General features: G+C 38.3%; 2 protein-coding genes and 3 non-coding genes across 29 annotated transcripts; 2 read left to right on the forward strand and 3 right to left on the reverse strand.

Annotated features, from left to right (window-relative positions):
* Positions 1-69,732: 69,732 nt before the first annotated feature.
* On the reverse strand, positions 69,733-69,835 carry LOC116761440. Its single transcript, XR_004352007.1, has one exon. It is a non-coding gene; the product is annotated as a U6 spliceosomal RNA (small nuclear RNA).
* Positions 69,836-81,694: 11,859 nt separating this feature from the next.
* CAPRIN2 (caprin family member 2) lies at positions 81,695-123,854 on the forward strand. 22 transcript variants are annotated; one of them, XM_032645881.1, is made up of 20 exons: positions 81,715-81,907; positions 83,051-83,316; positions 85,291-85,353; positions 92,622-92,708; positions 96,515-96,589; positions 97,867-98,105; positions 99,365-99,447; positions 101,482-101,649; positions 102,596-102,639; positions 103,542-104,219; positions 106,717-106,839; positions 108,263-108,344; positions 109,388-109,443; positions 112,463-112,567; positions 113,859-114,005; positions 117,406-117,574; positions 118,918-119,100; positions 119,808-119,908; positions 121,727-121,790; positions 122,929-123,853. In XM_032645881.1, exons 2-20 carry the CDS (start codon positions 83,065-83,067, stop codon positions 123,495-123,497), a joined length of 3,288 nt encoding a protein of 1,095 aa, XP_032501772.1. In that variant the 5' UTR covers positions 81,715-81,907; positions 83,051-83,064; the 3' UTR covers positions 123,498-123,853. The 22 variants fall into 22 exon arrangements, 21 of the variants coding, with proteins under 21 accessions (XP_032501777.1, XP_032501764.1, XP_032501775.1 ...); XR_004351793.1 differs by having other exon boundaries at positions 81,774-81,907; positions 118,918-119,303; XM_032645882.1 differs by having other exon boundaries at positions 81,774-81,907; positions 122,885-123,853.
* Positions 110,681-110,787, reverse strand: LOC116761446. Its single transcript, XR_004352013.1, has one exon. It is a non-coding gene; the product is annotated as a U6 spliceosomal RNA (small nuclear RNA).
* Positions 123,855-133,642: 9,788 nt separating the features above from the next.
* On the forward strand, positions 133,643-204,474 carry IPO8 (importin 8). 4 transcript variants are annotated; one of them, XM_032646058.1, is made up of 25 exons: positions 133,643-133,952; positions 139,511-139,592; positions 144,470-144,626; positions 147,904-148,062; positions 149,051-149,207; positions 154,173-154,262; positions 155,772-155,866; positions 156,310-156,394; positions 158,707-158,841; positions 160,709-160,808; positions 163,059-163,135; positions 163,427-163,543; positions 164,703-164,792; positions 166,105-166,270; positions 167,321-167,481; positions 168,306-168,431; positions 170,373-170,439; positions 173,648-173,773; positions 174,377-174,474; positions 179,324-179,419; positions 189,638-189,858; positions 192,139-192,344; positions 198,593-198,796; positions 201,261-201,377; positions 202,471-204,474. In XM_032646058.1, the coding sequence occupies exons 1-25, from the start codon at positions 133,869-133,871 to the stop codon at positions 202,566-202,568; spliced, it is 3,114 nt and encodes a 1,037-aa protein (XP_032501949.1). In that variant the 5' UTR covers positions 133,643-133,868; the 3' UTR covers positions 202,569-204,474. The 4 variants fall into 4 exon arrangements, with proteins under 4 accessions (XP_032501949.1, XP_032501950.1, XP_032501951.1 ...); XM_032646059.1 differs by having other exon boundaries at positions 133,646-133,952; positions 139,540-139,592; XM_032646060.1 differs by lacking the exon at positions 139,511-139,592 and having other exon boundaries at positions 133,647-133,952.
* On the reverse strand, positions 200,303-200,374 carry TRNAW-CCA. Its single transcript has one exon. It is a non-coding gene; the product is annotated as a tRNA-Trp (tRNA).
* Positions 204,475-288,358: the final 83,884 nt, after the last annotated feature.

A 288,358-nucleotide genomic window follows, 5' to 3' on the forward strand; every position in this document is an offset into this window, starting at 1 on the left:
ATATGTATGTTCAGTTTTAGGAGATGTTGGCAAATGATTTTTTAAGTGCTTTTACCATTTTGTACTCCACCACCAGAGCTCAGAAAAGCAGCATTGCTTGGGACTTATAGAATATAAAGTGAAACTGCAAAGTATGCTCTCTGCAGAAAGTACTGCCCACTTGACTCTTACTGTAGTGCATACTCCCAGTATCAGCTGTGCCAGGCAGCTTGGAGAACCAAGCTGCTTAATTTTTGACTCATCTGAGGGAGAGAGATTTTAGACCTCAAATATCTTCAAACCTCACATTTTAGTTATTTATTTTTTTCACATTGTGGGAGAACTCAGTTACTACTTGGTTAGATACAGGTCTCTTCTTTTATTGATTAAAATTTAATACATATTAGATGAATAAGTTCACACGATTTTCCTTGACAGTGACTATTATACTCACGTTACGTAGGATGCAATGGGCGCATTAACCATGATCTTCTTTACCCAAGAACAAATAACCATAGTTAAGAAGCCAAAATTTCTGGCTTTAAAAACATGTATCCTTGTTGTAAAGATAATGGAACATTTTTTTAAACAAACCAAAAAAAAAAAAAAAAATCACTTATAAATCCAGCTCTCCATCCCCAGCCCCAGTACAATAACAGCCTTGGTCTTTTGTCTTCCACTCCAGATCCTGGTGTCTAGGTCCTGCTCTTTCCCAGTTGTGGTTTATGTTCCACTGCTACACAAGCAGTTTTCTAAGTCTGTAGGTGGTGGAAGACTTAAGGAGATTTTTTCTTTACAGCTTTATCAGCACTGATGAAATACTGGCAGGGAGAAGAGATGGGAGCTTCCATTCTTTCTATTTTGTAGCTCCAAGGAAAGAAAGTTTAGGGAAAGAGGGGTAATTCACATTTGGAAGATTAGAGGATAAAAGAAAGTCTATTTTCTTAGATGAACAAGGGTTGATAGTCATAAATGGTTTCTGCAGATTCTCATGTTTGTGAAGAGCCTTGTGTATCCACTCACTCCTCCATGTCATCTCCTCATGTACCGTCTTTAAAAAGAGATGAAACTTGCCCATAGTGATCTAGGAGTTAAGGTCCCAAATGAATTCTCACAGTGATGGTTCTGACAAGCACCAAACAAAAGTAATTAAGATAGTAGAGGTAGCAGACAAATAGCAATAGAAAATGAGTTAGGCAGTGATCCAATAATTTCTTGTTGTTGATTTTAGTCCTTTGCTCATAAAGAAAATTAACATAATGTTTTGTTCGAGAGTGCACTCTTGCTTCTTTTATCTTCATTGATGATGGAACTATCACTGGAATTAGAAATCCAAATTCTGTGTTCAAAACTAAAGCATTGTATGTCTAGGAATCTATCCAATGTAAGTGACTAAGATTGTATGTAAGATTTAGCTACACGAAAGAATGAATTTCAACCCTTACCTCATACCATATAAAAAAATTAATTCAAAATGGATCAAAGACCTAAATGTAAGAGCTAAAACTATAAAACTCTCAGAAGGAAACATAGGTATAAATCCTCATGGCCTTGGATTTGGCAACAGTTTCTTAAATATGACACCAAAAGCCCAAGCAACTGAAGAAAATAATAGATAAATTGGACTTCATCAAAATTAAAAACTTTTGTGCATTAAATGACACAGTCAAGAAAGTGAAAAGACAACTCATGGAATGGGAGAAAGTATTTGCAAGTAACATATCTGATAAGGGCATAGTATCCAGAATACATAAAGAACCCTTACAACCAACAATAAAAAGACAAACAGCCCAATTAAAAAATGGGCCAAGGATTTGAATAGATCTTCTTCAAAGAATATATATAAACAACCAGTAAGCACATGAAAAATGTTCAACTGCAATAGTCATTAGGGAAATGTAAATCAAAACCACAATGAAATACCATTTCATACCTACTAAGATAGTGATACTACTAATTTTTAAAAAGGAACATAACAACTATTGGGGAAGATATGGAGAAATTAGAACCTTTACACACTGCTGGCAGGGATGTAAAATGGCACAGCCACTGTGGAAAACAGATGGGTGGCTCCTCAAGAAGTAAAACATAGAGTTACCACCTAACCCAGCAATTCCACTTCTAGGTATAAACCCAAGAGAACTGAAAACATATGCAAAAACTTGTGCAAAAATACTCATAGCATCACTATTTGTAATATGTCAAAAGGTAGAAACAACCTAAATGTCCATCATCTGATAAATGGATAAATAAAATGTGGTGTATTCATATGATTGAACATTATTCAGTCATAAAAAGGAATGAAGGGACTTCCCTGGTGGCACGGTGGTTAAGAATCCGCCTGCCAATGCAGAGGACATGGGTTCAAGCCCTGATCTGGGAAGATCCCACATGCCGCGGAGCAACTAAGCCTGTACGCCACAACTACTGAGCCTGTGCTCTAGAACCCGCAAGCCACTACTACTGAGCCCGCATATTGCAATACAGAAGCCTGCATGCCTAGAGCCCGTGCTCCACAACAGGAGAGGCCACCGCAATGAGAAGCCCGTGCACCGCAGTGAAGAGTAGCCCCTGCTCACTGCAACTAGAGAAAAGCCCACGTGCAGCAATGAAGACCCAATACAGCCAAAAATAAATAAATAAAATTTAAAAAACAGGAATGAAGTATCGATACATGCTACAACATGGATAAATCTTGAAAACATTTTGATAAGTGAAAGAAGCCAGACCCAAAAAGCCACACGTTGTATAATTCCATTTATATAAAATGTCCAGGATAGGTAAACACATAGCGACAGAAAGTAGATCAGTAGTTGCCAGGGGCTTGGGGGCGGCAACTGGGAGTGGTTGTTAAGAGCATGGGGTTTCTTTTTGAGGTGATGGAAATGTTTTAGAATTAGATACTTGCACAACCTTGTGACTATACTAAAAACTTCTGAATTGTACACTTTAAAATAGTTAAAATGGTAAATTTTGTTTTGTGAATTTTATCTCAAAAAATTACCAAAAAATTTGGCTGCAAGGGTATTCACTAAATTTCTAGCTTTTATATAAAGAAAAAGAAGGAAAAGAAAAATGTTAAATGTTCAACTATGGGGTGTTCTTTGAATGAACTGGACTAGAGCCATAAATTTGTAGAAATTAATTTATTAATGTGAAAAGATGTTCATGATCTTGAGTAAAGAAAAAAGTTATAAAATAATATTTAAGGAAAGATTCTATATTTTGAAAAAACAACAAAAAGAAAACCAAAATACACTAGAGAGTGAGAGACTGGAAGGGTTTACACTACCATGTTAGAGAGCTCTGTGTGGCAGTTTTTTTCCTCTTTCTGCCTGCTAGTATTCTCTGGTTTTTCCACAATTCCCTTCGTTCCCATAATAGATTATGATCAAAGAATCGGCTAAGATGTAGGAATTCTGAAGACTTGGGCCACCTTGACTCTCCGGCTTGCCCCAAAGCTGGGTTTTCCTCAGAGTCAGAAAAACATGAAAATTGAAGGGGAAGGAGAAAGTTCTCCAGTTAATAAAGAAATCGTTTTAGAAAATGTCATTAGGCAAATGGTACCTATAACTGCTAGACTGCCTGCTGCTTGATAGTTTCCCCTGGGCCTTCATATCCCCCTGGTGAAGGAGGTATAAAAGACCAGTGTGTTGGCAATAAAATTGTTATGGCAGCACCAGGGAGTGCTACTGTAATTATGGGGCTCCGAGCACTTTCCTGCAATTCCAGTTTTCAGTTGTTTAAAACTATGTTGTAAACTCTTCATCCACGATGAAACTTAGCACCTTTGACTACTGCTGCCCAGAGATTTAATTTTTAAAAACAACAACACCTTTTGATTGGGGAGAAAAGAAAAATAAGACTAAATATTTCTGGAACTTGGAATGTATTCTTCCACATCATTTTGCTTTTTAAAACGAAAACTTTTACATTATAGTCTTTTTGTATACTTAGCAAGTTTAAAAACAATGTAAAACACTTAATATTTTAAAAAAGCCTTTTAAGATGCATTGACGAAAGTCGAACATTTCTAAAAACTCCAATAAATTATAAAGAAATGTTTACTTATCGGCCACAAGGAAAATAGGGGACATTTACTAGCTCTTTACTAGTTGTGTAACTTTGGGAAATTTATATAACCTCTGTGCTTCGTTTTCCTTTCTAAAAAACGGGAATCATAATAAAACCCACCTCTTTGTGACAGCCATGAGGTACAGCAATCAGATCTGCCTTCAAGAAAGGACTTGTGGGCTTCCCTGGTGGCGCAGTGGTTGAGAGTCTGCCTGCCGATGCAGGGCACACGAATTCGTGTCCCGGTCCGGGAAGATCCCACGTGCCGTGGAGCAGCTAGGCCCGTGAGCCATGGCCGCTGAGCCTGCACGTCCGGAGCCTATGCTCTGCAACGGGAGAGGCCACAACAGTGAGAGGCCCGCGTACCGCAAAAAAAAAAAAAAAAAAAAAAAAAAGACTTGCTCTTGACCTCTAAGGAGTGTTAGCACCTTCAGGATCTAGCTCAGATTTCTGAGGTAGATCATGATCTGCGGCAGCCCCCGGCCAGTGGTTGAGCTCAGTGGGGTACGGGCGTAGTCATTGCAGCCCAAGATGAGACTCCTCTAAAGGGAAACAATGCTCCAGAGTTCCTGATGGCCAAGACTTTGTCAGACTGCAGCGCGGTCTGAGGCTCACCCGTCCCAGCCTGCTGACTCTTTAACGTGTCAGATCTGCAGTGTGGTCTGAAGACCCTGTGCCAGTCCTGATTTTCCAACCTTTTATCTTCCACAGGCGTCGTCCCCCAATAAACCTTTTTCATTCCTAACTCCATCTGCTTCCCAGAAAACCCAACTGACACGCTCAGATTTGTTATAAGACTTAAGTGTGATAGTACATGATAAATCCTAGTCAATGCCTAGCACACAGTAAGCCCTCAATAAATGTTTAATATTACTAGCATTACATAACTGATTTTAAAATTAGTTTTTATGTTTGGTCACTACTATTTTCTCATTTATTCTTGATTTGGTTTCCACCATCCTTTTCTATTGGCATATAAATATAAGATTGCATATACATTAATTTTTTTAAATAAAAGTTTTATCATTGCTGTTCTGTGAAGAGAAAAATTTAAACAAATATTGACTAGTATTTGGCAAAAACTTAAATTAAAGAGAAGAAGATAAGATGTGCATGACGTGAAGATAATAGATTATGAAGACAGATATTTTTATTTAATATTTAAACACTGTTATATGGCATATTCTTTTAACCACTCACCTGTTCCACCCCTGCCTCGTAAGAATTCTCTGTCAGCATTTAGAAGATTCTTTTTTTTTTTGCTGTACACGGGCCTCTCACTGTTGTGGCCTCTCCCGTTGCGGAGCACAGGCTCCGGACGCTCAGGCTCAGTGGTCATGGCCCATGGGCCCAGCTGCTCCGCGGCACGTGGGATCTTCCCGGACCGCTGCACGAACCCGTGTCTCCTGCATCGGCAGGGAGACCCTCAACCACTGTGCCACCAGGGCAGCCCAAGAAGATTCTTTTTAAAAAAAATTTATATTGGAGTATAGTTGATTAACAATGTTGTGTTAGTTTCAAGTGTACAGGAGTGATTCAGTTATACATATATATGTATCTATCCTTTTTCAAATTCTTTTCCCATTTAGATTATTACAGAGTATTGAGCAGGGTTCCCTGTGCTATACAGTAGGTCCTCGTTGGTTATCTATTTTAAATATAGCAGTATGTACATGTCGATCCCAAACTCCCAATCTATCTATCCATCTCCTCCACCCCTCCCCCCGGAAACCATAAGTTCATTCTCTAAGTTTGTGAGTCTGTTTCTGTTTTGTAAGTAAGTTCATTTGTATCATTCGTTTAGATTCTGCATATAAGTGATATCATATGATATTTGTCTTTCTCTGTCTGACTTACTTAGTATGATAACCTCCAGGTCCAACCATGTTGCCACAATGGCATTATTTCATTCTTTTAAATGGCTGAGTAATATTCTATTGTATATATGTACCACATCTTCTTTATCCATTCATCTGTTTGATGGAGATTTAGGTTGCTTCCATGTCTTGGCTATTGTAAACAGCACTGCAGTGAACACTGGGGTGCATGTATCCCTTTGGACCATGTTTTTCTCTGGATATATGCCCAGGAGTGGGATTGCTGAATCATGCGGTAGCTCTCTTTTTAGTTTCTTATGGAACTTCCATACCGTTCTGCATAATGGCTGTACCAATTTACATGCCCACCAACAGTGTAGGAAGGTTCCCTTTTCTCCACACCCTCTCCAGCATTTATTGTTTGTAGACTTTTTGATGTTGGCCATTCTGACTGGTGTGAGGTGATATTTCATTGTAGTCTTGATTTGCATTTCTCTAATAATTAGGGATGTTGAGCATATTTTCATGTGCCTCTTGGCCATCAGTATGTCTTCTTTGGAGAAATGTCTATTTAGATCTTCTGTCCAATTTTTGATTGGATTGTATGTTTCTTTGATATTGAGCTGCATGAACTGTTTGTAAATTTTGGAGACTAATCCCTTGTTGGTAACATTGTTTGTAAATATTTTCTCCCATTCTGTGGGTTGTTTTTTTGTTTTGTTTATGGTTTCCTTGGCTAAAAGTTTTTGGGTTTAATTAGTTCTCACTTGTTTATTTTTGTTTTTATTTCCACTACTCTAGGAGATGGATCAAAAAAGATTTTGCTGCAATTTATGTCAGAGAATGTTCTGCCTATATTTTCCTCTAAGAGTTTCAGAGTATCCAGTCTTACATTTAGGTCTTTAATCCATTTTGAGTTTATTTTTGTGTATGGTGTTAAAGAATGTTCTAATTTCATTTTTTCATATGTAGCTGTCTAATTTTCCCAGCACCATTTATTGAAGAGACTGTCTTTCCTGCATTGTATATTCTTGCCTCCTTTGTCATAGATTAATTGACCATAGGTGCTTGGGTTTATTTCTGGGCTTTCTATCCTGTTCCATTGATTTATATTTCTGTTTTTGTGCCAGTACCATACTGTTTGGATGACTATAGCTTTGTAGTAGAATGAAATCAGGCAGCCTGATTCCTCCAGCTCCTTTTGTCTTTCTCAAGATTGCTTTGGCTATCCGGGGTCTTTTGTGTCTCCATACAAATTTTAAGATTTTTTGTTCTAGTTCTGTGAAAAATGCCATTGGTAATTTGATAGAGATTGCATTGTATCTGTAGATTGCCTTGGGTAGTATAGTCATTTTGACAATATTGATTCTTCCAACCCAAGAACCTGGTATATATTTCCATCTGTTTGTGTCATCTTTGATTTCTTTCATCAGCATCTTATAGTTTTCAGAGTACAGGTCTTTTGTCTCCTTAGGTAGGTTTATTCTTAGGTATTCTATTCTTTTTGATGTGATGGTAAATGGGACTGTTTCTTGAATTTCTCTTTCTGAACTTTTGTTGTTAGTGTATAGAAATGCAGCAGATTTCTGTGTATTAATTTTGTATCTTCAACTTTACCAAATTCATTGATGAACTCTAGTAGTTTTCTGGTAACATCTTTGGTATTTTCTATGTATAGTACCATGTCATCTGCAAACAATGACAGTTTTACTTCTTCTTTTCCAATTTGGATTCCCTTTATTTCTCTTTCTTCTCTGATTGCCATAGCTAGGACTTCCAAATTGAATAAAAGTGGCGAGAGTGGACATCTTTGTCTTGTTCTTGATTTTAGAGGAAATGTTTTCAGCTTTTCACCATTGAGTATGATGTTAGCTGTAGATTTGTCATATATGGCCTTTATTATGTTGAGGTATGTTCCCTCTATGCCCACTTTCTGGAGAGTTTTTTTTTTAAATCATAAATGGGTGTTGAATTTTGTTAAAAGCTTTTACTGCATCTATCTCCATATGGTTTTTATTCTTCAATTTTTTGATGTGGTGTATCACACTGATTGATTTGCAGATCTTGAAAAATCCTTGCATCTCTGGGATAAATCCCACTTGATCATGGTGTATTGATCCTTTTAAAGTATTGTTGGATTTGGTTTGCTAGTATTATGTTAAGGATTGTTTTAAGAAGATTCTTAAGTCTGTAGCCTAAATCCAATTTTTGCTAGGCTAGGCATTTTATTTTTTAATTCCCCAGAAGATTTTCCAGAACTACTATCTTCATTAGTTTGCCCAATTAAAATTTGGGCTTCCTCAACTTTTATATTTTTATAAGAGATTAGATTGGCTAGGTTTTTCTATGTCATTCCCAAACTCATTGACCATTTATTTGAAGACTTTTAAAAATTGAATTATAGTCAATTTACACTATTGTGTTAGTTTCAGGTGACTCATATATATATATCTCAGATTATTTTTCATGATAGGTTATTAAAAAACATTGAGTAGAGTTCCCTGTGCTATACAGTAAATCCTTGTTGCATACCTATTTTATAGAGAGTAGTTTTTTGTTTTTTTTTTCCTCTTTGGCCATGCTGCATGGCTTGTGGGATCTTAGCTCCCTGACCAGGGACTAAACCCAGGCCATGACAGTGAAAGTGCCAAGTCCTAATCACTGGATTGCCAGGGAATTCCATATGTATAGTAGTTTGTATCTGTTAATCTCAAACTCCTAATTTATCCCTCCCCCACTTCCCCTTTGTTAACCATAAGCTTGTTTTCTATGTCTGTGCATCTGTTTCTGTTTTGTATATAGATTCATTTGTATTGTTTTAAAAATTCCACATATAAGTGATATCCTATAATATTTGTCTTTCTCTGTCTGACTTACTTCACGTAGTATGATATTCCTAGGTTTATCCATGATGTTGCAAATGGCAATATTATATATATATATATATATATATATGTATGTATATCTCATCTTCTAAAGCCAATTCTCTGTTGATGGGCACTTGAATTGTTTCTGTGCCTTAGCTATTGTAAATAGTTCTGTTATGAACATTGGGGTGCATGTATCTTTTCAAATTAGAGTTTTCATCTTTTCCAGATAAAAGCCCAGAAATGGGATTGTTGGATCATATGGTAGCTCTAGTTTTAGTTATTTAAGGAACCTCCATACTGTTTTCCATAGTGACACCAATTTACATTCTCACTAACAGTGTAGGAGGGTTCCCTTTTCTCCACACCCCCTCCAGCATTTATTATTTGTAGACATTTTGATAATAGCCATTCTGACCAGTGTGAGGTGATATGTCATTGTGGTTTTGATTTACATTTCTCTAATAATTAGCAATGTTGAGCATCTTTGCATATGCCTATTAGCCATCTCTGTGTCTTCTTTGAAGAAATGTCTACTTAGGTCTTCTGCCCATTTTTTGATTGGGTTTTTTTGATATTGAGTTGTATGAGCTGTTTGTATATTTTGGATATTAACCCCTGTTGGTCACATCATTTGCAAATATTTTCTCCCATTCTGAGGGTTGTCTTTTTGTTTTGTTTATGGTTTCCTTTGCTTGCACAAGCTTTTAAGCTTAATTAGGTTCCATTTATTTATTTTTGCTTTTATTTCTTTTGCTTTGGGAGACTGATCTAAGAAAATATTGCTACAAGTTATGTTGGAGAATGTTTTGGCTATGCTATCTTCTAGGAGTTTTATGGTGTCATGTCTTATATTTAGTTCTTTAAACCATTTTTAGTTTGTTTTTGTATATGGTGTGAGTGAGTGTTCTTATATCACTGATTTACATGTAGCTGTCTGGCTTTCCCAACACCACTGGCTAAAGAAATTGTCTTTTCTGCATTGTATATTCTTTCCTCTTTTGCTGTAGATTGACTGTGGGTGTGTAGGTTTATTTCTAGGCTCTCTATTTTGTTCCATTGATCTATATGTCTGCTTTTGTGCCAATACCATGCTGTTTTTTTTTTTTTTCTTTGCGTTAGTAGGGCCTCTCACTGTTGTGGCCTCTCCCGTTGCGGAGCACAGGCTCCGGACGCGCAGGCTCAGCGGCCATGGCTCACAGGCCCAGCCGCTCCGCGGCATGTGGGATCTTCCCAGACTGGGGCACGAACCCGTGTCCCCTGCATTGGCAGGCAGACTCCCAACCACTGCGCCACCAGGGAAGCCCCCATGCTGTTTTGATTACTGTAGCATGGTTAGAAGTCTGGAAGGGTTATACTTCCAGTTTTGTTCTTTTTCCTCAGGATTGTTTTGGAAATTCTGGGTCTTTTGTGTTTCCATATAAATTTTAGGATTATTTGTTCTAGTTTGTGAAAAATGTCATGGGTAATTTGATAGGAATCTATTAAATTAAATCTTAAAACTTAGATTAAATCTGTAGATTGCTTTTAGTGGTATGGCTATTTTAATGATCCTAATTCTTCCAACTGAAGAGCATGGTATATCTTTCCATTTCTTTGAATCATCTTCAATTTCCTTTATCAATGTTTTATCGTTTTCAGTGAATAGGTCTTTCACTTCCTTGGTTAAGTTTATTCCTAGGTTTTTTTTTTTTTTTTTGGGACATGGGCCTCTCACTGCTGTGGCCTCTCCCGTTGCGGAGCACAGGCTCCGGAAGCACAGGCTCAGCAGCCATGGCTCATGCGCCCAGCCGCTCCACGGCATGTAGGATCTTCCCAGACCAGGGCATGAACCTGTGTCCCCTGCATCGGCAGGTGGACTCTCAACCACTGCGCCACCAGGGAAGCCCCTAGGTATTTTTTTAAATGCAATTTTAAATGAGATTTTTTTTTAACTTTCTCTTTCTTATATTTCATTGTTAGTGTAAAGAAATGCAACAGATTTCTGTGTATTGATCTTGTATCCTGCTACCTTGCTGAATTCATTTATTAGTTCTATGGTTTTTGTGTGCAGTACATAGATTAAAAACAATAAAAAATTTTGTGAAAGGGATTATAACTACAATTAACAGCAAAAGGATGAAAATGAAGATGTAAAGTAGGACATCAAAATCACAAAATGTGGGGGAGAGGAGTAAAAAAATGTAGATCTTTAGAATGTGAACTTATATGACTATCAGTCTAAAGCAAGTACATGTAGTTACAGGTTAACATACTTGAAAACCAGGGTAATGACATATCAAAAACATACAGTAGATTCACAAAAACCAAAAAGAAAGTAACTCAAACATAATACAAAAGAAAACCAGTAAACCATGAAAGGAAAAACAAAGAGAAGAAATGAACAAAGAAGAACTACAAAATCACCTGGAAAACAAGATTTAAAAAGGACAGTAAGTACATACTTATCAGTAATTACATTAAATGTCAGTGGACTAAATGCTCTGATCAAAAGACACAGAGTGGCAGATTGGATAAAAAAACAAGAACCTACAACGTGCTGCCTACAGGAGACTCACTTTAGGGCAAAAGACACACATAGATTGAAACTGAGGGATGGAAAAAGATATTTCATGCAAATGGAAAGGACAAGAAAACGGGTGTAGCAATACTCATACTAAACAAAATAGACTCTACAACAAAGTCCATAAAAAAAAGACAAAGGGGGCTTCCCTGGTGGCGCAGTGGTTGAGGGTCCGCCTGCCGATGCAGGGGATGTGGGTTCGCGCCCCGGTCTGGGAGGATTCCCACATGCCGCGGAGCGGCTGGGCCCCTGAGCCATGGCCGCTGAGCCTGCGCATCCGGAGCCTGTGCTCCGCAACGGGAGAGGCCACAGCAGTGAGAGGCCCGCGTACCGCAAAAAAAAAAAAAAAAAAAAAAGACAAAGAAGGGGACCAATTATATATAATTATACAATAATAAGGGGACCAATACAAGAAGGGGATATTACACTCATTAATATGTATTCATGGGACTTCCCTGGTGGCTCAGTGGTTAAGAATCTGCCTGCCTATGCAGGAGAAATGGGTTCACTTCCTGGTCCAGGAAGATCCCACATGCCGCGGAGCAACTAAGCTTGTGTGCCACAACTGTTGGGCCTGCGCTCTAGAGCCCATGAGCCACAACTACTGAGCCTGCATGCCACAACTACTGAAGCCCGCACACCTAGAGCCCATGCTCCGCAATGATAGAAGCCACCACAATGAGAAGCCTGTGCACCACAACGAAGAGTAGCCCCTGCTTGCCACAACTAAAGAAAGTCCATGCACAGCAATGAACATCCAATGCAGCCAAAAAAATAAATAAACAAATCCCATTAAGAAAAACATATATTCACCCAATATATGAGTACTTAAATATGTAAAACAAATGCTAACATACATAAAGGGAGAAATTGACAGGAATACAATAATAGTAGGAGAAGTTGACACCCCACTAACATCAATGGACAGATCTTTCAGACAGAAAATCAGTAAGGCAACAGAGATCCTAAATGACACAATAGAGCAGTTGAACTTAATTGATATCTACAGGACATTACATCCAAAAAAACACAGAATACACATTCTTTTAAGCCCACATGGACGATTCTCTAGGATAGACCACATTCTAAGTCACAAAACAAGCCTCGATAAATATGAGAAGATAGAAATTATTTCAAGCATCTTTTCTGGCCATAACAGTATGAAACTAGAAATTAACCACAGGAAGAAAAAGGGGAAAATAACAAACAGATGGAGACTAAACAACATTGTACTAAAAGAACAGTGGGTCAACAATGAAATCAAAGAAGAAGTCAGAAAATACCTCAAAGAAAATAGATTAAAAAAATAAAGAAAATACGTCAAGACAACAAAATGAAAACACAATCTTACAAAGTCTATGGGATGCAGCAAAAGCAGTTCTGAAAAGGACGTTAATAGTGATACAGGCCTTCCTCAAGAAAAAAGAAAAACTCAGCTAAAGAATCTAATCTACCACTTGAAAGAATTAGAAAAAGAAGAAAAAACAAAATCCAAGGTCAGCATAAAGGAGGAAATAATAAAGATCAGAGAGGAAATAAATAAAATAGAGATCAAAAAAACAATAGAATAGAAAAACCTCTTGGTTTTACAATAGTAAAACCAAGAGGTGGTTTCTTGAAAGGATAAACAAAATTGACAAACCTCTAGCCAGAGTCACCAAGAGAAGAGAGAGGACCCAAATAAACAAAATAAGAATTGAAAGAGGAGAAATAACAACAGATACCACAGAAATACAAAAAAATCATAAGAGAATAGTACAGTCATATGCCAACAGATTGGACAACCTAGAAGAAATGAACAAGTTTCTAGAAACATACATCCTGCCAAAGTTAAATGAAGATGAAACATAATTTTTTTAACATCTTTATTGCAGTATAATTGCTTTACAATGGTGTGTTAGTTTCTGCTTTATAACAAAGTGAATCAGTTATACCTATACATAAGTTCCCATATCTTGCGTCTCCCTCCCTTCCACCCTCCCTATCCCACTCCGCTAGGTGGTCACAAACCTCTGAGCTGATCTCCCTGTGCTATGCGGCTGCTTCCCACTAGCAATCTATTTTATGTTTGGTAGTGTTATATATGTCCATGCCACTCTCTCACTTTGTCATAGCTTACCCTTCCCCCTCTCCATATCCTCAAGTCTATTCTCTAGTAGGTCTGTGTCTTTATTCCCGTCTTACCCCTAGGTTCTTCATGACCTTTTTTTTTTTTTCTTAGATTCCATATATATGTGTTAGCATACGGTATTTGTTTTTCTCTTTCTGAGTTACTTCACTCTGTATGACAGACTCTAGGTCCATCCACCTTACTACAAATATCTCAATTTCGTATCTTTTTATGGCTGAGTAATATTCCTTTGTATATATGTGCCATATCTTCTTTATCCATTCATCTGATGATGGACACTTAGGTTGCTTCCATGTCCTGGCTATTGTACATAGAGCTGCAATGAACATTGTGGTACATGACTCTTTCTGAATTATGGTTTTCTCAGGGTATATGCCCAGTAGTGGAATTGCTGGGTCGTATGGTAGTTCTATTTTTAGTTTTTAAAGGAACCTCCATGCTGTTCTCCATAGTGGCTGTATCAATTTACATTCCCACCAACAGTGCAAGAGTGTTCCCTTTTCTCCACACCCTCTCCAGCATTTATTGGAAACAGATAGTTTGAACAAACCAATCACTAGAAGTGAAATAGAATCTGTAATTTAAAAAACTCCTTGCAAACCAAAGTCCAGGACCAGATGGCTTCACTTTCAAACATACAAAGAAGAACTTACACCTATCCTTCTCAAATGATTCCAAAATTTTGAAGAGGAGGGAATACTTACAAATTCATTCTATGAAGCCACCATCACCATGATACCAAAACCAGACAAAGACACTACCAAAAAAAAATTACAGACCAATATATTTGAAGTCATTTAAAAAATATTTTCTGTGTCATGATTCCCATTATTATCCAGACTGGAAGCACCTAATGGATACTGATAGATGGAGCAGCTACCAGAGAGTTTAGAAATCTTTTGTGCTTTTTGGTAAATCCAACACAAAAGGAGCAATGCAAAGTCCACTGCTTGACTGCCATGAATGTAGGCATCAAAGTCTGTTCCTTTGTGATGGTGGAACACACTTTACAAGTAAGATTCACCAGAGAACTTGGTCAGGCAGGTTTTTGCCCTGAACATCCTCGGTAATTAGTTGGAATGTAAGAAAATGCAACTTTGTCAAAAATATCTTTCCAAAAATATAACCCTGAATACTGTCAGGTACATTCTGGCTCCTTGAGTCTTTGTGACTAATATTAATCATGGCTGGCATTTTCCCATCGTGTCAATCTAAACGAAGTGTCATCTGTTTTATTCTTGCCTCTTTTTTGTTTGAATGTTTTTTCTATAAGGTGCTAGTTCTTCCTTGCCATGGTGGTTACTGATCAGAGAAGCAAAGTCAGCTTATTTCTTAGTCAAAGAGCGATGGGCGAGGACTTCCCCGGTGGCGCAGTGGTTAAGAATCCACCTGTCAATGCAGGGGACACGGGTTCCAGCCCTGGTCCGGGAAGATCCCACATGCCAGGGAGCAACTAAGCCTGTGCACCACAACTACTGAGCCTGCGCTCTAGACCCCCCCTGAGCCCGTGCTCCGCAACAAGAGAAGCCACCTCAATGAGAAGCCTGCGCACCGAACGGAAGAGTAGCCCCTGGTCTCTGCAACTAGAGAAAGCTCTCCCGCAGCAACAAAGACCCAACTCAGCCAAAAATAAATAAATTTATCAAAAGGAAAAAAGAGTGATGGGCGAGTAAAATTTACCACGAGTCTACAGAAAAGACACAGCACTCTAAGCTTCTTAAGGGCAGTTATTGTTGTACATCAAATTGTATTTTCTACAATTCCTAGCATTATTGTTGTGCACATTATAGTTTCTGAAAATAAATTTAGAGAGTGTGTTAAAATATATGTGTATGTATAAATTGTGGAGTGAGCCATAGTAGTTTATTAATTTTTATGTGGTTATTATAAGGTTAAATGAAATATACACACACACAAAACTGGGTTTGATTATTGCTTTATTTTTGCGGAACGCGGGCCTCTCACTGCTGTGGCTTCTCCCGTTGCGGAGCACAGACTCCGGACGCGCAGGCTCAGCGACCATGGTTCACGGGCCCAACCGCTCCGCGGCATGTGGGATCTTCCCAGACTGGGGCATGAACCCATGTGCCCAGCATCGGCAGGCGGACTTTCAACCACTGCGCCACCAGGGAAGCCCGTGGGGTTGATTATTTTTAACATGGTACCCTCCTGGCTCTTTCAGTATTGTCTGGTTTATAACTCTTAGGGAATCTTCAGCTTTGTTAACCAAAGGTATTTAGAATGTTGGTGAAATGTTGCCTTTAGCTACTAGCACTGTCTAAGATGCAGTTTGCTTTGCAGAGAGGTGAGCATCTGTTCTCTGGGGGAACTAGAGGCTGGTCAGGGACAAGACAATAGGAACTGATGGCCTCTCAATAAACTCTGTAATAAGGAACACATTCCCTATCCCTTGAAGCATTCAAGCCCAAACTAATTGATCACTTATTAGAATCCTGGAGAGGTGATTTGTATGAAAACAGGACAGGAGGAGAAGACTGCTAAGACTCCTTCTGTATGAAGGACTGTCTTTGAGAATTAGATTCATAAAATTAGTAATGTTTAATGCTTCATCAAGGTCATTCTTAAGTAAAACTGACTTTTTTTTTTGCCAGTACCTGGCAGAGAAGAGAACAATGGCTATTAGTACAGGTTAGTGTCACTGCCTTGACTTGGGTTAAGGTGCCAGCAGTTTTCCCCACCATTGTGTTTTCCACCATCAGTGCAAATGTCAACAGAGTGAAAAAGTCTTACTTTCATTATGAAAACAGAATCATTTTAAAATCCAGTCTGACAACCATTCTCTTTACATTTAATGTAATTACTATATATTTGGATTTAAATCTTTCATCTTACCATTTGTTTTCTGTTTTATCCTGTGTATGCTATGCTGCTTGTTCCCTCTTTTCTCTGCTTTCTTTTGGAGTATTTTTTACTATTGCATTGCTGCCCCTACTCCCCCCACCTCTAGCATTAGCTTGTTAGTTACTACTACTCTTTCAGTGATTACTCAAGAGATTAAACATGAATCCTTGATTAATTAAAATTATATAAATAAGTACTTTTATTATTCCCAGACAATATGGGGACTTTGAACATTTTTACTCCATTTACCTTCCTCCAGCCTTTAAAAGTTGTTTTGATTTTGAAAAAAATTTTCAAAAAGTTGAAAAATTTTCAAAAAGTTGCAATAATAGTGTAACACAATTCTATATACACATATATATATATTCATATAGATTCAACAGTTGTTGACCTCTTGCTCTGTCTCTTTCTTAGGTTTTTTTTTTAATATAAATTTATTTATTTATTTATTTTTGGCTGTGTTGGGTCTTCATTTCTGCACATGGGCTTTCTCTAGCTGCAGCGAGCAGGGGTTACTCTTTGTTGCGATACGCGGGCTTCTCATTGGGGTGGCTTTTCTTTGTTGCAGAGCACAGGCTCTAGGCATGTGGGCTTCAGTAGTTGTGGCTCGTGGGCTCTACAGTGCAGGCTCATAGTTGTGGCACATGGGCTTAGTTGCTCTGTGGCATGTGGGCTCTTTCTGGACCAGGGATGGAACCTGTGTCCCCTGCATTGGCAGGCGGATTCTTAACCATTGCACCACAAGGGACGTCCCTCTCTCTCTTAGCTTTGCTCTTAAGGCCTTTTAACTGATTGGATGAGGCCCGCCCAGATTATCAAGGATAATCTCTGTTACTTAAAGTCAACTAATTGTAAATGTTAACCATATCTAAAAAAATACCTTCACTTAGATTAGTGTTTAATTGAATAAATGGGTGCAATGGCTTAGCCAATTTGACACATAAAATGAATAATCACAAGGCACATCAAGTTTCTTTGCTGTTCCAAGTCAGAGAATATAACAGCCATTTACACTTCCCATTTGTTCATTCATGCCTTCATTCATTCATTTATTCAAGAACTATTTCTTGAGCACCAGCCATGTGCCAAACACTGTGATAGATACATGGATATATATTCTAATATCCAGACAACTGACTTATAAATAACTGCTACACTGAAATCTATTATGTTAAGTGAGGACCCTATTGTGTATTTTTAAGGCTATTGCCTTATTAATTTTCCTGCAGGACGTAGACAGGAATGTATTCATTTTCATGACTTTCATAAATCTCCTTGCATAGTTTCTTGTCAAGTAAATATATATATCTCCTATCAAAAACAACATTTTAATTAAACCAATAGTTTTACCAGAAAGGTTGAGCTCAGTGGTTATTGAAATGGAGGGGAAACCTCAGCCCTATTTAGTAGCTTATTTCCCAAGGCAACAATAGAGGACCAGCCCCAGTGCATAATTGCTTTTCAAGCTTCTGCTTGCACCTCATTTTTTTGCGTCCCATGGTCCAAAGCAAGTCATAAGGCCAGTCCATGTTCAGGATGTGGGGGAAAAGATTCTACATTTTGATGGAAGTTGCTGCAAAGAATTCATAGCCATTTTCCCCCCCCATATACTACAATGGTTTGAAGGTAAGATGAAGCACATGACAGTTTTTTTTTGCAGCTAGTCAGAGGATCACACCAATGGAGCCCAAATGGACATATGCTGGGGTATATGAGGCTTTCCCTGCCATACTATCATACCTGGTCACCTTTTTAAATTGAAGTATAGTTGACTTACAATATTATACTAGTTTCAGCTATACAACATAGTGAATTTTATACGTTAGAAAATGATCACGACAGCAAGTCTAGCTATCACGTATCACCACACAAAATTATCACAATGTTACTGGCTATGTTCACTGTGCTGTACATTATATACCCATGACTAATTTATTTTATAATTGGAAGTTTGTATCTCTTAATCTCTTTCATCTGTTTTGCCCACCTCAACCCTCCTCCCCTCTGGCAACCACCTGTTTGTTCCCTGTATCAACGTCTCTTTCTTTTTTTTTTTTTTAATATTTATTTATTGGCTTAGTCGGGTTTATAGTTGTGGCATGCGGAATCTTTTGCTGCGGCACAAGGGCTTCTCTCTAGTTAAGGTGCACGGGCTCTATAGGTGCAGTGCATGCTCTCAGTTGCCCTGTGGCATGTGGGATCTTAGTTTCCCTACCAGGGATTGAACCAGCGTCCTCTGCATTGCAAGACAGATTCTTAACCACTGGACCACCAGGGAAGTCCCTCAACAAGTCTGTTTCTGTTTGTTATGTTTGTTCATTAAATAATTCCACATATAAATGAAATCATATGGTATTTGTCTTTGACTTATTTAACTTAGCATAATAGCCTCCAGGTCCATCCATATTTTGGCAAATGGCAAGATTTCATTCATTTTCTATGGCTGAGTAATATTCCATTGTATATATATCACAACTTCTTTATTTGTTAATCTACTGATGGACACTTAGGTTGCTTCCATATCTTGGTTATTATGAATAATGCTGCTATAAACATAGGTGTACATATATTTTTTCAAATTAGTGTTTTTGTTTTCTTCAGAAAAATACCCAGAAGTGGAATTGCTGGATCATATGGTAGTTCTATTTTTATTTTTTTGAGGAATCTCCATACAGTTTTCATAGTGGTGGACCAATTTACATTCCTGCCAATGGTGCACGAGGGTTCCTTTTTCTCCACACCCTCACCAACATTTGTTATTCCTCGTCTTTTTTTTTTTTTTTTTTTTTGCTGTACGCGGGCCTCTCACTGTTGTGGCCTCTCCTGTTGTGGAGCACAGGCTCCGGACTCACAGGCTCAGTGGCCATGGCTCACGGGCCCAGCTGCTCCGTGGCATGTGGGATCTTCCCGGACCAGGGCACGAACCCATGTCCGCTAGCATCGGCAGGTGGACTCTCAACCACTGCGCCACCAGGGAAACCCTCCTTGTCTTTTTTTTTTTTTTTTTCCTCCTTGTCTTTTTGATAATAGCTGTCCTAACATGTGTGAGGTGATATCCCTTTGTGGTTTTGATTTGCATTTCTCTGATAATTAGTGATGTTGTGTACCTTTACATGTACCTGTTGGCCACTTGTATGTCTTCTTTGGAAAAATGTCTATTCAGATCCTCTGCCCATTTTTTAGTTAGATTGTTTTTTTGCTATTGAATTATATAAGTTCTTTATATACATACATATGTATATATATTAAATGGTCACCTATGTGCCAAACATTATTTCTTTTTTAAAATTAACTAATTAATTAACTTATGGCTGCATTGGGTCTTCGTTCCTGTGCCCGGGCTTTCTCTAGTTGCTACTCTTCATTGCAGTGTGCGGGCTTCTCATTGCGGTGGCTTCTCTTGTTGCTGAGCACAGGCTCTAGGCATGCAGGCTTCAGTAGTTGTGGCATGCTGGCTCAACAGTTGTGGCTCGCGGCCTCTAGAGCACAGGCTCAGTAGTTGTGGCGCACGGGCCTAGTTGTTCTGCGGCATGTGGGATCTTCCTAGACCAGGGCTCGAACCCATGTCCCCTGCATTGGCAGGCAGATTCTTAAACAAACACTGTGCCACCAGGGAAGCCCCGAGTTCTTTATATTTTGATTATCAACCCCTTATCAGATACATCATTTGCTAATATTTCTCCCCTCCAGTAGGCTGTTTTTTTATTTTGTTGATAGTTTCCTTCTCTGTGCAAAAGTTTGATGTAGTCCCATTTGTTTATTTTTGCTTTTGTTTCCCTTGCCTGAGGTGACATATCTGCCTGGTCACTTTTTAGCATAAAGGGTAAAGCTGGTGATTATGTAGTTAAATAAGACAAACTTATCTTGAAAATAAGATAATTCAAGCATAAAAACAAAATCTCATTTGAAACCTGAATTATTGGTTTTTCCATTACACCAACCAGACATCTTGTCAACTGTGCCCATTGTTTTGAAGACATTAGATCTGCAGTCTAAATCACTCCCTCTTTCCTTTACCCCCATGCACATAACCATCCTTTTAACCCTTGGAAAAATATCCAAATTTCCTTCTTTACCTTGATTACATACCCTGTAAAAGATGTTTGGTCATTTAGATTCAAAATAAAACAGTTTACTCACCTGGCAATACCTTTTAATGTTTTTTTAAATAAGTAAAGTGGAAGGTATGTAATAGGTGCTACGGTAGTTGTTTTCCTCTCATGGAAAAATTACTTAGTTTTTGCAGTACAACATGCCACGCTTTAAAATTAGCAGGAAATAATGAAAATATACCCTTCAGATAAGTCCCACTGAGGACAACTGAGTAGCTAAGCTACTTAGCGAGGCGAATTCAACCATAAACTTTCTAATTCAACTGAGCGCAAACGCTCAGGATCTTGCAGTGTGACCCTATTGACCTGAAAGAATACATGTACCTTTAAAGAATGAGCAGATTACTTGCTTCCCATCAGCAGGTTTAAAATTGGTATTTTCATGGCTGTGTAATAAAGCTTTAAAAAGAACACAGTTAAAATGATAACCACTAGTCAGAGAAGGAAAACATTCAAACTCAAACATATCTCGGGGCTTCCCTGATGGCGCAGTGGTTGAGAGTCTGCCTGCCGATGCAGGGGACACGGGTTCGCGCACCGGTCCGGGAAGACCCCACATGCCACAGAGCGACTGGGCCTGTGAGCCATGGCCGCTGAGTCTGCGCGTCCGGAACCTGTGCTCGGCAACGGGAGAGGCCACAACAGTGAGAGGCCCGCGTGCCACACACACAAAAAAAAAAACCCAAAAAGTTTTCTTAAACAAATTCTGCCTGGGGTGTGCACACATACAATTGGTTGCTTTCCTCAGTGAATGTTGTACAAAACCACACACCCTGGAAGAATTTGGCTGTGTTCAGTACCAATTAACAAAGAGCCTTTTTCAAACATCTCAAGAGTGATATAAATAGCTGGAAAGGGTGTTAATTGCTGAAGCACGCTGGTTTATCAAATGAAAAACTATGTGAATGAGCTTTGTAAACTCTACAAAACACTCTAAAAAATGTGTTGTCATTCTTTTTATACTTGTGTACATAATACATGCACAAAGTCTAACATATTTCACCTTCCACAAAATGGTTTTGCAGTGTGGTGGACTGAAAGTGAAATACTTTGGTAATGCTTTTCCTAGATGAATGAATTTTTTTTTTTTTTTTTTTTGCGATACGTGAGCCTCTCACTCTTGCAGCCTCTCCCGTTGCGGAGCACAGGCTCCGGACGCGCAGGCTCAGCGGCCATGGCTCATGGGCCCAGCCGCTCCACGGCATGTGGGATCTTCCCGGACTGGGGCACGAACCCCGCGTCCCCTGCATCGGCAGGCGGACTCTCAACCACTGCGCTACCAGGGAAGCCCCTAGATGAATGAATTTTTAAATTTTGCTTTCTTGTCACTGGAATCTAGACACAGTCCCTAACAGTACGTGTAGTTCCTTGAAAGGATTATTTCTGATGATCTGCATAATGTGTACCCATTTTAGAAAGATTTGAAAATGGAGAAAAGTATGAAAAATAAAGTGAATAATCATTCACAATTCCATCATCTAGAGGTAGTAGTCATTAATATTTTAGTGTGCTTTCTTCTCATCTTTTTTCTATACATATAAATATACAGAGAAATATGAAAATTATATATATTTTATATAATACTATGGTACTATATAAGAGGCACTATAGTATAGTGGTTAACATTGCCAGAATATTTAGGTTTGAATTCTGGATCCTCCACTTTCTAATTGTGTAATCTGGTACTTATTTTCACTGTAACTCAGTTTCCTTAACTATAATATGGAATAATATTAGTGATCTACTCAATAGCGTTATTGTGAGGATTAAGTGAATTAATACATGCAAAGCACTTAGAACAGTCCCTAGCACATTATAAGTGTTCAATTTTTTTTTTTTTTTTTTTGCCACGCTGCATGGCTTGTGGGATCTTAATTCCCCGACCAGGGATCGAACCCGGACCCATGGCAATGAAAGCGCCGAGTTCTAACCACTGCCAGGGATTTCCCTAAATGCTCAATATTATAAACCATTTTTATCATATAACACCAGGGCATAAACATTTTCCAAAATACTTTAAAACATTTCATGAACATATGATTGAATATCATATTCTATTACATAGATATGCCATAGTTTACTTAACCAGCTTAATTGTTGAATATTGTTTCCAAGTTGTTACTATTATAAATATCATTTCAATGAATATCTTAATGCATAAAATTTTGTCTGCATTTCAAATTACTTGATTAAACTAGATTCCTACAGGTAGACTCTGGTGACCAGCCTCCAGCATGGCCCCCAGTGAGACCCCTCTTCTGGTATTCTTGCCCTTGTCTAAGTCCTCCCCATTCCCAACCCCACACTAAATACATAGAGCTTTTTTGTTTAACCAATAGAATATTGCAAATATGATGGAGTGTGACTTTTGAGGCTAAGTCACAAAAGTCATCATGGGTTCTTCCTTGTTCTCTCTGTTTGGAGCACTTGCTCTGGCAAAGGACAGCTGACACATTGTGAAGATGCTTCAGCATCTCTATGAAGAGGTCCATTATGAAGAGGTCCACGTGTTGAGGAACTGAGGCTCCTGCCAACTGCTATGTGAATGAGTTGTCCTGGAAGCCAATCTTCCAGCCCCAGGCAAACCTTCATATGACAAAAGCCCAGGCCAACAGCTTGAAAAACTCTGACCCAGAACCATCTAGCCTGAGCCACTCCCAGATTCCTGACCTGCAAAAACCATGTGAGATAATAAATGTATTGTCTAGAGTGAATACAGACAATATTGTATTATAATCATCAAACTTGCTAAGAGGCTAGAACTTAATTACTCCAAGTACTAAAAAGAAATGATAATTATGTCATGTGATGGATGTGTTCATTATTGCTGCAATGGCAATCACATTACAATATGTAAATGTATCAAATTAACATGCTTAAATTTTACAATATGTCAAATACATTTCAGTAAAGAAAAGTTATTGTCCTATAAGCTGCTAAATTTGGGGGTACTTTGTTATGCAGCAATAGATTAGTAATATACAGAAAAACTGGATTAAGAGGTAGAATATTTAAACATGTTTGATAGTATTAAATGGCTTTCCAGAAATATTATATTGATCAACTCCCATCAGAAGTACATGAGAGTACTTATATTATGGTACCTTCATCACCACTGAATATTCAGTTTTGTAATCTTTGTTAATTTCATAGAAAAAGTAGGTATTTTTCCATTGGAAAAAATTTGCTTTTACTTGATCTCTAGTGAGGTTAGTATTTTTTCTTATAGTCTTTTTTTAAAGACAGTTTTTTTGAGCAGTTTTAGGTTCACAGCAAAATTGAGAGAAAGGTACAGAGATTTCTCGTGTACCCACTGCACCCACACATGCATAACCTCCACAATTATCAAAAAATCCCACCAGGGACTTCCCTGGTGGTGCAGTGGTTAAGAATCTGCCTGCCAATGCAGGGAACACGGGTTCGAGCCCTGGTCCGGGAAGATCCCACATGCCGCAGAGCAACTAAGCCCGTGCGCCACAACTACTGAGCTTGTGTCTAGAGCCCGCGTGTCACTACTACTGAAGCCTGTGCTCCACAAGAGAAGCCACCGCAATGAGAAGCCCGTGCACCGCAATGAAGAGTAGCCCCCACTCACGTAACTAGAGAAAGCCCGCGCGTAGCACCAAGGACCCAACACAGCCAAAAATAAACAAATAAAACAAATTAAAAAAAAAAAAAAATCCTACCAGAGTGGTGTTTTCTTTACAACTGATGAACCTATATTGGTACTTCATAACCACCCAAAGTTGATTGTCCACATTAAGTTTCACTCTTGGTGTTGTGCTAGGTTAATTTTTTCATGTTTCTTTTCTATTTATATTTCCTCTTCTGGGAAACCTCTTTATATATAATTTGATCAATCTCCTATTGAGGTCTTATTATTTTTCGTAGCAATTTGTATGAACTCTTTACATAAAGGATATTAACCATTTTATATTTGTCACATTTTCAACTGGTTATTCTTGTTGGTTTTATGTTTAGTGATATATAGATATTTAAAATTTTTATGCAGTCAAATGGATTGTGATATCTTCTTTAGTGTTTAAACCTAGAAAGTCCTACTCTATTAAAAAAGAAGATAAACATTTATGTTATAGTTTTTGCTTTTGTTTTATATTTGGATCTTTTGTTCATTTGGAATTTATAATTTTTTTTGTATCACCAAAGAGCTAGCTAATTTTAAAAGGATTTATGGATAAACAGAACAATTTTCCTCTTTTCTATTGATCAGTGATTACTATAACTTACGTTTTTTTAAGATCTAGTGCCTGTTTCTGCGTTCTCTGTTTCACTGAAAAGCTCTTCTTGTGTCGATATCACTCTGTTTTAATTATTGTGGTTTATAATGTTTTAATAACTGGAAGGGCTAGTTAGGAAAATGACCTTAGTAGTGTGACCTCATGGTCTCTCAAAGGCACAGAGTTTTCTAGAATGCAATCAGATGCCATTCAAAACTGTTTAAAAGTTGGGTGGCTCTTCACATAAGAATATGAAAGAAGGCAAAATTTCATCAAGATCAGGAGTCTGTGGAGCTGGGCATAAAAAACATTTTAACTTTCTAAGAACCAAAGAAATGAAAAGTCCAATCAAGTGTTTTAGCAGCCTGGGTGAAAGTTGTAGACTTCCCGGAGTCAATGAAGAAAGAGGGCAGGAACTCACACCCAGGGTATGAATGAGTTCCGCTGCACAAACTAAGTTTGGCAAATAAATTACTTTTCATATGTTTATGTATCTTTGTCAAACTCTGCAAAGTTTGAAATAATTCAACTGCAAAACTAACTGAGCTTGGAAAGCTTCTGTAGGCATTCCTTTGATAACTGAATATTTTCTTCAGTTATAAGTTTCAGGTTTTCTTTCAAGTCAGTTCTGGCCATTACAAGTTTTCTATTAATCATCCAATTTATTGAGATTTTCATTTATCTGCATATACTGAAGTTTGTTATTTTATAACAACAAATTTCCAGTATATTGCTCATTTCTTTATTTGTTTTTCTCTCCTTTGTGTGTGTGTGTGTATTGAATTTGACAGGAAGATGTTTATTTTTGTTTGTATTCTTCCCTCCAAACACATGCTATTGGCTTTATCAGTTTTACTGTTTTATTTTTTAATTTATCTCTATTTTCCTTTTTCTTAGGTTAATTTTAGGTATTCTAATTTTATGAGTTGAATGGTTGGAAAAAAATTTTTTTAAGAAGGAAAGCATTTAAAGTTTAAGGTTATTTACCATTGAGTATATTTGGTTATAACTCCTAAACTAAGTTTTATATGTATTACTTTCATTTTCTTTATTTTGCAAATAGTTTGATGTTATATTTGTTTTCTTCTTTGACTCAATATTATTTTACTTAAAAAATGAAGCCCTCGGCTTCCCTGGTGACACAGTGGTTGAGGGTCTACCTGCCGATTCAGGGAATGCGGGTTTGTGCCTTGGTCCGGGAGGATCCCACATGCCGCGGAGTGGCTGGGCCCATGAGCCATGGCTGCTGAGCCTGCGCGTCCGGAGCCTGTGCTCCGCAAAGGGAGAGGCCACAACAGTGAGAGGCCCGCGTACCGCAAAAAAAAAAAAACAAAAAAAAACACGAAGCCCTGACTAAGCAAATCACTAGTCTCTCTCTTCATTTACATTTTAAAAAGTGGAACAACTCTTTTTTGTTCTCCTCCTCCCTAAAAATAATTTTTCAAAATTATGCCATAGAAGAATTTAAGAAAAGCCAATAGAAATCATTGAATTTGAGACATTTAGTTCACTTATTTGATACTTCTCCCTCAGATCTCACATTAAACCAACTGGTTTTGAGAATAAAAGTTTTAAGTCATTACCACTGAGTGAAATGTATAAAGGAAAAGGGATATTTTTGGCATCAGCTAATTTGTGCTACAGCTAATATCTTGGATCCATGATTCAAAGGCAGAAACGTAACTGGAACAGCTGTTTAATTTGCCTAGAGCACAAAATAAGCAGCACATCCGAAGTCAGGGGAAAGGTACAGGTGAAGAACAAAAACCCATGAGAAGAAGGAGGCCACGTGATCATCGTCGTCTGGGAGAAGAGCAGCCATGACCCCAGCTGTTGAGCACTTCAGCCTCCACAGCGGTCATGCCAGAGGACGAACGTTGCTTATTGCTGGCCAGGAATTTTGCTCCTGATCCACTGTAGCCAGTCACCACAGTGACCTGTGCAGGCCTGTGGTGGATCACACAAACTCTACGCCCCTTTAGATTGAGGCACAGCCTAGAGCATTAATATGTGCGCTGCTTCCTTTTCTGTATGGCTGTACCATAGTTTTAGGACTGGCAAAGATTACTGCCCTACTAAGGAAGCAGCTAGCAAAGTCTACAAAATACCTCCACCCTTAAGTACACAGCTTCTGTGTCCTTGCTTCTGAGCCCCATCCTGCCACCGAGCCCCTGGTCAATTCCTACCATACAACCCAAAGTGGAGAATAAGGAGATGAGCCCCAAAGAAATCACCATGTAAAGAAGTGATGGGCTGGCCTCATCCAGGAGCTAGAGAGAGCTGCTAACGTCTTTATACTTCCTGAGGAAAGTTCCACACTCCTTTGGCGTTCTACAAGGTCCTGAGCCCTAGCCCAGCGCCCTCTTCCTAGAGGAGGTTTAGGCTGTGGACTCATAGCCCCTGATACAATGATGGAACCAGAAGTGAGGAGACCTCAGCTCTATCACTATGGCTTTTCATATTGTGAGCATGTTATCATGGGAACTTTTGAAAGACACGTAGCCTCTCTGGTCCTGGTTTTCATCATTTAAAAAAAAAAAGAGGGTTTGGTTTGATGACCTCTGGGGTCTCTTCCTGATCCAAAATTCTTGGTTTGATTTTCAGGAGTTTGGTGCATGAACACAGCCTGGGATTCTGCCATTCCTGCCCATCACAAAGTCTCTCTCACCATCACAATAGCCAGAGTGTACCAAAGGCGCCATGTTGAGTGCGTTACATGCTTCCCTTGCAAGAATCTTCTTGTATTGCCTCCATTTTACAGTTGAAAATGGGGAAGCTTCCAGAGGTTATGGAATTTATCCAGATCACGCAGCTCGTAACTGGTGTAATTGAGTTCAAATCATGGTCGACCTGAGTTTAGAGCCAAAGGCTCTGCTTTGCACCACGTTGCAATGAACTCTTATTTCCTGCTTGCTTCTAGATTACTTTGTCTTAGTCTTTACCAAGTCAAGAAACGAAAGTTGAGAAAGAGTAGAAAAGTTTCAGAGTTTAGAAGTCAATGAAGTTTTAAAAAAAGAAGGAGAGGGGACTTCCCTGGTGGTGCAGGGGAAAAGACTCCACACTCCCAATGCAAGCGGCCTGGGTTCGATCCCTTCACAGGGAACTAGATCCCACATACCTGCTGCAACTAAGGAGCCCACCTGCCTCAACTAAGACCCAGCTCAACTAACTAACTAATAAATAAATAAATAAAAGGAGGAGGAGGAGAGGAGAAGAGGCACCAGATATAATTCTGTTTAGGGTAATCCAGAAAAACAGCAATAATACAAAGTTCCATACAGCAAAATCTGCAAACTAGTTCCCCCCCAACCCCTCACCCCCAGTTCGTTTTTGAAAACAAGGGTTTTCTGTAGCTAATGCATTATAGAGGACACTAAATCGATAGGATGAATCATGTTTAAACATGGTATTGATAGTGTCTTCTATTCTCAAATTGTTGCCTTTTTTTTTTTTTTTTGCGGTACGCGGGCCTCTTTCTGTGGTGGCCTCTCCCGTTGCGGAGCACAGGCTCTGAACGCGCAGGCTCAGCGGCCATGGTTTACGGGCCCAGCCGCTCCGCTGCACGTGGGATCCTCCCGGACCAGGGCACGAACCCGTGTCCCCTGCATTGGCAGGCGGACTCTCAACCACTGCGCCACCAGGAAAGCCCTGTTACCTTGTTTTAATAAGTGAAATCAAATCAAGGTACTCTAAGTTCCGTATAGCTCATTATGTTGCAGCTCCATTCATTACAAAATCGTTTAAAAGTAACTCTAAATTAATGTATTTCTAATTATTATCTGTATAAACTACACTCTTACATTTCATATTCCAAACAATCATTTTATAGATAAGCTGGATCGGGAGTTTCAGATCACAGAGTTGATTTTCTCTTCCTAAACACAAAAAGTGACATCATATCTGTGAATGCTCTAGAATTACTGTACAAATATTTTGAATGTTCCAAAATGTTTGGAAAGAGAAGATTTTTATGCTCCCTTTAGAATTTTAAGGTCTAATCTTCTACCTTCAACTAAAATTATCTGAATTTTAAAAATATACCCATATCGATCAGGCAGCTTTAGATACATGATTTGTATACATGTCTGAAATATATTTAAACTCAGCAATTGAAGCTGTGTAAAAGTATTTATTTGTAACTAGCCCCCTCTAGTGAAAATTATTTAAAATAGCATAATTCATTTCAGAATCTCCTTTGAACTGGTCAAATTTTTGCGAGCAGTTTCAAATTAAAAAATTTTTTATTTTTATTCTCTATCGAGTCCCAGATTATAGACTAATAGATGATTATTATTATTATAGGATCTATTTTAGAAATTTATGATGAAAAATAATCCAAATACGCACATAATTAATTATCCATGTCTTAACCCCACAGCTGCGACTTTTTGCAGAAACAATACAATTGACTTTAAAGATAAATCTTCGTAGAAAAGTAAAATACTGACTACTCTTGAGATGAGAAGTGAGTGTAGGACATAGATCGTGATGAGATTGCCACAAAATTCAGACTGAAAAGAATAACTTTGTTAACAGTCCCAAATTTCTTGTACTTGTTTTTTCACTTGATCTTTTGGATATCCTGTGAAGTAGGTATCATTCCCCTATTTTGCAGATCAGAAAACAGTTTCAGCAAGTGAAGTGCTATGCCCAGGGTCACAGAGCATTGTGGATGCTGTGGTGTGCACCCAGATTCCCCTGCAGGGCTGCAGAACTTCTTATTCTTCCACTTGCTGGAGGAGCTGTTGTCTGATGCTTCCCAGCTAGGATCTGCTCTCAACAGAAGAAAGACACTTTGCCCAAGGTTATGCTCCCTCCTTAGGGACAGGGCACATCTAATGACTTCTTCATGTGGGAGACAAAGACTTGTCGACTTTGCCTCAATTTGGGATATCACAGAAGGGCCATCCCAGCTTCAGAACTCCCCATGGGAATCTGCTGAGACCTCGGCTGCAACCTCATTGCAGTTCAACCTTTCTTCTCTGCCCAGTCTTTCTTCCCTCACCACTCACAGGTGCTATGTCTGCCAGGGCTCTCCAGTAACGTCTGCACAGAAACCTCAGTGTCTCAGTCTGTTTCCTGGGAAACCCAACCAATGACAGCTGGTCCTCGTTGTGGTCCTAAAATGGGATTTTGTTGCTGGCCCTGGCTGGCTGTGATAAAGACCCTATTGCTGGTAGTAGGGGGAGCATTAATAGTCCCAGGCATGCAGTTCCAGTGCTATTGCTAAAACTTTTACAAGTGGTAAACTGAGATGGGATACTGATGGGAAGAAATGTGCCGGCAGGTGCAACATCTCAGGGGTTTGAGAGTTTCGGGGGGAATTAAGTAAGTATAAGTATTTTGGAATTAGATAACTGTTGTTTGCAATTAGATGGTCATGGATGCTTTGGAGAGAGGCAATGAAAGGCTGAGGACGATTACTCACCAATATATTGTGAAATGTGAAGCCAGAGTACTTCCTTGGCTTTACATTAATTGATTCCCATCTCCTGCAGCCTGGGAGCAGGAAACTGAAGACATCTTTAAGAGTAACAGGATTCCAGAGAATGCTGAATTCTCAGCTCAAGCTGGTCTGCTATTTCTAGGTCAGGGCCCTGATTTGGAAGGAGTGAGAGTCTGAGGTGTTGGATGAGGACAGCTGGGTTGTGCACTAAAGATTCCATGATTACTTTGGACCCTGTAGACCTGCAGAAGTGATACACTCCTTCCTGTTAAAGGCTAGTGCCCCTTGTTTATTTGAAGATGATGCAAAAACTCTTGTGCCCTGCTCAGGATGTATCTCTCTCTCCTCTTGTGGCCATCAGACCCGTAACTGGGGTCAAGTTCCGACATAACTCGGCCAGAGAAGTACTGGGCCTGCAAAGGGAAAAAGGGACTATACTCTGAAGTGAAGTGGTTGTAGGACCCGGTCATTGTGTACCCTCAGAAATTGGGAGTGTATGTGTGGGGCTGGATTCTGAGGGTGCTGAATCAAGGGGCACAGTATATAACATTGGAAAAGGGAGGTTGTTTTGTGTGAGTGTTCTCCCGTGGTACAGGGTTACACCTTGGCAAGGACGCCAGGAGATGGCACTAATACACTGCAAGTTCGCCTCTTAGATGCTCGGGATAAAGCATGTATTAGCTTACATTAAATAAGGTAGAACTGGAAGCACTGCTATGGCAAATAGTGAAAGAAGAAATCAAAATGTACAGGGACGTGGGCATGCTAGACTGAATATACTACATAGGCCAGAAAACCCACCAGCCATAATGTTCTGTGGGAACCTAGAGGGCACTCTTGTTTACCTTAGAAATAAAGCAGGTCCTTGGGGAGAAGCTCTGGGCTGCTGGTAGGAGATGCTGTTACAGAAATGGGCTCACTGATTGTAATGGGGACAATAGGGTCCTGAAATAATAGAGGCCAGGTGGTGAGCACAGCTGCAGGATGGAAGCAGCTGAGAGCACATTGGCTGTAAACAGAGAATGGCAGGACCGCCTCCCAGCCCCCAGCCCCACCGTCCACCCTAGAATCACACCATATTGGCTCAGCAGGGCTCGAAATTCCACTTTTTGTTTTAAATGTTAGGCTCCAATTCTTTCTTCCTTCCTTCCTTCCTTCCTCTCTCCCTCCCTCCCTCTCTCCCTCCCTCCGTTTCTCTCCCTCTCTCTCTCTTTCTCTCTCTTTTGGCTGCGTTGGGTCTTCATTGCTGCGTGCGGGCTTTCTCTAGTTGTGGCGAGCGGGGGCTACTCTTCGTTGCAGTGTGCGGGCTTCTCATTGCCGTGGCTTCTCTTGTTGTGGAGCACAGGCTTTAGGTGCACAGGTTTCAGTAGTTGCGGCATGTGGGCTCTAGAGCGCAGGCTCAGTAGTTGTGGCGCACGGGCTTAGTTGCTCCACGGCATGTGGGATCTTCCCAGACCAGGGATCAAACCCATGTGCCCTGCATTGGCAGAAGGATTCTTAACCACTGCACCACCGGGGAAGTCTTCCAATTCTTATTTTTTGTTATTCATGTTTTTTTTTTTTTTAAATACTTCTCTTTACTAGAGGCCTTTCTCAACCAGATCCAAGAGCAATTCAGCCCCAGTACCCAGTGGCCTCCATTGCAGGGTGACATCTCAGGCTTACATGTTCAAAGGGGAAATCTTGATTTCTAACTTTAGACATTTTCCTGCCACATCTTCCCCTGTGGCTCAAGCTAAACACCTATGATCCATCCTCAGTGCCTCTCTTTTCTTCAACCACCTGTTCAGTAAATTCTATTGGCCCTACCTCCAAAATACATTCTTGTTCATCCACTTCTTTTCATCATCAGTGCTTTCACAACGTAGTCTAAAGTTTTGTATCCCTCACCTAGACCATTAAGAGCATTTTCCTAATTTGTCTTTCTGCTTTACTCCTGTCTTATAATCATTATTCCACAGAGCAGCCAAAGGGTTTTACTAGGACTAAGACTAGGGCTAAAATGGTGAGACTATGTCATAACTCTGCTTAATGTCCTCTGTTTCCTTCCTATTACACTTGAAGTAAAAACCCAAGCTCCTTTATGGCCTTCAATGCCCTAGGTGAGGTGGTCCCTCGCTTTCCTCTCTAATTCTGTTTTATTGTTTTATATCATTCTCTCCCTTGCTGGCAGCTCTAACCACACAGTTTCTCTCATCTCCCCACTCCCTTGTTTTAAAATAACACAAGCTGATCTTTGCCTTAAGACCGTTTAACTTCTACTCCTGAAATGCTCTTGCTCAGATATTTATGAAGCTAGTTTATTTTAGGGGAGGAGGAGTTGAGAAAAAGAAGAATCAAAGATAATTTGGGGGAAGGCTTTTAGTTTGACTGATGTGGATGAATAGTAGTCCCATTTACTGACGAGTGCATACTGGGGGAGGAGATATACAATTTGAAGCGTCTATTATTAACTTAACATTTATAGAGTGCTTGAGTATTGTATTAGTTATCTATTGATGCATAACAAATGACCCCCAAATATAGGGCTTAAAACAATATTTATTTTCTCGCGGTATCTGTGGGTCAGGAATCTGGTGTGGCTTAGCTGAGTCTTCTGGCTCTGGGACTCTCACACAGCTACAGGTGTCTCAGGACTCAACTGGGAAGGCTCCTCTTCCCAGGGCTCTGGTGGTTGCCGGCAGGGTTCATTACCTTGCAGGTTGTTGGACTGAGGCTTTGTTTCCTCACAAACTCCTAGCTAGAGGCCTCCCTCAGTTCCTAGCTGCCTGGGCCTCTCCACAGAGCATCTCACAAGATGGGAGCTGACTTCATCAGAGAGTGTGCCGGAAGAGAGAGTCTAGCAAGACAGAAGGCAGTCTTTTGTAACTTAATCACAGAAGTTCATCATGTGGCCATATTCTGTTTGCTTCTAGAAGCAAGTCATTAGGTCCAGCACACTCAACAGGAAGGAATTACCACACGGGTTGAATACAAAGCGATGGGGAGTATTGGGCGGTATGTCAGAAGCTGCCTACCACAGGCATGTAGGCACTATTCTAACTGCTCTACACATCTTAATTTGTTTAGTCCTTACAAGACACCTTAAGATAAATATGTTATTATTGTCTCCATCGCACAGATGAAGTGCCAAGTAACTTGCTCGGGGTCACATAGCTGTAAAGTCGTAGGGTATAGAAATTTGAACCTAGGGTGTCTGGCTTCAGCATCCGTATTCTTTCTTTTAATGCTGTTTTTTAAAAAAATTGGCATGTAAAGTTATACGTATGCATTGTGGAACGATCACCACAATAAATCTAGTTAACTTCCATCACCATACATAGTTACAAATTTTTTTCTTGTGATGAGAATTTTAAGATCTCTCTTAGTAACATTCAAATATACAATACAATATTGTTAACTATAGTCATCATGCTGTACATGACATCCCCAGGACTTATTTATTTTATAACTGAAAGTTTGTACCTTTTGACCCCCTTCACCCATTTCACGCACCCCCCCCCTCCATTCTCCACCTCTGGCAAAAAAACCCTCTGTTTTTTAGATTCCACATATAAGTGATATTTATTTTCTCTGTCTGACTTACTTCACTTAGCATAATATCCCCAAAGTCCATCTATGTTGTCACAAATGGCAGGATTTCCTTTTTTTTTATGGCTGAATGATTCCATTGTGTGTGTGTGTGTGTGCGCATATATATATCTATATATCACACCAGTGTCTGTATTCTTAACTTGTTGGCTACACTGCCTGAGATGGAGGTGTCAAGTAACAGCTGGCATCTGGACTTCTTGGAAGAGGATTTGCCTGGCAAAAGATATTTAGAAGGTGAAATTAACTAATTTGAGGATAAGAATCACAGCTGAGTATAGTACCCAGAGTCCTTCAGTGCCAAGGAGATAAGAGAAAACAGATTTAAAGCTTTTCTCCTGTATTTTTTCCTTCCTTTCTCCCTCCCTTCCTTCCGTGAATACTTACTCACTGCCAACTATGTGCTGGGGAAAGTACTAGATACTGGGGAATGTATTTTTAGCTTTCCGGATACAAAAGATATATTATTTTGAGAAGTTTTAAAACTACCTGTAGTCTTCCCTAAAATCATCTACTTAACTGTCACGTACTTCAACTTGAACTGTCTTCCTATTAAATGTACCACTATTAAGTATTGTGACGGTACTAGAAAATAAGCAATTTGTAAAGCATATGCACAAATTCTAACCCAGGCTTACTATCCTGGCTTTGCCTATTAATTTCAGCAATTCCTTAATTTAACGTATGATGTTGAAAATAATTTTACAATATTTCCAATTAAGTTAATTTTCACATTGCTTTTGTGTTCTTTGTCATCACATGTAGAATGATAAAATTCTGTTTTGCATATTATTAATGAATATGGGGCATGTTTTTCCATTTGTGTCACTAATAACTCACTATTATCTAATTTCAGAAATGAGTTCAATACTCAGTCTACAAATTATACAGTAACCAACTTCTCCCAATGAACCACAATTCAGTTAAGCTCACAAGCCACCTTTTTCTACACTTGTGTCAATCTGTAACAAACCAAAGCCTGATGGTCTACTTCAGCTAAGTTGGTTGGACAAAATTTAGAAGTTCATTAGCAAGAAATCTGACCCAGAACCAAGATAGGTATCACATAAATGAAGAAAAGATGAAGACAACAAGGTCCTATTGTATAGAACAGGGAACTATATTCAATATCCTGTGATAAACCATAATGGAAAAGAATATATATATGTATATATATAACTGAATCACTTTGCAAAACAGCAGAAATTAACACAACATTGTAAATCAACTATACTTCAGTAAAATTAAAAAAAACCCAATGGATTAAAAAAAAGATGAAATTACAGTTTACATCCACATTATTCAATCCCTAGTTTATGGTTGGAGAGGATCATTGATGTGGTAACCCTGCTTCTTATTTATAAAAGACTTTAAAACAATGGGAGCAATCATTGTTCTGCTTTCAACTTCTGCTGAATATTTAGATGATTACCAAGAAAAATATATTGTAAACACCAGCCTATAGAGGATATTGGGAAAGAAAGTAGTGGTGCCTGGGAAAAATCTAACCTATTGAATTTTGAATAGTGTATGGGCTACCAATTTGGTTACAGTGTTAGGATATTCTGATAAAAGACAACTATTCCTAAGGGATAAACCTGAGAGAATCTCACAATAGCTCCATTTGGGCCTTTAAAAAACTGCTGTCCTGTTGTTGTCATGGAAATATTCTGATGATTTACCGGGTCGTGTCACAGCACTTTTATTTATCTATTAGAATTGTGAGAACTTCCTTTACAGAAGTGCTCATTTTTATGTGGCTAAGAGGCCAATACAGATATTCTCCAAAGATATCATCATGAATCAAATAAAATTAGCATACTAAAGGATTCACATTTAACTGCTGAAAGTGCTCTCTGCATCAAAATCAGTCCATCAGTTAGGGCTTTATTAAACCCTGACTGAGAGCTTAGCATACGGCTAGGTATCCTGGAGCTGTGGAACACCATGCCTGCTGCCCACCAAGATCTAATGGGGAGCTTTATCAAGTAAACAAACAGACATAGTCCCAGTCCTGAAGAGCCTCGTTGGTAGGTTCTGGCATGAGCCTCCTGGGAATCTGTTTTTATTTTTATTTTTAACCCCCCAGGTGATTCTGATGATTAGTCAGAACTGGGAACTGTGCCTGCAGAGATGGTCAAAGTCTGGTCCCTGGGCCTATATCACCAGCATCACCTGGGAACTTGTTAGGACTATTAATTCTCAACCCCATCCAGCCCTACTAGAAATCATAGGCTGGTGATCACCATCTGTGGTTTAACAAGCCTACCAGGTGATTTTGATGCTTGATAAAGTTAGAGGATCTTGGCCTTTTCTCCAGGCTGAGATGGATGCTTGAGTTCTTTCTTTCTTTGCTGCAGAGCTAAGGAACTAGGACGTAGTTTCTCTCCTTGGGTACATAGCCAGCCACTCTACCCTTCTCTTCACTCTGAGCATGTCTGAAGAAGTGTGGAGCAAAATAAGCTGCCTCATCCCACTTCCTTGCTGCTTGGGAAGATGGTATGCAGAGAGAGGCCCTTTCGTTTTCAAGGAACATGGAAAGAGGATAACAAATAATAACCAATGTGGGGAAATGGCAGAAGTCCTGGGATTTCAAAAAAGCTTTCTGTCCTGGTCCAGGACCTTTTATCCTCCTTTTTTATTCCTGAATATGGAGCTCACACCCTCCCTATTTTCTCACTTCACCTTTAGCAAAGCCATATGACTCTTCACAGTAACTCAAGGCCTAAAAATAAAATAAAGCCATGTCCCCTTTCAGCATAAAAGTTTTCTTTTTACTTTTAATGGAAATCACTCTAAAACAAGTTTTATCCAGTACATTCTGGATTTTTCTTGATCATCTAGTGTTATTATAATGAACATTCATTGTTATATCCTACAACAAACAATGTTATCGTGGACTATTGAAGGTTGAAGACACGTTTGTTAAATAATCCCAGATGTCTAGGATTTTTTTCTTGTATTTCTATATTTTTGTCTTTCCTCTCACCCTCAAGCTATCAGAAAACATGTCCAATTATCTTTTTCAATATTCTGCACCTTGCTTCTAATTTTTTGCTTTTGATTTGGAGAGGGGGGCAGCTGGGAAGTCAGAAAACAAGTTTGTTACACTTATGTTTAAAAAAAGTGTACAACAAATAGGGAAATTTTATTTTTCAATGATAATACTCAATGCTAGTGAGGTTGTATTAAAGTTAGTATTTCCTGATATTTCTCATGAAAGTGTTAATTAACATAATCCTTTGGGAAAACAGTATGGCAATATATGCCAAGATCTTTAAAATATTCATACTCTTTAATATAACATTATTACTTCTAGAACTAATATAAGAAAATAATTTATCATAAAAATATTTAGCCACAATGGAATTTGTTGTTTTATCATTTATAATAGGAAAAAGCTGGAAATAAATTGAATATTTAATAGTAGAAGAATGTTTAAGTAAATTATGGAAGCTTTAATCAATGAAATTATAAATATCCAATAAAACTTAGAGATACAAAGATTTTGAAATAAGTTTAGTATATGCACATATAACATTAAATGAAAGAGGCAATCCCCTTATCCTCTGCAGAGCTTAGAAATAATATAATAATAATGGCTAATTATTTTATATACATTAACTCATTTAAACCTCATAAAAACCCCTGTAAAGTAAGTACTATTATAAACTTCATTTAATAGATGACGAAACTGTTATTAAGAGTCTAAGTAAGTTGAAAATAATTGTCAGAGCTGGTATTCAAACCCAAGCAAGGTGGGTCAAAGAGCCTGTGCTTCTAACCACTGGGGCATTAAGTAAGGACATCTCAGTTTATGCTTGCTGAACTAGCACAATTATCCAAGGTGCCCCATTTCATCCTCAGAGGTCCCAGGTGAGATGATAGGTCATGTGGTTACACTAGCTCTAGGTGAACACAGCCATCTCAACAGTGCTCAGAGGATCAGAAACTGTGAGGGTTTTCCAAGACTGAATACATATGGAATCAGAAGAGTGACCCAGAACATGACTGATACAAGGAAGTATATGATCACAAAGGATCAGTGACTAAGGGGGCCTCATGCCTGGAGCCTGTCAAAGCCAGGAGGGGGTCCAGGGGAAACTGGTATGGGGAATAGTGGGTTACTAGGGCAGGAATAGTGACTTTAGTTATAACAGATTGCAAAAATGGTCACAATTCATCTCCCACCAAGAAGCAGCATCTATTTCCTCCCCTTGTTGAATCTGGGCCAGCCTCATGACTTTCTTTGACAAAAAGGATGTGACAGAAGTGACACTGTGTGAGTTCTGAACACTGCTACCATGTGAACAAGCCTGGGCTAGCCTGGTGAAGATGAGAGATCACATGGAGAAGGACAAAGGTGCCCCAGCCAAGAGCCAGCCACCGGTCAGACATGAAAGTGAGGCCACTTAGGACCAGCCAACTGATGGCATATCCAGCAGCTGACTACAAATGCATGAACAGGAGCACAGAATGACTGTCCACGGAGACCAAACTGCTGACCCACAGAATTGTGAGCTGAATAACTTGTTGTTATTTTAAGCCACTGACATTTGGAGTGCTTTGGGATGCAGCAAAAGCTAACTAATAGGCCAGGAAACCCTTGCAGATATCTCCAGCTTCCACTCTTCAGAGGTCTGGGCAGTGTTTCTTTGGGCAGGAGGAACACTTGGGATAGGGGCAGTGATTTGTGTGTCTAAAGTCACCTGGGATAAGATGAAGATCACTGAGTCCAGAAAAATCAGCCATGAAAAATCTCACCCAATAAGATGTGTTTGGTCCCTTCTTTCAAAAGATAAATAATGTATGTTGCAAAATATAACAGGAGTAAGTTTTGCCAAATTTCTAAGAGAAGTCTTTCTTTATCCAGAAATTATTCTTTTTCATTATTTAATGCAGCTGCTGAAGAGAGGCCTGCTCATCAGGACTGCTCCTCCATGTAACTCACGTGCTAGAATTACAACTGAATGTTATCACAGCCTGTATAAAAAAATAAATAAAATAATTTTCAAAAATGAAAAAAAATGATGGAAAAAATTATAATATATTATTATGATAAAACAATATTTTTATAATATAATAATATAATATTACATAATATATAATATATAGTAATAAATGAAATATATATTATTATAATGTATGTACATTATATATTATATTATATTAATATCAAGAAATTACATATCATACATATATAATATATACAATGTAATATATATAATTTATATTATATATAATATATTAATATTATATTAAAGTATAATATATAATATTTTATATAATTTATATATCATTATGTAACACATAATATATCAGATAATAATATATAATATTATTACATATTATAATATACATTATATTTATATTATATATTATTATATACTATATTGTAATATATATTATTACATAGTATATTATACATTATAATATATTACATATATTATTAATTATATTAATGTATTATATTTACATAATACATATTATCTATAGGTAAAACATATATTTATATATACAAAATATATATTTATATATTTATATTATAAATTTTATATATCTAATATTATATCTTATATATTTATATATAATAAAATATATAAAATACCATCTAAATATATAATACATATATAAATATGTATTATATTAATATATATTTATATAATATATAAAATTAAATTACATAAAATATTGTATATTATATATAATCATACATTATACAAATATGTATAATATTATATGTAAATATATTATATTATAATTACATATAAATATTATATATTACATATATATATTTAGTATTATACACATATAATATGTAAAACTAAATCACTAAACTATATATTTTATATGTCTAAAAATCACTATATATACACGTTCTATTTTCATATTCTTTTCCATTATGGTTTACCACAGGATATATAATATAGGCCCCTGTGATATATAGTATGACCTTGTCGTTTATCCATTTTATATGTAATAATTGGCATCTGCTAATTTCAAACTCCAAATCCATCCCTCCCCACCCCCTCCTTTTGGCAACCACAAGTCTGAACTCTATGTCTGCAAGTCTGTTTTTGTTTCCTAGATAAGTTCCTTTGTGTCATATTTTAGATTCCACATATAAGTTGTATCATATGGTATTTGTCTTTCTCTTTCTGACTTACTTCACTTAATATGATAATCTCTAGGTCCATCCATGTTGCTGCAAATGGCATTATTTTATTCTTTTTTATGGCTGAGTAGTATTCCATTATAATTTATATACCATATCCTCTTTATCCATTCATCTGTTGATGGATCTGTACATTGTTTCCATATCTTGGATATTGTAAATAGTGCTGCTATGAACATAAGGGTGCATGTGTCTTTTCAAATTATAGTTTTGTCCAGATTTATGCCCAGGAGTAGGATTGTAGGATCATATGAAAATGCTATTTTTAATTTTTTGAGGAACAGTCATACCGTTTTTCATGGTGGCTGCACCAATTTACATTCCCACTAACAGTGTAGGAAGTGGAACCCTTCTTGAAGAACCAAGAAGACATTGTGGAAGTAGGGATGCCTCACATGAGACTTAAGCTTGATTGTGAGTGAGCCAGACAAAAAAAGAGGAGGGGAAAGTCTTCAGGCCAGGGGTCCAATGTGTGCAAAGTCTCCCAAATGAGGGAGAGCTTAGTCAGTCCATGGAATCACTGTTCAGCATGGCTGGAGGACAGCATTCTATCAGGAGAATAAGAAACAGTAAGAGGGGCTTCCCTGGTGGCGCAGTGGTTGAGAGTCCGCCTGCCGATGCTAGGGGACACAGGTTCGTGCCCCGGTCCGGGAAGATGCCACATGCCGTGGAGCGGTTGGGCCCGTGAGCCGTGGCTGCTGAGCCTGCGCATCCGGAGCCTGTGCTCCGCAACAGGAGAGGCCACAACAGTGACAGGCCCGCGTACCGCAAAAAAAAAAAAAAAAGCAGTAAGGGTACAGAGGACCCCTCTCCAAAATGTCCTGTGAGTTTTCTCATGAACTTTGGGCCTTTTGAAAAGAACAACGGTGAGCCATTTAAATATTTTCAATGGAGGATGGGGCAAGAATGAAGGTAAAAAGGCCAGTTTGAGAGTGTTGCCATAAACTAGATGAGAGGTGTTGATGATATAAGCTCTCGTTACGTGAGTAGGTAAGTAAAAAACAATGAATGGAATGAATGATATTAAAGAGACAGGTTTTGGAGATTTACTCTGTGTGTGTGTGTGTGTGTGTGTGTGTGTGTGTGTGTGTGTGTGTGTGTGTTAGGGGTGGGGACAGCTAATCAAGAGAAGTTGAGGATTACTGGCAGGCTTCCTATCCATCCCCCCAAAAGAAAATTACCCAGAAGAGCAGTGTTGAGTGTGTGCCGAAGTCAAGGTCAGACATATTGGGTTTGAGGGCCCCTGTGGCAGCTGTTTAATAGGCATTTGGATTTATGAATCTGGAGTCAGGTGAGAGATTTGAGCTGAGAAAGCTTTGGGAATCATCCCCACATAGATGGTGATTGACCCCACGGGTCCTTCCCTTCCACGTCTGAAAGTCTGGCAAAGGACAGAGGAAGAGGGGATCCCATTTTCCTCAAAGTAACCTGTACTTCCTCCACTGAACTTCCTTCACTGATACCTAAGGTGGCAGGAGCGCCTTCTGAGAAGCGCGTTCACCTTCTCAGGCAAACCAACACCCAAGGCCTGGGGCTTCAGGGACCTCAAGAGGGGGCAGAGCGCCTCCCAACAACCACGCAGACTTCCTCCACTGGAGGTCAGATCAGCAGTTTCTAGAACTACCAAGTCTTCCGAAACCTGTTAATTGGTAGAAGATCAGACAGGCAGGTGCAAAGCTACATCCCTGGAGAAGTGCCATCCCTGTGCCAGAGCCGTGGCAGGAGAGGCTGGGAGCCTGGAGCGAAGGCAGGGGGCTGTCAGGGTCGGGAGGCGCTGGGGTCCAGGGGACCCAGGGCTCTGGTTGCCTCCCCGGGGAAGAGCCACCACCCCAGAGAGAGAGGACCTGCGGCTCCAACAAAGGCAGAGCAGGAAGGGGTGTCTGGGAAAAGGCGTCCAAAGGGCTACGGTGGCAGAAGCGATGGCAGGAGCAACTTCTGACCCTCCCCACTCCTCCCCAGCAATGGAGCCTGGTGCTGGGGCCCTGGGGAGCCCAGGTTCTTGAGCTGGTAATTGATGTCTCCTTTCTGCTACTTTAAACTTGCAGCTGATTTTCATTCCTGGAAGAAACTTCTGCTCCATCTTGTCAGGGATCCTAGTGGCCAGTGAATTCTGATTCCTAGAAGAGTTCAGTTCCAAAGGGCACATGTTCACCAGTGGTAAGTGTTATTTGGAAAACCTTCAACGCTACAATAAATTAACTTCCATATAGCATATTTTCTTGTATATCTCTTAGAAGCAGTTTTGCTACTGTAAATGTGATCTCTGTTGAGGGAAGATTCTCCCTAGGATGAAGAAAACAGTTGAAAATGTAGAGTAAAACAAAATGAAACAAACAAACCCCTTTCATTAGCTGGTCCTACCCATTGTTCAGGCTGTACACAGTGAACTTCACAGCATCAAAGGTGGCAGGAAACACACTTGCTTCTGAATGCAGATACTTATATCCCTTACATCTCAGGTACCCTTAAATTGGCACTGACGCATGAATGTTGAATGAATTTTGTACCTGCTCTAGCCTTGCCACAGGGGTCACTAGGGCAAACAGCCCAGACCTTTCTTTTCTGGACATAGCTGGCCTTGGCACGTCCCCTTATCTGCCCACAGAGTACTCCCATGAGCCAGGCATGGTGGTAGTTGTCGAGATCTGCCGAAGGAAAAGACTACCATTTAATATCTAAACAAAAAGCCAAATGTAATACTTACTGAAGCACAGTCTTTTCCAGCAAAGCAAGGAGTTGATTTTATACAGGGTTTGGGAAGTGTGGTGTTGAGGGATTAGTGGACTTCCAAGGGGCAGGAGTGGGCTGATGCTAGCTGTGAAAACCTGCTTGTTTAGATGAGAATGGTGTGGACTGGCTGGCTTTCAATAGCACAGAGCTGTTTCTGGCTAACTTTCAGAAGTTTGTTCACTTAGGCAAGTTGCCATTGATTCATTAAACCAGTTTAGAACTGGTTCTGGTGGTTCCTTATTGCCATAGCTACAGAATATTTAATCTTTTCCTAAGATTGTAGGAAATTTTTTTAATATATATTTTAAAATTTATTTATTTTATTTATTTTATTTTTGGCTGTGTTGGGTCTTCATTGCTGCACGTGGGCTTTCTCTAGTTGTGGCGAGCGGGGGCTACTCTTCGTTGTGGTGCACGGGCTTCTTATTACAGTGGCTTCTCTTGTTGCGGAGCACGAGCTCTAGGCATGTGGGCTTCAGTAGTTGTGGTGCATGGGCTTCAATAGTTGTGGCGTGCAGGCTCTAGAGTGCAGGCTCAGTAGTTGTGGCTCACGGGCTTAGTTGCTCTGCGGCATGTGGGATCCTCCCAGACCAGGGCTTGAACCTGTGTCCCCTGCATTGGCAGGCGGATTCCCAACCACTGCGCCACCAGGGAAGCCCAGAAATTTTTTATTTTCAGGTCTCTGCCTTCAAGAAAAATCGTAATCTATGTGGAGGATAGATATGCAGGCTATATACAGAGGCAGCATAACAGAGAGATTCAAAGGACAGGCTTCTTGCTCAACTCAGAAGATTGGATACTTGCATTTACCTCTCCTCCTTCCTGAATCTCCAACCAGATGATACTTAGGTATTAAAAAAGATATATGGGACTTCCCTGGTGGCGCAGTGGTTAAGAATGCACCTGCCAATGCCCCAACAGAAAATGCAAGGGCATTGAATTAGGGACACCAGGTTCAGGTATAGCAGAAAGGCAGAGAGCTCTGAGGAAAGCAGGGGGATTAAGTGGAAATCAATATCTTGCAAAGTAAGATTCTAAAGCCTCTTTCACTAACTTGGCTCCCAGAATGCTAGCAGCCAGGTTGACACTCACCAAGATAAGGAACTAGAGGGAGAATTTCTCCCTGGGGAAAATGACCACTCCAGGAAAAAAGACCTAGAGATGCTGCCACATTTGGGAGGAGGTGTCCCCTAGCACATGGCTTGGCCCCTGCCCATCATTCTACAATGGAGTCGACAAGTCAATACTTCCTATTTCCCCTCACAGGTCTTCTTATTGGGTTTTAGTGCCTCACACTTACCCATAAATGAGTAAGAATTGCCAGACATTTGAGGAAAGTCTTCAGCATGAAAAAGTAGAGATAAAAGCAAAGAGAAAAGAATTTGGAGGAAACTGAGACAATAGAGGAATCAAAAAAATTAAGTCCTACAAATCATGGTCCCACTCTAATAAAAGAAGCTATAGCATTCACGAAGAAAGAATGAGATGTTTTGAAAAAGCTATATTTAGTGAATAAAAAGATCTCGAAAATAAAAATCAGATAGAAATTAAAAAATCAATAGATAGAAATTTAAAGAATCAGTAGATGTCACAAAATAGTTGTATGACTTTGCGGATGTTATTCAACTTCTCTGTGTCTTACTTTCCCTTTCTATAAAATGAGGATAACAACAGTAACTAACTCATAGGGTTGTCGTGAGTATTAAATGATTTAGTATTAAATGATTTAGTACATGAAATGAGCACACAGTTACTGCTACATTATTTTTTCACTTGCTTTTTACCATAGCAGAGCAGTTATCAGTTTGTTTATTAGTTTTACCATGCAAATAAGCTTATTTGAATAATTGCTTCTTTTAAATTTATTGGCTTCTTAGAAAAAATTAGCCTATATAAACAACATGGAAAAGCATGTTATTAACTCAAAAGTACTTTTAAAACTAAACTGGTAGTAATTATTTCTAAGAAAAAGAGGTCAATGGGAAATTCATGAAGCCTATTGTCAGCTTCTTTTTTTTTTTTTTTTAATTCAAAAGATTTAAATACAGTTCAAAACAGCACGCCTTGTTCATTTCAGCTCCTTCATTGTCAAACCTGGGGCAGGGACAGATTTCCAGTTTCTCTGCCTTTGTCTGTGGTGACCAAGGTATAAAAGTATTTGCTGTATCAAACTTTAAACTTCAGATTATCCTTATTTTTCTTAATCTTGACAGATCTGGCATCTTTTCACCGGTCTGTGAGCACAAAGTCCTTGATTTCCTCAGTTTTCTGGGGCACAAAGGAGGGTGCTCAGGCCAACCTACCCCAGAGTGGGAGGAAGGAAGAAGATGGAAAAAAGCTATTGTCAGCTGTTTTGATCCCTTAACTCCAAGTGGCAGTTTGGGAGTTGAAATCCATTCATTTTTCGAAAACTATGTACTCAGCACCTATTACCATGTGTCAGGCACTGTACTAGGTGCTATTATTTTTTCATAATTGCACTTTAAGAAATATAAAAATGGGCTTCCCTGGTGGCGCAGTGGTTAGGAGTCCGCCTGCCAATGCAGGGGACAGGGGTTCGATCCCTGGTCTGGGAGGATCCCACGTGCCGCGGAGCGGCTGATCCCGTGCGCCACAACTACTGAGCCTGTGCTCTAGAGCCTGCGAGCCACAACTACTGAAGCCTGCGTGCCTAGAGCCTGTGCTCCACAGTAAGAGAAGCCCGTGCACCGCAACGAGATGTGGCCCCACTCTCCTCAACCAGAGAAAAGCCCGCGCGCAGCAACGAAGACCCAACGCAGTGAAAAATAAAATTAAATAAATAAATTAAAAAAAAAAAAAAAGAAATGTAAAAAATGACTGAAAAGTTTTTTTTAAAGTAGGATTGTAGATTAAAGGTGAGGAAATGTCTCAGAAAAAAGAACAAAAAGACAAAGAGATGGAAAATAGGAAAGCAAATATATGAAAATTAGAAAATCAGCCCAAGAGACACAATATCTGAGTGATTGGAGTTCCATGGAGAGAGAAACAAACAAGTAGAGAGGAGGAAGTTATTGGAGAAATAATTTTTAAAAATTTCTCAAAGTTGAGTTTCTGATTGATGGGGCCCACTGAGTGCACCAGGCCACCTCACCTTGAAATTTCAGAACCTTGGGATAAAAAGAGGTTGGGAAAAGCTTCCAGGTTGAAAAAAGTCACCCATAAAGGATTCAAAATCATAATGACATTGGCTATTCAACAGCAACACTGAAAACTGGAAGACAGTAGAACAATGTCTTTAATATTCTGAGAGAAAAAACTATCAGCTTGGAATTATAAAGTTGGCACTCTATCAATCACATGTGAGGACAGAGTAAGTTTTAATCTCCAATAGCTGAGTTACAGGAAAGTAACTGAAGAAAAGGAATAATATAAAATCCAGGAAATAGGAAATCCACCCCCAAAAAAGAGGCAAAGAGAATTCCCAGGTGACGGCGAAGGTAAACCTTCGATAGCAGCACCTGAGAGCCTGCAGCCCAGATGGGAGCAGCTTAGAAAGCTTTGAGGGAGGTGTCTCCAGGAAAATGAATCCTAAGGTACCTGAAGTGTTGACATGTACTGAGATAGAGACAGCTGGGTGAAAGTTTAGGGATGACATAGTGATTGAAAATTAAATGATGTCGCCAAAGAAAAAGTAAAACACACGTTTCTTTTGTTTGCCTAGAAAACTAGGCAAACAAAAACATTAGGCAATTTAAAATTCCAAAGCAAGCGCACACGTGTACAAGTGCACATATGGTGCACTACATGTAATTAATCCACTACATGGCTCAACTGTGCCCAGCACACAGTGCTTAATAAGTTGTAGCTATATATAATGTGTTAAGTGATATACTAGAGAAATGTATAAAGTTGCACTATTTTTATTTATTTTTTAATTTATTATTATTTTTTTTGCGGAGCACAGGCTCCGGACACACAGGCTCAGCGGCCATGGCTCACGGGCCTAGCAGCTCCGCGGCATGTGGGATCTTCCCGGACCGGGGCACGAACCTGTGTCCCCTGCATCGGCAGGTGGACTCGCAACCACTGAGCCACCAGGGAAGCCCAAAGTTGCACTATTTTCAAAAAATTTTATTTATTTACTTATTTGGCTGCATTGGGTCTTAGTTGCGGCATGCAGGATCTTTTGTTGCGCTGCTCGGGCACTTCGCTGCAGTGCATGGGTTTCTCTAGTTGCAGTGCATGGGCTTCTCTCTAGTTGTAGCACATGGGCTTCTCTCTAGTTGTGGCACGTGGGCTCCAGAGCATGTGGGCTCAGTAGTTGTGCGTGAGGGCTCTCTAGTTGTGGTGTGTGGGCTTAGTTGCCCCATGGCATGTGGGATCTTAGTTCCCGGACCAGGGATTGAACCTGTGTCCCCTGCATTGGAAGGCAGATTCTTAACCACTGGACCACAAAGTCCCCATAAAGTTGCATTATTGAAAATAGAACTTAATCCTGTCCGGAGGAGATAGGAACACTTTCCTAGTAGTAGAAATCCACCACTGGGCCCAGGTAGCTGAATAGAGTTTGACAGGTGACAAGTGGGAAGGACATTCCAGGTGGAGAAAAGTTATAAGCTATAACACAGAGGTTTGAAAATTCATTGTGTGTTAAGAAAATGTGAGCTAAGGATTTATATTCTTCTGAGCTGACTTTCAACTCCAGAAAGTTATAGACAAACCATTACAAACATTTAAAAACTCAGTGAATATTGTTCCCATGAACTCTTCCTGAGGAATATACTAGAAAATTAGCCTCAGATAATCAAAGACTAAAAGACCTTGACATAAAGACTGCACATTGATCATTAACAGCTCTGTATCACACAAAAAGAGATAATCAGATGTTATATAATTTCTGTTGAAAGAGCATGGCATCACCTGTGAAGCAGCAGTGTCGTGACAATTGAACCTAAGTCTATTCATGATGGAGACCCAAGAGAGGTGGAGACTATTTGAGAGTAAGGTGAGAGAAAATTTGGAAGCACCCAGATGCCTGGTTCCATAAGGAGAAGGAGGGAATAGTGGGATTCATGAGTGAGCCTTCTAGTGTTGGTCACCTTATAGTATTTAACCCAAAACTTCCTATGTTTAGGCTGGTGACACCCTATGATGTCTCCTATGATCTCTGAACCACACAATTTTGTTTGGCTTTAATTTGGGTTCTCAGGTGCAGAAGACTAAATTATCATACAGCCCAATTCCAGCACATTCTCATTGTTAGTCTGTGTAAGGTCCTTCTTTTGTTTTATTTATTCACTTTTAACCTCATTTCCCACTTGCATCTCCTTCCCCTCCTATAGGAAAGCATTATAATCCATTTAATGTGGTTCTATTTGTATTGTTCTTACAAAATATGTATTTTTGTGCGCACCTGTATTTTTGTTTATAAAAAAACGTGCATCTTAGTCTTGAGTGCTATGCTTTCAATCCAGCTGTGTTTCAATGTGCACATCTGATCTGTTGCTTCTAATTGCTACATAGCTCTCCACGTGTGCATCTAGCACATTTTACTTCTCAACTCTCCCAGTGATGGACACCCAGATTATCTCCCACTCACTATGCCACAAATACTGTTACAATGAACATCTTTGTATATGCCCTTTTATGGACCTGAGATCATTTTGGCACTGGATGGAACTTAAATACTGCCCAATGATCATTTAATGATAACAAGTTTTGAAGGAATGTTGCCAGGCACTGTTTTAGGTTCTAGGCATACCAGATAGACAAGGTCCTTGATCTCAAATAGCTTACATTCTAGGGTAAAGAAACTGAATAAGCAAATTTTTACTGGTAGTAAAAAGCATTATGCAGAAAACTAAAACTGTATGATGTGCTCATGTCAGGGTGGCTACTTAGGTAAATAAGAATGAACACTAGAGCTAAGACCTGAATGACAAGATAAAGTCAACTAAGTGAAGAGTTGGGTTAGGAGCCTTCTAGGCAGAGAGTGTGGCAAGTGTAAGGGCCCTTAGGAGGGAATAACCTTGACATACAGGGACAGCAGCAAGAAGGCCCAGTGTAGGTAGATTATAGAGGATGAGGAAGAGTGTGGTGGAAGATAAGAATTAGGTATTGCTGCATTAACAATATTACAAGTTTATCAGCTTAAAATGACACCATTTCTGTGAATCAGGAATCCAGGCACAGCTCTACTGGATCCTCTGCAAAGCTGCAGTCAAGGTATTGGCAAGGGCTGGGTTCTCATCCAAGGCTCATCTGAGGATTTACTTCCAAGCTAATGAAGTTGTTGGTATAACTCAGTTCCTTTTAGGCTGTTGGACTAAGGGCCTCCATCTCTTGCTAGCTGTCAGCTGAAGGCTGCCCTCAGTTCCTTGCCTTGAAGACCTTCCCTACATGGTTGCTTGCTTCCTCAAATCTAACAAAGGAGAGAGTCTCCTAGCAAGATGGGTTACAATCTTATGAAACGTTATTAGTGAAGTGACACTCCATCATCTTTGCTGGATCCTGTTGAGTAAAAACATGTCCAGGTCCCATCTACTCAAGGGGAGTAGATTACACAAGGCATGAATACCAGGCAGACACCATGGGGGCCACCTTAAAGTCTGCCAGCACAATAAGGTAAGAGAGGTTTTGGCAGGGGGTGATTCATATCATGAGGGCTATTATAAGTATGGATTTTTTTCCTAAGATTAAAAATTCTCAAATATTCCTCTGCTTCAGGGTCTCAGATAAACTGTAGTGGGGTCAACAGGGAAACAAGAAATCCAGAGGAGGCTGTTGCTATATCCTAGATAGGAAATGATAGTGGCCTGGCTTACGTGATAGAATATATAGAAAGAAGTAGATAGAATTGAGATATACCTTGGAGGTAGAGTTGACAGCACTTGCATGTAATTTATTATATGGCTGTTCACAGACAAACTAAGTAAGTCTGCCCAGGTTCACAAACTCTCTCATTGAAAGAGCCAGAATTAGATCTGTGCCTCCATGGTTCTTAGTCCAGCTCTTTCTGCTATATCGTTAGAGATGCCATGATATATATAGTACATACTCTCTCTACTAACTCCCATTTCCTACCCTCTATCTCTCACCTCCAAATTTTGCTTTGACAAACAAACAGACAAACAAAGAAAGCATAGTTTGCTTTGAAGAGGAGGCGGTGTTGCTGCATCTCTAAAAGTTGTTTTTGGAATTGGTAACATTAATATTGCAAGTGGTAGGTAGGAGTAGCAAAAGCAATGGTCTCAGAGGGGAGAATATGCCTATTCCAGTATTTGCAAGAGGTTCTGTCTATTCTTATATGTAGCAACTCCTGTGATGCCTCCTTCTATTTATAGAAGTCTGGACTGCCTGAGCAATGCAAAGTATGGGAAAGGAGACTGTGCTGTCTTCTTGATTTGCACTCTGCTGAGATGTGGGGTTTCTGTCTAATGAACACTTTATGTAGTGCCCTTCCCTAGGCTGTTCTCCGGGTCAAGAACTCTCATGGGATGTGTTCTTCTAGTCTTCTAAAGCACACAATGCCATATGAGCAAAAACTGTTTTCATAGGAATAACTACCAATTATGGAGCCTTTATTATATGCCAGGGAAGGTGCTAATACTTTACATCTATTCGTTCATTTAATCATCAAAACAAGTATGTGAATTATTATTCCATTTTATTTATTTTTATTTATTTTCTCATCAGAAAAAAACATACTATTATTCTCATGGCCTCTCTTACATCAAGCTTGTTCCCTCCACTTTCTACGCTGATATAGAATATACTCTTCTTTTTTAAAATGACAGCTTTATTTTGATTATAATTCACATAGCATACAATTAACCCATTTAAACTAAACAATTCAATGGCTTTTAATATATTCACTCAGTTGTACAGCTATCACAACAATCAGTTTTAGAACTTTGTCATCATCCCTAAAAGAAACACTGTACCTATAAGTAGCCACTCCCTATTACCCCCAATTCCCTTAGCCCTTGGCAACTGCAAATCTACTTTTTGTCTATAGATTTGCCTATTCTCGACATTTCATAAAAATGATTACATAGAATATGTGGTCTTTTGTGACTGGTTTATTTCACTTAACATGATGTTTTCGAGGCTCATCCATGTTGTAGCATATATCAATACTTCGTTTCTTTTTATTGCTAAATAGTATTCCATTGCATAGGTATACAATATTTTATTTTTTCTATTGTGAATAAGGCTGCTATAAACATTTGTGTATACTTTTTTTGTGTGTGTGACATACGTTTTCATTTCTCTTGGGTATATACCCAGGAATGGAATTTCTGGGTCATATGATAACTCTATGTTTAAATTTAGAGGAACTGTGAAATTATTTCAAGGCAGCTGCACCATTTTACATTCCCAGTAGCAATGTATGAGGCTTCTAATTTCTTCACATCCTCACCAATGCTTGTTGTTATGTCTTTTTTTTTTTAACTTTTTACTTTATAACGGAGTATTGTTGATTAACAACGTTGTGTTAGTTTCAGGTGTACAGCAAAGTGATTCAGTTACACATATACATGTATCTATTCTTTTTCAAATTCTTTTCCCATTTAGGTTGTTACATAATATTGAGCAGAGTTCCCTGTGCTACACAGCAGGACCCCGCTGGTCATCCATTAAAAAAAACTTAAAAAAAATTTTTTTTGGCTGTGTTGGGTCTTTGTTGCTGTGCGCGGGCTTTCTCTAGTTGTGGTGAGCGGGGGCTACTCTTCGTTACGGTGCGCAGGCATCTCATTACGGTATCTTCTCTTGTTGCGGAGCATGGACGGGCTCCAGGTGCCCGGGCTTCAGTATTTGTGTCTCACAGGCTCAGTAGTTGTGGCGCATGGGCTTAGTTGCTCTGCAGCATGTGGTACCTTCCCGGACCAGGGCTCCCCTGCATTGGCGGGTGGATTCTTAACCACTGCACCACCAGGGAAGCCCTGGTCATCCATTTTAAATTTAGCAGTGTGTACATGTCAATCCCAAACTCCCTAACTATCCTCCCCAACCTTTCCCCCCTGGCAACCACAAGTTCGTTCTCCAAGTCTGTGAGTCTGCTTCTGTCCTGCAAACAAGCCCATCTGTATCAATTTTTTTTTAGGTTCTGCATATAAGCAACATCATACGATATTTCTCTTTCTCTGACTTACTTCAATCAGTATGTCTTACTTCACCTAGAGACTTACAATCTCTAGGTCCATCCATGTTGCTGCAAATGGCATTATTTCATTCTTTTTAATGGCTGAGTAATATTATATTGTATATATGTACCACATCTTCTTTATCCATTCCTCTGTCGATGGACATTTAGGCTGCTTCTACATCTTGGCTATTGTAAATAGTGCTGCAATGAATATTGGGGTGCATGTATCCTTTCGGACGGTGTTTTTCTCTGGATATATGCCCAGGAGTGGGATTGAAGGGTCATATGGTAGCTCTATTTTTAGTTTTTCAAGGAACCTCCATACTGTTTTCCATAGTGTCTGTATCAATTTACATTCCCACCAACAGTGTAGGAGGGTTCCCTTCTCTCCACACCCTCTCCAGCATTTATTGTTTGTGGATTTTTTGATGATAGCCATTCAGACTGGTGTGAGGTGATACGTCATTGTGGTTTTGATTTGCATTTCTCTAATAATTAGCGATGTCGAGCATCTTTTCACGTGCCTCTTCTTTGGAGAAATGTCTATTTAGGTCTTTTGCCCATTTTGTGATTGGGTGTTTGTTTTGATGATATTAAGCCACATGAGCTGTTTGTAAATTTTGGAGACTAATCCTTTGTTGGTCACATAATTTGCAAATATTTTCTCCCATTGTGTGAGTTGTCTTTTGTTTTGTTTATAGTTTCCTTTGCTGTGCAAAAGCTTCTGAGTTAAATTAGGTCCCGTTTGTTTATTTTTATTTCCATTACTCTGGGAGATGGATCAAAAAAGATATTGCTGCAATTTATGTCAGAGTGTTCTGCCTATGTTTTCCTCTAAGAGTTTTGTAGTGTCCAGTCTCACATTTAAGTCTTTAATACATTTTTTTTTTAAATTTTATTTATTTATTTATGGCTGTGTTGGGTCTTCGTTTCTGTGCGAGGGCTTCCTCTAGTTGCGGCAAGTGGGGGCTACTCTTCATCGCGGTGCACGGGCCTCTCACTATTGCAGCCTTTTTCGTTGCGGAACACAGGCTCCAGGCGTGCAGGCTCAGTAATTGTGGCTCACGGGGCTAGTTGCTCCGCGGCATGTGGGAGCTTCCCAGACCAGGGCTCGAACCCGTGTCCCCTGCATTGGCAGGCAGATTCTCAACCACTGCGCCACCAGGGAAGCCCCTTTAATACATTTTGAGTTTATTTTTGTGTGTGGTGTTAAAGAATTTTCTAATTTCATTTTTTTTCACATGTAGATGTCCAGTATTCCCAGCACTGTTTATTGAAGAGACTGTCTTTCCTCCACTGTATACTCTTGCCTCCTTTGTCTTAGACTAATTGACCATAGGTGTGTGGGTTTATTTCTGGGCTTTCTATACTGTTCCATTGATGTATATGTCTGTTTTTGTGCCAGGACCATACCGTTTGGATGACTATAGCTTTGTAGTAGGGTGAAGTCAGGCAGCCTGATTCCTCCAGCTCCTTTTTTTCTTTCTCAAGATTGCTTTGGCTATTCGGGGTCTTTTGTATCTCCATACAAATTTTAAGATTTTTTGTTCTAGTTCTGTGAAAAATTCCATTGGTTATTTGATAGGGATTGCATTGAATCTGTAGATTGCCTTGGGTAATATAGTCATTTTGACAATATTTATTCTTCCAATCCAAGAACATGGTATATTTTCCCATCTGTTTGTGTCATCTTCAATTTATTTCATCAGCATCTTATAGTTTTTGGGGTACAGGTTTTTGTCTCCTTAGGTAGGTTTATTCCTAGGTGTTTTATTCTTTTTAATGCAATGGTAAATGGGATTGTTTCTTTAATTTCTCTTTGTGATCTTTCATTGTTGGTGTATAGAAATGCAACAGAAATCTGTGTATTTATTTTGTAACCTGCAACTTCACCAAATTCATGGATGAGCTCTAGTAGCTTTCTGGTAGTGTCTTTAGGATTTTCTATGTGTAGTATCATGTCATCTGAAAACAGTGACTGTTTAACTTTTTATTTTCCAATTTGGATTCCTTTTATTTCTTTTTCTTTGATTGCCATAGTTGGATTTGCAAAACTATGTCGAATAAAAGTGACGAGAGTGGACATCCTTGTCTTGCTCCTGACCTTAGAGGAAATGCTTTCAGCTTTTCACTCTTGAGTATGATGTTAGCTGTAGGTTTGTCATATATGGCCTTTATTATATTGAGGTATGTTTCCTCTATGTCCACTTTCTGGAGAGTTTTTTTTTTTTTAACCATAAATGGGTGTTGAATTTTGTTAAAAGCTTTTTCTGCATCTATTGAGATGATCATAGGGTTTTTATTCTTCAATTTTTTGATGTGGTGTATCACACTGATTGATTTCTGGATGTTGAAAAATCCTTGCATCCCTGGATTAAATCCCACTTAATCCTTTTTTAATATATTGTTGGATTCAGATTGCTAGTATTTTGTTGAGGATTTTTGCATCTATATTCATCAGTGATATTGGCTTGTAATTTTCTTTCTTTGTGACATCTTTGTCTGGTTTTGGTATCAGGGTGATGGTGGTCTTGTAAAATGAGTTTGTTTTCCTTCCTCTGCAATTTTTTGGAAGAGTTTCAGAAGGATAGGTGTTAGCTCTTCTCAAAATGTTTGATAAAATTCACGTGTGAAGCCCTCTGGACTTTGTTGGGAGTTTTAAAATCACAGTTTCAATTTCAGTACTTGTGATCGGTCTGTTCATATTTTCTATTTCTTCCTGGCTTAGTCTTGGGAGATTGTACCTTTCTAAGAATTTGTCCATTTCTTTTAGGTTGTCCATTTTATTGGCATACAGTTGCTTGTAGTTGTCTCTTATGATCTTTTGTATTTCTGTGGTGTCAACTGTAACTTCTTTTTCATTTCTAATTGTATTAATTTGAGTCCTTTCCCTTTTTTTCTTGATGAGTCTGGCTAAAGGTTTATCAATTTTGTTTATCTTTTTAAAAAACCAGATTTTAGTTTCATTGACTTTTGTTATTGTTTTCTTTGTCTCTATTTCATTTATTTCTGCTCTGATCTTTATGATTTCTTTCCTTCTACTAACTTTAGGTTTTGTTTGTTTTTCTTTCTCTAGTTGCTTTAAGTGTAAGGTTAGGTTGTTTATTTGAGATTTTTCTTGTTTCCTGAGATAAGAGTGTATTGCTATAAACTTCCCTCTTAGAACTGCTTTTTATTTATTTATTTATTTATTTATGGCTGTGTTGGGTCTTCGTTTCTGTGTGTGGGCTTTCTCTAGTTGTGGCAAGCGGGGGCCACTCTTCATCGTGGTGCGTGAGCCTCTCACTATCGCGGCCTCTGTTGTTGCGGAGCACAGACTCCAGATGCACAGGCTCAGTAATTGTGGCTCATGGGCCCAGTAGCTCCGCGGCATGTGGGATCTTCCCAGACCAGGGCTCGAACCCATGTCCCCTGCATTGGCAGGCGGATTCTCAATGACTGCACCACCAGGGAAGCCCCAGAACTGCTTTTGCTGCATCATATAGGTTTTGGATCATTGTGCGTTTGTTTTCTTTTGTCTCTAAGTATTTTTTTATTTCTTTTTGATTTATGTAGCCTCCATGTGTTTGTGCTTTTTACAGTTTCTTTTCTCATAATTGATTTCTAATTTCATTGCATTGGGGTCGGAAAAGATACTTGATATGATTTCAATTTTCTTAAATTTACTGAGGCTAGCTTATTGGCCCAGCACGTGGTCAATCCTGGAAAATGTTCCATGTGCACATGAGAAGAATGTGTATTTTGCTGCTTTTGGATGGAATGCTCTATAAATATTTGGTCTAATGTGTCATTTAAGGCCTGTGTTCCTCATTGATTTCCTGACTGGATGATCTGTGCATTGATGAAAGTGAGGTGTTAAAGTCCCCCACTATTATTGTGTTACTGTTGATTTCTCTGTTTATGGCTGTTAGTATTTGCCTTATATATTGAGGTGCTCCTATGTTGGGTGCATATATATTAAAAATTGTTATATCTTCTTCTTGGATTCATCCATCCATCATTACGTAGTGTCCTTCTTTGTCTCATATAACAGTCTTTATTTTATTTATTTATTTTTAACATCTTTATTGGAGTATAATTGCTTTACAATGCTCTGTTAGTTTCTGCTTTATAACAAAGTGAATCAGCTATACATATACATATATCCTCATAGCTCCTCCCTCTTGTGTCTCCCTCCCACACTCCCCATCCCACCCCTCTAGGTGGTCAAAAAGCACCAAGCTGATCTCCCTATGCTATGCAGCTGCTTCCCACTAGCTATCTATTTTACATTTGGTAGTGCACATATGTCCATGCCACTCTCTCACTTCGTCCCAGTTTACTCTTCCCCCTCTTCATGTCCTCAAGTCCATTATCTATGTCTGTGTCTTTATTCCTGTTCTGCCCCTACATTCTTTAGAACCTTCTTTTTTTTTCTTTAGATTCCATATATATGTGTTAGCATATGGTATTTGTCTTTCTCTTTCTGACTTACTTCACTCTGTGTGACAGACTTTAGGTCCATCCACCTCACTACAAATAACTCAATTTCATTTCTTTCTATGGCTGAGTAATATTCCATTGTGTATATGTGCCACATCTTTTTTTTTTTCAGTCTCCTCCCCCACTTTCACTTTTCTTTTTTAAAAACACCTTTATTGGAGTATAATTTCTTTTTACAATGGTGTGTTAGTTTCTACTTTATAACAGAGTGAATCAATTATACATATACATATGTTCCCATATCGTTTCCCTCTTGCATCTCCCTCCCTCCCACCCTCCCTATCCCACCCTGCTAGGTGGCCAAAAAGCACTGAGATGATCTCCCTGTGCTATGCGGCTGCTTCCCACTAGCTACCTATTTTACGTTTGGTAGTGTATATATGTCCATGCCACTCTCTCACTTTGTCACAGCTTACCCTTCACCCTCCCCATATCCTCAAGTGCATTCTCTAGTAGGTCTGTGTCTTTATTGCCGTCTTACCCCTAGGTTCTTCATGACATTTTTTTTTCTTAGATTCCATATATATGTGTTAGCATATGGTATTTGTTTTTCTCTTTCTGACTTACTTCACTCTGTATGAGAGACTCTAGGTCCATCCACCTCACTACAAATAACTCAATTTCATTTCTTTTTATGGCTGAGTAATATTCCATTGTATATATGTGCCACATCTTCTTTATCCATTCATCTGTCAATGGACACTTAAGTTGTTACCATCTCCTGGCTATTGTAAATAGAGCTGCAATGAAAATTTTGGTACATGACTCTTTTTGAATTATGGTTTTCTCAGGGTATGTGCCCAGTAGTGGGATTGCTGGGTCGTATGGTAGTTCTCTTGCCACATCTTCTTTATCCATTCATCTGTCGATGAACACTTAGGTTCCTTCCATGACCTGGCTACTCTAAATAGAGCTGCAATGAACATTGTGGTACTTTACTCTTTTTGAATTATGGTTATCTCAGGATATATGCCCAGTAGTGGGATTGCTGGGTCGTATGGTAGTTCTATTTTTAGTTTTTTAAGGAACCTCCATACTGTTCTCCATAGTGGCTGTATCAATTTACAGTCCCAACAACAGTGCAAGAGGGTTCCCTTTTCTCCAGCATTTATTGTTTGTAGATTTTTTGATAATGGCCATTCTCCCTCTCCAGCATTTATTTTTTGTAGATTTTTTGATGATGGCAGTTCTGACTGGTGTGAGGTGATACCTCATTGTAGTTTTGATTTGCATTTCTCTAATGACTAGTGATGTTGAGGATTCTTTCATGTGTTTGTTGGCAATCTGTATATCTTCTTAGAAGAAATGTCTGTTTAGGTCTTCTGCCCATTTTTGGATGGGGTTGTTTGTTTTTTTGATATTGAGTTGCATGAGCTGCTTCTAAATTTTGGAGGTTAATTCTCTGTCTGTTGCTTCATTTGCAAATATTTTCTCCCATTCTGAGGGTTGTCCTTTTGTCTTGTTTATGGTTTCTTTTTGTCTTGTTTATGGTTGTCTTTTTGTCTTGTTTATGGTTTCCTTTGCTGTGAAAAAGCTTTCATTAGGTCCCATTTGTTTATTTTTCTTTTTATTTCCATTTCTTTAGGAGGTGAGTCCAAAAGGATCTTGCTGTGATTTACGTCATAGAGTGTTCTGTCTATATTTTCCTCTAAGAGTTTTATAGTGTCTGGCCTTACATTTAGGTCTTTAATCCATTTTGAGTTTATTTTTTATATGGTGTTAGAGAGTGTTCTAATTTCATTCTTTTACATGTAGTTGTCTAGTTTTCCCAGCACCACTTATTAAAGAGGATGTCTTTCCTCCATTGTATATTCTTGCATCCTTTATAAAAAATAAGGTGACCATATGTGCGTGGGTTTATCTCTGGGCTTTCTATTCTGTTCCGTTGATCTATATTTCTGTTTTTGTGCCAGTACCATACTTTCTTGATTACTGTAGCTTTGTAGTATAGTCTGAAGTCTGGGAGCCTGATTCCTCCATGTCCATTTTTTCTTTCTCAAGATTGCTTTGGCTATTCAGGGTCTTTTTTTTTTTGGGGGGGGTCTTTTGTATTTCCATACAAGTTGTGAAATTTTTTGTTCTAGTTCTGTGAGAAACGCCCTTGGTAGTTTGATAGGGATTGCATTGAATCTGTAGATTGCTTTGGGTAGACTAGTCATTTTCGCAATGTTGATTCTTCCAATCCAAGAGCATGGTATATCACTCCACATGCTTGTATCATCTTTAATTTCTTTCATCAGTGTCTTATAGTTTTCTGCATACAGGTCTTTTGTCTCCCTAGGTAGGTTTATTCCTAGGAATTTTATTCTTTTTGTTGCAATGGTAATTGGGAGTGTTTCCTTAATTTCTCTTTCAGATTTTTCATCATTAGTGTATAGGAATGCAAGAGATATCTGTGCATTAATTTTGTATCCTGCTACTTTACCAAATTTATTGATTAGCTCTAGTAGTTTTCTGGTAGCATCGTTAGGATTCTCTATGTATAGTATCATGTCATCTGCAAACAGTGACAGCTTTACTTCTTCTTTTCCAATTTGCATTCCTTTTATTTCTTTTTCTTCTCTGATTGCCGAGGCTAAAACTTCCAAAACTATGTTGAATAATAGTTGTGAGAGTGGACAACCTTGTCTTGTTCCTGATCTTAGTGGAAATGGTTTCAGTTTTTCACCATTGAGAAAGATGTTGGCTGTGGGTTTGTCATATATGGCCTTTATTATGTTAAGGTAAGTTCCCTCTATGCCTACTTTGTTGAGGGTTTTTATCATAAATGGGTGCTGAATTTTGCTGAAAAATTTTTCTGCATCTATGGAGATGATCATATGGTTTTTCTCCTTCAATTTGTTAATATGGTGTATCACATTGATTGAATTGCATGTATTGAAGAATCCTTCCATCCTGGGATAAACTCCACTTGATCATGGTGTATGATCCTTTTAATGTGTTGTTGGATTCTGCTTGCTAGTATTTTGTTGAAGATTTTTGCATCTATGTTCATCAGTGATATTGGCCTGTAGTTTTCTTTCTTTGTGACATCTTTGTCTGGTTTTGGTATCAGGGTGATGGTGACATCATAGAATGATTTTGGGATTGCTCCTGCTATATTTTTGAAGAGTTTGTAAAGGATAGGTGTTAGCTCTTCTCTAAATGTTTGATAAAATTCACCTGTGAAGGCATCTGGTCCTGGGCTTTAGTTTGTTGGAAGATTTTTAATCACAGTCTCAATTTCAGTGTTTGTGATTGGTCTATTTATATTTCCTGCTTCTTCCTGGTTCAGTCACGGAAGGTTGTCCCTTTTGAAGAATTTGTCCATTTCTTCCATGTTGTTCATTTTATTGGCATATAGTTGCTTGAAGTAATCTCTCATGATCCTTTGTATTTCTGCAGTGTCAGTTGTTACTTCTCCTTTTTCATTTCTAATTCTATTGATTTGAGTCTTCTCCCTTTTGTTCTTGATGAGTCTGGCTAATGGTTTATCAATTTTGTTTATCTTGTCAAAGAACCAGCTTTTAGTTTTATTGAACTTTGGTAGTGTTTCCTTCATTTCTTTTTCTTTTATTTCTGCTCTGATCTTTATGACTTCTTTCCTTCTGCTAACTTTCGGGTTTTTTGGTTCTTCTTTCTCTAATTGCTTTACGTGTAAGGTTAGGTTGTTTATTTGAGACGTTTCTAGTTTCTTGAGGTAGGATTGTATTGCTATAAACCTCTCCTTAGAAATGCTTTCGCTGCATTCCATAGATTTTGGGTCGTTGTGTTTTCATTGTCATTTGTTTCTCGGTATGTTTTGATTTCCTCTTTGATTTCTTCAGTGATCTCTTGGTTAGTAAGTAGTGTATTGTTTAGCCTCTATGTGTTTGTATTTTTTACAGATTTTTTTCCTGTAATTGATATCTAGTCTCATAGCATTGTGGTCGGAAAAGGTACTTGATACAATATCAATTTTCTTAAATTTACCAAGGCTTGATTTGTTACCCAAGATATGATCTATCCTGAAGAATGTTCCATGAGCACTTGAGAAGAAAGTGTATTCTGTTGTTTTTGGATGGAATGTCCTATAATTATCAATTATGTCCATCTTGTTTAATATATCATTTAAAGCTTGTGTTTCCTTATTTATTTCCAGTTTGGATGATCTGTCCATTGGTGAAAGTGGGGTGTTAAAGTCCCCTACTATGAATGTGTTACTGTCAATTTCCCCTTTTATGGCTGTTAGTATTTGCCTTATGTACTGAGGTGCTCCTATGTTGGGTGCATAAATATTTACAATTGTTATGTCTTCTTCTTGGATTGATCCCTTGATCATTTTGTAGTGTCCTTCTTTGTCTCTTTTAATAGTTTTTATTTTAAAGTTTATTTTGTCTGATATGAGAATTGCTACTTCAGCTTTCTTTTGATTTCCATTTGCATGGAATACCTTTTTCCCATTCCTTCACTTTCAGTCTGTATGTGTCCCTAGGTCTGAAGTGAGTCTCTTGTAGACAACATATATATGAGTCTTGTTTTTGTATCCGTTCAGCCAGTCTATGTCTTTTGGCTGGAGCATTTAATCCATTTACATTTAGTGATTATCAATATGTGTGCTCCTATTGCCATTTTCTTAATTGTTTTGGGTTTGTTTCTGTAGGTCTTTTTTATTCCCTTTCTCTTTCTCTTTTGTTCTCTTCCCTTGCAGTTTGATGGTCATTTTTAGTGTTGTGTTTGGGTTGCTTTTTATTTTGTGTGTTTGTATCAATTGTAGTTTTTGGGTTTGCTGTTCCCATGAGGTTTTGATATAGCAGTCTATATATGTAAAAGGTCATTCTACGTTGCTGGTCTCTTTCCTGCCTAGAGAAGTTCCTTTAGTATTTGTTGCAGAGCTGAATTTGGTGATGCTGAATTCTCTTAGCTTTTGCTTGTCTGTCTGTAAAGCTCTTGATTTCTCCATCAAATCTGAATGAGAGCCTTGCTGGGTGGAGTATTCTTGGTTGTAGCTTATTCCTTTTCATCACTTTATTTATTTATTTATTTATCTATCTATCTATCTATTTATTTATTGGCTGCATTGGGTCTTTGTTGCTGCACCTGTGCTTTCTCTAGTTGTGGTGAGCAGGGGTTACTCTTTGTTGCAGTGTGTGGGGTTCTCATTTCAGTGGCTTCTCTTGTTGCAGAACATGGGCTTCAGTAGTTGCAGCACATGGGCCCAGTAATTGTGGCTCACAGGTTCTAGAGCGCAGGCTCAGTAGTTGTGGCGCACAGGCTTAGTTGCTCTGCAGCATGTGACTTCTTCCCAATCCAGGGCTCAAACCCATGTTCCCTGCACTGGCAGGTGGATTCTTAACCACTGACCCATCAGGGAAGTCCCTTTCATCACTTTAAATATATTGTTCCATACCTTTTTGGCCTGAAAAGTTTCTGCTGAGAAATCAGCTGATAGCCTTGTGGGAGTTCCATTTTATGTTATTTGTTGTTTTTCCCTTGTTGCTTTTAATATTTTTTCTTTGTCTTTAATTTTTGTCAGCTTGATTACTATGTGTCTCAGCCATATTCCTCCTTGGGTTTATCCTGCCTGGGACTATCTGTGCTTCCTGGACTTGGGTGACTGTTTCGTTTCTCATGTTAGGGAAGATTTCAGCAGTTATCTCTTCAAATATTTTCTGAGGTCCTTTTTCTCTCTTATCCTTCTGGAACCCCTATAATATGAATGTTTGTGTGTTTAATGTTGTCCCACAGGTCTCTTAGACTGTCTTCACTTTTTTTCTTTCTTTTTTCTTTATTCTGTTCCACGGCAGTGATTTCCACCATTCTGTCTTCCAGGTCACTTATCTGTTCTTCTGTCTCAGTTATTCTGCTCTTTTTTTTTTTTTAATCTTTTGCTGTTTTTTAAAAAATTTATTTATTTTTTGTTTTATTTTATTTTTGGCTGCATTGGGTCTTCATTGCTGCGTGTGGGCTTTCTCTAGTTGCAGGGAGCAGGGGCTACTCTTCGTTGCGGTGCACGGGCTTCTCATGGTGGTGGCTTCTCTTGTTGCAGAGCACTGGCTCTAGGCACGCAGGCTCAGTAGTTGTGGCACACGGGCTCAGTAGTTGTGACCCATGAGCTCTAGAGTGCAGGCTCAGTAGTTGTGGCGCACAGGCTTAGTTGCTCCGTGACATGTGGGATCTTCCCGGACTAGGGCTCGAACCCGTGTCCCCTGCCTTGGCAAGCGGATTCTTAACCACTGCACTACCAGAGAAGCCCAGTTATTCTGCTCTTGATTCCTTTTAGTGTATTTTTCATTTCAGTTATTGTATTGTTCATCTCTGTTTTTTCTTTAGTTCTTCTACGTCTTTGTTAAACATTTCTTGCATCTTCTCAATCCTTGCCTCCATCCTTTTCCCAAGATCCTGGATCATCCTCACTATCATTATTCTGAATTCTTTTTCTTGAAGGTTGCCTATTTCCACTTCATTTAGTTGTTTTTCTGGGGTTTTACCTTGTTCCTTCATCTGGGACATATTCCTCTGCCATTTCATTTTGTCTAACTTTCTGTGATTGTGGTTTTCTTTCTGAAGGCTGCAGGATTGTCCTTCTTTTTTCTGCTGTCTGCCCTCTGGTCTATGAGGCTCTCTAAGAGGCTTGTGCAAGTTTCCTGAGGGGAGGGACTGATGGCGGGTGGAGCTGGGTCTTGTCCCTCTGGTGGTCAGGACCATGCTCAGTAAAACTTTAATCCACTTGTCTGCTGATGCATGGGGCTGTATTCTCACCCTGTCTGTGTTTTGGCCTCAGGTGACCCAGCACTGGAGCCTACAGGCTGTAGGGTGGGGCTGATGGTGGCCTCTGGGAGGGCTCACACCAATGAGTACTTCCCAGAACTGCTGCTTCCAGTGTCTTTGTCCCCACACTGTGTCATGGCCACCCCCCGCCTCTGCAGTAGACCCTCCAATACTAGCAGGTAGTTCTGGCCCAGTTTCTTATGGGCTCACTTCTTTTGTCCTGTGGATCCTCGTGTACATGAGACTTTGTGTGCACCATCCAAGAGTGGAGTTTCTGTTTCTCCCAGTCCCGTGGATGTCCTGTGATCAAACCCCACTGACCTTCAAAGCCAGATTCTCTGGGGACTCTTCCTCCCCCAGGTTGGGAAGCCTGATGTGGGGCTCAGAGCTTTCACTCCTGTGGGATAACTTCTGTGGTATAATTTTTTTCCAGTTTGTGGGTTGCCCACCTGGCTGGTATGGTATTTGATTTTATTGCATTTGTGCCCCTCCTACCATCTCATTGTGGCTTCTTCTTTGTCTTTGGATGTAGGTTATCTTTTTTGGTAAGTTCCAGTATTTTTTTGTCAATGGTTGTTCAGCAGTTAGTTGTGATTTTGGTGTTTTTGTAAGAAGGGGTGAGCTCACGTCTTTCTGCTCTGCCATCTTGAGCTAATCTTCTTATTATTCCCTTTTAGAGGTAGTAAATCTAAAGTTCTAAGAATATAACTTACACTTAGCTACTGTTCTTATCTATCTGTGTCTGAACGTAGATCTCTTTCTTAGAAGAAAATTACATCAGTGAAGAAGCATTTAAGTGAAGTTCATTTAGTCTCTGCCCCCCACTCCCCCCACCATGTTGTTTAACTTGTTAGCTGTTAGGCATTTTGAAAAAATTATTAGGAAGGTTTTAAAAGTCTACATCTTTTTTTTCTCTTTCCTATTAAAATCAACATGTTGTTTATTTCCCTTTCTTTTCCATGGCCTAAGAGTAATTTCACTGCCAACCTACAGGAAGAGAACATACATTCTCTCAGGATTCCTCCTGAGATTAAGGTAAATATTCTTATTTTTGAAACAGGTAATTTAGTGAATTTATTCTGGCACAGACATCTGTTTTAAATAAAGCTTTAATTAAAGCTGCATGGTTTCAAAGAGGTTAGTTTCCAAGAGACGGAAAAATATCAACATTGTGATGAGTGTGAAACAGATGTAGGGACATTCGGACCACATAACAAGAAGTAGCTCAATTATCTTTGTGGAGGTAGAGCTTGCTCATCCCACTTTTGCCTGATTCTAATTCCAAACAAAAAGAATACAAGGAAAGCACTTCCAGTTGGGCAGCTGGGAGGGGACACTGGAAAGGGAAGTAGGGAAGTGACATAGAAAAAGTGAGGCAGCTAATGAAGGTACATTTTTAAAAAATCATTTATTTATTTTTTTATTTAGGGCTGCATTGGGTCTTTGTTGCTGCATGTGGGCTTTCTCTAATTGCACCGAGCAGGGGCTACTCTTCTTTGCGGTGTGTGGTCTTCTCATTGCAGTGGCTTCTCTTGTTGCAGAGCATGGGCTCTAGGTGCACAGGCTTCAGTAGTTGCCGCACGCAGCCTCAGCAGTCATGGCGCATGGGCTTAGTTGTTCTGAAGCATGTGGAATCTTCCTGGACAAGGGCTCAAACCCGTGTCCCCTGCATTGGCAGGCAGATTCTAAACAACTGACCCACCAGGGAAATCCCAAAAAGTACATTATTAAGCTAGCTATCTTGTGGAAAATCTCTGAGAGATAGTGCAACATACCAACCTCAGAATTGTCCCACCCAAGGGAAGAACGAGCTGAAAAGTCATGGGTGAAGGCTGACCCTTGTGTGTGTGTGTGTGGAGGGGTGTGTGAATGAAAAATATTGCCTGCCATATCAGTAAATAAAGCAAGTCATCACATTACACCTGCCCCTGAGTTCCCTCAGAGAAATAGGATGTCCACCATCTAGCAGTCAACTGCTGCAGCCACCCTTGACATTGCACCCCGAGGAGACTCAGGATGAGAAAACACAGGATACTGGTCCCAGATAGCTCAGGTGCATATCAAAGGAATGATTTCAGTGAGCCCAGACTCTTGCATCTTCCCATACATAAAAAAGCACTAAATTCCTTAACTTGAGATATCTGGTTTACTTTAATTAACTGTAATCTTTTGATGTTTTGTCTACCTGGTCTTTGTTGCAAAAACTCATATATCCTGGCTTCTCCCTCACTTCTTCAGAGTAGTCTCTCAGAGTGATCGGAGATGTTGTGTCCTAGGCTTGAAGTCCTCAGTTTTGTCCGCCAAATAAAACATAACTCAACTTTTAGGCTGTGCACGTTTTTCAGTCAAGGAGGTGGGAGAGGGAGAGTAATTTTCTATGCTTTTGACCCTTCTTCATCTCCCCAACTCTGCAATCCTACAGGGAACCATCTGCAGTTGTGGTTGGGGGAGGGTGAACCCTCAGGCATAAGGATGTAGATATTGACAGCTGGAAGTCACAGAACTCACTGACAGGTCTGTGGAATGTGAGCTGGGCTCAGGTGGCAAATGCTGCACATATTGATGAGGGTGAGTTCATTGCTGATGGGGATGCAAATGCTACTGCTTCTATGGATGGCAATTTGGAGACACCTATCAAAAGCACAATTCAGTAATTCTGAAGAGAATTACTGAAGAGACTTCTGCTCCAGATACACTCACAAGTGTGCAAGATGATATATGAATAAGACTATTAATATAGAGAAAAATGCAAGGTGCAGCAGTGTTTGTATGCAAATATTTGGCTAAAAAAATGGTGGTTGTGCGAGAATATATATGTGTATTTGTTGTATGTGTGTAAAATTCTTTGGAAAGATACATAAGAAATAGTTAACACTGGTTGCCTTGGGGGAAGAGAACAGAGGATAAGAGTAAAGGGAGATTTTTCCTCCTGTAGAGTGGCTGTATTGCATTAGCTATTGAAAAATAAATTTTAAATAATTTACAAAGAACATTTTATCTTTTTTTTGAAACTCAAGAGTACTTGGGAAACTTTATTAAACTACATACCATTTTTATTTTTATATTTTCAAACTTTTATTTTATATTGGAGTATAGTTGATTAACAATGTTGTGTTAGTTTCAGTTGTACAACAAAGTCATTCAGTTATATATATATATATATATATATATATATATATATATATATACATGTATCTATTCTTTTTCATATACTGTAAGTTCAGAACATTTTATCTTGAGGGCAGTAGGGAGATACTAAAATTTTGTTTTGATCTTTCATTGATGATAGAGTGACATGAACAGATACGTTAGGACATACTGGCAGTTAGGAGGGATGCAGGATTTAGGACATTTAATGACTGGGTAAAGTAGGAACAAAAGTTTAGTTCCCAGGGCTAAGGCTCCAAACAATCAGGGAATATTATTTAGCCGTTAACCTCTCAGGCAATGTACTTGAGTAGATAAGGGACTCAGTCCAAGGTAAAAAGTAATTGGATATCTGTTCTTACTGTGTTTTCTTAGATTCTATATGTTTATCCTATATCCATTAATCACAGCCAAAGTGTTTACCTTTCTCCCAAATTTCAGCTTGTCTGGAAGTTACACACATTCTTATCTAACTCTCATGTACCAAGCCAACATTTCCCCTGCCCTAAATTTTCCCACAGCAACTAGAGACCACCCATGTAACCAAAAGCACACTGAAATTAATCAAAGTAGCCAATCCTAAACTGTTTACTCTGCTCTACCTTGCCTTTCCTGCAGAAACCCCACTTAAGGCTCTGGCCTGTGCCTTCCCCTTGCTCCTGCTTCTGCCTTCTTATCAAACCTGGTGCTTACCACGTGGTGACCCCCCTCCTCTCAGAAAATGCAGGTAACACAAATCTTCTTTCAATGCACTGACCTCTCCATGTTATGACTCAGTCACTCTCTGTAAATTAAAATCCCAAGGGTACAAATGAGACAGTGTCCAATTTTGGATAATAAACATTACTTGGGAGAAATTTTCATGTGTAGGAGAATACAGAGTATCTTAGACTGTCTTCTAGTCCAGTCTGTTCTTAGGAAATCTGAGAATCTATGATAAACTGAGAAAATAAATGAAGTAACGAAATGGAGAGAACAAGATTTCTTTGTTTGTGGCCCAGTTACAGAATTAAATGGAGGTTTCTCAGATAAGGAAGAATAAAAGACCTAGGAATGACTGAATTATACTGCCCGGCAGCCAAGACAGTTCCATATGCAATAAAACAAAAGTTCATGTCCCCCTGGGAGAAATCTACATGGTTAGGGCCATCTTTTGTATTCTAGACGTCCAATGCTCTCTGCCACAAGAGTATATAAATTTCCACTTATGACAAACTAAACCCAGAGCCCTTAAAAGACAAAACAAAACAGAACAGAACACCTTTATTAGGATATAATTCACATACCATATGTATTAGTTTCCTAGGGCTGCCATAACAAATTACAGTACCACAAACTAGGTGGCTTAGGACAAAAGAAATTTATTCTCTCACAGTTCTGGAGACTAGAAGTGTGAAATCAAAATCAAGGTGTCAGCAAGGCCATGGTGCTCCAAAGGCTCTGGGGAAGATTCCTTTGTCTCTCCCTAGTTTCTGGTGGCTGTCAGCAATCCTTGCTGTTCTCTAATTTGTACCTCCATGGTTTCAATCAATGTCTCTGTCCTCATATGACATTCTTTCTTTCTTTCTTTTTTTCAGTTGTATACATCTATATACTTTTTCAGATTATTCTCCATTATAGGTTATTACAAGATATTGAATATAGTCCCCTGTGCTTTACAGAAAATCCTTGTTGCTTATCTATTTTATGTACAGTAGTTTGTATCTCTTAATCTTATACTTCTTAATTTATCCCTTCTCCACTCCCTTCCCCTTTGGTAACCACAAATTTTTTTTCTATCTCTGTGAGTCTCTTTCTGTTTTGTAAATAAGTTCACTTGTATCATTTTTTAAGATTCTACATATAGTGGAATAGCATATGTGACAGCATATGATAGCATATGATATTTGTCTTTCTCTGTCTGACTTCACTAAGTATAATATTCTCTACATCCATCCACATTGGTACAAATGACAATATATCATTCTTTTTTGTGGCTGAGTAATATTCCATTATACATATCTATATACATACCACATTATGTGTGTATGTGTATATGTGTATGTATATATATATATATATATATATATATATATATATATATACACACCACATCTTCTTTTTTTTTTGTTTTTGCATTACGCGGGTCTCTCACTGTTGTGGCCTCTCCCATTTGGAGCACAGGCTCCAGACGTGCAGGCTCAGTGGCCATGGCTCATGGGTCCAGCCGCTCTGCGGCATGTGGGATCTTCCCGGACCGGGGCACGAACCCGTGTCCCCTGTATCAGCAGGCAGACTCTCAACCACTGCACTACCAGGGAAGCTCCTATACCACATCTTCTTAAGCACTTGGGTTGATTCCATGTCTTGGCTATTGTAAACAGTTATGCTATGAACGTTGGGGTGCATGTATCTCTTTGAATTAGAGTTATCAACTTTTCTGCATATATGCCCAGGAGTGGAATTGCTGGATCATATGGTAGCTCTATTTTTAGTTTTTAAAGGAACCTCCAGCATTTATTGTTTGTAGATTTTTTTTTTTTTGCGGTACGTGGGCCTCTCACTGTTGTGGCCTTTCCCGTTGCGGATCACAGGCTCCGGACGCGCAGGCTCAGCGGCCATGGCTCACGGGCCCAGCTGCTCCACGGCATGTGGGATCTTCCCGGACCAGGGCACGAACCGGTGTCCCCTGCATTGGCAGGTGGACTCTCAACCACTGTGCCACCAGGGAAGCCCAATTGTAGATTTTTTGATGACAGCCATTCTGACCAGTGTGAGGTGATATATATATGTATTCTTTTTCATATTCTTTTCCATTATGGTTTATCACAGGATATTGAATATAGTTCCCTGTGCTGTACAGTAGGGCCTTGTTGTTTTCCATCCTATTTATAATAGTTTGCATCTGCTAATCTCAAACTTCCTATCCATCCCTTCCCCACCTCCCCTCTCCCTTATCAATCACAATTCTATTCTCTATATCTGTGAGTCTGTTTCTGTTTAGTAGATGTGTTCATTTGTGTCACATTTTAGATTCCACATATAAGTGATACCATATGGTATTTGTCTTTCTCTTTCTGACTTACTTCACTTACTATGATGATCTCTTGGTCAATCCATGTTGCTGAAAATGGCATTATTTAATTCTTTCTTTATGTCTGAGTAATATTCCATGGTAATATATATATGTGTGCGTGTGTGTGTATGTATGTGTGTATATGTGTGTGTGTGTATATATATATATATATATATATATATATATATATATATATATATACCCCCACATTTATATGTACCACATTTTTATTCTTTTAATCTGTCCATGGGTATTTTGGTTGTTTCCCTGTCTTGGCTGTAGTGAATAGTACTGCTATGAACATACGGGTGCATGTACCTTTTCAATTAGAGTTTTGTCTGGGTATATGCTCAGGAACGGTATTGCTGGCTCATATGGCAATTCTATTCTTAGGTTTGTTTTTCTTTTAACATCTTTATTGGAGTATAATTGCTTTACAATGGTGTGTTAGTTTCTGCTTTATAACAAAGTGAATCAGCTATACATATACATATATCCCCATATCTCCTCCCTCTTCTGTCTCCCTCCCACCCTCCCTATCCCACCCCTCTAGATGGTCACAAAGCACCAAGCTGATCTCCCTGTGCTATGTGGCTGCTTCCCACCAGCTATCTATTTTACATTTAAAAATGTGGAATGCTTCACGAATTTGCATGTCATCCTTGCGCAGGGGCCATGCTAATCTTCTCTGTATTGTTGCAATTTTAGTATATGTGCTGTGGAAGCGTGCATTATTCTTAGTTTTTTGAGGAAGCTCCATGCTTTTTTCCATAGTGGCTGCACCAGTTTACATTCTCACCAACAGTGAAGGAGGGTTCCCTTTTCTCCACACCCCCTTCAGCATTTGTTATTTGTAGAAAAAGGTTTTAAGTTTGATTAGGACCCATTTGTTTATTTTTGTTTTTATTTCTTTTGCTTGGGAGACTGATCTGAGAAAATGTTGCTACAATTTATGTCCGAGAATGTTTTGGCTATGTTCTCTTCTACGAGTTTTATGGTGTCATGTCTTATATTTAGGTCTTTAAACCATTTTGAGTTTGTTTTCGTATATGGTGTGAGAGACTGTTCTAATTTCATTGATTTACATGTATCTGTCCAGCTTTCCCAACACGATTTGCTAAAGAGACTGTCTCTTTTCCATTATATTCTTGCCTCCTTTGTTGTAGATTAACTGACTGTAGGTGTGTAGGGTTATTTCAGGGCTCTCTGTTCTCTTTCATTGATCTAAATGTCTGTTTTTGTGCCAAAACTACACTGTCTCGATTACTGTAGCTTTGTAGTATAGTCTGAAGCTTGGGAGGGTTATGACTCCTGCTTTGTTCTTTTTCCTCAGGATGGCTTTGGAAATCCTGTGTCTTCTTTTTTTTTTCATCGTGGCCCAGAGAGCCCTTCAAAATGGATTTCTTTATTTACCTGCCATGGATAAGCTTTGAGACACTGCGGACACCCCCAAATTATATGCTAATGTTTTAACGTTGTTTATTGAACTAAAATAATGTGCATACATAGTTTAAAATATATATACATATACTAGAAGGCTTGTAATGAAAAAAGCAGTTTCTGGCCTACTCTTTAATGGCAATAGCCTCAACTCTTTTAGATATACATCCAGATTAGATCCATATATCTAAATAAATGTGTATACTACTAATTTATTTTTCCACTTTGCTTTAAGGTTTAATTAAATATCACCTATTTCTGTGATAGCAACATCTATATAGATAACATGAGGCCAATAAAATTGCATAGGATTCTGAAAGTCACACTAGTGTCTATCTCCCTGGTATTGTCACAACACTAAGAAGCCAAAAGGAGAAGAAACATGGTATCAGGAGCTATTTGTTTTGTACATCTCACATGGTACAGTTTGTGATAGGTTTATGGAAAAGTCAGGTTGCCCTCCTTTTTTTATTTTTTTTGACATTTGTTTTCTTTTATCAACATAGATGTCAGTTTATTTTCTTTTTTTTAATACAGCAGGTTCTTATTAGTCATCAATTTTATACACATCAGTGTATACATGTCAATCCCAATCACCCAGTTCATCACCCCCCCCCCCCCCCCCCCCGCCGCTTTCCTTGCTTGGTGTCCATACGTTTTTTTCTCTACTTCTGTTTCTCAATTTATGCCTTGCAAACCCGTTCTTCTGTACCATTTTCTAGGTTCCACATATATGCGTTAGTATATGATGTTTGTTTTTCGCTTTCTGACTTAATCACTCTGTATGACAGTCTCTAGATCCATCCACGTCTCAACAAATGACCCAATTTCAGTCCTTTTTATGGCTGAGTAATATTCCACTGTATATATGTACCACTTCTTCTTTTTCCATTTGTCTGGCGATGGGCATTTAGGTTGCTTCCATGACCTAGATATTGTAAATAGTGCTGCAATTAACATTGGGGTGCATGTGTCTTTTTGAATTATAGTTTTCTCTGGGTATATGCCCAGTAGTGGGATTGCTGTATCATATGGTAGTTTTATTTTCAGTTTTTTAAGGAACCTCCATACTGTTCTCCATAGTGACTCTATCAATTTACATTCCCACCAACAGTGCAAGAGGGTTCCCTTTTCTCCATACCCTCTCCAGCATTTGTTCTTTGTAGATTTTCTGATAATGCCTATTCTGACTGGTGTGAGGTGATATCTCATTGTAGTTTTGATTTGCATTTCTCTAATAATTAGTGATGTTGAGCAGCTTTTCATGTGCTTCTTGGCCATTTGTATGTCCTCTTTGGAGAAATGTCTATTTAGGTCTTCTGCCCATTTTTGGATTGGGTTGTTTGTTTTCTTAATATTGAGCTGCATGAGCTGTTTATATATTTTGGAGATTAATCTTTTGTCTGTTGATTCATTTGCAAATATTTTCTCCCATTCTGAGGGTTGTCATTTTGTCTTGTTTATTGTTTCCTTTGCTGTGCAAAAGCTTTTAAGTTTTATTAGGTCCTATTTGTTTATTTTTATTTCCATTACTCTAGGAGGTGGATCAAAAAAGAGCTTGCTCTGATTTATGTCAAAGAGTGTTCTTCCTATGTTTTCCACTGAGAGTTTTATAGCGTCCAGTCTTACATTTAGGTCCCTAAACCATTTTGAGTTTATCTTTGTGTATGATGTGAGGGTATGTTCTAACTTCATTGATTTACATGTGTTCAGCCATAATTTCTTCAAATACATTTTTTAATTCTTTTGCAGTACGTGGGCCTCTCATTATTGTGGCCCCTCCTGTTGCGGAGCACAGGCTCTGGATGAGCAAGCTCAGCAGCCATGGCTTACAGGCCCAGCCGCTCCGTGGCATGTGGGATCTTCCCAGACTGGGGCACGAACCCATGTCCCCTGCATCGGCAGGCTGACTCTCAACCACTGCGCCACCAGGGAAGCCCTTCAAATATATTTTTGATCCCCTTTTCTCTTTCTTCTTCTAGATGCCCTATTATGTGTAGGTTGGCATGCTTTACATTATCCCATACATCTTGTATGCTGCTTTCATTTTTTTTTCCATTCATCTCTCTGACTGCTGTTCTGATTGGGTGATTTCCATTATTCCGTCTTCTAGATCACTTATTCTTTCTTCTATGTCATTTAGTCTGCTACTCATTGCTTCCAGGTTGGCTTTTATCTCAGCAATTGAATTGTCTAATTTTGATTGATTCATCTTCATTGTTTCTATTTCCTTGTTACTGTGATCTGCATTTCTTTTGATAATCTTTCTTAATTCCTTTAGCATTTTTATTGTCTCCTTTTTGAACTCTGGGTCTAGTAGACTGGTGAGGTCTGTTTCATTATTTGTTCCTTCAGGGGATTCCTCTTGTTCTTTTAATTGGGAGTAGTTCCTCTGCTTTTTCATTTTACTTAACTTTCTCTGTTTCTATGAACTTAGGAGAAACAGTTAGCTACTGTGGTCTTGAACCGGTGTTTTTATGTGGGAGTGTCCCTGTCTAGACTTCTGTGACTCCAACTCTTTTGGTGCAAGAGCTGGCTTTGGTATGGATGCCAGGCATATCTTTCTTTATAGTGTGCCAGTTGTTATCCCCTTGATAGGGGATGTGATTTGTGTTGTGGTATCCAGAGCCTGTGCTGGATGTGCAGCAGGGCTTCCTCTTTGCAGCTGTCACTGCCCTGTCTGGGGTGGGATCTTCTCCCCAGTTGTTGGAGTAGAAGCCCTGAGGATTGGGTTCATTCAGGCTCTTTTGCCTTTGAGTGCATGCCCTGCCCCAAAGGAAGTGCCGTTGAAGCATGTGAGGCCTGTGTGGTCACAGCAAACCTATGTGTTACCCATGCAGGTGTCTGCAGTTCTGCCCAAAAGTAGCCCAAGGTGGCTTCCCTTTGTCTGTTATGTTTTTCCCAGACCTAGTGCAAGGCTGTGGTGTGGAGTATGCTGGGGTGGGGACCAGCATGCTGTGGCTGCAGGTCGAGGTGGCTGTGCTGCCACTGAGGTCCTGGGCTGCCACTGTGGCAAACTTCTCCCAGGATCTGTTCACCCCAGATTCAGCTCCAAGCTGAGGTGTGGAGTGGAGGAGCTGGAGTGCTCGTAGTTCACAGAAACAAACCAATGTGTACTCCTGCCAGGCCCTGTCTGCCCAAGACTCAGTGCCCAGCCTCTGCACATTCTGGACCCACTGCTGCTGTGCATGCATTAACAATGGGCTCCCTCTGCTCTTCTCCCTGGACCACACCCCAGCTGCATCCAGTCCTCTTCTGGGGCCTGTCTGCCTGAGATTCAGTGCCAGGCCACTGCACATTCTTGTGGCACTGCCCAGTGCATGTGCTGACAGTGGTCTCTGTGGTTTGGCCTGGATCACACCCCAGGCGTCCCTGCCTGTCTCTGCACAGCTAGACTGAATCTCTGCCATGATCTCATGCTAGGCTATGGTGTTGAGCGAGTGGGGCTGGGCATTCAGCCCTTCAGACTGGGAAGAGCAGTGAGGCAGTAGCCACCAGCACAAGTCTCTCTCAGCCCTGATTGTCCGCATGCAAGCACTCCTTGTGAGCAGAATCTAGTCTTCTCCAGGCCCTCTATTTGTCCAAGTAGATTTCCCAGCAGGCAAGGCAGCTCCCCAGGGTATGAGCCTGCCCATGTGGAACTTCTCTTTCTTACAGATCCCTCCCAGGGGCACCAGTCCGTCCTGATGCCCCTTTTTCCCTCGTTCTACCTCTTTATGCGGAGATCTTTCTTGTAGCTTTAATTGTATAGGAGCACTTCTGCCAACTTTCAGTTGGTTTTCTACATGTGTAAATATATATATATTTATTTATATATATATTTTTTTTTTTTTTTTTTTTTTTTTTTTTTTCGGTACGCAGGCCTCTCACTGTTGCGGCCTCTCCCGTTGCGGAGCACAGGCTCTGGACGCGCAGGCTCAGCGGCCGTGGCTCACGGGCCCAGCCGCTCCGCAGCATGTGGGATCTTCCCGGACCGGGGCACGAACCCGTGTCCCCTTCATCAGCAGGCGGACTCCCAACCACTGCGCCACCAGGGAAGCCCTGTAGATGTATTTTTGATGTGTTTGCGTGGGGAGGTGAGCTCCATGTCCTCCTGTCAGCCGTCTTGGTCTTCCTCCCTCTAGTGGCTTATTAAAAGTAATGGACCAGATGCTCCAACGCTTATATCACCCTAATGGCCTGATGGCTCTGAAAGCCTTCGGCTTTAATCAGCTTTTTGACTGCAGCAGGCTCAGGAGATTCCATGATCTCCGGTAGCCAATTCTCTCTTCTTCCATGGTCTGGCCTTCTTTCTTGTTTCTCCTCTGTGTCTTCAAATCTCTCTCCTCTTATAAAGACCCCAGTCATTGGATTTAGGGCTCATCCTCATCCAGTATGACCTCATCTTAACTTGATTATATCTGCAAAAACCCTATTTCCAACTAAGGTTACATTCATGGGTTTTGAGGGTTAGTTAGGACTTCAGCATATCTTTTTTTTTTTTTTTTTTTTTTTTTTTGCGGTAAGTGGGCCTCTCACTGCTATGGCCTCTTCCGTTGCGGAGCACAGGCGGCTCCGGACGCGCAGGCTCAGCGGCCATGGCTCACGGACCCAGCCGCTCCACGGCATGTGGGATCTTCCCGGACCGGGGCACGAACCCACGTCCCCTGCATCAGCAGGTGGGCTCTCAACCACTGCGCCACCAGGGAAGCCCCAGCATAACTTTTTGATGGACATAAATCAATCCATAGCATCAAACCACTCACCCATTTAAAGTGTACAATTCAATGATTTTTAGTATATTCACAGAATTGTGCAACCATCATTACTATCAACTTTACAGCACTTTAATCCCCACAAAGAAACCATGTATTAGCAGTCACTCCCCATTTCCCCCTAGAAATTCCCCCAAGCCCTAGACAACCAACTAATCTACTTTCTGTCTTTATAGATCTGCCTATTCTGGACATTTCATATAAGTGGAATAAAACAGTATGTGGCCTTTTATGTCTGGCTCTTTTCTTGTAGCATGTTTTCAAGGTTCATCCATGCTTTTGCATGTATCAGCACTTCATCCCTTTTTATGCTTGAATAATATTCCTTTGTATGGGTATACCACATTTTATTTATCCACTCATCAGTTGATGGACATTTGGGTTGTTTCTAATTTGTAGTTATTTGAATAATGCTGCTGTGAAATTTTGTGTTCAGATTTTTGAGTGGGGATATGTTTTCATTTGTCCTGAGTATATATATATATATATATATATATATATATATATATATATATGACTATATACTTGGAATTGCTGGGTCATATGGAAGCTGTATGTTTAACTGTTTGAGGAACTGCCAAACTGTTTTCCAAAGAGGGTACACTATTTTACATTTCTGCCAGCAGTGCACGAGAATTCCAACCAATTTCTCCACATCCTCAACAACATTTGTTATTATCTGTCTTTTTGATTATAACCATTCTAGTAGGTGTGAAGTGGTATCTCACTGTGTTTTGATTTGCATTTCCTTGACGACTAGTGATGTTGAGCAGCTTTTCAGGTACTTATTGGCTATTTGTATATATTTTTTGCAGAAATGCCACATCAGATTCTTTACCCATTTTTAAATTGGTTTTTAAAAAATTATTTAGTTGTAGAGTTCTTTGTATATTCTTATATAAGGAATAAAGATGCAGACGTAGAGAATGGACTTGAGGACATGGGGGGGGGAAGGGGAAGCTGGGACGAAGTGAGAGAGTAGCATTGATATATATACACTACCAAATGTATAATGGATGGCTAGTGGGAAGCAGCTGCATAGCACAGGGAGATCAGCTCGATGCTTTGTGACGACCTATAGGGATGGGATAGGGAGGGTAGGAGGGAGGCTCAAGAGGGAGGGGATATGGGGACATATGTATACATGCAGGTGATTCACTTTGTTGTACAGCAGAAACTAACACAACATTGTAAAGCAATTAAACTCCAATAAAGATGAAGAAAAAAAAAGAGATAACCAGAAAAAACTATAACATTGTATATATATAATATAATATATATTGGTGATATAAGTATCTTATCAGGTATGTGATTTGAAATTATTTTCTCCAGTTCTGTGAACTGTCTTTTCATTTATTTGATGGTGGCCTTTAAAACACAAAAACTTTTCAGTTTTGATGAAGTCTAATTTATTTATGTTTTTCTCTTTTTGCTGTGCTCAGTGTCACATGTAAAAAGATAGAACTCTTTTAAGATGTATTGCTTATTAAAGATGAGTAATTAATTTATGTGAGAAATTCTGAGGTAACAATATGATGGTGGATAAAAAGTAGTTTTTCAAGTGACAAAATAACTTGTGCTATTTTAGGCTTTCTTTTAGGGTAACTTTTTCATGTTTCATTTAGGATTCTTATCCTTTTATGGGGGGAAGAATTATACAGATTACCATTTATTCAAATATTTATTATTATATATTATTTTTGTGGTTCCATTTGGACAATTAACATGTCTGTTAAATAATGAGGTATCTAAGTGATACTTCAAGTAAAGTGTTATTTATTGTTTTTCTAATTTCTAACTTGTTCACAGGAAAGTAAAAAGAAGATAAGTAACATCATACAAAATTCTAGCACTCAAACCTAACTCAAAGTTAAAATTTGTTTTAATAAAAAGATGTGTACCACATTTTAAGTGAAAATGACTGAATTGCCAAATGCGTTTAGTACATTCTTATTTTTGTAAAAAGATTATATAGATATTTGCTTGGAAATAAAGTCTGGAAGGATGTAAGCAAAAAATTAAGAGTAGTATTTTTCATGTTTTGGGGAAATTTCTTGGGTCTACTTTGCTATCTAAAATAAACATATGTGGGAATCCTCCAGTGGTCCAGTGGTTAGGACTCCACACTTTCATGGCTTGAGGGCCCAGGTTTGATCCCTGGTTGGGGAACTAAGATCCCACAAGCCACGTGGTGCAGCCAAAAATAAAATAAAATATTTTAAAAATAAATAAAATAAACATATGCTATAAAAATAAAGAGGAAAATATCTTCTAGCCTTTCCATGCATATTTAAAATGAAATATTTTACAAAATCACAACTGTATTCAATGTCTTATGTTATTATCCTGCCTTTGTTTATTTTGTATAACATCATGCCATTGAATATTATTTTAAAAGATTTGTGCTGCTTGAATTATAATTCATGGGTTAGAGTCTCCTTGTTTAGCTATTTCCCTACTTTGCCTAGGTTTTTGTTTACAATTTTTTGTCACTTAAAAAAGGCTGTGATTAGCATTTTTATAAATAAATTATTGTCTGCATCTCTCATTATTTCCATAGGGGAGATTCCTAATATAAGGGCTATTGGATCAAAAGATATGACTATTTTACAATGTCTTATTCAATAAATTCCTTTGAAGGGGACTTCCCTGGCAGTCCAGTGGCTAAGACCCAGCGCTTCCACTGAAGGGGGCACTGGTTCAATCCCTGGTTGGGGAACTAAATCCTGCATGCCACTCTGTGTGGCCAAAACATAAAAAGAAATTCCTTTGACGATACAGTAACACTAATTGCTTATTCTTGTGCTTCTAGTTTTGTCAGTGTAATTCTGTTTCTACCCTTTATTCACTATGGAAGCAGCAAGGAAAAGGGTTGAAGCTGCTTGGAATGCACTTTGCACTAGTGGGCAGGAGACCTTGATTCTTTAGGTCCTCAGAAAACTCCCAAGCGTCCAGAAGCTTTATTTACCTTATCTTTAAAATAAGGGGAGAGGTTTCACAGCCCTAAGATTCTCTAGTTCTCCTCAGGATACCAGGAGAAATGCTGGGCTTCACACTGTTGGAAAAGAAGCACATGAAATACCTCAGCAGAGGATATGACTTTTCACAAATGAAATGAAGTCCTTAATGACACCATTAAGCAGCTATTATTGTCTTTCTCTTAGAGCTGAAGGAACTGAAGCCCAGAGAATTTAGGTAACTTGCCTAAGATCACTGTGAACCAGTAAGAATCAAATCCAGGTGTGTGTGGTTCCAAAGTCTGTGCTGTTGACCCTTTACAATGATTTCAAAGTTGGACACAAATAGTATTTTTATGCTCTTGATATTATTATTATTATTTTTGTGGTACGCGGGCCTCTCGCTGTTGTGGCCTCTCCTGTTGCGGAGCACAGGTTCCGGACATGCAGGCTCAGTGGCCATGGCCCACAGGCCCAGCCGCTCCGCGGCACGTGGGATCTTCCCGGACCGGGGCATGAACCCTTGTACCCTGCATCGGCAGGTGGACTCTCAACCACTGCGCCACCAGGGAGGCCCGCTCTTGATATTATTAACCACACACACATTCACAAGTTCTAAACTGATCATTTCTCTCCAAAGAACTTTTACTTCAAAGGGACTTACTGGTGAAACACTGTTAATGTATTAATTCCAATACCATAAAAATAGTTGAAACAAAACCTCTGGGAATGTGGTGCTATAATTTCATGAAATAATAAGCCCACAAAAATATTAACCTTAGAAACTATAAGAATTCTGTTATAATGCTTCAAAGAATTATGGCAAATTTTTTTTTTCTAACTGAAGGCTGTATTGGTCAGTCCTTCACTTACATAACTTTCTCTCCTCAAGTATTTGAAGAGACACTCAATGAATCTGAAAATATGTGAAAGTGCAATATTTTAAAATAATTTTACTATGTTATCTGTTCCCTGAGAATCTTTCTTAGTCTTTTCTTCCTTCCTTCCTTCTCTTCCTTCCTCCTTCCCTCCCTCTCTCTCTCTTTCTTTCTCCTCTCCCCACCTTTTTGTGGCAACACTCCAGAAAGCCTTGTAGAACCAAAGAGAAGCAGATTTCTATCACTGGTAACAAAATATACAAGATAATTTCTCATATCTCCACTCATATGCTACCAGCTTCAACATCCTTTGGTGAATTAATCTTTCCAGCTTCAACAATACGTAGCTACATTAATTTTAAGTGACTACAGCATAACCATTCCTATAGGAACCATGCATTTGCTAGACAATGCATATTTAAAACCTTCACATTTTCAAGGTATGCAAAGTTCAGCTGGTTTTACAGAAATGAGATGATCCATTATAAGTCTTCAGTACTTTTGTTTTTCTATTTTGAGTTTGTTGTTTTTGCTATTTATTCCTGCAGGTTTTATTGAATTCCCACTCAGCTCCATGAGGGCAGGGGCTATATTTGTCTCACTCAACATTGTACCCAACACATATCTGGTGCCCAATAAATATTTGGTTTTCTCCCCAGCTTTACTGAGATATAACTAACATAACAAAACATATTTGTTGAATGAATGTATTCTTTCCCCATTGATTTGAAACAACTTTTAAAATCACATTTAAATATAGTAATTTGTTGCTAAGCTTAGAGGTGGCTATCCACAAATACTGCCTCACTGTTGGCAAGGCAAATCAAGGTGTAGAAAATAGGGAGTGGGGGAGGGGAAAATAAAGACAAGCCCTAACAAGTAAAAATTGAGGGGGCACGTGCTTTCAAAATAAACTGAATTCATTGGCTTTAAAGATCTTTTCTAGCAGGAAAGATTTTTTCTGAATCACCTTTTTCATTTTTTTCAGAAAACATCACTGCAACATTATCTATAAGGTACAATCTCCTACAAATGTTATGCTGTGCTTATACAGATGGTACCTTACCAGACTTGAAATTTAATTATGTTTGCTTTTGCATCCTTGATTCATTTTCTGAAATATGTTGGGAAATAAAACTGTATAGATTTATTCAGAATTATTCCATTTAGTGGAATATTTAGGATCTATGGCTAGATCTATATGACCCAAGGAATAGTTTATTATTGGTCAATTACAAGGCAAACATTTAATGATTAATATGTCTGAAATACCATTCTGAGGTTCGCTATTAGTTCAGGCTACAACAGGCATAATCTGTGCTGTAACTTTGAGCCTGCTCATTGATCCAAAAGTGTGTCCTTCACATTTTTTTTTTAACTTTGTCCACTTTTTTGCTTCCTCCTCTCACGTTAAGCAGCTTCTGCTCTATCTCTGGTTGTAAACAACGAATCAAATGGACAGTGTAGTATTTGTCTGACCCTCAAGGTCACATATGGGATTCAGAGATTCAAAGCTAAAATGAAACATTAAGGTACAATAGGTTACCAGAGAAGGAAAAGAACACAGATAAAAACTGGCAAAATACTGTATCAAGAAATGTTAAAAAACATGATAATTTTTGTGTAGCTTTCCCCAACACTTTTTAAACTGGACTTTGGTTTCCTTGATTATACTTCTGATTTTTCTCTGTTCTTCTCTTGCTAGTCTAAATAACTTTTATCAGAGCCCCAAGGACAGGACCTAAAACAATTCTATTTGGTGTAATAGCTGGACACATGGTAGGCATTCCTGTTTTTCTTTTCTTTTTTTTCCCCTCTTATTCTTTTGGTATGAGAAACACCATACCTTCCTTCAGAAACACTGATGTATTTCCAGCCTTTTCTCTTAATGTGATGCAACCTTACTAAGATTTTTATCAGCTTTTTCTCTGAGTGACAACGAATTAATCTGTTTCAAAGCAACAAATGACACAGCCTAAATAAAATCTTGTTACTGACGGTTGCGGAGTCACCCACTCCATTTTTATGGCAACGCTGGTTTGGAGCATTTTGCTCATACGTGCTGTCCTTTCTGAGGAAACTGTGATTTTTTCCCCATCGTACTGTGAAGGATAGAATCTGGGGGTCAAAGGCATCCCTGCATTTCAAGAGTGCCCACCTCAACCACCAGAGGCTCAAGCTCGGTTTAACTGGCAATTCCACAAAGGGCTCGCTGCGCTTTTCGAGTGATTGAAATCACCTGTTCAAGGTCGCACATCCAATTGTTACTGGATGCAATCATCAAGGTCGGGTAGGGCTGCGGGGTCTACGGCCCGCCAGCTCCTGGCGGCGACTCAGCAGGCCCACCTGGTGCCCCGCAATCTGCGCAATCGCTGGGAGAACGCGCCCTCTCGCGACCGACTTCGCGCCGCAGCTGGGCCTGGCGCAAACGCCCCCCGGGCGGAGGCCGGCGGCTGCAGGACCTGGGAACCGGAAGGAGGAGGCGGCGGCGGCCCGAGGCTGGGAGAGCGGGTGGGGGCGGGGCGCGCCCATATAAGCCCCGTGCGGGGTTGAGGGCGGGCCTAGGTGAGAGCGGCTAAGTCGGCGGAGCGTCCGGCGCCGCAGACCCGGCCTGCGAGGCCTGGGACGGGAGAGGGAGGAGACTGGAGGAGGAGACGGGAGTGCGGGGTGGCGCTGGTCCACCTCCGTAGCTCTCCTGGCTCCCGCCGGCTTTCGAAGGCGGGCCCGTGCTGCGGCAGCGGCGGCGGCAGCGGCCTTGGCGGCCTGCGGAGGTGAAGCCTGGCTGCCGCGGCCTGGGTCGGCGGCGCGGGGTCAGGTGGCCGGCCCGCGTGGGTGGGCAGGGTTGGGCGGCCGCCGCCGTGAGTGCAGGGGCGGCTTGGCATCCTCGGGGCGGGGCCCTGGAGGGCAGGTGGCCCGTGCGTCTTACTGCAGGTCGGTCTCCTAGAGGCACCTGCAGAAGTGGCCCCGGCCGTGTGCTTCGGCGTCCGGAGGACTGTGGGGAGGGCGGGGGTCGCTGCCTTCGGGGTGCCGAGGGCCCGTCGCGTAGAAGCGCCTCTCGCCCGGGCCCTGCAGGGGCTTGGGATCCGCGCCGGCTGCCTGGGGCCTGTTGTGCCCTTGCTTTGGGGATGCTCCTCAAGGGGAGTGGGGGGAATAGCGCTGATGCGCGGGGGTGGAGGGGGAGCTAGGGTCACGGTCGGGACGGTGTAAGACTCGCCAGGATGAGCCCTTAAACCGGTTGGATGTGAGTGGTTATCGATTAGTCTAAACAAAACTGAACACCAACTCGGGGCGGTCGCAGCTTCACAGAGTACCTCGCTCTAAATGTCCAGTAGTGACGGACTTGCCTTATAGGCCCCAGAGCAATCAGAGGGAAGTTAGCATTCTTGTTCAAGAAGTTTCTCTTCACTTAGTGAATGAGAGCTCTAAAAGAATTGTGTGTGTTCGGGATTTCCTTTTAAAAGTCGTTGTTAGTGATTGGGGTCGGGGCTGCTGGTGGTAGAGAGTTTCGAATGGCTGCCTTGTCCCGATGGAGAAGGCTTATTTTTTGTGTGTCATCACTTGACCATAGAAATTATTCAATATGTGGATTGCCCTCAGCTCTGAAGCCACTGCTTGATTAGCGGCTCTTCCTCCCTGTGTGGGAAATTGAATTTCTGGAAACGTCCCCCATATTGTAGATTTTTGCCTACGTAAGGGCGCCAGTGCGTGGCACTAATTGCCTTCAAGGTAGTGAAATGGAAGTGTGGTATTTAAAGCATCATTAGGTTTTGAGCTCACTTCTGTGGAAGAGAATTTTGAGGGCGTGGGTCTAGACTTTTCAGGGAATTTAAAGCCTCTAGTCGTAATTGACTTTTTTTTTTTTTTTTTTTTGCGTAATTGACTTTTATACTTGGTTTTTTTCTTCCCTCTTTCAGCCTCATCTGTTTCAATGGTGCAACTCTCTTCATCTCCTTTTGGTTACCAGTCACCTTCAGGCCATTCGGAGGAGGGAAAGGAGGGGAATATGAAGTCAGCCAAGCCCCAAGTGAACCACAGTCAGCATGGGGAAAGCCAGCGGGCCATGAGCCCCTTGCAGCCTGCTCTCAGTTCTGCTGCCTCTCCTTCCCAAGCATATGAGACATATATTGATAATGGACTCATATGCCTTAAACACAAAATCAGAAACATCGAGAAAAAGAAGGTAACTTTTTTTTTCCTCCCAGCCCTGTATATGCACCATCTTAAATAAGGGTTAAGGAACTGGCATTTTTGCTTTCTATCGGGGCTCATAGGTATTCTTCCTAAAGATTTTTTTCCTAAAGATTTAAGTAACCTTGAGATTTAGCTGGCTAAAATGTACAAGTGGGCTAAATATTGGCTATATTAAACACTTTCTGTTTGATTTGTCAGAATAACTGAATAAAAATATTCTTCATGGTAAAATTATCATGGATGCTACTGTTGAAATACTTGAAGAGCTGGCTACTTTACGTCAGATTAATTCCTTGAGTGTAGTATTAATGTTTCTTTTCATAAATGAGTAATAGTCTGAATTTTTTAGCTTGTTTTCCTTGTGACTTTCTGCAGCAGTTGATATTGCAGTATAGCTGCTGCAGTCTTTGGAAGCTTTAAATGATGGTAGAGCCAGAAAATGTTTTAGCACTAATTTTTGTGTTGCTAGGTGATCATTTAAGATTGGTAGGTGAAAGCATTGTAGAGAGCCTTGTGAAGTTACTCAGGGTTATAATCAGCCTAACGTTACAGTAAATGCTGATGTAAAGATCCAAATCATTCTTCATTTCCTGAGTCATGTAGCCTGTGAAACAGTACTGCACGCAGCTTTGTTGTGTCATGATTCTCTTTTGCTTGGGATAGTAAGGTGAGTTAATAACTATCTGGACCTAGGAACTCTTAAATATTTTTATGCCAAGACCTAGTTAAACCCTAGGAAAGTTGCTTTTAATGGAGGAGGGTGAAGAAAATTTTAAGAGTCTGGTTGACTCTTTTTTCCTCCCCCTTCTCCCCTCCCTTGGCCCCCCCCAACACACACACTAGGAAGGTAGTGAAGAAGAGCCAGTTACTAGTAGCTTCTCTGTAGCCCTAGCTCTCACCAGTTGTCTTTTGAATGCATGCAGTTGATCACAAGTGTGATGAGGTGAGTGTGCCTGGGTCAGCACAAATTCCCTGCCACTGTGGGAAATTAGTCAGAGCAGGATCTATTGATAGAGACTCATTAATGTCTTACCCCAGGTGGAGGAACTACATATATATGTATAATTATGCTCTTCAGTTTAACTATAGTGCCTCTTTAATTGTGAATACCAATCTGGTCAGTACTTATACATTTGTTTCAAGCTTCTGGAAGAGCATTTTAAAGCTATCCAGCCAATATGGAAGGAGCCTAAACATTGCTTTTAGAATACCATAAAGGGTCATGTCATTATTATGTGGACAATAAATGCAGTTAATTTGTCATCTATTTACTTAAATATCAAATTTTATATGAAAAATAGCTGCAAGTTGAGGCTACTATAATTCTAGAAAAGAAGTATTTTACATTTCTGTACTTCCATTAGGAAGTTTCCTATGGAACAAATGCCTACATAATTCAACAGGTAACAGTTTCAGTATGAGGTTAGAGTAGGACTTCTCAGTCTCAACACTATTGACATTTTGGGCTGGATAATTCTTGCTTGTGGGGGGCTGTCCTTTGCACTGTAGGATGTTCAGCAGCATCCCTGGCCTCTACCCACAAGACGCCAGTAGCACCTTCTTCCTCCCTCCCATCCCCCAAGTTGTGATAACCAAAAATGTCTCCAGACATTGTCGTATAACCTTGGGGGACAAAATTGCCCCTGATTGAGCACCACTGGGTTAGGAGCATATGATTGATTAAATCCCTGTGTGTCACGTAGTCTAATTATAGAGGCCATTAAGAGAAAAAGGTTTTATTACTGCTTAACTTTTGTAATTCCAGACTAATGTTGATTGTGTGTAATATTTTTTTCCCTGACTGGAACTCACCTACAATTTCTGCTTGCCTTGTAGTAAAATGTTATTCTTACAGATTGATAGCTAACTTCAAGAACTTTGTTTTCATAAGGAACAGTCTGGTATTTAGTTTGTTTCAGAATTTTATATCAGGTTGTAGTAGATACAAGTTTCTCTTTTGTAGCTCAAACTGGAAGATTACAAGGATCGCCTGAAAAATGGAGAGCAACTTAATCCAGACCAGTTGGTAAGTGGTTTGTGATCCTTTGGCCAGACCTACTGATTTTCTTTTCTTAGTAAAACTCTAGATGAATTTGAGGGAGACCAAAGATTTGATAGGCTAAAAAAGAAGAGTGAGAATCCACTGGATTTTTCAAAGACTTTGTCTTCACCTATTAGATCTCATAGCTTTGACTTTACTTCTTTTGCACTAGTAGATGGTGTACGGATGGGTGTGTGTGTTGTCAAATAAGAGGGAAAATGTAGACTATCACTAAGAGTTAACGTATGGATTTAAATTAACCTTTCACTAGAGTGCACTAAAGGAGAAGAGCAGGGAATCATCTAGCTTTCTACTTTTCTAAACCTAACATCTCTCTGCTCTGAAATATAAAAGAGTATTTACTACAGCTTGCCTTGGTTTTCTCTAGTTGCTTCCCTCTAATTCCTTTGATGGTTTCTCCCTGCTTTTCTATCCTGAATTGCCATGTTCCTTCGCAGGAGGCATGTTTATCTGATAGATAGATGTTGGGCCTTTTTTTTTTTTTTTTTAAATCTTACTATAACTATTTACTATTTACCACATTTAAAAATATTGTTTACCTTGCCCATGGTATACCTGGTAATTGCAAATTTTACCTTGCCCATGGTATACCTGGTAATTGCAAATTTTACCTAATATGGTGAAGGAGAGTTTTTGCAATATGGAAAATTTAAAAGATGCTTTATTGATGTTTGCCATTTTGACCTGATCACATCTCCTGGCTAAGATGGGGACAAAATTAATCTAAAACTTATTCGATCTAGCTTGTAGATCTATTGTCTTTTATCTTTTTTAACTAAAATTTTTGGTTGTGAATCATAGGTCCTGGTATTCAAGGGCTTTTCCCTTGCCATATGGGCTGTTCTTCACTGACCTCGAATTTTTGTGATGTAGTAAATTACAGTTTTGCTGAGGCACAGATTTGAATTGTCTGAGCTCCGAGAATGATGGGCTTAGATAGCTGGTGAAAGGACTTAGCTGGACATTTCAGTGTTTCAACATGGCTTTGTTTTTAAGTAGTCATGGTATATTCGATAACTTTTAAAGTGATGAAACTTCCCTTTGTGTAAATACCCTTGGAGGAAATGTTCTGTTACAGTAGTGTTTTTGACTTTGGGGAAACATAGGGGATGGGAGTGGGGAGGTTGGTGGTTCTCATGATAGCTCTGTAAGAAATGTCGAGGATATGCTGTATTTCAGAGCTCCAGCCAGGTAAACTTTAATCTCAGCATTTCATTACTGCCTTCACAACTACATGTTGCTTCTATAGTATTAATTTAGATTTCTTGAGTAATGTCCTGACACATGCCAAATTTATATTGCCAATAGATGAGTCCTCTCAACTCTAGATTCTTACGTCCAGTTGTCTTTGACATCTTTGACTTCATTTTGCTTCCCAGAACCTGTTCCTCCTTTAACCTTCACTATGTCAGTTAATGGCTTGATGAATTAGAAGGATGGAGTTGCCCAAAACCTTGGAGAATTTCTCGTTTTTCTCCTCATACCTCATATCTAGCCCATCAGCAAGTCTGGTCAATTCTGCCTTCAAAATAAATCCAGAAACAGACCATTTCTCATAAATTCTGCTTCTGCCTTCCTGTTCCACACCACATCGCCTTTCATCTGCATTACTGTAACAGCTTCCTCACAGGTTTTTCTATTTCTGCTCTCTCTCCAGTCTATTCTTAACATAGTAGCCTCAGTAATTCTTTTCAAATACAAGTCAGATGGTCATTCCTCTGCTCAAAAGTCCCTCCCTGTTGGTTCCCATCATGGTGGCAAAATGTCCTATAAGGCCCTATGGAATGCGCTCCCCACTTCCTTTTACATCTTTATTGCATTTCCTGCACTTTTCTCTCTTGCTGGCTTCATCCCAGCAACACTGGCCTTCTTGGTGGTCCTCAAACATCCCAGCCACACTTCTACTTCAGGGCTTTTGCATTTGCTCTTCTTACTGCCTGGGATGCTTTTTTCCCAGATGTCTAAATGGCTCCATTCCCAATCTCCTTCAGCTTTTTATTTGAAGGTCATCTTAGTAACGCATGTCCTGACAATACCATACCTCCATTCCCCCATTCACACTCTTTTGCTCCTTTCCTTGCTTTAATTTTCTTAATAAAAGTGCTTCTCTGACAAACTGTAAGGTTTTATCTCTCCTTCTCTTACACTGTAAGGTCCATTAAAGTAGAGATTTTGTCTGTTCACTGTTGTTTTCCTAGTACTTAGAATGGTTTATAGTATATGGTAGGCATTTAAATATGTATTACATATAGGTTTACTAAATATAAAATGATTGAATGTTAGGTTTTTAGGTGTGATTAAGTATATAGTTAGTGGTACTTTTGAGAAATAACATCTCATACAAGGAATATATACTTAAGGTAGAAATTTAGAAAATGCAGATGAGTCAGAAGAAAAAAAATCTATAATCTGACCCCTCAGAGAACTGTTGTCAGTAGATAGTACTTAATTTAAAAGCTCTAAGTTTAGTTTTTAAAGTTGCAAGTAATTCACATAGTTTAGAAATCAGGAAATATTAAAAAAGATACAGTTTTTCTTTCACCCTGTCCTTCCTCTGTTCATTTCTCATCTTACAAAATAATGATTCTAATAGGTTACTTTGTATTTGTCCATAGTTTCTTGAAGCCTGTATACAGTTTAGCTTAATATAGATACTTCTGGGGACTTTATTTTTGCTTTTTTTCTTAGTGTACTTTATTTTTTGGGCAGCTTTAGAAATTGAGCCGACAGTAGAGAGAATTCCTGTATACCCCTTGACCCCACCACACACGCACAGCCTTCTCAGCTGTCACCATTCCATACCAGAGTAGTACATTTGTTACAGTTGAACCTACGTTGACACATCATCATCAAAGTCCATAGCTTACATTAGGGTTCAACTCATTCTGTGGGTTTTGACAAATACGTAATGGCATGTATCCATTGTTATAGTAACACACAGAATAGTTTCACTGCCCTAAACATCTGTGCTCTGCCTGCTCATCCTTTATTAATATGGTGTCAGTGTTTCCATAAAACTTTAAAGTTTGGTTGAAATGCTCTCAAACTGTCAGCCTGGTTCTTTTTTGGGTGGGAGTGCTTTGAAAATATTCTCCATTTTTTCTTTGAAAATTGATCTGTTTAGATTTTTATTGTTTTTGGAGTCAACTTTTTAAAACTTTTCCTTGAAAATCACTAATATTTCATCCAGTTTTAAAAAATTATTGCAAAGATTGGGACAAAGTAATTATTTATAAAAGCCTATTTCTGTATTACTTTATTTCTAACTTTGTGTGGTTGTATTTCCTTGTTTACTCAATTAAGTTAGTGAGTATCTTAAAAAAATTCTTTTTTAAAGCCAGCTTTTATTTTTTCTCTCCTACGCCTTTTATCTTTTTGCTTTCCTTTGGTTTATTTGCTTCATTTTCTATCTTTAAGCTGAGTGCTTAATTTGTCCTCCCCACCCCCACCAACCTATATGTATTTAAAGCTGTGACTATTACTTCAAGCACTGCTTTGGCTGATACTATAGATTTGATTTGATACTGTTTTCAGTATTGTTGGCTAGAAATTTTGTAATTCAGTTTGTATTTCTTCTTCGACCCAACAGCTATTTGTAATATTGTAAATAAAGCTTTCTATGATCTGCGTGATTATATGTGCCTAGCTAATGTAACCTCTTTTGGTAGTAACTTAAGTAACCTGTTGGGACTAAGCTATAGACTTCTGAGATTTCACTATTGCTAACATAAACTTAGATTTCTCCTTTAAAATAGTAAGAAAAGTGTCTTAATGAAGTTTTTTAGAGTCCCATTTGTAACTTTAATGTCTATTTTGATTCAGGTCTGGATTTGAAACGGAAAACCGAGACTCAAGTGAGTGCTTGAGCAAAAGGCAAGGGTACTTGATGCTTTCAGCTGCTATCCCTGTAGTCTAGGTCAGAGCTTTTGGGAGCTGGTACCAAGATAGTGGCAGAGGGGTTTGAATAAAGTAGTTGGATTTGAGAGGTAAAATCAACATAGCTTGGTACTGTGTAGGAATAGAGAGAAGAACCAAGAGTGGTTTCCAGGTTTCTGGCTTGACCAGTTGGGTGGATGGCAAAACCATTTATTGGGCTTGGAAACACCGGGAGAGAAGAATGTTTTGGGAGGATGGGATAAAGAGCTCAATTTTGGACCATTGATTTTAATGTGCCTGTGAAACATTAAAGGGTGAGATATCTAGTAAGTATTTATGAGAAGGTCTGGAGCATAGAGAAGTTTAGTCTACAGATATATCACCTGTATGGCTGCTAATTGAAGCCATGAGAAAAGATGAGACTATCACGGGTGAGAGTATAGAAAGCAGAAAAGAAGCGTAAGAATGCTAAAGAAATCTGACATTTCATGTTTGGATAATAATATTGATAGTGGCTAAAAATATTGATAGTGAACTTACTTTCGGGCCAGGCATCATTCTCAGTGATTTATAAACGTGAAATCATTTAAATTGCACATCTCTGTGATGTAGGTCCTATTATCTTTATAAGTGCTTAAAAACTGAGGTGAGAATAGTTAATGGAAAAATTGCCGGTAAATAAAAAGCTGGAGAAATGGGAAGTTAGTGTTACAAAAGAACAAGGGATCTTAGTAGAGCAGGAGGATGCCTTTATGTTGAAGTCTTCTGAGAAGTTAACCAAAATGAGAGCTATACAAGATGCATAGGTTTAAAGGATGGGACTGACATCGCTGACTTTAGCCAGGACAGTTCTGGTGGAATGGTGGAAACAATTCAGGTTGATAAGGGCTGAGGAGGAAATGGAAACTGTGTAGGCATTTTTGATATATGTCTGAGACTGGAAGGATGTGGTTGCCAGAAAGGCACTTTTTATTTTTCTTATTTAGGTTGGGGGAGACTTGAACTTGTTAAATGCTGGTTTCAGCATCAACAGACAGGGAGAGGCTCAAGACATTAAAGAGGGAATCAGAGTAAGATCTCCCATGAAGGCAGAATTGAATAGGATCCAGGGCACAGGTGGAAGGACATCTCCTCCACTATATAAAGAAAGAGAGAAAGAAAGGATGGATCCACATTTGATGATGGGAAGTCGAGGTAGTTCCCACTTGATTTTGCTTTTCTTGAGTCAAAGTTAATACCATTTGGGAGTAGATATGAAGCGGTATTCCTTTTTAGTTTTACATCCCTTTGAGGACTGTATGATATGATTTTTTATCTGTGCATTCTTGGTTCTATATTTGGAAGGCCTCTCTACCTGTTTTATTAAGAAATATGTAGTCCAACCAAAGTATTGCACGTAAGTTACAATGCATAATAAAGCAAGTGTCAGAACCCACTGCTCAACCCAAATAGTATATTACCAACAACACTGAAGCTCCTTTGCAGAACTCTCTTTCCTGTAACCTGACCTTGAACTTTTTCCCCCTCATTCCCTTCCTTTTGTTTTAACAGGACTAATTTGTTGTCCTTAAATCTGTTAGGGTTGCTTTTTTGAAACTTATGATAAATGTTATACTGTATATTCTTCAGTTTATCATTTTTACTCATTATGTTTAGGATTTTTATATTGATGCAAGTAGCTATATTTCATCTGCTTTTCTCTACTTAGTAGTCTGTAAATAGATGGATGTTTGAGTTGTTTATTTTTTGGCATTCTACTTTGATTGGTCTTGTATGTGTTACTGAGGTACAGGTGTAAGATTTCTTCAGGGTGTATACCTATCATTGGGTTGTAGGGTATACCCATAGTTAACTTCATAGTAAAAATGTTAAACTATTTTCCAAAATTATTGTACCAATTTATGCTAAGACAAGGAGTACACAGGAGTTCCTATTGTTCTGTACATTTATAAAGACGTAGTACTATCAGATTATTTTAAAAACAGCTTTATTGAGGTATCATAAATATAACATTAACCCCTTGTAAATGTACAATTCAATAATTTATAGTAAATTTGTAGAGTTATGCAGCTATCACAACAATCGAGTTTTAGAACATTTCTATAACCCCTTCAAGTTCTCTTTTGTGCCCTTATTTGCTTTCTATCTCTATAAATTTGGCTTTTCTGGATATTTCATATAAAATAAAGTCTTGCATCTGGCTTTTTTGACTTACCATTATGTTTTTGAGGTTCATCCATGTTATAGCATGTATCAGTAATTCATTTATTTTCATTGCTGACTAGAATTCCTTTGTATGGTTATAACACATTTTGCTTATCCATTTACCAGTTGCTGAATATTCGGATTGTTTTTATTTTGGGCTATAATGAATAGTGTACTATATAAATTTACTTACAGGTCTTTAAGTGGGCATATGTTTTAATTTCTTTTGGATAGATACCCAGAAGTGGAATATTATATTATTTTAACCATGGAGGCTTTGTAATATGCCTTTGTCTGATTGGACAAGTTCCCCATCTTGTTCTGTTTCATAATGGCCCTTTGAGGTAAAGTCCCACCAAAAAAATAGATAACTAATGAGAACGTGCTGTATAGCACAGGGAATTCTACTTCACTGTACAGTAGAAACTAACACAACATTGGAAAACAACTATACCCCAATTAAAAAACAAAACAAAACAGCCTACCCCTTCTCTAATTATCAACTTCGTTCATCTGTGAAATCTCAAAGAAAATTTTCCTCTTTAAATTTACAGGGAATTCCCTGGAAGTCCAGTAGTTAGGACTCTGCACTTTCACTGCTGAGGGCCCGGGTTCAATCCCTGGTTGGGGAACTATGATCCCACAAGCTGCACGGTGTGGCCAAAAAAAAAAAAAAAATATATATATATATATATATATATACAATATTTCTGTCACAATACTTAATTTGTCTGTTATAGGTAGTTATTTACAAGTCTTTCCTACCATAGTATACGTTTCTTGAGGTTGCTTTCATCTGTGTGATTCTCACTGTGCTACTTGTGTAATATATTTGTGTAGTGAATGAATATTGACAGAGGAATCCTATTGGCTCAGTGCTCTTAAAACCCACAGGCCTCTCTGACCTTAGACTTTATAGATAGTCAGCTTTATTATTAGTATGGTTCAGATTTCTAGCATAAACAATTGAATTTTTAAATTTAACTTTATGTAACTTCTATTAAATACTTTCTCCTTACTTTTTTTGAGTATGTATAGTAAATGGCTAGTTCCTAAAGTCTTAAATCTCCTCTGCTGTTATTAAGGAACTTATTTTGAGATATTTGTACTTAGAAGTTCACAGAATTGATTTTTTTTATCCTATTCGGTAGGAAGCAGTTGAGAAATATGAAGAAGTGCTACATAACTTAGAATTTGCCAAGGAGCTTCAGAAAACCTTTTCTGGACTGAGCCAAGATGTGAGTATGTTTTCTTTGCTTTTCCTAAAACGAACTTAAGCACTGACCTTGAAGAAAATATCAAGTGTCTGATAATGGTGTTTGGTTATTGTTCATCTCATTCCTGCTGATATTTTATCGGGGGAGGTGGGGTGGAGTATAGTTTCTGAAGAACTAGTGTTTTCAGGTTTCTAGAGTCTCAGCACAAATGTTATCTGAATATGAGGCATTGTGAATAAAGTGTTAGTTATCTAATGTGTATTATTTCACTGTGGAATTACGGAAATCATTGAGAAGGGGCATGAAAACTATTTTGACAGATAACATTTATTAAAGACGTTTTAGAATATAGGCTTGAAAATTTATATTACATAGGCTTGTAAGTTTAGCGTTATTGGTAGACTCTTCTTGAGAGCGTGGTAGTTATTACCAGGAAAATTTATGGTTCATCTTACATTTAAATAGCGTTAAGTCTGGTCCCACTGCTTGTTTCAGTTGCTCTGTGTTGGCAACTCAAACTTTTCTCTTCCACAGATTTAATCAGTAATTAATAGTGAAGTCTTAAGCATTCATTAATGAAGTATTCTTCATTGTTTTAGAATCTTAGTGTTAGATGGCCCTTGAAAGATCATGTTCTACCAATTGAGGAAATAATTTGGTAAATTCATTTCTGAGATGGGGAGCATGCCTCATAAGATAGTCTTTTCTACTTTTTGGATATTTTCTTGTTTGGCGAATTAAAATTCTCTTCTCCATTCCTGTGGCATCAAAAAAGAACAAATAAAAAAATAAAAACCCCAAAACATCATTCTGAAGCTGAAGACAGCTACCATCTTAATCCTTGTAAAATATAGTTCTGAGTTGCTCTCTTCTGGATGTCTGACTTAATTAACTTTTGAAAGGTATTGTGAAACCTAAAATAGTGTAGTATAGAGACATTTCCTTCTGTTTTCTGGATAATTCTGTTAATGCAAGTCTAAAATGATATTAGCTTTGTTATCCATAGCACACTTTAACTCGTGTTTACTTATTCATCACTTAATTATAATACTTTCTGTTAGTTTCACAGTTGTTAAATACTTCTAGGCTGTTTTAGATACAATACTTCTTTTTTTTTTTTTTTTTTCTTTTAGATACAATACTTCTAAGTCATTTTTTTTCTTGTGTGATTGATTCCCCGTCCCCCCACCCCCCCATATGTTAAGTTTATTTAGTTTTGGTCCATTGTGCTTAAATAAAAGATCTTTTATATCTGCCTTCTGGTTGGAGGTTTGAAGTATATTTTTATAATACTTAAAAATTTCTGTTAACTCTCTTTTCTGAGTTACCCTGTCAAATTTTCATTTTCCACTCAGGTGTTTTTTTTTCAATGTATGATGTTCTTTTTATTTACTTATTTATTTTTTACATCTTTATTGGAGTATAATTGCTTTACAGTGGTGTGTTAGTTTCTGCTTTATAACAAAGTGAATCAGTTATACATATACATATGTTCCCGTATCTCTTCCCTCTTGCGTCTCCCTCCCACCCTCCCTATTCCACCCCTCCAGGCGGTCACAAAGCACCGAGCTGATCTCCCTGTGCTATGCAACTGCTTCCCACTAGCTATCTACCTTATGTTTGGTAGTGTATATACGTCCATGCCTCTCTCTCGCTTTGTCACAGCTTACCCTTCTCCCTCCCCATATCCTCAAGTCCATTCTCTAGTAGGTCTGTGTCTTTATTCCTGTCTTACTCTAGGTTCTTCATGACATTTTTTTTTCTTAAATTCCATATATATATGTTAGCGTACGGTATTTGTCTTTCTCTTTCTGACTTACTTCACTCTGTATGACAGACTCTAGGTCTATCCACCTCATTACAAATAGCTCAATTTCGTTTCTTTTTATGGCTGAGTAATATTCCATCTTATATATGTGCCACATTTTCCTTATCCATTCATCCGATGATGGACACTTAGGTTGTTTCCATCTCTGGGCTATTGTAAATAGAGCTGCAATGAACATTTTGGTACATGACTCTTTTTGAATTATGGTTTTCTCAGGGTATATGCCCAGTAGTGGGATTGCTGGGTCATATGGTAGTTCTATTTGTAGTTTTTTTTTTTTTTTTTTTTTTTTTTTTTTTTTTTTTTATGCGTTACGCGGGCCTCTCACTGTTGTGGCCTCTCCCGTTGCGGAGGACAGGCTCCGGACGCGCAGGCTCAGCGGCCATGGCTCACGGGCCCAGCCGCTCCGCGGCATGTGGGATCCTCCCAGACTGGGGCACGAACCCGTGTCCCCTGCATCGGCAGGCGGACTCTCAACCACTGCGCCACCAGGGAAGCCCTATTTGTAGTTTTTTAAGGAACCTCCATACTGTTCTCCCCAGTGGCTGTATCAATTTACATTCCCACCAACAGTGCAAGAGGGTTCCCTTTTCTCCACACCCTCTCCAGCATTTATTGTTTCTAGATTTTTTGATGATGGCCATTCTGACTGGTGTGAGATGATATCTCATTGTAGTTTTGATTTGCATTTCTCTAATGATTAATGCAGTTGAGCATTCTTTTCATGTGTTTGTTGGCAGTCTATATTTCTTCTTTGGAGAAATGTCTATGTAGGTCTTCTGCCCATTTTTGGATTGGGTTGTTTGTTTTTTTGTTATTGAGCTGCATAAGCTGCTTGTAAATTTTGGAGATTAATCCTTTGTCAGTTGCTTCATTTGCAAATATTTAGATTTAAATCTTTTTTTAAACACCATCCATGTGCCAGGCACCTATGGAGGTTCACTTTTTTTTAATTAATTAATTAATTTTTGGCTGCGTTGGGTCTTCATTGCTGTGTGCGGGCTTTCTCTAGTTGCGGCGAGTGGCGGGGGGGCTACTCATTGTGCCTTCTCTTGTGGCAGAGCACGGGCTGTAGGTGCCTGGGCTTCAGTAGTTGTGGCGTGTGGGCTATAGAGCAGAGGTTCAGTAGTTGTGGCGCACGGGCTTAGTTGGTCTGTGGCATATGGGATCTTCCTGGACCAGGGTTGGTACCCATGTCCCCTGCATTGGCAGGCGGATTCTTAACCACTGCATCACCAGGGAAGTCCAAGGTTCACTATTTTTATAGCGAAGTACCTTCCAGCCTAGGAATTTGGGGGCTTTCTTTTTTAACTCTTTCATCAGACCTCTTCTATGGTAGCCTGTTTTGCAGTTTGTGTAACATTTTCTTCTTTCCCTTCAAACTAAAGTTGGAAGCCTTCAGCCCACCACATCTCTCTTTATCTTCCTGGTATGAGCTTTGTCCTTTGGGGATTTATCATTCTAAGTCATGATTCAGAAAATAAACTTTATGGTTCGGTGCTATTGGTTGACAGCAGTTTACTTCATATCTTCTTCTTTCTAAATCAGTTTTCAACTGAAAGAAGAGAAGTCACCTGATTTCTTAGTTTCCACATAAATAAGAATAGGCTGCTGTCAGTGGTTTTCATGACATCTGATTATGACGTAGGAGACAGCATGTTTCTTACTTGATACCTGATAGAATCGATAAATATTTGAGGTTCTGTCATGTGTCAGACTCTGTGCTGGGTACTAGTGATATACTGGTGAACAACAGAGGTATAGTCCCTGCCATAATGGAGCTGAAGCGTAAGGGGGATGCAGCTAAAGAAAAAGATAAGCATTTTATATAATAGATACTTTGATAGGGGAAGTTCAGGATGACCTGAGCCCATAAGAACACCTAATCCAACCCTGGGAGGTGGCCGAAGAGAGATCTGAGGTAATCATGTGATATAGTCCTGAAGATGTCCTCAGCACCAATTGCCTTTTCTTATACCACCATGAATCTGTGTCCAAGGGAATCCCACTGTCTTGGAGAGCTAGAATTGCCACCTCTATCGTCTTTCCTCCTCTCAAGCAGAAGCTGAGTTTGGTAAGTGTTATTGGTGTAAGTCCATATTAAGGTCTTGGAAAAAGCTTTTCTGAGCCTTTGCCGTCCTGAAGAAAATACCCTTGCCCACGTAACCCCCAACCAGTCCATTTCTCACTCTTAAAATTTTATCTTCAGCCATTGTCTCTTGTCCCTGGTAGTAGCACAAGTCATATTTATTAAGTTGCTTTCATACCCTGTAGAAAGGAATTAATAATGCCATAATGAATCTTTTTCCTGAGGTTTTATTTTTTTAAACCCCATCTTGATTAGGATTTATGAATGTCTCTTTTGTATAGTTTTAAATGTTGATGGTGAATCAAAGTACTTTAACTCATCTGTAGGAAAAATATAAAAGTTTTTTTTTGTTGTTGTTATCTTAATTTTCATACCTTGTAAAATACCCAGTACATTGGAAACATTACAAACAGAAAAACACCTATGGGGAGAAAAGACCTTTTGGGTTTCTCAGTGGAAATAGATGGTACTTTTTGTTATTGGTATTTTATAAATGAGAAGCCACTTTTGGGACCCATATATTATATCAGACTTTAAGGTATTACAGTTGTAAGCTTTAGAGTAGACTCAGAGCTGCTCAGTCTACACACACACACACACACACACACACACACACACACACACACGCATTTGAGGGAAAACTTACATTCCCCTAATTTTCCATGTGTGTTTCCATGACAAACTATTATGAAAATCTCTCTCAATTTTGCTTAAAAAAACCCCTGTTTGCTAAATAAGACATTTTATTTCTGTTTGGTTTTCAGTTCCTTATGCTTTAAGCAGTCTTCTTTGGTTGGTTGAAAATCAACCATTTTAATACTCTTCCCCTGGAACATAAGATTTAAAAAAAAACCCAAACTAAACTGAAGCATTTTCTTAAAATATTTAGCCTAAAAAGGCTTGGTATACATAATATGGAAAAGTAAAACCTTGTGATTAATATAGACATTAATGATAGGTACTTTGCTTCTCATCATGGTGATAGTAGAGGTACTAGGTTCATTCAGCCTGGGGTTGGGAGTCACATATTTGGACTTCTTTAGCTTTGGTTAGCTGAGACAAACCAGCTAAGTACTCGGTGACTTCTTTAGCTCAAAAAGCAAGCAGGCGGTTAAATGACCTTGTCAGTTTCACAGTCAGTGTTATATATTTGAGATTTATCATCTAATCTCAACTCTTTGGGACTGGACTTGTGTAGACGAATGGATTGCTAGTATGGGTTGTGGAGAGTTGTCAGCCTTAATTAGCGTTTGTTTTAACAGCTGCTTAAAGCGCAGAAGAAAGCCCAGAGAAGGGAGCACATGCTAAAACTTGAGGCTGAGAAGAAAAAGCTTCGCACTATACTTCAAGTTCAGTATGTATTACAGAACTTGATGCAGGAACATGTACAGAAAGACTTCAAAGGGGGCTTGAATGGTGCAGTGTATTTGCCTTTAAAAGAACTTGACTACCTCATTAAATTTTCAAAATTGACCTGTCCTGAAAGAAATGAAAGTCTGAGGTAAGTTAATGAAAATATTTTCCTGAAACAGGACACATAACACTTTAGTCTAGCTTTTCAGCATGTATATATGTATATGTATGTGTGTATGTGTATATATATATATTCAGCTTTGGAAACGTTGGCCTGCCCAGACTCTCACGAGGTTGATAGCCTGTCTACTAAGAAAGTGAATTTGAATGATCTCATTAACCTGCTTCTTTATTATAACACTGATTTTTAAAATGTCTGATCAAGTTTTAACCTCATATAGGTATTAACCATAATACTAATTATGTACATTCTTAAAAATTTTTTGTAATTATATCAGGCTGTTGTGTTACCTGAGAGTCTTTGCCTCCTTACTACTGCTGTACTTAAGTGGAGGTGAATAAAATTTAACTTGATTAGTATCACTAAACTGTCAAAGTAAGAATTATTGAGTGTTCTTCTTAGGCTGTGAGTAAATACTGAGACACAAATCTGATAATTTAAAGTATAAAGCCAGCAAATTGAGGCAACCCAATTTTTTTCTCCTACAGTATCTATTTACTGTTTTTGCTTAGATGGAGTAAATCAGCTAATGAGCAGAAGCTGTATGCTTTTGGTTTGTTAGATACAGGTTGTTTCAATGCTGTGTCTGTTAGCCATGCAAAAGCAGTTAGATTTCAACTGATTTAGAAATTAGCCCTATCAGTGCAGGAAGAAACCTGATAAAACTCTTAATTACCTATATATAGCCATATATATATATATTTATTCCCATCCCAATAGTCTGTTCCATCATCATTACCTATTTGGATGCTTCCTTCTCTTGCTTCACTTTGGTAGATCCAAGGAATGTGGCTTACTTTAATATGTGAAATGTAAGTGAAACAATTTGAAAAATGAGCTGCTCTCTTTAAAGACAAATGCAGCTCTTAATATTTCCATTCCACTGTTTTTTTTTTTTTTTTTTATCTAGGGCATATACTTGATAATGAAGGATACCACAATGATTGCTTTAAACTCTTTTTGGTCTATTCCTTAATAACTGTATTTGGTAAAATCTTTATTTTAGTTGTTTTAAGGAAAAATGCTGAACATTTGAAATCCATAAATGGGTATTTAGTCATCTTTTATAAAATTTCAATTTTTCATTTCCAAAGAGTAAAAAAACACAAAATTAACACTGAATGTCTTAATTGTTGATGGGTTATATTGTATAAATTGTACTGCTCCATATATAAATATATGTGCCTCTAAAGCCACTTTGTTCTGCTGCTGCTTTTCCTTGTCAGTGTTGAAGACCAGATGGAGCAGTCATCCTTGTACTTTTGGGACCTTTTGGAAGGTAGTGAGAAAGCAGTGGTAGGAACGACATGTGAGTTTTCTCTACTCTGGACTTATGCAGTAAATACTAAACTTTACATCTAGGAGTTTAGTATGATATTGAGGGCCAAAACTGTGTCAGTCCATCAGAACTTACATGTCTGACAATACTAGATTCATCGGCAGAATGATATCTTTGTTTAGTTCTGTTAAAAGCAGCTATTGTATAATTGTACTCGCTAAAATGGAGCCTAGGGAGAGTTTTGAGGTGACGAGTCACTGTGATTTGGGAACAAGAGCTAGGGACTAGTGCTTGAGCATTTTGGGGTTCAGTTCTCTATTGTGCGTGGTAGTACCTGTTCTATTTACAAATCTTAAATCCACATATTGTTAATATCAAGGCTTATCTATCAGACCTGCTTAAGAAAATAAGAATGATTTGGGTACATAGTCTATTGAAATATTGTTGTCTATTGGTCTGGAAATGATCTGGGGAGAAAGAGTCCTTTTGGCTTCCTAGATAGGCTTTGGCCAAATGACCAAGTACAAATGTTTGGACATGAAGTACACAGTTTTGTGTACTAGTTTAGGATAATGAAAACTCATTGGAAGCTGGTAAACATTTTTGTTACTAGTGATTGCTTCCTTTTTAAAAATATTTAAGTATGAATAACTATCTCAGTTTCTAAGTCCTTTAAAGTTTAAACCACAGAAATTTATTGCTTGGCTGGAATGCAAAATGATACAAAAACTTTGGAAACTAGTTTGTTAGTTTCTTATAAAATTCAGCATGCACTTAACTATATAACCAAGCAGTTACACTTCTGGTACCGGAGAGAATTGAAAACATACATTCACATGAGTACTTGTACATGAATGTTCATACCAGCTTATTATAATAGTCCCAAATTGAACATATCCTGGATGTACACCAACTGATAATTAATAAACAAAATGTGATATATTCATGCAATGGCATCTACTCAGCAATGAAAAAAGGAATGAATTATTGATACTGCAACAGCATGTATGAATCTCAGAATAATTATGCTGAGTGAAAGAAGCCAGACAAAAAATGAGAACATATTGTATGATTCCATTTATATGAAATTCTAGAAAAGACATAACTAGAACGATAGCAGGTCAGTGGTTGCCAGGGAGTAGCGGGAGGAGATTGATTATAAAACGGGCATAAGGGAACTTTTTGAGTTGTTTAAAATGTTCTGTATCATGGTTATGGTGGAAGTAACATGACTTAACATCTGTTAAAACTGTATACTTAAAATGTGAATTTTGTAAATTATACCTCAAATTTGATTAAAAAAAAAAAAAGGTCATCTGTGTGTCACAGTATTTCTGTGAAAGGAATAGTAGACCCAAATCAAGTATGAGAACTCTGCTTAATTTGGGAATTATGTTTTTAGTGGATATTAAAAATAAAATAGACTTTAGACCTATTTATGGTACAGTGACTTTAATATCATTTTAAGATTTTTCTTGATCATCAAATGGTGATGTGCTAGGAGTGAAATATAGCATAACTCAAGAGTAAAATCTTAATCATGGAATTTTATACTTTAAAAATTCTTTAGAGGTTGTCCAAAATAGGTTTTTCTAAAGTTTATGTTTGAGGAACTGTGTTGTTTATTTCTCTTAAAGCCTAATTACTTGGGGAAGGTAGAGTAATTGCTTTTTGTGATGTCTTGGGGGCAGATGGGAGGAATCACTTTTCTCCCAGCTCAGGGAATAGATGTGTGCTTTTATAACATACTAGATAAAGTCCTTGATTGGAGTCTCTGATTTTTAGCCATTTTTCAAATGGTGGAAATGGAGGCCCAGGGAAACTTAAGTGACTTGCTAAACTTTGGGATTCTGATTTTTAAAATTTATATTGATTCAGCATGACGTAACGATGGACTGCATATTTCCTTTTCATGGTACGACCAGTTCTTTGAATACCCTCAGTGTAGACTGTTATAATGACATACTACAACTAGGATAAAATTATGTTACGATTTCTATTCCAAATAATTTTCCATGAACTATTAAGCTATGTGATAACGAAGTCTTAATCACTCTTTCTTAGACAAACACATGAAAGATCTACTATCTAAATTGTTGAACTCAGGCTATTTTGAAAGTATTCCAGTTCCAAAAAATGCTAAGGAAAAAGAGGTATCATTGGAGGAAGAAATGCTAATAAAATCAGAGAAGAAAAAACAATTATCGAAGACTGAATCTGTCAAAGAGTCAGGTTTGTTGTGATCTCTGAAATTGTTTATAGTGGTTGCATTTTTAACACTTAACCAAAATGAGTCAAATCATTGTAAAATGATTATTTTAATTTTATTTTCTACATGCATAGAAATCTTTACTTGCCCCAGGATAAGCCTAGGTTTAGGACACATCTCTAGGCTTTACTACCATGATTTGCAGAGCCAACCTTAATAGAAACATTAGGTTATACTTTGTTACAAGAGAGTACACTGTTAAAATGAGGCATTTATAGAATTTGAATTCTTTGTTAAACTATTAAAGTTTAACTCTTTGTTAAACTATTAGGATCATTCCATTTAAAACCATTGTTTAAAATGTGAGTTATAGTACATTCTAATACTGTGTAGAACAAGAATATAAATAATCTAAGGTTAACATATTGATTTAGGAAAAAAATTGCCAAAATCAGTAAAAGAAATAATGTTTTTCAAAATTCCACTTTTCTTGGGGAAGAAATACTTTGAGTAAATGGCACCTTGGCTATTTATTGTTGAGGCTGGATTTATTTAAGAAATATTACTTCTAAGGAGGTAGTCCAAGCAGCCTTTTGGTAGCCACTAGCAAGATTCGAGTATTTCTCGTTTACCCCATGGCACCAGAGCTATAAATCCAACTTGAAAGAAGCTGTGTTTGTGGGTAAGAGGAGATAGTCCTGTTTTCAGTCAGAAATCAGTTTTTAACTACAGCGTGACTTCAGAAAAGTGTCTTATATAAGCAGAGCTACTAGCTTCAACTAGCCTCAGACCACATGCTTTTGACCAGCACCCAATAGTGAGAATTACTCCTGCCCTGAATGTACTTAATTGCACTATCCTTTTTCTGTTACTATTCTGAAATTTGTTGCTAGAATGAATTACAGTGTAATCAGTCTAAAAACTTGTAGTTTACCTAGTACTTATTTAATATTCCTTTTATCTTCTCAGAGTGTCTTATGGAACTTGCACAGCCAGAGATACAACCACAAGAGGTAAGGTACTAAAAGGTAATTTTCAGTCAATTGTGTTTTTTGAGACTTTTGTATATTGTTGTGGTTAGGAGCTGAGGCTTTGGAGCTAGACTGCTTAAGCTTGAATCCTGGCTCTGCAGCTTATTAGCTTAATGACTTTGGGCAAGATATATAGCCCAGCTGTGTCTGTTATCCTCCTACATAAAATGGGGATAATAACAATGCCTGCCTCATATGGTTATTGTGAGGTTTGAAGGTTAAATCTGAATTACTTACAATTTGGCCTGGCACGCAGAACGGCTCAAGTGTTAGCTGGTGGTGATGGTGGTTTTGGTCCCTGTATTGGAATTTGAAGATGGGTGGGATTTTGCTCTTTCCAGAATTTACTCATATTGGTAATAGAAGAGGGCATTTGTTCTCTTTCTGAAGTGACATCGGAATTCATGGAAGCCGAAAAGAATGGAAGAAGCAAAATCACAGTATGATTGATATATAATGGGAATAAAGAAAAGGCTGGTAATTCAAGAAACATAAGGCTTCAGTGTAAAGAGTAGCACTTTGTGTAGTTGAACTACCCTCTGCCTTAACTTGAAGGGAGTCAGGTGGTCCTGAGCCTGGCAGAGGCAGAGTAACCTTAGTAAAAGAGCCTGAGTCAAGCAAATGTGGCACCACGGTGTGCACTGCTTACCAGTCTTAGGTGAATCAAATATAGGTTGCTACTTCTGAAGTATACTTTTGAAGTTTGTCATTCTGTTAATTGAGGGGAAAGGAATGGACATAAAAGTAGAATACTCTTTTCAAGTAGGATAAGGTCAGGAGTTTCCTGTTAGCACAGTGGCTCAGACCAGTGGACATAGGAGTTCAGTATTCCCTTCAAGGTCTTCTACAGACTGTGACTTGAGCACATTTTCCCTGTGGTTTAGTTTCTTAACAGACGCTACATGACAGAAGTAGATTATTCAAGTAAACAAGATGAAGAGCAATCTTGGGAAGCAGATTATGCTAGAAAACCAAATCTCCCCAAATGTTGGGATGTGCTTACCGAACCAGATGGTCAGGAGAAGAAACAGGAATCCTTCAAGTCCTGGGAGTCTTCCGCGAAGCACCAGGAGGTATCAAAGCCTGCAGTTTCCTTAGAACAGAGGAAACAAGAGATTCCAAAACTCAGGTCCACTCTGCAGGAAGAGCAGAAGAAGCAGGATGTCTCGAAAACCAAGGCAACTCCTAGCCAGTGGAAGCAAGAAGCTCTTAAATCCAAAGTGGGATACATTCAAGAGGAACAGAAGAAGCAGGAGACACCAAAGCCTTGGCCAATTCAGCTGCAGAAAGAACAGGATCCAAAGAAGCAAACTCCAAAGTCTTGGACACCTTCTGTGCAGAGTGAACAGGACATCACCAAGTCATGGACCACTCCCACGTGTGAAGAACAGGATTCAAGACCGCCAGAGACTCCAAAATCCTGGGAAAACAATGTTGAGAGTCAAAAACACCCTTTAACACCACAATCACAGATTTCTCCAAAGTCCTGGGGGGTAGCTACAGCAAGCCTCATACCAAATGACCAGCTGCTGCCCAGGAAGTTTAATACAGAACCCAAAGATGTGAGTTGATTTGTATCAGTTTGTTCCTATCAATGTAGGCATAAATAGAGATTTGTGGTAGTGATAATTTAAAAGTTCTCTTTAGGAAAAGATCGGTAAAACCCATGTTTAATTAATGTATTAAGTATTTCACTTAGCTCTTTAATGCATAATTTGTTTTCCCTAAAAAATTGGAAGCAGATTTAATCTGTCATTTGCGCCTAACCTGAAGTGAAATTTCCACAATTAGAAAATATTGTTTTAGTGCTCAAATTTTAATGACATGATATAACATCAAAATAGTGGATAGTTCAGAAAAAACCATGATGTTGAAGAAGTGAGAAACGTAAATGCGTGTCAAAAGGCAGGAGACCTTTTTCTGACAAGTTACATTTTTCTGTATTCTCTTCCTTCTCTTTCATTTATAGTCACTCAAATTAGGCTGTCCTCTTTGAAGAAGGTACAGATGGTCAGGAGAAGAAACAGGAATCTTTCATGTCCTGTTTCAGAAGAAGCAGTAGTTGGGGAAGGATCTGAATTAGTTATCTATTTCTGTTTCAGAAGAATTTTCTGCAGATGAAAAGTATAGCCATTAAATATTCTGTAATTAGGTTTTGGAGTATGAGATTTAGTTCAAATACAAGGCCTCATTCTGCTAATGATAAATAACCCATGTCAGTAAGATAAGAAGCTTATAATGAATAATCTTGGATACGATGCTAGTTAGTGTTGTCTTTTATTAAAGTATAAGTTATTTACCACTGTTCCATTGCAGACTTGTTGAAGACTTGTTACCACCTTGTTTGCTAAGAAATGTGAACTTGCTACCCTCCCAGTGTTCTCCATATACATCTAGTAGTGTTGCTGTACTTCCACACCATTTTAGCCAAAGGCATGCCCGGAAATCTTTGGTCCTCTAACAGTTTGAAAAACATTTTGCTAAGGACCTACTTTATTGCACAGGGAACTATACTAAATATTTTGTAATAACCTATAAGGGAAAAGACTCTGAAAAAGAATACACACACACACACACACACATAAAACTGAATCACCGTGATGTATACCTGAAATTAACACGATATCGTAAATCAACTATACTTTAATTAAAAAAGGTGGAGGGAGAAAAACATTTTGCTTAGGGAATTCAAAGCATTGCATTTTATAAATTACCCCCGCCTCAATTCTACCTTATGGGAAGAGAATTTTAGAATTATTTGTCTCCTTTTATTTTCCTTTCTTCCTCTTTAAGTGGTAATATAATTTTAGCTTCTTCCTGACCCTGCAGAAGATTGATAGCCTTTTTCATTAACTAGATATCATATGACAGTAATTGTAATATAGCAACTATTTTGAGAGATTTATATCTAAAAACCCAATTTAATACCTCAATAAAGCTGTTTAAAAAACCACAATTAAAAATTCCACTAGGTATAGCAGTGCTGAACCTTTACCGTACCAGAATATTGATACCATGCTGTTTGCTGAATAGTATTTAAAATTAAGCGTGTTTAATTGGAAAGGTCAAAACTCATTTAATGTGCTTTATGGCACAGACATCATTATATTGAAGTTACAGGGTCTCTCAGTGACTGAGAGGATGCTTCTCTGTATAGTAGAGTATTTTCCTCTATCTGTATTGAAATCTCAGCTGTTTGGAACATGACCAAGTACTGTCAAGGGCAAAATAGAGTTCAAAGCCAAAAGACTAGGTAACATGAAATAAATCACTAAAGTTCATACTTTTCTCTTAAAAGAGCCTTTCATATATTCCCTTAGGGTCTATTAACAGTTACTTTATGACACTGTTGACAAGTTTAGCTGTGTGACTCCCCAGTGAATTAGAAGGTGGAGAAGAGGAGCTGGTAGGGACAGGCTTGCTGATACCTGTAAGAAATAACCATAGACATGAGGTCTATTTCAGGGTATTCAGCAATCTTAAGAAATTTAGCAGGAGGGCGAACCACCTTCTAAACATCAGTAGCCCCCTACCCCACAAAGTATACCTACTGTAATAACAGAATATAATAGTATATTTCCTCAACTCTAGGATATATATGTATGTGCTTTTACATCTTACTGTTTCTGAAATCAGATATGTGTTAAAAATGGGATGTATATTTAATGTGGAGGTAGTAATTTTTTTCCCTGGGGAAAAAAATCATTGATGTGTTTTATATTATAGTCAGTGGCATCTTATCATAGAGGACACAGGGTAACTGATGTCCATAATGAGAGAACTTCTACAAAGGAAGTTCTTTTGCTCTGGGCCTTCCCTTTAAAAAGATGATGTTTAGAAACATTTCCCATTAAAGTTGTTCTGAAGGAGGAAACATGAAAAGTTTGCTTAAATTACTTAGAAAATGCATTTATGTGGAAATTCTTTACCTGAGATAAATCTATAAATGAGCACTGCTATGTGTTTTGATTACATTAAGATGTAGTGATAAGTTTAGTTTCCTGAATTAGGCTTTTGAATTTGAACTTCACTCTTACACATTATGGGTTTATCTTATAGGTGCCTAAGCCTATGCATCAGCCTGTAGGTTCTTCCTCTACCCTTCCAAAGGATCCAGTATTGAGGAAAGAAAAACTGCAGGATCTGATGACCCAGATTCAAGGAACTTGTAACTTTATGCAAGTATGAGTCATTATTAAGTGAATCTTAAATGATAGTCATGGGGCTGCTAGCTTCTGATGTGAAGCATTAAGTGAAGTTGTTAAGAGCATAGATTCTGGTGTCCAGAATGAGTACAAATCTCGGTTCTGCCACTTCCTAGCTCTAAAAATTTAGGCAAGTTACTTAACTCCCTGCCTCAGTTTCTTTTTTGAAAAAATGATAATAGTTCCTACTCCTGTTTGTTGTGAGTAATAAAATGAATTAAACATGTAAGAAGCTTAAAGTGCTCAAATGATATTGCTGCTGTTGTGTGTAGATAATCATAAGACATTCATTATGACACATGCTCAATTGTGTCATACAGACTCCTACAGAATTTCACAATAGTATGGTATTACTGAGGGATGAAGAAGGCAAATAAGAGATTTTTGTGTAGTAAAAAGATTTTGAGCTTTGGAATTAGACCTGCATTTAAATCCACTTCTACCAGTTACCAGTTGTGTAATCTGTGGCAAGTTATTTAACCTCCAACCTTCTGCTTATTTGTAAAGTGAGGGAATTGCATACCTCTTCAGATTATTTGATAAATAAAAGACCTAAAACGATCACTGTGAGTATATAAGTTAAGTACTCAAAACATTGGAAATATTTTTAGGATAACCAGGATAGGCAGATGGGAGAAGAGAATGCCTTCTTGTCATGAAAGTCTCTAAGAGCATGAGTTAGTTTAGTGGTTGAGATAAAATAATTAGACCCTCTCATTGGTTATAATAAAAATGAGGGCTCAGTCTACACTAGGATTAATGTTAAAGACTTCAAGTCAGGAGTTTTCTTTTCCTCATTTGGCCTTAGAATTACTATTGGAGTTTTAACACTTGACACAGTCTTTTTTTTAAAATTAATTAATTTTTGGCTGCATTGAGTCTTCGTTGCTGCACATGGGCTTTCTAGTTGTGGCGAGCAGGGGCTACTCTTCGTTGTGGTGTGCAGGCTTCTCATTGCAGTGGCTTCTCTTGTTGTGGAGCATGGGCTCTAGGCACGTGGGCTTCAGTAGTTGCAGCATGCGGGCTCAGTAGTTGTGGCTCGCGGGCTCTAGAGCACAGGCTCAGTAGTTGTGGTGCACGGGCTTAGTTGCCCCATGGCATGTGGGATCTTCCTGGACCAAGGCTTGAACCCGTGTTCCCTGTGTTGGCTGGCAGATTCCTAATGACTGCACGACCAGGGAAGCCCCTGACACAGTTTTAAGGTTTGACAGTTACTTTAGATTTCTCTTTTAATTCTGTTTCTTCTCCTATAAAGACTAAGTTATTAACATCTTGAGATGGTTATTAGCTAGATTCCTATAGCTAATAAGCAGTTGACATCATAAATAATTTAATGGTAATAGCTTTACCAACAAATGATAATCTTTGTTTTCACTTATTATTTAAACTCTTGTCTTTAGGAATCTATTCTGGATTTTGACAAACCTCCAAGTGCAATTCCATCATCACAGCCGCCTTCAGCTACTCCAGGTAGCCCAGTAGGTATGTCCTCATTCTTAAGACTTGTTAGACCTACAGCTGTTTTTCCAATTACTTCTTTTACATATAATTTTACTCTAGATTATCTTAAGGTTAAACTATGTCTGTGTGTTAATTTTTTTAAATGTGTACATATGTTATCAGAGTTACATACGGGTAAATTACCATGAGGATGTTAGTGTACTTAACTGACCAGTTTGCATTTTAGAGAAGGTCTCCAGATAGGTGAATGGAAGTACACAATATTAGTTGTCTTTGCTACTTTTTATATTCTTCTTGGAGTGAATTCTGACTAGAACCTGCTTGACTTCTTTCAACTCGGTATGTCTAGTGTGGAGGCTTTTGGATCCTAACTATGAGTGAAATTACATCAGTGGTATTTAGTGCACAGGTTAACACAGTAACTAATGATGCAGCCCAGATCTGAATCTGGTCTGATGCTTCAGACTTTAGGCTTTTTGTTCTACACTAGTTTATCTCAGAGGTGGAATGACATAATCAAAGCCATAGTTCCCAGCTGCAGTGAGCAGTAGACACCAACCAGAAGACTGGTCCAGTAATTCCTGGGTAGGGTAAGGAGAAGGAAGAGAAAGTACTTAACAAAAGTGATAGAGATTAATAAGAAGAAACCAAACTGAAACTATGTAATTGAAAAGTGTATTTAATTTTACATGATCAAAGAGAAAAAAAAACTGAAGAGCCGGATGACCCCTGCACTTGTAACTTAAAGTGTATCAGCTAATTACTGCTCATGATAGCTCAGGTTTTATCATCCAGATTACAATTACCAGTTTTCTAAAAGTCATAGTTCTTTTCTTTTGGAAGCCTTGAAATGCTGCTTTTGTCCATTGATGGAACTAGTATCCTTTTCTTCTGTAATCCTCTCTGACTCTTTTTAGAGCTCTACTACAATAGAAAGGACTTGAGAGCTAGTTCTGCCAGATACTGCTTTGTTTTATGAAGTATAAACTTTAGTTTCCACCCAGTTGGTATGCATAAACTTTTCTCCTCCCTCAGTAGTTTACTGTTGATTTCACTCTCTGCAGCATCTACAGAACAAAATCTATCCAATCAAAGTGATTTTCTTCAAGAGCCATTACAGGTAACTTTTCCAGACTGATCTTTCATTTACTCGTCTTTGCTATTCAGGGAGGAAACTCTTGCTTTGGCAAGAATGATCAGACTCGCTGATTCTAACATACCTAATGAAATTATTGAAAATGTTCTAAGGGTATCTAGTTTTTTAGATTAAGTACAGCTGGTTCTCAAAAAATTCCCTACTAAACATGGGGAAGTCATCTGTTATAATAGAGGAGGTTAACTGATGTTAGTAAGGAAAGAGTAAGCCTGAAGAATTCGGAGGTACTTTGGGAATCTTACTTTGCTGTTGAGCTACCTAAGTCACTTAGTATATTGGCAGAGTAAAAGGTATAAAGAAAGAAACTAATTTTGCTTAACTCATGGTTAGCCAGTCCCACCCGCCTACATATATCTAACATTCTGATGAACTAATTTTCACAGAACACACTTAGAGTTATAAAGGGACCAGATCATTGAGATCTGTAAATGCCACATTGCATTTCCATCAATAGTAAGTTCAAGATTTGCTAGTTTTCTGGTCATTACTTTAAAAAAATTTTTTTCCTCAGGATCCCTCTGAAAACCTTATGGCAATTTTCTAGACAGCAGCTGCTTTGACAGTAGGTTAAATATTTTGATCAGGTGGTTCAGCAGTTGTTGCCTTCCCTTCCAAAAACTCATGAGTAAATACCATTTGTTTACAGTGGTTTATATTTAGTTTAAGATGTAGCTCGGTTTTCAAAATGTGTTTGTTAAGCAGGGTCCCTCACCCCAGTCACTGCTTTAACTAAAGAATTCTATGTTATCTGGTCTAGCTATTAGGTTCTTTATGAGGCTTTCAAGTGACAAGTTAAGATTTTTTTTTTTTTTTTTTTTTTTTTTGGCGGTACGCGGGCCTCTCACTGTTGTGGAGGCGGTACGCGGGCCTCCACTGTTGTGGAGCACAGGCTCCGGATGCGCAGGCTCAGCGGCCGTGGCTCACAGGCCCAGCCGCTCCGCGGCATGTGGGATCTTCCCGGACCAGGGCACAAATCTGTGTCCCCTGCATCGGCAGGTGGACTCTCAACCACTGCGCCACCAGGGAAGCCCTGAGATTTTTTTTGATAAACCAATAGTCTGGTAGCTCTCAGGGCATGCCTGTGGGATGGCTACATCAGAATAACTTGGTCACTTTAATAAAAGTACATACAGTTGACCCTTGAACAGTATGCATTTGAACTGCTCGGGTCCACTTATACATGGGTTTTTTCCACTAAATTCGTAGAGTACTACGCTTCACGAATTTGCATGTCATCCTTGCGCAGGGGCCATGCTAATCTTCTCTGTATCGTTCCAATTTTAGTATATGTGCTGCCGAAGTGAGCACTAAATACATAGAGTACTACGGATCTGAGGTTGGTTTAATCCGAAGTTGCGGAACCACGGGTATGAAGGGTCAACTATGGGACCTGAGCATCTGCGAATTTTGGTATCCATAGTGGGTCTTGGAACCAATTCCCTGTGGATACTGAGGGATGACTGTGTTGTTAGATACCACCTTAGACCTATAGGGTCAGAATTTCCAGGGGTGTCGTCTAGTCATCTGTATTTTTAATCTGCTCCCTGGGTGAATCTGCACATCCATTTTTTGGAACCGCTGGCCTCAAACATCATGCTTACTCAGCAGTACTTAAAACGAACTCCAGCCAGTCTTCTTAAAGAGCAATAATTTGGAAGCAAGAACTGCCGTAACTTCTAAATAAATACTAATGTAAAGAATGTTTCTTCATCTTTTTTGTTAAGTTAACGTTTTAACTAAAATTCAAAGTCTTTTAAAGCTTAACTATCAAGTGGGCCAAGTTGCCTTAACTTAGTATCTTTGAATTTTTCTTTGGCAATAGAGTTAGTTACGTCCCCACAATAGCCAGTCTCACTTATTTTGGGTGGTTGTCTCATTGTTTTAATGAGAGGACCAGAAGAAAGGCCTACTTTTAGAAACACTACCATTTTATAATAATTCTAATAGTTTGGTCAGATCTAAATTATATCTATTTAGGTACATTAAATGCTCTAAAGGATTTCAAAATTTTCTCCATAAGACCTTTTAAAGGTCTTCCATGAGGCTTTTTAGAACTTGGTCCCCATCTCCTTATCAAGAAGTGGCATATCATGATGAACCCTTCTTAGAAGGTCACTGAAAGGTTCTGATATTTGGTTACCATTAATTAGTTTCTATTTAACCCATTTTATTACTTGGGCTTCTGAGAACCACACTGAAACATTTAGATAAAAGGAGTGGATTCACCGACACTTCAGACCTTGCCATTGCTAGAATTTTACGGATCTCTGTTATGTTACCTGTTGTGCCATAGCATTCCTTCCTAGCTACTCTTAGTTTTTAATTGGTTACAGTTGTCACAGCATTAGTTCCTACTGTGCTTTCTCCCAATTTGTATTTTATACATATTAGTTTTAATTTTTCTTAGAATATTGGTGCTATTGTGATTTATATAGAGCTTATACTTTCTATTTATACTTCTGCCGACTTCTTTAAGACACTGAGAGCACTTAGAGTAAACGCATAGTTGTCATGATCCCTGGCAGGCCCGTGCCTAGAGCATTAATGTACCCTGGGCTCATCTCCCATGGAACTGCTATTGAGAGCCTGATAGAAAATCTGACCCCAGATTTCCAGGGCCAAGAGTCTTGATAAATGAGGATGGGATTAGATGTGTAGCTCTGGTGACTAGGCCTGGAAAGGCAATGTAGCTGACTGCTTGGGTTTGAATCTTAGCTCTTCTGCTTAATTTTAGTGTGATCTTGGGTAAATTACTTAACTTTCTTTGCTTCTGCCTGACTATGAATAAGATGGGAATAGTTGTACCTATTGCACAGGGTTATTGTTAGGATTAAATATATTAATATGTGTTAAAAGTGTTTAGCATACCATTTGGCACGAGTGATTGCTCAATGAGAGTAACTTGTTAGGAAGCCCAGGGCCCAAGAAATATAAAGTGAACAAAATGTGCCTTTTACGATGTTTTATATCTTCCTATATTTAGGCTGCTTCTTCTCCAGTTACTTGTAGCTCAAATGCTTGCTTGGTTACTACCGATCAGGCCTCTTCAGGATCTGAAACAGAGTTTATGACCTCAGAGACTCCTGAGGTAATAAGAGACCCATTGTCTTCATTTCTTTTCTGTCTTAAAGAATAGCAGAACCAGTTTATTGTATGAATTACAGGCATAATCAGTTTAATGATTTAACGTTTATACCTTACTAATGTTTGCTTTCTATAGATGTTGTAGTCCTGGAACTTATACAGGTAACTTTAACTTTATTGTGACCTTACCGTATAAATGGACTTAATAGTGTATTGCCTTTTCAGATAAAATAAATATGTCCAAATTGCTAGTGTCAAAAAAAATGAAAATTTCTAGGTAAGGGTAGGGTTAATTCAAGTTTCTCACTATATTCATATTGAAGGACTCCTTAGGAGAAAAATCGTTTTATCCATGTAACAAAAGACTCAAAAACTTTATAGTTTTAATATTAGCACTGACTCAATTGGAATGAGTTACATTCTCTTTTTGCCTAAGTTTGTCAAAGTATTTTGACAGTATTACGTTTTTCCTCTCAATTCTCAAGTGCAAGTTTTAGCTGTGTTTGAGCAAATCCTTGAGATAGATTATAGCAAGATAGGATGATTTTTTGGATTAATTTAGCAATTCTTAGGTTTTATTATTTTTTGGTTAACTATTATGAGAATTTGTGTTCATTGTATAAGAAAATAAAGGTAAGCATTAGTTTTTATGGTGTTGACTTGGTCTAAATTAAAATTACTTGGTTCCTTATTTTAAGAAGAGGAAGTGTTTGCCACCTAGTGAGTCACAGCTGTCTGCTTCAGAATCTCATTGGTATTGGTTTTTTCATATCTTTTAAAGCATTTGGCTTTATAATCTATTATATTAAGGACTTGCTTATTCCCTTAGTTAAGATTAGCTCAGGTTTGGTTTTCTTTTTTTAGGCAGCTGACTGAGGAATCCACTAATAAGACTTTAAAATAGAGAAAAATTAACACTGACTAAGTAACTAACCCAAGGTTTTTCTTAAGCCTAATTCTTCTGTATAAATTTGGAATAATACTAGATTCCGAACTGGAAAATACCATTACAGGGTTTGAAAAGGACTAGGTCCTCATAAAAAGTTCAGCCCCTCGTCTGTTAGACTGATTAATAGTAAGATTCTCACTTAGTCAGCAAGCCGTGCAAAGCAAATGCTAGTGTGCATCCTCAGCAATTGAGGTTTGAAATTGTAAGCAAAAGCTATTCTTCTGCATTCCTGTGTCCGAATGTCGTCCTATAGGACTTGCTGACTTAGGCCAGTCTGGGGTTTAGTGTAAGTTAACTGTTTATTGTATGGCAGGTGATTGGCTGATATTGCATTTCTCCTCCCTAGGCAGCAGTTCCCCCAAGCAAGAAACCGTCTTCACTAGCTTCTCCAAATCCTCCCATGTCAAAGGGCTCTGAACAGGGCTTCCAGTCACCTCCAGCAAGTAGTAGTTCAGTAACCATTAACACAGCACCCTTTCAAGCCATGCAGACAGTGAGTATGAAACGTGAATGATGATTGCAGTTCATTATTCCTGTTAAAAAGCTATTGTTTCTCTTACATCTCTTATATTAGGTACTATGTGAAAAAATTTGTCTTTTCTATTACTCTTTTTTGGGCTGGTAGAATTTGCATTTGTCCAATGGAAATATTGTTTGTGTGGGAAGAGTATTAAATCCAAAGCCTCAATAATTTTGAATGGAAATTTTATCAGGGCATTTTCCCCTCTGAAAATTAGTGGCAGGGAAAGCTGAGGACCCATATTAAATAAATGAAATGTGAGTGAGAAACATAATTTTCTGTAAATAGCTTAATAATACTAACCATGACTAATATCACGGTAGTAATGTTCCATGGCATCAATAACCTGAAATACAGGACACATACTTGTGTGTTCTATCACTGTTGAAACTTTCATTTGATTTCATCTTCATCTCATCTGGGTTTTGGAGAATTGTTCAGATTTCTATGGTATTTTGAATTACATATTCCGCTACAAATTGTAGTTTAAAACTTTTTAAGGTGATATTTCAACTAGGTTTGTATGTTTATTCTCTAAACATAGAATAAGTATAAAAGTTTTCTTTAGAAAAAAGCAAAAAGTCTTAGCCAATAAGTACCTTTCCTGATGGTGCTTCATGTCCCACTCCAGGTACTTTCGTGTGATGGTGGTGGGATGGGGCCAGTGGAGTTGGTAGTGGAAAGCAGGCACAATGCAGGGAGATGGTCTGGTGAATTCACACCCCTGAATTCACTAATCTTATTACTTCCTGCTTGGTCACGTAGCACAGCTTTGTGTCCTTGCTTTCCCTCTATCCCTGTCAATCCATCCTACACAGTATTGCCACATTGGTTTTACTAACTTTTTCTTATTCCTAATGAAAAGCAAATATTGGTCCATTATAGAATGAAATTGAAAGTCCTTTGCCTGACACTCAGTAACTTTTGAAGTCTGGTATAACTTGCCAGACTAGTCCCCTGGGCTTGCCTTGTACACTCTTGTCACAATACCTTTTTTGTGTGGTGTGTGTTTTAAGATTTTTAATTTTAATTTGAAATGAAATACAATTATTCATTCAACAAATTGGAAAATATTAAAACAGTTGACATTATCTAGAGTGGGGAAAGAAATAAGAAAGTTTTATACACTGCTGATGTGACAGTAAATCATCACTACCTTTTAGGAAAGGCACTTCCTGTTAAAATTTTTTAAAAAGGGGGCATAAAGCCGTGACAGAAGTTTCACCTTGAGGAATCCATACTACAGGAACAAAGGGATTAGTAGCTAAGGATATGCTTCAGTAGCTGAAGATATGTTGTATATAACGGCACTAGAAGGCAATCGCAACAAAACCAATCTGAATTGGAGACCATCTGAACGTCTGTTAACTGGGCAATGATTGACTAAATTATGGTATTTCCAATTCTATGGCTCATTCATTCACTCACCGTATATATTTTTCGAGGCAGGCATTGTTTTACTGTATGCCAGGCATTGTTCTAGATACTGGGGGTAAGGAAGTGAATAATACAGATTTGTCCCCTTTATCATGAAGCTTACATTCTAGTGTGTGTGTGTGTAGCAAGGGAGAGACAAAAATGATAAATGATAATAACAACAGCAACAATAAAACAAGTCAGTTAACCTTTAGAATAATTGCCTGTTTCTAGAGGCAGGTACCTTGGGTTTTTCAGTGAAAAAATTACATCCAGATTTTTATTCTGCTTTGAAATCTTTGTGTCCTGATTACTTGCTCCTGGTGTGTCTTCTCATTGTATTTTGGAAATTTTTAATAGCACTTATCCTACTTTATTTTTATGTTTTTTAAGTAAAACTTCAGACTTTATCTGGATTTCCCTAGTTTTTCCACCAGTGTTCTTTTTCTTTTCCAGGATCCCTTGCAGGGTGCCACATTGCATCACAATACCTTTTTGCTCATGCCAGTCTGTCTTCTCTACCTGTTTGGATTCTATCCAGTATAAATTGGTTCTTACTTGTTTGCTTACTCATTTATTCAATAAACAGGTAGTTATGAAGCCAGGCACTGTTCTTAGGGGTTGTAACAATGGAGAATAGACAGGTCTTTGTGCTTAAGAAGCTTATACTTTATTATGGAGGTGGGAGGGCTAGAGAGAAAAATATTCATATATATATTATATCAGATGCTATGTGTTGTGAGGAAAAATGGAGCAGGATAAGGGGGCTAGAGAGTAACAGAAGTGCTGTATTGTAGATGATGACCAGAGTCTGGACAGATCATTGCCAGCTACATGGTAGAAATTCAGTAAATGGCAGATTTTTTCATTTGTTTTCAGTTTCTGAAAAAGTACCCTTTTCCCCTATATAGCTTTCATTCTCAGTAAGCATTATTATAATGTAATGGCAGGAGAGTTAATTTTTGTACTTGTTTAACTTCTGTCAGAAATCAAATAGAAATTTGGTTTTTTTACTATGGTAAAATATGCATAAACATAAAGTTTACTGTTTTAACCGTATTTAAATGTATAATTCAACAGCATTAAGTACATCCACAGTGTTGTACAGCCATCACCACTATCTACTTCCAGAACTTTTTTATCGTCCCCTCCCCCATCCTAGCCCCTGGTAACTTCTATTCTACTTTGTCTCTATGAATTTACCTATTCTTAGGTACCTCATATAAGTGGAATCACAGTATTTGTCCTTTTGTATCTGGCTTATTTCAGTTAGCGTAGAATTTTCAAGGTTCATCCATGTTGTAGCATGGATCAGAATTTCATTCTTTTTTATGGTGAAATAACATTCCATTGTATGTATGTACCACATTCTGTTTATCCATTCATCTGCTGATGGACACTTGGGTTGTTTCCATCTTTTGGCTATTATGAATAATGCCATGAACATTGGTGTACAAATATTTCAGTCTCTGCTTTCAGTCCTTTTGGGTATATGCCTAGAAGTGGAATTGCTGGATCATATTCTACTTGGTAATTCTACTTGGTAAATGGGAATTCCGCATTTAGCTTTTTGAAGAACCGCTGTACTATTTTCTGCAGTGGCTGCACCATTTTACGTTCCCACCAGCACTGCCCTGCCACTGAGGGTGGCAACTGTACCACAGCCTCAGCAATACTTAGATTTTCTGGGTTTTTTTTTTTTTTTTAAGTAATAGCCATCCTAATGGGTATGAAGTGGAATCTCATTGTGGTTTTGATTTATATTTGTCTAATGACTAATGATGTTGTGCATCTTTGCATGTGCTTATTGGCCATTTATCTTCTTTGAAGAAATGTCTATTCAAGTCCTTTGCCCATCAAATAGAAGTTTTTGAATGTTGCAGAGTTTTGCTGAATGTCACCTTTAATTGTTTTCTATAAAACTTCACAAATGACTCAGTGTACCCTGTCTTTTAAGGTATTTAATGTTAATGCACCTCTGCCTCCACGTAAAGAACAAGAAATAAAAGAATCCCCTTATTCACCTGGCTACAATCAAAGTTTTACTACAGCAAGTACACAGACACCACCCCAGTGCCAACTGCCAGCTATACATGTAGAACAAACTGTCCTTTCTCAAGAGACTGGTAAGATCTTTGTGTATCATATTTTGAAGACTTAGATGAGAGCTAATTAAAAGGAAAGCAAGTCTGTAGTGACACTTGAGATGTTCTTTCTTGACTAGTAAGCCTTATCTTTTCACATGTTCAAGTATTGAGAAACACTTAATGCTTTTTCGTCTCTTTAGTTAAGTTCACTTATTACTTTTAACTTTTGTAGAGGTAGAACTTAGATGGTTGATTTAACCTTGAAGTAGGCTTTTATTTTTAAACCTGGTTGCTTTGATTACCATCAACAGTGGTAGAGGTGCATAAGGCACTATCCAGCTGCTTCTATGAAGGTTTTGAAACCATTCTGTTAACTCCGTGTTAGCACAGATGGCTATCTGGCCTTTTTTCTTCCCTCTTGTAATAAAGCATTGATTAATGTGAAGGTATAATTTAGTATGCTTATTCTACTCTTTGATTAGAGATGGGAGACACTTTCGATTGTTCATGCTATTCTAATACGTACATGAAAGAACAGCAACTTTGTAGTTATTTCCCAATTTAAGAAGCACTTGTAGATTTTTACTGTTGGTATTTCAGGCCCCTATTGGGTTTTCTAAAACTTAAGCTGGAGCAAACGAATTGCTTGGTTAATCACAAGAGGTAGTAAATGTAAATCCCTGGACCTAGCCACAGATGACCTCATTCTCTTCTCACCTGTACTGTGAAAACATAGGGCAGGTGATTTACATAAAGGATACTTTTTTGTCATAATCCTTTGCAATTACAGTATTAATAAGAGTTCATTTTCTTTTACTCCTCGATCTGGCATATTTAGCCTGTTTTTTTCCTTTAATTGTGGTAAAATATACGTAACATAAAATTCATCATTTTAAACATTTTTAAGTGTGCAGGTTTTATGGCATTAAGTACATCCAGGTTGTTGTGCAGCCACCACCACCATTCATCTCTAGGAATTTTTCATCTTCCCCATTTAACACTTAACTCCCCATTTCCCTTTCCCTGTAATCCCTGGCAACCAGCATTCTACTCTATGAATTTGACTGCTCTAAATACTTAACTTATATAAGTATTTGTCCTTTTGTAACACCATAATGTCTTCAAGGTTCATCCATGTTGTATTGTAGAATGTGTCAGAATTTTCTTCCTTTCTAAGACTGAATAATATTTTATTACTTAGATATATATATATATAGAGAGATATCTGTGTCTCTCTATATACACATACATATCTATAGCATCTGTTTTTTTAAAAGGAGAAAGTTGTATTAAAGGTTTTGATATACACTGACTTCTAAGTATAAAGAATATTAAACTTTTATTACCATTTAACTCTTGGACTCTAAAACTGTTTCCTTAAGCAGCAAGTTATCCTGATGGAACTATTCAAGTAAGCAATGGTAGCCTTGCCTTTTACCCAGCACAGACGAATGTATTTCCCAGACCCTCTCAACCATTTGTCAATAGCCGGGGATCTGTTAGAGGATGTACTCGTGGTGGGAGATTACTAACCAATTCGTATCGGTCCCCTGGTGGTTATAAAGGTATGCTCTGAATACAATTTGTATGTTTACTTGACTCAAACTGTTTTTACTTTACCTTGTTCCTTTTTGTGGTTTCCATTTATAATGTAGTAGAGAATTCCCTATTCCTGCAAAATGTGGTATTTCTAATATGTCTATTGTCTATAACAGAGGAACTCTTTGAATGAAAAACAGATCGATCCTGTGACTTACTGAAGTGAAAGGTTGAGCATTTTGGTATTTTTCCAGGGATGAATTTTGGTTTTCATATTTGAATAATTTCTTTCTTCTGTTAATTGACTTGGCTGGCTCAAAACATGTCATATTTACGACAGTGCCCATTTCCTAGTTATCAGAGTATACCACAGATGAAAACTTTGAGACAATAATAGTGATACGCTTTTAAGTTAGATATGGTTCCAAGTATTCTAGTCACTGCTGGTATTAGCAGAAGTACTCTAGACCAAGGCCTTAACCACCATCCTTTCCCAACCCCACCTGTATCCCAGCAATAGAAAATTTCTACAGTTGGCTTGTTTGAAGTCTGTGATATTTTTATAAATGTGTGTTTTATTGTGGAAACAGTATTATGGAGTTTGCTTAAAGAAGGCATAAATCTAATGATGGCTTTATAGGATCAATTTAACTTTCCAAGTGATATAGAACAGACTATTTAAGAGTTTAGTGTAATTTTGCCCATAATTTTATGTAAGTTGTTTATTTATTAGGTTTTGATACCTATAGAGGACCTCCTTCAATTTCCAATGGAAATTATAGCCAGCTACAGTTCCAAGCTAGAGAGTATCCTGGAACACCTTATTCCCAAAGGGTAAGAATAATTGTTATAACTGAACAATAGTACAATTGATGTGAAGCTGGTGACTAAACTATAGCAGAGTCGTAATTTGTTTTGTAAAGACACTCTTGTAACTATGGAGAGTGGATCTGGAAGCTTTTCTAATAACCCAAGTAGGGTACATGAGAACTGCCTGTTACATGGAACTTAGGAGGTCTTAAGGACTTTATTAAGTTGGCATTAACTCATTTACTCCACCATCCTATAAGAGAAACTGGAGTTCAGAAACAAGTAACTTATCTAAGGTCACTCAGCAAGTAAATGATAGAACTAAGATTAGATGCAAGTTTCTCAACTCCAGAGCCCATGGTCTTTACTATGTTGCCTTCAGTTTAACTTTTTTAGATATCAAGTATAGGAAAGTCCGTTTTTGTAAGTTTGATTTTTTTGGTTTATTCTTGATTGACTAGTTCAGCAGATTTTCTTTACTATATATGATAAAAGACTGATAGGAGGATGGTAGACATTCCACTTGAACAGCCCTTGGGAACTCCCTGTCATTGGTCATATATGGGTATGAATTTATACTACATTAGCATTTTCAGTTTTGAAGTTTTACAAGCCTTTAAGTATGTATGTGGTATTTTACTGAGTTCTGTTGTTAATATACAAAGGAGCTTACGGTTACGTGAGGTAAGATAGATGTCTATACAGAGGCAATATTGAAGAACACACCTTGGAAAACACACCAGGTCACCTAAATGACTTGGGTTTGACCCCTGATCTCACCAGTTACCTCTTTGTGTGACCTTGGGCCTGTTACGTAAACTTTCTGAGCTTTAGTTCCTTATCTGTTAGGTGAAGACTCATCTGTTTGAGTTACTTATCTTACTCTGGAGTGTTGAGGATTACTCTGTGAGGGATTCTGAGGATTAAATGAAGTCATATACATAAGTGCTTTGCATATATCAAGGTTGCAAATATTAACTGTTATTACTTGATTGTCACGTACTATGTGTGCAGGGAAAACTTTGATTAATGTGGTCTTTCAGTAATGGAGCTATCTGTTCTTAATACCAGTATTCTAGTATTTTTGTGTGCTGCTTTAAATTTCCTCCTGAGGAAACATAAGATATCAATGATAGTAGTGCTGTTGGGAAGAGGGTTAGGAGTTTGGGGTAGGAAAATTAATTATTATTTTTACTGTATACATTCTTGTCCTGTTTAAATTTTTTATTACATGTATTGATATTAATCTGATTGCATCATTAATTATTCTTTTCATGACTTGCATGGGGGCTGACTTTCACCATACTTGGGAGTCAGTTTGAAATGTTGCCTCTTGAACATTTTTTCTTAAAGATGCCAGGCAATAATATGTTCATACGTTAAATTCTTATCAATTTCCCTGTCAAAACAAAACCAAACCCTAACATAGTTTGTAATTGTCTTCACACTTTGGTTTATAAATAGAGGAAGACTGAAATTGTCTGTATTTTTGCTTTGTCATCTCCTTTTATATTGAGATGAGGCACAGAGGACCAGGACATATTTCTGAATTTCCCTCATTACCTAGCATTGTGTCTTTTACGTAGTGTTCTCTAAATGCTTTCTTGTTTTTGCAAGTATTAACATATCTAATTTGTCAGGTTAATTAACAGATGAAGCAAATATTGCTACTGTGACTCTTGCTTTATTTGTTTTTCTTGGTGTCATCTGAGCCCTTTTGGTTGCTGGAGAAGGCTAGACCAAGGGCTAGGAGGACTTAGTCTTACAAATTCATCTGCCAATAATAACTAATTACTGTTTTGCATTTTTGGTGCTAAGGTAAATATGATGTGTTCATTTTAGGATAATTTCCAGCAGTGCTACAAGCGAGGAGGAACATCTGGTGGTCCTCGGGCAAATTCGAGAGGTAAGGATAATTAATTGAGGAGTTTATTTACCCAAAACATACCTCTAGATCTTTCTTTATCCTTTGTCAAGTTCTCCCCAAAGTATATTAGCATTTATCTTTTGAGGTTTTCAGTTTGCTTAAATGTTGTACTGAAGATCTGAGGGAGATATTAGACTACTAGAAAGGCTGTGGAAATCATTTGTCAATTTACGTGTGTATGTGTTTTAAATTTGCTTGACACCATAATTTTACCTTAGATACATATTCACTATGCTAACTTGATATAGTTTCAGGTGATATATCAGGATGGTGGTTTTGGAATAATGGGCACTTCTAGATACTCCAGTGCCCCTTAGTACATTGATAGATAGGAATAAACAACAATTAAGACACAATGACTTGAACAAAAGCAGGATACTTTTAATACTTCTTAAAATGTGAAGGTACTATTAAAAGGTTCAGTGTAACTGAGAAGATCAAGAATTACTGAAGATTAACTTTGTCACAAGAAAAGAGAAGCTTTTCCTTTTAAGAAAGTAGCCACTATTCACATTATCTTTGCCCTCTATCTGAGCAGTGTTTTTGTACAATACTGAAAACATTAAAATTTTATGATACCACATTAACTTAGAAATAAAGAACAAGCATTTATTATGGGGCTTAGTACCATAACAAAATATGTTTGAATGTCTAGTAGGCTAGTAGTTCCAGAAGTTGCTACTTTTATGTAATCTGTTTTCTTGAGTCCTTCTCCATTAGATACTTAGAGTAGATTTATCACTGAGGAATTAGGAACTCAGAATTATGGGAGAAAGGTAAAGAATTAAAGAGTGTTCACACCTGGGTTTTAGACTCTGCTAACCATAACTACTGTTAAATTATCCAACCTTTGGGGGCCTCATTTTTTTAATATTAAAAAAAATGAGGCTATTGGACAAAATCATCATCCAGGTCCTTTCTGGCTTTAGAATAGTAGTAGAAGAGCCTATTGTCAGAGAAATCTAGAAGAGTATACTGTAGCTATACTTTATTGCTTTTTAAAAAAAATTACTATAAAATGTATTTTTATCTGTATTTCAGTAGCCGACTAATGTTAAATATTGTGTTCAAAGCTAACTGCTTCATTATGAGAAACTCACTGTTGCTAATAAAACAGCAGGGTGGAGTGATTCTTCTCAGGTGAGCAGCCCAGAAAGAGACAACGAAACCTTTAACAGTGGTGACTCTGGACAAGGAGACTCCCGTAGCATGACCCCTGTGGATGTGCCAGTGACAAACCCAGCAGCCACCATACTGCCAGTACACGTGTATCCCCTGCCTCAGCAGATGCGAGTTGCCTTCTCAGCAGCCAGAACCTCCAATCTTGCCCCTGGAACTTTAGACCAACCTATTGTGTTTGATCTTCTTCTGAACAACTTGGGAGAAACTTTTGATCTTCAGCTTGGTAGATTTAATTGCCCAGTGAATGGCACTTACGTTTTCATTTTTCACATGCTAAAGCTGGCAGTGAATGTGCCACTGTATGTCAACCTCATGAAGAATGAAGAGGTCTTGGTATCTGCCTATGCCAATGATGGTGCTCCAGACCATGAAACTGCTAGCAATCATGCAATTCTTCAGCTGTTCCAGGGAGACCAGATATGGTTACGTTTGCACAGAGGAGCAATTTATGGAAGTAGTTGGAAATATTCTACGTTTTCAGGCTATCTTCTTTACCAAGATTGAAAGTCAGTACAGAATTGACAATAAAAGGATATGGTGTTCTGATTAGTGGGAATAAAGGAAAAGTAGTCCTTGCCCTTCTGACAGATTGGTTTAGGAAAATGTTTTCATTCCTAGAGGAAGGAGGAGGTCCTTACTTTTTTGTTTTCCTCCCCATGGTGAAAAATTTCAAGCTGAATGACAATTAGCACTAATCTGGCACTTTATAAATTGTGATGTAGCCTCGCTAGTCAAGCTGTGAATGTATATTGTTTGCACTTAATCCTTAACTGTATTAACGTTCAGCTTACTAAACTAACTGCCTCAAGTTCAGGCAAGTTATAATGCCTTGTTGTGCCTCAATAAAAAAGTTACATGCACCTTCAGTGTTCTTACTTGATTAAACATTTAGTTAAGAAGTAAAATGTTTAATTTTTAGTGTTCACACTGGTAACTTTTTTTATTTTTTTTTTATTTTTTTTATTTTTTGCGGTACGCGGGCCTCTCACTGTTGAGACCTCTCCCGCTGCGGAGCACAGGCTCCGGACGCGCAGGCTCAGCGGCCATGGCTCACGGGCCTAGCCGCTCCGCGGCATGTAGGATCCTCCTGGACCGGGGCGCAAACCCGTGTCCCCTGCATCGGCAGGCCGACTCTCAACCACTGCGCCACCAGGGAAGCCCTCACACTGGTAACTTTTGAATGGGAATCTATTCATGGGTTCATACTATTATTTTAAAATAAGCCTTTTATATATAACAGCTCCTTTTAGAGTTACTTTTCTCTGTTATTATACATATCATTCATCAAAAGATTTCATGTTTTCCACTGGCCAAATCACATATTCTCCTTGAAGCTGTTTTGCAGTAGGGTGTTTTATCCTTTAGCTAGCTATCTTCAAGTACCTACTATATGAATAATAATACAAGGTACAGTACACGATACATGGGTAATACTACTTACTGGTCCACCATCAGTAAGGCTTATGCTTTCTAGTGGATTCTTAATTTGAGTAGGTAAAATATTTAGTCATCAAAAAGCAAAGGTCTGTGGTCGGGCAATGCTGTATTTGAGTGTGGATTTTGCCACTTAGTAACTGATCTTGGGCAAGTTATGATACCTCAAAGATTTTTTTAAAGACCATTTTCCGAAATGCAAAATGGGCATGATAGATCAGCCTCAGGGCAGTTGTGAAGTTCAACTAAGAATTTATCCAAAAGACTTTACACAGTGCCTGGCACATAAGCATTTAATAAATGTTAGATGCTGTAATTGTGTTTTTCTCATTCGGAAAACTTTAGGGTGCTGTGTGTATATACTGTCTTGTATGCAGTGTAGCAGGCAATGCCAGAGTTTAGTATCCATTCTAGACATACATCCTCACGTCTCAATTTAAGTTTGTATATGATTCTTACTACTAAGAACTTAATAATATGTTTCTCAATTACTTTAAAGAATAGTAATTCAAAATAAACATTTTGACTGAATATTCCAGAGTTTATTAAGGGTTGGAGAAAGGGCATTCTTAGCTTGCAACCAAGCAAGTCACTTGCTGAGGCAGAAAGTTCTTGTTTTGATCCTCCGCTCACTCTGTGTTGTTAAATAATCTCAGGAAGATGTAAGAGCATTGAATTATTATGGTTAATATTTTTGAGCTAGGTGTGGGTTCAGCAATCAAATCCTTAAGCCATGTTTAATTCTGTGGTGTTAAGTGTTAGTATAGTGCTCTCAAGATAGAGGATGTAATGTGATTCACTATTTAACAGGACTTTTTCAATTCATGGTAGGTACTTTGTCAGTTAGGGATATTAGTATTCCAGTTAAATAAATTAGTTCATGGCTTTTATGTCCAGAACACAAAATGAAAAGTATGCAGGAAAGCAGAAATATGATTGAATGCTTGAGGGGAAAACTTGAAGTTTAAGAACAGTTGTTGATCAAGTTCAATGAGGCCTTCCTCAGTCTTTTTTAGCCACTGTTTTCTGCTGCATTAGGGTCTTCAGCTTAGTCTTTTGTCCTGCACATGATCGACATTTATTGAAAAAATATTGTGAATGACTCTTTGTATTTTTTTTTAAATTATGCTTTATTATTTGACCTACATGCTATTTATGATTGTATTGATTAATTTTAAATTATTTTTTTTTAAAACCCCACAGTTTATTTATTTATTTTTCTGGCTGTGTTGGGTCTTCGTTTCTCTGCGAGGGCTTTCTCTAGTTGTGGCAAGCGGGGGCCACTCCTCATCGCGGTGCGCAGGCCTCTCACTATCGTGGCCTGTCTTGTTGTGGAGCACAGGCTCCAGACGCGCAGGCTCAGTAGTTGTGGCTCACGGGCACAGTTGCTCCCGCAGCATGTGGGATCTTCCCAGACCAGGGCTCGAACCCGTGTCCCCTGCATTAGCAGGCAGATTCTCAACCACTGCGCCACCAGGGAAGCCTGACTCTTTGTATTTTTTAAGGTAAGTGTCCAACAGGAAGAGATTCATTAACTAGGGTATCCCTTCATGATAATACTCATGTTTTAGGAGAGCATTTTAAATGAAATACTATTTCTCTAAGTGTAAAGACAATAAACTAGAAAATTATTCTTAGACTTAAGGAATGAATGGACAAGATCTTTCATTCTGAAGCAGTGTAACTTTTGAAGACACAGTTCTTCTGGAAGCTTTTAGTAAAAGTCCAGATGTCTTTACAGAAAGATGTACACATGCAGATTTTAGATACCTTTGCAAGAGATGTAATGGGGATCCATAGATAAGTAAAGCACATTTAGGGACCTTGTATAAGGAACTTATATTTTACTGAGAGGATCTTGTTGTAGGTATGACTGAAGTGGAAAAGCATTCCATAAAATTACTATGTATCTCTGAATATATAGATTCTTAGTTGTCTTACGGGAGGTGGAGATAGGGGAGATAAAGTAAGTTTTTCTATTTTCTATAGATAGATTTTCTATAAATTCACCTCTGAGTTTCCTTTCACTTTAAATCTTTTAGTTTTTTTTTTTTTTTTTTTTTTTTTTTTTCCCCCCGCAGTTCGCGGGCCTCTCACTGTTGTGGCCTCTGCCGTTGCGGAGCAACAGGATCCGGACGCGCAGGCTCAGCGGCCGTGGCTCACGGGCCCAGCCGCTCCGCGGCATGTGGGATCTTCCCGGACCGGGGCACGAACCCGTGTCCCCTGCATCGGCAGGCGGACTCTCAACCACTGCGCCACCAGGGAAGCCCCAATCTTTTAGTCTTTTGTTAAATGAATTCTCCCTTAAGAATTGTGAACAACTGACCCTTACCTCCTCTAAAGTTATTTAGTGAGTAAATGCAGGTATTTAAAGCAGGAAATATTTTTGAGAGGTTGGCTCACTTGCCTCCCATACCAAGTATCTTGTCAACCATTCCATTTTTAAATTGAAACTCTCTGAACTCCATAATAGCTACAATTTTACAGTGCTTTGACATCACATACTGTGTTTTTATACTTCAGTCTTCCCTGTTTGCAAAGTTTTATTCCTTTATTGACTGATGTTCTGTTGTGATCCTTGTGATAACTAGGATGATATTTTATGTATTTTACAAGGCATAAAGTATTTTATATGCCAGATAATTTTTGGCATATAGACGTTAAAGTTTTTCCATATGAATTCCACTCTGCTCCCACGCCAAACACTTTATTTTGATGAAAAAATTTTGAGTTGTCTCTCCAGGTCCTCCACTTGCTAATGTTATCTCAGGGGTATTCTTAATTGCCACTTGAATGATTAGGCTGATATCTTTGTCCTCATTTTTCAGCTTTTGGGCAAGTGTTGACAAACGTAGGTACAGCTCACTTGCTACCAGTGCAAGACTCTGAATGCCAGATGATAAAATATTGTTACCCATTATCAATATCAAGAGGCCTTAGGCTCACTAATTGTAAGTTTCTTAAGCATTATTCTTTTATTCATTTTATTTCAAGGGCCTTATATGTTGAAATAAATTATTAATTTAGGTGGGTTTTAATTTACCATAAAACCCAAATAGGTGGGTTATCTGATTTGTACCTGGCTCAGGGGCTACAAAGATCAATGTTCAGACACATCAAGTATATCAGTTTTATCCATTTTATCCATTTCATCTGCTGAGAGCAAATCTCTTGAGTTATTTCTCTGATTTCTATCACACTTCTGTTTTTTTTTCTGTTCTATATCTGGAAATCTTACTATTCAGAAGCTAAACCTCCTTGGACAAGTTATTTAATCTCATATTTTCTCTTGTTTCTAAGTTTCACTTTCTGGAAGATTTCCTTGATTTTGTTTTCTGACCTTTTTACAGAGTTTTAAATTTTTGCTGCGTTTAAAATTTATAAGTACACATCTGTTATCTTGAATGTTCCTTACATGTGTATTCCATTCTTGTTTTGTGATTGCACTATTGTCTAAGGATAGTTGGTTTTCTTAAAGTTTTCTTCCCTCTGTAGTCTATTTCTGCACTTCGTTTGTCCTAGTCTCATATCTGTATTGTTACATTTGCTCAGAATCTTGTGATTATTTGTTGACTGTTGATATTTAAGAATGTGGCACCTAAATATGATTGGAAGCTTTGAATGCAGAGGTGGGGCTTGTTGATCTTGGGGTTTGTAGTAGCATGATTTTTGTGGGGGAGAACACCAATGTGGAAGTAGGGAGGAGCTTTCTAAGTGGGGCACAAAACCCAGAAGCCGTAAAAGATGGATAAACTTGACACATAGAATTTATTCCCCTAAAACTTGTTAGGGGAAATAATGTCAAAAGACAAATACTGCCTGCAGTGGGAGAAAATCGAAAAAGATGGCCCAAAAAAGGAGCCACGGAAGTGAAGAGACAGTTCATATGCGCTTACAAAAAAAAAAAAAAAAAAAACAGTAAGCATATGTAAAGTGCGTATTTTGGCAAGCATGTGGGAAAAGGGGCACTCATAGTGTAGATGGTAATAAAATTGGTACTTTTTGGAGAAAGTATATGCTTTCTAACCCAGAAATTCCACTGCTAGGGAATTTACAAGTAGTTTTGGAATTATGCCAAGGTACATGCATAGAGATACTGTGTATAGCATTAATTATAACAGCAAGAACTGGAGAAACAACCTAGATGCCCATCAGTAGGAAATTGGTTAAGTCAGAAGAGAAGAATATAGATCAGTGTGTGCAAAATGTCATTTATGTAAAAATTCCTAAAGTGATTACTTGAATTATTTTTTTTTCCTGGTAGTATGTACAAAACTTGATAGTGTTGGCTTTAAGGAAAAGGGGTTGTAGTAGGTATTTTTCATTCTGCATATTACTATAGAACTTTAAATGTACATATTGCTTTTTGTTAAAAATTTTAAAGATAAAATGGTAGATTGCTATGGTACTTAACCCTGCTTTGTCTTTCCTTGGCTAGAGCTTGAGGGTCTGCTTTAATTATCATTAAGCCCGGGATAACACATGGAAGAGTTACCGTAAAAACCTTTCACCTTTCACTAATATTGGCATTTCACTTCATAATTTACAGAGTACTCTCATTTGTGTAATCTTATTTGATCTTCACAGTGGTCCTGGTGAGGTAGATGCTTTTCTAGGGGATAAGAAAATTGGGACTCTTGGAGATTGACTTTCTAAGACCACTAGCAGTAGTGCCTGAGCCAGGCTTTGAGTCCAAATACAAGCGCGGCCTTTCTTACCGTACTCGTTGCTCTTCTTTAGTTCTCAGGTGTGGTTGCCTTCACCGTATTTTCCATTGCTGTTTTGCACACTGATGTTTTAGATGTACTACTCAGCTTTACTAGAGCAGAATAAACACTGTGAACTGCATAAACTGGACCCAGTTAAGGCTGTCATAAGTTATCATTTCTTGTATGTCCTGAATTTGAACAGGATGACTCCTTTTCCAATGTGAAATGGGGGAAGCCTGAGGAAATGAAGGAACAGAACATTTTGAGGAAAAAACTGATTTGAAAGTACATATTTCATTTTCAGTCTTAGTTAATACCACTCTTTTAGCTTCTATGCCTCCCGCCCACTACTACCATTTTAGTTTCTTGGAGATGGAAGTTTCTGGCTTCTGATCAGAAACTTCCTAACCCCCTATTACTTTAGCTTATATATACTGATTTTTTGTTTTTAAAAAATTCTTTGAGAGGTCTGTCATTCTTCTAGAAAATTCTACTCAGGGCTTTTGGTTACATGTGACAGTTTAAAGGAGATTACCATACCGTTGACTTTATTATACTAACAAAATACTCAAGACCTTACATTTATTAGATGTATGTACGTACTCTTGCCTGTTTTTCAGGTGCTATGATGTAGAGCTCTGCCAATATAGACCCTTTTGAAGTAGAGGCATTTAATCAAAATTAACGTACTGTATTCACTTACAGATCATTTAAATGGTTTAAGAGATATATCATTAAACTTACAGGTAGAGACTTTTGTGCATTGGGTTTTAACTCCCATTTTGTCTTTACCGTATGGACTAGATTCAAGCCTGCTAACACAGACCAGCAGTTGAGCTGCTGCCAACAGATGGGGAGGACAACTGTGTGATATTCCGTTTAGATGACTGAAATGTTAAATCTCAAAAAAGGCCACAGTGGCAGTGCTTGGAGTGAAAATTGCTTTCTGTAATTTGAGCTGTAATCATGCCAGTTATCCTCTGTGCTATATTTCTAGGATAATGTCATCCATTTCTATGGTGTCAACTAACCTATATACACAGATGACTCACAGTTCTCTAACTCCATCCCTTTCTCCTTCCTCTAACCCCCTGCCATAGCTTCCTCCTTCTCACCAAGCTTTTCTGTGAGAGCCAGAAGTCAGTTTCTGATCGTCACTGGAAATCTCCACTTGTATAACCCATAAGCACTTCGAGTTCAACATGTCCAAAGACAAACTCATCTTCCCTCCAAAATATAATACTCCTTCCGTTTTCCCATAGGTCATCAAAGCCTGATACTCTAGAATCATTTTTGACTTCCCTTTGCTACTTTGTGTATCAGTCACAAATTTCTGATGCTTCAGCCTGCGACATGTCTCATATCTGTCCTACCTTCTTTATTCCTACTGTGCATATCCTGTTTCAGACCCCTTATCTCTCTCACATTCATTCATTTATTCACTACTTATTAATTGCTTAATATGTGTCAGGCATAGTGTGAGACTGTCTCACTATGTCTCATTTATCAAAGGTTGAATAAGGTCTCTCTCCTTAATAAAATACAATCATAATAGTTAATATTGAGCATGTACCATGGGCAATGTATTTATATCATTTAGTCTTCACAGTAGCTTTTGGAAGCAGATGAGGAAACAGGCACAGAGAGGTAAGCCGTATGCAAACCATGATACTACAACAAGACAATACAGCTCGCTCAAATTCTACCTTAAACAAGGTGAATGTGTTAATAAATACAGACATCCTCTCGTATTGTGCATAGTAGTAAAAAAAAAAAGGGACTCATAAACAACGAGCCGTTTCTAAGTTAAAGATATAGTTTAGGGAAAGCAACTTTAAAACACTTGCAAAGAAATCTGAGAGCAGAATCAGTTGCTTGGTTTTTTTTGTTTGTTTTTCTGTTGTCTCAGACATCACTAATTTGACAACATTATTTTTGAGTAACTTGTCTTCACTGAGTCTTTTCAAAGCATACAAAGTTTTCATGGGAACATCATCTCTTTCTTAAATTATATATTTTGTAAGTTAAAGTTTATTTTTTGAGATAATTGTAGATTCTCATGTAGTTGTAAGAAATAATACAGATGGGTCCTGTGTACCCGTATCCAATTTCCTTCAATGGTAACATCTTGCAAAACTACATGTATCTATATATCTATATCTATATCTATATCTATGTTACAGTGTCAGATACCAGAGAGAGGTTTTAAGATAACTAAAACTGTCTCTTGCATAGATCAAATGTATATACCTTAGATACCAACTAAGGGATTCGTGTTCATTTTTTGTTGGCAGTTTCAGTGGGGGAAATGAAGGCAGAAGCCTAGGAATAGCTGACTGAAGCACAAATAGGAAGTAAGGAAGTAGAGACAAGGAATGAAGACCCTTCCTTGGAAAAGAATGAACGTTAGTTAGAGAGCATTACTGAAAAAGATTGTTTTTTAACTGAGGGAAATATTTTTAGGCTGAGGTTGAATCAGTGGAGAAAAAGGTTGAAAATATAGGAAAGAGTTTTACAAATTGTCAACCATAAGTGTGTAATAAGACTCAAAATTTATTTTAATGAATAATATATAGAATAGAGATTTATGGAGCAAGGTCCCAGAGGAAATGGGAGAAGATTGGGTTCAGATTGGAGGCAAGGAGGTAAAGAGGGGTAAACAGATTAATTTGTGTTTGAGTGATTTGAGCCTAGTGGTTTTGTTCATCTTTGCAGAGCTCTGTGGAAAGAGGTAGGGAGTTTGAGAAGAGTATTGAGGGTGGGAACAGTTGCTGAGATGCTGAAGGTGGTGCTGAGCAAAGGAAAGGAATAGGATTGTTGAGCCTAAGGAAAGAACACATTTGTAGTGGTGTCGGTTTGCACAGTGGGTCAAGGGTAGACTTGAGAAGTTAAATTGGGAGTTTATTAGCAGAGAAGGATGTGTAGTCATGAATGGATAGACTAAGGAAGGGCTGAAAAGTGACTGAGTTGGAAAACCGTTTTAGAGTTATTGAGGGAGACAGAGATGGAAGAGAAGGTCCTAAATTGAAAAGAGGATATTGGAGTTAAGATTTTAGAGGTCAAGGCATTTTAGATTCATGTGGTCCAAAAGAGTGGGATAAGGAAATAGTGTGAAGATGAAAGGCACTATGATTCATAAAAATTTGGAGTGCTAAGGAGTTTGTATTTTATCTTGAAGTTGATGGGAAATCATCAAGGAAGGGACATGACAGTATTAACCTTTAAGAAACACTACTCTGATGGAAATGTAGAGAATGGGAAAAACTGGAAGCAACCAGATACATATTGCTAGGCACTTTTGCACCCAGCTGAAGGGCGTGGTCCCATTTACAGCCCCTGTAGAGGGGAGAGCTTTCAGGCAGCTAAGTTTTCCACCACAAAGTTTCTGCCCTCTTGATTGAACCCAGTTAGCTGAACCAATCTGTCTTAATTACGTGCTCCAGGAAAGATCACACCCCTTCAGATGTATTTTGCCCACAGTCATCTTCTTTACAAATGTAATTAAACTCTCTTTTTCTGGGTTAACCTCAGGAACAACTAGCTCCTTAATATTTTTATGCCATTGAAAATTTGGGGCCAGATACGGCCACAGTGGGTGGAGACAGTATACCTTTTCTTGCATTTCACTACTTTTCTGAGAAGATCTGGAAGTATTTCAGAAACCCTCAGGCATAGAGTTAGTTTCTCTGATCTGGGACAGTTACTTTCTAAGTATATTTTTTCTGTTTACATTTGTCTCTTCTATCACATTGTAAGTTCCTTCATAGTAACCTGCATTGAATTCATTTTGTTATAATGTGGTGCCTAAGTATCGTAGTACTCTGGCCCAAAAATACATGTTTAAAAAACGCTCAGTGAGGGACTTCCCTGGCGGTGCAGTGGTTAAGAATCCGCATGCCAATGCAGGGGACACAGGTTCGAGCCCTGGTCCGGGAGGATCCCACAGGCCATGGAGCAACTAAGCCCCCAGCGCCACAACTAATGAGCCTGAGCTCTAGAGCCCGCGTGCCTAGAGCCCACCCAACGCAGCCAAAAATAAATAAGAAAAAAACAAAAAAACCCGTTCAGTGAATGAATGAGTGAATGAATGAATGATGGCTCCCACAGACTGAGGGAGCCTTGTTCTCCTGTGGGCTAGATGATCTCAAGGTCCCAACAAGTCTGCCCTGAAACAGGCTCAGTTGTAATGCCCAAAGAGTGCTCAGACTAACAAAAAGTGCCACGCCATCCATATATGCTTAATTTGGATGTAGCTGTAAAGAGACCTAGCTAGCTTGTTTCCGGATCTCCGAAGCGGCGGTAGGCTCTTTTCCGTATGGTAGCAAGACTGCCGCCTACCGGAGCCAGTGAAACCGGTTTCCCTCCGGGAAAGAAGCCGAGACTACTTTCCGTACAGTAGCATGGTGGCCGCTAGCGGGGGCGGCCATAGCATCACGCCCGGGGGGAAGAGGCCGCCGTAAAGGAGGCGCCGCTTCCTCTTCTTACTTCTCCCGCCTCCCACCGGCTGTCGTAAAAGGGTGAATGGAGAGCGAGTTGTTGGGGGTAGAAAGGGAGGACAGGGGGCGCGGAGTCAGAGTGGCGCAGCAAGTGGCTGCAGGTGGCGACGGTGGCGGGGGGTGGGGAGTGAGGTAGTGCAAGGGTCGCGGAGGAGGAGGCTGAGAGGGTCAAAAGAAAAACTAAAGCTGCAGTCTGGCCTACTGGCCCGGGGGCCCCCGAGCCCCCGCCCGGGGAGATGGACCTCAACCGGATCATCCAGGCGCTGAAAGGCACCATCGACCCGAAGCTGCGGATCGCAGCTGAGAATGAACTCAACCAGGTAAGGAGCAGGCCTGCGGAGCCCCCCGCCGGCTCGCCGGACTCTCCCTCCTCGGCGCCCCTGATCTCCACCCCCACCCGGGCCCCGGGCCCCAGACCCCGACGCGTCTCTCGGCCGGTTCCACCCTCGCCCCAGCCCCCGCCCCGGGGTCCAGTGGCGCCGCACTCTCCGGATCTTTTCTCAACGGCTCACGCACCTGTTGGCCACCTTTGCATCTTTTCATGTCGTTTTCCTTCCCCAGTGCAGTTTGTTCAGCCTGCCTGGTCCGCAAAAAGAAGCTTTAGCAAGCTTTGCTAGTGTTTTCGGGATGTGATTTCTTTTCCTTAAGTACGCTGACTTGGTGGGAAAATTCACTTAAAATTCAAATCTGAGTTCAGCTTTTCTGCAGACCCAGCTCTTTTTAGGTGTTGCTGTGGGAAACCCTGCCCATCGCCTGCTTCTGTGGGGTTGGCAGGACCGTTTAGACACTGATTGGCAGTTTTGTTGGAGCGTTGGAGAAATGCTGTCGGGAGAGTGCTCTGGGAAGAACAGGCAATTTTTATGGTGTTAGTGCTTTGCGGAAGACTCGCCGAGTAGTAAGTGTAGGGATTTCTTATAAACGGTAAAATGTGTGAGACTTTCTTTCATTCCCCATTCTCTATTCTTACTAACTAGCCTTGACCATGTTCCAGCGATACTACCGACATTAACAAATTTAATGATCCCAAACTCTAGCTTGTATTTTACTCCTCACCTGTAAGAATGAATCAGAGACCTCTCACTAAAAAGTACGAATTAAGGTCCACCCCCGGGATAGATTGACAGCTGTGTGAGGTTGCAGTAATCCTTAAAATGTAAAAGAATATACCTAAATTAGTGGTTCTCAAAGTGTTGCCCAGGATGAGCAACATCAACATCGTTTGGGAACTTGTTAGAAATGCAAATTATGGGGCTTCACTCTAGACTTAAAGAATTAGAAACTCTGGGGATGGGGCCCAGTTATGTTTTAATTAGCTAGCTAGGTGATTCTGTGCTTCCTAAAGTGTGAGAACGACTGTCCTAAGTAAATGTTTCTGTAGGAGTTCACTTAGGTTTTCCCTGGTTGGAGTTGACTTTAAAGTGCAAATATCCATTGTGAATCTCTGAAAGGGATTATTTTAATGGGAAATCTGGGTGGAGTAAGTGTGAATCCAGGATTTCCAAGAGATAAGAGGGAGAGTGAAAACACTGACTCTGGATGGAAGGTTGAGTTGAACTGAAGCCCAAAGGGAATGCATTGGTGCTTCAAAGAGAAAAGGATTCTCACTTAGAATAGGGGAAAATTAAAGTCAGTACCTGTCCCAGGCTTTGCAGAGTAAAAGTACTATATGTTGCTTGGCTAGAAGAGTAGTAATCCAGGCATTGGTTAGGAGGAACAAAGCAAGAGCTGAACTTGCAATCTACCAGTATGAACAGGGGAGTTAGCCTCTTTCTCTTCACAATGAGGCCAGATGTTATACTGGTAGTGTTGACAGGGATTATGTCTTTGCTATCATGTTGTACTACCCTGCCTCTGTTAGCCTACCCTTGCTTTGTTTCTGAGTCATCAGTATGTAAGTGCAGTTGAATTTATAGAAGTGGAAAAGGTAGGTAGGAAAGCCTACAGAACTGCAAGAGACATTTAGGATCCAATTCTACCCTTTTCTTCGTGGTATTTCAATCCAAATCCATTCCAACCTCACTCTGCCCTGCCCCATATCCACCCAACTAGTCACAGACCACAATTTCCTCTGTAACTTCTAAAAGTAGCTTATTGCTATGTCACTCATTTAACATTTATATTTAGTATAATGCTTTGGATTGTAATATGCTCTAAGTATTTTTTTGAATTGTAAGTAGAAGACCAAAGTATAATGTCATATAACCTTTTAATAAAACATGGTTTTAATGTCGGATTTTGTATGTTTATCCTTTACCACCACTGTAACCTCCTTTTTTGTTGAATAAACAGGTGGGGAATCTACCATAAATGATTACGGTCCAGCTCATTTAATATTTTAGTCTAGGTCCCCCCACGATAAATATTCTCTGCATAGGAAATAGGGGCAGTTTCTACAGTGTACTGATTGATTTGTCAGTTGCCATTTAGAAGAGTAGGCCGTTTCAAAACATAATGGCCTGTGTTCCAAAGGGTAAATTCTTTTGCACCTAGATTTTTTTTTTGCGGTACGCGGGCCTCTCACTGCTGTGGCCTCTACCGTTGTGGGAGCACAGGCTCCGGACGCGCAGCCTCAGCGACCATGGCTCACGGGCCCAAGTGCTCCGTGACATGTGGGATCTTCCCGGACCGGGGCACTAACCCGTGTCCCCTGCATCGGCAGGTGGACTCTCAACCACTGCGCCACCAGGGAAGCCCCCAAGGATAAATTCTTATTTGGAACTATATTTTTCTGTAGCCAACATCTTTCTGTTACCAGTGACTGGCTCCTTGACTGCTATATCCAATATTGTTTCTCTGGAAAAATGTGTTTTCAGTTTTATTGGAGGATATTAAGAATGGATCCTGTACACATTCATCACTGTCTTTAAACCCAGCAGTCCCTTTAGCAGCAGCATAGGGAAGTAGGAATGGGTAGATATCTTTTTCTGGTAACTCATCCAGAAAGATGTCTTCTTTTAGTAAATCATGGCCTCAAAAGGGAAATCAAGATATTTACTTTCATTGCCACACTTTGGAATCTCTCCTTTTCCATGCATCTGTATGTATCATTTTTATTGCCCTTTAAGAGAGTTTGCTTCTGTGAATAACATATTTATTGGGTTATTTGCAGGCACTACTACAAGACTCTGCTCTCACGGACCTTACCTTCTAGTGGGGGATACAGAAAAGTAAATAATACAATTTTAGGTTATAAGTGCTATAGAGAGTAAAGCCCTAGAGAGAGTGTTGGAATGTATAAGTAGGGTGATCAGTCTCTGAAGAATGGCATTGAGCAGAGACCTAGATATTGTGAAGAAGTGAACCAGATGAACTGGGAGAGGAAGAAAGGGAAGAGCAAATTCAGTAAAGGCCTTCAACTTGATGTGTTGGAGGACTGGAAAAGTTAATGTTGAGAGAGCAACGAGGCAGAGTGGGAAAACATCAGGTTTTGCTTTAAATGAATTCTCATAAAATGCAGAATTTAGCTAAGCAAGGAAACTTTATTTTCAGAAAACTTAACAGGTATGAACCAAAATCCTCAAGAAATCATTGAGAGATAGTATTATTATCTTTTAGAAACTTGAAGCCCAGGGTAGAAAAAGAAATTGGATAAATATTTGTAAGGAAAGTAGTATGAGAATATATCTGAATTTACCACTGAATGTTTTAGCTGGTCAAATTAATGTTGATTGAATCAAGGCTGAAAGAAGACAAAAAGTTGCAGAAGTTCTCTGAAATGTCAAACAGTTGCAAAAAGAGGAGTTCCAAAATGTGTACAGTGGCAACAGTGTTGAAATAAAGTCTCCACTATAACTACTTCCAAATAAGTAGTATTAATCTAAGTGTAAAGGTTTTGTACTTATGTATAATAAGTAAACTATGTAGATTAGAACTAAACAATATATATGTTTCAATCATTGATTCACTACAGGATCTTACAGTATCTCAAAAGTTATAAATGTGAGTTATTTCACAAGAATATAAATGTAGAAGGTGAGACTGAGCTAAATCTGTTTTAATTTTGACTCCTGTAAACTGCTATTAAAAGAAATCTGTTTTCTTAAAAACTACTTTAAATTTCTGGTGGTTTCAATTTACTTTATATACAACAGATTTAAGATTTTGAGGTTTATACAGGATGAAAGGAAGAGCAATTATAAGATAATTTAAAATTTTACTGAAGGATATGGAAAGACTTAGAAAGCATAATGTTCCTGGTTGGAAAGAAGCAATGTTTAAAGATGCCACTTTTCTCCAAATTTTTGGTCAAACATTTATCTTTTTTTTTTTCATATGTATTTATTTGGTTGCACTGGGTCTTAGGTGTGGCAGGCGGGCTCCTTAGTTGCGGCACACAGGCTCCTTAGTTGTGGCATGTGAACTCTTAGTTGCGACATGCATGTGGGATCTAATTCTCTGACCAGGGATCGAACCCCGGCCCCCTGCATTGGGAGCGTGGAGTCTTAACCACTGTGCCACCAGGGAAGTCCCTGAACATTTATCTTAATAAATGCTATTACATATAATAGGAAAGGTGATAAATTTAAAAAATGGAGTGGTATGCACAAACCTAGTGGTGTACTGAAAGGGATGCACCATAGATCCAGGCTCCTGGGAGGAGGTAAGCAGAAACGACTCTGCGTCATGGTCTGGCTTTAGCCTCACTGAGTATGAGTCTTTTCTGGGAATGTCAGTGGGCAAGGCCAAGTGTAAGCTCTGGGAATGTGGCAGGCCTGTACTAGACAGGTACTAGGTCCAGGTACTAGACATCTGGAGGGTATATGATCAGAAGGAATAGGCTGCTCTCTCTCTCTTTTTTTTTTTTTTTGCTTCTAAAGTTACCATGGCCAAACTCAGGAATAGGTCAAAGTAGAACATGTCTATGGGGAGAAATGGCCCAGGCAGCAGGCAGTTCATCAGCACAGGCTCACTTGGGCATTGTTAAATTTAAAAGATGCTCTGGCAGGGAAGAGATATGGGAACATATGTATATGTATAACTGATTCACTTTGTTATAAAGCAGAAACTAACACACCATTGTAAAGCAATTATACTCCAATAAAGATGTAAAAACAAACAAACAAACAAAAAGATGGCTAGAACATAATCAGTACTCAATAAAATTTGTTGAACAGATTAAAAAAAAAAAAGATGCTCTGGCAACAGAGAGCAGCTGGTGACGACAGCTCTCAACACTGTCTTGTGAAGCACACTGTTCCAGTCTGGACTGGTTCCTCTCTATAGCTCATGCACAGCCATTGTCCGTTTTCTGTGTTGGATCTCTTGTTTTCTGTAGCCCATGTTTTCCTGTTTGTCAAAAATACCGTAAACAAAATTGAAGCACAAATAAGCTGTAAACAAACACTTGCAATGTATAAGTCAAATAAAAATTTGAGATTAAATTCATAAAATAGCTCCTAGAATTTATTAAGAATAAAACAAATATTCCATTTACAAAAGGGTGAGGGGATAAAGGAATTTGTAGAAGAAAACAAATAGCCAACAAACAGGAAAAAAAGAATAAATGTAATTTAAAATATGAATAAGGTTTAAAAGTTTAAAAGTTTTGAAGGACTGATAATGCTAATCCCTATATTAGATAGATGAACACACATATCCTACTCTTGGGAGTGTAAATTGCTACACCCTTTCCAGAGAGCATTTTGACAATATATGTCCAAAAAGCATAAAATTGTTCTTACTCATTTATTCATCAACTTATTCTAAGTAAATTTTTCTGACTTGGAGTATTTTAGTAATCTTCATTTGGCTTTGTAGAGTTTCTCTCACTTTAAAAGTTTTTCTTTTATTTGGACAGTAATGTATTCAGAAACAGGTGCTAACAGTTATTCATTTATATTGCCCTATTTTTTTATAAAATATTTCTTTGTAATTTCAGTCTTACAAGATTATCAATTTTGCCCCCAGTTTACTTCGGATTATAGTCTCTGACCATGTGGAATTCCCAGTACGCCAGGCAGGTGAGTTGGTTTTTTTTTTAATCCTTTATAAATTTATTTATGCGTAAAAGTAGGACTAGTGTTTTATTTCATTTCTAAATATCTGCTTTCTTTGAAAACATAGGAAACACACATGAAGTATTTCTAATGGCTTAAAATCTCACTCTCTTTTTCCCTGGAAATTTAGAGGTCCATACTGAGCTCTTAAATCTACCATAGCTTTTTCTTTCCTCTTCTCCCTTCTCCCTCTAGCTACAGTTCCTTTTCTCTGTAACCTTGCCATTTTTCCCTCTTAGCTTTCCCAGTTTTAATAGCTTTATCTCCCTAATTTTTAATGATTCCTGGTGGCCTTGCCTTTGGGCCCATAGATTAAGACCATGAATTTGTATATATTAATTTGGTTCCATTCATGCATCAGATCGTGGAGATAAGGTTTGCACAGGTGTTCTTAACCACATGATTGGGGAGCAGGACTTTTGTTATAAACATGAAACTTACTTTTGAGTCTGTGGGATCTTAGGGTAGTTCCTTGATGTGTATTATTATTCTTTTTGCTTTTTTAATGAACTGGTAGTTAGAACCCAGAAGGTTAAAAAATGGGGAAAGGGCTTCCCTGGTGGCACAGTGGTTAAGAGCCCGCCTGCAAATGCAGGGGACACAGGTTCGTGCCCCGGTCCGGGAAGATCCCACATGCCATGGAGCAGCTAGGCCCATGAGCCATGGAGCGGCTAGGCCCGTGAGCCATGGCCACTGAGCCTGTGCGTCCGGAGCCTGTGCTCCACAACGGGAGAGGCCACAACAGTGAGAGGCCCACTTACCGCAAAAAAAAAAAAAAAAAAAAAAAAAAAAAAAAAAATGGGGAAAGTCTTAGAGTGTAATGAGTCCTGGAAAGAGAATAATTTCATGATAAAAGGGGTAAAATGATAATACCTAGTTTAAAAATATGTAATTGAAGAGACTTAAAGAATTATGTAAGTGATATGTACTAATAAATAATTTAGGCAATATAGAAAAATAGAAACAAAAATGTAGAAAAAAATTACCTGACATTCATCACTCAGAAATGACCATCACTAACATTGGGTGAACGTTAGTCTTTGCATGTGTTCAGGTAGAAGGATAGATGAACGATATAGAAATGGGATTATACTATACATACTGATAAAAGTATTTAGTTTTACTTGAACATAACAGAATAAAAATATAGGGAATCATTAAGTTTTGGAGAAATATGATTTTCTAAATGATCCATTTGTGGTTAAGAAAAACCTATGGAAAAGCATTCACAGTGGAATTATTTTTTACTTTAATAAGGTTTGTAAGACTTCTGTGTAAGTTTTTTGAAACCACAATTCTCAATTTAATCTTTGTTTTATAAAATAGGGCTTTTTTTTTTTTTTTTTTTTTTTTTTTTTGTGGTACGCGGGCCTCTCACTGTTGTGGCCTCTCCCGTTGCGGAGCACAGGCTCCGGACGCGCAGGCTCAGCGGCCATGGCTCACGGGCCCAGCCGCTCCGCGGCATGTGGGATCTTCCTGGACCGGGGCACAAACCTGTGTCCCCTGCATCGGCAGGTGGACTCTCAACAACTGCGCCACCAGGGAAGCCCCTTTTTTGTGGTTTTTGATAGGGGCAATGCTGAAATGAACATCCTTGGACACGTATCTCTGGATGCTCGTGTGGATAGTTTCACAGAATAAATTTTAACAAATGGAAGTACTAGGTCAATGATATTAACAATTTTGAATTAGTAGAATTCAAATTCAAATATATACTTTGAATTGAACAAAGTAGAATTTTGAATCTTATCACCAAGTTGCATTTACTTGCTTTTCTATCAAGAGTGCATTAGAATGCTGGGTTCCCCATGTCCTCACCAACTGTATACAACTTTAAATCTTAATAACTTAGGTAATTAAGTTTTGATATAAAATGTAAATAGCATTTAAAGGCAATTTTTTCTTCATAGTTTATGTAGATTTCAAATCTGTTAGCCACATGACAGGGTTTGTCTTGGTGGTTGATCATGTCCTAACTTACTAGGACAACTTTCTACTTTAGAGCATCCATTTTATTAGACAGTCTGAAATATACTGTGTAGACTTCTACATTATCACCTAAATTTAAGTGCCATTAATAAATTTTCTGTTCTATTTAATCTATTATTAAAATACAAAAGCTCCAAGAATCTGATGGTGACACCCACAGATAATTTATCATTTTAGTATGACATTTAAAGAAGAATGATGTGATCTTTGATTAAAAAATATCAGCCTGTATAAAAAATTATGCTAATATTAAGTGGAAATACTTAGTTCTGCAAAATATTCAGTGCTTGATTATTTTGTTTGTGGGGAATTCTAAAATATTCTTGCTATTATCAAGCAAGCTCATTAGTGAATGTCCTTTATTACCTTACTGTGAAGAAATAGGAAATAAATGTAATATTTTGATATTGGCAAGCCAAACAAAATAAATTTGGATGTTTGCTCCACTGTTTTCCTTTTGATTGGTAAGCTTAATAGCATTATTAAAGTTAACCTCAGTGTTCCAGAATACAAAACCTAGAAATAAGCAGAAAGTTGCCTCTGATCAGTCCAGAAGCACTTCAAGAAGCTCTTTTGTTAAAACTAATGTGTCTTTGTAGGATACTCAGAATCTATTTAATCTTGTTTTAGATATATAATATATACACTTTGTTACCTTATTTCCTAGTCCTTAACAGATTAAAGGAATATCAAGGGAGAGAAGGAGAGAGGGGCTACCAAATTACTGTGAAAAATGGAAAAGCTTAAAAACATCAACTTAGAAAAGCACAGCATTCTGCTTCACAGAGTTTAATGGCATCCTTTCCCCTTTGAGGTTATGGAACCCAGTTGATCTGTGTAGTGGTGGCTCTGGGTCCAGAGGATAGAGTGTGTGTGATGATATATTGTGTTTGAGAAGGGGAGAAGCGTTTGTATGTTTTAAAACTAATTTCAAAGTTAAGATGCTTGAAATTGTGAGTGGATTCTGCAGAAAAGCAAATTTTAATACTTAATTTCTTCATGAATGAATTAAGATAATTTGTATTTTCTTAGCTCTGGCAAATGTTAGATACTTGAATTAAATGATTAAAGGGAGATTTTTAGATTATTGGTACAGTTTCAGTTATTTTTGGTATCTTTCCTTCATTATCTTTAGTAATCCATGATTATCCATGAGAGTAATTAATATTCTCTTTTCAAATTATTCATTAAGTTCAATTTTATTTTAACTAATTGCAGATTTATTCCAACATATACAAATTTGTCAGTGTGCCTTTTATATAGGCCATCTCTTGTGGTGTCCCATAATAAAAATATTTTTTAGTTATAAAATTAATAGCATTTAATGACGGAATTATGAGTAAGTCCATGATTTTACCATGTCTGTATCTTTGCTGTCTGAAAGTTGTGTTTTATTATCAAGACTAGTTCTATAGGGATTAAAACGGTGTGTATAATATATTGATTTTTTGATTTTTCTTTCTGCAAAGATTAATCTCATGAAATCAGTCTGAACTGCTGACAGGTTGGACCATATTCTTAGATCATTTATTCATTTTTTTCAACAGTTTATGTATTTTTATTGCTGATGACTATAATATTAAAAAATAAATATACTGGGATAAACGATGGTACTTAGTCCAGAGACTGTGTGGTCTGAATTAAAAAAAGACAAAAACCCAAACTCTCTCACATATAGATACATTTTCTCTCTCTCCCTCCCTCCCTCCCTCCCTCCCTCCCTCCCTCCCTCCCTTTCACTCTCTCAAATAATTTTTGTTTTTATCCTAAAAAATGGAAATCTTAGGTGAAATTGTCTTTTTCAGACCTGTATTGAATCAAAACTAATGAAAGAGGACCTTGTAGGATGTCAGGTTTATAATTTCATTGGGTTTCTGTTATATTACAGCCAATGTAGAACATGTTGGTTTATTCTCTGTGGTATAATGCTTTTATGAGCCAATTTAGTTTATGTTAAAATTGAGATGAAGGGAGGATTGGGTGGAGGGGAGAAGGGAGAGGAGAAACTTAAGGGAAGAAAGTTATAATGCTTTGCAGATCACCTTTCTTTATTCATATATATTAAGTATATGTAAGAATATGACACTATAAGTAATTATTAATTTACATTCAGTGCTTGGCTGGGATGGTTAGAAAACTTCACACCCCCTATCAAAATTCTGTAGCAGTATGTTAGCTTCTTTTAGAAGTCTTTTGTTAAATGTTGATGATTAAAAAGAATAGGAACAGAATCATTGATTATGTGTTTTGATAGAAATAAACAGGTAAGAAATTTCCTGAGATTTTCCAAAAATATTTGAAAGCTGATGTCCTTTTCTTTATTGTTATATTTACAAGTGGCAAATATTTCAAAAGGGTTAGATAAAAATTACCAATACTATAGGTATTTCAAAATAGTAGTGTGGGATAATAGCCAGTGAAAAAAAAACAACAAAAAAAGCAATCTCCATGAAGGACTGTAGAATTTCATGTGTTGTCAGTTCAGTATTAGGCATTATGAACAGTATGACTCTTGTGGTCTCAAAGTACTTAGCAGAGTTTCATTTAGACCATCTTGTGTTTAGTCTAAGGATGCATACTTGAGTTCCTGGATCATTTTTCTGTCATGTAAACTCTGGAAGCTTGATTTAATGAGATGTTTTCAGCTTAGACTTGCTTTACTAGCTAAAGAGAAACTTTCAATTCTTATCCATTTTCCCTTCCCCACTTGGCTATTTATAGCTGTAAGATTTTCCATTTTTGCTGGGTATCATGTTTAGCATTGAAGGGTTTAGCCTTTCATGCTCTGTAAAGCTGAATGAAAGCCATCTTTCTGATACTGCTACTTCAGCATTTTTTTTTCTCTGACTTAGCTGCCATTTACTTGAAGAACATGGTGACCCAGTACTGGCCGGACCGAGAACCTCCACCAGGAGAAGCAATATTTCCATTTAACATTCATGAAAACGATCGCCAGCAAATACGTGATAATATTGTGGAAGGAATAATTCGGTCTCCAGATTTAGTGAGGTACATTATACTGTTTCTATATGCTTAGTAGGAAGCCCAAAATATATGAATGGGGGAGGTTGGATTTAATCATCAGCCTCAAGTTTGTTTTTTAAAAGAGATAAAGTAATGAAGATGGGCAAAGAATACAGTTTTAGTTATTTGTTTTTGCATTTGTAATTCTTTGCCTCAAAATATTTTGGAAAAAATATTTAGTTTCTGTAAGTTGCCACAAAAAGAGTGGAGGCAAAAATCTAATGAAAATTGTTGTATAGATCCTTGCTATGTGAATAACCTATGTTCTTAGTTATGAGCTCTTGACTTTTTACTATCTGCTTTTCTTTTCCCTGATACAGGGAAATTGACTTCTGGGGGTTTTAACCTACCAGTTTTTGTAACACTTTACCTATCTTTTTGTTCATTTTTATGAACTGAGCTTCTTTTCCTTTGAAGAAGACAGGATAGAGAAAATATAAACTAGAATTGTCTCTGGTTTTTCAAATTTAGATTAGATGCTATAAAGCAGCACTGTCCAATAGAACTTTCTGCAGTGATGGAAATTTTTTTTTTTTTTTTTTTTTTTTTTTTATGCGTTACGCGGGCCTCTCACTGCTGTGGCCTCTCCCGTTGCGGAGGACAGGCTCCGGACGCGCAGGCTCAGCGGCCATGGCTCACGGGCCCAGCCGCTCCGCGGCATGCGGGACCCTCCCAGACCGGGGCACGAACCCGTGTCCCCTGCATCGGCAGGCAGACTCCCAACCACTGCGCCACCAGGGAAGCCCGATGGAAATGTTTTATATCCACACTGTCTGATATTTAGCCATGTGGCATAGAAGCCAACTGAGTACTTGAAATGTGGCTAGTGTAACTGAGGAACCGAATTTTTAATTCAATTTTGATTAAATTACGGTGTGTGCATGTAGCTGGTACCTGCCCTTAGTGGATAGCAGAGGTGTAGGTCAAAAAAATTATGCAATCTTAAAAGAGGAGAAACAAATTCTTTTCACCATGAGTAAGTGATTAGGTTGCTTTTGAAAATGTGGGAGGGAAATAGATGAAATTGAGGTAGGGGAATGAAATTATTTAACTTCAAGAGATTAGATGTAACCTATCCCTGAGTGTATAATGTACATTGGCATAAGCAGAAGAAAGGGAAGAAAGTGTGAGGATAACAGTGAGGAAGGTGGACAAACATTGAACACCTCTTTGTGCAGTTGTTTGGGTAAGAAGAGAAAATAGGGGTATTGATGAAAGAAAATCATCATTCTCATTGGTTGCCCAAATGCCATCTGGCACTGGCTTCCCTGTGGTACCATCATGTGTCCATTTCTTGTCAAAATCTTTACATTTTCAAATCTCTCTGAATCTTGCAAGCAATGACTTCTACACTTTAATATATGAAAGGATGGCTGTTCATAAACATCCTTTGCTTGGCTTGGAATTGAGAAAGGATTTTTTTTTTTTTTTTTTTTTTTTTTTTTTTTGAGAAAGGATTAAGAGGGTCAACCTAGGGGCTTCCCTGGTGGCGCAGTGGTTGAGAGTCTGTCTGCCGATGCAGGGGACGCGGGTTCGTGCCCCAGTCCGGGAAGATCCCACATGCCGCAGAGTGGCTGGGCCCGTGAGCCATGGCCGCTGAGCCTGCGCATCCAGAGCCTGTGCTCCGCAATGGGAGAGAGGCCACAACTGAGAGGCCCGCGTACTGCAAAAAAAAAAAAAAAAAGAGGGTCAACCTGAAGATGAAATTAAAAAAATGAAAAGTTTCAGTTTTATTGAATACAAATATGACCTATTTGTTGTTTAGGAACAGCTGCTGGTGGCACAAGGGGTTATCTTTATCTTTATTATGAGACAGTTCTTTGTGGCTTTGCTTCTTTTATGTCCTGAAGGCTTAACTGTAACTACTCTTTTTTTTTTTTTGGTACGCGGGCCTCTCACTGTTGTGGCCTGTCCCGTTGTGGAGCACAGGCTCTGGACGCGCAGGCTCAGCGGCCATGGCTCACGGGCCCAGCCGCTCCGCGGCATGTGGGATCTTCCCGGACCGGGGCACGAACCTGCGTCCCCTGCATCGGCAGGCGGACTCTTAACCACTGCGCCACCAGGGAAGCCCTGTAACTACTCTTAAAGAAATATTCTCAAAGTTTATTTAAGAGTATTGCAAAGGATCTTTTGCAATTAGATTTGGAAAAGATCCTTTGCAAGGAAAAGGCATTATTTGTTTCATTTCAGTGAAATCAAGTTATTGGCTGTTGAACTGAACACATATCTTTTTCTTGGCACTATGGAATCCTAATTTAGCTAGATTCACTCTCCATCCATTTGCAAGTGACCATGTAAGGACATACTAATAGTTGGTAGAAGAGAACTTTTTTTCCCCTCACTTTCTTTTCAATCCCAATTATAGTTGTATCCAATTGAGGAAATGATTACTGACCTGTGTTACGAGATCACATCTTTCATAGCTTCACTTTGCGGTTCATTAAAGAGGTTTCTTCTTCTTTTTTTTATGTCTTTCCTGTTGCTTTTTTCTTTATTTCTTTGGAAATAGTTCTTAGCATTCCTCTTCAGGAATTACCAGCTAATGCTTGTTACTTCATACAAAAATTAGGATCTCAGGAAGCTGTGATAGGTGCAAAATACTGTGTGACTGGGAACTGATGATGAATGGTTCCAGACTTTGGCTCACAGAGATGTTTCCCACTGTTATGTAGGCCTCCATTTTACTTACTTTGACCGTTTTTAGGCTAAGATGTCCAGTTGAAACGATAAAATACTTTTTTGGTTTTGTTTCCCCCTTAGGATATAATAACCAAAATACAAAATATAACAAGCTGGGAAATTTTACAGAGCTAGGGTGGATTCATTGTCTTTTTTTTGGAAAATTTTTTATGAGTTTATTTTAAGTTTTTTTTTTTTTTTTTTTTTTTTTGGTGTGGACCAATTTTAGAGTCTTTATTGAATTTGTTACAGTATTGCCTCTGTTTTACGTTTTGGTTTTTTGGCCACAGGGCATGTGGGATCTTAGCTCCCCAACCAGGGATCAAACCCACACCCCCTGCATTGGAAGGCGAAGTCTTAACCACTGGACCACCAGGGAAGTCCCTGAATTTATTTTTAAATTCTTTATAGGACTTTATAGGTTTTTCTTTATAGGACTGCTCTTTTTTCCTCCACCCCAGATAAATATCTATATAATGTAAGTAAATAGGAATCAGAGTGTTTTTATGTACAATATTAGAGGTCTTTGAAGGCTGATATTTATAACTACTTAGATTTTGGACTTTTTTCCCCCACTTTATAGAGTCCAGTTAACAATGTGTCTCCGTGCCATCATTAAATACGATTTCCCTGGTCACTGGCCAGCAGTAGTCGACAAGATAGACTATTACTTGCAATCACAGAGCAGTGGAAGCTGGCTTGGCAGTTTATTATGTCTGTATCAACTGGTGAAGACATATGAGTAAGTTGATTTCTATTGGCTGAAGATACCAGCCTCCTGTTACTTAGAAGAATTACATTGCATAGAGGGGTCTGCTATGGGTGTTCTACAGAATCAGGTTAGATTGGGAAATGTTGGATTAAACACAGTTAAACATGTTTATATACTACAGTTTTTCAAAGAATCTTTAATCTGCTAATGTACTAATCTCTAAGTTAGTGCTTCTCAAACTTATTTGTTAGTTTCAGAGGACCATTTATTAACAGTTTTCCTTGGAAATTTTGATGGAGAGGTACCTTAACATTTATATTTAAGTAAGCACATCATTAAGTAAACCAAACATTTACCTTTTTGGATGCAAGGTAGAAAATGTTCAAGTTTCTTTGCTAGTGACTTTCTTTTCTATAAAAGTTGCTTGGGAGGTGTGGGACTAGTGTCACATTTAATAGCATTGCTTTCTAGCTCCTAAGGGGATTGTTGCTTCTGCATGCAAAGTCCTGTATTCTTCCTTCTAAAATGATTTTTAGAGTATATTTTAGATTTATACCTGTTAAAGTGACCTAAGAGCACCTAAATTTGTAAACTGTTTTAACTTCTCAAAGTAGGGTGGTAGATGGACAAATGTTTTTTCCACCACATTATTTGTTATATAATAGGAATGTCTATTTGAACTGTTTATCAACTTGTATTTTATAGCAAGAATTGTGGTATGTGAAAATTAATTTAAGTACTAGAAAAATTCATGTGGAAAGTTGCAAAACTGTCTTGGATTTTTTTGAACTAGTCTAACTCTTTCTAGAAAGATTTTAGGTATTCTGCCTAAAACAGGGATATGCTTTTTCAAAGTTCCTTTCAAGTTTATTCTAGCAATCCAAACAGAAAATGTAAGCTAGTGTTTGGAATGTTATAGCTTTATATAGTTTAAAAATATTATTTTTCATTCATTGTTTATAGCTCTTTTGTGGGGGGGAGAAATTATTGTTCTCTCTTTTTGTCTTTGCTCATGTAGATATAAGAAAGCAGAGGAAAGAGAACCTCTTATAGCAGCAATGCAAATATTTCTGCCTCGTATTCAGCAACAAATCATGCAGCTCCTTTCTGATTCCTCACATTATTCTGTATTAATACAGAAGCAGATCCTGAAAATCTTTTATGCACTTGTGCAGGTAAGTTTCTATAGCAGAAGACAAATACGGTGCCTTGTATTTCTGCCTGATACATAGAAAGTGCTCAGTAAGTGTCAGTTATTGTTAAAAATTACATATTGTATATTCTCACATGTATTTCTTTAAAAACATCCTTATGAGAGAACAGACTTTGAGAGGTCAACTTAATTGTCCAAGGTTATCTGAGTGGCAGAGCTGAGATTCAGTGTCCATATGCCTTTCACCCCCAGTCTCTGAAGTCTGGGTATGGAAGAAACAAGGTAGTTAACTTCCCTGAAACCTGATAATTTGACTAATCTGTCCATAGCATTCTGCCTATAGGATTAGTTATGATTATAGGAGAAGAGGAAGGAAAAGAAGAGAGTTCCTTTTTTTTTTTTTTTTTTTTTTGCGGTACGTGGGCCTCTCACTGTTGTGGCCACTCCCGTTGCGGAGCACAGGCTCCTGACGTGCAGGCTCAGCGGCCATGGGTCATGGGCACAGCCGCTCTGCGGCATGTGGGATCTTCCCGGACCAGGGCATGAACCCGTGTCCCCTGCATTGGCAGGCGGACTCTCAACCACTGCGCCACCAGGGAAGCCCTGAGATTTCCTTTTTTTAATTGGGAAAGCATATTGATGGTAGTTTCTTTACATTTGACCCATTTAAAGCTAACAAACAAGATTGAGTGCCTCATTTACCTTCATTTAAAATACTTCCTTTTTCTTACCTGAAAGCTATAAAGAACATTAATATGGAATGTTTTAAATATAAAAATATTTAAAATTTAATCCTCAAAAGACTTGGGTAAGTTATTTCGATCTGGGTGGAGAAGAATAATTGTTGTCAGTTTAAACTGTTTGATGTTGAATGGATTAAGGCTTTATTTCATGCTTTCTAGTTAAATTAGTCACGGCAAGAGGATAGTTTCATCAGGCTAGAGAGCCAAGATAGTTTGGTTTTGTTCTTGGCTTCTCTCTGACTTAAGTATTTTCATACTGTTCTAGAATATTTCACTTGAATAAAGATTTATATTTTTAGCCTCATCTTTTAAACTTTTAATAGAGATAGTCCAAGGCAGATTTTCCTGGTTTTTCAGCTTAGCCTTTTTTGGGGGAGAGAGAAAGGGAAAGGAGGCACATCTGAGAAAAGAGAAGAAACTAGAGTACTAGGAAAACATTCCTTCATCCTCTTTTTTCTTTTTTTAAAAGTAATAAGGTAGGAAGATGTATGGTGCTTTTGTTTTTGTTTTTCTGTTCAGAAATCTTCCTCAGGAGAATCACTTTTTAGCAAATATTTTTTATTCAGTGAGATGTTTTGCCATTAGATATAGTAATATCCCATTTATTTGGAGCCAGACTTCCCTTTCCCCATTGGGAGAAGCATAGCCAGGAATCAGTAAGTGAGACAGAGGCTGATGAAATAGTTTTCTTAAAACCTCTACTTCTACTTGGTTTGCTAAGAGAACAAAAATCTAAAATTTTTTTTCTCAACATGTATGTGCTAAAAACCTAAAAAACCAGAAAAAAACCCTCATCATTTTAAACCATTTTAGTAATCTATTATATGCTAATACAGTAATATTCTTTAGTGGGAAATCCTGGAAGCAAAAATTTAGAAGGCTTTAGGAGGCACAGTTACAGTGTTTATGGAAGTAAAAAGTGATTATCTAACAATTTGGGATGAGGCAGAAAAATTTATGTTTTAAAAAGTATGACGCAATGAAATTGATTTTGTCTAAGCATTTATTAAATATTGTGTACAGGACTGTTGAATATTCCATACATATTTCAGAACTCGTTTGTCCAGAAGTGAACTCATTGTTACTTTCCCCCAGCCCTTAGCCTGCTCCTCCTATGTTCCCCATCGTAAAGCCAACTGACTCCCCACTGCGTTTAGAACAAAGTGTTAACTTTTTCCCATGGCCTATAAAACCCTTCATCTCTTGCCTCATCTTATACCATACTTAGCTTTAGCTTTGTTCTTTGCACTCCAGCCATATGGAAATTCTTTCAGCTTCATGAGCAGGTCATGTCCTCTGTCACTTCTGAGCCTTTAAGGCACTGTGTTTCTGCCTGGAGCATTCTCCTTCCCCTTTATGCCCTGGTCAATTTGTGCTCCTTCAGGTCTTGGCTTGCATATCACTTCTTCCAGGAAGTTGTCTCTGATAGTAGCAGGCTGCATTAGGTGGTCCTCACAGGTGCCCTTATCAACATTACACTGCTTTTATCTGTACTATTTATCATACCATATTGTAATTCCTTGTTTAAATGTGTTCCCCCTCACCCCCTCAACTAGACTGTGAGCTTTACTTAACATTATGTCCTTAGTGTGTAGTAGGTTTTGGACTGCATGGATGCAGAGGTGCTATGCCTCATCTCCTGTAGCTCAAGGTGTAGTAGGGGTGGGGTTGCACACTGTAATACAGTGAACTGTGATTTCATGCCACAGTGTAGAGGAAAGTAATTGAAAAAATGTTTCTTGAATGTTTCATGATGTAAAGATTTTCATTAAAGTCATTAAAATGAGTTTCCACCACAAAAAAAGATAATTATGGGAGGAGAAATTAAGGAGACACCCCTATTTACAATTGCGTCAAAAAGAGTAAAATACCTAGGAATAAACTTAACCAAGGAGGTAAAAAACCTATACTCTGAAAACTATAAAACATTGATGAAGGAATTTAAAAACAATACAAAGAAATGGAAAGATATTCTGTGTTCTTGGATTGGAATAATTAATATTGTAAAAATGTTCATACTACCTAAAGCAATCTATAGATTTAATGCAATCTCTATCAAAATACTGATGACATTTTTCATAGAACTAGAACAAATAATTTACAAAAGACCCTGATTTGCCAAAGCAATCTTGAGAAAAAAGAACAAACCTGGAGGTATCATGCTCCCTGACTTCAGACTATACTACAGAGACACAGTAATCAAAACAGCATGGTACTGGCACAAAAACAAGCATATAGATCAATGGAATGGAACAGAGAGCTCAGAAATACACCCACACACCTATGGTCAATTAATCCATGACAAAGGAGGCAAGAATATACAATGGAGAAAAGACAGTCTCTTCAGTAAGTGGTGCTGGGGAAACTGGACAGTTACATGTAAAGGAATGAGATTAGAACATTTCCTCACACCATATACAAAAATAAACAAAATGGATTAAGACTTGGAAACCATAAAACTCCTAGGAGAGAAAATAGGGAGAAAACTCTTTGACATAAATCATAGCAATTGTTTTTTGATCTGTCTCCTAAGGCAAGGAAATAAAAGCAGAAATAAACAAGTGGGACCTAATTAAACTTAAAAGCTTTTGCACAGCAGAGGAAATCATTGACAAAACGAAAAAGACAACCTACTAAATGGGAGAAAATATTTGCAAAGGATATGACTAATAAGGGGTTAATATCCAAAATTATAATAAACAGCTCATACAACTCAATATCAAAAAAACAACCCAATTAAAAAATGGGCAGGAGACCTGAATAGACATTTATCCAAAGAAGACATACAGGTGGCCAACAGGTGCATGAAAAGATGCTGAACATCACTAATTATCAGAGAAATGCAAATCAAAACCACTGGATACCACCTCATACTGGTCAGAATAGCTATCATCAAAAAATCTACAAATAACAAATGTTGGCAAGGATGTGGAGAAAAGGGAATCCTTGTACATGTTGGTGGGAATGTAAATTTGTACAGCCATTATGGAAAGCAGTATGGAGGTTCCTGAAAAAACTAAAAACAGAACCACCACATGATCCAGCAATTCTCCTGCTGGGTGTATATCTGGAAAAAAATGAAAACACTAATTTGAAAAGATACATGCACCCCAGTGTTCATAGTGGTATTATTTACAGTAGACAAAATAAGGGAACAACCTAAGTGTCCATCGATAGATGAATAGATAAAGAGGTGGTGTGTGTATCTACATATACACAATGGAATATTACTCAGCCATAAAAAAGAATGAAATTCTGCCATTTGCAACAATGTGGATGGACTTAGTGAAATAGTCAGACAAAGAAAGACAAATACTCTTATCACTTATATGTGCAATCTAAAAAAATAAAACAAACGAATGAATATAACAAAACAGAAACAGATTTACAGTTATAGAGAACAAACTAATGGTTAACAGTGAGGAGAGGGAGGTGGGGAGGGTTGAGACAGGGGTATGGGATTAGGAGACACTAACTACTATGTATAAAATAAATAAGTAACAAGGATGTATTGTACAGCACAGGGAAATATAGCCATTATTTGGTAATAACTTTAAATGGAGTATAGTCTATAAAAATACTGAATCACTCATATGCCCGAAACTAATATAATATTTTAAATGAACTATACTTCAAAAATAAAAAGATAATTTTATGAGGTAATGGAAGTATTGACTAACCTTATTGTGATAGTAATTTCATAATGTATATGTGTATCAAATCGTCCTGTTCTATACCTTAAACATACATAGTATTATATATCAATTATATCTCAATAAAGCTGGAAAAATGAAAAGTTTGACACACAAAGAGGTAAATGGTAAAAAATCACTTATCTAGAATATCATGTTGAACAAATGATGCCTTACTGTATTATTATAATTTTTTACTTAAAAAAGTAGCTTAGGGACTTCCATGGCAGTCCAGTGGTTAAGGCTCCACACTCTGAATACAGGGGGCACAGGTTCGATCCCTGGTCAAGGAACTAAGACCCCTGGTAAAAAGAAAAAATGCCTAGAGAAATAATTCATGGCATGTATATTTTCTAGATTAAAAAAATTTAATTTACATACATATGTTTATAGAGCTGTTTTAAGTTAAATTTTAGGTTGAACCACCTGAAATTACTAATTTCACGGTCAGGTGTTAACCGTTTCATATATTTCAACCTTTCAATATAGATAAATTGCTGATTTTTTAGAGGGGAGGAATTATTGTCTGATGTTGTTGTCCTTTGTTTTCAGTATGCATTGCCTCTTCAGCTGGTGAATAACCAAACCATGACAGCGTGGATGGAGATCTTCCGAACTATTATTGACAGGACTGTTCCACCTGTAAGAAAGGGCTTCTGTTCCTAAGAAGAATGGGGAAAACTTGGGTTTGGGTTATTTGTGGTAGATTGATTTATTATACCAGCCTGCTATTTAGGAAAAAAAAAATTACTACTGTAATAAAAGTAATTAATGATACATACTCATTTTTAGAAAGTTCAGATAAAATTAATAGAATAATAACTATTTAATCCTACTAAAAATGATAACCATTTTTAAAACTTGGTATTTATTCCTCTTGTCTTTTTTTCTCTACATTTATATACAACCACATTTTTTTTCTTTCTACAAAAAATATTACAGAATCTTTATAGGAAGAAGTGATTAAAAAGGGTATGCTGACAAAATCTTATTAAAAAGTAATTTAAAAGGGTATACAGAAAAAGGAGCATTAATGAAATTTGTTAGGAGGAGCAATCATATTTTATATTTGTAAAACTGGTATAGATGGGTACTGTTTTGAAGTTCATTTTTCACTTAAAATCTATTGTAAATATTTTGTATGATTATGAAGTTTTTTACATTGTGTCATTTTTGTTGAATGCTTCATTTGCTAGATATTTAGGTTGTTTTAGTTTTTTAGTGTTTTAACTATAAGGATGTAGTTAAATTTTTATGCACATACATGATTATTTTGTTTGGATAACCTCTTAGCAGTCTTTAAGGCTTTGACAGATCTTTAATTAATTAATTAGTTAATCAATTAATTGAAGTATAGGTATACAATATTAGTTTCAGGTGTACAGCGTAGTGATTCAGTATTTTTATAGGTTATACTCCATTAAAAGTTATTAGAAAGTAATAGCTATAATTCCCTGTGCAAGACTTTGACAGACCTTGCAAACGGCTTTCCAGAAACAGTGCGCTGGCTTTATACTTTAATAAGCAGTGACTGAGAATGTCTGTTTTGTTAAATTCTAAGTTTGCCGGTTTGATAGGTGAAAGATGGTGTCTCATTTTTATCTGTAGTTACAGTGATACTATATTTCATCTATCAGATTAACTCAAATAATCAAATTAATTAAATTAAAATATATCAAATATTTAAAATTTTGAGCTTGTCTCCAAATGTGCAGTATTCCTTCCTTTGCCCATATCTTGGGACAAATTGTGTTGAGGTTTAGTTTATACACATAAATGCACAGAACTTAGTGAACAGTTCAGTGAATTCTGACAAACATACGCTTGTGTTACTATCACCCAGATCAAGATATAGAACTTTTCTGGCATCTCAGAGAGTTTCCTTGAGGGATATGGTATTTTGTGTTTTGTTTTCTACTTATCTGGGCCTTTTAAAGATAGAAGATAAAACAACAGCACTGGTTGGTTGAAATTTGCTTTGCTTGTTTAATTCCTACCTAGCAATCTATAAAGTAAGAATTTGCATTTGTTTGGCAGTCTGAATTCACATTTAATTTTACTTAATTTGTATCAATATTTATTCTGCCTTTGTTAGTCACACAAACCTTTTCATTATGTGGGAATTTTATCTGGGTGTTTTTGTCCTCCTAGGAGACTCTGCAGATTGACGAGGATGATAGACCAGAATTAGTCTGGTGGAAGTGTAAGAAGTGGGCATTACACATTGTAGCTCGTCTCTTTGAACGGTAATTCTGGTTATTAGATTTACAATCTATGGTTGGTATTTCAGTATTGGATATAATAAAATTGAATAGGTCCCTTGATGCTCTACAGTATATGATTATTTTTCTTTAGAGCAGCAGAGGGCAAAAAGTCACCCTATGCTTTGTTTTAAAGCAGGCTTAACTGTGATCATTGGCTTTGAGATCATAGTAAGGTGAACAGTCTTCTCTGGATCTTTCTATTCTCTGTAAAAAGGATCGAGAAATGATATTTCTGTCTGAAATTTTAAGTATGGCCTGGAGTCTAAGTACAGCTTATCATAATTTCATTTTGGGGCTTGTGAAAAAAAGGTAAAATGTTAGTTTCTGTTCCAATAGAATACATCTTTCAACAAGTATTTAAACTGGTGAGCATGCTTTGTTTCTAAAATTTGCAGTATTTAAACATTTTCTCTTTGTATTTTAAGATATGGAAGCCCAGGAAATGTCACAAAAGAATACTTTGAATTTTCCGAATTCTTTTTGAAAACTTATGCAGTGGGAATTCAGCAGGTAATAAACTTACATTTTTTAAATAGAAAGATGGTTACTACTGAAAGTAGTTAAGTCACTTCTATCCATTTAAAAGTAGTTTGCGAACATGTTAATACATATTTATAGGGGGATGAAATGGCAGCTCTGGGAATCTAATACAGTGCAGTCAGTTTTAGAACCAAATGTCCTAGGGTAGCTACTGCAAGAATGTCCCTTCTAGACTCCTAGATGCTGGACTGAAACCTTTCAAGTCTGTTGATTGATACTTGTGTAGCAGTCGCCAGTATTAGATCAGGTTCTTCAGTTAACTTCCTGATCTCACATGAGTTTCTTACCCTCTATTTGTTGGAGCCCCACCTCTTTGTTCTAAGCTTTTATATCAGAAGATTTAGGTAATAGGAATTGATCTATTTCAAGAGGAGTTGAGCTCAGAAGTTAAGACTTTCAGCTGAGAACTTAAACATTTTTGTGGAAGTTTGGGAACCATTCTGTACAGTGAAAATTAGGAGTTCTTGAGAAATAATCCAAGTTGATATTAATATTTACAAACTACAAAGGATAGATGGGCGTGAAGACTATCTGTATTGCCATTTGAATCATGAAATTTTTGTTTCTGTTTCAACAAATGAAATTCAGTAGTGATTGAGCATTGGCTGTGTCAGGGCTATATTAAGGAAGCAAAGATTAATCAGACATAGTAAAAGGCTTTCATGATACAAAGGGTGTTTCTAGATTTTTATAAATCTATGCAGATTAGTCTTCTTTACTGTCAATGATAGAAAGTTCAAACCTGTCATCTTAGATGGAAATACTTCCTTTTATGGATTATCGTCTTGACTAGTATCATTTTATGGATTATCATTTCTAAAAATTACCTTGCAACAATTCAGGAAAGCTATGGCTATAATTTTCTCACAGATTATTTTGTTGGCCCATGAGAAAGTCTGTAGGGAAAATTGGTGAGTGATGAATAAAATTATATATTCAGCCATTCATTTTGGATACTAGGATAATCAGGGAGCTGGTTAGCTCTGTCTTCTGCTCTTTCCACTGCTGTTAAACCCCAGTAAGCATCCTAAAGTTGATGCCCTCTTCTGGTGTGTTCAGTAGAGGTTTTCCAGTGTCACATAAACATGTATGTACACACACATTTAAATTTCATGCTGTTGCATCCATGTCATAAACTGTTTGAACCTTGGTCATTTAAAGTATATATTCCTGATACTTTAAAAAGTTTTTTTTTTTTAAATCAAAAACTGTTCTCTTCTTTACTATTGTGTCTCATCTGTGACCACCTCCGCTTTGTGTGAACAGCAACTGTATTAGGAAGAACTGTGCTTAGTAGCATCCAGTTTTAGCCTGCATTGCAGAAGGAGTTTCTAGGTGATAGTAGGACTTCTGACAAATTTTATAAACCTGAACTTTATATAACTTGAACTGAATTCATGTTCTGAATTTATAAATTCTGTACATGTTTTAAAAGAACCCCTTTTATTTATTCAGCAGTTCAGTGATAAGCTTGCTGTAGTGAAGGGCTCTGGAGATCAGGAATTGGAAGACTTGGACCGTGTTGTAGTGCAGCCTCTGACTGCGTGTCCTTGGGTCCTCACAGCTGCTTTGGGCATGGTTCTTTCCTTAGAAACAACCTTTTTTTAAAAATCAATATTTAAAAAAAAAACTTCTCAGTTTTGTGGTATTTCTACAAAGACTTTCCGTGGTCTGAGATTATAAAATAAAAATTTTCCACACTCTTTTTTAGTTACTATGTGGTTTCACTTTTTGTTGCTGTTGAAATATTTCCCTATCTGGAATTTATTTAGGTGTGAAGTTTAGTTAGGGAGCCACCTTAATTTTTTTCAGAGGGCTAGTCAGCTGTCCCAATACTGTTTTTTGGATAACTTACCATTTCTCTTCCAGTTGAAATGCACCTTTATCAAATATTAAAATATGTTTATGGTGTCTCTTGCTATATGGATGTTTTCAGTGTTCACTTAGTCAAATCTGTTACTATTTGACAGGAGTCTTAATTTATTTGAAGAACTAGTATGTGGAAGAGTGTATAGATTTATTTTGAGTAGTTCCACAGGTTAGAAGCAAGATAAATGGCTGAAAATCACAGTGAGACACCCTTCAGTTTAATATCGCAAGGACCTATCTAAGAATTAAAACAGCTCGTGTGCTGTCTCACAAAATATTTACTTCTCTAAAAATCTGTTAATTTTTATCTCTATGACTTCTGCGTTGGTTTTATGCCATGCCTAAAATGCCCATCCTGTTAACTTTAAAATTGTTTATGTTTTCCTATGTTTTCTCTTCCTATTTTCCTGTAGGTACTACTAAAAATTTTAGACCAGTATAGGCAGAAAGAGTATATAGCTCCTCGTGTTCTTCAGCAAGCATTCAACTATCTCAACCAAGGCATTGTTCATTCTGTAACCTGGAAGCAGATGAAGCCGCACATACAGGTTAGTGTCAGGGAGCAGCTCTGGGAAATCATTCTCTGGTTAAATTTTCTGGACAGGGTAAGTGTTAACTAATCCCATATTTTATATTTAATATGTTTTTGTTTCCATTAATAATTTCGAATGAAAGCAGTCTTATATCTGATATGAAGGACCTGGAAGTTGTATTTGAGAAGAGTGAAGTTTTCAAGTTGTATGAATTGGAAGACTTGGATTTAGTTAATCTTGCTTGGAATCTTATTTAGCCTCTGTTTCTCCTCTGTTAGGTCAGATAATATTTTTCTCCCCTTCTTACCTAAAGGTTGCTAGGATCAAATGAGGTATTTTGTATGATAGCATTTTGAAAACAGTCCCCAGGGCTCTACTAAGTTAGTGTTATTTTGTAGGAAATACAGCCTGATACATGACCATTTTCTTTTGTAGGTATGAGCAAACAAGGTTTTTATTTCTCTTTTTGGATTGTTAAATTCTATAAGAGAAGTTAAAGTTTTCGGTTTTTATATCAATTGTGTACTTAAAGGTAGAATCAGCATTTTATTAAAGAATAAATCAGAATGAAAAATTATGGACCATTAATAAATAAATTAATATTTACATACAGATAATTTTGGGTAATTCAAAGATGTTAGGAACGGAATTTTTTCCTCTCAGACTATGAATTCTTAAATTCTGGAATCTCTAAGATGGTATCTAAAAAGTAAAGCAATTCTTTTACTTTGTCTTTGGTGTCTAGGATAGAATTTGTTTAGTGTTATCTTATTATAGGTCTTACAGGTATTAGATCTTTTGCATTGTTTTCTGTGGACACTTTAATAATCTTTGCCTAATTCCCTTGATCAAATAGTGATTGGTTCTTTGAAATTAATAAAGATACAGATTTCATTTTATTTTACTGTGTGCCTGTAAAGTAAGGGTGAACTGTGATAGCATTTTTTTCTACTTGATGACTTTGGCCTTATTTTTACATGGCTGTAATGGAGGAGTAAGAAAACTCTGATTATTAGGCTGAATTTTTTTCTCTTAGAATTACTTAATTTGGAAGAAGTGATAAGAGATAATTTTGTTCTTACATATGTAATTGTTAGAGCATGGAAGGGCTTGGTAGAGCATTAGCGGCAGTGAACATAGAGGCTGTTAGATGTGATTTTTTTTTCCCCCCACTGAAGCCTGCGCTTGTAGGGTAGGAAATTAAGTTGTTGAAAATGGAAAAAGAAGAAAATGTTAATGTTGTTGAAATATTGACATTTAGGATCAAAATGGAAATGTAAAAATGTTCACAGTAAGTAATGTAATAGTAAATATAACCTTGGTTTGATATTTATTTCTCTTAAAGAATCAAGGTATGTTTAGGTATGTTTATATTGATAGTAAAACTTTTATCCCTGCTCTTAACTTAAAGAATAGCATTCATCTCTTTCTCTGTACCTTTAATCAGTTGTTGTTTAAAAACAATCTTACGGGCTTCCCTGGTGGCGCAGTGGTTGAGAGTCCGCCTGCTGATGCAGGGGACACGGGTTCGTGCCCCGGTCTGGGAAGATCCCACATGCCACGGAGTGGCTGGGTCCGTGAGCCATGGCCGCTTAGCCTGCGCGTCCGGAGCCTGTGCTCCGCAGCGGGAGAGGCCCGCGTACCGCAAAAAACAAAAACAAAAACAAAAAACAATCTTATGTTTAACTTCTTCTGCCCCCACCTCTACCCCTTACCCCCAAGGCTTTTGCTTTCCTGCTTTCACTTTAGCCAATGCAAACTTGACAGAAAGATTAATATAACAGTTTGGAAAACTAACTTCAGGAAGGCTTTCATTATTTGTGTTCCCCAAATACCCTATACCCCTATACCCATTTGTTGTTTTGTTTTTTTCTCTTGTTAGAATATCTCTGAAGATGTGATTTTTTCTGTAATGTGTTATAAAGATGAAGATGAAGAGCTGTGGCAGGAAGATCCATATGAGTATATAAGGATGAAATTTGGTAATGGAGATGATTTTAGTCCTCATCAGTTCCTGGCTCCGTAAAGTAATAGAACTAAATTTATACTTTTAAGCAGATTTTACTACTTTGTTAAATTCCCAGAGTTCTGCTTTTCACGATAAACTCTGAAACTCGTGAGAGTTTGATGTTCTGTTGAACCGATGGACTTGAAAGCTGCTTTATTTGTCCATCCCTCTCATGGGTACTGAAGCAGTCATGGAACCATCTATGTATAACTCTTTCTGTTGTGATGCTGATCTGCAGGGACCATTCCTTTCTGTGCCTTTTGGGATACCTATTTGTAGATTGGGTTGTTCTCAGTCTGGGATATCCTTTGCATTTCTGCATATTTTAGGAGCACCCCGATTTAGTTTGCATCCTTAACCTAGGGACTGAGTATTCCACAGGGGAATGAGATTACTTCTGATGACCCCACTGTGTGGCCCAGTTCTCTGTGGGTCCTTTTAGCCTTGGATCTTCCAGGAAGCTGTTGAATTGTGTAGGTTGCCTCAGTTCATTCCCTTTTGTCACCAGTTTGAATTAAGCACTTCCTGGAGTACTCAGGCACTTAGCATAGGAAGATGTTATTTGTGTACTTCTGTTCCTCCCATGGTGAAGAAGCTATCTGAGGGCAGGGACTTTATCTTACTTGCTTTATTTTGCATTCTCTATCCCTTCTACACCCCTACATTCCTCTGCAAGTTCTTGGCCCTAGTCTGTCTTCAGTGAATGTTGAAACAAATAATTGATAAGACTCGCACTGCCCAAGGCATGCTGAAGGTACTGTGACCACAGTGCTTTCCCCTTGTCGGGCCATATGTCTCTAGTTACTTGAGTTAAGCCTACTAATATAGATGCTAGATTGTTGGGCTATGTTGTTTTCACAGTGCTTTGTGTTTAGATTCTTTGATTCAGTAAGTGAGGAAGCACCTCTTTCCTTTGGAGACAAAGTACAGGAAAAGCAAGTGAATGAGAAACAATATTTACCACTGCTTTATCCTTCCATTCTATCATTTCTATTTGAAAATCATTGTACTTATGCATGATTTATTAATTCCCCTTCCTAATGCTTTTGTTTTCCTAGTTTGCTTTGACAGAGCAGAATGATTAACTGGTCTTTCTTCTGTCTTTTTTAAGGCATTTTTTTAGTGTCTAGCTTTTCTATGATACCTGTTTTTTTTTTTTTTTTTGATACCTGTTTTTATAATGTGCAGTGTATTTGTTTAACTTTCAGATGGCTACCATTATTTTACTTATTCTTCATATCAAATAAGAAAGTATCTCAGTTTTTAGAAAATATAATAGTTAAGAGCTGTGTGTTGATTGATAGAATTTACATTTTATTGATTAAAAGAGAATAATGGATAATTCAAGACTAGCTAAAATGCCTTTTTTCCTTAATCATTTCCTTCTGTAGAATGCAGTGGGTATTACTTAATACGTGTATTTTACTTTTAGATAACTACTGGGGAGAACAATTACGTTATTAGTTTTCTTTTTATATTTTTGTCATGTGCAGTTATTTATATTAACAAAATACCCCTGTCTAAATGTATTGACTGATATTAATAATGGTGTTTTTAGATTTGGTAAAAACTGAAGGAGCTCAGGCTTTGATGTTAAGACAGCCTGGATGTGAATGCTGGCCTGGTTGCTTACTCACTGTGTGACTGTGGGCAAATTACTTAACCTATCTGAGATGGAGTGTTTTCAGCTATAATATCTTGTGTGTGTATGGGTATCTATATGTGTATTATCAGTTTGTTTCTTTCTCTTACTACGTAAGCTCCATGAGAACCATTTTTGTATCTCCAGAGCTTAGAACAGTGCCTGGCACATAGTAATCACTAAATAAATTTTTATTGTTTTTTGATAGAAGTAAAACATTTTTCCTATCCTCAGTGAAACAGATATGCCTAATATGTAATTGTTTGTTTTAATATGATTATTTAAAAGGACAACCTTTTAAATAACTAAGTATTTTAATAAATATGAAATAAAATTTAAATATTTAATAACATTTAATTTAAATAATAACTATTTAAAATATTTTAAAAATGTTTAAAATAAATATTTGATAAATATTGTGCATGAGAGCAGTGATGATATATCTTTAGCTTTTTTGTGCTGTAAACCAGTGTTATATGTTGACTTTTATTTCTTGGTTTTGGAATAGTGGTCAATAAGGTTTAAAATCTATAATAAGTAGTTGTATTTTTGCTAACATGGTTTAAACTTTTAAAATCTTAGATATTTTCGAAGATTATGCTTCTCCCACCACAGCAGCCCAGACTCTCTTATATACTGCTGCAAAGAAAAGAAAAGAGGTATATAGTTATTCTTTTTAAATACAAAACTGAAGGGTGGCCTGTGTTCATTTAACACTCTAATGAATGCCCCTAGTATTTGAAAAATTATGTTAGTAGTTATAATCTGTTACTTTAAAAATATTTTTCTATCCTTGTAAGGGAAAAGGAATATTTTGTTTTCTTACTTATAATTGCTTGATAGCACACAATAAAATGGCTTTATTTTTGAAAATTTGCACATCATATTTAATACAATAGTAAGGCAGTAAAAGTTCATATAGAATAAAATGGTTTCTTCTGTTTCTTTAGGTGTTGCCAAAAATGATGGCATTCTGTTATCAAATCCTAACAGATCCGCACTTTGACCCTAGGAAGAAAGATGGAGCCCTGCATGTGATTGGTTCCCTAGCTGATATTTTATTGAAGGTTAAGCTACTCAAATTTAATTTACTTAATAACACTGTGTAGCAGAGGCAAATGAGAGAATATGAAAGTTATGGATAATTTAAAACTGGTGACTTTCTGCATAATTGAATTGACTAAATATTTTTCTTTCCTTAATTAAAAAAATGACTTTTTTTGATAGTTCCATTTTTATTTATTTATTTTTTAACATCTTTATTGACATATAATTGCTTTACAATGCTGTGTTAGTTTCAGCTGTATAACAAAGTGAATCAGCTATATGTATACATATATCCCCATATCCCCTCCCTCTTGCATCTCCCTCCCACCCTCCTTATCCCACCCCTCTAGGAGGTCACAGAGCCACTGAGCTGATCTCCCTGTGCTATGTGGCTGCTTCCCACTAGCTATCTATTTTATATTTGGTAGTGTATATATGTCAGTGCTACTCTCTCACTTTGTCTCAGCTTACCCTTCCCCCTCCCTGTGTTCTCAAGTCCATTCTCTATGTCTGCGTCTTTATTCCTGTCCTGGCCCTAGATTCTTCAGAACCATTTTTTTTTTTTTTTAGATTCCATACATATGTGTTGGCATGTGGTATTTGTTTTTCTCTTTCTGACTTACATCACTCTGTATGACAGAATCTAGGTCCATCCACCTCACTACAAATAACTCAATTTCATTTCTTTTTATGGCTGAGTAATATTCCATTGTGTATATGTGCCACATCTTCTTTATCCATTCATCTGTCGATGGACACTTAGGTTGCTTCCATATCCTGGTTATTGTAAATAGTGCTGCAGTGAACATTGTGGTACATATTTCTTTTTGAATTATGGTTTTCTCAGGGTATATGCCCAGTAGTGGGATTGCTGGGTCATATGGTAGTTCTAAAAAAAAATGACTTTTTATTCATCACTTTTTAAATATGAAAATGTTGCAGTATAAAAAAAATGGTACAAAATGACTTTAGTGTTATTTATTTCTAGAAAGATCACTCAATATCAAATTATATCTAAAGTACTATTTCTGTCTTGTTTTAAAATATGTAGGTAAAATTTTACAAAATTGTAAATAGAAGTATATTGTGTAAGTCATAACAAACGTATTTTATTAGGAAGTGATTTTTGCATATGAAAAAGACATTGGTAAGTTAAACTTAATTTCTGTTTCCTAACAGAAGAGTTTATTCAAGGACCAAATGGAATTATTGTTGCAGAATCACGTATTTCCATTATTATTGTCTAACCTGGGATACCTTCGAGCCAGAGTAAGTTTTCCATATTTCCATTATAGTATCTCAAAATCTTCATTTGTAAGTTAATTATTGAACTAAATATTTTTGAATAAGTTGACCTTTTACCACATACTGAGGCGAAATGAAGGCAATTAGAATGTCTTTTCTGGTCACATAAGCTGAATAAAGAGCAAACTAGTGAATAAAGGAATTTATAGATTTTAATTCCAGCTGTTTGTTTCCCCTAGCCTCACTTGCTGCATATGCAAAACATTCAGTGAGAGGGATGATGTTACAGCAATGGTACAATGTAAATTCATAAGCTGATCAGTGTCCAAACACTAATGGAAATTATATTTTGGCTAAAAACTTGATTATGATTTCCAGTATAATAGTTAGATATGCCTTAATAAAATGGAGAAAATAATAATCCATGTAAATTTATTTGTGTTCTAAGTGTATATTATTTATAGAAATAATATATTTTATGGAGAAATAAAAATAGAACTTTAGTTTAAGAGCCTAGTACTTATTTTTATAACTGTATCAACCCAACAAAATGTCTTGCTAAAACCAATATATGTTAAAATGCCTTGTACACTCTAAAGCATTTTATAAACAGAAGATAATAGTCACTAGGGAAATACTTGTGTGAATGTAGATTAGCGATGTGGACGGCACACAAGTATTTTTATAAGTAGACTGTTATTTCTGCAGACTCTGTGAATTGTATTTCTCTTGTTAAGTCTTTAGTCATTCAAATTAATTACTGTCAGTTGTGTTTTATGCACATAGAGATTTAAAAAAATAATATGATTCTGTGGTCTAATAGTTTACACTTTGGTAATTTATGCAAAGTTAAATTTCTTCGTGTCTTGTGTGAGTGAAAAAATCAAGTTTGTTAAGCCAGTTAGTGTAAGGGAAAATAATATTTCATTCATTTGCTGTTAAGACCAGTAAATGAATATCAGCATTGGTTGGTTCATAGTGCTTTTGCATATAAATAATAAATAAGTTATGAATCATAATATTTATTAAAAGCATTGACATGATTTCTTTTTTCAGAGACACTTAAATTTGGCTCTGTTTTCTTTTTCCTGTGAATAATGATATTGCATAAAGGTAATTTAGAAGTAATAAAACTGCCTTTATTATAAGAAGTCTGGGAAATCCAGAAGTTAGCAACTAAGGCTAATATGCTTCTCTCCAAAAACAAATAAATAAACAAATAGCACTTGGTAGAATTAATGATATTTTACTTAGTAAGAAGTTCTTATATGTGTGACATTATTGCATAATGCCATAATCCTAATAGTTTCCTACTAACTTTTTTCTTATAACATAGTCCTGTTGGGTACTTCATGCATTCAGTTCTTTGAAATTTCATAATGAGCTCAACCTAAGAAATGCAGTTGATCTAGCAAAGAAGAGCCTGATTGAAGATAAGGAGATGCCTGTCAAGGTTGAAGCTGCCCTTGCTCTTCAGTCATTAATTTCTAACCAGACACAAGGTAAAGACAAAATTTTTAAATTAAAAAAATTTAAAATAAAAACACACGTTTTAGAGGGTGTATTTAATTTATTCTTTTGACATGGTCTTCTCAAGTGGTTTTGTTCACTTCCTTCCCTAACAAAGATGAGTCCCTAAGTCTTAAGGTTCAGGGTTTGGATTTTTGAGCTTTTGCCTCCTCAGAATTTTATAGGAGTTTATTCTTGCCACTTTTAGGAGTGTCTGTTAACTGTAGTTTCCATAAAAATTTTAGATTAGAAAAGAAGTTGATGATTGGTAGATGGGGAATCAAGAGGCCTGGGGGTCTAGTTTTGATTGTGCTACTACCTTGCCATGTAGACCTGGGCAAGGCCCATGATCTGTTAAGACTTAGATGCCGTATGTTTAAATTTAGGGGGATTGGACTAGATGGCTTTAAGATTCCTTTCAACTCTAGGATTCTATGATTCTGCTAGTTCTGAAAGTAGCAAGTAGCATTTCTAGTGAGTGATAACACATATCTCATTTGTTTGTTTAGAAGAATGTTCTGTTCAAAATTCAAATAAACCTTTGAAAGTAAATTCGGCTTTATGAAGAACATGAACCTTTACCTCTATTCAACAGTGTTCCAGTGGAAGGACAGTATTGCATAAGCACATGTGGGGAGAAGGGTGATTAGAGATGGGGTGGGGGAGGGAACAGGCACATCAGTGTTGGGCATAGTCTTTATGTACATGATTTTTTATACTTGTATGATGATAACATATTCGTGTTTGATAAGTCATGCTGATGCCAGAGCACATGTGTAATTAGAATTTCTCAGTGGGTGCTATTGGCATTTTGGGCAGGACAGTTCTTTACTGTGCTGAACTGATTATCCCTGTGTTACTCATGGGAAAATTGATACATTGGTGAACATTATTTTGGTACAGCTTTGTAACTTACTCACTGTGAAGCAAATATGTTATCTAGAAGCTATGACCCTGTGTTATTTACCTTGTGACCAAGTTACTTTCCTTCACCACTTGTCAATGGCTAATTTTTTTACTGAGTTTGTTTTTTATTGCATTAGCTAAGGAATATATGAAGCCACACGTGAGGCCTATTATGCAGGAGCTGTTGCACATTGTTAGAGAGACAGAAAATGATGATGTTACTAATGTTATCCAGAAGATGATATGTGAATACAGTCAAGAGGTAGCCTCAATTGCTGTTGATATGACTCAACACTTGGTAAGACTGGGCAAAGTTTTATGTTAGTTGGTATAAAGGCTTTGAATAATCTAAATAAATTAAACTCCAAAATCTGGAGTTCAGTTTACATGTAATTGAAATGCTAATATAAAAATATTTGCTCTGATAATTCTGACAGTTAATAATTTCTATATATACTTTTAAGTTTTCCTAGATTTTGGATTTATTTATTTAATGACAACCAGAAGTTAATTATTTGCTATCTGATTATAATAACTAATATATATTCCACTTTAGTGACTAGATAGGGGAAAAATGCCCATGTTTAAAACATGGCAGATTCTATCATTGATTCACAAAGTGCATATCTTAAAGTTTGAGCAATGCTGAATTTGGATGTGTGACACTCCCCCCCCTTTTTGTTAAAGAATTTATGTATTTATGTATTTATTATTTATTTTTGGCTGTGTTGGGTCTTCATTGCTGCACGTGGGCTTTCTCTAGCTGCGGCGAGTGGGGGCTACTCTTTGTTGTGGTGCGCAGGCTTCTCATTGCGGTGGCTTCTCTTGTTGCGGAGCATGGGATCTAGGTGCGCGGGCTTCAGTAGTTGTGGCACACGGGACTCAGTAGTTGTGGCTAGGGGGCTCTAGAGTGCAGGCTCAGTAGTTGTGGCACACGGGCTTAGTTGCTCCGCGGCAGGTGGGGTCTTCCTGGACCAGGGCTCGAACCCGTGTCCCCTGCATTGGCAGGTGGATTCTTAACCACTACACCACCAGGGAAGCCCGACACTGCCCTTTTGCTAACTTATAGAGAAGGGCGGGTATAGCAGTACTAATTGTTGAATGTGTTTGCTATTTTCATAGGCTGAGATATTTGGCAAAGTTCTTCAAAGTGATGAATACGAAGAAGTCGAAGACAAAACCGTAATGGCTATGGGAATTTTACATACCATTGATACTATCTTGACAGTTGTAGAAGATCATAAAGAGGTAGGATTTCTTTGTGTTTTATTATGTCATTATAGTAACTGAAATTTATATGATCACTGGTGATGAATTTTAAAGTCTTAATCTTTAAATTGCTATTTATGTTGCTGGATTTTAAAAATTACCCTCAAATTTTAAAGAAAAGTATTAAAATGATTGAAGGGAAGTATTACATGTGGTTTTAAAGTATGTAGTATATCTCTTTGTGCTAAGCGTAGTTCAGTTCATCACATCTGCTATGTGCCGGGCTAGGTTTAGGGGGATATCAAATTGAATAAGACATGAGCCCTGCTTTTTGGAATCCATAGTCTGGTCTTCTTGGCAGAGAGAGACTGCCATTCAATCATGGTGGCAAATTTTAAATAATGGAACAAAATGCTGATGTAACAAATATCTGAGAATGGAAGGGAAGAAGAGCTTAAAACATCATCTTTCCTAAACTGCGTTCCAGAACAATATTGGGATAAGAATTTGTGCAAACATTTGTTAAGTACTCTCACATCCGTTAGCTGATAGAATGTTACTATGTCACCCTGCCATACAGTGCGTAATGGGAGTGTCCTTTTGCAGAAGCGGAAAACAAGGTTCAGGTAGTATCAAGAGTCTGAATCATGTTCATAGAGCTAGTAAGTTGTAGATTTGGGGTTGCAGTCAGTTGATATATCCTGATAATATGTCAGTTAATCCCTACCTAAAACCTGCTGCTCTCTTCCCCAAGTATTATATGTTATATAGCCTCTACTTGACTGAGATTAGATTTGTGTTCATTACTTCTGTGAGCACGGTTGACTCATTTGGCAATGATGGCAGCTCTCATTTTGTACAGTGGGACTTAGGAAGCAGGTGCTGGTTCTTTAAATAGCGTTGTTAAACCCTGTGGCTGTTGACTTATCCTGTGTTTATCACATACCAGTGGACACTTACCAGGTTCTTAAAAATGGTTCAGTTTTCTTGTCCTGGGCAGGGCTTCCTTTGCCTAAAAGGCTTACTGTGAATTTTTTTTTCCGTATTCATTATTGTATTGTTGTGTCCTTGTTGAAACAGTATGGGCCTATCAGTAAACGTGAGATTTCCAAGTTAAGTTACATGTATACTTAAGGATTATTCTTTCACTTTATATGTAGAACTTATATTTTAAATTTGAAGAGAACTTAGACGTCGCCTCGTCAAGTTTTCCCAAAAATGTGTGTGTGGAGGATGGGCAGTAGTAGAATGAGCAGCAGGGTTAGTTTGAAGACAAAACAGCATTTTATCTTTTTGTTTTAATTTTTAAATTCTTGATATTAATTTTATTTTGAATTTCACGTAAAGTTAAAGGAGCATGTGACCTTATTGTGATTATCAAGGGAGGCATGGGTTAAAATTGAGATGCACTAATCAAATCCAGCTTCCTTAACCTGCAGATGAAAAAACTTAAAGCCTTCAGCTAAATGGCTTTACCAAGGTCATAGGTAACTAGAGGCAAAACAAGGACTGGAATCTTGGTCTCCTGACTACCAGTCTTATGATTTTGAACTTTGACTTACTAAAAGCAAACTTTGAAAACAAGATTTCCTTAAAAGGAATATTTACACGTGTACAAATACTTAATGTATGAAGAGCAGAATTATAAATCTGGAACAGATGCTTAGTATTTTTATGGCTTAAGCCTTCACATTGAAATCCTAGATATATTAGGAATTAATTTTGGTATAAAATATGAGATAAGGAAGTAATTTAATTTGTAATTTTATTATGAATTTAACTGCCACTTCTATCATGAGTCTACTTTTCAGAATTTCCTGGTTATTCTTGCATGTTTAATTTTTCACGTGAAGTTTAGAATTCTCAATTTCTCTTCTCAGAAAAGTCCTGTTGGTATTTTTATTGGGATAATATTAAAGTTATAGATTAAATTAAGAGTTATGATGAATTTTAAACTAAATGTTTAAAATTTGTCTTTAGGTTACTCAGCAGTTAGAGAATATCTGTCTACGGATCATTGATCTTGTTTTACAGAAACATGTAATTGGTAAGTTCAAACGTAGAATAAAAAGGTAAATTGGGACTCTTCTTAAATTTGATGAAAGATGCATTTTAGCCCTTCAAGTTCAACAAGATGGACAGTTTTGAGAAAGAGAGACTTGCATTCTGTTCAATTTGTAGATATACTTTCTGATTATAGGCATCCAGATTTTCATTTAGAGGTAGGCGTAACATATCCAGTTAAGAATTTTTGGTCTTGGAGTTTTTAAAGAACAGAGTATTTAAAGTTTTTTAGAAAGGAGGAACTGGGATGAGGTTCAGGTGAGGTTACTTTAATCTGGGATTGAAAAATGTGAAATGATAGACATATATCCTATCAGAAGTATGAATTAATTGTTGTTCTCTTATCTGTTACGGTGCCTGACTGCTGAGCAGAATCAGTAGCTAATGCTGGATGTTATACACTGATTGGAATTTGTAGAGGAGACAACCTTTTCATAGTATCCAAGCATTTTGAAGATGCCAGCCCCAAATCTTGTGGGCATGAGGGAAATGCAACCTGTATAGTGTATAGGTAGAAAGATGGAACAAAAGCATGCTACTGCCTAAGAGCAGTTGTTTCCAAACTTTTTATCATTCACACCATTAGTAAAAAATTGAGCATGTACTTCTAATGTATGTGAATAATATTTGAATACCTATTTATAGGCAATATACATGTTACTATACTACATTTACATACATAAAAATAGAAATGTAAAAACATGAGATTAAATATAAATATATATGTATATATCCACTAAGTGTTCTAATAACATTCTTCTCCCATCTCAGTGGATTATCCTGCACCCTGCCAAGGGTACTCCTTACTTTTGAAATAGTTGCTATAAAGCAGTAGTTCTAAGACTTCGGTGTGCATAAGAATCACTGAGGATCTAGTTAAAATGAAGGTTCCTGGACCATAATTCCAGAGATTCTGATACACTCAAAAAGAGTATATTCACTTATGTCCTTATTCATGGAAGAGATTGTAACTGAAAATTCTCCATTAAAAAAATTTTTTTTAAGGACTTCAAATGTGAATTTTTTAATTGATTTACAGTATTACAATAGTTTCAGGATTACAATGTAGTAATTTGGTATTTTTATAGAATATGCTACATACAAAGTTATAAAATATTGACTGTATTCCCTGTGCTGTGCATTACATGCTTGTAACTTATTTATTTCAGGTGAAGGGGATTAAGAGATACAGATTACTAGGTATAAAATAAATAAGTTACAAGGATGTAATCTCCATTTAAATTTAAAGTAAAGTAATCTTGAGGAAAAAACTGTAAAGTAAAGCAAAGGGAAGTAGTTTATACCAACCTTCTGTAATCTGCCTACACCAAATATTTAATTTGAGCAATTACAACATCAGGATGTTAAAAAAAGGAAAGGGGCCTATTTCTTGGGTGTGGTGGGCAGAGGAGAAAGCCATGGTTTCGGCTGCCTGTCTCCTCTAATCTCATCCCTAGTCCCAGGGTGATAGCTGATCTCTCTTATGTTTTCAGCTGTGATGCACATAATGTTAATGGCCCTTTTTTGAACCAATATTTGGCTATGCAAGATCTCAGATTAAAAAAACAACAACAACCAAACTTGTTCTGGAAGATGTCATGGGCTGAATCTGTTAATCCAGGACCCCTGCCACAGTAGTCTGACCATGTTATGTCTGTGGGTCCAGTCTCTTTCCATTGTCCCACTTCTCCCTCCCTCCTTTGCCTGTTTTCATTGCTAATTTACTCATGAAATTGATTTATTATTAGAAGCCAGGCTTAGCTGTTACTGATTTAACTGTTCTATCTTATGCAGTAAGTCAAAGTTAGTAAAACCATCCTACCCTAATAGTCTTCTTCGTTGAGAATAAATGAAAAAACTTCTGGTCAATTTAAGCAGAAACGGAATTTAGCGGAAGGATAGTTGTAGCACACCAAAGCAGTGGGAAGGCTGGAGTTGGCCAGAGCCAGCCAGGATTCTGCCGTAATAGTGGTCTGCTTAGAAGGCCAGTGCTGCCTTTGTCAACACTGGGTCCTAGGCTGCTGCCTACCATAGTCCAGACTCCAACACAGACCCTGTCCCCCCCACCCCCGCCCCCCAAAACTGGAACAGCTTTGTGCCTTCTAGTTTCTCCCTCAAGATTCAGAGTCCTGGTCTTGAGCATCTGAGTAGCCAGGTAATGCACACATGCCGTAGCTGTCACGAATGTGAAAGGAAATATTTCTATCTTTTAGGCTTCACTTTAGGGAAGAGGCATTTGCTTTCCTGAACAGAACTCTCAGAAATTTTATATTCAGACAATTGGTTGTATTTCAAGTGATTGTCTTACATAACAAATTATTTCCCAGTATCTATGATTTCCGTCTTATTTTGCTTTTGGTAAGGCATATATCTGTATTACTAGCTTTTGAATGTATTAAGTTTTAAATAATGTTACAGAAAAAAACTTTATTCAAACTTCCAGGGTGAATATTAGTTCCTTTTAATAAGAAGGGAAAAAAATAATTAACTTTGAAATTAAACTTTTTTGTTCAGTGACATGGTAGGAATTATTTGAAATTTTTGTATTGAGGTTTGTGTTTTCTGATTGTATGTTTAGATATAATTTGCTTTTGAGTGAGGGTAATAATAATAAATATGTGTACAAATGCAAGCACATTCCCTTTGGACTCTTCTACTTTGAGTATAATTGTCTTGAGGTAAATTAAGAAATACTGTGCAAATTTTACAAGCTTTGTAAATTGATGAAATACTGTACAGTATATAGTTTGTAAAAATACGTGAGACAGACAGATATTTTCACCTAGATTAATTAAGCTCTCTGAAGAACATTATTTGTAAATTTAAAATCCTGTGTAGGAGCCACATACAATAATCTATTCCTTCTTGTATTCATTTCTAATATCGTTTTATATATATAAACTATACTTTCTATATTAAAAAATATAAAAATATAATTTTTCAGTATTATAAGTAAGTTTAGTAAAAACAAATCTTTGGCTTGTCTTATTGAGTAGGGGGCAGATCTTGGTAAGAAATGGAAGGTGGCAAATAGATGTAGCTGAAGATGTGAATGCTGAGAAACAGATGCTCAAAAGTACATTAGATGTAAAACATGTGTGAGTGTATAGCCTAAATCATCTTCTGAGTGGTCTTTGTGTTTAATTTTTGCTATTTCCTGGGATTCTAACTAGAGATTTTCTTCTTTCTAGAATTCTATGAAGAAATTCTTTCACTGGCATATAGTTTAACCTGCCATGGTATTTCTCCTCAAATGTGGCAACTTCTAGGTATATTATATGAGATTTTTCAGCAGGATTGTTTTGAATATTTTACAGGTATGACTTTGACCATGCAACAGTTTTGCTTTTCTGTGTCTAAATAGATATTATTTTCGAGTAAAGGGTGGTGCTACCATAGGAGTGTTTTTCAGCCCTAGGAATAGAGGTAGTAGGAGGGAGACCGTATTGCCTACTGTATCTTAAATTACTTTGCAGTCAGAGTATATATCCATATATTTATTAATATCTTCTGAATATCGACTATATTCCAAGTATTGTTCTAAGCTCAGCAATACATCAGTGAAAAAAATAGACAGCCCTTGCCCTTTTGACACTTCCATTCTAGTGGGGGGAGGGAGAGGGTAGGAAACACACAGCCAAGTAAGTAAATATACAGTATGTCAGATGGTGATGAGTGCTATGGAAAAAAAGAAGAAAATTAATAACAATCACTATAATAAATGATGAGCATTTTAGTCTTTCTGATCCACATTTTTCTCATTTATAGAAAAGGTGGATTTAACACTTTCATTTCTAGCATTTTGTGGTTGCAAGGGAAGATAGTAATGTGTGGGTGCTACAGAAATATGCTTTCAGTGGTAATAATTTATTTCTACTTCTGTTACTCAAGTCTCACTGGGATTTTGAATTTTTTTCCAGACATGATGCCTCTTCTGCATAATTATGTGACAATAGATACAAATACTTTACTATCAAATCCAAAGCATTTAGAAATACTTTTTACAATGTGTAGAAAGGTAAGCATGTCCTAAACATTTGTCATAGTGATTCTTACTAATGGTTTACTTACTAACGTTTACTTACTAATGTTGTATTTTACTTCAGGTACTCTCTCAATGTGTTTCTTATACATTTAGTTCTGTATTGCTCTCATCAACATATATTTGTCATTTTGTATTTTCAATTGGAGTTTGGAATTATCTGAAAATTTCATATTGTGTGTTATACTTAAGAATGTTTGCTACTTTTATAGCTGTGTACTTTATAATGCTTAGGTAAATAATTTTCTTCGTGTTTTTTCTTTCAAAAATGCAGACTTGCTCCTTGATTAAAAAAGAGTGCTAGGAAAATACCACACAGTTTGTCAATTATTGATTTTTCTTTTAATTGAATGTATATATTAGAAGACACAAGATATAGGTAATTTGAACATAAATAACATGAGACAAAAAATTGGAATAGTTGGAAAAACAGCATCATTTAGCTCAATACAGGATAATTGGTAAGCCACATAATGGCTACTGTTGTATTTATGCACAAACATGATTGTCTACTATGTTATCTTTGTCACAAGTTAGATTTGGCCCTCTTGGTTATATCTGGGAATCATTGTTGACTAATGCTTTCCTCCTCTTTTAGGTGAATATATGTATCAATATATACATAAGTATAAAACTGTATTGCGTAGAGATGGCAGATTTTAGAAAGCTCAAATAGCCAGAAACCTAAGTTTGGCCTTGGAGTTGGGAGTAAGATAGCTAGTGTACAACCTATTTTCCTCCCTAGAAGAGATGTGTACCAGACTCTGTTAAAAGCGCTGAACTGATAATCAGTTTATCTGATGGAGGTCTCAGTTCAGTTATAAAGAGCCTGGGAGATTTTGGGAAGTCACTAAGTTTCATCACATGTAAACAGCAGGAGTAGAATCACGATTTTTGAAGACTCATATTGCTCTGTAATAACCCAGCTTGTTAAGTCATAATCACCTGGCTGTCTTCAGTTTATTCCTAAGTTATGGAGACAGCTGCTAGTGAGGGAAAGGGGAAGAGAAAGCAAAGGTAGAAAACATAACAGTCCTACATGGTCCTTTATAACTCACAGTTGAGTTATTATAGCAGATATAGTAAAAGTGACGTTCACAGTGATGTCCTTCTACTTGTCAAGTAGTTAAATATATTTCTTATTTCTGGTCTTATTATTGAACTCTTACTGTACACTGGTATTTCCTAAGCACTTTATACACATGAATTTATTTAATCTTTACAACATTATATCACCTTTCGTTAAAGAGGAGACAGGCATTTTGCATTGTGCCTGAGGTTTAGAAAATTGACCTAGTCACATAGCTGTTATGTGTTGGAGCTAGATTTGAATCCTGGTAATCTGGCTCCAGAGCCCATTTTTTAAGCTACTGTACTATATTTTGTTTCTCTTCCTTTTGTGGGGGGACAAAACCTCAAACCAACAAAACCAGCAAACAAAGAAACCATGTCAATGCAATTTTGGGAAAAGGGGCTGAGTTTTTTCTTTCTGTATCATATAATCCTATGACATAAGTATATTACTATATTTCTTTTTACAGCTGGGGACTAAGGTACAGAGAATAAATATTGGGTGGGCCAAAAGGTGCGTTTGGTTTTTTCCGTAAGATGGCTCTAGTAGCATTTAGTTGTCTTTAACTTCATTTGAAACAATTTTGTTAGGTTGTGTGTGACAGCTGTCATATCACCATGGGTTTAAAAAAAGACATCAAAATCGGTGAATTTTTGTGTAGCCATTTTAATATTGAAGATGGAAGAAAAAAAGCAACATTTTTGGCATATTAAACTTTATTATTTCAGGAAAGGTAAAAACGCAACTGAAATGCACAAAAAGATTTGTGCAGTGTTTAGAGAAGGTGCTGTGATTGATCAAACGTGTCAAAAGTGGTTTGTGAAGTTCCGTGCAGGAGATTTCTTGCTGGCCGATGCACCACGGTCAGGTAGACCAGTTGAAGTTGATAGCGATCAAATCAAAACAATAATTGAGAACAATCAACGTTATACCATGTGGGAAATAGCCGACATACTCAAAATATCCAAATCAAGCGTTGAAAATCATTTGCACTAGCTTGGTTATGTGAATTGCTTTGATGTTTGGGTTCCACGTAAGTTAAGTGAAAAAACCTTCTTGACCATATTTCTGCATGCGATTCTCTACTGAAACGTAATGAAACGTTCTGTTTTTAAAACAAATTGTGATGGGCAATGAAAAGTGTATACTGTACAACAATGTGGAACGGAAGAGATTGTGGGGCAAGCAAAATGAACCACCACCAGCGGCACCAAAGGCTGGTCTTCATCCAAAGGAGGTGATGTGTATATGGTGGGATTGGAAGGGAGTCCTCTATTACAAATGTCCCCAACATTTTTGGCAGCAGGGGACTGGTTTCGTGGAAGACTGTTTCTCCACGGACCGGGGGCGGGGTGGGGGAATGGTTTGGGGATGATTCAAGCACATCATATTTATTGTGCACTTTATTTCTATTATTATTACATTGTAATAGGTAATGAAATAATTATACAACTTACCATAATGCAGAATCAGTGGGAGCCCTGAGCTTGTTTTCACCTGCCACTCACTGGTAAGGTTTTGATATGAGTCTGCAAGCAATTGATTTATTATGGTCTCTGTGCGGGCAAACCTGTCTGCTAATGATGATCTTTTTTTGCAGCCACTCCCCAGTGCTAGCATCACTGCCCCAGCTCCACCTCAGATCATCAGGCATTAGATTCTCATAAGGAGCCTGCAACCTAGATTCCTTGCATGCGCAGTTCCCAGTAGGGTTCACGCTCCTGAGAATCTAATGCCACCGCTGATCTGACAGGAGGTGGAGTTTAGGCGGTAATGCGAGCGATGGGGAGCGATGGGACCAGTGGACCGCTACTGGTCCGTGGCCTGGGGGGTTGGGGACCCCTGCTCTATTATGATCTCCTTCCAGAAAACCAAACCATTAATTGCAACAAGTACTGCTCCCAGTTAGACCAACTGAAAGCAGCCCTCAACGAAAAGCATCCAGAATTAGTCAACAGAAAACACATAATCTTTCATCAGGATAACGCAAGAGCACATGTTTCTTTGATGACCCGGCAAAAACTTACAGCTTGGCTGAGAAGTTCTGATTCATCTGCTCTATTCACCAGACTTTGCACCTTTGGATTTCCATTTATTTTGGTATTTACAAAATCTCTTAATGGAAAAAATTTCAATTCCCTGGACTGTAAAGGCTGTAAAAGGCACCTGGAATAGTTCTTGGCTCAAAAAGATAAAAAGTTTTGGGAAGATGGAATTATGAAGTTGCCTGAAAAATGGCAGAAGGTAGTGGAACAAAAGGGTGAATACGTTATTCAGTAAAGTTCTTGATGAAAAATGTGTCTTTTATTTTTACTTAAAAAACTGAAGACACTTTTTGGCCCACCCAATAGCGTTTCTAAAAACACAGCTCGTAAATGGTGGAACTAGGATTCAGACCAAAGCATTCTGGTTCTAGAGCCCACATGTTTAGAATCTAGATCTAGAAACACTGCTCTTGAGGTAGAATTTTAAGTTTATGTAAATAGGGTTGGTTCTTGGTTTTGCTAGCTACCTGCTTATGTTTCAGCTCACTGATCCATCTGTTTTCCAGCTTCTACAATTTTATAGCTGTCTGTTTTTTCCTTTATCTCTGTCTTTGTGGATATATGCCTCTAAAATATCTTTACCTTTATTTTAATGGCCTTTGAGAAGGGATAAAATTGAATGGCGATGTTCAATCTGTCATCTTTATCTGGAATATCTTTTAAATTCAGTTTTCTTAAATTGTATTTGTCTAGGAAATTATCCAGGTCATCTAAGTTTTCAAATATATAAGGAATATAATATTGTTCATAGTATTCTCATTTTTAATCTTTCCTTTATCTGTATTTATGTCTTTCATAATGTTTTAAAATTTTGCTTTCTTTGCTTTTTAAAAATAATTTTGGCAAAATTCTACTTAAGTCTTTTTTTAATGAATCTATTTTTGATTTCTGTTTGTTTTACCTCTTTTTGTTTATATTCCTAATTTCTATCTTACTTTTATTGTCTGGGTTAAGTCTGTTCTTTTTCTTATGTCTTGTGTTGGAACCCTTATTAATTTTTCCATATTTCTTTATTTCTAATATAAGCATGCCTCTACTCTATAAACCTCTCTTCTGGGAACCTTATTATAAGGCTGCCGTATTAGGTGTATGAACATGTGCACTGTATAATTGTTCATATCAGTGAAAATACAGAATTGACATTAGGGGAACAGGCTGGTAAGCTTTGTTATACTCATCTTCTGTAATACTGTATAGTCCTAAATGGTTATAATGTCTATGGAAAGTAGTTCAAATTATGAAGTCCAAATGAGGAAATTAAAAGGTGTGTAATATTAAATTTATGGTTTCATTATGAAAAATGGGTGCATATAGACAGGAATTCAAAAGGAACAGAAAAACACAGGGTTTATTTAATTGTTTAAGAAGAAGGTTATTTTGTTTTCTTTTGATTTCATTGTATTTTATTGTTTTGATGCATTACATAAAGGGAAGCTTCATTTGTCTAGACAGTTAACTCATATAGCCTATTTTATTAATCCAAAGTTAAATAAGTGAATTATTACACCTTATAAGGAATCAGAGTAGATGAAGAAGATAGATGAACTTCATTTTGAACCTCCTTCTCTGGGTTGGCAAGGTAAACTTATGACTCAAGCAATGCTGAGATTCTAATGGCTGAATTTTTATGTGATGTTTACTTCATGTAGACTTGATTAAATTTTTTGCAATTCCTATTTACTGCTGAGTGAAATTTTAATTACTGCAGGTACTATGTGGAGATGCAGGAGAAGATGCAGAATGTCATGCAGCCAAACTTCTTGAAGTCATCATTCTTCAGTGCAAAGGAAGGGGAATTGATCAGGTAATATATGTATAGAAAACATCCTACTTGATGTTTACATTTAAAATGTGCATGTCTGATTGATGTTTATATTGTGATGGAAAATTACAAAGATAGCCTATAGTTTGTGTTTACTGGTAGAAATCCTATGACAAAAATACCCAATGCAATTTGGCATCATATTTAAGAAATCATTGCTAAATTCAAGTTCACAAAGATTTTCCTCTAAGAGTTTTATGGTTTTAGCTCTAACATTTAGGTCTTTAATTCATTTTGAGTTAATTTTTGAATATGGTTTGTGGAAGGGGTACAAATTCATTATTTTCCACGTGGATATCAAATTGTCTCAGCACCATTTGTTGGAAAAAACCTATTCTTTCCCCATTGAATTATCTTGACACACATTGTGAAATCAATTGACTGTAAATGTGAGGATATATTTCTGGATTCTCATTCAGATTTAATTAATTTTTTTGTCCTTAATCCAGGACTGCAGTATCTTTATTACTGTAGCTTTGTAGTAAGTTTTGAAATTAGGAAGTTTGTGTCCTCCAATTTTGTTCCTATGTAGGATTGTTTTGGCTATTATGGTCCCTTGAATTTCCATATGAATTTTAGGATTAGCTTGTCAATTTGAGCAAAGAAGCCAGCTGGGATTGTGATAAGCATTGTGCTAAATCTGTAGATCACTTTGGGAAGTATTGTCACTTTGAGAATATTTAGTCTTTCAATCCCTGAACATGAGATGTCTTTCCTTTTATTTAGGTCATCTTTAATTTTTTTCAAAAATGTTTTGTAGTTTTCAAGTACAAGTTTCTTTCATTAAAGTCTTCATAAAGTATTTCATCCTTTTTAATGCTGTTATAAATGGTATTGTTTTCTTAATTTTATTTTCAAGTTGTTTATTGCCTGTGTTTAGAAATACACTTTTTCTATATTTATGTTGTTTCTTGCAACCTTGCCGAATTGCTTTATTAGTTTTAATAGAGTTTCAGAGAATTTCTTAGGATTTTCTGTACACAAGGTCATCTCATCTGCAGATAGAGTTTTACCTTTCCAACTTGGGTGCGTTTATTTTTCTTGCCTAACTGCCTTGGCTAGAACCTTCAGTGCAATGTTGAATAGATGTGGCAAGAGGAGACATTTTGTCTTGTTCCTGATCTTAGGGGGCGAAGTATTCCTTTCACCATTAAGTCTGATGTAAGCTGTACGTTTTTTTTTTTTTTTTTTTTGCGGTATGCGGGCCTCTCACTGTTGTGGCCTCTCCCGTTGCGGGGCACAGGCTCCGGACGCGCAGGCTCCGGACGCGCAGGCCCAGCGGCCATGGCTCACGGGCCCAGCCGCTCCGCGGCATGTGGGATCTTCCCGGTCCGGGGCACGAACCCGCGTCCCCTGCATCGGCAGGCGGACTCTCAACCACTGCGCCACCAGGGAAGCCCAAGCTGTACGTTTTTCATAGATGTTTTTTATCAGATTGAGTGTGTTCCTGTTTATTCGTGGTTTGTTGAATCTTTTGATCATGAAGTCGTGTTGAATTTTATCAAATGCTTTTTCTGCATCTATTGAGATGATCATGTGGGTTTTGTCCTTTATTCTGTTGATACGGTGTTTTGCTTTAATTGATTTTCAGATGTTAAATCAACCTTGAATTCCTGGTGTAAATCCTTCTTGATCATGGAGTATGATCCTTTTTATATATTTCTAGATTTAGTTAGGTGGTATTTTTTTAAAACTATTTTTGTACCTGTATTTATAAGAGATATTGATCTGTAATTTTTTTTTTCTTGTGGTATCTTTGTCTGGCTTTGGAATCAGAGTTATGCTGGCCTCGTGTGGAATGAGTTGGGAAGTGCTCCCTCCTCTTCTATTTTTTGGAAGAGTTTCTGAAGGTTGGTGTTTTTTAAATGTTAGAATTTAGCAGTGAAGCCATCTTTGCCTGAGCTTTTTTTGTGGGTAGTTTTAAAATTACCAATTCAATCTCATTATTTGTTATAGGTCTACTTGTATTTCTATTTTTTTTTTTTCTCTTTTTTTGTGGTACGTGGGCCTCTCACTGTTGTGGCCTCTCTCGTTGCGGAGCACAGGCTCCAGACACGCAGGCTCAGCGGCCATGGCTCACGGGCCTAGCCACTCCGTGGCATGTGGGATCTTCCCGGACCGGGGCACGAACCCATGTCCCCTGCGTCTGCAGGCAGGCTCTCAACCACTGTGCCACCAGGGAAGCCCTCTATTTCTTTTTTTGTTTTTTTGCGGTACGTGGGCCTCTCACTGTTGTGGAGCACAGGCTCCGGACACGCAGGCTCAGCGGCCATGGCTCACGGGCCTAGCCACTCCGCGGCATGTGGGATCTTCCCGGACCGGGGCATGAGCCCGCATCCCCTGCATTGGCAGGCGGACTCTCAACCACTGCGCCACCAGGGAAGCCCAAGCCCTCTATTTCTTTTTGAGTTAATGTAGGAGTTTGCATCTTTCTAGGAAGTTGTCCATTTCATGTAAATTAACTAATTAGTTGGCATGCAATTCATAATATTTCATTATATTTCTTTTTGTTTTTGTAGGTTGGTAATAATGACCCCGTTTTTTTCTTGATTTTAGTAATTATTATCTTTTCTTTCTCTCGCTCTCTTATTTCCCCCTTTTGTTAGTTGAGGTAGAGGTTTGTCAATTTTGTTCATCTTTTCAAGGAACCAATTTATGATTTTGTTGTCTGTTTTTTTGTTTGCTATTTCATTAGTTTTTGCTCTAATCCTCATAATTTATTCCCTTCTACTTGCTTTGAGTTTAGCTTGCTCTTCTTTTTCCAGAGTCTTGAGGTGGAAGTTTAGGTTATTAGATTGAGATATTTCTTCTTTTTTAATATAGAGATTGATAGCTATAAATTTCCCTTTAACCAGTGCTTTAGCTACATTCATAAGTTTTGGCATGTGTTCATATTCATTCATCTCAAAATTTGGCCTCATTTCCCTTGTGCTTTATTCTGGACCCACTGGTTATTTAGGAGTGTGTTGTTTAATTTCCATATGTTTGTGAATTTACCAGAATTCTTTCTGTTAATGATTTCTAATTTTACTCCATTGTAATTGGAGAACATACTTTGTGTGATTTCATTCCTTTTAAATTTATTGAGGCTTATTTAATGGCCCTGCATATAGTCTGTCCTGGAGATTGTTCCATGTGCACTTGAGAATAATATGTACTTTGCTGTTACTGGGCTGAGTGTTCTATAGATGTTTGTTAGATCTAGTTGGTTTATAATGTTGATTAAGTCTTTTATTTTTTGCTGATCTTCTACCTAATTGTTCTATTTGTTATCAAAAGTGAAGTATTAAATTCTCCAACTGTTATTGAATTATCTAGTTCTCCCTTTATTTCTGTCAGTTGTTGTTTCATGTATTTTAGGGCTCTGTTATGTGTATGTATGTTTATAATGGTTTTATCTTCCTGATGAATTGACCCTTTTATCATTAAAATTGTCTCTCTTTATCTCTAGTAACACTTTTTGTTTGTTTTTGTCTAATATTAGTATATCCATTTCAGCTTTCTTATGGTTGCTGTTTGCATGATATATCTTTTTCCATTCTTCTACTTTCAACCTATTTGTGTCTTTGAATTGACCCATTCACATTTACTGTTGTTACTTTTACACATAGATTCAATCTGTCATTTTATTTTTTATTTATATGTCTCATGTTTTGTTGTTGTTCCCCTATTCTTTCTTTACTGCTTTCTTTTGAATTAAGTACATATTTTCTAATGTCACATTTTAATTCCTTTAATTTTTTTTCCGCTATTCTAAACATTTTTCTTAGTGGCTGCTCTAGGGCTTACCATATATACCTTACCTTATCAGAATATACTTCAGATTGAGATTAACCTAATTTTTAGTGAGATATAGATGCATTACTCTTATATAGCTCTATTCCCTCTCCCCCCTTTTTGTACTACTGCTGTCATATATGTTGCATCTATATATGTTATAAATCCAACAATACACTGTTTGTAATTATTTCTATTTGTAATTTTATTTCAAAGAAGCTAAGAAAAAAGGCAACCACGTATATATCTACAGGTATATACTTGTTATATTAGCCTTCTTATTTACCATTTCTCAGTTCTCTTTATTTGTTTGCTGTGGGTTGAAGTTACCATCTGGTGTCATTTCCTTATTCCAGTAGAATCTTGCTTCTACATCCTTTGTATTGTTAATGTTGAATATATTACATTTTATAGTTTCAACAATACAATTATAACATGTTATTTTATGTGATTGCTTTTTAAAACAGTTAAGAAAGTGAAAGAAATACTATTTTTACTATTTTTTATAATTACATAATTACCTTTACTGGAGTGTGTGTGTGTGTGTGTGTGTGTGTGTGTGTGTGTGTGTGTCTTTCTTTGTCTTTGAATTACCCTCTGGGTAATTCACTTGCTTTCAGCCCGAAGAACTTCCTTTAGTATTTCTTGTAGGATAGGTCTGCTAGCAATGAGTTCTGTTTTTTGTTTTGTTTTTTCTGAGAATGTCTTTATTTCATCTTCAGTGAGGTTGAGGTCTGAAGGTATTAGTTCTGTTCTAGGCAAGTAGCATTGGGAGTGGAAGATTAGAACAAGATTCATAGTGGGAGTCATTGCAGACATTGCATAGAAAACACCAGAAAAAATAAGACATAAGATGAGGACAGGGAGAAGCCTGTGAGCACAGGTTTACCTTGGAAAATAGATGATCTTTTTCACAGAAACAGAAAGTGTAGATACTAGGAGATGGGAATAGAGTGATATTACTCAAATGGTGACCATCTAATGGTGTCAGTAGGTGTTCATAAAAAAGTGTATTCAATGGTCTGGGGAAAACTGGATAAAACAAAATTCATTTCATTATTGCTTGAATTCTTAGTGCCTTTATCTGGAAATGTGCCTAAAGGAGTGGTTAGTATTCTGTGTTTTCCAAATTAATTAACAGTGGAATCTTTTTGTTTTCCAAACCCAAGGAACATCTATTAACCGTTGTGACAGTGCCGTTTAGATAATGCTGATATAGAGATCTGTCTTGAGGTAGAAATAAGGGATGTGGAAGCTTAAGTCCAATGGCTTTATTTTTGCAGTTAAATAGGAAGAGTTGTAGAAAATGAAAAAAGTTGAAATTTCAGTTTGGAGGAGTCTAGTAAGTAGTAAAGAAAAATTGAATAAAAGAATTGCTTTTAGCTGGATAGACTCATTTGAAGTTAGCAAGTAAGAATTTCATATGTAATGTATGTACAGTGGGTTTCTACTCCTAAAACTGGGTTGTTAGAGGGATTGGAAAGTTGGTACCTGAGCATTTCTATGTCAGAAAGTTAAGTGAGTTAACTCACTGTCTAATGTTAGTGAAGTTACCATTACTGTGCTGAAGGATTGTAATGCCTTAGAATTAAATTCCTCAATATTTCCTGTAAATTGGTAGTTAGATCTAGAGATTTGGTTGGATTCAATTGTGATTGTTTTGGCAAGAATACTTCATAGGTGGTGGTGTGTATTTCTACTAGGGACAGAATGGTTGTCTCTCGTCTTATGATCTTAGTGCTGTTGGTGATGATATTCTAATTCTGTCATTCCTTCTTCATTTATGAGTGGAATTACTTCTATGAGGAGAAATGTTTTCTCATCAATTATTAGATTACTCTGAGGAATAGTTTGAGTATTTGCCTTTATTTGTCATGACTGAGACAATATGTTGTTTCCTTGTGCTCCATCTTTGGAGCATCCTCCAAAGACGACCAGTGAGGTGTTTTTTATTTTTTGGCTTTTTAGTATTATTTGACCTTATAGATTCAAATTTATTTGATACACATCAAATATATTCAGTATATTTAAGGTGTACAAAGTTCTTTCAACTTAGGCCAGTGGGAGCCTCTTGAGTTTGCCATATGAGTGCTTTTGACCTGACTCTCATAGCCTTTGGAAGTTTTCTGCTATCTGGTGTGATTAGATGTTCCAGTTTCATCTTGTACATTTCCTGCCCTACCCTGGGAAATGGTATTCCAAGACTGCACAAGGGATATTCCTTGCTATTGAGTAGTTTTTTATTTCCACAAAAGAGAACCAGGAAATACATATTATATTAAGATTAATGCATCATTAGTAGACACAGATATTTCCAGTTCAAATTTCGGACTACATTATTTTTACTTAACCTAATTGATCCTAATCAGTATCTCCCACACCCAAAATCCTGGTTCTCATCATAATTACTCACTTACTTTACCCCACTAATATGTATATATTATCACCAACATATGATCACTATTAACAGTTTAAGATTTTTTAGTAGCTCCTTCTATCTCAAGGGTCTATTCATATGCTAGGGATATTTATAGCCAAACAAGTCAAATCATAAAGTTTAAAGTAATTTAACATAATCCCTGTTTGTTTGATTATTTATTTCATTTTATTTTAACTTTTAGGGATTGCTTAAATTTTTTGTGAATATAACATATGCAAAGTCTAAAGTCTAATTTACAAAACAAGGTATATTCAGGGAAATCTAGCTTCCATTCCTGTCCCCTCTACCATTACTTTCTTTCCCCATTTCTACTCTCCCCCCACCCCCCAGTTTTTAGTTCATCCTTTCATTTAAAAACAAAAAGCAAATAGTTATATCCATTCTCTCCTCACCTTCTTAAACAGTAGCATACTAAACATATTTTTTTCCATCTTGCCTTCTTCACTTAATAATATATCTTGCAGATCACTCCATAGTGGTATATGGAGGTATTCTGCATAATCAATCCCCATAATTGACTTTATTTTAATATAAACAGATAATTTTAGTTTTACTAATTTTGAAACCTCAAAGTTTCTTTGTATTCTTAATGGCTCTGCATGTAATAGTAGATATTTGTTAAAATGAAGCTTTGTTATTAAAACATATCAAAAAGTTTTTCAAACTTAGTTTACATTTTCTTTTGGCTTCATTGATTCACAATAATTATTTAACTGTAGTAATAATTTTTAATAGAGCCTATGTCCTATATATGCTCTATATCAGAATATGAGACAAAATCAATAGAGTTAATCAGACTAGTCATTTCTTTATAAAAATCTCAATCTTAAAAGTACCACATGTAGTCATGTGTTTTGATATTATATATTATCCTAAACAAGTCTAGTATTCTGATACTAATGTACTTACAGTTTGGCTTACTAAAGGAAACATATTGAATTTGTCTCAAATTTTTACATGAAACTCTGATTATTTTTTAATAGATTTTATTTTTCAGAGTAGTTATAGACTCTCAGAGAAATTGAGCAGAAGATACAGAGATATCTCTTGTACCACTTACCCCACACATGCATAGCCTTCCCCATTATCAACATCTCCGCCAGAGTGGTGCATTGGTTATAACTGATGAACATACTGACACATCATTATCACCCAGAGACCGCAGTTTACACTAGGGTGTACTCTTGGTGTACACACTTTATATGTTTGGACAAATGTATAATGACATAGTATCATGCAGACCAGTTTCACTACACTGCCCTAAAAACCCTCTGTATTCCACCTATTCATCCCATTCTCCCCTGAAACTTTGATTTTTAAAGTTTAATTTAAAAATGAACTTATATTAAGACCTCAGAATTTTATTTTACACAAATCATTTTAGCCCATCCCTTTTAAAAAATTGAACTATAGTTGCTGTACAATATTGTATAAGTCACAGGTGTGCAATATAGTGATTCACAATTTTTAAAGGTATACTCCATTTGTAGTTATTATAAAATATTGGTTATATTTCCCATGTTGTACAGTATATCCTTGTAGCTTATTTTATACCTAATAATTTGTACCTCTTACTCCTCTACCCCTATATTGCACCTCCCCCTTCCCTCTCCCTGCTGGTAACCCCTAGTTTGTTCTCTATATCTGTGAGTCTACTTCTTTTTTGTGATATTCACTAGTTTGTTGTATTTTTTAGATTCCACATGTAAGTGATATCATACAGTTTTTATCTTTCTCTGTCTGACTGATTTCACTTACCATAATGCCCTCCAAGTCCATCCATGTTGCTGCAAATGGCAAAATTTCATTCTTTATTATAGCTGAGTAGTATTTCATTGTGTATATATACCACATCTTCTTTTTTTACATCTTTATTGGAGTATAATTGCTTTACAATGGTGTGTTAGTTTCTGCTTTATAACAAAGTGAATCAGCTATATGTATACATATATCCCCATATCACCTCCTTCTTGGGTCTCCCTCCCACCCTCCTTATCCCACCCCTCTAGGTGGTCACAAAGCACCGAGCTGATCTCCCTGTGCTATGCACCTGCTTCCCACTAGCTATCTATTTTACGTTTGGTAGTGTATATACGTCTATGCCACTCTCTCACTTTTTCACAGCTTACCCTTCCCCCTCCCCATATCCTCAAGTCCATTCTCTAGTAGGTCTGTGTCTTTATTCCTGTCTTAGCCCTAGGTTCTTCATGACATTTTTTTTCTCTTAAATTCCATATATATGTGTGAGCATATGGTATTTGTCTTTCTCTTTCTGACTTACTTCACTCTGTATGACAGACTCTAGGTCTATCCACCTCATTACAAATAGCTCAATTTCGTTTCTTTTTATGGCTGAGTAATATTCCATTGTATATATGTGCCACATCTTTATCCATTCATCCGATGATGGACACTTAGGTTCTTTCCATCTCCAGACTATTGTAGATAGATCTGCAATGAACATTTTGGTACATGACTCTTTTTGAATTATGGTTTTCTCAGGGTATATGCCCAGTAGTGGGATGGCTGGGTCATATGGTAGTTCTATTTGTAGTTTTTTAAGGAACCTCCATACTGTTCTCCATGGTGGCTGTACCAATTCACATTCCCACAAGCAGTGCAAGAGTGTTCCCTTTTTTCCACACCCTCTCCAGCATTTATTATTTCTAGATTTTTTGATGATGGCCATTCTGACTGGTGTGAGAACCACATCTTCTTTATCCATTCACCTGTTGATGGACACTTAGGTTGCTTTCATATCTTGGCAATTGTAAATAATGCTGCTATGAACATTGGGGCACATGTATCTTTTTGAATTAGTGTTTTTGTGTTTGTTTTTTGGATATATACCCAAGTATGGAATTGCTGGGTCATATGGTAGTAGTATTTTTAGTTTTTTGAGAAATCTCCATCTGTTTTCCACAGTTAGCCCATCCCTTTTAATTGAAAGTAACTGTTAGGAAATATTTCTAATAAAATTAAACAATATTGCACTTTAGAATTGGAGTCATAGGATTTTAATGTATGAAATCCACTATTTTTCTTCAGTCTTTTACTTATACCAACAGGAATTTTCTTTTTCAAAAATTTTATTGAGATATATTTGACATATAAAATTATCTTAATTTCAGGTATACAACATGATTCAGTATTTGTATATACAGTGAAATGATCATGACAATAAGTATAGTTAACACCCATCACCATACATAGTTAAAAAATTTTTTTTCTTGTGATGAGAGCTTTTAATGTCTACTTGTTCTTAGCAACTTTCAAATGTACAATACAGTAAGTATTCTTAAGTTTAGCCACCATGTCATTCATTACATCCCTATGACTTTTTTAGGAATTTTTTTCTCAAGCGAAATTCTGATCACATCATGCTTATTTTTAGTCTCTTTTTTTTTTTTTTTTAACACTTGACCCTTGAACAATGCAGGAGTTAGAGGCGTTGACCCTCTGCACAGTCAGAAATCCACGTATAACTTACAGTTGGCCCTGTGTATACACGTTTTCTCCCTATCCGCAGATTCAACCAACTGTGGATAGTGTAGTACTGTAGTATTCACTATTGAAAAAACCCTGCATTTAAGTGGATCCATATAGTTCAAACCTGCGTTGTTCAAGGGTCAACTGTATTTCCAATATGATTTATCAAAGAAAAATTCCACCCTAGTCATTTTAACTCAAACATGGAAGTGACTAAGTCTACATTTGGATTATTGCCATCATTTGAGTGTGGACTCTTGTAGAACAATCTTCAACTAAATGTAATCTTCACATAAAATGGAAGGAGACGTTTTGGCACTACTGTAGGACCTCTTTTTGGCCATTTAAGCTCTCTGGGTTTAATAATTCTCAAAATGATTTAAACAAGCAAACGTTTCACTGTCATTAAGAGTATCTGATTTATTGATAACACTTTACCAACATTCAGCTTTCTATAAAAGTTACTTGATTTCTCTTTTTCTTTTTTCCTCTAGTGCATTCCACTCTTCGTTCAACTTGTTTTGGAGAGATTAACCCGAGGAGTCAAAACTAGTGAGCTTCGTACTATGTGTCTTCAGGTTGCAATTGCTGCCTTGTACTACAACCCTGATTTGCTGCTACATACTTTAGAACGAATTCAGTTGCCTCACAACCCTGGACCTGTAACTGTACAGTTTATAAATCAGTGGATGAATGATACAGATTGTTTTCTTGGGTATGTATGTGTCTTTTCGATTTTACACTACATTTCTATTCTGGAAAGTTGACTTTTTAATATGTACATATAATAGCATATAAAGAAAGAATTTTTATATCTTAAGAATCATTATTTTTTATTTATTTTTGGCTGCTTCGCTGCTGCACGCAGTCTTTCTCTAGTTGCCGCAAGTGGGGGCTACTCTTCGTGGCAGTGCGCGGGCTTCTCGTTGCAGTGGCCTCTCTCCTCGCAGAGCGTGGGCTCCAGGCTCGTGGGCCTCACCAGCCATGGCTCGTGGGCTCCAGAGCACAGGCTCAGTAGTTGTGACGCACGGGTCCAGCTGCTCCGCGGCACATGGGATCATCCTGGACCAGGGCTCGAACCCACGTCCCCTCCACTGGCAGGTGGATTCCCAACCACTGGGCCACCAGGGAAGCCCTTTAAGAATTATTTTTAGTGCATTGTTAATATAATATTAAATTCTTAGAGAATTAAGAATGTGTTTCAGCAGTATAATCTAGTGGAAAGAACGCAGGCTCTGAAAATTAGGTATAGCCATTCCCCGCTTGTTTTTGACTTGTGTGTATTGCTATATCTCTAGGCAACAAGAATTAAGTGTCCACTTGGGTTCCATGACTATTAAGTGTCTATGGGTAACAACATTCTAAATAGAGTCATGTTTCTAAGGAGAGTACTGGTCTGGTAAAGATATAAAGACTTCAGTGGAGCCCGTTTTCAAATGTGAGGTCAGAAGATTGTTAGTTGTAGTCCTGGTCCTACCCTGGTAGGAGAGTTTGGCTTTATGTGAAGCACTCTCCTAGCTTCCCAGCATAGGAAAAGTGAGATCCTAAGTAGTAGTTATAGGCCCACCTCAAGTGACCCAACACATATAAGTGACCCTGTTGTGCTAGAATTTGAGCTAAATTGCTGATTAATTTTTTCAAAACATTAGAAATAACTAGTGTTCTTTTTAAGTTTTGTAAGTTATCATTTAGAAAAATTTACTGAGGGGAAAATAATTTCAACAGGAGTAGTTAGGACATTGCCAAGTGGTGGGGAGATGATGGAGGGGCTTGAATTAGGATGGTAGAAAAGGAATGGGGGAGCATATTTATAAGTTGCTATGTGTATTCTAATTTTTCTACTTGTAGGAGACTGGAATTTGTCCCTGATTTAGATTTCTTATTAAAGCTTTGAAAGGAAGAGCATACTTTAAAAAGAAATTGTGCTTAAAGTTATCTCTGACAAAGATTTAGAGAGTAGAGATTTAGTCATTCACAGTTATAGTTAGTAGCATCTATAAGCAATTTTCCAAAAACAGAAAATCCGTTTCAGCTATTGTATAGATTGGGCATGCTTGAATTGTGCTCCCTTGGATTCTTCAGAGCCCCACTCGATAATCATCTTCTGTACTATGATCCATTTGACACCTGGTGTACACTACTAGTTAGAGGCTACATGGATGAGAAAGTCACCAGGTCAAGCACAGTCCCTGTTACAGTATACTATACTTTGACATTAGTAACTTGAATCAATCAAGCAATGGAAATAATGAAGAATAATAGAAGCTAGTAATATATTTGTCATTGGGTTTGTTGTATATTACTCTCATTTTGAATCCCTGCCAGTGAATTTTTTGTTCATGCCTGCAATTTTAAGTGTTATACTAATATAGAAAATCTTTTAATTCTTAATATTTTTAGTTTTAAACAATTTAGAAGAAGCATTCATACAAAAATGTGTGTAATGTATATTGGTCAAACATTTTTCCTTCAGAATTAAATTTTCCTTATCCTGTTTTACAGAACAGGACATTTAATGTTTTACTTATTAGCTATTACATTCAGCTTACTGGATGCTGAGTTTGTGGAGGAACTTTTGGCACCTGGGGTTAGTATACAGTGCCAAGATACCTTGTAGACCAATCCAATGAAGACAAAGTCTAAGGGACTCCTCATTTTTTCCATTGGATAGGAATTTTATGCTATCGTATACAGGTATTCTTGTTTTAATAAAAGTTGTTACGCTAAGGCCCAGATACAGCATTTGTATTATCATAAATTGATATTACACAAGATTCCCCATATTAATTGCAGACTCCCATAGCTCTTTGATGATGATAATTGGTTTACAAAACTTGATTTACATAGGATTTCATATAGTACAAAATGGAGATACCTCTGTGTAACTCCAGTGAATGAACCTTAGAGTACACCTTGGACATTTCTTTTTGTAATTTCTTCGGAATTTGTTCTCATTTCTCATGTGCACATTTTTTTTCACCTTTATAATTTGTAGGCATCATGACCGGAAGATGTGTATAATAGGACTGAGTATTCTTTTGGAACTGCAAAATCGACCTCCTGGAGTAGATGCTGTGGTGGGACAGATTGTGCCCTCAATTCTTTTCCTTTTCCTTGGCCTAAAGCAGGTCTGTGCTACCAAACAACTGGTAAACCGGGAAGATCACTCAAAAGCAGAGAAAGCTGATATGGAAGAAAATGGTAAAGTGTTCTAATTGAAATGAATGCTAGAATTGATTGTGATTTGAGTATGAGTTTTCTTTGAGTTTAAGTCTATTTGGAAACATTAAACAAGTGTACATTTCTTGGCCTGTTAACACGTTTAACAAATATTTTGGGTTTGTTTGACTTAATTATAGTAGTTCCTTCTTACCACAATTTTGGTTTCATGGTTTTAGTTGTCTAAAAATATTAAATGGAAAATTCTAGGAATAAACAATTCATAACTTTATTTATCTATTTATTATTGAAGTATAGTTGATTTACAATATTATGTTAGTTTCAGGTGTACAACATACATAGTGATTCACTGTTTTTATAGATTATACTCTGTTTAAAGTTATTATAAAATGTTGGCTGTATTCTGTGTGCTGTACAATATATCCTCGTGCTTATTTATTTTATACTTAGTAGTTTGTACCTCTTAATATTCTACTCTGTTTTACCCCTCCCACTTCCCTCTCCCCAACGGTAACTACTAGTTTTTTCTCCGTATCTGTGAGTCTGTTTCTGTTTTGTTATATTCATTTGTTTCTTTTATTTCTTATATTCCACATATAAGTGTGACATACAGTATTTGTCTTTCTCTGACATACTTCATTAAGCATAATATCCTCCAAGTCTATCCATGTTGTTGCAAATGGCAAGATTTCATTCTTTTTTATGGCTGAGTAATATTCCATCACGTATCTCACCACATCTTCATTATCCATTCATTTGTTGATGGATATTTGGGTTGCTTCCTTATCTTGGTTGTTGTAAATAGTGCTGCTGTTAACTTTGGCGTGTGTGTATCATTTTGAATTAGTGTTTTTGTTTTCTTTGAATATATATCTAGCAGTGAAATTGCTGGATCATACTTTCAGTTTTTTGAGAAATCTTCATGTTGTTTTCCGTAGTGGCTGCACCAATTTACATCCCCACCAACAGTGTGCAAGGGTTCCCTTTTCTCCATATTCTTGCCAACATTTGTTATTTGTTGATAGCCATTCTTACTAAGAGGGATGAGATGATATCTCATTGTGGTTTTGATTTGCATATCTCTAATGATCAGCAATGTTGAACGTCTTTCATGTGCCTGTTGGCCATCTGTATATCTTCTTTGGAAAAATGACTATTCAGGTCTTCTGCCCATTTTTTAATTGGGTCATTTAGTTTTTTGACATTGAGTTGTGTGAGCTGTTTATATATTTTGGATATTAACCCCTTATTGTAGCATATCATTTGCAAATATTTTCTCCAATTTATAGGTTGTCTTTTCATTTTGTCGATGGTTTCCTTTGCTGTGCAAAAGTGTTTAAATTTAATTAGGTCCCATTTGTTTATTTTTGCTTTAGTGTCCTTTGCCTTAGGAGACCCCCCCCAAAAATACTGTTACAATTTATGTCAAAGTGTGTTCTGGGGCTTCCCTGGTGGCACAGTGGTTGAGAGTCCGCCTGCCAATGCAGGGGACACGGGTTTGTGCCCTGGTCTGGGAAGATCCCACATGCCGCGGAGCAGCTGGGCCCGTGAGCCATGGCCACTGAGCATGCGCGTCCGGAGCCTGTGCTCTGCAACGGGAGAGGCCACAACAGTGAGAGGCCCGCATATCGAAAAAAAAAAAAAAAAGAGTGTTCTGCTTTTCTTCTAGGAGTTTTATGGTTTCTGGTTATACATTTAGGTCTTTAATCCATTTTGAGTTTATTTTTGTACATGGCGTGAGAAAATGTTCTAATCTCATTCTTTTGCATGTAGCTGTCCAGTTTTCCCAGCACCACTTATTATTGAAGAAACTGATATTCCCCATTGTATATTCTTGCCTCCTTTGTCATAGATGAATCAACCCTAAACACAGGAGTTTATTTCTGGGCTGTCTATTCTGTTCCATTGATCTGTGTGTCTGTTTTTGTGCCAGTACTATACTGTTTTGATTACTGTAGCTTTGTAGCATAGTCTGAAATCAAGGAGCATGATACCTCCAAGCTCTGTTCTCTTTTGTCAAGATTGCTTTGGCAATTCAGGGTCTTTTATGGTTCCATATAAATTTTAGGAAGATTTGTTCTAGTTCTGTGAAAGATATCATGGGTATTTTGATAGGCTTTAAATCTATGGATTGCTTTGGGTAGTATGGATTTTTTAAATGATATTCTTCCAATCCATGAACATGGGATATCTTTCTATTTCTTTGTATCATCTTTCGTTTCCTTCATCATTGTTTTATAATTTTCAGAGTAGAGGTCTTTCACCTCCTTGGTTAAGTTTATTCCTAGGTTTTTAATTCTTTTTGATGCAATTTTAAACAGGATTGTTTTCTTGCTTTCTCTTTCTGCAACTTTACTGAATTCATTTATTAGTTCTAAAAGCTTTTCAGTGGAGACTTTAGGGTTTTCTGTATATAGTATTTTGTCATCTGAAAATAGTGACAGTTTTACTTCCCTTCCAACTTGGATGCCTTTGATTTCTTTTTCTTGTCTGATGGCTGTGGCTGGAATTTCCAATAGTATGTTAAATAGAAGTGGCGAGAGTGCGTATCCTTATCTTTAGAGGAAAATCTTTTAGCTTTCACTGTTGCGTATGATGTTAACTGTAGGTTTGTCATAAATGGCCCTTATTATGTTGAGATATTTTCCCTCTATACCCACTTTGATGAGAGTTTTTGTCATGAATGGATGTTGAATTTGGTCAAATGCTTTTTATGTAGCTCTTGTGATGATCATGTGATTTTTATCCTTTCTTTTTTTTTTTTTAATGTGGTGTATCACATTGATTGATTTGTGAATATTGAATCATCTTTGCATCCCTGGAATAAATCTCACTGGATCGTGGTGTATCATCCATTTCTATAAATTGTTGAGTTTGGTTTGCTAATATTCTGTTCAGGATTTTTGCATCTATATTCATCAGAGATATTGGCCTGTAACTTTCTTTTTTTGTTATGTCTTTGTCTGCTTTTGGTGGCCTCATAGGATGAACTTGGGTTCTCTTCAGTTTTTTGGAATAGTTTGAGAAGAATAGGTATTAGCTTTTCTTTATACATTTCATAGAGTTCTCATGTTAAACTGTCCAGTCCTGGACTTTTGTTTGCTGGGAGTCTTTTTATTATGAATTCAGTTTCACTGCTAGTGATCTCTTTATTCAGATTGTCTATATCTTCCTGACTGGGTCTTGGAAGATTGTATGTTTCTAAAAATGTTTCCATTCCTTCTAGGTTGTCTAATTTGTTGGCATATAAATATTTGTAGTATTCACTTATGATTTTTTGGTATCCCTGTGATATCAGTTGTAATTTCTCCTCTTTCATTTCTTGTTTTATTTGTTTGGGCCCTCTCTCTTTTTTTTTTTTTTTTTTTGCGGTACGCGGGCCTCTCACTGCTGCGGCCTCTCCCGCCGCAGAGCACAGGCTCTGGACACGCAGGCTCAGCGGCCATGGCCCATGGGCCCAGCCGCTCCACAGCATGTGGGATCTTCCCAGACCGGGGCACGAACCCGTGTCCCCTGCATCGGCAGGCAGATCTCAACCACTGCACCACCAGGGAAGCCCTTTTTTTGCATTTTTAAAAAAACATCTTTATTGGAGTATAATTGCTAAACAATGGTGTGTTAGTTTCTGCTTTATAACAAAGTGAATTAGTTATACAGATATATATGTCCCCATATCTCTTCCCTCTTGCATCTCCCTCCCTCCCACCCTCCCTATCTCACCCCTCTACGTGGTCACAAAGCACCGAGCTGATCTCCCTGTGCTATGCGACTGCTTCCCACTAGCTATTTTACGTTTGGTAGTGTATGTATGTCCATGCCACTCTCTCACTTTGTCCCAGCTTACCCTTCCCCCTCCCTGTATCCTCAAGTCCATTCTCTAGTAGGTCTGCATCTTTATTCCCATCTTGCCCCTAGGTTCTTCATGACCATTTTTTTTTTTTTAGATTCCATATATATGTGTTAGCATATGGTATTTGTTTTTCTCTTTCTGACTTACTTCACTCTGAATGACAGTCTCTAGGTCCATCCACCTCATTACGGATAACTCAGTTTTGTTCCTTTTTATGGCTGAGTAATATTCCACTGTATATATGTGCCACATCTTCTTTATCCATTCATCTGTTGATGGACACATAGGTTGCTTCCATGGCCTGGCTATTGTAAATAGAGCTGCAATGACCATTTTGGTACATGACTCCTTTTGAATTATGGTTTTCTCAGCATATATGCCCAGTAGTGGGATTGCTGGGTCATATGGTAGTTCTATGTGTAGTTTTTTAAGCAACCTCCATACTGTTCTCCATAGTGGCTGTATTAATTTACATTCCCACCAACAGTGCAAGAGCGGTCCCTTTTCTCCACACCCTCTCTAGCATTTATTGTTTGTAGATTTTTTGATGATGGCCATTCTGACCGGTGTGAGATACCTCATTGTAGTTTTGATTTGCATTTCTCTAATGATTAATTATGTTGAGCATTCTTTCATGTGTTTGTTGGCAATCTGTATATCTTTTTTGGAGGAATGTCTATTTAGGTCTTCTGCCCATTTTCGGACTGGGTTGTTTGTTTTTTGATTCTCTTGTTTCTTGAGGTAGGCCTGAATTGCTATAAACTTCCCTATTAGAACTGCTTTTGCTGTGTCCTGTAGATTTCAGAAAGTTCTGTTTTTATTTTCATTTGTCTCAAGGTATTTTCTGATTTCCTCTTTAATTTCTTCATTCATCCATTGGTGTTTTAGTAGCATGTTGTTTAGTCTCCATATGTTTATGTGTTTCCCATTTTTCTACCTGTAATTGATTTCTAGTTTCATACTGCTGTGGTCAGAAAAAGTGTTTAATATAATTTCTTTCCCCTTAAATTTGTTGAGACTTGTTTTGTGGCCTAGCATGTGTTGTCTCCTGGAGAATGTTCTATGTTCACTTGAAAGAATGTGTATTCTGCCATTTTGGGATGTAATGTCCTGTAGATACCTATTAAGTACAACTGGTCTAATGTGTCATTTAAGACTACTGTTTCCTTATTGATTTTCTGTCTGGATGGTCTGTCCAGTGATGTAGGTGGGTTAAAATTTCCTCCTATTATTGTATTTTTGTCAATTTCTCCCTTTATGTCTGTTAATATTTGTTTTATATATTTAGATGCATATATGTTAACAAATGTTATATTCTCTTCTTGTATCGATCCTTTTATCATTATATAATGCCCTTTTTTGTCTTTTGTTATAGCCTTTGTTTTAAAGTCTACTTTATCTGATATGCATATTGCTACCCCTTCTTTCTTGTTTCCATTGCATGAAATATATTTTTCCATCCCCTCACTTTCAGTCTGTGTGTGTCTTTAACTCTGAAGTGAGTCTCTTGTAATTGTTTGTTTTGCTAAATATATGCAGACAATCACAGAATTTTTTTCAGTATGTTGCATTCTTTATAATTTCTCGCTTTGCTCTCTAATGGGTTATAATTATTATGACTTGAGGGAAATTTTCTAGTAATTTTCTAGTAAGTCAAAACTATGGTTTCTTGCATTATCCCTAAAACTACTTTGCAGTTGAATCCAGGTACTTCAGTATGGTGTGTTTTATAGAACTAGGTTTAGATTAATATTGCCTGGTTTAGGTTTACTCCAGGTTTCTCCTCTTAGGTTGATTTCATTCTGCATTTACTGTCTTCTGGTTATTTATAATACTGGACTAACTGCTTGGAACAGACCAACCCTGAAAATAGAAACTGAATCTATGGGGATATACAATTCAGCTTTCAATTTTTTTAACCCACATATAGCTAATTATTTTTCCTCTGTATTTCTATATTTTTCTGTTTCTATTAGCAGAAATGACCTCTTCATTTGAGCATTTCCGAGCAGTTCATAATCAACTTAGTTAATTGCTAAGAGACTCAAATTCTCAGTGGTAGGTCATTGTTATTTAAAACACATGCACTGAATACATAATCATTTTATGTCTTTTTTGACAAAAAAGTTAATTTGGGAATCTGTGGCTAAATAGTATATATTAATGGATGTGAAGCAGCCATAGTAAAACAGTAATAATGTTCATCTTTAGAGATAGAAATTGTTTTGAGTGAGGAGGATAAAGTCATTTTCAGTTTAGCAACTACAGTAAAGATAAGGTTTATTTTTATAATTTTACATAAAATCATTTGGTCATTTTTCCATTTCTGGAATGTCATTTATTATTTTTATTTTTTTTATGGAATTTATATTTTGTCCTTATGTGTTTGATTCCTTTTAAATAAATAATGGACTCACAGAAGAGATTTCAAGTGATGAAGAGGAGACGAATGTAACTGCTCAAGCAATGCAGTCAAATAATGGAAGAGGTGAAGATGAGGAGGAAGATGATGATGACTGGGATGAAGAAGTATTGGAAGAAACTGCCCTTGAGGGATTCAGCACTCCACTGGACCTTGACAATAGTGTGGATGAATATCAATTTTTTACACAAGCCCTGCTGAGTATGTTGTTACTCCCTGAATCTTCAGATATGTTTTTCATTTCCATCTATTAGAAGTTGTTTTGGGATCTTCCCCCAAGTTGGTTTAGATTCCCTTTAAATTTTTAATTTATTTTTAATTATAGAAATCCCCAAACATACACAAAATGAGAGCAAATAGCATAATGAAACATCCATCACCCAATCCCAGCAACCTTAATCGTTGTAAAGTGGCAGGGTGAGGCTGCAGGGTATCCTCACAAAAGTAATTACAGGCAAGAGTATCTGCATATATTGTTCATCCTCTAGATATGAATGGATAAGGATTTTTGCAGAATGAAGTATCTCACATATGTTGCTTAAAAATTGTGGCCATATTGGGGCTTCCCTGGTGGCGCAGTGTTTGGGAGTCCGCCTGCCGATGAAGGGGACATGGGTTCGTGCCCCGGTCTGGGAGGATCCCACATGCCGCGGAGCGGCTGGGCCCCTGGGCCATGGCCACTGGGCCTGCACGTCCGGAGCCTGTGCTTCGCAACGGGAGAGGCCACAACAGTGAGAAGCCCGCGTACCACAAAAAAAAAATAAAAATAAAAATAAAAAATTGTGGCCATAAACTTATTAGCAATTCAGAATCCCCATGTGAATGAACAGAGTCCAATAGAGAGTAGATTTTTACTACATAAGCAATTTACCAATTTGTACAGCAAAGGACACTAGAAACTCAAAGATTGGGAGAAAATATTTGTCATGTACATGTCATAGGCTTAAGACCCACAGATTACAAAGGCCTTCTATAAATGAATAAGACCAATAACCCAGTAGAAGAATGAAAGATATAAATGGAAAACTTACAGAATTAAAAATAAATAATAAGCCAATGAAAGCATTTAGAAAATTATTATAAACAAATTATAATGAAAAAATCCCACTAAATAGGTTGTTTTATACTTACATCATATTTCTCTGGTAATACCATAATTTAGCTTATTTCCACTGATGGACATATAAGATATTTCCAGGGTTTTTCTTTTTTACAAGCAATATTAAATTGAACATCCTTGTGTATAAAATATTGTTACTAACAAGGCAATGGTAGTGTAATATATTGACATTATTTAGTATGCCAGTGTATTGGTTGTTACAAATACCATTAATGAACCACCTCTATGATTTATTGAAATTCAGCCGGAACAAGAGGTAGAGAGTACAGGGAATGATATTCCAAAGCATGAGGAAGATAAGAGTGTAAATATGGAGACTGGGATGTGGAGGGTACGCTCTAAGGCAGTTACTTCCAGACCTGGGTGTGCATCATAGGCAACAAAGAAGCTCTTAGGTCTTGAGTAGGATCTCAGCATATGTATTTTGAAAATGCTCCTCAAGAGATAGGCAGCCAGTTTTGGCTCAGTCAGCATATAAGGACCACTGCTTAAAGTCTCTGTGAAGTAGTAAAATTGTACCAGCCTTGAAATCTGGTGGGTTTTTTTTTCCCTTTTTCTTTTTGGCTGTGCAGCATGCGGGATCTTATTTCCCTGACCAGGAATTGAACCTGTGCCCCCTGCAATGGAAGCAGGGGTCTTAACCACTGGACCACCAGGGAAGTCCCCCAGTCTTGAATTCTGGACTGAGATTGTCTTTATCCCATTTCCCATTAGAGTGTTTTTGAATGTTTTTCTGTAAAGAGGTGACCTTGGGGATATGATAATTTCCTTCAGGGGTATTATCTGATGATGATGTCCAAAAAGAACTGAAGGGGGCTAGACTCGGGAACCAAGCGTTAGGAAATTACTTTATTGATTTAGGAGTAATAGAGCCCTGGAGTGGGAGGATGGCATTTGATGGGACAAAGCGTATCAGTGAAAGACATCAAGAAAGCAGCACAGAATTGGATGTGGAGAGAGCATGATTAAAGATGTTAGGCATTTACAGTGGTTGACTAGGAGACTGATAGAACTAGTGATGGAAATGGGAGATAAGGAGGGTTTGGGAGGTAAAATATTAAATTTGGTTACAGTTGTACTGAGTTTGAGGTGAGCTATCCAAAGTAAAAGACCAGGAGGCTTAGGGAACAGTTTTGCCTAAAGGTACAAATTTGAGTTTTTGGCATAGAAGTGATGCTGAAGGAGCAGGTAGCATAAGAATTCCTGAGGAAAATGGTAACAAGTGAGTAAGGTGTTTCCCAAGATCTGGATTTTAGGCAGCATTCATAGTTCGTAAAAACCCAGGAAGAAGAGGAGATGGGGAGGGAGCAGAGAACTAGGCAAAACAGATTTGTGATGTCCCAACCTTTCTTTATAGCCCCACGTAGGTCGAGTACTAAAGTGAGTACTCAGGAGTAATCCTTTGTTGGAATAAGTTTTATCACCTATTGTCTGTGATCATTTCATTGTAATCTGATTGTGTTATTAGTTATCCTCTGAAATAATAATTGTCATTGGACTCCTTTATTTTTCCTTCTCCCTCAACACACCCCCAAAATACAACAGCTGTGCAGAATCGGGATGCTGCCTGGTACCAGCTGCTGATGGCACCGCTCAGTGAGGATCAGAGGAGGGCACTACAGGAGGTGTACACACTGGCCGAGCACCGAAGGACGGTAGCAGGTCAGCCAGCATGATTTCTAGATCGGAGTGCATGTGTCAGAGTGCCCGTATTCAGCTTTTATTTTACGAGCCTGGTGGCACCTAAATACTTTTCTAAAAATTGTTAGAGGCCAACCTTTCAAGATAATAAGGAATTATCATTATTGTATGATCTTTTTAATCATCCATGATATATTAGCTCTGTGAAACACCATGTGTTAATGTGTCTTTAGTGGTGTTCTTATTCACACCCTTATCCTATTTTGGAGCCAAAGGTAAGATGTAAAGGTTGGGATGAATCTTGCTGAGGGGGAGTTAATCAGCTGGGTCACCCACCTAAACATCTAAACAACAGATGGGTCAAAAGCATTTTATGAATTCTTGCAGGGAGCTTGTATTCCTAGAAATTGAAATACTCTCCATTTCTATTTGTTGGGCTTTATGTGTTAGTGATTCTCGTTGATTTTCAGTTTTTGAGCTGGAGAAATTATTTTACACAGACGTTGTTATGGTCACTCCTAGAAATTAATGGAAGATTTTGTAATTACAGAAGTATTTTAGTGGGGAACATCATGGAATACGAATCTAGAGTTTAGAACCCAGGTTCTTCTGCTTGGATTTAGGCTTTAAGTCCTGTACAGATTCTGTATCGGCCCTCCTGATGTGAGAAGTCAGTGCCCTTTCAGCAATAAACACTAGCTTTGAGCCTTGTTTTTATTTTGCTCAGTTTTAGCAAATAGTCTTTCCAAGATAGAAAATATAACTACAGTCTTCCTTCGGTATCTGTGTGTGGGGGGGATTGTTTCCCTGACCTGCCTTGGATACCAAAATCTGAGGATGCTCACGTCCCCTGTTAAAATGGTGTGGTGCAGTGGGCCCTCTGTATCTGTGTGTTCCGTATCTGCTGGTTCCGCATCCCCAGACACCAAGATGATGGTACTTACTGACACGGGTTTATTAAAGGCTAATGTTCAATTGGGCAGAATAATTAATACCACGATTCACATTCCTTCACAGTACTAACTCTAAAGAATCTGGCCCCTTTGAGGTTATTTCCAACTTTGTCACCTTAAATACTCCTCTCTTTTCCCCCCTTTCTCTTGGCAAATGTTAGAGGCAAAGAAGAAGATTGAACAACAGGGAGGCTTCACCTTTGAAAACAAAGGAGTCCTCTCTGCATTTAACTTTGGGACTATGCCCACCAACAACTGAAAGAAGGAAGATCAACCGACCAAATGTCATCGCTACGTGGTACGTCAGCCGGAAGGAGAGGGTCAAGGGGACCCGGGGCTACTCTTTGTGCCACCTGCTGTGCCAGTTACTGCCTGGTGTCCGGCATCACCTTTCTCCACCCCTGCATCCCCTTTGACCTTTCTCACCCTGAAATATATATTTTAAGCAGCTACTGTAACGTATGAAATTAAAGAACAACAAAATCATTGGACTGCAAAGGACAAAGCATATGCTCCAAAGGATGAATGACCAAGGTGGTTTTAGAGGATTGGATGGAATTGCACGTCTCAGGTTTTGCCATGCAGAATCAATGGATTTATGCGAATAACAGTGCCTTCTGTTGTACATGAATTATCTGAAAAAATTTTTTTGGAGTGCATTGCAATTTTTTTTAAGGCATAAAACATATTTCTAGATAAATGTAAACCTTGGCTATATGTTGACTTATTCTGCATTTCACTATGTGAATTTACTGTTAGGACGTTAGCTACAAGTCACTCTGGTTTCAAAATCATCACTGCTCCCCTTGCTCTCCACTGCTGCTGGGGGTTTTCTTCAGGGGTTGTACAATATGCACTGGCTCTGGTTTTTCATAAGGTGTTTTTTCCTAAAGATGTGGCTTTCCTAAGAAGTGTCTTATTCTCTCTTCCATCATATTTTTCAGCCCTGAAAGGGGTGGTATTTCTTTTGAGTCAGCCTATATGAATATCGATTTCATTCATAACCTAATAAGTTCAGGACTCAAAAATTTCTTGGCAGCGAGTGGCAGGGACTCTTTTCATCACTGGAATTAACAATCAGTCCAAGTATATTCTGAATCATTCACTTAATTATGCAATTAATTGACAGTTATACTAAAGCACATTGGACTTCTATGAGAAAGGTGCTACATAAGCACACTGTCTTTCTGGATGGGGGCTTGCATTTTCAGTAACTTATCATTCCAGCTGTGTTGGACCTGGGTCCAAAACATTTTGTAACAATATTTTTTATCTAGGAAAAAGACCCAAGTAAATCTTACTTCTTGCTTTCTCACACATCTGAATTTTCTCCTATCTAATCTGTCCTAGTTTTTATTATAGCTCAGTTTGGCTTCTTATATTTTTCAAGGGTTGGGGATATCAGTCAGCTGCACTCTGACATGGTAATGATGCAAGATATCCCATGATAAATATCGCAGATGGAGGTTACAGCTGTTTTTCTGAACTGATTCAACACCAGAACATGGGTCACAGTGTTTTCATTCAGTAAAGCAAAAGTGAATTTTCAGAATTTAATATATTTCTGGATATGATACAGTTGTCCGTTTTTGTGAAATGTTTGCGGCTTATATTTTCCATCAGTCACTGGAGGAATTTTCTCCAGGTGTTTTCTATATTACCATCCCTTTTTAATATGAACTCTTTTTAGAATTTTAGGTTATTTAAGTAGTTTTTTACAGAAGTAGCCCAAGAAGCCATGAGTTTCAGAGTCAAATGATCCCCTGCTTTCTTCTGGCCCCTCTTCCCAAGGCATTGATGCTGAATGTGCCAGCTGGCGGTTAGAAGAGAAAGATGGTGTGGGGGAGACTGTAGACATCGTAAGCTTTGAAGCTCTTCTTTTTCTCCTCATGTCCCAAATGGTTTAATTTTAACATAAGTAACATGCCTTCACACTGGACTGTAAAAGGCATGTGATTTTATTTTTGTGATGTATTGTCTTCTGCAGTATTAAAGGGAAAGAAGTGTTAATGTGTATCATCCTATCTTGTTTTTGAAGCCAGGGTAGTTGTACAGTTTTGTTACCAGCAGTGCTAACCTGAATGTGATATGATTACCTTGGAAAGGCAGGAACTCATATGAATGTACTGTAAAATAAAATGCGGACTGATTCCTAGGATCTTGAACTCCTCTGTGTGAAATGTTTTCTGAAATGTGGAGGTGCTAAAGCAGGTGATAAAAACCCATCAGTGTGTGTTTTCCTGACTCCCGGGGACCTGGAGCAAGGTGACCATAGGTCTGGGAGGGTAGCAAGGGCTCATCAGGAACAGCTAAAGACTGGGGAGTGGTTGGGGGCTAGAGCCCCCAACGAAGGTGTCCAAATAAGAGCTGCAGAAGCTCTGAAAAAGCAAGGTCATTCAACCACATCAGGACCTTGAAGGAAAGGAAAAAATGCCTGAGGTGGAGCCATTTTCTGATGGGCTGCCATCAAATTAGGAGTGGAATGGTAAGCGCCGGCCTTTTGATTCTCAGATGTTTACCTAGCATGAAAATAAGTTCCTCCTTCCCACCTCTAATTTATGTTAAGACCACACTGAACCAGTTAATTGTTAATCAGTGAAAATTCTAAAGAAAGAAAACAATGAAATTATGTCATTTATTTAATAGAGTGAATTACAGTGCAGTTTTCTGTTCAGCAGGGGAGACTGGAAATTGTAATAAATTTATGGAGGAAATCAAGGAAAACTTGGCCACGTGATCAGAGACCACCAGCATTTGTATGTATGTATACATGTGTGTATGCATGTGTTTTATCTATAAACAAAATCATTTCAGATAAGCCTTAAATGGTAAGCCTTCCTGTCCCCGTTTCACTCTCTCCATCGAGATCAGTGTACAAGTGGGTTGGAAACTTCTCAGACAGTCCACTTGTGAGTAAGGCCACAAAATCAACGAAAAAAAGGTTGGACTATGTTTTCAGGAAGAAGCATAAACGGCGCAACTGTGGCTGATCCTGTAGAGGTGTGTATGCAGCAGAACTTTGAGTGTCTGGGCAGCAGGAGAGTCTGGGGCAGACAGCAGTGCTCGCAGAGGGAGGAGAGGTGTACAAGGCTCTGACATCAAGTGGGGAGGTGAGCGAATGCACATGCTCCCTGCAGGATACCTGAGAGGAAGTTCACCTTGGAGATCACCTAATTTGAAAAAAAGATTTCACAAGTACACGGGGGTCTCTCAAGTGCTAGGAGTTGGCGGCTTCCCAGAGTGTTCAGAGTATGCCTGGAGCTGAGAGCAACTCAGGCAGGAGTGACCTTATGGAGACTTTTTTTCCAAAAGGCTTCCTTGGGCATGAAGGGAAAACCTGGGGAGGATGAGAACTACCCAGCAAGGCCTCCTGGGCACCTGTGTCCCCCACAGAGCTCTTAGTTAAGAGTGACACACCATTCTCACTGCCTAGTGAGTGAGGACAGTCCCCTCACTTCTCCCCCTTTGCAGTCATTCTCTCCTGCTGCAGCTTGACCCTCACCCCTTACCTCCGCTCTTATGCCCACCTTTCTGCCCTTACCTAGTCACAAGATAGAATGATTTTTCAAAATGCAAATCTTGGTTGTATCACTAACCTGAGAGATTAAGACCTCTCAGCGGCTCTTAGGATGCAGATAAAATCATTAATGTGACCCCAAAGCCCCTGAGTGATTGGCTGTACCTCAACTCTCTCATCCTTTTCTCACTGCCTTCTTCCTCCGATTCACTGGGTTCTTCTCCCTCCAGGCTCACTGATGCTCTTTTCTCCTCTTCCCTTCTGTCCTTTACCTGATAAATTCCTCTTCATCTTCACTTTGGAACATAAGTATTACTTCCTTATGGAAGCCTTTCTGCTCCAAGGGCCCCTAAGTCAACTTTGAATCATGTATCCCGCTTATAATCAAATAATGTGCAATATAAGCTGTTAGAGCCAAATCTGTGTCCTCCTCACTCCTGAAACCCCAGCACCTAGCAGAGTGTTTTGCTTACAGTGGGTTTATCATTGGTACCAGGGCCCCCCAAAGAAGACTCTGGTAATAGCTACATTGGAGAATTCAGGAGGACTCAATATATCCCACCTAAAATCTAATTATTTACTTTCCTGGCTACAGTCAAACAAATATTTTATTTTTATTTATTTTATTTTATTTTTGCTGTACGCGGGCCTCTCACTGTTGTGGCCTCTCCCGTTGCAGAGCACAGGCTCCAGACGCGCAGGCTCAGCGGCCATGGCTCACGGGCCCAGTCACTCCGTGGCATGTGGGATCTTTCCGGACCGGGGCACGAACCCGTGTCCCCTGCATTGGCAGGCAGACTCTCAACCACTGTGCCACCAGGGAAGCCCCAAACAAATACTTAAAGGAGGCCAATAATTTGATCTCCCCTTTAAGTATTTGCTTATTTTGCTCTATTTATTTGGTGGAGTTGGGGAGAAACTGATTTTTTATTAATAAAAATCATATACTTCTATTTTCAAAATAAGAAACTTTATGCATTTATTAGTTTTCCAAGCCAGATAACCTAATATTGGTCATTCCCAATAACCAAAACTACAAATACAATTTCCTAATTTTTAGCTCCCCGCAGCTGCTGATGTCAGACACCTCAGCTAGGTGGTGCCAGGATTGGGGGCATTTTCACATAAATTAGAATGTTTGACATTGGTAGATGCCAGCAAGAAGTATTTATTTTTTCATGAGGGTGTTGTCTACTTTGGTGGGAACGAGACTAGTGTTCATTTCCTAGTTAAAGGAGGAGTTGTATTTGGAAAGGTTCATTGCCTGGAAGCATGTTTCCCGTGTGTCCCAGTGAGGTTTCAGCCCTCCTTACAGCGGGTGCTCCAGGCCACTCCCTCTGGCCAGCTCCTTCGTGGGGTTGTGGTTGGGCACTATCGCCAGAGATTCTCTGAAGGTAGAGACAAGTTAAATAAGCAGATTGTTTACTTTCTCATTGTGCCTGCTTCTGACAGGCCTTCAAGCTCTCTTTTCAACCAAGATTTGAAGAATATGGTACAGCCTAAACCTTGGATCTAGAGTTGTGTGACTCCAGTTGGATTCTTCTTTGCTTGTGGTAGCCAGCCTGCGTGATGACCCCCAATGAACTTTGATATCCCTTGGGTTGTTCCTTCTCACACTGTCCCATGGTTGGACTGTGAGAACAATGGCATGTAGGAGTTACGGTATGTCACTTCCAAGATTAGGTTATGAAAATCTGTGACTTACATCTTGGGTGTGTTTTCTCTCTCCCTCTTCCTCTCTCCATGTGCTCTGGTGGGAACCATGTCATGAGCAGCCCAACGGTGAGGACCACATGGTGAGGAACTGAAGCCTCCTGCCAGGAGACACATGCGTTAATTAGGAAGCAGATGCTTCAAATTTGTCAAGTCTTCCGAGGCCACAGGCCAGGCTGGCAGCTTGACTATAACCTCATGAGGGACCCTAAATCATAATCATCCAAGTAAGCTACTCCTGGATTCCTGACTCTCAGAAACTGTGAGACAATAAACAGTTGTTGTTTTTAGCTGCTAAGTCTAGTGACAATTTGTTATGGTGCTGTAGATAACTAACACACTGTTTACAAAAACTCTCCTATACTTTGTACTATGAATAAATAATATACCCTGGATTGGCAGGAAATAGAATGCTGCCATCTGATATGAGGCAGAACTAGGTAATCTCAAGATTTCTCCCCACCCCAAGATTCTACAATAGGTTGAAACTGAAGACTGCCTATGATACCCAAATTTCCCTAAAATAGTCTAGATTTTCTACTTTCAAACTAAGCTGTATCTAAAAACAGATGTGACAAAATCTGTAGCTCAGATTCAGTTTACATCATGTTTATAGATGTTAGGCATTTGTTCTCAAGTATTACCATTTATCTTAATTTTTAGTCAACTTTATCTTTTAACATGCAAAACTTTCTATAAATGAAAAGGCATGGTGTAATTTATAGGCTATATTTTAATTGTCATAAAGCACCATTTGAAACCATGGCTGAATTAATTTTTGACATATTCAGGCATTATCTTGAGTTACACTGACTCAGTGGGTCAGCTCTACCGAACTCATGAAATGAGCCTGCTAGAAGAACTGCTGCAGGATGACTTGGATTTTAACATTTTTAATATTTTAGGGAACAAAAGTATTGAAAGTGTTTCTTCCTTTGGAAGCTGAAAGCTTGATAGCAGTTCAAGAACAACTTGGAAATACCAATCGTTTGGTTATCTTTATTTTTGTTTCCAAAATTGCAGATGAACTTTGTGGCCTGGGACTCTCAGAAAACTGCCAATTTCTGTTTTGATTTTTTTTTTTTTTTTTTTTTGTGGTACGCGGGCCTCTCACTGTTGTGGCCTCTCCCGTTGCAGAGCACAGGCTCCAGACGCGCAGGCTCAGCAGCCATGGCTCACGGGCCCAGCCGCTCCGCGGCATGTGGGATCTTCCTGGGCCGGGGCACGAACCCGTGTCCCCTGCATTGGCAGGCGGACTCTCAACCACTGCGCCACCAGGGAAGCCCTGTTTTGATTTTTTTTGAAAATCAAAGTAAAAGGAGGAACAGTAAATGACTATATTTTTGGTTTTAGAAATTATGCCAAAGTGTCATAGTAATATCTCATCAAAGAACAGTTTCACATTCCCCATTTGTTAATGGACTTAGCCATTAACACAATAATTTCTGTTTTACAGAATATTTATTGTTGTAAGTATTATTACTATTATTAGCTATTACTAATTAATTGATAGCCAAAGTTGCTCAGGCAGGAGAAGGGTAGTTTTTTACACAATATAAGTTTAGAAAATCTGAGTCTCTGCATTTAGCTCCTGATTTTCACACTGGCCTGTTAGGAGTTTCTTTATCTGTAGAACAGGGTAGAGGGAAGCCTGGCTGACTTGGGAAATTTTGTCCTCATAACATGAGTCTGATATTTTATAAAAGGAGAATTGTCTCTATTCTTTTCTTAGTTAAAAAAATTTTTTTTTTACCTTGTAATTCAGAATTAGAAACAGAAAGGAAAAAGAGGGAACTATGTAGAAATTATTTTATACTTCATTTTAAAAACCAAGTTATGTTGTTTTCTATTTGCAAAAATGCTATATTCTTCAAAGGTAATATGGTTCTTGAAAAATAGTACAGCTGTGCCTCATATCACGCTATAAAAATTTTAGGAAACTACAATCATAGAGGAGCTAAAAGACAAGACACTTAGTAGATGCCTCTTTAAGGGGCAAAAACAAGTTGAAATTTTGAAAGTAGTTAACTGAGAAACTGCTGACTGGTTCTGGGGGTGGAGGTGGCCATAACTGTGATTTTTGATTAGGTTTTTATGTTCCTAAACCTCTATCATCTCTTGTTGTGAATATAATTTCCCCCCCTTCTGCTAGGCTATGAAGAGAAAAAGGAATTTTGAAGGGCAAGTGGTCCTTGCCCCTGAGAGAGGGGAGGAAGCTAAAAGTTGCTAGAACTCCAGGAAATTCATATGGTTGCAGGATGGCAGCTGGGAGGTGGGGATGGGGGAGCTTGACTGTTTCCTCTGCTCCTAGTTCTAAGATGCACTTAGGGAAAAAACTCTGTATAGATCTTTTCCTTACCTAGCCCCTCTATGTATTTGTGTGTTTCTCTTGATAATTAGTCATATGGTTCTTACCTTTGCATGCTGAGTAATTCTTATTTAATACTGGAAATTGTGTAAAAAAAAAAATAGAGGCCTGGGAATTCCCTGGCAGTCCAGTGGTTAGGACTCCATGCTTCCACTGCAAGGGGCACGGTGTGATCCCTGGTCAGGGAACTAAGATCCTGCAAGGCCAAAAAAAGAAAAAGAAAAAAAGAAAAAAGAGGCTCCATATGATGATGACTTTCAATGGAGAAAGTTCAAAATTTTCTTTAAGATAACAGAGTGGAAGAAGGGGGAACTCATTGTAATACAATCAGAGACTGGTCTGGGTTGAGGTTAGATTGCAGTTTGGGTAAGATTCAGTCTACTGTTTGTTTGCCCTGTACCTAGGGCTTGGCCCTTCAGAGTTTCAGTTGAGATCAATAGGTCTGGGTCTCCTTAGTGCCAAGAACTATGGGAATTTCTGCCCTGCTTTTCAGTGGCTTTCAGCTTAGCTCTCTCATCTCCCACCATTGCACATCTCTAGAATTAGCTGAATGCCTTGATGGGGGAGACCAGATATAAGGTCTCCAACTTTGGCATTCCAGTCCTGAATGCCCACCCAAAGCTGTTTCTCTGTCTCCCCAGCAGAGACCTGTCTGGACCTAGCTCAGATCCTCAGTCTTCAGCCCATGCTCAGAACTGGCAGATACCTCTTGGAATAGTCAACTGCCAATTCTCAGCAACTTTACAAATGTTCTGTCTCTCAACCTCTGGAATTTTAGTCCCTCTAGTAGTTTGCTTTTGCAGCTCTCTGATACCTTAGTAAACACAATTTAAAAAGTTTATCTGGATTTTGTAGCTGTCAGTGGGAGCATTTTCCTGCCATGAATTCCATCATATCCAGAAGCAGAAATATACCTTTTTTTTTTCCATTTGATCTGACCTGGACTGAGAGAAATGAAGTCTTCTGCTACTGTTTGCACCTGTTTCTCCTTGTGCCTCCTATAATTTCTGCTTTTATCAAGATTGTTGCTACATTGTTTAGTACAGAGGTATTCAGAGCTGTTACATCTTCATTTTGGTTTGTATGCTTTGACACTATTATTGCTTTTTGGCCTGATTTCTACCTTCTCTAATATTTTATTACAACAGCCACTTTCTTTTTGTTTTGCTTTTTCCTGGTATGTCTTTGTGCATCTTTTTATTTTTAACTTTTCTGAATAATTTTGTTTTCAGTGTTACTCTTATATATAGCCTAGGAATTGGATTTGTGACCTAGATTTGTGAGTCAATCTGAAAATCAATCTTTTTTCTTTTATTAGGTAAATTAAACCTACATTTATTGGTTAATTTTAGATCTATGATATGTGTAACATTTTATTACTGTTTTTAAATGCACAGCTCCTCCTTTTTTATTTTTTATATTTATTTATTTGGCTGAGCCAGGTCTTTGTTGTGGCATGTGGGATCTAGTTCCCCGACCAAGGATCGAACCCAGAGCCCCGGCATTGGGAGCACAGAGTCTTAGCCACTGGACCACCAGGGAAGTCCCTGTGTAACATTTTCAAAGTCTCTTCTATGTAGTCTCTTTCTTTCTGATAGTGACTACATAATTATATCTTTAATACATTTATTCTCTTTTTTCTTTAGAATAATATCTAGAATTTTCCTAATATAAGCAGCATTAAAATTGCTTGTATTCTCTTCTTCCCCTTCATCCCTTGCCCTCCATCCCACAATTTTGGTAAATAATGTCATCTTTCTTAGTGCTGACTTTTGTACTGTCAAGTATGTTTTACTTCTAAAACTTAATTTTTCAACTTAAAATGTCTCTTGGTTTCTCGGTATTATAGATGAAGCAGTCAGTGAGCTTATTCTTTTTTCCACTTCCCTCTTATCTTTCCATTTTTTTAGGTTATCTTTTTTAAGTTGTCAGATCACATACCACATGTATTCTATTCTGTCACCCTTATTTTTCTCTTTTTTTGATCTTATATCTATGGGTAGATATATTTGCTGTCCATGAGAAGTCTTTTTACTGAGGCTTCCTCAGTCATCCCTTGACTGGTTACAGTTTTTCCTGTAGTAGTTTCCTTGAGAAGAGCTCACACAAACATTCCCTGAATTCTGGAATGTTCAAAGCAATTTGGTAGTATTAACTGTTGGAAGGAATGTGACTAAAAGCTCTATTTCTGGCAAGAGTATAAATTGGTACAACCACTGGAAAGCAGGTTTGCCACAACTCATAAACATTCACTACTCTAGGACTCAGAAATTTCATGTCTATTCAGGGACAACTCATGCACATGTATACCAGGAGTCACAGAGAGGACTGTTCATAACAGCACTGTTTATAGTAGTAAAAACTAAATGACCACCAAAAAACAGATAGATAAGTAAATCAAGGTATATTCCTCAAATTAAACTTTATACACCAGTCAAAATTAATAATCTATAGTTACACTGGATAGTATAGACAAAATCTTAGCAATGTGCTGTATTTTACTAATTCTCATCTTTGTCATTTTAATACTTGGAAAATTGTGATATATCTTACAATTGATGGCATGTCATCATTTAATTAGAAGATATTATTTTTTTCTTATTACATAAAATAATGCTGTATCTTACATTTGATGGGGCCTTATATTCAATGACATATGCTAATAATGTGTGACAAAATGAAGTGTCAGAAGATTACATAAATATGATGCCCTTTGTGTAAGGCTGAAACAACAAAAACTAAGCAGTTTTTATTTATGAACACATATATGACAATACTATATGTGTTCAAGGGAATAATAAAAAAATGTCAGGATGGTAAGGTGATTCCTTCTGGTGGGGGAAGTTAAATGGATGGGATAGGAAAGGTAGATGAAGGTTATTGTTTGAGTTCTCATGTTGGTTTCATGGGTATTTATGTTATTATTTAACATAATGGCTTATTTTAATAATTAATAATTAACATAAAATTATCATAAATCATATACATATAATATTGATACATAAATGAGTACATGTATGGACTAAGAATGCAGATATGTCATAAACCAAGAATTCTGACTCATTTTATACACCTTAGGTTGAAACTTTATATTAGAAGTAAAACTTGGCTGGTTCATACTGTCCTTGAGTATAAGTGTTGAAACTATGTTCTGGCATTGAATGTTGCTTTTGAGTAATCTGACATCTGCCATCATCCTGATTTCATTTTTCTTTTTCAAATGGTATAATCTTTTTGCTTGGATTTCCAAATGATTTTCTGCCTGTTTAAAGACAATGGCTTTACTAAGACATGTCTGTTTTGTTGGAGCTGGATCAAATTTCCCTGATATACAGTGTGCCTTTTCAATAGGTAGGCTTAGATCATGTATTTCAGGACTATTTTCTGTAATTATATTTTCAAATATGTATGCTATTCCACTGTTTTGTCTTTCTTCTTTTGGACTCTGTGCATGTGTGGGATATAATTTACTTGTCTTCTATATCTATAATTTTGTCTCTAATCCCTTTGATTTCTTTCTCTACTTTGGTTTAATTTTGCTTGCTTTCTCCACTTCTTTCCTGCCTATCTCTTACTGTGCTTTCCATAATATCTATTTTCCCTTGTGCTTTTTAATAATTTATTCTTTATATTTGATTTTGGTTTTCTTTCCTGAGTCCTGACAGCTCCTCTTTCTCTTCTTCCTGTTATTGATCATGCCATCAACATCTGTTGTCTCTTCCTTTCTTCTCTTAGTTCTTCTATTTCTGCTTTGCTCTCTTTCTTCATAATTGTGATTTTATTTGAATACAGTTCTTATCTGGTCTGTGACAAGTCTTTCTGGTGGCTTTTCTTATTTATAGGGAAGTTTTGCTGTGCTTTCCCACATTTTCTTATTGTACAGAATTTTTATAGACACTATGTCAGTTGTTTTTATAGTTTATATTTTCCTGAACTAGCTACTGGCTAGTAGTAGTAGCTAGTAGTTTATATTTTCCTGAACTGGCTACAGGTGATTAGGGAAGTGTAGGTAAGCAGGCACAAGGGTTATCTCCTTTGTTGGTATAGTGAAAGACTCTTTTCTCCACGTCTCATGTCTTTTTTCAGTCCTCCTTTATCACCTTATCTTATGTTAAATAGGTATTCTGGTATACCATTTAGAATAATACTAACTTAATTCCAATGGTATATATGTATATATACATATATGTATATATATATACGCACACACATACAAACATATATACATTTTGCTTCAATATAGCTCCCTTTGCTCCCTCCTCCCTTGCATTGTTATTAACTGTGTATTATTTTATGATCGTCATAGTCATTACATCTTTATTAGAAGTACATCAGTATAGCAGTATCATTATTATTTTATACAGTTGTCTTTTAAATCAGTTAAAAGAAGAAATAAGTAAAACATACATTTATGTTGTGTTGTACATTTACCTATGTGTGGTAGACAGAATAATGGTTCCCCAAAGATGTTCATGTCCTAATCTTCAAAACCTGTCATGTTTACATGACAAAGGAGAATTAAGTTTCCAGATAGAATTAAGACTGCTCAGCAGCTGACTTTAAGACAGGGGAGGCTATCTTGGATTAGCCAGGTGGACACAATGTAATCACAATGTTTTTAAAAGTGGAAGAGGGAAGCAGAAGAGAAGATCAGAGTGATAGGGGAAGGACTCAACCCACCGTTTCTGACTTTGAAGATGTAGGAAGAGGACCACAAGTCAAGGAATGCAGGGAAATCATAGAAGCTGAAAGAGGGAATTCAGTGGATTTTCCCCTAGAACTACCAAAAAAGAAGACAGACCTGCTGACACCTTGATTTTAGCTCAGTGAGATATGTTATGGACTTCTAAACTTCATGAGATAGTATATATGCCTTGTTTTGGGCCACTAAGTCTTTGGTAATCTGTTACTGCAGCCATAGGAAACTAACCCACTATGTGATTATATTTACCGTGTTCTTAATTTATTCATGTGAATTCAAGGTCTAGTTTCATTTTTTTTTTCGGCCAGAGGGATTTCTTTTAGAATTTATTGTAGGGGCAGATCTGCTAGCAACAATTTTTCTCAGTCTTTTAAAAATCTGGGTATGTCTTTATTTCACCTTCATTTTTGGATAGTTTTGCTGGATATATACTTTTTAGTTGGCTTTTTCTTTTCTTTGAGCACTTTATCATCCCACTCTCTTCTGGCCTCCATTGTTTCTGATGAAGTCAGCTGTTAATCTTATTGAGGATCCTTTGTGGTGGATTGCTCTTCTCTTGCTATGTTGAAAAATTTCTTTATGTCCTTAGACAGTTTGATTATGATGTGTGTAGGTATGGATCTGTTTGAATTTATCCTACTTAGGGTTTGTTGAGCTTCTTGGCTGTGTAGATTAATGTTTTTCATCAAATGTGGGCAATTATCAGTCATTTCTATTTCAAAGCTTTTTTTCTGCCCCCCTCCCCCTGCATTTTTCTTTTTAAAAATGGCACCTCTGTGTATGCCCCTCTGAACTTCACCTGGTTCAGTATGGTGTCTTCAGCCTGTTTTTGTGCTCCCCTGACTGCTTCACCCAATGCTGTACCTACCTGAGAAGGTGATCCCTTCATTTTGGCCACTGCTTTTGATATTTGCTACTCTTGATACCTCTGGGCACCTTCCATCTTTCCCTCTCTCTCTTCCCCAGCACTTGAAAACTATTCAAAGTCAGTCCTGTCCACAGCAGGTCTCATTTAGTTGAGGTCCTCCCCTTTCACTGGTGATTTCTGAGGTCTATTGCTGCTACATCCCTCTGTGCTCTCCTGTGCTCTCTCATTTCTGCCTTCCGCTCAGCTGCTTTTTAAAACACTTCCATTTCAATTTAGACTTAGTGGGTTTTCTGTTTCCCAGTTTCATGAAAACTGAGTTTGTGGCTTTAAAAACTCTATGTTTTTTTTGGCTTCCCTGGTGGCGCACTGGTTGAGAATCCGCCTGCCGATGCAGGGGACGCGGGTTCGTGCCCCGGTCTGGGAAGATCCCACATGCCACGGAGCGGCTGGGCCTGTGAGCCATGGCCGCTGAGCCTGCACGTCAGGAGCCTGTGCTCCGCAACGGGAGAGGCCACAGCAGTGAGAGGCTCATGTACCGCAAAAAAACCAAAAAAACAAAAACTCTGTGTTTTCTTTCCTGTGGTTTGCAAGAGAAGTCATGGGAAGATTCATTAAACGACCACCATATTTATACCAAATAGCCTCCAAGTATGTTAAAAATTTTTTTAGTGTATTTTCAAAATCTATTTACAGTGTTCAGAAGGAAGACAAGACAAAAACAAAGTTGGCCCAGAGTTTCAGTCAGATGTTATGTCTGTTGTTTTGTTCACTTCAGTGCACAGCGTTCAAGGGGGTTGGGGATCAGTGTGATGTTACAGGAGGTTGGCCACATGTCTAAGTTGAATTTTGAGCAGGTTTGGGAAAACCCCTTAATAGGACCTACAACAAACATGAAAGTATTATAGTTTCTTGGTGATTTTCTTCAATTAATCTTGGGAAAAAAACGAGACACAAAGGAAGAGAGAAGGCAATGGAATTTTGCAAACACAATAGAAGATGCAAGTGGAGATGATGCTTTGGACTAATGAGTAGGATAGAAAAAAAAATGATTTCTTTCTCTGATTAGATAAACAATCACATAAAAGTGGACAGATGGGTTTTTGATGTAAAACATAGTTTGAGAGCCTGTGATATTCTCAGAAAATTTTCATTTTAAGTTTGTAAACCAAGAGCAAGTCAAGTTTCAATTGATAAAGCGGTATCATGTAATTCTAAGTCTTGTTATATATGTTATACTGTGTATTTAGCTAATACACATTTTAACAGAAAAGGCATAAGTGACTGGATTATGAACCTCATCGTGTGTCAGTTATCCATTCCAAACTCATGGCATTTCTAGTGCTGTATGCATCACCATCCACCAGATGACAGGGTCAGCTCTGCAAGTCTTGTGCTTTGGAAAAAGAACAAACAAACCTATTTAGCAGCAAAAATATCAGGCAGTCTTCAAGAGCTTGGTTTCAGATATCCTAGTAGAGGGTAGAGGAGATATGTTTGTGGAAGGGGATCCTTTGCATAAGCCTCCAAGTCACAGGCTGTTTACTAATTCTCAGCTGCTGAGGCTAGTCCTAATAACTCCTGATAAACGCACCCAGACAAGATGGGGAGGCCCTACCGTGAAACGCTGGGATGGGATACAAGAGAGCGGCAGCAAGGGCTGCTGCTGTAATGTGATCTCTCCAGATGGATTCTTTCACCTCAGGTAGAAAGTTCAGTCCTACGATCTCATTCTTTTTTTTTTGCAAACATTGCAAGGGTTGACTTTATTATAGGGATTAAAATCTATGATTAAAGTGATATAGTGTCAACAATCCTTTCTTAATCCTATATTGATTCCACAACTGCTGTGTGTGTGCTTTGGTTCAGTTAAGCGTGATGGACTAGTTTGTAGACCCCTGAATTCCAGCAGCAGCAACGGATATGCTTACAGCGCAGCTGCTGAGCTGATAACCCTTCTTCGTGACAGCGTAACAGAGTGGAATGGTATTAAGTTACTCTGAATACAACAGGCATGACTCTTCGTTTGTCTCTACTATATTAAAATATATTCGTATTTAAAAATCATGTCGTTTTTATTTTGAAAACACTCAGACTTTGAGTTACAGACCAGATTATTTCATGACTTTTTATGAAACTTTAAAATATAATAAATAATATAATCCACTGATGATTTGTATCAGTATTAAAAATGATTATTTCAAGGACTTTTATAATCCCTTAGTGAACCCGCGTCCCCTGCCTTGACAGGCGGATTCCCAACCACTGCGCCACCAGGGAAGCCCTGAAGATTTTTGAACGTTGTAAAATCTTATTGATTATATTTCATCTCTTAGCTCATCAAATATCCTCAATATTGCCTTTTATATATTTTACCTCCCCTGGGCTCCACAGTAAGATGTGGGATCCCCAGAAGGTGTTTAATAAATGCTTGTTGCATGTATGACCATCCTAAAATGCTGACCCTTGTGGTTCATTCAGGACTGGACCCATGTTCAAGGAACAGAACAAACAGGAATTCAGATCACTCTCAAATCAAATGCAGAACTCTAAGGCAGCTCTTACTAAAATCACCTTTCCCTCCTGTTCTCTAGCACTTTGCAACTCCCAGGCCCGTCACTGTTCCCCCACAGAAGGACCCTCTCCCTCACCCTCCCTGACCCACCCAGTACTCTCTCTAACCCACCCCTAGCCCACCCCTCCCAGCATTGCCCTGGGCCCTCCACACCTCCACATGTGAGACTCCCCTGGGAAGTGAGGCTCCTTTTTACTGTCACTCCTGTTTTCACTAGAATAGACCTTTCATTCTCAACTCCTTTTCCTAATTCTGCCTCCAAGAACCCAAATCTTGCTTAATCCTGCTCAGGGGAAGAGTGGGGAAGGAACTAAGCAGCGGATGGAATCAGAACCTAATTTATTTGGCAGGAAGAAGGATTGGAAACACCGTTTTTATCCCATTCCATAGATGGAGAATAACAAAGTCAGCAAGTATCTATTACGTTCCTGCTAGGAAGCTGGCTCCAGGGATGAGCCAAAAGGAGAAAGCCACACTCCCTAGTCATTGATGACTGAGTGGGGGAGAATGGGAGGGGTGTTTCTCCAGAAAACTTCATGGATGTTTGAGAAAGTGAAAAATACTGCAGCACTCAAAAAATATTCAAGCGTAATTTACATAAAATAAGTCCACTTTCTTAAGTGTCTAGTTCAGTGAATTTTTGGCAGATGTATAGTCATCTAACCATCATCACAGTCAAGATACAGAAATGTCCATTACCCCCAGAAGTTCCACTGTGTTCCTTTTCAGCCAATTCCCTTCCACTGCCCCCAGCTCCTGTCAACCACTGGTTGATTTTTCTCTCCCTACAATACTGCCTTTTCTAGAATGCTATGTAAATGAAACTATAGATAGAGTATGTAGTCTTTATATACATGTATTAATAATTCTTTTTATTGCTTAGTAATATCTCATTGCACATATATATCAAATTTGTTTATCCATTCTCCAGTTGATGGGCATTTGTGTGTTTCCAGGTTTTGGCTATCATGAATAAAGCTGTTATGAACATTCATATAGAGGTCTCTGTGTGAACATAGATTTTTGTTTCTCCTGTGTAAATACCTAGGATTTGGATTGATGTGTTACATGGTAGGTGTATGATTACTTTTATAAGAAACTGCCCTGCTGGTTTCCAAAGTGACTGCATGAGGGTTTCAGTTGCTCCACATTCTTGCTGACACTTGATATTGTCAATTGTTTTGATTGTGGTCATTGTATTGGTATGCAGAGGTATTTTGGGGATTTAATTTTCATTTCCCTGATCATTAGTGACTTTGAGCGTCTTTTCACATGCTTATTGGCCATTTATATATCTTCTTTGATAATATATCTGTCCAAATCTTTAGCCCATTTCTAATTGGGTTGTCTTCTTATTACAAGTTGTATTTTTCCTATTCTTCTTATTGAGTAAAATTTCTGTACGTATTCTAGACACAAATGCTTTATCGAATGTATGTTTTGCAAATATTTTCACCCATTCTGTGGATCATTTGTCTTTTCACTTTCTTAATAGTGGGGGTTTTTTTGTTTGTTTTTTGCGATACGCGGGCCTCTCACTGCTGCGGCCTCTCCCGTTGCGGAGCACAGGCTCCGGACGCGCAGGCTCAGTGGCCATGGCTCACGGGCCCAGCAGCTCCGCGGCATGTGGGTTCCTCCCCGACCGGGGCACGAACCCGCGTCCCCTGCATCGGCAGGCGGACTCTTAACCACTACGCCATCAGGGAAGCCGTTAATAGTGGTTTTTAAAGAGCAGAAGTATTTAATTTTGATGGCATCCAGATTATCAATTTTCTTTTATAGTTTGTGAGAAATCTTTGCTTAACTAACACAAGGTCACTGTTATTGGTTGAATTGTGTCTTCCCCCTCCCACTCTCCCGGCCCCAAATTAATACGTTCAAGTCTTAACCCCGACTACCTCGGAATGTAAACTTATATGGAGATAGGGTCTCTGTAGAGGGAATCAAGTTAAAATGAGGTTATTAAGGTGGGTCCTATCCAATATGACTGGTGTCCTATAAGAAAAAGAGGAAATTTGGAGACGGACAGACAGATAGACACACACACACACACACACACACACACAGACACATGCACACACACAGGGAGAATGCCCTGTGACCATAAGCTGGAGATTGGGGTGATGCATCCATAAACCAAAGGATGCCAAAGATGCTAACAAAGCACTGGAAGAAGAGAAAGGCATTGAACAGATTCTTCCTCGCAGCCCTCAGAAGTAACTAGTCTTGCTGACACCTTGACCTTGGACTGTCAACCTCTAGAGTTGTGAGATAATAAATTTCTCTTGTTTCAGCTATTCAGTTTGTGGTACTTTGTTACAGCAGTCCTAGTAAACTAATATAGTCACTAAGATTTTCTCCTACTTTTTTCCTAGAGGTCCTGTAGCACTTTTGTAAGATTAATCTGGCAGAGATATGAGAGAGTTCCTGAGTTCAAAATGATTTCAGAACGAGTTTAAGGAGCTGGATGATGCTTGTAGCAATAAAGTTTTTATAGGAATAAAGAAACTCTGCCTTGGTTTTGGCAAGCAGAGAAGAAGATTTCATCTTTGTGGAAACAAATTTCACTGAACTAAGAAGCCATAAAAGTTGGGCACTGTTTCACTATAATTTAATGAATTGGAAATATATATATTTTGGACCAGAAGCTGCAGTTTGCCAAACCATCATTCTTTTGTTCCATTCTGAGGAAATTCATTGCTTCTTCATAGGCAGTGTCCAAATCCAAGGTTTTGGAATTAAGGAGCAAAGTGCTAAGTCGGGTATTTAGTAGCTATGATAGGCAATGAGCTTGTGTTAGATTTTTCGCAGAGGCCACTCGCTGAATTGTGTCTCAGGTCTCAGCAGTGTTTGGCTACCAACCTCTATTTAATCTATCTTCTTATAAACATAGGGAATTGAAGAAATTCAACTAGAAATTATGGACAGCTCACAGTATACTCAGCATTGTCAGGATAAGTAGAAACCTATGAGTTGAAGACCCAGTGCTTCAGAAATATTCAGTGCACTGGATTCCAGCCACTGTGTTTATTAAGGACACCACTCCTGCATTCTCCTGGCTTTTTAAGGTAGTCTTGGGGGATCAGTGCCCATGTTGGGACCCTCAGTAAAGAATTAGAAGAGTGCTAGATGGCAGAAGATGCCAATTTATTATAAAAAGAAGTGCTGCAGCATTCAAAGAAAACATATGATATGTGGATGAGGATGATGATATCTCATTTCTGTGAGTTAAATAGAAAGGGATATTATAATCATGTTTTACAAATGAGGAGACTGAATTAGAGACAGGCCAGAAGGACATATTCAGATATACCAGCGATATCTAGACAAGGTTTTCAATTAAAGATTTTTTTTTAAAAGTATTATTCTGGTCACAAGCATCTTCTTTACTATTACAAAATCTTGGTTCATCAGGAATGTATGGAAGATTACTGCTCCACAAACTTCCAATCCCTCTCTTCCCCCAACCTCCGTGGGTGCTGCGCCTACCCTTCCCATCCTGCTGTGCTTGACTCTGGACTCGGCCACCTGAATTGATTTAGGCAATGGGATGTCAACAGATGTGAGCAAAGGCTTGAAATGTGCTTGCACGTGTGGGTTTGCTCTCTCAAACTCTTGACTTTCACCACGAGAGGAACATGATGTGGACACTGCTCATCTAAGGAGGATGAGAGATATGGAGCCGACCTGGACCCGGCTTACAGCTGGGAGTCAGGCCCAGCTAAGCCAGCCCACAGATGTGAAGTTTCCAGGTTATTTGTTAAGTATCTTTGTTTGCGTAATACTACGTTAATACATACTTTTGTAAAGCGCAAAATGGTTATAGGTAGCACAATGTAGCCCACTGTGCTTATGTACTGCATAGACTGGAAATAGTAAGAATGGAGGCTGAATGGTCTGAAGAACCGGCACAGGACTGGAAATCAGAAGACCCGGGTTGCAGTGGTTTTTCTACCTTTAATGATAGTAGCTTGTCTTGTGAAATGCTCACCAGGTGCCAGGCATTTTTCTAGCAGTTTTATTAACTCATTTAATCCTAATAACAACCTTATGAGGTACATTTATTGATATTCCTACCTTAGAGATGAGGAAACTGAGGCACAGAGAGATTAAGAAGCCACCTGAGGTCTCACAGCTAGTAAGTGGCTGGACTGAGATTGGCACCTTGACAGGCAGTGTAATGGATGCTGTCGTGCGCCACCCAGGTGCCTGGTCACAACGGAGGCACTCGTTTTGCCAGATGCTGGGAGAGTTGGCACCTGATATTTGTCAGCTGAGTCCCTCTCTGGGAGTTGTCCTTGACCAAAGGGAGCTGCCTCACTCAAGTTACATCCTTTCTTGGGGACAGCACATCCAATGTCTGGTCACTATGTGACCAAAAGCCTGGTCAAAACTTCTTTGTCTACATTAGGGACAACTTGAAGTCCCTTCCAACTCAGGAGCTCTCTGCAGATCAGACTAGTCCTTTGAAGCTACTTCATCATCTCTGCCCAGTCCTGCTTCTCTCATTTCCTTAAAGGATTTGGTTTCTAAAATGCTCCCTAACAAGCCTGCATACAAATAACCATCTCAGAATCAAATTCAAGCAACCCAACCTGAGATAGCTGCGTTCCAGAGTCTGAGTCTCTAGACACTATGCAGTATTGCAAGGTATCTTCTTGGAGTTTCATTATAAAGTGGGGACGATAATGCCTGTCTTATTGAGAGGGTTAAAAGTGGTAGCATTTCACATTCATTTTTCACTCTGCAGTGTGGCGATCTGCCTTCTGCCAGACCCTTTCCCACTCCATGGACGCTCTTACCACTACGGTCATCAATGACTTTTAATGACAGAACCCAACAGATATTGTTTATACTGGACTCTACTGCATTTGATTTTATCATCGCTTGTGAACTTGGTCTTCTGATGATTGTTTTCCACAAGATTCCAACTCTCCCTTTCTTGTTCAACTATCTCCTGCATATTCGTGACTCCCTACCCCAACTTCTTCCCCAAGCTTTGGAATAATTGTTCCACAAACAGTTGAACATGCGTTGCTACTTGTTTTCTCCAAGTTCCTCAAACTCAGCATTTCCAAAATGGAAATCATCATTTTCTCCAGCAAACCTGCCCTTCCTTCTGTAATTTGCTTTCATTGGTGATACCATCCTTCCAGGCCACCATTCAAACAAAAAGGTGTTTTTCTTTAATAGTTCCTCTTCCTCACCCCCACATTAAATAAGCCTGCCTAATTTTCTCCTTGTCCCCAAACTTCTCCACTGTGTCCCTCTACTCTATTCCTTCTGTCATTGCCCCCCTTGAGACCCTCATCAGCTCTTGTCTGAGCAATTACAGTAGCTTCCTAAGTGGTCTCTGTGCTTCCAGCCGTACTTTCTCAAATTCAACATCCAAACCACAGTGTATATGATCTACCTAAAAGGAAAATCTGATTATGCCATTCTTCTCCTTAAAACTCTTCAGTAGCCCCCATTTCCTACAGGATGATGCCAATAAAAAGCGCTTCATAATCAGAATCAGTGCAGTGGCCAAGATGTGGGTTTTAGAACCAGGCAGTTGGAAAAGATCCCTGGCTCCTCTGCTTATTAGTGGTGTGGCCTTGGGCAATACCTTTAACCTGGCTAACAGAATGGAGATATAATAAAGGTATCTACTTGAGGCAGTTACTCACCAAATTTTCTACACACTATCTGATGTTTTCCAGCCTTTCTTGAGGTTGGGTTGGGACCATGAGATAATCTACTGGGAGTGGCATTGATGTGAGGCCTGTGACTTGCCTCCTTTTTTCCTCTTTTCCTGCTGTGACAGCTTTGGAGGCCACATGTCCAGGGTGGCTCTGGACCGTGAGCTCCATGAGGACACACAGCGCTTCACTGTGGCACCTCCAGCACTAGAACAGGGCCTTGTCCACACTAGGTGGTCAACAAATGTTTGCTGAATAAATTGACATCCACTTTGAACTTTGGAAAATGGAATATCTTTTTCTTAAAAATATGCAGAATAGATTTAAACCCTCGTATTAATCCAGTAGGGCTGCCATAACAAAACACCACAGACTGGGTGGCTTAAACAACAAAAATTAATTTTCTCAGTTTTGGAGGCTAGAAGTCCAAGATCAAGGTGTTAGCAGGTTTTCTTCTGAGGCTGCTCTCCTTGGCTTGCAGATGGCCGCCTTCTTGCTATGTCCTCACATGGTCTTTCCACTGTATATGCAAGTGTCTGGTGTCTCTCTGTGTCCAAATCTATTCTTTCTATAAGGACACCAGTCATATTGGATTAGGGCCCACCCTAATGGCCTCATTTTAACTGAATTACCTCTTTAAAGTATTTATCTCCAAATATGGTTACAATTTGAGGTAGTGGGTGTTAAGGCTTCAACACATGAATTTGGGGGGGACACAATACGGCCCATAACAACCCTCATCTGTAGACTACCCTGTTCACTTCAACAGACCGGAGGATCTTTTCCTCTCAGGAGAAAAAATCTTGTAATAAGAATGATCAAGACAGGAGAAAGTAACACTTGTTGTGGATATGACATGACAGCAGCCCACACCTACTGTCCGTCCACTCACTATGTGCAAGGTCTTATGCTAAATTCTGTGAGTGCATTGTCTCTTTCAATCTCAAAATTGAAGTACAGGAAGATAGAGGAAATTGTCTTAGGACATACAGCTGCTAAGTGGTAGAGCTAGGATTTTAGGATTTGAATCCACTATGTTGCCCTACTCCCCATCTCAGCTAATTGTCACAAGTGCCCTGTGAGAGAGTATGTGCTTTTTCAAAAAAACTGATAATAAAATAGCAAGCATTTATATTCTGTTCTCTACATGACAGGTACTCTCAAGTATTTCACATAAGCTAATTCATTTATAACCTCATAATAATGCCATGAGGTGATGGCATTATTACCATCACCAGTGCCATCACTGTCGCACTGCCAGGAGTCCCAGCAAGGAGGTGACACAGGAGGATCTGAGTCTAGGAAAGTCCACCTGCCACACTCAGCTGCTGCTTGGGACGCAGGTTAAGTAACTTGGCCAAGGGCATGCCTCTTAGAAGGGAAAAGATTGGGCCTTGAATCTGGGCCTCTCTGGAGACCCCGCACTCCCTTCATTACTGTGCACCGTGCCTGCTTGCGCCTGCCTGTGCGCTGTGTTTTCCTCCACAGCCTTGGTGATGTGAACAGCTCTGCCAACACTGATGTCAAGGAGAGGGCTTTAATGCTGAAGAAGCAAGAGTTGGGGGAAATCCTCCTTTGCAGTGTTATTGGAGTAAACTCTCATTTCCCTTTGATTAGCTGCGTGTTTAATATTTCAAAACGCAATGGTCTTTAACAAATCTGACGGGTTAAACCTGGAAGGGGTGGGAATCTTTAGCAGAGTGGCAGTTGGGGCAGACTGACTTTTTATATTTATAAAAGTTGTGTCTGTCACAAGGCCTCTGAGAACACTTGCACAATTTAAAATACAAACTAGAAAAATACGTTGACATGATTGTCTGTCTTAAGGAATTTTTCCATAACCACAGTCTTAACATAAAAATTCCCGCTTGGTATCCCTCCCCAGGCAGAAGTTGGAGTGTACACAAGACTTTCCTTATGCTTAGAAATTAGCCTGAAATTCTTTATCCCAACATAAGCTCATTTCAGACCAGAGCTCCCAATAGACAGCATCTCCATCCTTCCTTCTCCTTCTGCTTTTCCCCAACCTGGAGCCTGACGCTACGCCCACTCCCCTTCCCCACCTGCAGGCATCTGTGCTGTCCCTTCTTGGAGTCTTCAGGGGTGCCTCGTGCCCACCCCTGAGGCCATAAGACCCCGTCAGGATCTGGATCCAGCCAACTGCTGTCATCCTGTTGTCCCCTCCTCCCCTAGGGCCCCCGTGGTGCCCCGACGTGTGCGTCTGCGCTGTCTCGATCCACCGGTTACTCCCTGCTGCTGCCCGGGATCCACCGGCTGTGCTCCGGGGCCGCCAATCTGCGAGGACTCGATGGAGCCCCTGTTTTGTTTCACGAAGCCTGCGATGTTTCATCTGCAAGTTTGGGGCCCTTTTGTAGAGTCCTCGCTGTTATTGGTGTTCATCTGTTGACTTCTATCTGAAAATGCCAAGGAAGGCAGAGTCTGGATGTAAAAGCACCACGTTGTCCACAGTAGGCATCAATAAAAGGAGATCGCATCTCTTCTTTTACTTACAAAAAAAAAAAAAAATTACCCACGTTGCCTGACTTGTCAAATGAAAGACTATAGTGAGGCAGAAATTGTTAGAGAGAAACTTGGAACAATTTTAAAAAATGTTTTTATTGTGGTAAAATACACATGACATAAAACTTACCATTTTGGCGATTTTTTAAGTATATAGTTCAATGGCATTAACTCCATTCACAACGTGTGGCCATCCCCACCACCCATCTCCAGAACTCTTCACCTTCCCCAGCTGATACTCAAAAACCAACTCGGCACTCTCATTACCTCCCCGCCAAGCCCTGGTAACCCATAGTCTCCTCTCCGCCTCTATGAATTTGCCTCTTCTAGGCACCTCATAAAAGGGAGATCATACAATATTTGTCTTTTAGTATCTGGCTTATTTCACTTAGCATGATGTTTTCAAGGTTCTTCCATGTTGTAGCATGTGTCAGAATTCATTCCATTTTAAGGCTGAATAATAGTCCATTGTATGTATATACCACATTTTCTTTATCCATTCATCTGTAGTTGGAAAGTTAGGTTGTGAACCTTGGCTGTTGTGAATCATGCTGCAATGAATATGGATATGGGAGTGCAGATATCTCTGCAAGATACTGACTTTAATCCTTTTGAGTATATTCCTAGAAGTAGAGTTGTGGGATCATCTGGTAAAACTATGTTTAATTTTTTGAGGAATTGTCATGGCCTCTATTTACCTCTTTACTCTGTGCTTTTCTTCATCTTCACTCTGTTCACAGGCCACCCTCTCTGTATTTCTGCCTTTTAAGTACCCCAAGAGGGAGGATAAAATTAGTTTAGAAAGCACTTGCTGGGCAGAGCATGCGAGGCAGGCCTCTGGTCGGCCAGCCTTTAGATGGAGCCTTTGGTCAAGAACCAGTATTTTTGGATGAGTTGTGTCCACATTATCAGTGTCACGTGATAAAACCACCTCTGAACAGTGGACTGTGGATATTACAACATTCCTCAAAATTAGGCCATATGTAGGCACTCCAGGAAACACTAGTTCACAGGGAAAACCCCAGAGAGAATTACAGACCAGTGAGTATTTATTCCCCCTCGGGCATAACTTACTGCCTTTCTACAGACTTGTGCCATGGTCTGTCCTTATCTTTTAGTCCAGCTCTTCACTACTTGGCAAAGTTTGGTGTCATTTGGAAACATTGAAGACTTCATTGCGCATTTCTTCCTGAAGCTCATATCCTGAATGGATTTGTGAATCCTGAAGATTCATAAATTAAAATGTGGAGTTCGGTATATTATGCAATACTTCAATCTTGATTTAAAGATGACTTCTCCCCCCTCCCCTCCTCACAGCCTGTAGCCTGTGCTCCTGGGAGCGTGAGGCAGTCGGTCCCTGTCTCTTTCCCGGTAATTTCATTCCAGAACATGAGAAGAAGCAGGGAAAAGGGAGCAGAAAGCTCTTACTTGAACAGTACCATCAGATGATGGCTTTGTACTCCTGGGCCTCGAAGAAGTCTAAAACTGACTCCTGTGGATGTCTTCCTGGTTTACTTGGTTAAAAACTAGGATTACAACCTTCTTGACATGGGTGGTCTATTCCCTTTCACTTCTACAATTCTCTCCCTCAGCCCCTGTTTTTCTGATAGTCTATTCTGCATAGGTTTTCACTGTTTGGATTCCCATTACCCTCTTAAGCAGTGGTCAAAATGACTCCACTCACCCCTCTCCCTCATGGTCCATGGGGAACACTCATGCATCCCTTTCTCTGACAAATTCTGAGGCATTGGCTTGCTGCTGATGTGGCCCTCTGTTCTGTGACCCACTTTTGCTGTCCCTCTCATGAATCAGGCACAGTCCTTTGTGCCCCCGTAACTGCAGGGACACATAAACGTTCTCCAGGCGTCCTGCTGAAGCTTTTAACCCTAGGCTTGAGCTGAGGGAAGAGTACCCATCCCTTCCCATAAGAGTAAGAGTCACAGGGCATCAATTGTTTTCTCCAAAGAAATATGTTGAGGGTCCTTTCAGCATCAACACACTCTCTGCTCTTTGAAATTACCACATTAGGATGGTCTGACACTCTGTTAGCATTCATTGTATTTTGGTGCCTCAGTTGAAACTTCTAATTTAACATCTTATTATACTTATTAGCTTTCCCTTTATCTGTTTTGCATCTAAAGCATTTCCCAAACCATAACAAAGCTCCCCCCACCATGCCATTATTACTGTTCTTTCCAGTTGTTTTTGAGGTGGAAACCTGCCACAGGCTTGTTGAAAATCTAAATTGTTATAGCACAGTATGTAAACTACTTTGCAAAGTGTCTAGTAGGTAGTGAGTACTCAAATGTTAGTTCCGGGACTTCGCTGGTGGCGCAGTGGTTAAGAATCCACCTGCCAACGCAGGGGACACGGGTTCGAGCCCTGGTCCGGGAAGATCCCACATGCCGCGGAGCAACTAAGCCCGTGAGCCACAACTACTGAGCCTGCGCTCTAGAGCCCGCAAGCCACAACCACTGAAGCCCACGCGTCTAGAGCCCGTGCTCTGCAACAAGAGAAGCCACCACGATGAGAAGCCCGCGCACCGTGACAAAGAGTAGCCCCCGCTCACCGCAACTAGAGAAAGCCCACGTGCAGCAACGACAACCCAACACAGCCAAAAATAAATAAATAAATTTATAAAAAAAAAAATGTTAGTTCCTTGTTTCCTTTGATACTAATCAAGAAATCACATACATTGATATCACCAATCTTACAAAAAATGTCTTTGAGCATGGAAAAACTGATGATAAATACAAATAAATACGATTAATACAATTTTTCCAAAACTCAATTTTTTGTTTGAAAAGCTGGAATTTTATTATTGGCAACAAATACTATCAGTGATTGCCTTGAAGTGATGGGCTCACTTCGTATATTTTGGAGAAACTGCCTGCCAAATACCCAAGCCTGAAAAACCATATATCTGTCAGTAGTTCTGTCATATAAAATTGTGTTACATGAAAAAAAGCGACTAGTTCAAATGCAGTTCGAACAGGTGCACAAGGGATTTTCCTTGAAACAACCATTGCTCTTTGGCTCACAGAAGTGTTTTAGAAGTGTAGTTCCTATTTTGCCACACAGAATATTAAAAAGATGTTTACTCATGGATTGAAATTTCATAAAATTAACAATTTTGGTGGGTTCAAGTGCATTATTAAGTGAAACTGACATTTTAAAAAATTGTGGGACCTCTTGGAGAAGAATATGACAACTTGTAGTTTGGCATCGTGTCTTTGATTCATGCTAAGGTGCCAGCAGTTTTAGCCACCAGTACTTTTGCACCATCCATGCAAATCTCAACACAGTGAGAAAGGCAAATTACTCATTATTATGAAAATAATTTTGATCTTGTGGACTCCCCAGGAATCCACAGACCACACTTTGAGAATTGCTGTTCTAGTACAGTCTCTCAATCTTTTCCTAAAAATAATCTTTGTGAGATTGACATTTTGGAAAATTCAAGTCAATTCTTTTATAAAATGTCCTACAATTTGGATTTTCTGATTGTTTCCTCACGTTTAAGATTCAGGTTAAATTTTTTTTTTTTTTTGCGGTACGGAAGCCTCACACTGTTGTGGCCTCTCCCATTGCGGAGCACAGGCTCCGGACACGCAGGCTCAGCGGCCATGGCTCACGGGCCCAGCCGCTCCGCGGCATGTGGGATCTTGCCGGACCAGGGCACAAACGCGTGTCCTCTGCATCGGCAGGCAGACTCTCAACAACTGCGCCACCAGGGAAGCCCCAGGTTAAATATTTTTGACAAGAATATGATGTAGGTGATGTGTTCTTCCTATGCTATTACATCAAGAAGCACTTACTGTCAGTTTGTCCCATTACTGGTGATTCTGTGTTTGATTACCTGATTAAGTGCGGGGTGGGGGGTGCCTGACAGATCTCTTTATAGTAAAGGTACTCTTTCCCCTTTGAAATTAGTAGAACTAAGAAACTGACACATACTCACCTGTGAAATCATTCTTGAAGACCATGTGGATATCTCATTCTGCAAAATGGTTTTAGCATTCATTGATGATCTTTGCCTAAAACATGATTACACTGGAGATTGCAAAACGGTCATTTTTGAATTCTGTCATTCCTTTTACATTTATTAGCAGGAGTTGTTATGTAAAGAAGTGTTGTCTCTTCACTCTACCTCATTCTCTTTATAGATTCATGGATTCTTTTTTTTTTTTTTAACAATTCAATAAATTAATTGGACAAATGAGAACCCTTTTAAAATGCAATTGTGTTCTTTTCACTTGTCTCCATCAGTCTTTAAGCACTTCCTTGCTTTCTGGTATACAATAGTCAAGATTCACTTTCTATTTTCCCTGGACCAATCTTGGAACGAGCCATTTGTCCTAAGAGCTTTGGTTCCTTTTAGTAGGAATGGTATTTAGAAATCAAGATCTGGGCATTATTTGTAGTCATTGTTATTAGGGGTGTCATTGTTTTTAGACCCATGCAGTAGACAAAGCTACAGTGTATATATTTTTAAAAATAATCAATTCAGAATTACTCATACATGCAACAACATGGATACATTTCAAAAACATTACACTCAGTTAAAAAAAAGCCTCAAAAAAAGTCCTATAGAGCCAAACCAGAAGCCTGGGGTCCAGCCTGGCCCCACTGAGCCCAACCTAGAACAGCTGAGCCACAGCACACTGTCAGATCTGTAAGTGAGAAATAAAATGGTGTTTTTTTTCAAGCTACTGAAATTTTGAGATTGTTGTGCATTGTTACTGCAGCCAAAACCTGAGGTATAAGAAAGGAAGCCAAGAGAATACTATGTGGTTTTGAAAGTTAAGGAGATGCTTCCAGGAGGGGTTGCAATGGATGGTCTCAAATACTGCTGTTAAATCTGTTACACTGTGGGCTGGGAATGGACACTGAACTTAGCTACATGGAGTTAGCGGTGAACTTAACAAGATCAGTATCAGGGACCTGGGAATGGGTGGATGGAAAGTCTGATTAGAGCAGGTCTAAGAGAGAATGGGAGATGAGGCGTTAGAGACAGTGAGTTTAGAAAAATCTTGTTAGGAGTTTTGGTGAAAAGAAACAGAGCAGGAGAAGTACAGTTCAAAGAAAGTTTTATTTTGTTTTAAATTTAAGATGGAAGAAATAGCAGCACGTTTGTATGTTGATGGGGCAGTCGGGAGGAGAAGTGATGGTGCTCTTAGCAAACAAAATTTGGGTCCACATGCCCACGTGTGCAATAAAGCCAATCTACTGACACTGTGTTGTGGTGAAGGAAAGGGCAACGTTTATTGCAGGGCGCCAAGCAAGGAGTCCAGGGCAGCTAGTGCTCAAAAGACCTGAGCTCCCCAAAGGCTTTCAGGGAAAGGGTTTTAAAGACAGGGTGAGACAGCTACCTGTAAAAGAATAAAATTAGAATATTTCCTAACACCATACACAGAAATAAACTCAAAATGGATTAAAGACCAAATATAAGGCTGGACACTATAAAACTCTTAGAGGAAAACAGGTAGAACACTCTTTGACATAAATTACAGCAAGATCCTTTTTGACCCACCTCCTAGAGTAATGAAAATAAAAACAAAAATAAATAAATGGGACCTAATTAAGCTTAAAAGCTTTTGCACAGCAAAAGAAACCATAAACAAGAAGAAAAGACAACCCTCAGAATGGGAGAAAATATTTGCAAATGAAGCAACTGACAAAGGATTAATCTCCAAAATATACAAACAGCTCATGGAGCTCAATATCAAAAAAACCCCCGAACAACCCAATCCAAAAATGGGCAGAAGACCTAAATAGACATTTCTCCAAAGAAGACATATGGATGGCCAACAAACATATGAAAGAATGCTCAACATCACTAATCATTAGAGAAATGCAAATCAAAACTACAATGAAGTATCACCTCACACCAGTCAGAATGGCCATCATGAAAAAATCTACAAACAATAAATGCTGGAGAGGGTGTGGAGAAAAGGGAACCCTCTTGCACTGTTGGTGGGAATGTAGATTGATAACAGCCACTGTGGAGAACAGTGTGGAAGTTCCTTAAAAAACTAAAAATAGAACTACCATATGACCCAGCAATCCCACTATTGGGCATATACCCTGAGAAAACCATAATTCAAAAAGATACATGTACCCCAAATGTTCATTGCGGCACTATTTACAATAGCCAGGACATGCAAGCAACATAAATGTCCATCAACAGATGAATAGATAAAGAAGATGTGCTACACCTATACAATGGAATATTTTTATTAAAAAATTTTTTTTTTATTTTTGGCTGTGTTGTGTCTTCATTGCTGCACGCGGGCTTTTCTCTAGAAGTGGAGAGCGGGGTCGAATATTACTCTTCATTGTAATGCACGGTGGAATATTTCTCAGCCATAAAAAGGAACAAAATTGAGTCATTTGTAGTGATGTGGATGGACCTAGAGTCTGTCATACAGAGTGAAGTAAGTCAGAAAGAGAAAAACAAATACCATATATTAATGCATATATATGGAATCTAGAAAAATGGTGCTGATGAACCTAGTGGCAGGGCAGGAATGGAGACCCAGACATAGAGAATGGACTTGTGGACACAGGGGGTGAAGGGGAAGCTGGGACTAATTGAGAGAGTAGCATTAACATATATACACTACCATGTGTAAAATAGATAGCTAGTGGGAAGCTGCTGTATAGCACAGGGAGATCGGCTTGGTGCTTTGTGATGACCTAGAGGGGTGGAAAGGGGAGGGTGGGAAGGAGGCTCAAGAGGGAGGGGATATATGTGTACGTATAGCTGATTTACTTTGTTGTACAGCAGAAACTAACACAACATTGTAAAGCAATTACAATCCAATAAATATGTAAAAAAAAAAAAAAGGATGAGGAAGAGGGGTTGTGGGGTGTGTGATCAGCTCGTGGACATACTTCTGATTGGTTGGTGGTGAGGTAATAGGAAGTCAACATCATCATCCTGGTTCCACACTGTCTGGGGTCAACATGCTTGTGGGCAGCATACAGTTAACTTCTTCCACCTGGCGGGGGTTTCAGTATCTGCCAAACAGCTCAAAGACATGGCTCAGACTATTATCTAGAGCCCTTGAGGAGGAAATAGAGGTCCTTGACTTTGTTTAATGGCTAAATTATCATTATTTTGTCTTGCTTGACTGTTTCCCTTTCTCCATGTTCTTACTTCTCTGATTAAATTTATTCTTTGACTGAATGAAGTTCTTCTACAGGCCAAAAGCAGGTGGAGGACATGGGGAGGGGTTCCTGTTCTGGGAAGGCCCCATGGGGTCCTGTTTGGTTACAGTGCCGCTGCCGGGACTGCCGGGGATCGCTGGAGTGATCTCCTGCAGCAGCGGGAGTGCATGGGCTCCTGCTTGCCAGGCTTTTCATGGGCAGGCTCTAATAAGTCACTGTCCATCCCGCATCGCCCACAGTGCTTGTTTCTCCATGAGCTATAGCTGACTTCACTGGAGTTGAACATATTTTCAAAAAGACTGGTGAACAGCAGTATGGTACCAACATTACTGGGCCTGAAATCCAATGCAGTTGATGGCTCTCAGCCCAAAATTTGGTGCAGGCCTCATGCCTGGTAAATACTCAGCACTTTTCTCCTTAATTCCAAACCCTTCCATTTGGACCACCTATGAACAAGTGGCAAATTTCATCCAAATAGGGGGAAAAAAACAAATAAACAATGGGCCAGCAACTGCAGCTTGTAATCCGTTAAATTGCAGTGGGACACACACCAAACTAGTATGGATTCTTTTAGTTCAATCAGATTTATTTCCCTCAAAATGGAATTCCTATCTCTCTGCAGAATATCTTTTCTTTTTTTTCCCAGAAAAACTTTATTACCAAGATCATCTGGCTCTCTAAAAACAATCTAAAATCACTGTGATCTGTAGCTGTTGTTTCCTACACACCCTCCCACAGCAATCTTATGAAAGTCCCACAGCATCATTCATTCCCTCAACCATCTACAAGGATTTGGGGAGTGACTGCTTTGCACTAGGTGCTGGGCAAGTTTTCTGGGTACCAACTCCTCAAGGATGGGGTGATGTAACTTACTTCTTTCATATCATCACTGGAGCCAGATTCCCAGTAGGAAGGTGACACATGTTGACTTGAATATTCTCCATCTGGTTGTTCCATGGCATGGGACAAAAATGACAAATATATGGGTGAGTGTTCCCAGATGAAGGAGCATTGCCAGATTTACAACAAACAATGAAAAGCAGAGTACCTCATTAAATTTGAATTTCAGATAAAGAATGATCATTTTTCAGTATACGTATGTCTTAAATATTGCATGTCTCTTGAGACTCAAATGAGCCTTCTCTTGGTAGCATTCCCCAGTTGGCTTACCCCTGGAGGACTTGCGCACTTCGAAACATGTCACTCCTTTAAGAATAAGTGCTCTGCCTTTGTAGTATCCAAGCTCTTGTATTTTGGGACATTAAAGGCTGAGGGATGGAATTAGATCCCCTGGTTGCAAGTGTAGGAAAAGGTATGAGTAGAAGCTTAAGTGAAACCAAGCATAAAAGGATAAAACATTAATTGTCCCCCCCCCCACCTAGTTGCCCTTTATATTTTCTGCTGCAGAGATGCAAGTGTCTCAGCAACAGAGTTATCAGCATATGTCCCCAAATATGCCACCGTGAATTCAGAGGGAGAGGAAAGTTTCCCTGGTTGTGCCCTTGCTGGTGTGCAAGCAAGGCCTCCATCACTTTTTTCTTTTCCAGAGGCACCGGAGCTGTCTCACAAGACAGGTTCTGCAAGTGCAAATGTTGTCTAGGTGGGGAGACTCATTTCTGGTGCTTCCTCCTCCACCCTCTTCCCAGAGTCCTCTGGCCCTGTCTGTTTTGTTTAACTCTCAAGAGCTCAGCTGAGCTGGAGGGAGCTGAGCTTCCAGGTGTGGGAGTAGCTGACCGAGATGACAAGCCCACATGAAAGAAACAGTCAAACCTTTAAACATTTGCTGTGATAGTATAAGCAAGAAGCTAAACCAGGGAAAGTGCCGACTCTCCCTTGCTCTATTTTCTCCATGGAAGGGCATGCTAGTGGAGGGATGGGTGGATCCCCCAGATCTCCCTGTTGAGGGAGCCCTAATGAAAGTCTCCAGCCATATGATGGGGACGGGGCAGTTGGGGAAAAGGAGAAGGGGAAGGGTTAGGAGTGGATAAGTGTTGAGTATGGAGTGGAGAAAAATGGACAAAAGATGGTGAATCTTCAGTTTTGTTAGATAGATCCAAAATAATTTGTAGCCCTTCTTGGCAGGAAGATCCATCAAAGGTAGTTTTTGTCTTGAAAAAAAAAGGGGAGAAAAAGCAAGATTATTTACCAGTAGAAAATCAGGAAGAAAAAAAGAGATAGATATAAGAAATAGGAAAATAGTATTAAAGTAATTCTCTACTCTTGACATTTGAGAACACTGTGATAAAAACCAGCCAATAGGCTTTCCACTAGGACTTGAGTTCACATGAATTAGTTTGTAATTGCTGCGTAACACTTCCTGACCCATATGATTCTAGTTGTGATCAGTAAAGTCATGGTGCTTCATTAATACACTTTTAAAAAAAAAAAACGAGGGATTCATGATATTCAACATCCAGATACACCCATCGCTCAGAGAGGCCATTCACTGTAGACACAGGGCCTTAGTATGTGTTATTTTGCTACCCTCTTTTCTCTGGAACTTCTATCATCACCCAGTCCTCATTTCCACATCACTCCACAGGAAAATCTGACTTTCCAGGCCACTCAGGTCCACTGATTTTATGCTCTTTAGGGACCAGGGTGCTCTTTATGACATCAGAGAGCACGGCTGTAATCCTACATTGGTTTTGTGATTACTTGTTTAATACCTAGCTCCTCCTCTGGACTGTAAGCTCCATGAGGATAAAGGCAGTATCTTTTTTCTTCTCATTGTTCAATTCTTGGTGCCCACAGAGTGTCTAGTACATAACAGACATTCAAAAATATTTGAGTTTGTTCATGAATTTATGGTTGTATGGCTTTAAAAATAGAGATAAATAATAACAGCTTCTATGAAAGGTGATTCATCTGCTTTGAAGGATTGTTATCAAGACTAAATGTATCCACATGGGGATGACAAGCTACATGGTGCACAAATGCTAGTCTTTAGTTATTATAGAGATCACCAAGGATAATTCCACAGAAAATCTTTAGCTTAGAGGTGAGCTAAAAAATAATCATACCATTTCAAAGGGAAATTTAAGATAGATAATTTATCTGTGAAAAGCTTCCACAAGAGAGAATAATATACCAATTGACAATATCAAGACTACTCAGTCTTTCCAATGTGCAAATTTATGAATTATTTATGTCACTTCTTTTTCTACTTCTGAGTCCAAACACAACTTCAAAGAGTGGCTTTCTTGAAGTGCTTTCTCCCACTTGCTGTGGATAGCGGACAACAGGCGATAGCATTCAAGGCACCTAGTCTCCTCTGACACAATGTGATTGTTGTCTTTTCAGCTTCTTTCATCTGATTCATCACTGTCAAAACCTGAGCCTGCAAAACCACCCTGACCTTGGCTTAGAAGGCACTTGGTTATTAGTTTATCAAATAAGGCATCTTTGAATAGGGGCATTGGAAAAATTCCTTAGGAACAATACATTACACTACAATGTATATGTTATATACATGCCATATATATATATAATTTGTTATCCTGACAAAAACTTTCAGTATCTATTTAGTGACACATAGAGCTGTATGTACCACAGTTTACAGTTGTGTGCTTGTGTGCATGTGTGTGCGTGACTAGCAATGATGGCCAAAAGGAACCCACAGAAACAGCTTGAGCTTTTAAATGAAAAGTTGACTAAATATGTCAAATCATGACCCAGAGCCACAGTACCAAATAATTTTTTATACTTTTCACACAACAGTGTGTTTGTAAGAAAAGTTACATTGATTACATTTCTAATGAGAAGAGCTTATTTAGAGATTTTCATGAGATAAAACATTTTTTTGTGACTTGGCAAATAGATCTAACATGAGTGGCATATTAATATTCATAAAATAGATATACTACAGATATTCTGGTTCCTTTTTGAAGGTTACCAAAACCTCCCGATGTCACAAGTCATACCTATTTCCCCAGTCCCAGTCCTTTTTTCCTTTTGTTCCATTTTTTTGGTGGCCTTTTACTCACCAGTGGCAAATGGGGTTCCCCGTGAGGAGCAGAAGAGCTGCAGCTTCCTGTGACTCTGCAGGGCCTCTTCACCCACCACTGTGGTGACATAGTGCACCCGAGGTGGGTAATATCGCCTCTTTGTGTGCCACCTGCATCACAAAGCAACACATTTCGTTTTTTAAAAGGTACATTTCCAAAAGGTCTAAATTTAGAATTAGGGAGGACTGTCCATGGATTGAGTCTTGTGCCAACATAGGCTTTGAGATTATGTGAAGAAAAAGGTAAAGGAAAATGTCATGGTGTCTCCCTCTGTGTATAGGGAAGGACGCCTCCCTCTATTGAGCTACAAACAGGGGTTGTTCCCATCAAAGAGGATGAATGGATTCTGCCCTCTGCACAGTCTCCCATCTACTGCCATGGTTAAAGTTGCTAATACCCATCATGGAATTAATTCCAGCTTTGGGTTTATTAACCCCATGTTCTAACCAGTCAGTAGTTAGGATATCATTTATAATATTTTGTATGTTATTTATTTTTAGATTTTGGTGTAATTGACATATAACATTGGATTACTTTCATGATTCAATATTTATATATATTGTGAAATGATCACCACAATAAGTCTAGTTAACATCCGTCACCACACACAGTTACAAATTATTTTGTGTGTGATGAGAACTTTTAAGATTTACTCTCAGCAATTTCAAATATGTAATACAGTATTATTAACTATATATTGTATATAATGTATATTATATATTATTAACAATAGTCACCATGCTGTACATTACTGCTCCATGATTTATTTATTTTATAGCTGGAAGTTTGACTTCCTTCACTCATTTTACCAGCCTGACCCTCTCTCCCTGGCAACTACCATTCTGTTCTCTATATCTATGAGCTTGTTTTTTCATTTGTTTGTTTTTGTTTTTTTAAGATTTCACATGTAAGTGAGATAATATGGTGTTTGTCTCTCTCTGTCTGACTTATTTCTCTTAGCAAAAGGCCCTCAGGGTCTATCCACATTGTTGAAAAATGGCAAGATTTCTTTCTTTTTTATGGCTGAGTAGTCTTCCGTTGTGTATATATACCACATCTTTATCCGTTCATCCATTGATGGACACTTAGGTTGTTTCCATATCTTGGCTATTGTAAATAATGCTGCAGTGAACAAGGGGATGCGTATATATTATTATTCTTGAGAAAGAAAATCGATACTATCCAAATACATGAAATTAGCTAATACCCTAAGAACACATCTCATCCAATTAATTTTGAATTAAAAAGTTGATGGGCAATGCTGAGGTCTCTGAACAATTTGCAAAGTGAATTTATCATTTGTACCATTTTTTGGCCATTATGTTCTCCCTCAGTGATCTGTAGAGTCTCTCCAGGTTTGCCATGGTCACCTGGGGATGACTTGGGCTGTTTGATGGCCTGTTGATAATGGGCCACTGCCTTCTCTGGGTCCCCTCTAACCTCTTATGGGTTAGTAAGAGCAAAACAGCCCTTATTTATAAAACTCTTGAGTTCTTTACTGTCTTTTTTGACACATCATTCTCCTCATTATTAAAGTCATACCATCAGGGCTTCCCTGGTGGCTCAGTGGTTGAGAGTCCGCCTGCCGATGCAGGGGACACGGGTTCGTGCCCCGGTCCGGGAAGATCTTACATGCTGTGGAGTGGCTAGGCCCATGAGCCATGGCTGCTGAGCCTGTGCGTCTGGAGCCTGTGCTCCGCAACGGGAGAGACCACAACAGTGAGAGGCCTGCGTACCACAAAAAAAAAAAAAAAAAAAAAAGAAGGAAAAAATAAAAGGAAAGAGAAAGAGGGAGGAGGGAAGAAGGAACAGAAAAGGGAGCCTGAAAACAAATATCAAAAAAACAAACTACATTAAAAAAAAAACCCTACAAATAATAAAGTCATACCATCAATTATTTGTAAATTAGCTTCCTTTAAAAATTTTTCTCCTTGCCACTGCCTAACTTTAGACCATTTTTCTATTTACTTCTATCCTCAAAGAAATTAACAAGAAAGTAACAACAATAATGAAGACAATAATTTTTATGTATAATACAATTGCATATACAATAATATAATAATCAAGAAAAATTAAAACTAATCTCTTTTGCTTTTCGAGGTATTTTAGTAAAAATTTTTTGATGGCCAACATCCTAGCTAATATGACATTTTTGAGATTATCAGTAACTCATTTATTCAAATACAGTATCTGTATCCTATTAATATGAAGAAAATCATCCTGAAGCAATTTCTAAGGGGTTTTCTTAATTTCTACATTGGAACACAGCAGTTGAAGATACTGCTTTAAATAAGTATGTGCCAATTAAAGCCTGAACATTTCTTTTAAGGCTAAAATTTTATTTTAATAGTATTTACTTAAGACTTTTAACCATATAATTATAACAATGTTACTTTTCATATGTCTAGAGCAACATATAGATTAAAACATTTGTGTATATGATCTCATATGATTCTAGCAAATTAAAAAAAAATCATTTGGCTACCTAAAACCCCTTTGAGTTATAAGAGATAAACCCAGATAGATGAAATTACTTTTTACAGATACAGAAGCTAAAGCACAAAGAGGTTTAGAATCTTGAAAATGATCCCAGGGCAAGAGGAGATCAGAGCGGGAAGTAGAATCAGGTCTCTCTATTCTAGGCAACTTTCTCCAAAGTAGCTTCCTAGAGTGATTTCTGAACTTGGATAACTGAACTTGGTATACATTTTCCCTATTGGAATGGTGATTCTTTGTATAGTAATTTTTTCAGATGGGCTGCCTTAGAATGCAAATTTGACTGGAAAGAGACAAGAGACACCCCACAGACAAATCTATATGCAGCAGGTGGCATATGTAGCAAGGCAGGAATTTCATAAACATGAAAACACAAAGCAAAGAGTCAGTATATTTTTGGTAAGATAAATAGAGTGGATAGTGAGTTGACTTGGAAGTTTGATTGTTGTTGAAATAGAAAGACTATTCTCTTGAGGTCTATTCTGGTTTTTAATTTCTTAATGTGTGTAACTCCTAATTTGTATTATGATGCTTATAGATGAGTAGTAAGAATATCTAGCAATTTTATACACAAGAATAAAGATAGATTTCTTGGGCAGGTCAGTTTTAAATTAATTCATGATATAATTATGTTCTAGAAAACAGAGAAGTTTCAGATGTACCAGAAAATAAAAAATTCTTTGAACTTGTCCTGTTGAAAAAAAATAATGCTGAATTTTACTGCAGGCAGCCAGTCTATTAGTTAATGAGAATGAAATAATGTTCTTGCATTAAATCCAGCACCTTTCTTTTCATTATTTATAAGTATTCATTACATGCCTACAATATATGGAGCTCTGCACAGATCATAAAAGATAGAATCCTTGCCCAATTATATTTTACATTAAATAAGATGCATAGTGTATTTTATATAGCGTCTTCCATACAAAAGCATGCTATCAACTGTCATATTGCTTGTATAAAGTATATTAATAAGGAAAGAGAAAAAGTACTGAAGGTTTGTATCATCTTTGGAAAACTAGTGTCTACCATGTACTGGGACTAGATTTAAATGCAGGTTGGGCAGCATTGTTGAGGTGCATTGCAAGATTGCGGATTTAAAAATTTGTATAAACGATGCTAAGAGCAGACCACTCCTTAAATCATCAAGACCACTTCCCAGATTCTGCAGAGTTTTGCTTAAAGATATGATTAGAACGGCTGGGCACATTTTACTGGGCTGAACTTGAGGATTTAGAGCAGTCACAGTCCAGAGGTACAATGTGATGGTCAAGAGTGCTCATTGTGACTGCCCAGCCAGTGAGGTTTATTTCTGGGACATTATTTGGGTCACTGCCCTTTTCTTGATAGAACGACCTAATCAGCAACAGGTACTCCTTATTCTCACTTATGAGGCTTGGCTAACAAAACCCTGTGTTTGTTGTGTAAATCTGAGCTTTCTAGACAGTTCTTTACTCCAGCCTGATAAATTGCCTCAGCTTTTTAAACTTGCTCTTTACAATAGAATAACAAAGAAAATGCAGGAAGGGTTAAAAAAATCAAGAATAAAATCAATTCTACTGGGGGAGGAAGGGTCAAATGGGAGAAGAATTAACCTTTACTGAGCACCTACTGTATACCAGGTTCTGTGATAATCACTTTACATGCTTTGGTTGCATTTATGTCGACATTAACCATAAAAACATCTATAGTTCATATCCATGTTTATTAGCTTTAAATTCAGTTATTAAAATGTTTAGAGCCATTTACCAACAAATGTCTTGAGAATGGATAATGTACTGCACATGCAAAATAAACTGCTTACCAGTTATCTTTTTTTCACGCACACATCTATTTCACTGCACAACTAGAGGAAAAAGAGCAGCACAAAGCTAATTTCTCAAAGACCTGGGCACAAAATCATCTCCCTAGAAGCTGTGACCATCCCTGTAAGACAACCTTATAAAGTATCAGGAAGGGAAAAGGAAAGAGACTGTAGCAAGTCTTGGGCCAAACCTAAGGCATCCAGTAAAGCAGTTGCTGTCACCTGCACTTCAGCAATGTCTGGGAGGAAGAATTTTCCTCTACCCTTCTAGGTTCCTCTGGCTGGTCTAAGAAGTAAATTGACATGAGACATGTAAAAGTATGAAATTAGATCACTCCCTAACACCATACACATAAATAAGCTCAAAATGGATTAAAGACCTAAATGTAAGGCCAGAAACTATCAAACTCTTCGAGGAAAATATAGGCAGAACACTCTATGACATAAATCACAGCAAGATCCTTTTTGATCCACCTCCTAGAGAAATGGAAATAAAACCAAAAATAAACAAATGGGACCTAATGAAACTTCAAAGCTTTTGCACAGCAAAGGAAGCCATAAACAAGACCAAAAGACAACCTTCAGATTGGGAGAAAATATTTGCAAATGAAGCAACTGAAAAAGGATTAATCTCCAAAATTTATAAGCAGCTCATGCAGCTCAATAACAAAAAAATAAACAACCTAATCCAAAAATGGACAGAAGACTTAAATAGACATTTCTCCAAAGAAGATATACAGACTGCCAACAAACACATGAAAGAATGCTAAACTTCATTAATCATTAGAGAAATGCAAATAAAAACTACAATGAGGTATCACCTCACACCAGTCAGAATGGCCATCATCAAAAAATCTAGAAACAATAAATGCTGGAGAGGGTGTGGAGAAAAAGGAACCCTCTTGCACTGTTGGTGGGAAGGTAAATTGATACAGCCACTGTGGAGAACAGTATGGAGGTTCCTTAAAAAACTACAAATAGAACTAGCATATGACCCAGCAAGCCCACTACTGGGCATATACCCTGAGAAAACCATAATTCAAAAAGAGTCATGGGCTTCCCTAGTGGCACAGTGGTTGAGAGTCCGCCTGCCGATGCAGGGGACACGGGTTCGTGCCCCGGTCTGGGAAGATCCCACGTGCTGCGGAGCGGCTGGGCCCGTGAGCCATGGCAGCTGAGCCTGCGCGTCTGGAGCCTGTGCTCCGCAATGGGAGAGGCCACAGCAGTGAGAGGCCCGCATACCGCAAAAAAAAAAAAAAGAGTCATGTACCAAAATGTTCATTGCAGCTGTATTTACAATAGCCCAGAGATGGAAACAACCTAAACGTCCATCATCAGATGAATAGATAAAGAAGATGTGGCCCATATATACAATGGAATATTACTCAGCCATAAAAAGAAACGAAATTGAGCTATTTGTAATGAGATGGATAGACCTAGAGTCTGTCATACAGAGTGAAGTAAGTCAGAAAGAGAAAGACAAATACCGTATGCTAACACATATATATGGAATTTAAGGGGGAAAAAATGTCATGAAGGACCTAGGGGTAAGACAGGAATTAAGACACAGACCTACTGGAGAACGGACTTGAGGATATGGGGAGGGGGAAGGGTGAGCTGTCACAAAGCGAGAGAGCGGTATGGACATATATACACTACCAAACGTAAGGTAGATAGCTAGTGGGAAGCAGCCGCATAGCACGGGGAGATCAGCTCAGTGCTTTCCCACCTAGAGGGGTGGGATAGGGAGGGTGGGAGGGAGGGAGACGCAAAAGGGAAGAGATATGGGAAGATGTGTATATGTATAAGCGATTCACTTTGTTGTAGAGTGGAAGCTAACACACCATTGTAGAGCAATTATACTCCAATAAAGATGTAAAAAAAAAAATTGACATGAGACAGATTAGCAGAAGAAAATCAAACAGAAGTTTAATAATATGTATACATGAGAGAGACCTAGGAAAACTAAGTAACTCACCAAGTTGGCCAAAACCCTCTCCTTTAATACCACAAAAGAGGTTGTAGAGGGTAGTGGTTTGGGACTTCAAAGGGGAGGAAGGCAACTTACATGCAGATGGAAAAGCAAATGTTTGATAAACAAACATTTGCTTGGCTGTGCTAGAGGCAGTGGGACACAGAGAGAAATGTTAAGAAACAGACCTTGCTATGTTCCTCCCTGCCCACACACCTAGATCATACTCTAGTTACCTATGTGATGGCTTCCTTTTTGGAACAGGTCCTGTATGTTCTTTTTTTTTTTAAAGAAGATGTTGGGGGTAGGAGTTTATTGATTAATTAATTTATTTTTGGCTGTGTTGGGTCTTCGTTTCTGTGCGAGGGCTTTCTCTAGTTGCGGCAAGCGGGGGCCACTCTTCATCGCGGTGCGCGGGCCTCTCACTATCGCAACCTCTCTTGTTGCGGAGCACAGGCTCCAGACGTGCAGGCTCAGTAGTTGTGGCTCACAGGCCTCGTTGCTCCACGGCATGTGGGATCCTCCCAAACCAGGGCTTGAACCCGTGTCCCCTGCATTAGCAGGCAGATTCTCAACCACTGCGCCACCAGGGAAGCCCTTGTATGTTCTTTTAAGCAATTAGTGGGGTCCTCTATCTACATTCTTTTAAGCAGTTAGTGGGGAGGTCAAAGTTATTTCCTGAGTCCTTGGGCCTTGATTGTTTTCAGCTCCTAATAATCCACTTTCCAGAGATATTTTGGGGTGGCAAGTTTTGCTCCCCTACTGTGAGCTTATTGAAGCTCCCTCCTCCCCAAGGGCTGCCATATTTTCTCTTAAGCTCTATACAATGCAAGTCCATTACACGCTTTGTGTCATGAAGATTTACCTGGCCTCACAAATACACAGTGAAGTCCTGGAGAGGACCTAGTGCATATGCTGTAGAGCAGCAGTCAGAGTAATGTCGTGCTCAGAGAGTGAGGCCGACAAGCTTCGGTTTAGTGCACAAGGACACCTGGCTCTCTGGAAGATTTGGACCTCAATGAGCACACCTCTTTAAGAAAGGAAGGGGCGGACTTCCCTGGTGGCGCAGTGGTTGAGAGTCTGCCTGCCGATGCAGGGGACACGGGTTCGTGCCCTGGTCCGGGAAGATCCCACATGCCGCGGAGCGGCTGGGCCCGTGAGCCATGGCCGCTGGGCCTGTGTGTCCGGAGCCTGTGCTCCACAATGGGAGAGACCACAGCAGTGAGAGGCCCGCGTACCGTTAAAAAAAAAAAAAAAAAAAAAAGGAAGGGGCAACAAACTTATGGTTACCAAAGGGGAAAGGGGAAGGAGGGATAAATTAGGAGTTTAGGATTAATAGATACACACTAATACATACAAAATAGGTAAACAAGGACCTACTATATAGCACAGGGAAGCATATTCAGTATCTTGTAGTAACCTATAATGGAAAAAAATCTGAAAAAGAATATATATGTACACACACACACACATCTGAATCACTTTGCTGTATACCTGAAACGAGCACACAACATTCTACATCAACTATACATCAATGACATTTTTTTAAAAAAGATAGGAAGGGGCTTAATGTATTTGGCTGAAAGGGCTACCCTCTAAGATGTGCGAGGCTTTTCTTTGCAGCCCTGTAGCTCCTGGATGCAGATGGGTGCCTGCCTTTGCAACAGTGGCAGCTCCGCTAGGAGTTTTAAGGACCACCAGTACCTAAAGCTGCTTTTTCAGAGTTTTAAAATTTCAAATTCTCTTTTAACCTACATGGCACAATTCATCTGGGAGGTGTTGTGTGTGTATGGGGGCTCCTGCACATTCCTTATTGGGACATTTCCGGAGCCTGAAGCTGGTGGCACATGAACTAACTGCACTCACAAAAACCAGCCTGTGCTTTCCCGATCTGGGCAGGACCCATGTCCCTCCTGACCCACTGCTCAATCCCACCTTCAGGGCCTGGATCAATGCCTCCTCCTTGGTGGACTGTTCCTTGTGGCCCCCGCTGGAACCTCTACGCACTCTGGGTGTGATCACTTGATCACTTTCTAGTTCGTGTAACACAGGGGGCCCCAACCCCTGGCTATGGATGGGTACTGGTCAGTGGCCTGTTAGGAACCGGGCCGCACAGCAGGAGGTGAGTGGTGGGCGAGTGAATGAAACTTCATCAGTATTTACAGCCGCTCCCCACGGCTCACATTACCGCCCGAGCTCCGCCTCCTGTCAGATGAGCAGCGTCATTAGATTCTCATAGGAAAGCGAACCGTACTGTGAACTGCGCATGCGGGAGATCTAGGTTGCACGCTCCTTATGAGAATCTAAAGCCTGATGATCTGAGGGGGAGGTGAAGCGGTGATGCTAGCGCTGGGAGCGGCTGCAAATACAGATTATCATTAGCTGAGAGGTTTGCCTGCACAGAGACCATAGTAAATCAATTGCTTGCAGACTCATATCAGAACCCTATCAGTGAGAGGCAAGTGACAATTAAGCTGCATCTGGTGGCAGGCTTTGTAGTGGCAAGTGTGTTGATGTGCTTCAATTGTACGGCTGCATCTGGTGGCAGGCTTTCAGTCAGAATCCGACACTTATTTTAGCCCTTGCTTGGCCCGCCCATTATTTTATTTACCACTTCCACTGTGCCTCTTTCCTGCACTGTACACTTGTCTCAGTCACAGTTTTGGTAAGCCCACAAGCGAATCCTAGCCAAAATGAGTAAAAAACAGACGTCGCTGGAGAGCTTCTTTGAAAAGGGGGAAAGACCCAATGATGAGACAGCAGAAGGCTCTAAGACTGCCAACAAAAAGAAAACTGCATTTAAAAGAAAATACCAAGAGTCCTACTTAAATTACGGGTTCATTGTAACAGGTGATTCACATTCTCCAAGCCTGCTTTGTATAACATGTGGCGACCGGCTATCCAATGAAGGCATGAAACCTTCAAAACTGCTTCGCCACGTGGAGATCAAACACCTTGCATTAAAAGACAAACCTTTGGAGTTTTTCAAAAGAAAAAAACATGAACACGAAGAACAGAAGCAATTATTGAAGGCCATCACCCCATCAAATGTGTCTGCACTGAGAGCATCATTCTTAGTGGCTAACCGCATTGCTAAAGCTGAGAAGCCCTTAGTATTGGTGAAGAGTTGATCCTGCCTGCTGCTAAGGACATTTGTCGTGAACATTTAGGAGAGGCTGCAGTTCAAAAGGTGGCACGTGTTCCTCTTTCAGCTAGCACCATAACTAGACAAATTGATGAAATAGCAGAGGATACTGAGGAGCAGTTGTTGGAGAGGATTAATGAGTCACCGTGGTATGCAATCCAGGCTGACGAGTCTACCGATGTTGACAACAATACTCGCTTTTGTGCAATATGTTTTTCAGGAGGACATGCATGAGGATATGTTATGTGCACTTTTGTTGCCAGCCAACACCACAGAAGCAGAACTATTCAAGTCTTTGAATGATTCATATCAGGAAAACGGAATTGGTCACTTTGTGTCGGTATATGCACAGACAGAGCGGCTGCCATGACTGGATGGCTTTCTGGTTTCTGGCTTACTCAGGTCAAAGAGGTCACTTCTGAATGTAAGTCTACACACTGTGTCATCCATAGGGAAATGCTGGCTAGCCGAAAAATGTCACCTGAAGTTAACAACATTTTGCAGGATGTGATTAAAATTATCAACCATATTAAACTACACACCCTTAACTCTCGTCTGTTTGCGCAGCTCTGTGAGGAGATGGGTGCAGAGCACACATGTCTTCTTTGATACACAGAAGTGAGATGGCTTTCTGAAGGTAGATTACCGGCCGGAGTTTTTGAGTTATGAGATCTGCTCCAGAGATTTCTTTTAGAAAAACAGTCACCACTGGTAACACATTTCAGTGACACAGAATGGGTCGCAAAACTTGCTTACTTTTGTGACATATTCAACCTGCTCAACGAACTCAATCTGTCACTTCAGGGGAGAATGACAACTGTGTTCAAATCGGCAGATAAAGTGGCTGCATTCAAAGCCAAACTGGAATTATGGGGGCGACAAGTGAACATTGGGATTTTTGACATGTTTCAAACATTAGCAGAGATTTTGAAAGAGACTGAGCTAGGGCCTTCTTTCTCCCAGCTGGTGCATGATCACCTATCTCAGCTTTCAGAAGAGTTTGAGCATTACTTCCCAACCACAAAAGACCCTCGAACTGAGAAGGAATGGATCCACGACCCATTTATGAATAATCGACTTTGTCTGTGCTAGAAGAGGGTCAACTGCTTGAGATCGCAAATGATAGTGGCCTTAAAAGTATGTGTGAGACTTCAAATCTCCATACGTTCTGGATTGAAGTCAAAGTGGAATATCTTGAGATTGCCACAAAAGCACTGCAAAGCCTGCTTCTATTTCCAACATCCCGTCTTTCTGAAGCAGGCTTTTCTGCAGTGATGGCGACCAAAACGAGATTACAGAGTAGATTGAACATAAGCAACACGCTTGGGTGTCACTGTCTCCCATCACCCACAGATGGGACCATCTAGTTGCAGGAAGACAGGCTCAGGGCTCCCACTGATTCTGCATCATGGTGAGGTGTATAATTATTTCATTATCTATTACAATGTAATAATAATATAAATAAAGTGCACGATAAATGTAATACGCTTGAATCATCCCAAAACCATCCCTGCCCTCCGTCCGTGGAAAAATTTTCTTCCATGAAACTGGTCCCTGGTGCCAAAAAAGGTTGGGGATAGCCGGAATAACAGGTATTGATGTTCTCTCTACCAGGAGAGAACCATGCCCCACACCGCCTAGACCAGGGAGTGTACACAACTATAAATATAGCATGTTTGGTTTGGGCCACAGAATGAATGGACATTTTAACATTTCACTTCCAGTACCTACCCCTTGGTGTAGGGCTTTCTCAGCCTGAATAAACATTTGTCAATGCTAAATCTCTTTCCCTCCTCATTCAATTAATTTGTGTAGACCCTCACACATCAGAGGATGTGTCCCCTGCTGCTAATTCGTTTCAGTCACAGTCCTGCTGGGATGAACAGCAGCCTATTAACCTTCACAGTCATTTTTAACCACATTCTCTGGGTTTCTCTCTGTTCATTCATCCACTTTTGTGGGGAAGTTTTGAGTCCATTAAAGTGAGGCATTTTAAATAATCCTGATTTAACCAAGTGCTTGGCAATCTCATGCACACAGCTCTGCTCTTGTAGCCTTACTGCAGCAGGACAGTGTCAGGTGCAGGCGACAGACCAGGGCCAGTAAGCCACAGCTCCATGAATGTCCTGGGGCCACTCAAGACCACCACCTCTTACACTTACACCACATACCTGCAACCCAGGTCAGGGTGGAACCAAGTGTCCTGAAGAGGTCTACATTAGTTTTTCTTCAAAGAAAACTATGCCCTGTGTGGATGAGGTGCAGCTTCTCACACTGGACCATGCCTCACCCATATCCACTGGTTAAATATATTATAAGAACCCTTATTGTATAAGCTTTTAGATTTCAAACTACTCATTTTTCACAACTAAGATCATGTCATCAGATTTTTTCACCTCTACATGACAGCTGAATTAATTGAATTTAATTAATTGAATTAACTAAAACTACTGAGGTTCAGCCATGATGAAACAATTTCATGACTTCGTAGCACAACTCTGAAGGGCAGGTAGAAGCTGGTGACCCAGCATAAAGCCCAAGGCAATATTTTCTTTAAGATGCTCTGAGTATGGACATTGTCTGTAACTTGATGCCAACTTGCTACTACTGAATATTCAACAAGAAAAATGAAAAGGGGATGCAGAGTGATAATTAAATTAACAATTTCACAGACATAACACCTTTAGTTTGTGAATAAAAATGTGTTAGAAATCGGCATCAAGCTCTGTGATGATCCAAATGTCATCCCATCTTACTACACCTGTTATCACTAACCCTAGCAAAACATGTAATGTAAGATGTGCTTAAAAGAATTCCATGGAAACCTTAGATTTCAAAAGCATCATTAGGCCAAATTCTGTTTCCTGAAAAGCTACATTAAAATCAATTCCCTCACACTGTAACAGTAAATATAACAGTAAACAACAGTTTCCAAGGACAATTTCAGACTTTAATTTTCCTTTCCCCCACTTTTTTTTTGCTGATTAAATAGGCAAAAAGCTCACATTTTTCACCTAAAATGTTTTGCTTCTTTTCTGGATTTCTGAGCTGGATTCCAATTTTGAAGTCCTGAAAGGTAACAAGGGATCCCAAATGATCATTCATAACAAGAGCAAATAATCTCTTTAGTCTCAAAATTCTGGTTCAACGGAAAGTGTTTTCCGTAGCCTGCTTTCTTTTTCTTTCATGATTCTAAATTTCAAGGAGTGATTAAAGCTCTACTTATAAACTATATGAATGGGAGCCACTGTAGAAGGAAAATACCTGATATGCATCTTATAGTTTATTTTTGTATTCTCTGGGAAGGCAATGCATTATTTTTAATAGTCTAAGTGTCTAGTTTTTAAGCCTTTTTGAATAGTCTAGTAATATTTAAGTAGTCAATTTCAAGCAGTTCATCTTCCGTTTAATTCATAAAGTTAGAAGGTTGTGTACCAAGCCTGCCCATTTGTGTTCTCTATTGACATTTTGAGTTCAGGAGGAAGAAAGTACATCTGGGTCATCTTGAATTAAAAATGTATATATATATGTATAACTGAGTCACTTTGCTGAATAGCAGAAACCAGCACAACATTGTAAATCGACTATACTTCAATTAAAAAAAGATGAAAAAAAAAAACTTAAGAAAAAAAACGCATGTGATCTCCAGAACAGTCCTGACAGCCATGCTGTCTGCTGTTCACCAGGGTCTCCGACCTGTCACTGCTTCACACGAGTTAGCCTTGTGGGTAGAAAGTCCAGGAGTAGCATTCTGCCGTGGGCTCCTCTCCAGGGATCAGAAACCTTCACAGTGGCGTGCAGATGAACGTGAGCCATGGGGAGGGAACAGAACATAGGACACATGACCTTCTTATGTTGTAATCACCCACTCTGCCATGGCTTTAACTTGAGGAAGAAAAAGTGAAAAGTAGATCTTCAGAAGAAGGTAAAGGACTCTTGAAAATTATTTTCTTTCTTGGCATAACTGATACAGTTGGAAAACTTTCCTTGTGATTCGAGTAGCAAGAGCTTGGAGGAGAAATGGGCATTTACTTAATGGATTGTGTGTAATAAGGTATGCCTACAGTACAGAAGCGATAGGGTGTGGGATTCCAAGCTAATGAAGGGGAGATGGGCTTGTGGGCCACCACCCCTGGAAACTTTCCTCGTGTCCCCACATCATGGTCATGTGTCTGAACCATCTTCTGGAAATCCTTCCACTCTGGTCCCTGATGTGAGTCCAGAGTCCTGAGTCAGGCCCCCCAACAACCAACTGATTTTCAAAGTACCACAATGCTAGGAAGTTGAGGACCAGAAAGTTTAGGTTTATGCTAATTATTTTTTCAAAGAAACACGCCATTCAAGTCCTACCAATTGAAACAATAAAGCAGAGATACCTCTTCTTTTATGCTCTCTACAAAACAGTTCTCCCACTCATCTGTCACCAATATGGACATTTTACGAGAAATACTTTTGGTATTTGCTCACTAGTTCATCTTTCATGTACGGTTGAAATGAATAATTTAATCTGGCATTCTCCTCACCCACCTACCCAGCAAATGTTTTTTTCCTAATCTGAGTGTTTCTCAGCACCCAGCAGAGTGTGGTCAACACAACACAGTGACAATTTAAGCAGAAGAGAAATATCACTTTAAAGAGGAAATGCCAAGAATTGTAAAAGTTAAAAAAAAAGTGCGACATGAGCCATGAGCCACAGACACAGAGGTATAGCCCTTTCAGGAAACCATGGAAATGGAGCCGTTGAAAGGGCAGAATAAAAAGAAAAACAAACCATGTGACAGGTAATTGCAGCTTCCTATTTTTCCAGACCCATACTCAGACAGGTTTGCTTTCATTTTCTATACTTCCAGGAACACTGACCCTCTGTCTGTTCCTGGAATCCATAAAGCTAAACACACTTTATTTTGACTTGCCCACTCAGAGAGCAGCACGATCCTCTGAAAATACCCAAGGGGTTGTACTTGCAGAAGAGAAATTGACCCTGGATACTTCAGTCTAGGTCTATACTGCTGACTTAGATTTTATCGGTCCAGGTTTCATTTTATTTTTGTGCTGGGTGAAGTCATAGACCAAAATTCATGAAAGGAAAATATTTGATTGCATGTACTATTAAGTTAATTAACCTAGGTTATTATTATTATTTTTTTAATAGTTCACATGCCTGAGGCTAGTAATTTATACGTGGTCAGAGTCATAAAAATTTTTGATTTCTTTTTTCTTTTACTGCTGATGACTATCACCTGGGGCAGAGCTAGGCAGCTTATAATGTTTGTGGGCTTGTAAATATTTAAAAGTCTATCTGTGAAGCTGGGTAATAACCGGTTCTCATTGCTGAAGGAGGATCAGAGAAGAATCCGTCGGCGGGGGGCCGCCCCTTTTCTAAATCCAAGAGTTTATCTTCTTTTCTCAGTTTTTTGGATTTCTTTGCTGCTTTTTGACACAGTGGTGCTTTCTGTTTGGGAAAGTTTTAGTTTCTAATTTCTAAGGCAATGTACTTTCATTAGTCTCTTTTATGACCTCCCTTTCTCTTCCCTTCCCCGCACCCCACCAGCCTCATTACTTGTTATTATATGACCTTGAGCAAACCATTTAATTCTGTGCACCTCATCTATAAAATGAGAAGTTACAAAATGTTCCTTTAAAGTTCATCTTCCAAAATTATTCTTCACTTTTATTCACTTCCTTGGAGAATTTCTGTTTAATTTTATTTGTTATTTGTATATGAAAAAGTCCTAAATCTATATTCACAAACTCAATTTCTCTCACTCTCGGTTGTTCATATGCCATTACAATATATATGTCCCATTAGCATTCAAGACTTCAGTGTTGAACTCTGCTGGTGGAAGTGAAACTTCCTCTTTTGGAAGCAAATTAATAACATGTCTTAAGAGTCATGAAATACATTCATATATGCTAACCCAGGAATTCTACTTCTAGGAATCCATAATAAGAAATAAATCAAGGGCTTCCCTGGTGGCGCAGTGGTTGAGAGTCCGCCTGCCGATGCAGGCGACACGGGTTCGTGCCCCGGTCCGGTAAGATCCCTCATGCTGCGGAGCGGCTGGGCCCGTGAGCCATGGCCGCTGAGTCTGCGCGTCCGGAGCCTATGCTCTGCAACGGGAGAGACCACAACAATGAGAGGCCCGCGTACTGCAAAAAAAAAAAAAAAAAAAAAAAAAAAAAAAAAAGAAAGAAATAAAGATATATTTTTGGAAAGTATGTTCATTGCTCTCCCTTCTCCAAATTGAAAGGAATCTGAATAACCAATAGAAAGGGAATTAAGTAACTTATGATACATTAACTTGATAAATACTAAAAGAAACTATTAAAATGGTTTACTTCCTTATAGCCACTTTGAAAATGTGTGTAATATTATATATAATGTAATTTAATATAACAACATGTGAACTGAACCATCTACAAAGTTCCTTCAGGAAATATACCAAAATGATAATAACTGTGTGTTCAGATGGCAGATCAGATGTGAATTTTTATTTTGTTTTCTCTTTTTCCAAGCTTGCAATTATATTTTTTACCACTCTTGTAATTGAAAAAAATTCAATGTTGAAAGTTGATCTTATTTCTTTTCTTCCTAAAATCTTGCTTCTCCCCAGCTTCCCCACAGCTATGAGTATCTTCTCAAGTCCTCTGGGTGCTCTGCTCTGGAGTTCTTAATTTTGTAATTTTCTTCTCCTTTTACCTCTCATACTCAAACTATCCCCAAGTGCAGTGGAATCTTCTTCAACAACAGATTTTGTCCATTACCACCCTCTGCCCAAATACAAGCTCTCAGCCACTATAGCCAGAATGTATTTAACAGCCCCCAATACCCTACGTAGTTCCTCTCCTTGCAAACCTACTTTTGCTCCCTATTACCTACCAATACCAAAATTGGACTCCAATGTTGATCTTACTACCCTTTTCTATACAGTCTCTGTTCAACTTCTTACTTTGTTTTTATATACCCCCATCTGAAATTCTCTACTATGGCCAGTAGGCTCTCTGAATTCCACTTTCATATTTTGTACCCATCAATGTTTTTGCTTTTTCCTTCAAAATTCACTCTCAAGTCCATATTACCTACCCTCTCCACATTTGGGGGTATGTTACTCCACGTCTTCTCAATCCTTACAAACATGGACTTTCTAAGTATCCTATTGAGATCCAAGTGTGTTAAAATATTTGAAATGTAGTACACAAATATTAGGTAATATGTTGTTAGATTATAGCCTAATCTTTAGAGTATTATAGTTAATGGCTAATATTTTTTCTAATTTTAAAAATTTTTGAAAAATTGGATCTAGAAATAATAGACATGCGACTATAATATCAGTCACAGAAAAATACTAGGAAGATGTATGACACCCATGGTTTTGTTGTCACTGAGGACAAGAAATGGCCGTCAGTAGAAGCAATAAGAAAAGGGCATTCTAGACTCATTTTGATAGAATTCATTAGCCTCGATCAGAGGAATGCTTTCATCACACTATTTGACAAAGTATCTTTGACAACCTTGTGGACAAGCCTAAGAAATGTTTGCTGGAGGATAATTACTTGGGTAAAGTCATAGCAAGTTGAAAAACTATACCAAGAATCTTGATCAAGATAGAGATCAACTTGGAAAGAGTGTACTAAGCTGTCTGGTTCTGATCTCTTCAGGATTTTTATCAATGACTTAATGAATAATCAGAAAATATTCACAGCAAATTTGCTCAATTAAAATAGCTAGAGAGTATTGTTTATACAATGAATGTCAGAAAAAAAAAAAGAAAAAACAAGTCCCCAAAAGTCTAAAATTTCAGACTAATGTCAGGAAGATGAAATAAAGTACAGATAAGTATGAATCCTTCAATTCAGGTTTAAGAAATTGGCTACACAACTGCCAGATGGGTGAGACCTGATTTAACAAAAGTTCCTGTGAATACAAATCTCCAGAGGTTTCAGTTGACTTTATCCCCAATGTAAGCCAAAGTTGTATGGAGGCAAAACGAACAAACAAAAAAGCCATTTTGGGGTAGAAAAACAATATAGGGTCCAGAGCAAGGGAAGAAAATATTTTAACTTTACCCTGAATTTACTGAACCTGAAAAAATAGTTTAATTTAGGGTGCCTTATTTTAAGGGAGAAGGCTGACAGTTCAGAGGTAATAGAAACACTGCGAGCAGAAAGAGAAATGTAAGGAAATTAGGGTAAATGAGGAAGGGGTAAAAAGAAATGGGGTGTTTAGCTTACAAGAGATCATACAAGAAGTGCCATGGCAACTCTACTCAGATACATAACTGACTGTCAGGTGAAATAGAAAGTAAGGTCCCACAGAGGGACCAAGGTTTGAAAACAAGGCTTTAATGTACTGCAGGGGCCTGAGAAGCTGGGATGCTGAATAGAGTGGTGTCACCATGAAATGAATTTCTTTGCTGCCAAACAATGAGTCAAATCAATTTTTCTTTAATGGCTTCTCTGTGCCTGGCGTGTGCATCTGCAGCATTCTGTGGTAGTCAACACATGAGGATGAGAAAATGAAAGTTGGAGGCGGGGGGACTGTTCTGTGTCTTTGATGTTAAAATAAATTGTCTGTGGAGGTACAGTCAGAACTTCTCATTCGGCTGTATTCAGAAATCTCAGAGCATTTTAGAGTCACATTTAAGGTATGAAAGACTGCCAAAGATGTGTGACCTTTCGAGTTGGTTAAAGGTTTAGTTTTATTAATACACTGTTTTTCTTTAAAATTGCTCAAAATATAACTGTGTGAAATGCAAAACTTCTCATCAATTTACCCTTGTGTTTTATTTATTTATTAACATATTTATTAGGGTATAATTGCTTTACAATGGTGTGTTAGTTTCTGCTTTATAACAAAGTGAATCAGTTATACATATACATATGTTCCCATATCTCTTCCCTCTTGCATCTACCTCCCACACACCCTCCCTATCCCACCCCTCCAGGTGGTCACAAAGCACTGAGCTGATATCCCTGTGCTATGCGGCTGCTTCCCACTAGCTATCTACCTTACGTTTGGTAGTGTATATATGTCCATGCCTCTCTCTCGCTTTGTCACAGCTCACCCTTGCCCCTCCCCATATCCTCAAGTCCGTTCTCCAGTAGGTCTGTGTCTTAATTCCTGTCTTACCCCTAGGTCCTTCATGACATTTTTTCCCCCTTAAATTCCATATATATGTGTTAGCATACGGTATTTGTCTTTCTCTTTCTGACTTACTTCACTCTGTATGACAGACTCTAGGTCTATCCATCTCATTACAAATAGCTCAATTTCGTTTCTTTTTAATGGCTGAGTAATATTCCATTGTATATATGTGCCACATCTTCTTTATCCATTCATCCGATGATGGGCACTTAGGTTGCTTCCATATCCGGGCTATTGTAAATAGAGCTGCAACAAACATTTTGGTACATGACTCTTTTTGAATTTTGGTTTTCTCAGGGTATAGGCCCAGTAGTGGGATTGTTGGGTCATATGGTAGTTCTATTTGTAGTTTTTTAAGGAACCTCCATACTGTTCTTCATAGTGGCTGTACCAATTCACATTCCCACCAGCAGTGCAAGAGTGTTCCTTTTTCTCCACACCCTCTCCAGCATTTATTGTTTCTAGATTTTTTGATGATGGCCATTCTGACTGGTGTGAGATGATATCTCATTGTAGTTTTGATTTGCATTTCTCTAATGATTAGTGATGTTGAGCATTCTTTCATGTGTTTCTTGGCAGTCTGTATATCTTCTTTGGAGAAATGTCTATTTAGGTCTTCTGCCCATTTTTTTGTTATTAAGCTGCATGAGCTGCTTGTAAATTTTGGAAATTAATCCTTTGTCAGTTGCTTCATTTGCAAATATTTTCTCCCATTCTGCGGGTTGTCTTTTGGTCTTATTTATGGTATCCTTTGCTGTGCAAAAGCTTTGAAGTTTCATTAGGTCCCATCTGTTTATTTTTGTTTTTATTTCCATTTCTCTAGGAGGTGGGTCAAAAAGGACCTTGCTATGATTTATGTCATAGAGTGTTCTATGTTTTCCTCTAAGAGTTTGATAGTTTCTGGCCTTACATTTAGGTCTTTAATCCATTTTGAGCTTATTTTTGTGCATCCTGTTAGGGAGTGATCTAATCTCATACTATTACATGTACCTGTCCAGTTTTCCCAGCACCATTTATTGAAGAGGCTGTCCTTTCTCCACTGTACATTCCTGCCTCCTTTATCAAAGATAAGGTGACCATATGTGCGTAGGTTTATCTCTGGGCTTTCTATCCTGTTCCACTGATCTATCTTTCTGTTTTTGTGCCAGTACCATACTGTCTTGATTACTGTAGCTTTGTAGTATAGTCAGAAGTCAGGGAGCCTGATTCCTCGAGCTCTGTTTTTCGTTCTCAAGATTGCTTTGGCTGTTCGGGGTCTTTTGTGTTTCCATACAAATTGTGAAATTTTTTGTTCTGGTTCTGTGAAAAATGTCAGTGGTAGTTTGATAGGGATTGCATTGAATCTATAGATTGCTTTCGGTAGTAGAGTCATTTTCACAATGCTGATTCTTCCAATCCAAGAACATGGTATATCTCCCCATTTGTATCATCTTTAATTTCTTTCATCAGTGTCTTATAATTTTCTGCATACAGGTCTTTTGTCTCCTTAGGTAGGTTTATTCCTAGATATTTTATTCTTTTTCTTGCAATGGTAAATGGGAGTGTTTTCTTCATTTCACTTTCAGATTTTCCATCATTAGTGTATAGGAATGCAAGAGGTTTCTGTGCATTAATTTTGTATGCTGCAACTTTACCAAATTCATTGATTAGCTCTAGTAGTTTTCTGGTGGCATCTTTAGGATTCTCTATGTATAGTATCATGTCACCTGCAAACAGTGACAGCTTTACTTCTTCTTTTCCGATTTGGATTCCTTTTATTTCCTTTTCTTCTCTGATTCCTGTGGCTAAAACTTCCAAAACTATGTTGAATAAGAGTGGTGAGAGTGGGCAACCTTGTCTTGTTCCTGATCTTAGTGGAAATGCTTTCAGTTTTTCACCATTGAGGATGATGTTTGCTGTGGGTTTGTCATATATGCCCTTTATTATGTTGAGGAAAGTTCCCTCTATGCCTACTTTCTGCAGGGTCTTTATCATAAGTAGGTGTTGAATTTTGTCAAAAGCTTTCTCTGCATCTATTGAGATGATCATATGGTTTTTCTCCTTCAATTTGTTAATATGGTTTATCACATTGATAGATTTGTGTATATTGAAGAATCCTTGCATTCCTGGAATAAACTCCACTTGATCATGGTGTATGATCCTTTTAATGTGCTGTTGGATTCTGTTTGCTAGGATTTTGTTGAGATTTTTTGCATGTATGTTCATCAGTGATATTGGCCTGTAGTTTTCTTTCTTTTTGACATCCTTGTCTGGTTTTGGTATCAAGGTGATGGTGGCCTCGTAGAATGAATTTGGGAGTGTTCCTCCCTCTGCTATATTGTGCAAGAGTTTGAGAAGGATAGGTGATAGCTCTTTTCTAAATGTTTGATAGAATTCGCCTGTGAAGCCATCTGGTCCTGGACTTTTGTTTGTTGGAAGATTTTTAATCACAGTTTCAATTTCAGTGCTTGTGACTGGTCTGTTCATATTTTCTATTTCTTCCTGATTCAGTCTTGGCATGTTGTGTATTTCTAAGAATTTGTCCATTTCTTCCAGGTTGTCTATTTTATTGGCATAGAGTTGCTTGTAGTAATCTCTCATGATCTTTTTTATTTCTGCAGTGTCAGTTGTTGCTTCTCCTTTTCATTTCTAATTCTATTGATTTGAGTCTTCTCCCGTTTTTTCTTGATGAGTCTGGCTAATGGTTTATCTATTTTGTTTATCTTCTCAAAGAACCAGCTTTTAGTTTTATTGATCTTTGCAATCGTTTCCTTCATTTCTTTTTCATTTATTTCTGATCTGGTTTTTATGATTTCTTTCCTTCCGCTAACTTTGGGTTTTTTTTGTTCTTATTTCTCTAATTGCTTTAGGTGCAAGGTTAGGTTGTTTATTCGAGATGTTTCCTGTTTCTTAAGGTGGGCTTGTATTGCCATAAACTTCCCTCTTAAAACTGCTTTTGCTGTATCCCATAGGCTTTGGGTCGTTGTGTTTCCATTGTCATTTGTTTCTAGGTATTTTTTTATTTCCTCTTTGATTTCTTCAGTGATCACTTCATTATTAAGTAGTGTATTGTTTAGCCTCCATGTGTTTGTATTTTTTACAGGTCTTTTCCTGTAATTGATATCTAGTCTCATGGTGTTGTGGTCGGAAAAGATACTTGATACAATTTCAGTTTTCTTAAATTTACCAAGTCTTGATTTGTGACCCAAGATATGATCTATCTTGGAGAATATTCCAAGAGAACTTGAGAAAAATGTGTATTCTGCTGTTTTTTGATGGAGTGTCCTATAAATATCAATTAAGTCCATCTTGTTTAATGTATCATTTAAAGCTTGTGTTTCCTTATTTATTTTCACATTGGATGATCTGTCCATTGGTGAAAGTGGGGTGTTAAAGTCCCCTACTATGAATGTGTTACTGTCAATTTCCCCCTTTATGGCTGTTAGTATTTGCCTTATGTATTGAGGTGCTCCTATGTTGGGTGCATAAATATTTACAGTTGTTATATCTTCTTCTTGGATCGATCCCTTGATCATTATGTAGTGTCCTTCTTTGTCTCTTGTAATAGTCTTTATTTTAAAATCTATTTTGTCTGATATGAGAATTGCTACTCCAGCTTTCTTTTGGTTTCCATTTGCATGGAATATCTTTCTCCATCCCCTTACTTTCAGTCTGTATGTGTCTCTAGGTCTGAAGTGGGTCTCTTGTAGACAGCATATATATGGGTCTTGTTTTTGTATCCATTCAGCCAATCTGTGTCTTTTGGTGGGAGCATTTAGTCCATTTACATTTAAGGTAATTATCGATATGTATGTTCCTATTCCCATTTTCTTAATTGTTTTGGGTTCGTTATTATAGGTCTTTTCCTTTTCTTGTATTTCTTGCCTAGAGAAGTTCCTTCAGCATTTGTTGTAAAGCTGGTTTGGTGGTGCTGAACCCTCTCAGCTTTTGCTTGTCTGTAAAGGTTTTAATTTCTCCATCAAATCTGAATGAGATCCTTGCTGGGTAGAGTGACCTTCGTTGCAGGTTTTTCTAACTCATTACTTTCTGTATGTCCTGCCACTCCTTACTGGCTTGCATAGTTTCTGCTGAGAGATCAGCTGTTAACCTTATGGGGATTCCCTTGTATGTTATTTGTTGTTTTTCCCTTGCTGCTTTTAATATGCTTTCTTTGTATTTAATTTTTGACAGTTTAATTAAGATGTGTCTTGGTGTATTTCTCCTTGGATTTATCTTGTATGGGACTCTGTGCTTCCTGGACTTAACTATTTCCTTTCCCATATTAGGGAAGTTTTCAACTATAATCTCTTCAAATATTTTCTCAGTCCGTTTCTTTTTCTCTTCTTCTGGAACCCCTATAATTCGAATGTTGGTGCATATAATATTGTCCCAGAGGTCTCTGAGACTGTCCTCAATTATTTTCATTCTTTTTTCTTTATTCTGCTCTGCAGTAGTTATTTCCACTATTTTATCTTTCAGGTCACTTCTCCGTTCTTCTGCCTCAGTTATTCGGCTATTGATCCCATCTAGAGTATTTTTCATTTCATTTATTGTGCTGCTTATCATTGTTTGTTTCATCTTTAGTTCTTCTAGGTCCTTGTTAAATGTTTCTTGCATTTTGTCTATTCTATTTCCAAGATTTTGGATCATCTTTACTATCATTATTCTGAATCCTTTTTCAGGTAGACTGCCTATTTCCTCTTCATATGTTAGGTCTGGTGCATTTTTATCTTGCTCCTTCATCTGCTGTGTGTTTTTCTGTCTTCTCATTTTGCTTATCTTACTGTGTTTGGGGTCTCCTTTTTGCAGTCTGCAGGTTTGTAGTTCCCGTTGTTTTTGATGTCTGTCCCCAGTGGCTAAGGTTGGTTCAGTGGGTTGTGTAGGCTTCCTGGTGGAGGGGACTAGTGCCTGTGTTCTGGTGGATGAGGCTGGATATTGTCTTTCTGGTGGGCACGTCCATGTCTGGTGGTGTGTTTTGGGGTGTCTGTGGACTTATTATGATTTTAGGCAGCCTCTCTGCTAATGGGTGGGGATGTGTTCCTGTTTTGCTAGTTGTTTGGCATAGGGTGTCCAGCACTGTAGTTTGCTGGTCATTGAGTGAAGCTGGGTGCTGGTGTTGAGATGGAGATCTCTGCAATATTTTAGCCGTTTGATATTATGTGGAGCTGGGTGGTCTCTTGTTGACCAGTGTCCTGAAGTTGGCTCTCCCACCTCAGAGGCACAGCACTGACTCCTGGCTGCAGCACCAAGAGCCTTTCATCCACACAGCTAAGAATAAAAGGGAGAAAAAGTAGAGAGAAAGAATTAGTAGAAGTAGGAAGAAAGATAGAAAGAGAGAAAGAAAGAAAGAAAGAAAGGAGGGAAGGAAGGAAGGAAGGAAGGAAGAAAGAAAGAAAGAAATAAAAGAAGGAAAGAAGGAAAGAAAGAAAGGAGGAAGGGAAGGAACGAAGGAAGGAGGGAAGGAAGGATGAAAGAAAGAAAGAAATAAAAGAAGGAAAGAAGGAAAGAAAGAAAGGAGGAAAGGAAGGAATGAAGGAAGGAGGGAAGGAAGGAAAAAAGAAAGAAGATACAGTAAAATAAAATAAAGTAAAATATAATAAAGTTATTAAATTAAAAACATAATTATTTAGGAAAAAAAAAAAGGACAGATAGAACCTTAGGACAAATGGTGGAAGCAAAGCTATACAGAGAAAATCTCACACAGAAGCATACACATACACCCTCACAAAAAGAGGAAAAGGGGAAAAAATCATAAATCTTGTTCTCAAAGTCCACCTCCTCAATTTGGGATGATTTGCTGTCTAAAGGAGAGAAGGAAGGAAGGAAGGAAAGAAAGAAAGAAAGAAAGAAAGAAAGAAAGAAAGAAAGAAAGAAAGAGAAAGAAGGAAAGAAAGAAAGAAGGTAAAGTAAAATAAGGTTATTAAAATTAAAATTAATTATTAAGAAAAAAAATTTTTTAAAAATGTATGGATAGAACCCTAGGACAAACTGTGGAAGCAAAGCTATACAGACAAAATCTCACACAGAAGCATACACATACACACTCACAAAAAGAGGAAACGGGGAAAAAATCATAAATCTTGCTCGCAAAGTCCACCTCCTCAATTTGGGATGATTCGTTGTCTATTCAGGTATTCCACAGTTGCAGGTACATCAAGTTGATTGTGGAGCTTTAATCCGCTGCTTCTGAGGCTGCTGGGAGAGATTTCCCTTTCTCTTCTTTGTTCTCACAGCTCCCAAGGACTCAGCTTTGGATTTAGCCCCGCCTCTGCGTGTAGGTCCCCGGAGGGTGTCCGTTCTTCACTCAGGACGGGGTTAAAGGAGCCGCTGATTCGGGAGCTCTGGCTCACTCAGACCGGGGGGAGGGAGGGGTGCGGAGTGCGGGGCGGGCCTGTGGCGGCAGAGGCCGGCGTGACGTTGCACCAGCCTGAGGCCCGCTGTGCGTTCTCCCGGGGAAGTTGTCCCTGGATCCCGGGAACCTGGCAGTGGCGGGCTGCACAGGCTCCCGGGAGGGGAGGTGTGGATAGTGACTGTGCTCACACACAGGCCCCTTGGTGGCGGCAGCAGCAGCCTTAGCATGTCATGCCCGTCTCTGGGGTCTGCACTTTTAGACACGGCTCGCGCCCGTCTCTGGAGTTCCTTTAAGCAGCGCTCTTAATCCTCTCTCCTCACGCACCAGGAAACAGGGAAGAAAAAGTCTCTTGCCTCTTCGGCAGCTCCAAACCTCTTCCCGGACTCCCTCCCGGCTAGCCGTGGTTCACTAACCCCTTCAGGCTGTGTTCACGCAGCCAACCCCAGTCCTCTCCCTGCGTTCCGACCAAAGCCTGAGCCTCAGCTTGCAGCCCCGCCCACCCCGGCGGGTGAGCAGACAAGCCTCTTGGGCTGGTGAGTGCCGGTTGGCCCTGATCCTCTGTGCCGGAATCTCCCTGCTTTGCCCCCCACACCCCTGTTGCTGTGTTCTCCTCCGCGACTCCGAAGCTCCCCACTCCGCCTCCCGCAGTCTCCGCCCGCGAAGGGGCTTCCTAGTGTGTGGAAACCTTTCCTCCTTCACAGCTCCCTCCCACTGGTGCAGGTCCCGTCCCTATTCTTTTGTCTCTGTTTTTTCTTTTTTTCTTTTACCCTACCCAGGTACGTGGGGAGTTTCTTGCCTTTTGGGAGGTCTGAGGTCTTCTGCCAGCATTCAGTAGGTGTTCTGTAGGAGTTGCTCCACGTGTAGATGTATTTCTGGTGTATCTGTGGGGAGGAAAGTGATCTCCGTGTCTTACTCTTCCGCCATCTTCCCCTCCGCCCCTTGTGTTTTATTTAGATGAAACTTATCTGAATATTGATTGGTAGTTGCCATTTCTTAAAAATAAATGAGGTAAAAACGCATTTTTTCATCCATTTTGAAGTTCCTCTACCAATAAAAAATTGTCAAGAGGAAGAATGAATGTAGAAACACAGCAGAACTAGACTAAAATCAATTTCAAGATGATCAATTTCCACATCTCAGTCATTTTCAAATAGTAACTTTTCATGAAGTTGCAGCTTATTATTTTAAAATCACTGATCATTTTCAAGGCTAACATTCAGCCCTGTCCTCTATAAAACAAATACAATTAGAACTTCATGGAATTATTAAGAAAAACTTTTTTTCAAAAATTAATATTAACATTGTTATTTGTAGAGAAATTATAATACTAATTACAACAGAGATTTAAATGATTAAAGTATTGATTGGTGGTTAGTTGATGTTGGAGATACTCAAAAATATTAAGCTAAAAGAGACGTTGTAAATCATTTAGCATAATGTTCATTTTTTAGATTTGGAGACAGACCCAGGAGAGGACAGAGCCCAAGCCTGCACTGCTGGTTGTTGGAGGGCAAGGTTTAAAACCAGGGTCTGCCCAGTTCACAGTCAAGTGCTCTTTTATATCACACCACAGGGAACTGAAACGCAAAGTGAGTTATTGAGATACTGTATTGTGCACCCAGTTTGTACAATGTGCTGCGCTATGCCAGGGCAGGACCGGGTTGCCAAAGAAAACCTGGCCCTTTTCTTAAAGAGACAGAGTCTTAGCTGGGAGACAAGCCTGAAAGTGTAACAATCCAAACAAGGTAGAGTCCAGTAAAGCAGTTCTGTGTAGGACCAAAGCAGAGAGGTGCCTATATGCAGCTCGCTAGTGATCTATCTTGAGAAAAGAGTCAGGTTGAGAACATGGGCAGCAATGCCAGATGACATATTCTTCATATCCTTTATTACTTAAGACTGACCTTGTGTGAGAATGAAGCAGCAGAGCATTCCAGATCATAGAGCTGGTGAGTACGTGTAGGGGTTTGTGCTTGATTGCAAGGTATTGGGAGTTCTGCCTGCGTGACAACCAGCCTGGTGAGGCAGGCGAGGATCCTCTTGTGACAATTAGGGAGCTGGGGCCAGGTGGGCTAAGGAATATGCATGACTAGGGACCATGTTTTCCTTAGAAAACCTGTTTCTGCTTCAATACACAATGGATGGTTGAGGACGGACAGTATATATCATAAGGCATTGTTGCCAAATCTTGGCTTCCTGTCCACCGATGATGAAGAGAAATATGGAGACAGAGTTTGGAAGAAATAGAAAAGAGTAGCTTTACTCCTTTTGCCAGGCAAGAGGGGAACACAGTAGGCTAGCGCCTCAAGAACTGTGCCCCACTTCCCTGGCGAATAGGGAAAGGTTATATAGCCCAGGGCTCGTGGTCTGGGGTAGGTGATAAGGCTCAAAGTAATTAAAGTCTTGCATTTCTTTTCTTTTGCAAATTCATGGCCAGAGCTGGCGTCAGACGGCGCAGCAACCCGGTCTGGTGTCCCTGAATATATCCCCGTGACATTCTTTCTGAAATGAAGAGTACTACAAGGGAGTGTAGGGGGAGAAGAAATGCCAGGTGCAAAGGGTAATTCATAAGGAGTTAGAGACTAATCAGCTTTGTGAAGGACAAGTCTAGTTACAAGTGTTTGTTAGAAGTAACAGATAAAGTATAACCAAGATTGCTTAACCCTTTTAGGCCTGTTTATGTTGTTTCCCCAGCCTGTTCATTGTTTCCTTATTTTCCTTGTTTATCAGAAAAGTCTCATTTCTATTTTTGCTGCAACAGATTCCCCACTGCTAGTTTATTCCTTCCATATCAGTGGAGGAAGGGAAACAGGCATTGTTTTTGTCTGGCTGAGGACAAAACTTCAGCTTTGCTCCATTTGACAAACACTAGCTGTCTGGCCCAGGGGCCCATCTATCTCCTACTTCAGCATGGCCAAAATTGTTTTAGTTTAACTGTTTATTTAAACTTGCATTAAATTCACTCATTACAGCCATGGAAAAACTCATTAAAATGTCTGTTTGCTAGAGCTACCATATGATCCAGAAATCCTGCTTCTGGGTATACATCCAGAAATGAAATCAGGATCTTGAAGAGATATCTGTATTCCCATGTTTATTGCAGCATTATTCACAATAGGCAAACTATGGAAACAACCTAAGTGTCCATCAATAGATGGTTAAAGAAGACGTGGCACAATAGGTATACTATGTATTTATATATATATATAATACACACCCACACACAATGGGATATTATTCAGCCATGAAAAGGAAGGTCATCCTACCGTTTGTGACAACAGGGGTGGACCTTGAGGGCATTATGTGAAGTGAAATAAACAAGACAGAGAAAGAAAAATACTGTCTGACATCACATATATATGGAATCTAAAAAAGGAATGTATCAAAGGCAGGCAATTTTATACACGAATTATGTTGAAGAATGTGGAAGATCAGCTCTTCTAGCACCATATTTTTTATTGGAACAATCTGGTTCTGTCTCCCACTGTTGGCTCAGAGGGGCCTGGAAGTTAGCCAAGACCTCCAAGTTACTGCTTTCTCAGTGAAGAAGCTCTCCTGTGGGTGCCACAGGGAGCCATCGTCCAGGTAGTAATGTCCTTACAGGGGTTGGTCGCTCTGCTACTACCTGAGCTGATCAAGTGCTGCCTGCGCACCTGCTTGGTGCTGGGAACTGTCCTGGGCACACAGGGTGGGTGAGACGTGGAGCCTTCAGAACCACAGATGGCAAACAACCTGTGTTTACCATCCGGTTGGTAAGCATTTACTGCGCACTGGCTGTGTTTGGAGAGCTCCCCCATGTTTATAGTAAGCTACCTATCAGTTCTCACAAGAATCCCATGAGGTGGGTATTATCATCCTATTACTATTATGATGTCCTCTTCCCATGAGACAGTTGGGATATGGAGAAGCTGTGATTCTTCTGGGGTCATGTAACCAGCTTTCAGACTCCAGGTTCAGTGCCTCCCTTCATCCCATAGCTGTTCACTCTGCCCAGCTATTCAGGAATCCCGTTTTCTTCTATGACTTTGCTACCTCAGTGTGGCCCATGGACCCCATCTCAGCACTGTAACAAAGCAGGACCCTATGGGGCCTTCCCGGGACAGAGCCCCCCCCCACCCCTTAATATCCCATGCTTTAGCTCCTCTCGGAAGTACTTAGATAATAGTATCTCATGCACATTTCCTGAGTTGTTTTATAGATGCTTAAAACCACCACCAAATGAGAGAACTTAACTATTTGATGACCATGAGCACAGAACCTCCAGACTGGCACCTAGGGATTGATAATGTGAACCTCTGTGACACAGCCCTGTTACCTCACCGTCAACCAATCAGAAAATCATGCACGAGCGGATCACATACCCTGGGATGCCCTTCCCTCACCTTGCCTTTAAAAATGCTTTGGTGAAACCCTTCAGGGAGTTCGGATTTTTTGGGGCACGAGCCACTTGTCCTCCTTGCTTGGCCCTGCAACAAACGTTTCTCTGCTCCAAACTCCGATGTTTCATGTTGTTTGGCTTCACTGTGCGTCAGGCACACGAACTTGTGTTTGGTAACAGCATCACCTGGGAGCTTGTTAGAAATGCTGAGTACCGGGCCCCATCCAGACCTACTGACTCAGACCCTGCATTTTAACAAGATACTCTGTCTGTGCACTGAGACCTCAGCAGAGCTGCCCCAGGAATCATCAACCCAGCGGGGACAAGCTCCTGCTACCGAACCCCTCTGGCTCCAGTCTGCAGGATGAAGTTCTGCAGAGGGAAAACTAATTTTGACTCCATAAATTTTAGTTCTTTAGTGCTAGAGCAGCTTATCACAAGGCGATTTAACCTGGAAGGCAGTTTCCTATCACAGACATGAAAAAAAAAATTTCCCACACAGATCTTATATTTAATGATTCTGTTTTGCAAGTATTTGCTATTGTCTGTTATTTGCCAGGCACTGAGGGAGGTACAGGTCTTAGTGATTTCCCATGGGACGCGGCAGTCCACGCTACTTCCAGCTTATGGCAATTCAGCCAATTCCTCATTTTAAAGTTGCATGTTTATAATAAAATTGCATCTGTACTTCTCTTAATGATGCTTTCTTGTTGAGTCATTCATTTAGTCAAATAACATATTTATTCAGACAACAAACACCTTTCACTGATGAAGTCCATTGTATTTACACATATGATGAAGTCCATTATATTTATACAGAGTAGTTGTGTTTCCATAAAAAGTTATACCCTGAAGCAATTCTTAGTGGGAACATATTTTTTAAAGGAAGAGTTTAAAAAATCATGCTAATTTTACTACTCTTTTATGGTTAGCAGAACTCCCCCTCTGAGGTTTCATAACTCTTCATCAACATGAACTTGTAAATTCTCCCAATGTCCCAAAGGCGGATGTAGACTTAGGAAACCAATGCTGAAAATTAAGTCTCTCAGGACATGTTGTTGTCTCTATAATTTAACTTGGATGCTATTCAAAATCTTCAGAGGAAATTTTTTTTCAATATTTTTCATTTTCATTTCAAATGGAGCTTCTTAAGACTACAGCAACTCTTGTAGAGTAAGAATTTAAATACTTGGGGCCTTCCATCTACATCAGATTTACATGCGGGGAATTCTGCTCCTTTATGGGAAACTAGTTCTAAAAACAGTTCTGAAAATCCCTTGAGGGGATGACACACTCCCAGGAAAAACACCTCTCTGGGTAATTTACTTTTATATGGGAGTACTAAAAGATGCAGCCTTCAGGCATAAGACTTATTTCCACACTCTAGGATAATTCTACTTCTGCTTGGGAATTTTTTGGGGATAATTAGTTATCAAGGATTAAGGCTTATTGTACCTTGAAAAATGTTTAAAAATGCTTTTAAATGAAGTCGTTGAGGTGAAGTTGATAAACAGTAATTTAATATTTTATTTATTATTTTTTAATAAATTTATTTATTTATTTTTGGCTGCGTTGGGTCTTCGTTGCTGTGCGCGGGCTTTCTCTATTGTGTCGAGCGGGGACTACTCTTCTTGCTGTGTGCAGGCTTCTCATTGCAGTGGCTTTTCTTGTTGCGGAGCACGGGCTCTAGACTTGTGGGCTTCAGTAGTTGTGGCACACGGGCTTAGTTGCTCCATGGCATGTGGGATCTTCCTGAACCAGGGCTCGAACCTGTGTCCCCTGCACTGGCAGGTGGATTCTCAACCACTGCACCACCTGAGAAACCCAATTTAATATTTTAAAATCAGCTCTATTGAGGTATTATATAAACACAATCAAATGTACATTTTAAGTGCACATTTCAATGTGGTTTTCTTTTTCTTTTTTTAATTTGAAGTATAGTTGACTTACAATTTTGTGTTAGTTTCTGGTGTACAGCAAAATGATTCAGTTATACATATATCCATAGATATTCTTTTTCATATTCTTTCCCATTATGGTTTATTACAGGATATTGAATATCATTCCCTGTGCTATACAGTAGGACATTTTTGTTTATCTATTTTATATATAGTAGTTTGTACCTGCTAATCCCAAACTCCTAATTTATCCTTCCCCACCCCGTTTCCTCTTTGGTAACCATAAGTTTGTTTTCTATGTCTGTGCAATTCAATGTGTTTTGACCAGTGTAACACCACTAAAATGAAGATATAGGACATTTCCATCATCCAAAGAAATTTCCTTATTTATTGCCAGGTACCTTGCTAAGTGACTTATTTGCATTATTTCTTTTAATTCTCATTAAATATTATAAAGCAAGCTTTTATGGGCTGAATTGTGTTCCCCCATATCAGTATGTTGTAGCCCTTCCCCCCAATACCTCAGAATGTTACTATATTTGGAGCTAGGACCTTTACAGAGGTAATTAAGTTAAAGTGAGAGCTACCCAAGTGGGTGACCCTTAATCCAACTTGACTGGTGTCTTTATAATAAAAGGAAATTGGACACATAGGGAGATACGGGGATGCACATCCACAGAGGAAAGACCACATAAGGACACAATGAAAAGGTGGCCTCTGCAAGGAGAGAGGCCTCAGAAGAAATCAACTCAGAAAATACCGCGATCTTGGACTTCTAGCCTCCTGAACTGTGAAAAGGTAAATTTCGGTTGTGTAAGCCAACCAGTCTATGGTATTTTGTTATGGCAGCCCTAGGAAATGAATACAATGTCTTTAGCTTTGCTTTTTAACAATAAAAAGCAAAAACAAAGAAAAAAACCAGGGCTTGGGGGTGCCATAGAATCTGCCCATTGTCACCCAGCTCCTCAGTCATCAGGTAGGGGTTGGATCCTGGTGTGTCTGGTTGCAATTCCGTGCTCTTATCCACTGCATGCGCTGACTTAGCAAGTACAGGACTGTTTGCAGGGTTTGAAATTGCAGCTGTGACGCTAGCCAGTCCCAACACCAAGCTCCCCTCAGCTCTCCCTCCCTCCAGCCACTCTTACATTTTTATGCACTTGACTGTGATCAGTGGATTGAGGGCAGAGTACGGATTTTATTAGTCTGACCCTACTATAATAATATAATAATAATTATAATAATATAATTATATAATAATATAATAGCTATTGTGAGAATTAAATGATTTTCAGTGATTAGATAAGTGCTGGGCATATAGAAAGCACTATTTTTGTTTGACTATTATTACCTCATTTAATTAAAAAATCACCATTTAAAATTACTTGTCTTCCTTTATTTAATTATTTTCTAAATTTAAGGAGAGTATAATGTGTTTTGAGAACCCGAAAAGGTAATATTCTTCCTTAGTTCAAACTGTTCTACAAAAAATTTAGGTTAGACAACAGAATGAGTTTTCCTCATGTCTGATACCACAGTAGATTTTTAATATAATAATCACCATTAAACATTCATAATAATAGTGCTACACGACACTAATTGTAAAATGACACCAGTAACTGAGTCATTACCCCTGAGGCCTCAATCAAAGACAGGTGCCAAGGTGAGGGTCCACTCAGCTGACATTAGCGCCCAGGACAGGAGTGGGTGTGCATTTTGCAGAGTGAATACTAAAGGTGAATATTTAGAGAAGAAATAACAGGATCCATTTGAAACCTCCACTTTAGGGAGACTAGGTAAGCTTCCTGGAAAAGTAGTTTTTCCAGAGTTGAATGTTAAAAGGGGGAAGGTGTGAAGAAGATTTCAGATAAGTATTATGCAATTTCTTAACAGTACAAACAGCCTGCCTACTCTGACAATACAGATCACCCCTGGGATGGCATGAGGCACTGTTAAAACACCACAGTGTATTTATTTTGACTGTGTAATAAGTAATTTGGGGAAACCAGAAGCCAATTATGGATCTAAATCCCATATATATAGGATAAACATTTTGGGGTGAGTTGACAGGCTAATTCGAAAGAGGAAATATTAGTAAAATAACTTTCTTCTCTGAGTCGACAATCACGTGATATAGGTTAACAAGTCTACAGGTTGTTTTTCTATTTAATGAGCAAACCCTGAATTGATTTAGCCAATCAAAATGGGTGAAAAGCTGTACAAGTAAATATCACCTCAGTTCACACCCTGTTCAATGAGGCCCAGGTCCGCTTTAGCCCATGTGAGTCACAGAGAAGAATGTCCTGGGTCTTTTTTGGAAATCATGTGAGACTGAGGGCAACACACTAGAAGTCTCAAAACTTCTGTCTGACACTGATGGAACTATTATGGGTTCCTGGTTCAATGACAAAAGCAATTTAGGGTAAAAATAGCTCCAGGATTAGGCAATATTACTACCTTTTGGCATCTTCTCTATTTCCTTATCTGTTAAATAGTCATCAGATGATGATCTAGCATCCTCTGTGACAGGTCCCCAAATTTTCTTACATATTAGAATCACCTGGAGAGCTTTAAAAAAATCCTCATGACCAGGTCACCCTCATACCAGTTAATCAGAGTATCTGGGGGTAGAGGCCAGGCATCAATATATTTAAAGCAATCCCTAGATTATCCTATTGTGTAGTAAACTTTGGGAACCACTGCTCTATGACCTTGGATTACTTTCTAAAATGCAGAATCCCAAAGAGTTTCACTAGGCCTGGGGTGGGGCCTTAGAATCAGCATTCTTAATAAGCAATCACCCCTGGTGATTTTGAGGTGGGTGGTCTTATGTCATATTGAGAAAAACTGCCTTGGTAAGCACGTGAGATTTGCCCTATCAATTAGCTTGATATCAGGCTAAATTGAACAAGATGCTAACAGCTAAAGAAGATATTAAAGAAGCCTCCCTAGGACAATGTGAGCCAAGGCCAAAGCTCACAGTGGTTGGCGGACTTGCGCAAGCGACATACCTCGGGTTGCCAAGGTGACATGAGGAGGCTGGAGTTATGTCTTACCGAAAGATTCTCCTTTAGCATTTTCTCTACAAAATGCACACCCACTTCGGTACTGGGCCTTAAAGTCAGCTATTTGTTGACACTGGGTGTGGCGATGGAAAGAGGCAGTTTTCTTTCATAGGAGCTCTGTTCTGAATGTGTACTTTTGAGCTAGTGCCTGTGGTATCCAAATAGGCAACACGACACGAACAAAATCTCCTACTATTTTGTAAGCTCCACTCTGTAAATATTCCCCAGGAATCTCCAAAAATTGGAGGGTTCAGGGCACAGGCATTGGACCAGTACTGACTTCATCATATGTTTTGTAAGAGCAACATTTACTAGAAATTAGATCTTATTCAAAGGATGCAGATTTTCTCATTACGCATCTGTCGTTTTGCAGGAATTTCCCCTGTGGTTATCAGCAGTGACATGGCCCTCGCCTGTGTTGAATAAAAGCTGTGGCATCACCTCAGTTTCCTGGCTGTTTCAGTGACAGAAGTTTAGCAAAAGCAAATAGATTCATCACTGTTTCTTTTGGCAATTAAGGACTTGCTCATTTGTCAATTTAGGAAAATTTTTCAACTTTCTCTGTCTGAGGTTTCATGATATTTTCATTTAAAGCAAATACTTTAAAATGAAAGTATTTTAAAGTAAATACTTTAAAAAGAAAGTATTTTAAAGTAAATACTTTAAAAAGTATTGATATTTGGGGAGAATTTAAGAAACACCAGTTACAGAAGTGGAGTTAGCAAACCACTTGGTGGCAGTAAACTCCCTGTTAACAACAGTATGAACAGAAACTGCTGGGTGGGCTTCTTAATTTCTATTTCTTTGTGGGAGTCCTTTTTTCTTTATTATTATTTTTGATCTCCCCAAATGTCTCTCTTAAATGAAAAAGGTATGGTTTCTTCTATTTTTCCCCTAACAGACTGAATTATACATAAAGATTGGACATTGTGACCTCTTCTAAAAGTATTGAATATTGAGAGTTAAATTGTAAAAATTCTGAATGAGAAAATCTTGTTAGAGTACCGATTTTTCTATGGCTCCATCATCAAGCCTAAATTAATGGTTATGTACAGAGAGAGGATAATTGGATTCTATTCTGTGTATCCTATATGTTCAAAAGTCACAACAACTTGCCCAAAACATCTATTGTTCTACATGAATACCTTTCCATTTTCTCCACAGAATTTGTCACAGAAACTTCATCTTGTATCCATTTAAGGGAATAAGGGTGTGCCTAAAAAGTAATTTAATAATAATTAGAGTAACCAGATTAGGTGTCAACATATTTGGAACCAAGAAACTTGAGTTGGGTCAATGAAAAACCACAGTAGACTGGTTAATTATTACAAGTGGATTTAGTACTTATGCTAGTCCTGGTGAAAATAATAGTCATATAAGTCTTTAGAATACTCAGATTCAGTCTGGAGTTTGTCACCAACTAGCTGTGCAGCAGCCTGGGCAGGCCAGTTAAACTCCCTGACTCCCAGTTCCTCATCTGAAAGTGATTAGGTTGGGCAGAAAGATCGTGGGAGCTTTTTTTCCCTGTCTTAAAAAAGAAATGTATATAGTTAAGTTTTCCAAGTGCATCCTTGGGAAATACAATGGAAATATAACATCTAGTATTTAGTTTTGGGGGATTCTTCTGAATAGACTTTACGTATAAGCCATATATAAGAACTATATACAGGTAATAACTATACTTAAGTATATACATACTTAAGTATATAAGTGCTATATAAATATTTATGCGTAAGTAATACATAAGTAAACTGTATATAAGGAAGCTATACATAAGTTATAACAAATGAAACTTTTTTCAGGTCAAAAATCACAGAAAGAGAAGAAATCATTTGTTTCTTCTTTGCTTGGATGGTCAGTCTTCAGTACTGTATTTGTGTCATTGCAGCAACAGTGAGAGGTAGCCTGGTATTCCATCCTGCACAGTGTGATTAGAAAAGCTTTCGTTGCCTTAGGGCATTTCACTCTCCCCTGCTGAAGATGGAGGAATAGAATAACAGATCTTCCTCCACTTATAATGGGGCTTACGTCTTGATAAACACATTGTAAGTTGAAAAAATCCTAAATCGAAATGTATTTAATACACCTAACCTACCAAACATCGTAGCTTAGCCTAGTCCACCTTAAACATGGTCAGAACACTTACATTAGCCTATGGTTGGACAAAATCATCTAACACAAAGTCTATTTTAAAATAAAGTGTTGAACATCTCATGTAACTTATTGAATACTGTATGAAAGTGAAAAACAGAATGGTTGTGTGGGTGCAGGGGGGTTGTACCAGTAATTTACCCTTGTGATTGAGTGGCTGGCTGGGAGCTGTGGCTGCCACTGCCCAGCACCATGACAGAGTATCATACTACACATCACTAGCCTGGGAAAAGATCAAAATTCAAAGTACAGTTTCTACTGAGTGTGTTTTGCTTTTGCACCATCGTAAAGTTGAAAAATTGTAAGTTGAACCAACCATTGTTAAGTCAGGGACCTTCTGTATTTAAAAGTTCTGACTCTGTAGATAAGAAGAGCAGAACTGGAGCTGACTCACAAAAGAGGCCTCACACAGGGTCTGACAGAGAGTAGGGACTCAGTAACATTAGTTCCAGGCCTCTCCATATTTGTTCCTTTGAAATACCTGGTATTCACTAGCTCTTTGAGGCAACTGTTTCTGAACCTCAGCAGGCAATTGCTTGCCACCTTATGGGCTTGATAGTACATGTGGGGAGCCAGTTCTCTGTTAAGAGTGACCTGACATGGTCATGGTGGGACGTTAGTTCCAAGTCTAAATTATTTCAAATGTAGGCAAATATTTATGCTAAACTATTCTATGATTGGAAAGAAAGAATTAAAAACAATGTTCATCAGCAGAAAACACACCACTAAAATTATACTTAATGGTCAAAGGCTAAAATTGGGAACGATGAAAGGACGTCTATTCTTATTACTCCAACTCAACACTGTACTAGAGGTCCTAGTCAATAGCATAAGGCAAGAAAAGAAAGTGAATGTACACAGATTGGACAAGAAAAAGTAAATGGTCTTTATTCACAGATGACATGATTCTATAGGTAGAAAATCCCAAGTACTCTACCAAAAATAATAAAACTTACTAAAACTAGTAAGTTTATTTAGTAAGCTTGACAGATAAAAGGTCAATATTACAGAGATTGTCTTCTTATATACTAGCAGTACAGAATTAGAAAATGATATTTAAAAGATGGCATTTACAGTAGCATCACAAAAGCATAAAACTATTTAGGAGAAACTTTAACAACAGTATATAACATCTCTATGTTGAAACTACAAAACAATACTGAAAGAAATTAAAGAAATGCTAAATAGAGAGACAGACCAATATCATGAGTTGGAAAACTCATACTGTTAAGATGTCATTATCCCCAAATTGATCTACAGATTCAATGAAGTCCCAATCAAAATCTCAGGAGACTTTTTGTAGAAATTGACAAATTGACTCTAAAATATATATGGAAATGAAAAGTACACAGAAAGACCAAAACAACCCTGAAAGACTTAACTGCTTGATTTTGAGACTTAATATAAGCTACAGTAATCAACAGTATGGTATGGATATGAAGATAAATATTTAAATCAATGAACATAAGAGAGTCCAGATAGACTCACACAAATATGACCAACTGATTTTTGACAAAAGCGAAAAAGTAATTCAGTGGAGTAAGGATAATCTTTTCAACAAATGGTGTTGAAACAATTGGACATCAATTTGCAAAAGACTAAAAATGTCAACCTAAACCTCACCCCTTAGATAAAAATGAACTAAAAATGGATCAGAGATATAAAAATATACTATAAACTAGAAAAAGTTTAGAAGAAAACACATGGAAAAACTTTCTGATTAGGGGTTACGTGAATAATTCTTAGATATGATACCAACAGTGCAATCCATAAAAGAAAAATTTGAAAAATTTTATTTCATCAAAATTTAAAACTTTCATGCTTCAAAGGACACCATCAAGAAAGTGAAAAGAAAACCTACAGAATATTTGCTGTGGGAGAAAATATTTGCAAATCATATGCCAGATTATGTGTTGTAGCCAGAACACATAAAGAACTCCTACAATGCATCAATAAAAAGGCAGGTAAACCAATTAAAAGGGGGTGAAGGATATGAATAGATACTTCACCAGAGAAGAAATATGGATGGCCAATAAGCACATGAAAAGATGGCTAACATCATTGCTTACTAGGGAAATGCCAATTGAAACCACAAACATTTCATCCCACTAAGATGGCTATAATAAAAATGATGGACAATAAACAAGTGTTGAAGAGGATAAGGACAGATTGCAACTCTCACATAGTATTGGGGAAAATGTAAAATGGTGCAGTCACTTTGGAAGACAGTTTGGTAACTTCTCAAAAAGTTAAATATAAAGTTACCTTATGACCCAGAAATTCCATTCCTAGGTATTTGCCCAAGAGAAATGAAAACATGTTCACACAAAAACTTGCACATGAATGCTCATAGCAGCATTATTCATAATAACAAAAAGTAGAAACATCCCAATGCCCATTAACAGATGAATGGATAAAAAAATGTGATATATCCATATAGTGGAATCCTATTCGTCCATACAAAGAATGAAGTATTAATGAGTACATGCTACAACATGGATGAATTTAGAAAACATCCTGCTGAGTGAAAGAAGCCAGACACATATTGTATGATTCCATTTAAAGGAAACGTTCAAAATAGACCAGTGCATAGCGATGAAAGTAGATTATTGGATGTCAGGGACTGGGTAGAAGGAAGAATGGGGAGTGACTTTTAAGGGGTACAGTTTCTTTTGGGGGGATGATGAAAATATTCAAGAATTATATGTTGATGATAGCCACACAATTTTGTGAATATACTAAAACCCACTGAATTGTACCCTTAAAAAATAAACTAAAACTATATGTTGATGATAGCCACACAATTTTGTGAATATACTAAAACCCACTGAATTGTACCCTTAAAAAATAAACTAAAAAAGTCACATATGCACAATTATACTATGTAATTTTCAAGGATATGTACATATATAAGAATACACGTAAACGTATTAGGAGTGCCCTTGGAGTGGAGAGGAAAAATAAAATAAAAATAAACTATAATAAATAAAATAGGAACAGAATCCCATTCCCCACCCCACCCCCCAAAAAATAAAACCTCCAGAACTAGAGAGACAGCGAATAGATTAGTGGTTGCTAGGGGTCAGGGGTAGAGGCAGAATTTAACTACAAAAGGGCAGCATGAAGGAATCTTTTGTCCAGTGATAGAATTGTTCTGCGCCCTGATTATTGTGGTAGTTTCACAAATCTACACATGCGCTAAAACTCATAGAACTGCACACCAACAGAAAAAGTTATTATTATTTTTTTTACTGAATGAAAAGTTTTAAAAAGGTGTATTGAGACACCTGTGTTGTATTTATTATTTTACATGTATTCATTATTTATTATATATAATACTGTATGTTATTAATTATATATTTATTATTATTTTAACCGTCCTTCAGTTTTTCATAAAGTGCCTGTGTTACTCTTCTCTATGTGAGCAACCTCCCTTAATTTGGTTTTTACTAAGTCATGCATTCATCAGTCTGTTGGGTATTTCTCAGTTTAGTACATATAAGGTGTGCTGAATGAAAATTGTTCAGGCTTTTGTAGGCAGAATTGCAGACACGGATAAACTTTACATCTCATTTTTCTATTCACATTTAAAATCATTCTTTTGCATTAGAAATGGCCTTAAAATGTTGAAAATAATCATTTTCCAGTAAAAAATTGAGGCTTGTGTTCAAACCCAGAACCTAATTGTGTAAAAGAACTTCTACCCTGCGTTCAAAATACCTGCTCTATGGTAGTCACCACAAGAACTGTGGGTGGTATTACTAACTCCTTTAGATTAATTAGAACACCCTTTTATGAATTTCCTTTGTATTTTTAAAAAGACTATATTTTTAGAGCAACTATAGGTTTAAAACAAAATTGAGATGTACAAAGATTTTCCATGTACCATTTGCCCCCACATGAATAGCCTCCCACATTATCAATATCATTCACCAGAATGGTACATCTTTTTTAAAACAGAGGATGACCTACATTGACACATCATTATCACCCAAAGTCCACAGTTTACCTTAGGGTTCACTCTTGGTGTTGTACAGTCTCTGGGTTTGGACAAATGTATAATGATATGCATCTGTCATTACAGCATCATACAGATATTTCACTGTCCTAAAAATCCCCTGTGCTCTGCCTATTCATCACCTTCCCCCCTCCCCCAGGCATCACAGATCTTTTTACTGGATCCATGGTATGGCTTTTTCCAGAATGTGCTATAGTTGGAATCTGACAGTATGTAGTCTTTTCAGACTGACTTCTTTCACTCAGTAATATGCCTTTAAGATTCCTCCATGTCTTTTCATGGCTTGATAGCTCATTTCTTTTTAGTGCTGAGTAATATTCTGTTGTATGCATGTGCCACCGTTTATTTACCCATTCACCTACTGAAAGAAATTTAGTTTTTTTCCAAGTTTGGCAATTATGAATAAAACTCCTATAAACATCCGTGTGCAGGTTTTGTGTGGACAGACGTTTTCAGCTCCTTTGGATAAATACCAAAGAGTGCAATTGCCAGATGATACGGTGAGAGCATGTTTAGTTTTTGTAAGAAACCACCAGACTGTCTTCCAAAGTGGCTGTGTCATTTGGCATTCCCACCAGCAGTGTCTGAGCATTCCTGTTGCTCCACATTCTCACCAGCATTTGGTATGATCCGTGTTCCAGATTTTGGCCATTCAAATAGGTGTGTGGTGGTATCTCCTTGTTGTTTTAATTGGCATTTCTCTGATGCTGTGATGTGGAGCATACTTTCATAGGCTTATGTGCCATCTGTATATTTTATTTGGTGAGGTACCTGTTAAGTTCTTTTGATGAGTTATTTCTTATTGTTGAGTTTTAAGAGTTCTTTGTATATTTTGGATAACAGTCCTTTATCAGGTATATCTTTTGCAAGTATTGTCTCCCAAACAGTGGCTTGTCTTCTCATTGTCTTGATATTGTCTTTCACAGAACAGAGGTGTTTAATTTTGACAAAGTACAGTCTGTCTTTTTTCTTTTCTTGTTTCTATTTTAAAAAAATCTAACATGTTATTTTCCTTTTCATTCATGATGTGCTTTCTAGTTTACAAACATGGCTATAAATGCCCAGTTCATATCACAACACCACAGAGAAGAAGTGCCCCCACCTTCCCTCCTGCCATTTAGCCCTCAGGTCCACATTTGGGAGCCAGGTCTCAGGAGTGTGGCCAGCCTGTTCTTCCCCCCCATGTAGTCAGGTAAGAAGCCTGTTTTAAATCATGCTCTTGGGTAAACTGAGGTCAGTGTATCAGAATGGCACTAACTACTTGCCAGAATGATTTTGCACACACACAAAAATCTATAACCCCTTCTCCTAGGAGTTTTTCTGAGAAAGGAAAATTGTACAAATAATCATTTTATAAACTATTAGATATACTTCTGAAGAGCTGCATGTAAATGGGAAAGTTGAAACTATTTCAAGTGCATCAGGGGAGATTTCCTTTAAAAAAGGAAGAGTCAATCCTTAATTGATCACTTTCTCAGTTTGGAATTTTGTATATTAGGACCTTTTAAAGCATGGCACACCTTGATTTTTAGCACACCGGAAAACTATTTTTAAAAGTAATATTCACATGCTAGGATATGGTGAATTTTATTATTTTTTTCTAGATTTAATTTGTGGAAACCCTTTGGGAAGATAATAGAAATTAATCTAGGTTCTGAGGACAAGAAGTCCTTTTCAAATTTTCTCATCCCTTGGCATTTATACGAGGACAAGTCCTGGGCAGGGGGTTGAGGGTGGGGAAGGTTCATTGGGCCTCAGGGAAGAGCCTGCACCTGAACCTGCCGGGGGCTTGGAAGGGCAGAGGTGAGCTTGAATGGTGTGGGCCAGTGATATCAAAAATATTTCAGCTGTGGAAGCCATTCTTCAAAGGAACCATACACAAAAGCCTAATAGATAGACAAATAAAAGCCCGCCTGAAGAAAATTAGGAAGCCTTGAGTCCTACTGACAAAAGTCAGTTTTGAGCATACAGTTTCATTGTGTCACTGATTAGAGGCTGAGACCAACTGGGTCTTCCACTCACCAGCTATGTAGCTTGGATTAGCTGCCTTACCTCTGGGAACCGCAGGGCCCTAATCTGTGAAATGAGTGTTAATCTCTACCTTTCGAGTATCCTGAAGGTTTAAGAAGCTAACAAGGTACTGTGCTTGGCAGGAGGTCTACACAGGAGAAGACACAAGAAACCATTGCTCTTTCCCCACTAACCAGACAGCTTCCTACCTGAAATTTCATCTAAAAGATCACAGGTTCCTACAAAGTTGGGGGAATTGTCTTCAGAAGAAACTCTTAAAATAGAAATATTGCCTCTGAAGAGGAAAGGGACCTGTAGTTTCTTCTCTGGGCTTTTCTAGTTGACACTCGGGTTTAAGAGTTGAGAATCTTAGACTCATATTTCCAAACACAGATTCTTAGAACTAGAGCAGTCCGTAAGAGCTCCCAGTTAACAACTATTTTTTTACAAATGTGAAAACGGAGTGTCCAACAGGTTGTTGATCATCCAAGGCTGAAGTGGGAGGACATGGACGACTTTCTCCAGCCTGTTTCCCTTCTGAGAAAGGCAAGTGATGATCCCTGTCCTACCAAACACTCTGAGTGGTTTGGCTCATGAGAGAAGAGGAAGTGCCTTGTAAATTGACTTTCAAATGTCAATTTCAGTTGCTCTTTTCACTTGGAGGAGGAGGGTAGCAGAAAGGGTGAGGGACAGAGGGCTCTGTGATACTGCCCAGCAGGTAGCTGGGACCGTGCAGAGGCCCCAGGCTGGGGAGGCTGGGCCCTGTTTGAGGGTGATGAAAACAGGTGGTCGGTAGGACCCGCCCACCATGGCTGCTGAAAAAGTGGGGAAGCCATCACAAAAGGAGGGAGGCTTATAGGCAAGCGGCTCCCCCAAGGGCAGGTGTGATCCAGAGGGAACTCATCAGAGTGTTGTACTTCCTGGTGGTTTTTCCTCATGGCTGTTAATCTAAAATTACTCATATGTCTCTTCCTGGCCTACACAGAACACTTTTAGATTGGAAAGTCTTTTGATCACATCAAAAGTCTTAGCTACAAAAACTCAGTCTGTAGGGTAGGGTAAAATTGATCCCTGACTGGTTTAAGATAGGAAATTGAGGAAATAAAGGAAGTTGAGGTAGACACGGTGTTTCACCGTGGTAACCTAAAGTAAGATAATGTGTGAAAAAGGAGATTTCCAATGAATATGCCTCACTTCTCTGATTCTTTTAATTGAATCATTCTTTCCTCAATGCACATCCTGATTCATGAGTTCTTTCAAGTCATCACTCAGGATAGAGGCTTAAAAGGACTGGATTTCAAATGCTTTCAGGAAAGTTTCTGAGCCTAAAGAGCTGGGAAAATAGTTTCCTGATAGGGGAGACTACTGACAGTTCTTACCACTAACAAAGTAGTCTGGTCTCTGTCAGAAATATTTAGATAAGGGAAAAAAGTAATGACATTCCAGTTTCTCTTAGAGAATGGAAACAGAAGCAGCTTCGCTCTCATCCACCGTCACTCCAGTGCAAAATTGTCTTCTGGCCTCAACAGTGTCTATTACAACCATCACAGCAAAACAAAGAACAGTGAAAAAGATATTCCCTTGTAAGTCAGGAGATTTCATGTGGTGAATTTCTTAACACCTTTTTCATGCTAAGTTCAATAGAAATCACAATTTGAATGGACAGATTTTGGTGAGGTGAGGAGTTATAGGAACACTCACAAAAACCATTTTAACAATTAGGAATGTTTACATAAATAACTCCCAAATCTTGAGAGAATAGATAAGCATTTTAATCATCATTTTACAAATAACTTAGTTTAATATAAAAAACAGAGTATAAGTAAATAAAAATGCAAATGAAAGCACATTCTAAATGAACTGAAAGAGCTTTCACTTTCCCAAAAACCCTTAAGTGAATTTCTTTGTATCTATTTAATAAGTTTTTAATATCTAGATTTATCTATTTTCTCCTGACAGCAAATATGAGGTTTCTGGATCAGAGGTAGGGTGATTACTTACAGAACATCTTAGTGTTGGTTTCTTATGCCCCAGTCTCCCCTTTGGGGAAGTGAAGAGAGCAGATGTAATCTGCATGTACAAAGGAGTCCATAATATAGGAGAGGACCACTGAAATTATGAAACTCGGAGCTTATATAAGAACTGCTGCACAAGTGTCCCCTCCTCTCCAGAGAGAAGGAAAGAAACTTTATCTTTTAATGTAAACAAACCCTATATTGGAAGCAAAAAGCAGAAGGTCCCTAGATGTTACAGCTCTCTGGAATGCAAATGTATGGCTCAGGATTTTAGTACCCTTTGAAATACAAGTAAATGGCTCTATGGGGAGAGAGAACTGTATATCTCTCAGGAATAATTAATTCATCATTTCTAACTTCCAAGGCATGGTTACTGGCCAGTCATCCTTTAACTCAGTTTGCCATTAATTTTTTGATCAAGAAACTCTGTGCAGAACATGAAAATATTAGCTATTTGTCAGCACCATAAAACACATTTAGATGGAAATTCCCGTGGTATTTCCCATTCATTGACAACTGATCATTTTATCTGGAGGGCTGCACAACATAGCTGTACAGTGATAGAAGATAGTGGTGAAAAGTAACTCGATTATGGAGAGTCATGAATGTTAACAAGTTTGGACAACGTCTGTGCAGGCAGTGGGTAAGCAGTGAATATCTCTGACCTCGTAAATTTAGAGGAAGAGTGAGAAAAGCATGGTATCAGCTGCAGAAGAGACAAAATAATGAAGGACTGCATGATCAAAGAATGAGAGGCTTTCAAAAATGTGGGGGTCTGGGTCAGAAGGAGTGAGAAGATGAGAGAATGGGAGGAATGGGAATAGTAAGAGGTTTAGGACAACAGTGTCAAACTCTTCATTTTGGAGAAATCAAGATGGCTGAGGCCTGAGAGAAGAACCTTAGGGGTCCACTTTAGATGAACTCAATATTCCTAATAAAAGCTTTGAGTGACGTCTGCTGTTGGGTGCGTATGGACATAGAGGAAGAGAATGGAGGAGGCATGATTAGGAAAGAAGAATGTATTTAGGAGAAAATCCACACAAGATGAATTCTATTTTTTGCCCTATGTTTTCTTTAGAGTTTTGTAAATGTCCCCATTCAAGCCTCAAATTTGTCATTTTCTCCTTCAGCCTTTGGGATCTAGGTGAAGGCCTAGAGAAATCTGGAAGCAGACAGTGGAGTTACTCAGGGTTGAGGCCTGGCTGGGCAGTTACAAGGACAATCAGGATATGAAAAAGTCTAGGATAGCACTGTTACTTGTTTATTTTATTATTTATTTATGTTTATTTGTATATTTTATGTAACACATATTTAAAATTGATTATTCTTATTATTGAGATGGCAGAGTGAGTTAGAGATGGACTTAGGGATTGTAAGGTGGCAAGAAGTAGAGACACCAGAAGCCCTAACACTGGTAAAGAACAGGGCCAGTAGGAATGATGGAGTAAGGGGGGAGAAACACTCACTTTAAGTCAAAGGAAGGGAATGCAGTGTTTTGGTCTGAGAAGAGGAAAGTGAGTATAGAGAAAAGTTGAGAGTCTTCAGCTGTCAGTCATAACCTCAAGGCAAGCAAGAATGAAATGGTGGGAGAATGGGAGAAATGGCAGAGGCAAGAGGTTAAGGTCAAAGGGGAACATTTCAGGATGCTGGTATTAGAAGTAAAGGTCTCAGTGATGAAGAGGTCAGTGGTACCCATGCTGGAGAGTGCTGAGGAAGAGTAGAAATTAAGGGCTCTGGAGTGAAGGAGGCAGAGGAACTGGGAAAGGGGGCTGTATACACTGGACAAAGTTGAGGGTGAGGAGGATATATTGGGGGCAGTGAGATGAGAGAACAGGAAGGTTGGAGGTATGCTGGGTGTCAACGTGTGTCTGTGAAGGCTCCGTTGAATTGTACTCGAAGATGAGAATGTAGATCCTGACGACCCCTGAGTTCTAATTGGAATGCTGGCATGACAACATGATATGATGGGCTCTCTGAAAGGTTTTTCCTTTCCCCTTTGACCTGCCATTATGGATTCTATGGAGCTTCAGGTAGACAGTAGGAAAAGTTTGCTTGCAGTCTTAATACTACAGGAATGAAATGAAAGGCACTGTATCTGATTAAAGGTCATAAGAAAAATATTTATTCTCATTACTTGAATGTATTTCAAAAATAATTGTCACTAAAAAAAGTGGTTACATGTCTTTTTGCATCTTTATTGTATTGAAATTCAATTTTCTAAAGAATCATAGTAAAAAACCCCATGAAATATGTGCTATTATCAAAGCAATCTTGTGTATAGTCCAATGAGTATTGCTTATAGAGTTTAACCACCATTTATAATGTGAATGACGGTAGTATTAGGGATGGGGTAGATATGATATACATAAGAAATTCTTTTTATCTTCAGTTTCAGTAGTAAATATCAACAAATGTTTTACCTAAGCACTTACAGAATACTGTTATAATGCCCCAGATTTAAACATTCTATTACAATGTTCTGATCCTTGAGGGACTTTTGCTCATCTGTAAAACATTTATGCTAATCTTGTCCACATTCAGGACATACACTGTTTTACATTTTAGTTTCCAAGAATAACCAGCAGTAATTAATATTAATATAAATTAAGGATGCCAGCATGGAAAGCTGTTCCATATCAATCCCTCACATTGGAACTGTGCTGTACTGGATCTTAATAGATTAATTTCAAGGTTCAGGGAAATGGTTGTGGGAGAAGCCTAAAGTATGGATAATACTCAGTGTGGTCCAGTGCTGTGAAAAGACACATCATGGCTGGCCGTATGGTTCCAAGGATCCAAATAAAATTTATTCCCAATGCTACAATATGGTTCCATGGGAATGGAGTGTTCTGAAAGAACGATGTCTTATTGAGAGTTTCTGGGCTGGACAAATCCTTATTTATTTATTTTTTTGGAAACAGTGCTACAGTATTTCAGTATTTTATTATTAAGAATCATTTGGGTTATTGTTTTTTATTTTGAGGAAATTGTATTTTCTTTTTTTTTAAAAATTTATTTTATTGAAGCATAGTTGACCTACAACGCTGTGTTAATTTCTGCTGTACAGCAAAGTGATTCATTTATACATATATATATATACACACACATACACACACACACACACACACACACACACACACATATATATACATTCTTTTTCATATTCTTTTCCATTATGTTTTATCACAGGATATTGAATATAGTTCCCTATGCTCTACAGTAGGACCTTCTACTCTCCTGGATTGAGTTATCTATAGATTATGTAAATCTGTATGTAGAGGGGCAGATGGTAAAGCAGGTTGGCAATGCCAGACTTGACACTAATTTTCTGTGTGATCCTGAACAAGTCATTGAAATTTCAGGGCTACATTGCTTCTCTGTCTCTTTTTATTTTACAAACTAGTTGTGAAGTTCTAATGAAATAATGACCATCACTCAGAGAACTACAAAATACAACACAACTGTAAGCCACTGTCACTAGTTTGGCTAAACATCAGGAGCTGAGGAAATTAAACATTTTCCCGTTATTGCTTACTTATAAATAATCTTTATTGTAAAAAGTAACCATTTCCATGCTCAAAAAAATCAATTTTTCCCTAAATTTTATTCATACGTCCTGAAGATAACGTGACTTTAAAAGTAAAGGTCACAATATCATTCTCTTGCCCAGGACCTTGCAAAATGAAATTTAAGAGATCTCTGCTATTGTTTTCATTTGGATCCACATCTGACACAGTTACAACCATTAATGGAAGGAAATCTTCCATTACAATGAAATGGCACTTTTAGCTAGGTCATTAAAGCTGGTTCCTTTAGAAAGAATTGCCCAAATGTCCACCCCTGTCCCCCCATAACACACACACAAAACCACACACATCCACATGAGTCTTGAAACAAGATTTTAATGGTACTGCATGGTCCAGTGGCCCAAAAAAGCATTTGAAAGGAATTTCCCCAGTTTTTCTGTTATTTGATCCCTAAGCAGAACATATTGAGATATGGCAGTGATTTTTAAAAAGTAAATAAGTGGCCATAATAACTTAAAAGTAGCAGAATAAAATAATAAGCACATGGTCCTAAACCTAAATGATATAACAATAACAAGTTATACTTTTTCTGATCAATTGTACTTCAATAAAGTTAAAAAAAAACACCCGAGTACACTTTTTCTCCCTTTCTTTGATTCCCTTTTATATTCTTAGGGACTTTCTTAGTGCAAAACAGTACAGCTTTCAGACCATGAACCTCTTTGTTCAATTTTATCATGTTTAGTTTTACCAAATTATAGCAATAGATCATCTAATTTTCAAACTTACTTAGCTTGAACTGAATTATATTTTCCTTCACTTAAGAAACAGTATTTTGTTGACATCTATTTTGTGTTAAATATCCCTTTGGATTTTTGTTACAACAAGATAGATGAAGCCATTCTTAAACATAAATGATAAAACCTAACACCTTGTACTATGTTAAGATTATTCCATGATAAATCAATATTTCTCTTAGCGTGGGGCGGAAGATAAACATGCACACATAAACACGGACACAAATTAGTAGAAGGGAAATATCTCTATGTGAATATGCCCCTAAAAGTGAATAAAAAGGCAAGAGAAAAAGATACATTCCACTGAAGTATTGAAGTAACTAAGTCATTCTATTATGGTGAAGAAAAAAGAGCATAAGCTACACAAACAATTTTATGTTATTTTAAAAATTTATTTATTATTTATTTATTTTATTTATTTTTGGCTGCATCGGGTCTTAGTTGCAGCACGCGAGATCTTCCTTGAGGCATGTGGGATTTTTTGATTGCGGCGCGCGGCTATTTGCTGTGGCACGTGGGCTTCTCCCTAGTTGTGGCATGTGGGTTCTCTCTCTAGTTTTGGTGCGCGGGTTCTAGAGCGCACGGGCTCTGTAGTTTGCAGCATGCAGGCTCTCTAGCTGAGGCGTGCAAGCTCAATTGTTGTGGCATGCCGGCTTAGTTGTCCTGCGGCATGTGAGATCTTAGTTCCCTGACCAGGGATCAAACCCACATCCTCTGCATTGTAAGGTGGATTCTTTACCACTGGACCACCAGGGAAGTCCTATACACAAACAATTTTAAAGGAGATGGTAAAGGGGCAGGTAATAGGCATAAGTAGAGCCCTTGAAAGACAGGCTTCGAAAGACAGAAACAGAGGCAACCGTGTCAACCAATGTATACATGTCTGCTCATCTGGGCAACCATGACGTTCCCAGGAATGGACTGAACCAGAAAAACAGCTTCCTAAAGAAGCTTAAGTACACACTTAAGAAAATTATGTATCCTTAGGCAATTAGGAACTCTATAATAGTTATTAACTGAGATTGAACATAAACATTTATACATCAAAAGGCAGACCTAGCTTCTTTATTGCCATATTCAAAATAGCTTTCAAAATTTTGTTTTAAAAGAAAACCCTTTAAATTATTTTTAAAGAAAAGTTTAATGTTAGTTTCAGGTTTTTCATCTTTGTAGATAAAATGAAATGTTACCATAGTATAAAGTGGGATGATCAAACTTCTGCTGAGCTATTTTGATTTATTTAAACAAGGAACCATGGAAGATACTTATATAAAATGGACAAGTATATACCTTCCCCTTCAGAGGTTTATAAATGAAAACCATTTCAGTATGTGTGTTAACTGCTAACATACTAACAAGTAGAGATGAACCTATCCCTACTTTCCCTTATTCCAACCATTTTATGTTGTTTTTGCCATTTATATTATATTCAATATGACTTTTAAGTTCAAAAGTTCAACTCCTATTCTCACCACTACTTCCCCCCAAATCACTTCCACCATGGCCATTGCCACCAGTAGTAGAAATACAAGCTGCAGAACTTTTCACCCAGTTTTCAATGACTCTGACTGTATTATCAACCCTTAAGAGAGCAGTAAGTGAAAAGCAAACACCATTGATTAGGTCTGGGAGTTTTTCATAAGGGCACCGCTTATCACTACCAACTGCAGGCAAATCTCATTTTGTTTCCTGTATCTAGTAAAAATTGTTGTCACAAGTTGTAGTCATGCTACTTTGGTTACACTTTAAAGTACATTTTTCTCTTTCTAGACTAGTCTTTCCCCAAATGTACAACCATGTAATGTCTGTCTTGGGAAAATTTTAGCAAAAAAAAGAGTTTCTTGGGAAATTCTGAATACCATATTCCTTTTTTAAAGATTCACAAGATGAGTTAATGTGAGTGAGTGACTCTCATAACAAAGGAACCTACTTATCTTTGCTCAGCTCAGCATTTCCTATTTGACCATTAGACTCTCCCCTGCCCATAATGTGTGAGTAGCTATGAACATCCCTCAGAACATGTATTTCCAGGAAGACACTCTGGTAAATACTTATGTTGACTGACAAAGGATAGAATCAATTCAGATGAATGTTACGTCCTTTCAAAGCTTGAAAGCCCTGATAAGGTCTCAGAAGAGGCCACTAACCACAACTAAATGAGGAGGAAAGGATTTCTGGGAAT

This window comes from Phocoena sinus, chromosome 10 (genome assembly GCF_008692025.1).
Source record: "Phocoena sinus isolate mPhoSin1 chromosome 10, mPhoSin1.pri, whole genome shotgun sequence".
Classification (NCBI taxonomy): Eukaryota; Metazoa; Chordata; class Mammalia; order Artiodactyla; family Phocoenidae; genus Phocoena; species Phocoena sinus.

Coding starts and splice junctions, on each gene's coding strand:
- IPO8 (XM_032646058.1), top strand. CDS start 133,869: ATGGACCTCAACCGGATCATCCAGGCGCTGAAAGGCACCATCGACCCG. Junction 170,440..173,647: donor TTTACAGAAACATGTAATTG/GTAAGTTCAAAC, acceptor TCTTCTTTCTAG/AATTCTATGAAGAAATTCTT. Junction 201,378..202,470: donor GCACCGAAGGACGGTAGCAG/GTCAGCCAGCAT, acceptor GGCAAATGTTAG/AGGCAAAGAAGAAGATTGAA.
- CAPRIN2 (XM_032645881.1), top strand. CDS start 83,065: ATGGTGCAACTCTCTTCATCTCCTTTTGGTTACCAGTCACCTTCAGGC. Junction 106,840..108,262: donor GAACTTGTAACTTTATGCAA/GTATGAGTCATT, acceptor TCTTGTCTTTAG/GAATCTATTCTGGATTTTGA. Junction 119,909..121,726: donor GAACACCTTATTCCCAAAGG/GTAAGAATAATT, acceptor TGTTCATTTTAG/GATAATTTCCAGCAGTGCTA.